General features: G+C 47.3%; 81 protein-coding genes across 81 annotated transcripts; 34 read left to right on the top strand and 47 right to left on the bottom strand.

Moving 5' to 3' along the window:
- Positions 1-647: 647 nt before the first annotated feature.
- PG986_014242 (RINT-1 family protein) lies at positions 648-3,270 on the bottom strand (the record flags this gene model as incomplete). Its single annotated transcript, XM_066850464.1, is given in 6 exon segments — positions 648-879; positions 894-1,129; positions 1,189-1,238; positions 1,298-1,589; positions 1,656-2,475; positions 2,492-3,270. 6 exon segments carry the CDS (start codon positions 3,268-3,270, stop codon positions 648-650), a joined length of 2,409 nt encoding a protein of 802 aa, XP_066692702.1.
- Positions 3,271-4,306: 1,036 nt separating this feature from the next.
- PG986_014241 (uncharacterized protein) lies at positions 4,307-4,673 on the top strand (the record flags this gene model as incomplete). Its single annotated transcript, XM_066850463.1, has 2 exons — positions 4,307-4,385; positions 4,468-4,673. 2 exons carry the CDS (start codon positions 4,307-4,309, stop codon positions 4,671-4,673), a joined length of 285 nt encoding a protein of 94 aa, XP_066692701.1.
- Positions 4,674-5,730: 1,057 nt separating this feature from the next.
- PG986_014240 (proline permease) lies at positions 5,731-7,482 on the bottom strand (the record flags this gene model as incomplete). The annotated part of the gene is made up of 2 exons (XM_066850462.1): positions 5,731-7,224; positions 7,315-7,482. 2 exons carry the CDS (start codon positions 7,480-7,482, stop codon positions 5,731-5,733), a joined length of 1,662 nt encoding a protein of 553 aa, XP_066692700.1.
- A 1,292-nt stretch (positions 7,483-8,774) lies between these two features.
- Positions 8,775-9,715, bottom strand: PG986_014239 (gmc oxidoreductase protein; the record flags this gene model as incomplete). Its single annotated transcript, XM_066850461.1, has 2 exons — positions 8,775-9,165; positions 9,270-9,715. The coding sequence occupies 2 exons, from the start codon at positions 9,713-9,715 to the stop codon at positions 8,775-8,777; spliced, it is 837 nt and encodes a 278-aa protein (XP_066692699.1).
- Positions 9,716-9,960: 245 nt separating this feature from the next.
- PG986_014238 (cyclase atC) lies at positions 9,961-10,356 on the bottom strand (the record flags this gene model as incomplete). Its single annotated transcript, XM_066850460.1, has 2 exons — positions 9,961-10,166; positions 10,221-10,356. Coding segments are annotated over 2 exons (342 nt in total), but the record flags the coding sequence as incomplete, so codon positions are not given.
- Positions 10,357-10,984: 628 nt separating this feature from the next.
- PG986_014237 (uncharacterized protein) lies at positions 10,985-12,181 on the bottom strand (the record flags this gene model as incomplete). Its single annotated transcript, XM_066850459.1, is given in 3 exon segments — positions 10,985-11,451; positions 11,553-12,114; positions 12,125-12,181. 3 exon segments carry the CDS (start codon positions 12,179-12,181, stop codon positions 10,985-10,987), a joined length of 1,086 nt encoding a protein of 361 aa, XP_066692697.1.
- A 2,353-nt stretch (positions 12,182-14,534) lies between these two features.
- PG986_014236 (uncharacterized protein) lies at positions 14,535-16,136 on the bottom strand (the record flags this gene model as incomplete). The annotated part of the gene is given in 4 exon segments (XM_066850458.1): positions 14,535-15,007; positions 15,025-15,472; positions 15,585-15,676; positions 15,902-16,136. Coding segments are annotated over 4 exon segments (1,248 nt in total), but the record flags the coding sequence as incomplete, so codon positions are not given.
- A 981-nt stretch (positions 16,137-17,117) lies between these two features.
- On the bottom strand, positions 17,118-18,188 carry PG986_014235 (uncharacterized protein; the record flags this gene model as incomplete). The annotated part of the gene is given in 6 exon segments (XM_066850457.1): positions 17,118-17,374; positions 17,448-17,568; positions 17,590-17,727; positions 17,822-17,955; positions 17,972-18,064; positions 18,152-18,188. 6 exon segments carry the CDS (start codon positions 18,186-18,188, stop codon positions 17,118-17,120), a joined length of 780 nt encoding a protein of 259 aa, XP_066692695.1.
- A 450-nt stretch (positions 18,189-18,638) lies between these two features.
- On the bottom strand, positions 18,639-19,809 carry PG986_014234 (uncharacterized protein; the record flags this gene model as incomplete). The annotated part of the gene is made up of 2 exons (XM_066850456.1): positions 18,639-18,994; positions 19,107-19,809. 2 exons carry the CDS (start codon positions 19,807-19,809, stop codon positions 18,639-18,641), a joined length of 1,059 nt encoding a protein of 352 aa, XP_066692694.1.
- Positions 19,810-29,628: 9,819 nt separating this feature from the next.
- Positions 29,629-33,905, bottom strand: PG986_014233 (uncharacterized protein; the record flags this gene model as incomplete). Its single annotated transcript, XM_066850455.1, has 4 exons — positions 29,629-29,634; positions 32,228-33,445; positions 33,503-33,806; positions 33,877-33,905. 4 exons carry the CDS (start codon positions 33,903-33,905, stop codon positions 29,629-29,631), a joined length of 1,557 nt encoding a protein of 518 aa, XP_066692693.1.
- An 11,502-nt stretch (positions 33,906-45,407) lies between these two features.
- On the top strand, positions 45,408-46,670 carry PG986_014232 (uncharacterized protein; the record flags this gene model as incomplete). The annotated part of the gene is made up of 1 exon (XM_066850454.1): positions 45,408-46,670. One exon carries the CDS (start codon positions 45,408-45,410, stop codon positions 46,668-46,670), a length of 1,263 nt encoding a protein of 420 aa, XP_066692692.1.
- A 449-nt stretch (positions 46,671-47,119) lies between these two features.
- Positions 47,120-48,317, bottom strand: PG986_014231 (uncharacterized protein; the record flags this gene model as incomplete). Its single annotated transcript, XM_066850453.1, has 2 exons — positions 47,120-47,893; positions 47,976-48,317. The coding sequence occupies 2 exons, from the start codon at positions 48,315-48,317 to the stop codon at positions 47,120-47,122; spliced, it is 1,116 nt and encodes a 371-aa protein (XP_066692691.1).
- A 649-nt stretch (positions 48,318-48,966) lies between these two features.
- PG986_014230 (sugar transporter) lies at positions 48,967-50,877 on the bottom strand (the record flags this gene model as incomplete). The annotated part of the gene is made up of 5 exons (XM_066850452.1): positions 48,967-49,408; positions 49,461-50,295; positions 50,349-50,501; positions 50,556-50,621; positions 50,679-50,877. 5 exons carry the CDS (start codon positions 50,875-50,877, stop codon positions 48,967-48,969), a joined length of 1,695 nt encoding a protein of 564 aa, XP_066692690.1.
- A 3,002-nt stretch (positions 50,878-53,879) lies between these two features.
- Positions 53,880-57,226, bottom strand: PG986_014229 (dynamin family protein; the record flags this gene model as incomplete). The annotated part of the gene is made up of 7 exons (XM_066850451.1): positions 53,880-53,891; positions 53,960-54,246; positions 54,309-54,537; positions 54,598-55,731; positions 55,901-56,586; positions 57,022-57,092; positions 57,204-57,226. The coding sequence occupies 7 exons, from the start codon at positions 57,224-57,226 to the stop codon at positions 53,880-53,882; spliced, it is 2,442 nt and encodes an 813-aa protein (XP_066692689.1).
- A 201-nt stretch (positions 57,227-57,427) lies between these two features.
- On the top strand, positions 57,428-59,199 carry PG986_014228 (uncharacterized protein; the record flags this gene model as incomplete). Its single annotated transcript, XM_066850450.1, has 3 exons — positions 57,428-57,522; positions 57,601-58,765; positions 58,819-59,199. The coding sequence occupies 3 exons, from the start codon at positions 57,428-57,430 to the stop codon at positions 59,197-59,199; spliced, it is 1,641 nt and encodes a 546-aa protein (XP_066692688.1).
- A 64-nt stretch (positions 59,200-59,263) lies between these two features.
- On the top strand, positions 59,264-59,467 carry PG986_014227 (Six-hairpin glycosidase-like protein; the record flags this gene model as incomplete). Its single annotated transcript, XM_066850449.1, has 1 exon — positions 59,264-59,467. One exon carries the CDS (start codon positions 59,264-59,266, stop codon positions 59,465-59,467), a length of 204 nt encoding a protein of 67 aa, XP_066692687.1.
- A 447-nt stretch (positions 59,468-59,914) lies between these two features.
- PG986_014226 (uncharacterized protein) lies at positions 59,915-60,731 on the bottom strand (the record flags this gene model as incomplete). The annotated part of the gene is made up of 3 exons (XM_066850448.1): positions 59,915-60,475; positions 60,569-60,650; positions 60,721-60,731. The coding sequence occupies 3 exons, from the start codon at positions 60,729-60,731 to the stop codon at positions 59,915-59,917; spliced, it is 654 nt and encodes a 217-aa protein (XP_066692686.1).
- Positions 60,732-63,023: 2,292 nt separating this feature from the next.
- Positions 63,024-63,779, bottom strand: PG986_014225 (uncharacterized protein; the record flags this gene model as incomplete). Its single annotated transcript, XM_066850447.1, has 1 exon — positions 63,024-63,779. The coding sequence occupies one exon, from the start codon at positions 63,777-63,779 to the stop codon at positions 63,024-63,026; it is 756 nt and encodes a 251-aa protein (XP_066692685.1).
- Positions 63,780-64,235: 456 nt separating this feature from the next.
- Positions 64,236-65,994, bottom strand: PG986_014224 (uncharacterized protein; the record flags this gene model as incomplete). The annotated part of the gene is made up of 2 exons (XM_066850446.1): positions 64,236-65,239; positions 65,271-65,994. The coding sequence occupies 2 exons, from the start codon at positions 65,992-65,994 to the stop codon at positions 64,236-64,238; spliced, it is 1,728 nt and encodes a 575-aa protein (XP_066692684.1).
- Positions 65,995-67,962: 1,968 nt separating this feature from the next.
- On the top strand, positions 67,963-70,116 carry PG986_014223 (uncharacterized protein; the record flags this gene model as incomplete). Its single annotated transcript, XM_066850445.1, has 5 exons — positions 67,963-68,016; positions 68,077-68,096; positions 68,217-68,562; positions 68,821-69,024; positions 69,160-70,116. The coding sequence occupies 5 exons, from the start codon at positions 67,963-67,965 to the stop codon at positions 70,114-70,116; spliced, it is 1,581 nt and encodes a 526-aa protein (XP_066692683.1).
- Positions 70,117-71,247: 1,131 nt separating this feature from the next.
- PG986_014222 (Protein kinase domain containing protein) lies at positions 71,248-72,057 on the bottom strand (the record flags this gene model as incomplete). Its single annotated transcript, XM_066850444.1, has 1 exon — positions 71,248-72,057. The coding sequence occupies one exon, from the start codon at positions 72,055-72,057 to the stop codon at positions 71,248-71,250; it is 810 nt and encodes a 269-aa protein (XP_066692682.1).
- Positions 72,058-72,115: 58 nt separating this feature from the next.
- PG986_014221 (uncharacterized protein) lies at positions 72,116-72,637 on the bottom strand (the record flags this gene model as incomplete). The annotated part of the gene is made up of 1 exon (XM_066850443.1): positions 72,116-72,637. One exon carries the CDS (start codon positions 72,635-72,637, stop codon positions 72,116-72,118), a length of 522 nt encoding a protein of 173 aa, XP_066692681.1.
- A 1,168-nt stretch (positions 72,638-73,805) lies between these two features.
- PG986_014220 (major facilitator superfamily transporter) lies at positions 73,806-75,537 on the top strand (the record flags this gene model as incomplete). The annotated part of the gene is made up of 6 exons (XM_066850442.1): positions 73,806-74,057; positions 74,113-74,231; positions 74,293-74,344; positions 74,406-74,619; positions 74,685-75,183; positions 75,219-75,537. The coding sequence occupies 6 exons, from the start codon at positions 73,806-73,808 to the stop codon at positions 75,535-75,537; spliced, it is 1,455 nt and encodes a 484-aa protein (XP_066692680.1).
- A 347-nt stretch (positions 75,538-75,884) lies between these two features.
- Positions 75,885-76,835, bottom strand: PG986_014219 (uncharacterized protein; the record flags this gene model as incomplete). The annotated part of the gene is made up of 1 exon (XM_066850441.1): positions 75,885-76,835. The coding sequence occupies one exon, from the start codon at positions 76,833-76,835 to the stop codon at positions 75,885-75,887; it is 951 nt and encodes a 316-aa protein (XP_066692679.1).
- Positions 76,836-77,764: 929 nt separating this feature from the next.
- On the top strand, positions 77,765-78,015 carry PG986_014218 (uncharacterized protein; the record flags this gene model as incomplete). The annotated part of the gene is made up of 2 exons (XM_066850440.1): positions 77,765-77,804; positions 77,867-78,015. The coding sequence occupies 2 exons, from the start codon at positions 77,765-77,767 to the stop codon at positions 78,013-78,015; spliced, it is 189 nt and encodes a 62-aa protein (XP_066692678.1).
- A 532-nt stretch (positions 78,016-78,547) lies between these two features.
- On the top strand, positions 78,548-80,013 carry PG986_014217 (uncharacterized protein; the record flags this gene model as incomplete). Its single annotated transcript, XM_066850439.1, has 4 exons — positions 78,548-78,810; positions 78,871-79,081; positions 79,289-79,898; positions 80,006-80,013. 4 exons carry the CDS (start codon positions 78,548-78,550, stop codon positions 80,011-80,013), a joined length of 1,092 nt encoding a protein of 363 aa, XP_066692677.1.
- Positions 80,014-88,657: 8,644 nt separating this feature from the next.
- PG986_014216 (uncharacterized protein) lies at positions 88,658-89,989 on the top strand (the record flags this gene model as incomplete). Its single annotated transcript, XM_066850438.1, has 3 exons — positions 88,658-88,749; positions 88,914-89,195; positions 89,293-89,989. 3 exons carry the CDS (start codon positions 88,658-88,660, stop codon positions 89,987-89,989), a joined length of 1,071 nt encoding a protein of 356 aa, XP_066692676.1.
- A 602-nt stretch (positions 89,990-90,591) lies between these two features.
- PG986_014215 (uncharacterized protein) lies at positions 90,592-92,634 on the top strand (the record flags this gene model as incomplete). The annotated part of the gene is made up of 3 exons (XM_066850437.1): positions 90,592-90,651; positions 90,716-90,847; positions 90,895-92,634. 3 exons carry the CDS (start codon positions 90,592-90,594, stop codon positions 92,632-92,634), a joined length of 1,932 nt encoding a protein of 643 aa, XP_066692675.1.
- A 1,208-nt stretch (positions 92,635-93,842) lies between these two features.
- Positions 93,843-94,590, top strand: PG986_014214 (uncharacterized protein; the record flags this gene model as incomplete). The annotated part of the gene is made up of 3 exons (XM_066850436.1): positions 93,843-94,131; positions 94,185-94,453; positions 94,525-94,590. The coding sequence occupies 3 exons, from the start codon at positions 93,843-93,845 to the stop codon at positions 94,588-94,590; spliced, it is 624 nt and encodes a 207-aa protein (XP_066692674.1).
- A 653-nt stretch (positions 94,591-95,243) lies between these two features.
- On the top strand, positions 95,244-96,083 carry PG986_014213 (uncharacterized protein; the record flags this gene model as incomplete). Its single annotated transcript, XM_066850435.1, has 1 exon — positions 95,244-96,083. The coding sequence occupies one exon, from the start codon at positions 95,244-95,246 to the stop codon at positions 96,081-96,083; it is 840 nt and encodes a 279-aa protein (XP_066692673.1).
- Positions 96,084-96,779: 696 nt separating this feature from the next.
- On the top strand, positions 96,780-98,693 carry PG986_014212 (uncharacterized protein; the record flags this gene model as incomplete). The annotated part of the gene is made up of 1 exon (XM_066850434.1): positions 96,780-98,693. One exon carries the CDS (start codon positions 96,780-96,782, stop codon positions 98,691-98,693), a length of 1,914 nt encoding a protein of 637 aa, XP_066692672.1.
- A 289-nt stretch (positions 98,694-98,982) lies between these two features.
- On the top strand, positions 98,983-99,728 carry PG986_014211 (uncharacterized protein; the record flags this gene model as incomplete). Its single annotated transcript, XM_066850433.1, has 2 exons — positions 98,983-99,545; positions 99,581-99,728. 2 exons carry the CDS (start codon positions 98,983-98,985, stop codon positions 99,726-99,728), a joined length of 711 nt encoding a protein of 236 aa, XP_066692671.1.
- A 2,742-nt stretch (positions 99,729-102,470) lies between these two features.
- Positions 102,471-102,816, top strand: PG986_014210 (uncharacterized protein; the record flags this gene model as incomplete). Its single annotated transcript, XM_066850432.1, has 2 exons — positions 102,471-102,492; positions 102,554-102,816. 2 exons carry the CDS (start codon positions 102,471-102,473, stop codon positions 102,814-102,816), a joined length of 285 nt encoding a protein of 94 aa, XP_066692670.1.
- Positions 102,817-105,785: 2,969 nt separating this feature from the next.
- PG986_014209 (uncharacterized protein) lies at positions 105,786-106,694 on the bottom strand (the record flags this gene model as incomplete). The annotated part of the gene is made up of 1 exon (XM_066850431.1): positions 105,786-106,694. One exon carries the CDS (start codon positions 106,692-106,694, stop codon positions 105,786-105,788), a length of 909 nt encoding a protein of 302 aa, XP_066692669.1.
- A 4,352-nt stretch (positions 106,695-111,046) lies between these two features.
- PG986_014208 (NAD dependent epimerase/dehydratase family protein) lies at positions 111,047-112,294 on the bottom strand (the record flags this gene model as incomplete). Its single annotated transcript, XM_066850430.1, has 4 exons — positions 111,047-111,307; positions 111,363-111,605; positions 111,700-112,153; positions 112,278-112,294. The coding sequence occupies 4 exons, from the start codon at positions 112,292-112,294 to the stop codon at positions 111,047-111,049; spliced, it is 975 nt and encodes a 324-aa protein (XP_066692668.1).
- Positions 112,295-113,233: 939 nt separating this feature from the next.
- On the top strand, positions 113,234-113,788 carry PG986_014207 (uncharacterized protein; the record flags this gene model as incomplete). Its single annotated transcript, XM_066850429.1, has 1 exon — positions 113,234-113,788. The coding sequence occupies one exon, from the start codon at positions 113,234-113,236 to the stop codon at positions 113,786-113,788; it is 555 nt and encodes a 184-aa protein (XP_066692667.1).
- Positions 113,789-114,259: 471 nt separating this feature from the next.
- Positions 114,260-114,575, bottom strand: PG986_014206 (uncharacterized protein; the record flags this gene model as incomplete). Its single annotated transcript, XM_066850428.1, is given in 2 exon segments — positions 114,260-114,454; positions 114,474-114,575. The coding sequence occupies 2 exon segments, from the start codon at positions 114,573-114,575 to the stop codon at positions 114,260-114,262; spliced, it is 297 nt and encodes a 98-aa protein (XP_066692666.1).
- A 1,022-nt stretch (positions 114,576-115,597) lies between these two features.
- Positions 115,598-116,631, bottom strand: PG986_014205 (uncharacterized protein; the record flags this gene model as incomplete). The annotated part of the gene is made up of 2 exons (XM_066850427.1): positions 115,598-116,218; positions 116,533-116,631. The coding sequence occupies 2 exons, from the start codon at positions 116,629-116,631 to the stop codon at positions 115,598-115,600; spliced, it is 720 nt and encodes a 239-aa protein (XP_066692665.1).
- Positions 116,632-117,682: 1,051 nt separating this feature from the next.
- Positions 117,683-118,321, bottom strand: PG986_014204 (uncharacterized protein; the record flags this gene model as incomplete). The annotated part of the gene is made up of 1 exon (XM_066850426.1): positions 117,683-118,321. One exon carries the CDS (start codon positions 118,319-118,321, stop codon positions 117,683-117,685), a length of 639 nt encoding a protein of 212 aa, XP_066692664.1.
- A 1,693-nt stretch (positions 118,322-120,014) lies between these two features.
- Positions 120,015-122,008, bottom strand: PG986_014203 (uncharacterized protein; the record flags this gene model as incomplete). The annotated part of the gene is made up of 2 exons (XM_066850425.1): positions 120,015-121,730; positions 121,802-122,008. 2 exons carry the CDS (start codon positions 122,006-122,008, stop codon positions 120,015-120,017), a joined length of 1,923 nt encoding a protein of 640 aa, XP_066692663.1.
- A 284-nt stretch (positions 122,009-122,292) lies between these two features.
- PG986_014202 (Acid ceramidase 1) lies at positions 122,293-122,877 on the bottom strand (the record flags this gene model as incomplete). The annotated part of the gene is made up of 1 exon (XM_066850424.1): positions 122,293-122,877. The coding sequence occupies one exon, from the start codon at positions 122,875-122,877 to the stop codon at positions 122,293-122,295; it is 585 nt and encodes a 194-aa protein (XP_066692662.1).
- Positions 122,878-122,971: 94 nt separating this feature from the next.
- PG986_014201 (uncharacterized protein) lies at positions 122,972-123,598 on the bottom strand (the record flags this gene model as incomplete). The annotated part of the gene is made up of 1 exon (XM_066850423.1): positions 122,972-123,598. The coding sequence occupies one exon, from the start codon at positions 123,596-123,598 to the stop codon at positions 122,972-122,974; it is 627 nt and encodes a 208-aa protein (XP_066692661.1).
- An 830-nt stretch (positions 123,599-124,428) lies between these two features.
- PG986_014200 (uncharacterized protein) lies at positions 124,429-125,243 on the top strand (the record flags this gene model as incomplete). The annotated part of the gene is made up of 2 exons (XM_066850422.1): positions 124,429-124,448; positions 124,490-125,243. 2 exons carry the CDS (start codon positions 124,429-124,431, stop codon positions 125,241-125,243), a joined length of 774 nt encoding a protein of 257 aa, XP_066692660.1.
- Positions 125,244-125,364: 121 nt separating this feature from the next.
- On the bottom strand, positions 125,365-126,520 carry PG986_014199 (Carbon-nitrogen hydrolase; the record flags this gene model as incomplete). The annotated part of the gene is made up of 2 exons (XM_066850421.1): positions 125,365-125,766; positions 125,834-126,520. The coding sequence occupies 2 exons, from the start codon at positions 126,518-126,520 to the stop codon at positions 125,365-125,367; spliced, it is 1,089 nt and encodes a 362-aa protein (XP_066692659.1).
- A 303-nt stretch (positions 126,521-126,823) lies between these two features.
- On the top strand, positions 126,824-128,757 carry PG986_014198 (uncharacterized protein; the record flags this gene model as incomplete). The annotated part of the gene is made up of 5 exons (XM_066850420.1): positions 126,824-126,886; positions 126,937-127,073; positions 127,133-127,437; positions 127,494-127,626; positions 127,704-128,757. 5 exons carry the CDS (start codon positions 126,824-126,826, stop codon positions 128,755-128,757), a joined length of 1,692 nt encoding a protein of 563 aa, XP_066692658.1.
- Positions 128,758-129,045: 288 nt separating this feature from the next.
- On the bottom strand, positions 129,046-130,455 carry PG986_014197 (uncharacterized protein; the record flags this gene model as incomplete). Its single annotated transcript, XM_066850419.1, has 2 exons — positions 129,046-130,115; positions 130,188-130,455. 2 exons carry the CDS (start codon positions 130,453-130,455, stop codon positions 129,046-129,048), a joined length of 1,338 nt encoding a protein of 445 aa, XP_066692657.1.
- A 1,878-nt stretch (positions 130,456-132,333) lies between these two features.
- Positions 132,334-133,677, top strand: PG986_014196 (uncharacterized protein; the record flags this gene model as incomplete). The annotated part of the gene is made up of 5 exons (XM_066850418.1): positions 132,334-132,498; positions 132,574-132,703; positions 132,766-133,162; positions 133,226-133,293; positions 133,355-133,677. 5 exons carry the CDS (start codon positions 132,334-132,336, stop codon positions 133,675-133,677), a joined length of 1,083 nt encoding a protein of 360 aa, XP_066692656.1.
- Positions 133,678-133,975: 298 nt separating this feature from the next.
- PG986_014195 (uncharacterized protein) lies at positions 133,976-135,468 on the bottom strand (the record flags this gene model as incomplete). Its single annotated transcript, XM_066850417.1, has 2 exons — positions 133,976-134,676; positions 134,919-135,468. 2 exons carry the CDS (start codon positions 135,466-135,468, stop codon positions 133,976-133,978), a joined length of 1,251 nt encoding a protein of 416 aa, XP_066692655.1.
- Positions 135,469-138,547: 3,079 nt separating this feature from the next.
- PG986_014194 (uncharacterized protein) lies at positions 138,548-141,270 on the top strand (the record flags this gene model as incomplete). The annotated part of the gene is made up of 2 exons (XM_066850416.1): positions 138,548-140,458; positions 140,527-141,270. The coding sequence occupies 2 exons, from the start codon at positions 138,548-138,550 to the stop codon at positions 141,268-141,270; spliced, it is 2,655 nt and encodes an 884-aa protein (XP_066692654.1).
- Positions 141,271-143,507: 2,237 nt separating this feature from the next.
- Positions 143,508-143,936, bottom strand: PG986_014193 (Short-chain dehydrogenase/reductase SDR; the record flags this gene model as incomplete). The annotated part of the gene is made up of 2 exons (XM_066850415.1): positions 143,508-143,770; positions 143,864-143,936. The coding sequence occupies 2 exons, from the start codon at positions 143,934-143,936 to the stop codon at positions 143,508-143,510; spliced, it is 336 nt and encodes a 111-aa protein (XP_066692653.1).
- A 33-nt stretch (positions 143,937-143,969) lies between these two features.
- On the bottom strand, positions 143,970-144,918 carry PG986_014192 (uncharacterized protein; the record flags this gene model as incomplete). The annotated part of the gene is made up of 4 exons (XM_066850414.1): positions 143,970-144,064; positions 144,135-144,257; positions 144,320-144,656; positions 144,754-144,918. 4 exons carry the CDS (start codon positions 144,916-144,918, stop codon positions 143,970-143,972), a joined length of 720 nt encoding a protein of 239 aa, XP_066692652.1.
- Positions 144,919-146,551: 1,633 nt separating this feature from the next.
- Positions 146,552-149,448, top strand: PG986_014191 (uncharacterized protein; the record flags this gene model as incomplete). The annotated part of the gene is made up of 5 exons (XM_066850413.1): positions 146,552-147,170; positions 147,404-147,588; positions 147,724-148,046; positions 148,222-148,515; positions 148,734-149,448. 5 exons carry the CDS (start codon positions 146,552-146,554, stop codon positions 149,446-149,448), a joined length of 2,136 nt encoding a protein of 711 aa, XP_066692651.1.
- Positions 149,449-163,655: 14,207 nt separating this feature from the next.
- On the bottom strand, positions 163,656-166,377 carry PG986_014190 (uncharacterized protein; the record flags this gene model as incomplete). Its single annotated transcript, XM_066850412.1, has 2 exons — positions 163,656-165,851; positions 166,345-166,377. The coding sequence occupies 2 exons, from the start codon at positions 166,375-166,377 to the stop codon at positions 163,656-163,658; spliced, it is 2,229 nt and encodes a 742-aa protein (XP_066692650.1).
- Positions 166,378-166,874: 497 nt separating this feature from the next.
- Positions 166,875-169,251, top strand: PG986_014189 (ATP-dependent RNA helicase DRS1; the record flags this gene model as incomplete). The annotated part of the gene is made up of 3 exons (XM_066850411.1): positions 166,875-167,874; positions 167,902-168,482; positions 168,532-169,251. The coding sequence occupies 3 exons, from the start codon at positions 166,875-166,877 to the stop codon at positions 169,249-169,251; spliced, it is 2,301 nt and encodes a 766-aa protein (XP_066692649.1).
- A 303-nt stretch (positions 169,252-169,554) lies between these two features.
- PG986_014188 (uncharacterized protein) lies at positions 169,555-172,983 on the top strand (the record flags this gene model as incomplete). The annotated part of the gene is made up of 3 exons (XM_066850410.1): positions 169,555-169,563; positions 169,848-170,816; positions 170,869-172,983. The coding sequence occupies 3 exons, from the start codon at positions 169,555-169,557 to the stop codon at positions 172,981-172,983; spliced, it is 3,093 nt and encodes a 1,030-aa protein (XP_066692648.1).
- Positions 172,984-174,563: 1,580 nt separating this feature from the next.
- Positions 174,564-175,931, bottom strand: PG986_014187 (Oxidoreductase AflY; the record flags this gene model as incomplete). Its single annotated transcript, XM_066850409.1, has 1 exon — positions 174,564-175,931. The coding sequence occupies one exon, from the start codon at positions 175,929-175,931 to the stop codon at positions 174,564-174,566; it is 1,368 nt and encodes a 455-aa protein (XP_066692647.1).
- A 711-nt stretch (positions 175,932-176,642) lies between these two features.
- On the top strand, positions 176,643-178,410 carry PG986_014186 (cytochrome P450; the record flags this gene model as incomplete). Its single annotated transcript, XM_066850408.1, has 3 exons — positions 176,643-176,928; positions 176,992-178,144; positions 178,236-178,410. The coding sequence occupies 3 exons, from the start codon at positions 176,643-176,645 to the stop codon at positions 178,408-178,410; spliced, it is 1,614 nt and encodes a 537-aa protein (XP_066692646.1).
- Positions 178,411-179,462: 1,052 nt separating this feature from the next.
- PG986_014185 (uncharacterized protein) lies at positions 179,463-181,283 on the top strand (the record flags this gene model as incomplete). The annotated part of the gene is made up of 2 exons (XM_066850407.1): positions 179,463-179,700; positions 179,761-181,283. The coding sequence occupies 2 exons, from the start codon at positions 179,463-179,465 to the stop codon at positions 181,281-181,283; spliced, it is 1,761 nt and encodes a 586-aa protein (XP_066692645.1).
- A 1,340-nt stretch (positions 181,284-182,623) lies between these two features.
- PG986_014184 (uncharacterized protein) lies at positions 182,624-184,052 on the bottom strand (the record flags this gene model as incomplete). Its single annotated transcript, XM_066850406.1, has 2 exons — positions 182,624-183,778; positions 183,840-184,052. The coding sequence occupies 2 exons, from the start codon at positions 184,050-184,052 to the stop codon at positions 182,624-182,626; spliced, it is 1,368 nt and encodes a 455-aa protein (XP_066692644.1).
- A 454-nt stretch (positions 184,053-184,506) lies between these two features.
- PG986_014183 (uncharacterized protein) lies at positions 184,507-184,928 on the bottom strand (the record flags this gene model as incomplete). The annotated part of the gene is made up of 2 exons (XM_066850405.1): positions 184,507-184,650; positions 184,716-184,928. 2 exons carry the CDS (start codon positions 184,926-184,928, stop codon positions 184,507-184,509), a joined length of 357 nt encoding a protein of 118 aa, XP_066692643.1.
- A 648-nt stretch (positions 184,929-185,576) lies between these two features.
- Positions 185,577-186,603, top strand: PG986_014182 (short-chain dehydrogenase reductase family; the record flags this gene model as incomplete). The annotated part of the gene is made up of 2 exons (XM_066850404.1): positions 185,577-186,176; positions 186,223-186,603. 2 exons carry the CDS (start codon positions 185,577-185,579, stop codon positions 186,601-186,603), a joined length of 981 nt encoding a protein of 326 aa, XP_066692642.1.
- A 1,293-nt stretch (positions 186,604-187,896) lies between these two features.
- On the bottom strand, positions 187,897-189,032 carry PG986_014181 (uncharacterized protein; the record flags this gene model as incomplete). The annotated part of the gene is made up of 3 exons (XM_066850403.1): positions 187,897-188,479; positions 188,571-188,767; positions 188,841-189,032. The coding sequence occupies 3 exons, from the start codon at positions 189,030-189,032 to the stop codon at positions 187,897-187,899; spliced, it is 972 nt and encodes a 323-aa protein (XP_066692641.1).
- Positions 189,033-189,754: 722 nt separating this feature from the next.
- PG986_014180 (ketoacyl-synt-domain-containing protein) lies at positions 189,755-195,448 on the bottom strand (the record flags this gene model as incomplete). Its single annotated transcript, XM_066850402.1, has 5 exons — positions 189,755-191,086; positions 191,155-193,195; positions 193,216-194,636; positions 194,714-195,014; positions 195,084-195,448. 5 exons carry the CDS (start codon positions 195,446-195,448, stop codon positions 189,755-189,757), a joined length of 5,460 nt encoding a protein of 1,819 aa, XP_066692640.1.
- Positions 195,449-196,301: 853 nt separating this feature from the next.
- Positions 196,302-197,303, top strand: PG986_014179 (uncharacterized protein; the record flags this gene model as incomplete). The annotated part of the gene is made up of 2 exons (XM_066850401.1): positions 196,302-196,460; positions 196,521-197,303. The coding sequence occupies 2 exons, from the start codon at positions 196,302-196,304 to the stop codon at positions 197,301-197,303; spliced, it is 942 nt and encodes a 313-aa protein (XP_066692639.1).
- Positions 197,304-197,839: 536 nt separating this feature from the next.
- PG986_014178 (uncharacterized protein) lies at positions 197,840-199,397 on the bottom strand (the record flags this gene model as incomplete). The annotated part of the gene is made up of 3 exons (XM_066850400.1): positions 197,840-199,023; positions 199,090-199,270; positions 199,329-199,397. The coding sequence occupies 3 exons, from the start codon at positions 199,395-199,397 to the stop codon at positions 197,840-197,842; spliced, it is 1,434 nt and encodes a 477-aa protein (XP_066692638.1).
- A 26,372-nt stretch (positions 199,398-225,769) lies between these two features.
- PG986_014177 (uncharacterized protein) lies at positions 225,770-226,717 on the bottom strand (the record flags this gene model as incomplete). Its single annotated transcript, XM_066850399.1, has 3 exons — positions 225,770-225,901; positions 225,970-226,296; positions 226,376-226,717. 3 exons carry the CDS (start codon positions 226,715-226,717, stop codon positions 225,770-225,772), a joined length of 801 nt encoding a protein of 266 aa, XP_066692637.1.
- Positions 226,718-227,263: 546 nt separating this feature from the next.
- On the top strand, positions 227,264-228,003 carry PG986_014176 (Scytalone dehydratase; the record flags this gene model as incomplete). The annotated part of the gene is made up of 3 exons (XM_066850398.1): positions 227,264-227,347; positions 227,456-227,497; positions 227,638-228,003. The coding sequence occupies 3 exons, from the start codon at positions 227,264-227,266 to the stop codon at positions 228,001-228,003; spliced, it is 492 nt and encodes a 163-aa protein (XP_066692636.1).
- Positions 228,004-229,631: 1,628 nt separating this feature from the next.
- Positions 229,632-231,450, bottom strand: PG986_014175 (uncharacterized protein; the record flags this gene model as incomplete). The annotated part of the gene is made up of 3 exons (XM_066850397.1): positions 229,632-230,371; positions 230,473-231,279; positions 231,432-231,450. 3 exons carry the CDS (start codon positions 231,448-231,450, stop codon positions 229,632-229,634), a joined length of 1,566 nt encoding a protein of 521 aa, XP_066692635.1.
- A 409-nt stretch (positions 231,451-231,859) lies between these two features.
- Positions 231,860-232,737, top strand: PG986_014174 (uncharacterized protein; the record flags this gene model as incomplete). Its single annotated transcript, XM_066850396.1, has 2 exons — positions 231,860-232,017; positions 232,479-232,737. The coding sequence occupies 2 exons, from the start codon at positions 231,860-231,862 to the stop codon at positions 232,735-232,737; spliced, it is 417 nt and encodes a 138-aa protein (XP_066692634.1).
- Positions 232,738-232,871: 134 nt separating this feature from the next.
- Positions 232,872-234,458, top strand: PG986_014173 (uncharacterized protein; the record flags this gene model as incomplete). The annotated part of the gene is made up of 2 exons (XM_066850395.1): positions 232,872-233,810; positions 233,862-234,458. 2 exons carry the CDS (start codon positions 232,872-232,874, stop codon positions 234,456-234,458), a joined length of 1,536 nt encoding a protein of 511 aa, XP_066692633.1.
- A 361-nt stretch (positions 234,459-234,819) lies between these two features.
- Positions 234,820-235,014, bottom strand: PG986_014172 (uncharacterized protein; the record flags this gene model as incomplete). The annotated part of the gene is made up of 1 exon (XM_066850394.1): positions 234,820-235,014. The coding sequence occupies one exon, from the start codon at positions 235,012-235,014 to the stop codon at positions 234,820-234,822; it is 195 nt and encodes a 64-aa protein (XP_066692632.1).
- Positions 235,015-236,919: 1,905 nt separating this feature from the next.
- On the bottom strand, positions 236,920-238,042 carry PG986_014171 (Farnesyl pyrophosphate synthase; the record flags this gene model as incomplete). The annotated part of the gene is made up of 2 exons (XM_066850393.1): positions 236,920-237,849; positions 237,926-238,042. The coding sequence occupies 2 exons, from the start codon at positions 238,040-238,042 to the stop codon at positions 236,920-236,922; spliced, it is 1,047 nt and encodes a 348-aa protein (XP_066692631.1).
- Positions 238,043-238,595: 553 nt separating this feature from the next.
- On the bottom strand, positions 238,596-240,839 carry PG986_014170 (uncharacterized protein; the record flags this gene model as incomplete). The annotated part of the gene is made up of 8 exons (XM_066850392.1): positions 238,596-238,973; positions 239,056-239,216; positions 239,276-239,781; positions 239,845-239,914; positions 239,980-240,003; positions 240,071-240,245; positions 240,312-240,440; positions 240,498-240,839. 8 exons carry the CDS (start codon positions 240,837-240,839, stop codon positions 238,596-238,598), a joined length of 1,785 nt encoding a protein of 594 aa, XP_066692630.1.
- Positions 240,840-241,472: 633 nt separating this feature from the next.
- On the top strand, positions 241,473-242,435 carry PG986_014169 (short-chain dehydrogenase reductase family; the record flags this gene model as incomplete). Its single annotated transcript, XM_066850391.1, has 1 exon — positions 241,473-242,435. One exon carries the CDS (start codon positions 241,473-241,475, stop codon positions 242,433-242,435), a length of 963 nt encoding a protein of 320 aa, XP_066692629.1.
- Positions 242,436-242,725: 290 nt separating this feature from the next.
- On the bottom strand, positions 242,726-244,736 carry PG986_014168 (4-coumarate--CoA ligase 2; the record flags this gene model as incomplete). The annotated part of the gene is made up of 2 exons (XM_066850390.1): positions 242,726-243,224; positions 243,271-244,736. 2 exons carry the CDS (start codon positions 244,734-244,736, stop codon positions 242,726-242,728), a joined length of 1,965 nt encoding a protein of 654 aa, XP_066692628.1.
- Positions 244,737-245,355: 619 nt separating this feature from the next.
- PG986_014167 (NAD-dependent epimerase/dehydratase) lies at positions 245,356-246,159 on the top strand (the record flags this gene model as incomplete). The annotated part of the gene is made up of 1 exon (XM_066850389.1): positions 245,356-246,159. One exon carries the CDS (start codon positions 245,356-245,358, stop codon positions 246,157-246,159), a length of 804 nt encoding a protein of 267 aa, XP_066692627.1.
- Positions 246,160-246,447: 288 nt separating this feature from the next.
- Positions 246,448-247,982, bottom strand: PG986_014166 (uncharacterized protein; the record flags this gene model as incomplete). The annotated part of the gene is made up of 3 exons (XM_066850388.1): positions 246,448-247,312; positions 247,371-247,690; positions 247,788-247,982. Coding segments are annotated over 3 exons (1,380 nt in total), but the record flags the coding sequence as incomplete, so codon positions are not given.
- A 4,147-nt stretch (positions 247,983-252,129) lies between these two features.
- On the top strand, positions 252,130-252,594 carry PG986_014165 (uncharacterized protein; the record flags this gene model as incomplete). Its single annotated transcript, XM_066850387.1, has 1 exon — positions 252,130-252,594. The coding sequence occupies one exon, from the start codon at positions 252,130-252,132 to the stop codon at positions 252,592-252,594; it is 465 nt and encodes a 154-aa protein (XP_066692625.1).
- Positions 252,595-253,430: 836 nt separating this feature from the next.
- PG986_014164 (carbohydrate-binding module family 18) lies at positions 253,431-253,903 on the bottom strand (the record flags this gene model as incomplete). The annotated part of the gene is made up of 2 exons (XM_066850386.1): positions 253,431-253,608; positions 253,701-253,903. The coding sequence occupies 2 exons, from the start codon at positions 253,901-253,903 to the stop codon at positions 253,431-253,433; spliced, it is 381 nt and encodes a 126-aa protein (XP_066692624.1).
- A 941-nt stretch (positions 253,904-254,844) lies between these two features.
- Positions 254,845-255,252, bottom strand: PG986_014163 (uncharacterized protein; the record flags this gene model as incomplete). The annotated part of the gene is made up of 1 exon (XM_066850385.1): positions 254,845-255,252. One exon carries the CDS (start codon positions 255,250-255,252, stop codon positions 254,845-254,847), a length of 408 nt encoding a protein of 135 aa, XP_066692623.1.
- Positions 255,253-256,381: 1,129 nt separating this feature from the next.
- PG986_014162 (uncharacterized protein) lies at positions 256,382-256,946 on the top strand (the record flags this gene model as incomplete). The annotated part of the gene is made up of 2 exons (XM_066850384.1): positions 256,382-256,437; positions 256,496-256,946. The coding sequence occupies 2 exons, from the start codon at positions 256,382-256,384 to the stop codon at positions 256,944-256,946; spliced, it is 507 nt and encodes a 168-aa protein (XP_066692622.1).
- Positions 256,947-274,970: the final 18,024 nt, after the last annotated feature.

The following is a 274,970-nucleotide window of genomic DNA, read 5'->3' as shown; positions in this document are numbered from 1 at the left end:
TTTCTGGTGTTTGCATGGTACACGGCTTATTATTATATTCTCTCTAGAGTCACAGGCATCAGTTTCTTGGGGGTTTTCTTTTTGATGTTTTTCCAATCCCTTCGGGGCATGACGAAAGTAATATTGTACTCAGGAGTCCTTAATTGCTGGGGGGGGCGCAGGTACTTATTCAGAAACGAAGAAAGTGTTACCTGGTTCCAGCAAAAGGACACAACCGATCAATCAAACAAAATACGGATCTAATATTCAATGCTCTCTTGCTTGTGTTTGTGAATGTGGTGACTGAAGTGAATTAAACTGCAATGCTGTGATTTGGCGCTTCGTTTCCATCTACTTACCTACCAACTCGACACTACACTACTTCCTGTGTTGAGGAAGAAGCTTGCGCGGCAACGATTGCTTGTTCTTAGGCTGGCGTGGTCAGCACTTTTGGCGAGATACCCATCCATCCCCCTTTACGCCCACGAATAGCCATTGGTTGCAGTCGGATTCCATTTAGCACCGAAGTATTTCGATATTAAATTTCTTTCGGTTAGAAGGCTCTAATAAGATGTGTCGAAAGCCCTCTGAAATCACTCTGGGCTTCCTTGCTACTAAACGGGTATATCGCCAAAGACTGATTATTTCTAAATCCTCTGTCACCATACCTATTCGCTATTTTCTACGCGCCTCTGTAATATCCTACGCGCACTCGCGGGCTCCAGCGTCTGGATCCCCAGATCCTCGAGCGCCCTCCTGGCCTCCGCGTTATCCGTGAACATGCGATCGCTGATCTCCTTCAGGAAGAAACTGCCATTATCGCCATTACCATTCTCATCACCGCCATCGCCACCATCCCCGCTGGCCGTCGCCTCGTCAACAACAGCAACGGGAGGCAAGCTGAGCAGCCGCACCCCTCCTCGAGCTGCGCCAGGGCCGCGGACCCTTCGGGGATGTGGCGGTCCACCAGCGATTTGATGGCCAGTACGTCGCGCATGAACTGGGCGGCGCCGAGCGTGGTGAAGTTTTGGCGCAGCAGCACGTTGGACCAGAGGGTCTCCTGGAGGCTCTCGAGGGCTTCGCGCCAGACGCGCTTGTAGACCGCGGTGCTGAGGGCCGAGGCCAGGAAGATTAGGTTTCGCTTCATAATCTGTTTTCCCCGGTTAGCTTTTATTGCATTGACTGAAGTGGCCCTTTATGTTGTCTTACCCTCAAGGGCTCATCGAGCTCGGCCGTCACGGCAAGTTGAGATGGGTCAACTATTATGATCAAATTAGCCTCTGGCTAGACACGATACTGACAGATTGCAGCTTCTTACCCGATGTCTCGCTGCTGACGATGCTCCACTGCGGTTTGGAGAGATACGGACGGAAAGCAGTCTGGTGCGATTCCACAAGAGCCTCCTTAAGGAACTTCTGGGCGCTCTCGCGACGCTTGCTGTAGAACTTGATCGTCTCGTCAAAGATGCTGCCGTCTCCCTCGGACCCGATCTCCGACGACGTGCGGCCCTTGACGTGGTCGTAGCTCATGCCGCCCACCAGGTTGGTCTGCTGGTCGTTGTCGGCTTGTTTGGCGCGGCCTTTGAGATCCTCCCAAAGCTCGATGAAGAACTGCGAATCTATGTTAGTGTCCAATTCGCATCATTACGGTAGTATGTAGCAAAATATTTGACTTACCTCCTCGTTGCCCCAATCGCTCAGTGTGGACACGATGTGATCCGCACTTCCTAGGACTTTGCACAAGGCTTCCAATGCCCCAGTTCCCTCCAGCTGGGCCAGCTGCTCCTTGGAAACGCCCTGCAGTGTACGGGCGACTGTTGACGTCAAGGATGCATATGCCTCCAAGGAGTCGAGTAAGCGGCTGTGGTACTGATCCAGAATCTCCTGCTGGATGTCGATGAGGAAGCGGATCTTGTGAGGCAGCCGCCTAACTCTCTCGTACTGCGACGTGACCGACCTCAGAAGATCGGTGACGCGAACGGCGCCATACGTAGGCTTCATCTTGCCAGGGCCGCTGTAGTCGTAATCGATGCTGCGCGCGTCCGAGGAGTTGTTGATGGTCTGGTAGCGCTCCAGGGCGAACTCCTTCTCGAACTTGAGCCACTCGCGGAAGTACTGGTCCAGAACTTCCGACGTGATGCCGGGCCAGCCGTTCTCCGGGTCGCCACCGTCGTAACTGAATCGCGACCGGATGGTGTCGTCGAAATCCATGAGCTGGACCATAAGGCTGCTAAGATATTGCGGGTTCTTCAGTCCATGCTGCACGACGCTCTCCACCTTTTGCCTGAGAACGGGCAGAAGCGCAGTGATCAGGGCGCAGGCGGGATCGGTGTACGCCGTCGTTTCGGCGGCCTTGGTGCCCTGGAAGCGGGACGCCAGGACATGGTCGAAGTTGGACCGGAAGAAGTCCTCCCACTTGTCGATCAGCGAGACGAAGTTGGGCAGGCAGAAGGTCCCAAAGGCGGCGGGGGGCGCTCGTGCCGTTGTCGCCCATGAACTGGAAGCGGAACCACTGGACAAAGGACCGGGCCATGACGTCGATGGGCAACAGGTTGACGAGAGACTCGGAGTAGAGTACCTCGGGGACCTGGAGCTCCATGGACTTCTCGAAGGTCTCGAGCCACTCGCCGTCCACCTCGGCGCTCGGGTCGGTGTTGGCGGGCCAGTTGCGCGCCTTGAGCACCGCGCCCAGCTCCTCGGACATGATCCTCTTCATCTCGTCCCACAGGCTGCCGGTGACCTGCTCGACGTAGCCGACCAGGTGGCCCGCGGCCTCGTCGGCGGGCCCCTGGAGCTCGCGCAGCTGGCCCGCGAGCTGGCGCAGGCGCGTGTAGGGCCGCAGCGCCTCCTTGGGGCTCTGGGGCAGGTGCGACCGGGCCTCGCGGCGCATGGCCTCGACGTCCTGCAGCAGCGAGACGTAGCGGTGCGCCAGCTCGACGCGGTGCAGCTGCTTCATGGGCGCCTCGAGGCGGCGGATGGCCTCGTCGGGGGCGTCGGACTGGCCCATGATCTGGAGGCGCAGGTCGATGCTCTGCTGGAGCTGCTCGAAGTCGGCGATCTGCTGCGCGACGCCGCCCTGGCGGTCCTGCGCCGAGCGCCGCACGTCTTCGAGCTCCTGCGCCGCGCCGTCGAGCTGGGTCTGGAGCTGTTGGCGCTGGAGCTCGACGCTGGCGAGCAGGCTGTCGAGGTTCGCGAGGTCGGAGACGGATTGGAGCTTGTCGTCGAGGTAGTCCTCGAGCCGGATGTCGGGCTCCATCGATTGGGCGCGGGTGAGGGTCGCGTGGGCTGCCATTGCGATTGCTTCCTGGCTCGGTCGCTCGTGGGTATGGCTTCAAGGGGGCTGTGTTGCTGATTCTGTTGTTTGTTGACTTCGCTGTAGTATCGGCCCTCGAAGTCAATCCGGCGCTGAAGTGTCATCAAGGCGCGGTTTAGGTGCTTGCTTGAAAGTGGTGGAGCCTAAAGCTATGTACCCCGCAAAGCTGGTTACTTGCATTTTCACGCCTTATGACATGCTTCATGGGCTGATGGGGCAATGCATCAGAACCTCCTTTGGAGCTTAGGCTGGAGCCTCACAGGAGCCCTTCTTCACTACTGACGGTATTGGTAGTATCAAGGAAACAGAATTGCCCTCCCATCACATCCCAATGATGGTAAATTATCACGGTGTATGTATGTGTCCGATGCTATAATTCCAGCATCTGGCCCAACAGACTGTATACCTAACTTTACGCGATATTCTGCATATGCCATGCTTGCTTCATTGGCTCGTACATGATCAGTGAGTGATGTTGAGTACGACAGGCCGCACGCCCGCCCGCACTGAAGCCACCCAGCCCGTAGACCCTGACGTCAGAACACACTGGCTTCAGAATCCAGCCAGTGAGGCGCTTGTTCGATATCGATTCCAACACCATGCATGCATGCATCGAAGTTTTGGCATCTGATGTCACACTAGATGGGCCAAGCTTTGGCCCGGGGGGCAAGGGGGTTGCCGTCAACCGCCGCCACTGACTCCCGGCGCACGCATCGCACCCAAATCGGGACTTTTCACGAGTCTGGCGAGGATCAAGATCGAAACGTGGCAGCCAATTAGGGCACCGAGGGTTATCTTGGGCTTCTCCGAAGGGGTGCTCTGCTCGCTTAGATATATGTAGTTCATGTCACCATATGATACTCAAATAAGGGAAGGGGGTCTTTCCTCCGTTCCCGCTCTGTACTGCGAATGCCATGGCAGCGTCACGAAGCGACAGCCGTTGCACACACGGAATTGCTTGAAACTCACAATTTCGCACCTCAGATCAGCCAGGAGGAACTTACTCTCCCACAAGATGTCGTCGGAGGAGCAGACCACGCAGGAGCCACAAGAGCGGCCGAGGTCGTTCGGCATTGGCGGTGCTGGCAACATCCGTCAGTTCTCTCTCTACTTACTGCCTTCCACGAATCTATCTTTTGTCCTTAAAGCCGGTTGTTTGCTGACGTTAGTCTACAGGAACACGAGCCAACGCAACACTGGATCGGCTCGCTGCCGAACCTCCCGCCGAGAAAGAGCAGCAGCAGCCCGGTCGGAGGAGCAGCGTCTTCAGCAGTAGCTCGAACGCCGAGGGCGAGAGGAGACAGTCCAAACTTGTCGACAACATGAAGGGGATATTTAGACGGTCGTCGACAAAAGAATCGGAGCAGGAAGATGATAACTAAAAAAGGGAGTCCAATTATACACGTTTGGATACGGTCGCCTCGACGTTGGTAGTAATTGCGCCAGTGGACTAATAGGTTGTTCACAGGCAGATTGTGCCAGGACGGACAGTACGGGTTTATTACGCAACAGGAGGATAAAAAGATTGACACCGTTTGATATCCAGCGGGTCATGGAGCACCGGCATTGTTTGCAATAAATACCACGAAACTATATACGCAATTATGCCAAAAAGAAGACCTTGATATTTGGCCGCAACAGCCAAATAGGGTAGGAAAAATAGACCGCTGATGTGATATCTGTACGGTTGCAGCTCTGAGTTATGATGAACAAACCCCCGCGACCTTGCGACCGGCGCAGTGCAGCCAACGAAAGCAGAAGCTTGACAGTAGTAACTCATCTATCTTGACATAAAATGGTAAAGGCAAGTCGGCGAGAACTGCAAAAGAAAAAGAGAGAGAGGTGATGATGATTGATACAGCAAAAAGAAGATTTCGTATTTGAAGTACAGAAAAATGTTGGCGGCACCCGGAATCGAACCGGGGTCTACACGGAACAGTTATGATGCTAGACCACAACGTGTTGTACTGACCACTATACTATGCCACCTAGTGTTCATTGGTTGTTGAAAGCCTTGAGCTTATGGAGGTACATATTGCGGCGACGTCAGAGGCCAAGCACGTATCGTGCAATTGTCGTCCCAAAAAACGTCCATAAGTCTCAACCACAAAGGCTATCAGTACGGGGACCCGCTTTGGAGCACGAATTACGATCCGATGACTTTTGCATCTCGAAGTCAAAAGATGCGACCAATGCTGGAAAGAACCTTTGAAATGAGTAATCGCGGCACTTTATGCAGCTGCCTAAGTTGGACTTGCCTCCCTCGCTATCACGGCTTTCTCGCATGGGCGGGGAAATGTCAATCACTTTGGCTGCCAGAACTCTTCTTTGAATGTTTAGCATGGAATTAATGCTTGGTTATTTTCAAGCTCGTGATTATGTATATCATCAACAGATAGCTATTCTTGGGCAAAGGGCAGTGCGACGTTAGCCCTTTCTTTACCACAGTTTCTCCCAACATCGCCTCGCGAAGCCCATCTGGGCAAGTCTCGCCTTCTCGACCTCTTCGACTCCGCCTTCCTCCCAGTGACGGCATTCATCATCAATCTCCTTCTTGCCGCTGATGAGATCGGCCTCATGGGGCTTGACCATCTTGGTTCGCTTGACGATCTTCCACACCAAAAACATGAAGCCACCCCAGCCGACGGCGAAGTACGCGGTGATGAAGCTTCGCGTGTCGAAGGGCATGAAGGAGCTATATCCGACGAACACCAGGGCCAACCAGCCGATCACGAGCGCCACGTAGGGTGTGTACGGGGTCAAAGGAGCGCGGTAGGGCAGGCTGGCTGGATCCATGTTCTGGGCCTTGCAGGCACGGTAGAAGCCAATGTACGCCGTCAACATCATGACGTACGTCATGATCAGAGCGGTCGTCGTCAGATCGACGAACCAGTAGAAGACCTCGACGGCCGAGTTGGACGACACCAGGAAGGTGATGCAGGTGATGGCCGACACGGTGAGGACGGCGACCATCGGGACGCCGGATTTGTTGCACTTGGCGAAGATCTTGGGCGCCTGGCCGTCCTTGGCCAGACCGTACAGCGTTCGCGATGATGAGTAGAGGTAGGCGTTGCCGCACGACCACCCGGACAGCAGAATCATCGCATTCACGAGGTCGGGGAGGAACGGGATGCTGAGGTTCTTGATGCCGACGACCCAGGGAGAGGCGGCAGCGCCAGGCTCCGAGTTCGCGATGGCGCCCAACAGCAGGGGGTCGCGCGAGGAGCAGATAATACCCACACACAGAACTCCGACGACGTAGAAACCGACCAGACGATAGAAGATCAGCTTGGCCACACGAGGGATGGTTCGGCGCGGGTTCTGGATCTCTCCCGCAGCCAATGCGATCATATCGGGACCTGCGATGGTGAAGGCTGCATATATGACCACTTTCCACCATCCAAGGAAGCGCCCTGTCGACCCGGTGGTATAGTACTCATGGATCGCGTTGCCGCCGCTCCAGTTTCGGAAGCCGTAAGCATCGCGCTTAGGGTTGCCTCCGCACATGGTAATGAGCGTCACAAGGCACAATCCAAACAGCAGGAGGACCTTGGTTGAAGCCATGACGAACTCGGACTCTCCATACCACTTGACGGCTACCACATTGAGAAGCAAGCAGGAGACAAGGGCCATGGCGATCCAGGCGGCCGGGTTGACGTCGGGCAACCAATACTGCATAACCGTGGCCACAGCCGAGTATTCGGTACACACCAGCATGACCCCGGCGAAGAAATACGTCCAACCCATGGCAAAACCCAGGGCCGGGTCGAAGAAGCGGGCGGCCAACTCGAAGATGCTGCCCTTGGTGGGCAAGTAGGCGCACATCTCGGCCACGCACAAGTTCAGGGGCCACACAAACATGATTCCCCAGAAGGCGTACCCCAGAAGGAGGGAGAGTGGGCCTGCCTTACTCAGTACCCCGCCAATACCGACCTAAGCGCTATTGTCAGCGGCGTCCGTTCCGACACACCAATTTCGGCAGTCTCTGGGAGACAATGCAGAGAGCGGAGAGATGCTGCTTACCCAAAGTCCAGTACCAATCGATCCGCCAATTGCCATGAGCTGCACATGTCGCGGGCTGAGACCGCGCTTGGTCTCGCCATACTGAGTAGCAGTGACGACGCGGATATCCTCGCTGCCGGTGTTGGTGTAGGCAGGCGTAATGCCTCCCTTCTTCTCAGTGTCTTCCATGATGGCGGTAGTTGTCGGCCACGGAACTGAGGGTGAGAAGAGTTGGTTGGATGGAGGAAACTTCCGTGGTGAAGGCAGCCCTCAATATCCAAGGCGACATCTCGACTGCTATATATGCCAGAGACAGCATCATGGCTCCTTGGTATGTATGGAGCATATTGATAACGTGGTTGTTGCATAACAAGGAATACCCAGGCAGACCAGTCGAGGGCCTGGATTGCAGCTGGTCAAGCTACTACTAGAGGGCGAGGGAGGGACGACAGGATGGGTGAGCCAATACTAGTACCCCACCGAGATAACGAGGTTCGCTCCCAGCCGCTTGGCAACCCGACTAAAACGGGCCTAACCGGTGCCAACCCCAGACTGCCAAGACGCTTAGACCGACGATAACGGCTCTCGATGATAGCTAAAGAGAGGAGAGGGAGCAGCAACACCACCCACCCCCCGCGACAACGCCCTGCGTTTTCCCTTCTACCGTGAGCTACCCAGCCCTGCCGGCGATAAGCTGAGAACACGATTTACCCCAGGCTAGGTACATGTATGTAGCATTGGCTTCTCTTGGCTGCTGCCATTCGCATGGACATCCCCAATCTGACCAAGGCTGGGCTTGGCCCTGTTGCGTCGCATGGACTTTCCTGTTCCTTCCTTATCCCATCTTATTACACAGTAGTGTGTTATTGCGGGAAGGTAGCTGATACGCAATGGGACCTATCTGATATGCTGAATTGCGCTTCAGGGCTGTGCTACTGCTGACCACAATAATACCACAGAAACTGATTGTCTGCTGATCCTTATCGTTGGATCTTCTTGACAGCATTTATGTACTACACACCTGCTATCGGAGACCAACCCGGCTGCCTGCACCGCTACTCCTGCATACCGGAAACTAGCCCGCTTCCGACTCGATAGCTTTTATTCTCTGTCACAGGCCAAGCCCACCGTCTGTCATTCACTCTGGTCTAGACATTCGTCGTTTCAACACCACTGCGTATAAGTACTATTTTGAGTCAGCTCTGGCAATCCGGGGTTAGCTGCCGCTATATTGGCGAGACTACCCAATCCATTGCCTAGACAATCGGATCCGACGACTTCAGCCCAATCGATGCTCGAGATGCTTGCCATGTAGCGGATCCGCGGACGACACAGCCAGGAAGCCACCCGATTGCTTGATGCCATCTGCTATATTTTCCACCCATGGCGTACAGGCTGCCTTAGGGATGAGCAGGAATTACGAAAGGCTGGAGACTGGCATCCCAGCTGCGAAACACCCGCCCGTGCCTTGCTGTCGATTACTACCCCGTCACCGCCCGATAGTTCCATTGCAAGCCCCTGCTGTATGCCAGATTGGCATAGCGCTGTGGCAAATGTAACCGAGAACCTGCACATCCGGCTGTGCATCCGAGCCTGTCAGATGTGTTGGGCCGCCCTTGATTGCGTTGCCCGCTTCCGTCCTTCATATCTCTGGCAATCTCTGGAACGCAGCTAGGCTTAAACACTATTGTTCGAACCAGTACAGCAAGACAGAGGGAGGCTCGGCCATTGATCGCACTGCCAATGATGGTATTGTTATTACCCTCGAGAAGATGATAAGCATACAGACCGCCGCCGAGCCGATTATCAGAAGATTGGGACTCAGGAAGTTGCCAACGATGCACGTGATCTCTGGCCAATCGGCTGCGTATCCTGCAAGCTTCTCCTGAAAGCGTGCGGATAGTGCATTACACAGCCGCTAGATGTCCTGCCGCGCTGCTGAATGGGCCTGATGCATCCCGAGGATCTAATTTTACGTAATGGGGCGCCAGAGTGCTGGGCCAGCCGTCTGGGGTTGACCGCTAGGCGTGTTAACTAGGTGTGACACGGCGATCTGCAGAGGGCCGACAAAGTTCTGGTCTACCCCAGGGGAATCGAGAAGGACCGGAATAGAATGAGGATCGAGCACGGTATTTGGCCCGACCCCCATGACAATAGCAACCAGGCTCGACTGCCAGCTTTCAGGCCCTGATACCTTGAGAAGGTGCGGTGAGTGGAACGTTCCAGCAGAGAAGATGACCTCAGCATCACTGAGCGCATACTCCAACCTGTCGGTCTCGACTGCAACCGCGACAGCTCTTGGAACACTCGACCGATCAAGGAAGAATCCGTTTTCCTTGTGTAGGAGTATACATGACCAGCTTGCCACCCCGACAAATGGTATCCCGAAGAAAGACGCTTTTGAGCGACGAACGATGGGCATTCTCCGGTTCGATTATTGAAGGTCTCCAAGCAACCATCTATGCCTGACGAGCGCGCTGCGGCTGAGCTCCTTTGTAGTTGGCGACAGGCCAGCCTCCTCCGAGGTCTTCGACCACCAGGTGAGTGTTCGATCAATTTAATTGCCCTGGAGTTTATGTAATGGATCATCATCAAGACCAAATACTGTCTGTCGGGTCATATTTTACGGATCATTCGTGGCATTGTATTTACCAAGATTCGGTGGTGTCAAACAGCAGTTTCTTGAAATCCTTCACCAGGTTCTCGAAGGTCCGGTCTTGGGTCACCGACCAGGACGACCAGCCTATGATACGAGTTATTCGTGCCTCGCCGATACGACATGGCGATGATGGCCGACGACCTGGCCATCGCCTTGGCTTGTGCGTGGTGAACCCATCGACCGCCTATCGCCGGTATGGGTTCGGAGATCAGACCTCAGTCCAACAGTGTGCTGGAGCGTACAAGCCTCCGAAGAGATATCTACGAACGCGTCATGCCCGTCAGCTTCAGGGACGACACGATGGAATTGTTGCCGTTCTCGGTATCATAAGACACCCTGGCGTCCACCACGGCTCCGGATGCGACCTCCACTCGGCGCGACACGACTACGAGACCACCGATACCTCCTACGACTGCGATTTCGTGCGAGTAAAACGGCTGCTATTGCCGCAGGCCCTAACCAGAAGAACATCGCAGTGGTTGCTTGTTCTCAGCAACGTAGTCAGATGATGCAATGATACTGGGGTCGCCGAAGGAGCTCAACAAGGTGAGTCATAGAAGGCGATCGAGGGACGATGCGATATAATGTATGATGGAGTTACCGCAGCCCTCCTGACCTGGCCACTGCTCGTAATTGCTGGTGGTTTGAAGAAACATCTGTATAAGAACCTAGGGAATGGATTGAGCTGCCCCGGCAGGTAGGGTGAGTATTTTCGCCCTGCAGCTGTCGTCTTTTCATTCCCCTGAGCCCCGACCAGATGAGGTCGATCTTCCGATGACAGGTCGCTTACATCCATGTAGTTGGACCCTATTTTTGCGTACAATAGAAGTGCTTGGCGCAACACCGAATGATAGGTCTGAGCACCTCGAACCGGATCCCATAGGTAGTGCTGGAGCCGGGGGCGGGCGATAGGCCCTTGGCGTACCGCATGCGATAGAATGTAACAACAACAACAGTGTAGCACATCACTTCCAACTAGCGACCGCGTCATAATTTCATCGGGTCCGGGTGTCAGTTGCATTCTTCCCCCGACTAGCAGTTTTCCCGTCCGAATCTCTCAAGTTCTTGCAGAAGCAGCTTCTTCAGATCCTCATCCGCCCAACTGATCTCGACGGCATTTCTTGAGAGCCGCACCATATCAGCCTTGGACATGTTGCAATACCGATACACCTTCTCCATGGCCCCGTCGATCCAGACATTGTGCATGTACGTCGGGTCGTCGCTGTTGACGCACCACTTGATCCCTTCGAGATCCCACAGCTTCCGTAGTTTGGGGAAGAGCACCTCCGTCGCCTGTCGCCGGTGGTACGCGTGCGGGCACAGCGTCAGCGGGATCCCGCGTTCTGCCAGTCCTTGGAGTAATTCGGGCCGGTCTAGGGCGTTGAGGCCGTGGTCGATGCGCTCGGTCCCGCGGCCGCCGAGGACGGTGAAGATGGCTTCGTGGATGTGGTCCGCGGCGTCTTTTTGGTCGACGTCGCAGTGCATTGTGACGTGGAGTCCTGCGAGGGTATTAGGGGTGGTGGCTCCCTCTGGCTTCTAGACAGAACAGGCAGGCTGGCAGATCAAAATAAGGATGAAACACTTCTCTGGAACAACTTACCGTCCTTCTTCGCCATCTGGAACGCCTTCTCAAACAGCATCGGCGGCCGGTCGTACTCATTACTAGCCAGCCCCACCGCGTGAAACAGCCCGTGCCCCCCCGTTATCCCCGCCGCCCAAGGCCGCGCCGCCTCGTACGCCGCGATTCCCTCCTCGACGGGCCGGTCCCGGATGAAGCACAAGATCCAATTGCTCCGGACCCCGAACTTTTGGGCTCCCTCGCGCTGCGCACGCATATACCCGTTCAGCACGGTCGCGGCGGGGATCCCGCGCGGGAGGTACGCCTGCAGATCGAAGAAGGGCTCGGCGTAGCGGACGTTCATGTCCCGGGCTTTCTCGAGGTACGCCATGCCGAGCTCGTAGAAGTCCTCCTCGCGCAGGACTTGGGTCCCCGCGAAGTAGGCCTCGAGGAAGGTCGGGGCGCCGGTGTCGCCGTGCAGCTCCTTGCGGTGGTTGTAGAGGACATTGTAGGACTCCAGCAGGTCGTCGTAGGTGGCGTAGGGGGAGGGGGATGCGGTTGCGCTGCGCGAGCTTCCAGCGCAGGGAGGGGGTGAGGGTGCCTTCTATGTGGACGTGGAGCTCGACTTTGGGGAGGGAGGTGATGAAGGGGGATACTTCTAGGCCGTTCATGGTGATTTATGGTACGCACTTGAGTAGTGCTAAAGACCTTACATAGAACGGTTATTAAGAGGACGAAGCAGTCCGGGTCACATTCATCGAGTTGTATTACACTGCTGCTGCGTGTAGGGGACCGGGTGGCTCCCCGGCGCAAATGGCCTATCAACGTGCTATTTCTGTATCAGCAGGGGGCTAGTAGGGGTCTTTGCTAGCGGGCGGCACTGACCCGAAGGCGCTATCAGGGGTGGCAGCACTGCCTAACCCCAACCCCACGTATCAGCCAGAGACAACCGCGCGTTGCTGACATTCTGTCCAAACATGACGTGGACTTGATAGAGCAATACTGTTGCACGTCATCTGCCGCTTACCACCGACATCTTAACTGGCTTGTTTCTCTTAAGCCGAACCTGCTCCAAAAGCTGAGCAATTGTCTTGAAGATAAACGCGAGGTCGGAAGATCGGCGCAACCCGGGGTGGCTTTCAATCTACACACGCATCCCGGCGTCGCTGCTGATTTGCTGGAGATAGGTAGCCCCCGCATCGGGAGCTGCTCCTGCTGACGTTCGGCGTGCATCCGAAGCATACTACGTTCCATGCGCGCGGCCGGCGCTGAACCAGGGGGGCGTATATTATGTCTCTCGACTCGCACGAGGCCTCATCGCGCGAATGTCTCCTCCCGCCCAGTGCCGCTACAACCTCTGAAGGTGCGTATGCGACCATGGGCGCCCCTGATGAATTGGAAACCGGGCCGACCGAGACCAGTACCCAACATGTCGAAGTCGACGCCGCCACGGCCCGCCGCATCGTGCGCCGCATCGACACGCGCCTGATGCCGCTCCTCTTCGTGACGTACGTCTTCAACTTCATGGACAAGACCATCCTGTCGAGCGCGTCCGTGTTCGGCCTCAAGCAGGACACGCACCTCCGGGGCCAGGACTACGCCTGGGTCTCGTCCGTCTTCTACTTCGGCTACTTCGCCTGGGCCTACCCGACCACGCTGCTCGTCGCCCGCCTGCCCGTCGGCCGGTACCTGGCCGCCAACACGCTGTTCTGGGGCGCCGTCGTCGCCCTCACGGCGGCGTGCTCCAACTACGGCGGGCTGCTGGCGGTGCGGTTCCTGTTGGGCGTCGCGGAGGCGACGGTCTCGCCCGCGCTCATGTTCGTTACGTCGACGTGGTACACGCGCGACGAGATCCCGACGCGCACGGGGATCTGGTTTGCGGGAAACAGCGTCGGCGGCATCGTCTCGTCCTTCCTGGCGTTCGGGATCGGGCACATCCGCCAGGACGGCGATGGTGATGGCGCCAACGCCGTCGGGCCCTGGCGCTGGATGTTCATCATCCTCGGCGTCGCGACCTTCCTCTGGGGCTTTGTCGTGTTCTGGCTCCTGCCCGACCGCATCGCGTCCGCGAAGTTCCTCACGCCCGACGAGCGCCGCTGGGCCCAGGACCGCGTCGTCGTCGCGGGCACGGGCAAGACCGACTTCGGGACGGCGTGGCGCTGGGACCAGGCGCGCGAGTGCCTCGTCGACCCCAAGACGTGGTTCGTCGGCTCGCTGTGCCTGCTGTGCCAGATCCCCAACGGCGGAACCCAGAACTTCGCCAACCTGGTCCTCGTCTCGTTCGGCTTCACGAACCTGCAGTCGACCCTCATCAACATCCCCTATTCGATCCTCACCATCGCCGCCATCTCGGGCACCGGCTGGCTCGCGGGCCGGTTCCGCTCGCTCAATTGCGCCCTCGCGGCCCTCATCGTGCTGCCGCCCGTCGTGGGCAGCGCGCTGATCGGGAAGCGCGAGTCCCTGCCGCACGGGGCCGCGCTGTTCGGGTACTTCTTGCTGTCGACGGGGCCCGCGGCGCTGCCGCTGCTGCTGTCGCTCGTCCAGGTCAATTTCCGCGGCGTGACGAAGAAGGGCACGATGACGGCCCTCGTGTTCGTGGCGTATTGCACGGGCAACATCGTGGGGCCGCAGCTGTTTCGCGAGGCGGAGGCGCCGGGGTACGCGACGGCGTTTCGGGCGATTATGGTGTGTTACGCGCTCGTGGTGTGTCTGTCGCTCGGGCTCCGGGGTTATCTGCAGTGGATGAACGGGCGCCGGGAGAGGGAGGAGGGGACCGCGGCGGGGGGTGGGGGCTTCGGGCGTTGTTGGCGGCCGTGGCGATGACGATGGCGGTAAGACGGTCGACGTTGTGGGTGGGTCGGCGGCTGGGGTGTCGGAGGTGGTTCATCAGGTTCAGTTAAGGCCGGAGGATTATGAGGATGTGACGGATTGGAAGACTGTGGGGTTCCGGTACCGGCTCTGAATGATGTAATAGGAGCTGAGGCGGCTACTCGATTCCTGACCCGCACTGTATCGTGCCAAATACTACGCGCTTTCTCGGTCCCACGGATGTTGATGACTTGTCTGGATAGCTATGGCCCTTTGAGATTCATCATCCTCGGTTCCGACGTCGACCCGGGTGGTTCGAAGGATAGTCGGGTTCGGAATCTTCCCCATGTCCTCCGACCCAGAAGGCGAGTGGCGGTGGTCAGTCAGCTCGCGATACTGATGCTGCCCCGGCCTGTCGTCTTTGACTACATTGTTCATCTGTATCTCCGAGTGCTTCGAATCATCGCTCTTGGCCCGTGACTTGAGGAAGGGGTAGGTGCTTAGTGAACCCAGTTTGGACAGGGCGTTTGGCAACGCCGGCATGCAGTACACGATGAAGCCGCAGGTGGCTTCGGTGATGGTCCAGATGCCCACGGTGCAGAAGTCGTACGTGACGTCCTGGGATTGGGAATATTGGACCGAGACGGGGATCCTGAAGGCTGCGGCGAAGCAGGCGCTGTTCGAGTCGTCTAGTTAGCTGGAGCACTTCTGGCGAATGGTACACCTGCCTGCCTCGAATAGGGGGAATGAATGACTTGCATCAACCCAACCACAAACACGGCCGAAACCCCCAGCCGCTTCTGCACCGACATCTTCAGCCCCCAAATGACCCGCTGCGGCAGCACGAGAATGACGAGATCGATGGCGAAATTGACCGCGGCCGACGCGACGTAGAGGCCGCGCCCGTCGAAGCAGGAGCCGGGCAGCAGCTGGTCCCAGGCCTTGGCGTGGGGCGTGCACGAGAGGTTGATGACGACGATGGCGGCCGCGTTGAAGAGGAAGTTGACGACCAGCAGGGCGACGGAGATCCAGTAGAAGGAGGAGTTGCGGCGCGGGGTGCCGCGCGGGACGAAGATGCGGAGCCATTCGAGGACGATGGCGGATTTGAGGAGCATGATGGTGGCGGTGTAGAAGTTGGTGGCGAGGGTGAAGAGCTGGGTAGGGGCGTGAGTGAGAGTGAGGAGATATATGTTTCTGGGGGGTGGGTTTGCTGGATGGCTTGGGATGGGGGGATGATGATAGGGGTTTAGCGGTGGGGTCACTCACGTATAGGATGTCGGGAAGGTCCCGGAGGCGGAAGTTCCATTGGTGGACGAGGAAGCCGACGTGGACTTCGCGGAGGAGGACGGCGACGAAGGCTACGTAGAGGCCCTGCCGGATGTCAGTCATCTGTCAGCATAACTCCCCTCCATCGATGATTGTCAGGCGTAGCAGCAAGAGAAGTGTCGACATACAAAGGCCACCAGCATGAGGTCTGCCCCGAACCTTATGTTAGCCAAGTACAATTGGTGCTTCAATGACAACCGACCCCGGTGCTGTGATGCATCACATCATCACCCCATCTGCTTCGTTGTCCAACTCACAATCACTGATGCATATCTTCCGCCAGGAGCGCTCCATCCCCGAAACGCGGACGAAGACGAAGAACGAGCCGATGAGGAGGCAGGTGCTGCACACCCCGATCGCCGCCCCGTTCTTGTTCGGCGGGTCGTCGAGGTTGGGCACGATGCCCGGCGGCGGTTCGAGGGCCGGGCCGGCGAGGACTTTCTCCTGTTCGGCGGGGCCAGGGCCCAGAAGCGTTCCGAGTCCATTTTGGAGGCTACTTGTGTTGCGAACAGTAGGTAGAAATGGAGACGGCGTTTGCTTGTCTCGTATTGCGGACTGACGAGGAATTCGACAGCGGAGCTTTCCAACTAGCAGAAGCAAAGAGCGTAGCAAGCGGGATGTTCAAGGAAAGGTCTGAATAGGTGACTAAGACGACCTTCTGTAGGATGCTCCCCGCCCCCATTTGGGCTAACGTACTCACTTCGAGTCCTTCGTTCCCGTCAGGATGACTGGAAAAGCAATCGCTACGAGAAAAAGAAAAAGAAAGAATGGGTGGTTACCATGGTGAGAGACAAAGTCGACATCGAGGGGTCCTACCGGGGTACTTTTGATCTATCGGGTCGGACGGCACCCTGGCCGAAGTCCGGAACCGAATCCACATATCCGAGATATTCAGGGGGATACCTGGGCGTTAATGAGAGTGGTTATTGGGCTGTATTGCGGCTGGGATTGCTCTGCTGACGGCATGGAGCTATTACTTGACGGATTACGTGTAGGGCTGTGCTTACGCGCAGGAGCATGGATGCAGGTCAGACAGACTGCGGCGCCCAGAGGTAAGACGGGCAGACGGGATGTGTGGATATCAGTGCGTCGCATCCGCGTCAAATAGGAAGCGAGCATTTCGACCGCCAAATCCCTCCAGCTCTTGGCCGGTGGGTATTAACTCTATTCCCGAGTGCTCATGCTAGAAAGGGGCACATGAATTGTGAACTACTCTATTCATAGGCACGTACCTAAGACGGCAGCGATGGGTCGCCGGCTTGGCAAACATTGGCTGCATCAGGGGGTCTTATGTCAGACGGCCGCCTTGCATGCAATAGAGAAAATGCCCACAGCTTACGCAACGATGATGGCTCGTTCGGACTATTGCCTTTACCCGAGTGCGAAGTATGTGATACCACCGGAGTTTCTGAAGGTATAACTATCTACCAGGACTTCCCTCGAAGTAACCGATCCAACCCAGCAAACAAGCCATCATGACTTAATGCTCAGACTCATCCCGCCATCCATGATGACCCCGGTCCCCGTGGTGAAGCTCGACCGCGAGCTGCAGAGGTACAGGACCGTGTCGGCGACCTCCTCGGGCCGACAGAGACGGCCCATGGGCATGTCCGTCAAGAGGCGCTGCTCCAGTCCCGGGATCACCTCCATGGCCTGCGAGATCATCGGAGTATCCGTCCACGCCGGACACACGCAGTTGACTCGGATGCCATGGCTGACATTATCGATAGCTAGCCCCGAGGACAAGTCAGAGTCAAAGTCCGCAGTGAGGAGAGCGGGGCGGACGAAAGGTGACAATCATACCCGCAGTCTTGGTAATACCTAGCACAGCGTGCTTTGAAGTATTGTACTGCCCCATATTGGGCAGGCAAATATGGGAAGACGCCGAGGCCAGGTTGACGATGACGCCGCGCGACGTGCCGCGCTACGGGTACTTCGGGTGGACCGGTTTAGGGTCCTGGGCCTTCATGGCGGCCGAGACGGCGCGCGTCACGAGGAAGGTCCCGTGCACGTTGACCTCGAGGAGGCGCTTGAAGTCAGGGAAGCTGGCGGTGGAGATGGGATCGGACGTTCCGCCGGGGACCTGGTTCGGGCGGGTGAGTACACAGCCATAGGCGTTTGAGCGGTAGCGATCTATACCAGGTTAGAGGAAAAAGGAAATTAAATCAGAGACCTACACCTGCACAGTGAACGGAGTAGTCGATGCGCCCGAATAACCCGGTCATGTGGGAGACGGCGTCCCTGACCGAGTCTTCCTGACTGACGTCCACCCGCATCGCTTCCGCGCGGAAGTCCGGATGCGCCGCGACCGCTTTAATGGCAGTTACGGTCTCTCTGGCGCCTCCAGGTTGATATCAGCGACCAAAACGCCGCTTGCTCCTTCTTGAGCGAGAGCATGGCAGCATGCCTTGCCGATTCCGCTCGCTGCGGGGTATCGTCAGTTTATGATGACTTTTCATGGGATGATGGTCTTCCTCAACAAGGCGGGGTGAGAGGCATGTACATACCTCCTCCCGTAACCAGGGCGTATCCGGAAATGTCCATGATGGCGGTTATTGATATAGCGTCTTCCTTGAGCACCTGTCTGAACTTGTATAAGGAGGTCGCGAGTGGAACAGTCGCTCTTGAGGAGGAGGACAGCAAAGGCAAAAGTCCCGACTCAGGCCTCTGAACGTAAATAGGGGGAAACTAAAAAGGGAAACCCCGTATCAAGGCAGGATTGGCAAGCAAGTTGGTTGTTGGTTCGGGACGTTGGCCCCCTCGCATCCTCCTGTGTACCAGACAGCCGGAACCCAACAATCATAATTTCGCCACCTATTCATTGGCATGAAGAAGGGCAGACCACCAGCGACTAGTTGAAGAATTGATTCAATAGCAATAGAAGACCGGTTATGGCAAAAAGAAATCTGATTCTAAGGATGGGGGGCTTCGGCCGATGACTCCCTGGGAGAAAGCAGCATTACGCCAACAATGGAACAATGCGCATGATAGCGTTCAAGCTGTGATGGTGCCTTTCATGCAAACCAACTCCCCATTTTGAACCAAGACCTCCCACGATTTCCCATCATCAGATTGAACCGGTTTCTGCGCCGAAATACGGTACGTATCCCCGGCGTAGAGTGGCGACATGGCCCGGTAGGTTATCCCGCCTACCGGACCTTCTCCGCACACGTCCCGCCAGTAGTCGAGCATACTGATGAGGTTGAGCGGGCCATGCACCACGCAGCCGGGGTGGTCCTCGACACTCCGAGTCCAGCTGCCGTCGTAGTGGATCTTGTGCCCGTTGAACGTGAGGGCCGATAAGCGGAAGAGGCCCACGGGCGACCACCGCAACTGTCGGTAGGGGTATGCTATTGCCTAAGTTAGCATGAACTATCTTAGCATGAACTACCATGCCTTACGTAGCTCGGGAGAGAGAGGGAAAAGAAATATGCATAACTCACAGCCGTCACCGGCATCTACGTCTTCCGCCGTCGAAGGACCCCGCACAGTAGTATCCTGCACCGCCCGAGAAGCCTCCGCACGCGCAGCCGGCACCTCCGGCCGAAAGATCCAAGACCGCCGATCCACCAGCGCCAGCCCCTCGGGCCCCCAGAACTCCTTCTCCACCTCGACGAGGACCATCTCCCCCGCCGTCCCGGCTCTTCTTGGGCGTCGCGCTCAGCAGGCGCGTGCGCTCCTCGGCCCGCTGACCCACGCGCAGCGGCTGCGCGGGCGGCGGTGTCCACGTCATATGCCCGCCGGCCCACATGCGCCGCGTGAAGGGCGCGGGCGCGTTGAAGGTGCGGTCGGTCCCGTCGGGGCCGAGCTCGCTTTCGAGGCCGCCCGGCGTGAAGTACACGAGGTGGTAGCCTGGGGGCAGCGGCGTGCCGTCGGGCGGGGGTGTCTCCGAGACGTCGAGGCCTGAGTGCAGATGCGGACGGCCCAGCGTGAGGCTTAGCTTTTGGAGTTGGTTTCCGTCGAGGACCTGCCGTCGCGTCATGGTGCGGTCCGCGAAGGTGCGCGTCATTTGGTCGGCGGCATCACGTGCGCTTGTGGCGAGGTGCCGCCGCTGTCGCTGTAGCTGGATGGGCCCGCATCTCCCTTGCGTGAGAGGAGGGATTCGAGATCGTAGAAGAATGGTCCTCTGGGTTGACCACCCCAGTGTCCTGGCGCGGATGGACATTGCGGGATGTAGATCGGAACTGAGGGGGATGGATAGTGACATGTACGAGCCGAGGTTGAGTAGTTGGTTGGGTAGTGTCCACCATGCCCGCCCGCCGGGTAGAGAACGTGGGGCTTTAGTTGTTAGACGCGTAGAATTATGTATTGTTGTAACTTGTACGTGTCTAGTCTAATTTAATTGTTTTAATATAAATCTATACCTATAGAGCTAGTTCGGCTATTTATTAATAAAAGCGGGTAATATACCGCTATTTTTATTTAATAATGTTAATTATTTTATTTAATATACCTTTTTAAGCTTTTTTTACTACGTATTTATTACTAGTATTATATATAACGTGGTTTATTACTACGCGACGTATATTACTTAGCGACGCACCTTAATTTAATTTTAATATAATTAAACTTTAACGCGTAATACCTTTATAATTATAATACTTAATTAATCTTAAAAAGATCGGATAGTTTTAATAATTTAAGCGACACGAAACGGACCGAATTAAATAAGCTAAAGAGTAATAATAAAAGCTTATAATATACTTAAATTAACTTTACGCTATCGAATTTATGGCCGAACTTTAAAACGCGAAATTTAACCGAAACGACGTAAAATAAATTTAATTAAAGAGGAGGTATTTCGTAAATATATAATTAATTTAAATATCTGAGGGATGCCTTTCGATTTCGTTAGTATAGAAAATATAGTTAATTTCCTTACTACGTTACGCGGCGGCGATTATGTCGGTAAGTATTAAGTTAGGCGTTTTATTAACCGTAACTCGGATTTAAAGATTAAAATAAATCGTCGGTACGATTATTAAAAAGTTTTTTACGAGGATTTTAAAGTTATTTCTACTTAGTTTACGCTAATCGCGAATATAAAAACGAAATACGGGATCGTTAACGAAAATATCTAGAATTTCGACGAGACCGGCTTTATAATAAGCATAATCGGGTTAATATTTATCGTAATACGCGCCGAGCAGTATAAAAAAGCGAAATCGGTCTAGCTTAATAATCGGGAATAAATAATAGCGATTAAATATATTAATTCGTAAGGTTAATATATTTCGCCGTTCTTAATTATTTAAAGTTAATATTACCTCGTAAACTAGTTTCGCGAAACCGATTTACCGGGCGATTAGATAATTAAGTCGATTTTTAATAATTAAATTAATAACGAGATAAGCTTAAATTAAATTAAGTATTTCGATAAATATATTAAATCGTAAACGAAAGGTTGTTACCCCCTCTTAATTCTCGACGGTTACGAGAGTTATATTTCGGCCGAATTCGAGGTATATTACTAGGATAACGATATTATTATTATTAATATACCTCTTTATTTATTATACTTGCTTTAACTTTTTAATATAATACTTTATTTACTTTTAAAGCGTGCTTATTCGAAAATAATCGAGCTATTTATTAAGGCTTTTATAAATTATATTATTAAACTCGAATTCTTTATTGCCTTTAAAGCCGTGTATTTTATTGTTTTTACGGAAATTAATATTAAGTTTAAATTCAGCGTATCTAGTTTAATACCTTATAACCTTAACGAAGTAATTAGTAAGCTAGATATACGTCTCTAAACGCTTATATTTAACCTATCCCGTTTAAGGATAGTTAATACCTACGACCCTTAAACGCCGTTTAACCCTTAATAAATAATTAAGCACTTTATTTATATTAAAAAGAGGGTGTTTACTTATTAAAGAAGCTCTCCGACGCCGATTTTAAATACGGTAGACTAAATAGCGAAGGGTATAATTAAAATAGCTTATAAAATAACTTTTATACGTAATAAAATAACGTGGTTTACTACTACGCGACGTATATCACTTGGCGACGCACCTTTTTCACTTCTCGACTTTTTTATATAAATTAATTTAATTATAACGCTTAAAATTAATTAAAACTACTCGCTATCCGATTTTTCGCTTAATTTTATATTTTTTTTATATGTTTACGCATTGTGATTTATTTCGCCGTAAATATTATAGCGCCTTTTACCGGTCGCCCTCCGTTTCGACGAACCCCTATTTTTACTTTTATTAGGCGTTAAACGCTTCTTTTTTACTTTCTTGTTTTATAGTTACTAAGATTTTTTAATAATAAAGGCTTTTTTAAGCTAGACTCGCGATTTTTTAGCTCTCCGGCGCTTAAAAAGTGCTAAATTAGCCTCCTTTAGTATATATATTTTATTGCATATAAAGGTTATTTTATAGGCTATTTTAATTATATTTTTCGCTATTTAGTTTACCGTATTTAAAATCGGTATCGAAGAGCTTTTTTAATAGGTAGATACCTTTTTTTTAATATAAATAAAGTGCTTAGTTATTTATTAGGGGTTAAACGGCGTTTAAGGGTCATAAGTATTAGCCGTCCTTAAACGGGATAGGTTAAATATAAGCGTCCGGAGACGTATATTTAGTTTATTAATTACTTCGTTAAGGTTATAAGGTATTAAATTAAATACGCTAAATTTAAATTTAATGTTAATTTTCGTAAAAATAGTAAAATGCGCGGCTTTAAAAGCGATAAAGAACTCGAGTTTAATAATATAGTTTATAAAAGCCTTAATAAATAGCTCGATTTTTTTCGAATAAGTACGCTTTAAAGGCGAATAAAATATTATATTAAGAAATTAGAGTAAGTGTAATAAATAGGGAAGTATATTAATAGTAATAATATCGTTATTTTAATAGTATATTTCGAATTCGGCCGAAATATAGCTCTCGTGGCCGTTAAAAATTAAGAGGCGGTAGCGATTTTTTATTTGCGATTTAGTATATTTATCGAAGTGTTTAATTTAATTTAAGCTTATTTCGTTATTAGTCTAATTATTGAAAATCGGCTTAATTATTTAGTCGCCCGGTAAATCGGTTTCGTAGGATTAGTTTACGAAGTAATATTAATTTTAAACGATTAAGAACGGCGGAATATATTAGCTTTACGAATTAATATATTTAATCGCCGTTACTTATTCCCGATTATTAAGCTAGACCGACTTTACTTTTTTACGCCGCTCGGCGCGTATTATAATAAATATTAACCCGATTATGTTTATTATAAAACCGGTTTCGTCGAAATTTTAAATGTTTTCGTCGATAATCCCGTATTTCGCTTTTATATTTACGATTAACGTAAACTAAGTAGAAATAATTTTAGAATTCTCGTAAAAAGCCTTTTAGTAATCGTATTAACGATTTATTTTAGTTTTTAAGTCCGGGTTACGGTTAATAAAGCGCTTAACCTAGTATTTATCGACGCGGTCGTCGCCGCGCGACGCGGTAAGAAAATTAGCCATATTTTTTATATTAGCGAGATCGGGAGGTATTTCTCGGATATTTAAATTAATTATATGTTTACGAAGTACCTTTTTTTAATTAAATTTATTTTATATCGTTTTAATCGGATTTCGCGTTTTAAAGTTCGGCCGTAAATTCGATAGTGTAAAATTAATTCGGGTATATTATAAGCTTTTATTACTATTTTTTAGTTTATTTAATTCGGTCCGTTTCGTATCGTTTAAATTATTAAAACTATTCGATTTTTTTAGGATTAATTAGGTATTATAGTTATAAAGGTATTACGCGTTAAAGTTTAATTATATTAGAATTAAATTAAAGTGCGTCGCTAAGTAATATGCGTTACGTAGTAGTAAACCACGTTATATATATTAAAAGAGGCTAATTTAATACTTTTTAAACGCTAAAAAGCTAAAAAGTTACGAGTTTAATTTAAAAAACCTTTTATTATTAAAACATTTTAATAGTTATAAAATATCGCACGGTAAAGAGCGTTCGGATAGTATATTAAGTATTAAAGTGCTGTTTAAAGGAAAAAAAGAAAGGATAAAAAAGAAAGGTGTTACCGTATTAATAAATATATGAATAAAATGTTTTACGTAGCGCGCTAGGCGCGTTAAGGGGCGACCCCTTGTTTTTATCCTTTTGCGATACACCTTCTAATTAGCTTACTAAGTAGGTTAATTATCTACGTAGGTAAAATTAAAGCTATCGTAAGTTAATAATCGTAAGGTAAAGGTACCCTAGTAATTATTACTTAAAAAATAAAAGTCCTAGTTTATTAAAATAAATATAATATATTTCGCTCGTAATAATTATTAATATAAATAATAGGTATAACTTTAAGTAGATAATTAATTGCCTCGTAATATATTATAAAATATTTTTAAGCGTAGTTAGTTAATTTAGCTTTCTTTTTTTTTTTCGTGCTTTTATTATTACGTATATAAATCTTTATATTACGCCTCGTTTACGAACGTTTATTAATTGCGAAATAGTTTATAATTATTACTTTAAACTTATTTTATAAAAACTTTTATACCGTTCGACTTATTATATTTACCGGTAAATCGATGTTACGCGCTTAGACGGCTTCGCGATACTAATCTTAGTATATAAAATTATAAACTTTATTTTTAGCTCGTACGTTACTAGTGTTAACGGAGGAGGAGGTAACGATAAGCTTCCCCGTGGCCTTATTAAATTTCCCTATAAATATAAGGATAATAACGAGATGCTCCCGCCTTTAGAGGATTTTAAATAGGTTATTACTATAAGCCGAGCCTAGCGTAAAAAAGATGCTAAGAGAAAGGCTTAATATAAGGCTAAGCGTACTAAGCGTATTTCGTAGCTCGATTAGTCTTTTATTAAACCCGTTATTATTACTAAAGAGCTCGCTATTACCCCGGCCAAGTTTATTTTTAAGCTTATCGGTACTATTAAAAAGCCCGTTATTACGCTTATTAAGCTTATCGTTAAACCCGCCGTTAAGCTCGCTATTAAACCCGCCGAGCCTATTGTTAAACCCGTTAAGACTCGCGCCGCTCTTACCGCTATAAACGAGGACTAACGTTAAATTATTATAATATTTTTAAATACCGCCGTCGCCTAAGGTGAGTTTTTTATTAGCGTTAACTCGTTTATTTAGCTAAGTACCCCGATTTCTTTTAGCCGTCGAGCCTTTTAAAGCTTTTTAAATAAAAGCTAGAAGTTTATTTAGCTTAATAAAATACGCCGTAATGCGTATATAAACTATTTATACTCGGTGCTCTTTAATATCGTAAAAGCTTCCCGCTATCGTAAAACCTTCGGTTTTAATACTATTAAATGTTTTAATTATTATAAATATAATTATATGTACGTATTTTTATAAGCTATTTAATATACTTTAATATATTAATATAATTTAGTTGCGAGAACTTTACCCTCGTGACCGTTCGCCGTATCGCTCGCCACTTTATTAAAGAGGTTATTAACTACGTTATTTAGAATAAAAGTAAGACTAGCGTAAGTTTATTAGGATATTTAATAATTTAATCTCGCTTATTAATAATATTTATAAAAGTAGCTTAAAAAGTACCGCTATACTTTCTACACGCTTATAAACGTTAAAGTTATAAGTTAAGCCTATTATTTTCATAATAATATTAATAAGCTTACCGTTATTAATACCTAGCGTAAAGTTAGTAACTTATTAAGCGCCTCGCTTATTTTAAACCCTTTATCCACGCCCTCGCGTAATACTAATTCTAGTATACGTGGTCGTTTTATTAAAAAGCGTCTCGCCTTTAAAGACCCCTCGCCTACTCCGATAGAATTTAATTTTAAGGATCCTTTTATTAGCACTAACTTCGAGTTAAACTAAGCAGCTAGCCCTCGTTTTATTATCGTTAACGTGTTATTTTTAATAATATTAAGTATTTTATAGCGTTTTTTATTTTTTCGCGTTTAAAATATATAAACTAATTAAGCCGGCGTGCTTATTAAAACTTCTCGCGGGCTTTTATATTTTAATAGTTCTTATCTTTCGAGGTTCGATTTTTTAAATTAATAGAAATTCGATGGTTATAATAATTATCCCGTTATTGCTCCGTGCTTACCTTTTTATAATATATAATTAAACTACCGAATGTTTTATAAGTTTAAGAGTTTTCTCTAGTGTTCGAATTTAATACGTGGAAGGTTTTTCGTTAATTTATTTATTAGTATATTTTTTATAGTAAAGTAATTCACTTAGAAAGCTCGCTTTTAATACTCTTATCGTAGCTAGAAGTTTTAAATATTTACGTGCTTTAATTTCGTAAAAATCTTTTCCCTTTAACTTATAATTAGTTTAATAGTTTACTAATTATCGTAATATATTAAGAACGAGGTGTTAAATATTAGCTTTAAATCTTTAAATAAACGTTTAAGTATAATTAACTCTTTTACTACTTATTATAGAGCTAGTAATTTTACCTTCGTAATTAATATAGTAACCGTGTTTTACCGAGCTGCTTTTTATGCGACAGGATTATCGAATAGTATAATAATATACTTATAAAACGATTTATACGTTTTTAAGTTATCCGCGAAAAAAGCGTTGCTTATTATAATTAACGCTTAAACGCCGTTCTCTTATTTTCCGAAAGAGACTGCCACGAACTTAATATTATAAACGTATTAAATACACTAGTTAACGGCCTTAAGGTACTTTTCGTTGAGGTTTATTAGGAATTTTAATAGTTATAAGTACGTAAACGTAATATTAAGGCGAATTATAATAGAGTTATAGAGTAATAACTTAATTTGCTCTTAATAAGCCTTAATTCGCGACTTTAATGTTTCGCTAGTATACTTTAATAGCTCCTCGATCGGTAGAGGTATTACCGTAGCTCGTGATACCTTTAAACTATATTTAGTTATTATTTTCTCTAGGTAAGCATTATAAGATAATTAAAGACGCTTATTAACTCTATTTTTAATTATACGTACGCTAAGGTAATAGGCTATATTACCTTAGTTTTTTATTTCGTATGCTTATTTAATGCTAGTTATTAATTTATCGGCTCTATCTTACTTTAATTTCTAATAATAGACTAAGAAGTTATTTATATAAAAAACTACGAATATCGTGCGCTTTTTATTATAAAATAAGTAGGGTTCCTCTTTTAAGCCGATAAAGTTTAGTTTACGAAAAGTGTTAAAGAAGTCGTTATATTATAGCAGCGAAGACTTTTTTAACCTATAAAGGGTTTTATAAAGCTTAATACATATCCCGGCCTGCTTATACTTTAAAGGGAGCTTATAGTACACCGGTAAGGATTCTTTAACGAAGGTCGTATTAAGGAATATATTAATTATATCGAATTGTTTCGCTTTTAAATTAAATTTCGTAATTAAAGCTATTACGATACGAAAGGATTATACGGCTAGTGTTACGGTATATATGCTCGCGAGTGAGTTTATATTTTATTTATCGCTTTATACGTAAATCCGAGCTTTATATAATATATAAACATTACTCTCGTCGAACTTATTAGTAAATATTTATTTTAATAGTAGTGGGGTATTTTCGTGGGGGCGCTTAATAATTTCTTAAGCTCTTATTTTTACTAGGTTATTAATTTCTCGCTTAATAACGGCTATAAATTACTCTTTTCTAAGATAAGTAACTATTTTATTTTAAAAACGTAGAGGTGGTTTTAAATAAGGCTTAAATACCGCCTTTTTAATTACTTTTTCTAGTGAATATACTTTCGTAACGGTGTTATAAGCAGTGCGGTGCTTTTTATTTTTTTAATAATAGCGCTTTATTAATATTAAGAAAGTAGGTGGTAAAGAACGTATACAAGGCTGCCGTAAGAGTTATACGGAGAGTTAATTTATTATAATCCTTTAGTATTTATAGGTTGTTTAGTTTTATCTCGCTATTTAGTACGAAAAACGTATTTTCGGTATTGCTACCTTTTTATTTTTTTAGCTATAGTGAACGTAATCGCTCTTAATTAAGTTTTTACGACCTTTTTACACGCTTTTAATGGCGTGTACGCGGTTTATATTTAAGTATAAACGTTTCTATTACCTTTAATAGTATAACTATAATAATTTCGTTTTAAATCTTTTTTATAATAAAAGAAATATTTTTAGAAACTTACTGCTCCTTTTTTTACCGGATTACGTTACTTCTCGTTTTTTAAAAGCTTCCGGATTTTTAGGGCTCTTTATACTAGTAAGCTTACTCGTTTAGCGTTTTTCGAAGATAGGTAGCGGTAGTTTATTTACTTCGGTTCCCTTTTCCGGGCTTTTAACCGGCTCTTTTATTTCGGACTCTTTTTCCGGTTTAGGTATACGGCTTAGCGATAAGAGTCCCGTATTATTCGTATTATTACGCTCGGCTTTATAACTTTCCGAACGTAATTTAAATGCTAAGCTTACCCTCGAGGCCTTATCGATAAGCGTATTAAAAGCTGCCGCACCTTTTAAATTTAAAAGGACTAGCCTTTTAAGCCCTCCGAGATAAAAAATAGGATTAGTAAAGTTATTTAATTCCTCTTATAATACTAGGGTCTAAAGAGTAAAAATAGTATACGGTAATAGTTTAAGGCTCGAAAGGAGCGTAATTTCCTCGATTTTTTTAACGAGTTCCTTATTCCGGTTTAGCTCTTTTTTTTCCCCTTTTCGATAAAAAAGGTCCTTATTAAATTTAATATCGCGCGAAACGATAACTCTCGCTAGTTTAGGAATTTATATACGGTAAATATTAATAGTTTTATAGTTTATTAAGTACCTTATATAACCCCGTAGAAACACTTTAAACTCCCTACGTAGCCGGCCTTTAACTCTATTACGATCGAGTATATAGGCTTTATACCCGAACGTTTATACGCCGCTTTAATTAGGCTTTAAATTTGTTTAAAAAGCTTTAACCTACGTAGGATTATACCATTTAAAGTAGCTCGTGAACCACGAATTTAATACTTTATTAAGGCTCCGCCACCGTTAAGATTAAATAGAACACATATTTAACAGCTTAGCAGCTATTTAAATAGTTTCGAGTTATAAGCTCTTTAATAAGTTAACGCTTACTCTTATTTTAAGAGCGACGTTTACCACCTCTTATTTTATTCGCTTTTAACTATTTATCGGCTTTTTAATGTCTACGGGCCCTTATTCTATAATAATGCTTTCTTTTTTATACTAAAGATTATATTAGGTACTTCTTTAAATTTTTAATAGTTTAGTTTTTTTATTATATTTAAAGTAGTATATAAAGAGATTATATTTACGCTAAACATGCCGTTTAAATCCTTTTATTACCTTAAATAATTCCGTGTATAAGCGAGATTTCGTGGGGTACGCTTATACCTTACTGTTATAATTATTTTTTAATAGCAGTATATATTTTAAGAGCTCGTACCTTAAAAGGTATTCGAAGAGGTTTTAAAGTATACGGTAAAAGGGTTTAAATGTTCTCTTAGTAAGTTTTCGCGAAATAACGCGTTTTATAAGCGACGTTACATATATTTCGCACTTTAATTACGTTAAACCCTTAATCGAAACACCTTTAACTACGTATACGAGCTTTACGAGAGCCTTTAAATTTAAATATCCTGCTCTCGTATGCTATCTTTCTCTTAAATTTATTTTTATATAAACCTTCTCTACGGGCTTTTTATTCGCTGTAAAGCGTTTTATTATTACGTAGGTATTTATTATACCGGCTGCACTTATTAATAAGAGATTAATATAAGAGGTAAATAAAGGTTTATATTTAATAAAAACTAGGTTACCCCTTTTTATAAGCTTTCGTATTATAATACTATCTTTTAGCGATTTTATTCGTAGCGTGTAATCCTTTTTATAGTATTAAATATTAACGTTTCTTAAAAGCGGTTCGGAGATAATATTAGTATAGAAACCCTCGATTAGTGTTACCTTATTAAGCTTAAGGTCGGTTAGTTCGCTTCGCGCCGTAAAGATATTCTTTATAATTTTTACCTCGTACCCTTTAATTAAAAACGTGGTTATACCTGCTTTTATAAATTTATTAGCCGAGGCTAATATTAAAAACCCTGGTATTAGTAAATCCTCGCTGTTAACGATATAGTAAAAGTTATAATTATCGATTAAGGTCGACTATAAAAGGTTATATAGTCTTTAATTCTAATGAACCGATATATTAAAGTTTTTTTTAACGCTAAAAAGCGTGTAATCGATAATCGCGTATAATACTTTTCTTTATACGGAATTATTTAGATTAATCTAGTTAAGTTTAATAAGCTATTAACGTAACGAAGCTCACTTAGTATCGGAGTTTAATCGGTGTTTAATCTCCGCGCACGCTTTTTAGTTTAAATAAATTAGCCGGTTAAAGGGTTTACTTTTAATCCTTTTAGTGAGAGTATACTTTAAAGAGTAGTAGTTTACTAGTGGCTAGCGATAGCGTAGCCGAGTATCGGAGCGGGGTTTATAGGGGTAATCGTAACTTAATAAGCCCTGCGATTTACGATTATTAGTTAATCCGTGCTTTTTTTACTTACTATTAAGCGAAGCGTAGAACGAATATTTTCCCTTTTTCGGCCCGTTCCGTTTTATTTATTTTTTTAATAACGAGCTTAGTATAATTAAGCTCGTTAATATACGTTCTTTTTACTTCGTATAGTCGAGTTTCTCTAATTAACGTTAACCTTATCTTAATGCTAGTCGTTTATTAACCGCTTTAAATTATATACGGGTTACTAAGTATCCTTATATTTCGGGGATTTTTTCGGAAACCGCGTTTATATAAGCTTTACTTTATTATATTAATTAAAGCTAAGGATTTTCTCCTTTTAACTTAGCTCGTTTTAAAAGTTTATTGTATTAATTTTTAACGAAAGTAATGTGCGAACTCGCGGAGGGTTTAAATTATTATTTAAGCTAGCGAATAATATTTTAAAGCGTAAGTAATTAGTTTAATTCGTAAATATTACTATAAACTACGTTAATATGCGCTTTTAGAACCGTAAGCTTAATTTATTCGCTAATAATAATAAAAGCATTTTTTCGTGCTATATAACGGTGTATTTTTATACTTTATTCGCTCTATTTAAGTTTAATACGCTTGATAATATTATCGATAAGCGTGTTATATATTAGCTCCGAGTTTTTTACCGCCGTAAATGCGCTTATTATAGGGTTTATTATGCTAGTTTCGCTTGCTAATTAAAAGTTTTCGGTTAAACCCTGCTTAATCTCGTCGATTATACGTAGCTTAGGCTTATTATAAAAATAGGCGTCGTTAGGTGTATTAAGATCGAGGTGTATTTAAATGTTACGCTCGAAAGCACTTATTTTAAGCGAGTTATACTAATTTAACTAGTTTCGCTTAATTTTAAGCTTAATATTAATTAGCTTAATAAAAGGTTTAAACATAGTGGGCGTCGTGAAAGTAATAAGAAAATAAAAAGGTATAAGAAAATATAAATTTAGAATCGCTCTTTAATGCGCAGGGTTTAATAAGATAAACGGTATAATAATAATAACGAGCTTATTTAGTAAAAAGCGCCGGGCTTATAATTATTACACGGTAAAGAGCGTTTAAATAATATATTAAGTGCTAAAGTATTGTTTAAAAGAAAGAAAAAAAGGATAAAAGAGAAAGGTGCTACTGTGCTAATAAATATATAAATAAAATGTCTTGCGTAGCGCGCTAAGCGCGTTAAGGGGCGACCCCCTGTCTCTATCCTCCTGCGACATAAAATAAAAAGGTAAAAAAAAAAAGCGTTTAGCGCCTAATAAAAATAAAAATAGGGGTTCGTTAAAACGGAGAGCGATCGGTAAAAAGCGCTGTAATATTTACGGCGAAATAGGTTATAATATATAAATATATAAAAAAGATATAAAATTAAGCGAGGAATTAAATAACGAATAGTTTTAATTAATTTTAAACGTTATAATTAAATTAATTTATATAAAAAAGTCCAAAAATAGAAAAAGTACGTCGCTAAGTGATATACGTCGCGTAGTGGTAAACCACGTTATAAAAAATAATTAATAATTTTAAATTAAATTAATAATTAAATAAATAAATTACTTATAAGCTTCGTTTTTTTAATTTACCTCTTAAATAATATCTTATAACCGTAAAATGTTTTAAACTTAAATAATAATATTTATTTAAATTTTTATCCTAATTTTTACATTTCTTAGTAATTTATATATAAAATTTCGAAATCACCTTTTAAGCGTTGTATTATTAGCGTTAAATTTATGTATTTTTAAATTTAAATTATATTAACTTTAAATTATCGTTTACTTTAAATATAAAGATCTAATTAATTTTACCTATTTTATTTAATTTTATAGAACCTTTTGAATATTATAAAGCTTTTACGAATTTAGTGGGGAAAAGGGGGTCAGCGAGGCAGGGGGTCAGCGAGACGGGTAGTGAGCTTATACTTTCAAGGTTACTTGCATTTATCATGAACGTTTCTGCGCCTTAGTACCGCAATACTACCTGGAATACTAGACTCGTTTCGAATGCCTGCCCCGGCCAGAACGAGACGAAGAGCTACCAGATAACCGCGTCAAGTCCAAGTTGTCTACTCCCAAAGCGTCATGGGTGTTCTTGCCACTACGTACCAACCTCGAGGGGATAGGCCGAGTTTGCCGCGCCCGGCCCACCGTCACAACGCAGTCTGAGTATTTCGCGGTGGGAAGACTTTTGGACAGAGAGGAGCCATAACTTATCAGAGCCACCCTGATCACAGTCTTGGAGCCTCGAGTCGACAGTTCGGCGAAAATCCGAATAAACGCGGCGGGCCAAAAGTCGTTGGTCGGTCCGGTAAGACGCTGGCACAAGAATTCGATGTCCAGAATTATGTAGAGGTACGGGATACCATGGAGCACAGAACCCAGGATCTTGATCCAGTCGTCCTCCGTTTGTGCCCCTATATAGGACCTGAGACATGGCGCCAAGGCTGCGTCGGTTTGGATGCCCTTGTTGACGGCGATGGCCTGGGAAGTTAGGTACTTGATCAAGTCAACGGAAGACACCGCATCTGCTGCCCGTCCTTCAGGGGCTATGGCTTTCAGAGCCCATATAACGGGGATCTTGTTATCTCGAAGCATTGCGATGGACTCGACACAGAAGCCTTGGAGATGAAACTTCATCTTTCTCGTCCCATGCACTGCAACAAGCGATGATGTGTAGCTTTGGTTCCACCTCTGGACCTTGTCTTCTAACCAGAATGCCGGCCCCCGTGCAGATGGCCTAGTGCGACGTTTCTTAGACAAGAAGAGAGACGCCTGAAAGCTATTGATGGGGTCGGGCATCTGAGCCACTTTGACATGGTCCAGAAACTGCACCAATTGGACCTCCGACAGCTGCTGTCGGACCTCCATTCTTGCTCCCTCGTGGAGGATTCTCTCAGCAGCCATGGAAGCCCGTATCTCCAGAACGAGCTCTGTGAGACGTTCTAAGCTCATGTTTATGTTCTCCTGACCCAGTATCTGGCTTTTGATCTCAGTATGCATGTCCCGTTGCTCAATATGCCCGCTCACTATCGCCATGTCGGACATGTCGCGAGACAGCGACGATATAGAGGCCAAGATGTCATCGTAGCGCAACTCGGCAGGTCTCGTAACGGAGTGGACGACATGCATGAACTTGCTCTCTTGATACCATCCGAGGGCTCGGACGAGGAATCGGAGGATTTGGGCATATATCTTCGTGATTATCTGCCGCAAAGGGGGTATCGGATAGAGTCGAAGAGTCAATTCGGTTCGTGGGAGCAGGTCTGCGATCTGGATAAGGCCCTCAGAGAGCCGGTGCACCACCTTCTGGTGGTTGAAAACCCCCTGCTCCACTTTGTTAGTCGAGGAGGTGCTGGGTCAGATCTTCTGGGGGTGACTCACCAAGAAAAGGACCTTCAAGGCGCCCCATGCCAGTGCCGTGAACTCGGGGTGGTGCGAGACGAAGACGTCGACGATCCCACTGTAGTGGTGGATCTTCTCTGATACGCTTACGAGGAGGGAGTGCACCTTGGAGTCGCCCTTTTGCACGCCGTATCGTGTCTTAGCATCAGCAACAGATGCCAGAACTGCCTCCAGGTTGCCATGCCTTGTGTTGGAGATCCACTCGGACTTTGACTTGTCCTTGGACAGTTCCGCCGAGAAGGCTTCGAAGGCTTCTTTGTAGGCTTCATGGACAAAGTTCGTCCTACTGGAAGTCAGGCAGTGATTCGATTCTGACTGGGTACCAATCAGGCTATGGAGGCGAGTCTGCTTACCCCTCCTTGCCATTTTCTGCGTAATACATGCTATCCTGGCTAATTGACAGTGGCCCTTCTGTGCAAGGCCATATAAACTCTGAGCCAGATAACATGGAGAACGAAAATAGTATATAGAACGACTGAATATAAAAATATAGGTTTCTAATATATTTCAAATCCCAAGATTGGCAAGGTTGAAACGTGAAAGCAGCTGAGATCGGGTGGTCGTAAGCGCCAGCGCCCAAATAATGTGCCAAGTAATTCACAGCCTCGGCCCCATTCACAGCCTGCTTCCAAGTGAAAGTGCTATTCTTGCATGGGTCAATACGGGCTGCATCCTGAACCAAACTCATTGGCCTTACCCCGCCTGGCCCAGGCAGACATTCAAGAAAACTCTCCCTTCTCACATCAACCCGCTGCCGATCAAGCATATTCAGTACATCCTCGACTGCATTTTTTGGTCTTCTTGAACCCCTACCACGCCGCTTAAGACAGGAACAACGACCCGGCTATTACGATTGAGTCTCCTTGAATAGATCAATAGGGATTGACAAAGGACTAAGCCCGCATCCAAAACCGATAGTATTCACAAATCTGGTCCCACAAAGCAATGGACGGTACTGGGGCACCAAGACATTCCTTGCAGGCATTGAGGAACCCTCTTGCCAAGGCCGGAGCATCCGGGACTGTCCAGAATACGATTTCGGAGGATAGAACACAAGACAGTTTCTATGCGGCTACAAATCTTAGTCTTTCTGCTCTCGGCCGACCAGTCTCGCAAAGCCCTGGTCCTCGTATAATACAGGTTGAAAAAGAAAAAAGCAAATCTCCTGGCCAACGCCCAGGTGGTCACTCTCGCCACGTTCCGGGTCGCCATGTTTCAGCGCCAATTCACTTCACTGAGCCTAACTATTTGTCTCAAGATCCACGGAGTGGTAGACACAGTCACCTTCTGAATAGTCAACTCACGCCAATCCGAGAAACCAATATACTGGAGCCAACAAAGTCTGAAATAGGCAGCATGTTAGAAGAAGGATCGATTATGAGTCACACCTCAGATACGATGGGCGCTGATATGAGCAGTCCAAACATGGACGCGGCTGCGTCGCAAAATGAAAGTTGGCCCTCTGACGATACTGTCCGCCTGCTTGCCAGGCACCTAGGGGTCCCAGAAGAGTCAGGTACCAGTCTCGAGACGCTTCAGTCATATGTGTCGTATCTTCAATCCTGTGCTATCTCAGTCTCGGATACTTCAGCCCAGTTAGAGGCACTCACCGTCTACCGTGTCTTTCTTGGAAAAGAGCACAAGGAAAGAATGTATCTCGATAAACCCCACTGGAGACAAGGCGCAAGGCGGAAGGAAAAGCTTTTACTAGGCGACTTACCGATCGCTGACCTTGCGGCATATCTGTCACAGCACTTGACTGTACCATTCATCATATTCCGAGACTATGATGTCTCTGCAATAAGCAACGATCGGTATGAGCAAACTGCTGAGCATACCTCGGAATCGATCCAACCGGTGACTAAATATCTTATGGATGCCATTAAGATGTTTCTGGACCGTTTCGACCCCCAAAGCCACGTCAAAGAGGACAACCAACCGACCACATTGGTAGGCAGTTGGTCAGATACATCGGAGTCTGACGACAGCTCAGACGACTCGTATCGCACGACTGGAGACAACAAAGAACTAAAGTCATGCACGCTGGTGGCGCCTTATGTTGCAATATATCATTCGCGGGGAGAAAGCATGGATGCGTTCATGCAGCTACTGAATGATCAGCAACGTGAGCAGTTCCAGCTGATGCTCGATTTCGTTCTTGCTGAATATGGGAGTGAGTACGCCGCTGTGGACGATTTGACCTCTAAGATGCAACCCCCTCTGGCTGACCCCCCCTAAAATAGATGTAAAAATCAACAACAACAGCAATAGATAGGTCAATTGAGCAACACACACTGCATTTTAAGGTCTGTTTCGGCTCGTGCGCACTATAATAGAGTCACCTTTACCACCAGCTCGATTTGCATTAATTTCTACCACCTCACCGGCGCCCCTTTTCGGCCTTTTCTTTAGCCTTCCTTTTTTGACGTCCTCTTAAACCTCCCTAATGTTTACTATATAAATAAAGCCCTTATTAAGGTCTTTATTAACCTTCCTTCTTTTTTAAGCCCTTATTTTCTTTAAATCTACCTCTAGACCGGCCTTTTCCTACTCTAACCGGCCGATCCGAGCCGTTAAATTATTAATACTTTTATTAAGCTTCTTTTATAGTAACCTTTTAATTAGATTATCGGTAGTAACCTTTATATTAAGTATCGCAGCCCTTAAATCTTTAACTTGCCGGCTATTTTTCGGCGCTTCGATCCTTTCAACCTTCGGTTCGGCCGGTTAGCGCGTATCCTCGGCGGTAATAGCCTCGTTAATGTTACGACCTGGCCCAGCCATGCGGCCTAGAACCCACCTTACGGCACGGTCCTACGATACCCTAAACCTTTATATAAAGACTTAGTATAATTCGAAGCCCTATTAATTAGCGAAACTTTACTAGTTATTACGACTTTACTAATTAATAAAGTTAACCGCGACGATAACTAATATTATTAGTTAAATAATACGAGTTAAATAATATAAGTTAAATAGTACGAAATATATAATTAAAAAGGGATAAGCTATAATAAAATAATACTAATTACGTAAAAATAAAATAAACGTAACGATTCTCGGGATCGTAATAAAAACTAAAAAGCTAGCTCGATAAGATTTCGCGAGAACTACGAGATCCCCGAGATTTAAAGAAATTAATAAAGGAGAAATTAGATATATAACGATAAATATTCCTTATATATTTTATATAAACACTCTTTATTTTAATAATTAATTTAAGTATTAATTTAATTTATTAGTAAAATAAATAACCTTAACGACCTTATTATAAATCCCTTTAAATCTACGCACCTTAATTACCTTTATTTTTACGGCTATTATATATTATATCGATAAAAGCGAACTTTTATTACACGTTTAAATATTTTCTCGTATTATTAAATATAAACCCTAATATGTTTTACTAGGTTTCTTTTAAAACCTAAATAGCGTTCGTTATATTTTAATTACTTTTATTTTTACGAATTATTACTTAAACCCTTAAATAATAGCACTTATAGGAACTATATTTATACTTAGACTTAATAATACCCCTCGCTATAAGAATGCCCCTGTTATTATCGTAAACACCTCGTACCGAGATCCCGTAATAGAGGTGAATAGTAATAATAGCGACGATAGCTTTACCCGGTAAGCGTTAGTTAAGCGAATTAAGGAATTTAAGCAAAAAAGTGCTAATTATTAATACTATTACGTTAAGCTTAAAAAGAACGTAACGAATTTTTAGCTAAAAATACCTTAGGATAAATACTAGATATTAACGAGCTACGCGAAGAAGTACGCCTTTTTTATACCGCCGTTAATATTATTTAGACCCCTGTTACTTTTAAGGGAGGCATAAAAATTAGTACCCTAGTAGTTTTCGACGGGACCAGTAGAAATCTCCGCGGATTCCTTGTTTAAATTAAGGCTTATTAACGATTTTACGAAAAAACGTTCTAAGATATTACTTAGCGAGTTATTTATACCGCCTCGTTCTTTAAAGGTAAAGCACTCGCTTAGTTTAAACTTTACTTGAACGAATTAATAGAAAATAACTAGTAAATTAAACTATACCGCGTAAAGGCACAACGAATCTTTAAAAGCTACGATAATTTCGAATAAACTTTTAAATTACTTTTCTAAGATCTCGACGAAAAACGACAGGCAAAAAAAAATTAAAAACTTTTAAATAGAAAAGATTAGCCGCTTTTTATATCGCCGAGTTTCGACGTATTATAGCCCGATTAAATTACACCGAAGCCATAAAAATTATAATATATTACCGGGGGTTAAAGAAAAATGTTAAGGACGAACTTAGCCGGCTTAATACCCTTAATAATTTCTTTTTATATATAGAGTTTATTATTAAAATCGATACTCGTATATATAAATAACGCCGCGAAAAATAGGGCGGATAATAACGGTAAACTAATTAAGTTTAAATTAATATAGAACGACTATATTATTATTATAATATATTATCGAAAAGCAGTACGGCGTATAGTTATTATAATAAACTTATAAACTTCGACGCTATTAAGTATAATAAACACGATAAAAAATAAAGCGTTACCTATTATAACTATTAGAAATAGGGATGATTCGCCCGAAATTATCGATTTTTAAAAAAGGATTTCCGAAAAGTCCCGGATAAATAATAAATTAATGCTATTAATAATCGATTAACCTTTATAGTTATTAAAGGAAATAGCGCTAATAATATATTAAATATACCCCACGGTAGTTTATCTTAAATAGTTTATTACGACGATAATTACTACGACTACTTAATAAATAAGGAAAGGACGGGATAGTTTTTTAAAGCCCCTAAACGGTAAGGTACTATACGTACCCTCGCGATAATACGACGATAACTCCTTTATAATAATAAAAGTAGCGAGGGTAATAACGAAGATAGAGACTCGAGGAGTAACCTAGTCCGCGACGAGCGCCGATTAAAGGATCTTAAACGGCTTATTAAATTACTTATACTCGAACTCGCCGTAAAAATAGCGAAGCCCCGAAATTTAAATATTAACGAATAGCTGGCGATTTTAAAAGTTACATTTCTTGAATTATAAAAGCTGCGATAAGTATTTATTATATACGGACTTAAATAAAAAGTAAAAAGGAATTACGCTGTCGGCGACGATCCTAAAATTTCGCTAATATATAATAACTATTTCCTATTCGTTTAGATCGGTTATATTCACGATAATTACACCGAGTATTTAATAAAAAAACTCGAGGAGGGATAGTTTTTTTAAAAGATTAATAAATATTTAATTAAGTAACCGCACCTCGATCACTTTATTAGGAAAGTTAAAACGATTATACTTAACCCTCGACGAGCTTATTTATTAATTAAAAAGACTCCGTAGTAGCCCCGGGAGTGCTACTTAGAAAAACAGGACTAGAAGGATTATACTAATAACGAATGCTTACAGTACGTTTAAAAGAAGTCACGAGCCTACTAAACGCTTAAAAAAAGCGCATAATATTTCCAGGATACTTAAAACTTTTAAGTTAAAGGACTTACTATAATAACAGGATTTTAAACACCGCTATTATTATATAACCACGAAACACCGTACGTATAAATTTATCGCCACTAACGAATAATTAACGAACGAAACTTATTATAACGGTCGGGAAACGATTTCCGCCGGTTATAAAAGAACGATACCCGACGGGATACGATAAATCCTTATATTTAATAACGAATAATTAGGATATTTACGATTATATTATACTAATAATCGAAATTAAAGGAGTTATTATTTAAACGTTATTAAATAGCGGAGCGTAAAGTAATTATATTTTATTACGAATCGTTAATAGCTTAACTTTAAAATAATAAGAAAAGGACGCCTTATATCGATTTAAGACCGTCGATAAAAGACTTATAATATATAACGATAAAAACGTACGAAAGGAAGTCGCGAACTTTTTAATTAATATCGAAGAACGTTATAAACGAATCACGTATAATATTACGAACATTATAAAATACGATATAATTTTAAAGATACCTTAATTACGGGTAAGTAATCCTAGAGTTAATTAAAAAATAGGCTAACTTTAATAGGATATATTAAGAAAAGGTTTAATCGATAAGTAACGGTTTAAAAAGCGACCCTTTAGTAAACCTAAAGTTTTTAAAGTATATATTATTATTAAAAAGCTTAAGCCGAAAGTTATAACGACTATATTAAAGGAGTACCGGTAATTCGAAGCCCTTTTTAATAGAAAGCTAAAAAACGGGTTACCGCTTTATACACGATAAGATTACGAAATACCGCTAAAGGAAAAAAAAGAGCCTCTTTTTATATTAATTTATAAATTAAACCAGGAATACGAAAAAGCTTTAAAAGAATATATTACGGAAAACCTCGAAAAAGAGTTATATAACTATTTACGTCGCTAGTAAGATTCCTTATATTTTTCGTTTTAAAGAAAAATAAAGACGGGAAACCTAAATAGCGTATATATATCGATTACCGGAAACTTAAAGAAATTACTATTAAAAACCGGTACCTTTTACCCTTAATTAACGATTTACGAAATAAACTATTATACGCTAAATTTTTTACAGTATTTAACCTCCTTAACGCGTATAACCTAATCCGTATTAAGGAAAGCGAAAAATAGAAAACCGTATTTCGAACTAAATAGGAGCATTTCGAATATTAAACTATATTGTTTAGTTTAATTAACGTATTAATTAATTTTTAAATAATAATTAATTACGTTTTACGAGAATACCTCGATAAGTTTATTATAATATACCTCGACGATATTTTAATTTACTCCGAGAACGATAAATAACACCGAAAATACGTAAAATTAATACTTCGGAAATTATAAAACACTAATCTATTAATTAACCTAAAAAAGCGAGTTCTACTAACGATCCGTTATATTCGTAAAATACGTAATATCCCCTAGAGAAATTTAAATAGAACCTTTTAAGATTTTAATAGTTAAAAAGTAGCCTACGCCTATAAACGCTATAGAAATTAAATCCTTTTTAAAACTAATTAATTACTACCGGATTTTTATCCCCGGATTTAATAGATTAGCGACACTTTTAACGAACCTAATAAAAAAGGACGAACTATTCCGATAAATAGAAAAAAAAACTAAGCTTTCTACGATATTAAGAAGCGAATCCTTAACGAACCAGTGTTTCGCGTAGTAAACCCGTTTAAACTATTTAAAGTCGAAACCGACGTATCGAATTATACGATTAAAGGGTAGTTAAGCTAGCGAAATAATAACGGAAAATTATACCTTATCGCATTTTTTTCTAAGAAATTAAATAAATTAAAGCTTAATTATTAAATTTACGACAAGGAGTTAATAGTTATTATTAAAGTATATAAAAAATAGATATACTATTTTAACGGAATAATAGAACTAATAAAGGTTTATACCGATTATAAAAACTTTACGACGTTCACTATTATTAAAGAGTTAAATAAACGATAAGTACGATAGTTTAAATTCCTGTTAAGGTTTAACTTTATTATTATTTACTATAAAAGTAGCGAGAACGGTTACGCCGACGCATTAAGCCGACGACTAGACCACCGGGAGGAGGTTTTACTTAAAACACGGACTATTTTAACTTATAACTAGGACGGTAACTTTACGCCGTTACGATAATTAAATACTATAAGTTTCGTATAATATAATAACGATTAGGTTTCTAAGTTCCGATAATTAAGTTAAACCCCGGATCTTACTAATTATATTAGGGATTATCTCGAGAAACGAAATAACCTCGTTTTTTACCGAAATAAAATTTATATCCCTAAGTAATATCGTAAAAGATTTATTAAAAAATTTTACGAGTACCCCGCGCACGGACACTAAGAAGTATTTAAAACCTAGAAACGAATTACTAGGTAATTCGACTGTAAAATCCTTAAATTAATCGTGACTAAGGTAATTAACGAGTATAACCTCTATAATAAGGCTAAGGCCGTTAAATATTAACCTTATAGGGAATTATAATTAATTCCACTATTAAATAAAGCATGGAAAATAATCGCACTCGACTTCGTAATTAAGCTACCTTTATTAAAAGAACCCTTAATTAAAATTAATTATAATAATATTTTAATAATCACGGATAAACTTACGAAGTACGCTTATTTCTTATTATATAAAAGAGTTTAACGATATTAGTAATTTAGTTTAGACATTTTTACGAATAATTATTAATTAGTATAAGCTATTTAAAACGATTATCTCCGACCGAGATAAACTGTTTATCGTTAAGTTTTAAAAGTTACTAATAACGTAACTCGGCGTAAAATATAAGCTGTTTATAACCTATTATCTTTAAACGAATAATTAAACCGAGCGAATAAATTAAACACTAAAATAGTATTTACGCTATTACGTTAATTATAAATAAAACAATTAGGTTTAATTATTATTTATAGTATAATTTATTTATAATAGCGTAAATAACGAGGCCACCCGTATATTACTATTTCGGGTAAATTACGGGTATAACTTAAAAATTATTAAAATACCTTTAAAAAGAGAGTTAACATTTATCGCGACTATATAAGTTAAAAAACTAAAGGAGCTGTAAATAGTATTATAATAAAACCTTACTTTTTTTTAATAACGAATAAAGTAATACGCTAAGTAAACTAGGTTAAAGAGACTAACTTTAAGAAAAGGAGAAAAAGTTTACCTCTTACGACGAAATATTAAAACTAAGCGACTAAGCGAAAAACTAGACTTTAAAAAAATCGGATTATTTAAAATCGTAGAAGTTATTTTAAAAATTAATTATTAATTATCGTTATTTAAAATAATACGGATACACCCTATATTTTATATTTTATTACTCGAACTAGCCCTTAAAAACGCGAAAACCGAAACACAGTTAAAAGTCGAAACGGATTAGTACGAATATAAAATTAAAACGATTCTCGATAAGAAATAAGTAAGAAAGGAATAAAAGTACCTCGTTAAATAAAAGGGTTATTTAATAAAAAATAATACCTAAGAACCTAAAAAATACTTAGAGAACGCCGCTAAGAAGCTTTAATAATTTAAAAAACGACCCCGAATTTCGTTAATAACGACGGCTTTAATAATACGTTAAGGTATACGGCGTTTTAATCGAATAAAAAGTCGGAAGGTAATATCGAAACCTTTTTAAGAGCCGGTTCGGATGTAGCTTTACGACGAGCCTTTTCTTCCGCCTCTTTTCGTTCTACACGTTCTAGCTCCTCGACGGAATTTAAGCCTCGCTAAACGGCACGTATTATTTTTTAAACTATAGCTTTTTTTGTTTTTAAAGGCGTTATACTTTCGCATTTATTTTACGACGACGTTCTTCGACTTCCTCGATCTCGGCCTTTAATTTCGAGTGTTAAAAGACGGCGTTTATTAACACTTTAACCGAAAAGCTTATATTACACTTAAACTAGTGGTTAAAAACGTACTCACTACACCGAGAGGAATCGTTTAATAAAGACTAATAAGTAAAACCACGACGAATGCAGTAAAAATAACCGTCCGGCATTTCGATAAAACGCTAATAAATAGCCTGAATAAAAAGATTATAAGTACGAAACTTTTCCGTTTTAAATTATTTAAATACATAACGTTTCTTAATATAATTAAACGATATAATAAGTATATATTATAAAAAAATAAAAAAAAGAAAGAACTTATAAAATTTTAATATAACGGTAACCCGTGAGTATTTATAGCGATTAAACTACTTTAAAGATAAAATAAATAAAAGGGAAGGGATAGTATTACGACCTGGCCTAGCTATACGGCCTAGAACCTACCCTACGGCACGGTTTTATAATACCCCGAACCTTTATATAAAGACCTAGCATAATCCGAAGCCTTACTAATTAATAAAACCCTACTAGTTATTACGACCTTATTAATTAGTAAAGCTAACCGCGACGATAACTAACACTATTAATTAAATAATACGAGTTAAACAGTACGAGTTAAATAGCACGAAATATATAATTAGGGAAAAATAAACTATAATAAAATAATACTAATTACGTAAAAATAAAATAAGCGTAACGACTCTCGAAATCGCGATAAAAGCTAAAAAACTAGCTCGATAGGATCTCGTAAAAGCTACGAGATCCTCGAGATTTAAAAAAAATTAATAAAGGAAAGATTAGATATATAACGATGGATATTCCCTATATATTTTATATAAACACTTTTTACTTTAATAATTAATTTAAGTATTAATTTAACCTATTAGTAAGGTAAATAGCCTTAATGACCCTATTATAAATCCTTTTAAGTTTACGCACCTTAATTATTTTTATTCTTACGGCTATTATATATTATATCGATAAAAGCGAACTTTTATCGTACGTTTAAATACTCTCTCCTATTGCTAAATATAAACCCTAGTACGTTTTACTAGGTTTTTTTTAGAACTTAGATAGCGTTCGTTATAGTTAATAGCTCGCACTATATTAAAGCGCCGAAGCCTATTATTTATTAGCTTTTCGATATTAAAAGGGTAAATATTAATTATTGCCTATTTATTAACGATAACCTTAAAAATAAAAGCTATTTTACGTATTTTAACCTAGGCTCGAAAGAAATCCCTTTTTTTAACGTAGCTATTATTAATAATAGCGTATATTAAATCGAGCTCCCTCCGGAACCTTTTTTTTAGGACCTTAAAACAGTTAATATTTAAAGGCTAAAGTATATAAAAGCTGTATAATAATAAGTAAAAGAGCTATACTTTAGCCTTTAACGCCGCTAATATAAAATTATTATTAATATAATTTCTATATTTATTAAAAATTAAGAGCCTCTATTAGTTAAGGTTATTAAGCTTTATTAAAGGGATAAAGATTTTTCTTAACCACTTTAAAGTTATAAGATTAAAAGTTTATCCTTTTAATAACGCCTTAAAAGCTTAATCCTTATACTTATAATTAATCTCGTTCTCTTTTTAAAAGAACTATTATTACTAGACCGAGAGGGTATATTATTAATAATAGTAGTGTTAAGCCGATTAAAAAACCCTCGTATAGCCCCGTTTAATGTATATATAAAACGCCGGAAATCCATCGCTTTAGTACGTATAGTCTTAAAAGCCGGATAACGTTTTAAAAAACGGTACACTTATCGTTTACCGATAAGGTAATCGACCCCTTCTGTAAAGAGGATACGTTGAGCGTATATACGAAATAGCCGGTGCGTTGGTGCATAGCCTAGGCTAGCCTGGAAAAAAGCCTATTTGGTTAAAAAGGTCTTTTTGGCAAGGGTAAATAACTGCAGAGCCTTATATTTCTCTTTTTTATTAAGGTTCTCCTTAATTCGGTTGCGAAGGGTACCTTTATTAACGTTATAGTCTTTAGCCGCACGGTTAATACTTCCGCCGGTTAGCACGGCCTGGACCGCCTACGCAATGCGTACTTCTTTAGTTATGTTAGTAGTAGTAAAAAGAGGGAAAAAAAAAGGAAGAGATTAATCTATTTCAATTAGGAGACGAGTAAGATTTAACCCTTTTATATACTATTGTTGTTGCTTAGGGGCTCTAGAATCATCTGAAATCAGGAGGGGTTAGTGAGGGGGGGTCAGCCAGAGGGGGTTGCATCTTAGAGGTAAAATCACTCATGGACTCATCCAGTACCTATTCAAACCGGGCGATGTCGTAGTGCAGGGAAAGGATCTGGATGCACAAGGCCATCTCTGCAGGTCATGGCCACAAATACAAAAACGAATCCCCAAGACCAACCGCCCATGGGCGTTGATGGTCATCAGGGGTGAAACCGGCCAAGACCTGCCTGCCTCGATCAGCCTTGAAATCAAGGCCACGCATTGGGAGTTTGACGGATCATTCATATCGGCACACGAAACTTTGGAAATGAAGAATATCGACTCCGACTATCACTCCGAAAAGGCAATTAACAGCCTCGCCTTCTGCCCCTTGGACCATGTGGACAAGAATACTTCAGAGAGGCTGCGGCAGAGGGGCCATTGGTTCTGGAGATGTAGGCGGCCATGTATGATCTCGTACAAGGGAGACGGAGACCGAAATCTTCAAGGTGCAGCAGGAGGCCGGTACATGATCGACACGATGGCTTATCACAAGCTGCATCCCAAGAACGTTGCCGTTATGCGCAACCCCTCTTTGCTAAAGAATCTGAGTCCAGACACGATGGAGCAACCCGAACCACCTTCAAATGACCCCATATACTTACTACCGCCAAAGATGAAGGCTTTCAACCTGACGACCAAGAAATGGCTGGATCTGCAAGTCGACAACTTTAACGAGGTTGCGTGGAACACTGGCGCGTTCGAGACCCTAGTTCTCAATGTCAAAACAAAGCGGTTGATCCAAGCTCTGATCAGCGACCAGATTGAAGCTGAAAAGTCCACGGACCTTATCAGTGGTAAAGGCAACGGCTTGATCATGCTTTTGCACGGGGGTCCTGGTACTGGGAAGACCCTCACTGCCGAAAGTGTTGCCGAGATCGCCAAGAAGCCGCTCTACCCCGTCACCTGCGGCGATATAGGGACCGAGCCCCGAGCCGTCGAGGAGTATCTCGAGTCAGTCCTCTACCTCGGCAAGATCTGGGGATGCGTGGTGCTGCTCGACGAAGCCGACGTCTTCCTCGAGCAGCGCAGCCTCGAGGACCTCCACCGCAACGCCCTCGTGTCCGTCTTCCTGCGGGTCCTGGAGTACTACGACGGGATCCTAGTCCTGACCAGCAACCGCGTCGGGATCTTCGATGAGGCCTTCAAGTCGCGCATCCAGCTGGCCATCCACTACACTAGCCTGACGGTACACCAGCGCACCAAGATCTGGGGCAACTTCCTCGTCCGGCTGAAGACACTGAACGAGGAGGGTATCGACTTTGAGGACCTGGAAGACCACATCGAAAAGCTGGCCCAGCACAAGATGAATGGGCGCGAGATCCGTAACGCCATTACTACGGCACGGCAGTTTGCTCGGTGGGAGCGGAAGCAACAAAATGGAGGCGCGTTTCTCTGGAACTACAAGGTGATGGACGAGATTATCGAGACATCAGGGAAGTTTGACAGGTATATCGAAAAGCTGAACGGTGGGATGACCCAGGACCAGTTGGCTGAAGACGAAGGGCTGCGATTGGCAAGCGGTGCATGATGAGGCGGATGAAATTCTCTTTTGTCCGAGCCGCGATTTCCTCACTACTTGGTCATTAACGAATCCCCTTAACTTCCATTGTCCAACTTCCATTTTCCTAGACTGAGGTCAGAACATGAGAAAACAACAGTACTCGGGTCGAAGTTATGTAGAACACAGATTGATCTATGATGATATATTAGTCCTCAACACCCGGATGTAGACTAATCTACTTTAAGGGCCTGTGAGGGGCGACTCGACACAGGGTGGCTTGATACAACAGTAGGTGGAAACACCCCTGAGAGGGGAGGGAATGCCACGAAAGACAGGTTGATCTATATGAAACTCTTTTTCAAGGACACTATTTTGCTCACGATCGATCATGCTAAAATTTATACTTAGCCCCCTTTTCCTGTAACCTCCAACTTTTCCTCAATGATCCGAAGTCCGCCAGACCAACTTCACCCCACTCACACCCCCTCCCGCATCTCCCGCAACGCATTCTCCTCGCGCTCCAAAATAGTCTCGCCCTCCACGATCCGGAACCGCTGCGGCTTCACGACCCCCTGCTCCAACAGCGCCGGCAAAATCTCCGACGGCAGCTTCTCCTTGAAAAAGGGGCTGTTATCATAAATGAAAAAGGTCCGCACCCCCTTGACCGTCACACCCGAACTATCCGCTTCTGGACCAAGGAGCTCGCGAGCGACTTTGGGCGCATCCATTTCGTACTCGGGCGCCTGCTCCGCACTCGCGTGCGTCAGAATCACAGGCAACATGACCGCCACCACAGACCCCAGCTGAGCGATCTTCTTCTCGAGGATAGGCCGCATGCTCCCATCGCGGGAGCCGATGCAGTCGATGATGAACGGCACCGCCGCCTCTCCCCTCACACCAGCCTTGCCTTGGGTCTCGGACGCTGCAGCGAGTACCTTCACCGCGACGTCAGGGTTCCGGTAATCGAAACACGCCGACGCGCCGAGACCCTTCAAGTACTGATGGTGCGACGGCGACGCCGTCGCGAGCACGTATCGGTACCCGTACCAGCGCAGAAGCTGGAGGGCGGACTGCCCGACCGAGGAGGCGGCGCCCCACACCAGGATGGGGTCGTCGGCGCGGTCGGGGACGTAGTCCTCGGGCTTGGGCCAGGGGGTGGGCAGGCCCAGGTCCGTGGCCATGGTGTTGAAGATGGTGATGAGGTTCTCGGGGACGGTGGCGGCCTCTTCCGGGGAGATGTTTTCGGGGATCTTATCATGGTGTCAGTAAGTATCAGTTCGAGAAGGACAAACACCAGCAGCAGTTGTTGCATCATGACGAGATGAGACCAACCTTTCCAAACATCCACTCCGGCGCCGTCACATACTCCTGATGCGCTCGATACTGCGGCTTCTGGAATGCCCATCCAAATACCCGGTCCCCCGCCCGGAGTCTGCCGCTGGTCGCGGGCCCCGTCGCCTCGACGACGCCGGCCGTGGTCGAGCCAAAGATCGCGCCCGGTTGCATCAGGAGCCCGCCGTCGGCGCGGTGGAGGTCGAGCGGGGTCGAAGCGGTGAATTGGGACCGGATGAGGATCTCGTCGCCTTCCGGGGCCGCGGTCGGGACCCGGATGGCCTCGAGGGGCTGCCGGGCGCCTACGAAGGCGACGGCGGTGTGGCTGCGGGGTGTCGTCATGGTGGGCTAGTAAATGCCGCTGATATCGGGGATTACGGTTTGGTATTATGATACCAAAATACAAATACTATATCCTTTCGCGTTACTCCAGGCGCAGTAATTGAGAGCTAGGGGTTGTGTGGGAGGAATAGCTGGGTTGTGACTAGAGCCGCGGATTTGAAGTACTTTCCTCACGACATATTACGTTCGTCCGGGGAATGGTCATTTATAGTCGACTAACTCTGACAGTGAGAACCTCGTAAGGTAATGAATTACGAAAAGTGCTTCTTCGCCTGTCGTGGACTTTCTGATTTGTAATGCTGCCCCTATTAGTCAGTCGGTTACCCCGCTTTCCCATTGGCCCACTCGTACGGAAATCGCCGGCGACGTCACTGCTGGTCTGTTTGTTACGCCGTATTCATCTAGATTAAGCGCCGGTGTAACTGACGATAATTAGGCACGATTTGGTCACGTCAGCTGCACAGAGTTTTGTTCAATTGTTCAATTCTTGAAAAGGGGTATCTAGGCCACCGCGCATAGCAGCAGCCTCTCTATATGAAATGAATATCTAAGGAGCGCCCGGGAGCCCGAGACGCCGTCAACCTGGAATCCAGGTGCTCGTCACCCTAATCGGGCTTATGCGGACTTAACTCGTCGTATGACAATGCGTCTAGTGTTGCCCAGCCTGTCCGCTGGAACCCAAGCCGTTGTTGGGGCCCTCAATATCGCTCTCCTGGACCACGTTCTCCTTGCTGCTATCGTTGCCATCCTCGACGGCATTCTTCTCCGCGTCGTGGGCGTGCGCGGCCCGAGAGAAGGCGTTGTTCTGGCCGTCGGCCGTAATCAGGCCGTACTTGACTGCCTCGCGCTCCACCTCGGCATCCGTCAGGTACGGGAGCTCCTTGGCCGCCGCGACGTACGACTTGCCCTCGACGTTGCCCTTGGCGAAGATGATGTCGATCTCCTCCAGGGATCGGTTGGCCGTCTCGGGGTAGAAGAAGTAGATGATGGGCAAGAAAGTAGCGTTGATGGCGGCGAAGAACAGGTAGGTGCCCCAGCCGATGTTCGCGACCATGATAGGGGTGACCATGACAATCAAGAAGTTGAAGAGCCTATGCAATTGTTAGTTATCGGATGTTCACACTTTAGAAGGGGGCTGCATACCAGTTGGTGCAGGTGGACACAGCGTTGGCCTTCGCGCGGGTCTTGATGGGGTTGATCTCGGCCGGGTAGAGCCAGGGCAGAGGCAGCCAGGTAGCGCCGAAAGACGCAATGTAAGTGAAGAGACCGACGGCAGCACCTCGAGCCGACATGGAGTCACCGCTGATCAAGCAGGAGAAGGTGATGACCATGGACAAGCACTGTCCGACAGTGCCCCAGAGGAAAAGCTTGCGGCGTCCGACTCGCTCAATGATGAACCACGAGACGGTAGCGAAGATGGAGTAGATGATCATGTTGACACCACCCATCAACAAAGCCATGTTGTGGTCGCCGGGTGTGATGGAGGACTCGAACAGGATGGGGAAGTAGTAGATGACGGCATTGCATCCACCGACTTGCTGCATAAGCTGAGACGAAGCACCGAGCAACATACGACGGAAGTGCTGGGTCTTGCCGTTGGTGAAGAGCGCCTTGATAGGGGTCGACTTCTGACCCGAGAAACCCGAAGCCCGGATAGAGTCGAGAATGACATCACGCTCCATGGCGGTCTGCTCACTCCCGAGCTCGTATCCACGAAGAGCAGAAATGACCTTCTCGGCCTCCTCGTAGCGCTCGTGGGTGAGCAGCCAGCGGGGTGACTCGGGCAGGAACCACATGGCGCCGGACAAGACAAGGCCGAAGACGATCTGGAAGGCGATGGGGAAGCGCCAGACGAAGTCGGGGTTGGTCGCGTAGGTGCTGCCATAGTCGACCCAGTAGGCAATCAGGGTACCGAAGGCGATGATGCCACCTTCGATGCAGATAAGGAGACCCCGGTTTGTAGTCTTACTGCATTCGGCTGCTTTTGCGTTAGATCGAACTGACGTTGGAGCGAGGAACTGTTTTACGAACCTTGGTAGGTAGGAATGGTGGATGTGTTCAATCCATTGCCCACACCGGTAACGACACGGCCTACGATGAACTGGGCGAGAGGGGTCGCTCCGGAGACGGCAGTGACCTGAATAACGACACCGATAATCATGACAATACCACCCAGGATGATACCTGCGAATCAGTTAGTAAAAAGGGGTTGGAGTCGTCAGTCGTAGTTGATCGTACCTTTGCGTCGTCCCAAAAGATCGCCGAATGCAAGCATGAACATGGCGCCAAACAAACATCCAATTTCTAGAATTGCATTAGCTCCCGCGGCCTAGCATCTCCAGGGAAGAAACTCAATCTCACCATATATTGCTGTGACAAAACCTTGCATGGTGGCATTGTCTCGTGTCGCCTCAAACATGTTGTTGAAAGCAGGAGCACTGATGATACCCGACATAACACCCTGGTCGTAGCCGAAGAGTAGGAAACCGCACGTGGCGATGGTCGACACCATTATCGAAAGCGGGCGGCCTGTAAGGCCCATGTAGCGTGGAGAACCCATGATTGCGGTCGATCAAAGGCGATTGGCGGAAGTGTGTAGCATGAAGAGGAAGGGTATTGGGACTCGGCAGCAAGAGTCAAGGCTTGAAGGGGGTATCAGTGTCCGAGCAAACAAGAGCAACTACGGCACTGAAGGAAAGCAAAACCAATTGGCGAAGAGGCTGCTCCGGGCAAGGATAGTGCGATGGCCGAGGATGAAGGAACTCTAAAGGAACTCCCGCACATGTCGCAGCGCGGGGTCTGTCCTACTTCATATAGCTGGCGAGCAGGACCTCTCCCCCTCTGGATGACAAAGATTGGCCATGCACCCTCCATCGTTGCTGCAGCCCAGGTTGCAGCTCGAGATCCAGTTGTTTTCTGGTAATGGAAATCCTCGTCGACAGGCACCCTCTTAGTCGCAGTACATTTCGGGCGCGAGTCAACCCGTGCTAGGCCTGCGAAGGAGATAGCCGAAGGATGTATCCAAGAACCGAGTGGGTCACATGCTGATCTATTACCGCGAATGGCCGCCCGATAGGTCAGCACCTATGCCGCACAACTCTGCGCCGTGAGCGGAAACGTTACTAGTGCTGCAGCGTCGTGGAGCTCGATGAGGTCATATTGATTCTTCTGAGTAGATATTTCAGGGGTTCTGGAGCTGCTGGTTTGGACGAAATCCGCCTGGCCTGGCCGGGTCTGGTAACAACTGAGGCTCGAGAGCAAAAACGAATAGAAACATCAGGTGAACGGGACGGGACAAGTTGACTGTTCGCATACGCACAGTCAAGACCCGTTAAGACGTCCCAAGACACACCGGCCGATGCTTATCAGCCTTTGCCGCGCCGGGACAGCCCCATCGAAAAGCCCATAGTAATGAACGGTTTGGGCAGTGAGGACCGTAATAGCAGGTTTGCGAGAGTGGATTCGTGGAGGATCAGCGGTAAAGGATCTCTTGGGCTGTTTTCGGTGGACATCCAGCCAATTTCGCGGGGAAGATCTAGCTTCCAAGTCAAGCGGACGAGCTTGGTTGTCTGGTGGGCTGGGCACGATGCTGGGGTTGGTGCTGGGATTAGTGCTGGGGTCCCCAGGTCTGCAGTGGGTTACATCTCGGAGCTGCCTCGGTCAGACTTTTCACGGGGAAAACCATCATCCATTCAAAACCGTGCATTTCGACTCTCGTACGGGAAAAGACGGACCTTGGCATCTGGTGCAGTCCTAAATGTTGAGAAACTGGAGAAATTCAGGAAAACTGGACAGAATAACTGGAACGGCCCTGGTGATCTTTTCTGGTTTTCTCCTAGACTGGGAAAAGACCGCATAAGCTGGGTATAATGGGGAAAAGGCGGTCTCCTGGCTGCTGGGTCGAATGAATACTTCCTATCTCTGACCAACGGGGAGCGCGTCGCAAGCCCGAATGCCAGAGTTTTACAAGGCGAAAAGCAAAGCGAGGTAATTGATATCTGTGAAATTGAATAATGGCCAAGAGAAGGCAGCCTCGGTTGCTGACCGAACACCCTCGATCGCGGCTAGAAGGAAGGCAGAGGCAGCGGCTCCACCCGCTCGCCCGACGCGGCGACGCCTCCCGCCCTACGCGAAGCCTGGCTTTGGCCCTGGGCCCCTGGCAAGCTGGGCGCTGGGCGAGGGAGGGCTTGCCAATTGGCCTGCAACTCGTCGTCATTGCCGCACTCTTATTTTTTTGGTGCCTTCCTTCTTTTGAGCCTCACTAAGCGAACACGCACACGCCCTGTATATCATCAGCCCATCTCAATATCGTCCCCCCTGACAGCCAGGCGTGTGAGCGTGTCTGACTTTGCTGATGGGTAGGGAAGAGCAAAGGTCAGATGTCCCATTTGGAAACCCGAGCTCCTCTTCCAAGCTGGGCAAAAGCACCTCCTCCACTCTGTCGGCCGCGAAGCCAATTAGCGCTGCGCAGGTCTCCATTCGCGATGTGAACTTACTTTGGCAAGTTGTAACCTTAAGCCAAGATCCTACGAGCTGCAGTCACAGTTTGATGGGGAATATACTGGAGAATACTCCGCTGCAATATCCTTCGCGCGCTGCTACTGGCCAAAGACACGAGTAGTTGGACGTTGGCCTCTTAATCAGAAATCCTATGTATCGTGTGCCGATCCTGCCGTGCTCAGAAGCCGCGTTACTCATGGCCTCGGTGAGGTTTGCCAGTTTGTTTTAGACGCATCCTGGCCTGCGTCCTTTGGTTGGTCATTTACAGGAACCGGACATTTGCATCTTGGCTCTGGAAAAAATTTCTTGGGTCGGCGGCCACGATGCTCGTCTCATTGGTGCGCGTCCCTTTCATGTGACTGGCATCGTAAGCTTCAGGGTCCATTTGGCCCATGACGCTTCGGATTACCCTGTCGGGAATCGTGCGCAGTCTCGTGCTGGTAGTCATTACGTGCGTAATTGCTATCATATTATGATCAATTGAGCCTGTATTCCAAAGACAATTCCAATTGTCGCATCTCATTTTGGTGAAGACGATGCAATGTCGTCGAAAATAATGGGCAGGACGTGGGGAGAGAGATTTACTCAGCAGACCCCGTTTCTCCGCGAGGACCACTGAAGTCCACTGAAGAAAGCCGCTGGATCTCGCTGGCCATCTTGGATTTTTGGGGGTCGTTGTGGTGCGATGCGCTCCCTCCACGTGCTGTGCCAGCGCTTTCTCCGCACAACGCTAGGGGCTTTGGGGGTGACGTTTTGCCACCGCACAGTATTATGGAACCCTCTGATAACCTTGATAAGATAGAGCCACCGCGAAGCCACCGACGACGTCCCCCTCTTACATTGTTGCGTGCTTGCGACAAATGAACCGATTAAACGACATGACGATGGTTGACATTGAGTTCATTGCTTTCTATCTGTGATTATATTCTGGTGCACGGAGATGAAGTTTCACATACAGGATGTCGCTCGGCAGCGATAAAGCGGGACCGTTGTCCTGCTTACTACGCGAGCCCGCTCAAACCACGACGATGAGAGTAGCGGACGACTTATTTGGACCACTCTCTAAATCGCGAGCTACGATCAAGTAGTCTGACTCCATCCTATCGAGGGGGCAAGAATGATTCCAGCTCCCGTGCGCATACCTCTTCTGTCGTGTTATTCACCGGCAAACGATCGAGGGCCTCTGCGAGCTTCTCATTCCTCGGCACCCACCGATGGATTCCATCCGCACCCACCACCCTCGTCTTACCCGTCTCACGGAACCAGAACCATGGGTCTGAGGCGGGAGGCGGTGGGAGCCAAATGCACTTGACATACCCGCCCGCGCGGTTGTCAGGGGCTTCCTCGTGAGTGTCATCGGTCGGCGTGTGTTCGCGTTCGCTCGAGAGACCGTGCTCATCCTCATCCTTATCCGATGACAATGGAAGTGCTATTTCCAAGGCCCGTCAACACATGCTGAACGAAGGAGGGGTTGTTAGTTAGTTTACCCACTGGAGTGGAATTTGCTGCAGGTTAAGGCTGCTTGATTAAGCAGTTCAAGCTGTTCCGTGAGCTGGGCTCTCGCAGCCCGACGTTCCTCCGGCTCGCTCAGTACATCGTTGATCAGTGCAGGGTCCATTTTGTAGACACCGACTGGCGAAAAGATATCCGGTAGGGCCGAGACCAGGCGGACTTCGACTATCTCGATGGCGATGATGTCGACGAAGCGCTTAAGCGCAACCTGTGTCGGACAGGGTTAGCGAGGTACACCTCTTTTCTCTACACGTCAAGTTAGACATACCTGGTAATACGCTTCCAATATGTCTAGTGCATCTGACGCCATGCATTGCTCCTCGTCTGGGTACTCGCTTACCTTCTGGAGAGCATCAAGAAGAGCATCCATATTAAAGTTGCCATGGTCGACAGTACCCTTCTCCGACACTTTGAAAAAGCTCTTCAGGGTGCGGCTGTACTTGGCTCGACTCCTCTTGGTCCGGGTTTCATATATCGACGAGTGCAGGGCCCTATTGTACGTGATGGGATGCGCGCGGCAATACGACTGCAGGATGTACTCGGTCTTCTCCCGGACACCTTTGAGGATGCGACCCATCGACGGCTCGACGATTTTCTCGAGGATGGCCGCCGCGGTCCCGGCGTCGTTGGCAACATGGGCAATGGCTGCCTCGAGGAACTCTCTGCACGCTTCCCAGGCAGCTTTGACATACTTGTGCGTCAACTGCCCCCACGGGCCCGACTGCTCGCGGAACAGCACACCAACGACCAGGGGGTTAAGTACCCCCGGGAGCTCACACCCTCGAAGGCCCCCGATCCTGATTTTGATGTGCTCAATGAACTCCTCTCTCGTCACCCGAAGAGGCTCACTGGAGTCTGCGCCGTCCTCTCGCTCGGTTTCCTCCTCCTCGTTTTCTTCATCCTCTCCGTCTTCATCTTCGCTGTCTTCTTCTCTACTGATGATTTCACGGCGATGGCCCTTGTTCACGAGGACGTTGTAAAAACATCCCATGGTGTGCTGCGCAAAGGCTCGGACCCGGCACGTGTAACCATCTGGTGCCTCATCGCCGACCTCGAAGAACGGATCGTCCCAATTGCCGTCAATCGAACTCTGGACAAGCCGCTGGAATGACTCGCTAATCTGCACGAGGTGGCGTTGCTGTTCATTCAAGGTATCGCGGGGAAGGCCGAGATCGTCGAGCTTCTCTTTGCATGCGTCGCGTTCACGTTCAATATCGGACACCACCGCCGGTAACCCCAGTGTGGTCCGCTCCAGCAACATGTCGCGGAGACGGCTGCGCAGCGAAGCGATGCCGAGGTTTGTCACCGAAGTCCACCGCCAGATACCCAGGTCTATGAAATTGGCTTCTTGCTTGTCTCTTTGCGCGAGTGTTGTTTTGCCGCCGGTTTCGGAGTTCGCGTTCTTCAGGATGAGCCAGTCATGTCGAAAGTCCATTCTCTGACACAGGGCCTTGTACAGAGCCTCCCTCTCTGACTTCCGGACCAAGGTATCGGGTTTGGTGATGATGCCGAGCGTTCGACTGCCGTCCGCGTCAGCAGGCGTGGGCGAGATCCACTACCTCTCGGCTTACAGAGTCGTGCTCGGCAGACACTACGGCGAGAATGATGCTCCGAGGGTCCTTCATGTAAGATGACACGACATCCCGGATAGTTTGTGCGTCGGGATCCTCGAGATCTTCGGACTGTGGGCGCATGAGACCAGGGAGGTCGACAAGGGCGAGGTGAGGTTGGTCGGGGCCGGTGATCTCCACGCGAAAGGTATCGTTCGAGAAGGGGATGCTAGGCGGCGAAATACCCATCATCCTTTCGGCTTTCTCGATTAAATTCACAAACCCATCGGGGTGTTCGAAGCCCCCCTCGATGCTGGTCGTAACAACTTTCTCCGGCTCGTTTCGCGAGTGGTGCGGGATAATGGAAGCATTCAGGCCAACGTGGGAGTCTCTTCGTAACACCAATTTGATGGGGAAACGTGTACAAGCGTTGCGTCCGATTGGGAAGGAAATGCCAGAGAGGGCTTTGAGTACGGAGCTCTTGCCAGAGAAACGGTCGCCGCAAACGACGATCTGTGGAAGAGAGACGTCATGGTCGATGCCATGGGGGGGCGGAGGTTGCTGATGGTATCTATCAATTTCAGGCGGTCCTCTGAGGAGAGGCAGCTGAGTGGAGCAGGGTGGGTTTTGGTTAGCACCATGATGACTTGTTGTGAGTTTCCGTAGAATGCGAGGAATGAATGATGAAGGCTGGAGAAAACAGAACTCTACTTAGAATCTTACGGTCTACGAAATAGTAACATGCTCGCTATAGAGCAAGTTATCTCTATTATAGTTACCTTAAATTTAACGTTCATCCTAAGTTCGAAAAAGTGCTCATGGAAACATACTAATGTACCCTTTGGGCAATACCAGTATCGCTCACGATTGAGAAGGTATAGGTTCCTCCTAAACGTTGTCTTTCGTTAGCTAGGTGAGCGGTTCTTGCTATCGACTCATTGTTCAGTAAAGGCTGATTTGGGTACAATTTGATATTCCAGCTCGTCACAGAGACCAAGAAATACTTGTCGAAGTAATACCGAGGATATGTATTGATGGAAGCTTCACCTCAAGCCGTTGACATCGGTCCGAGAGAGACAAGGGCACCGACCCTGGTTTCACCGGATCGCGGGGAAAAGAAGCGAGCGCCCACGCACACTCACCTATAGTTGCGATGATCTTCCAGCCAGCCCACTTGAAGATCTCTACTGCATCCCAACGTTTGCCGACCTTTCTATACCGCAATTACTTGGCGCCTTAGCCTCTCCGCCTGATATTGCGTCTGATCTAGCTGCCCACGTGGGGCCGATCTTGATCTTGGTGCAATGCTGCATCCCCCACATACCGAAGTGGCTCGTCGGGTGTCATCGCTCGGCATACAGCTTCGAAATCTTGCGATCTTCGATCATCTGACTGCAACCATGAATGTTGTTATGGGGTAATAGAACCAGGGCTTGGCTGCCTTGATACCCGAAAGCCGGTGAGACCGGCGACTTATAAACCACGCCCTGGCACATCGCTCTCCCTCTCCAGCCATGTCATCCTTCCTGTGCAACCAGTCATGCTAAAATGAAGACACCGGGTCTATCTTTCGTTGTCCGGACGGCCATGTGCCTTGTCGGAAACGGTGCAGTGTTGGCAGCTGCGGTGAAACTAGCTCCGAAGTAAATCGACCTCCATCTGTACCAACACACTCGCAATGCGTCATTCTTTTGTTGTCATAGCTAACTCCCGTCTCGCAGCACGGCCAATCGGCCTGAGTTTCTGCCTCGCGGCGTAAGCCTGGGCCATGAGCTCAGTTCAAAGACTGACCCTCTTCCGGGGGGCGGCTTCGCCCTGAACAGCACCGCGCCCCTCGCGACGCTCGACTACGGGACCGAGGTGGCCGGCATCCCGTTCTTCTCGGTATCGGCCGTCGAAACAGCGGCAGAGGAGCATTCGGTTCAGGTCGAGGTCCGGTACAGCGAGGCGTACTCCCCGCTCGCGCACCCCTGGTCGGACGGCCCGTACCCGTTCGCAGTCTCGCTCGCCAACGCGATCCGGGTCGAGACGTTCAACGTGAGCACCAGCGGTAGCTTCGCATCGCCACTTGTCCAGGGCGGCCAGCGGTGGCAGTCCATCCGCCTGCTGTCCACCGGAGAAGGGGACAGCGCCGCCAGCCTCTCCTTCGACCGCGTCGGCTTCCAGGCCACCGTGGACCCCTACGACGTCACCGACATGCCCGCTACGTTCCAGTGCGACGACGACGAGCTCAACGCGATATGGGGGCTCGGCGCCGCCGCGGCAGCCACTGCCTGCGTCGAGAAGGGAACCCAGCCGGCGGTCTGGGAAGTGGACCCGGACAAGGGCGTGTTGCTCCGGTCGCAGAAGCCGGCGGTCTGGGCCCACGGCTTCGCGTTTGCCAACTACACCATGGAGTTCGACACCATGATCGAGCGGGGAGGCGTTTGGTGGACCGTGGCGATGTCGAACGGAGGCTATCCAACCTACCTGCAACTGCGACTCGTCGGGGAGCTGCCCGAGGCGACGACGTTTGCGAATGTGAACAAGACGCTCGCTCCGGCGAATTCGGTGCTCGTCTCATATGGCTTTGACTTTATCAATCAGACCACGTTAACATCGTTACTGTTCGATACGTTTCCCGTCCCCGGCCCGGTCGCGGAGAAGAGCTGGCATAAGGTCAAAACTGTCCTGGCTCCCAGTGGACACTTGGCTGTCTCCCTGGACGGCCAGGAAATATTCAACATCTCCATGTCGGACTACTACACCGCCGGAAACACCGTGTCCTTCACCGGCAGCTTCGGCGTCGGCGCCTGGCAAGACGAAGTAGCCTACGCCCGGAACCTCGCCGTGACCGCCAACGGCTCGACCCTGTACACGCACCCTCTCACCAAACCCGATGCCCTGGTCGACTTCGGCACCCAGCCCACATAGAGTCCGTCTGCCTCGACGGCCCCAAGCGCGACCGCCTGGTCTGGCTCGGCGACTTCTACCACCCCGCGCGCGTCGTCGGCTCGAGCACGGCGCGCTTCGACATGGCCCGCGGCACCCTCGACTTTATGCTCGGCACGCAGGGCGAGGGCGGCACGCTCGCCATCGACACGCCCCTCGGTTACGGCCCGGCGATTCCTGGTACGGGCATCGGGCTCGAGGACTACCGACTGCTCGGCGACCGCGTTCTGCATCACGTCCGGAGTCGCCACGCCCGATCAAGCCAACCGCTCCATCGCGGCGCTCCAGTCGCAGCTCTTCCTTGGGGTCGGCTACAAGGACGACACGAACGTCAACCTGGAGGACCCGGAGACAAAGACCTCGCCCAACACGAACGGCTTCCTCCTTGACGCCCTATTCCGGGCCGGCGCCTACTCGACCAGTCATGGCCTGCTGCGCTAGCTCTGGGGCGCCATGGTCCAAGACCCGGAGACGTCTTCGGGGGCGAGCTGGGAGTACGTCCTCCCGGACAGGCGGCCGGGCCTCGACCGCTTTACTAGTTTGGCGCACCCGTGGGGCGGCGCTCCGACCTATGTCTTGACCGGATGGGCCACGGGCCTGCAGCCTGCGCCTGGGCCCGCTGGGCTCTGGTACCAGAGCTGGACTGTGAATCCTTAGGCTGGTGTAGTCATGGGGCTGAAGCGTGCCAGAGGTCGCCTGCAGACACCATCAGGGCCGCTTTCTGTCCAATGGGAGATGGTTGCGGAGACGTCCGAGATGCGGGTCGTGGTGGAGGCTCCGGTGAACACGACGGGGATGTTTGTGCTGGGTGCCACCAATATGACCATAGGGGAAAAGACCCGGTATGCTTTTGATGTTCTAGTCGAGTAGAGAAAGTCACAGCACGCTCGTATCAGGAAGGCCCCCTCGCCAGGACTACAGCACAAGTCATGGCACGTAATCATAATCAGAGAGATAAGTCGGGTTTCGAACTTCCAGTTCGTATCAATTCCATTGTTCTGTGTTGCAGTCCTCGTAAGGAAACTGTCCTGTTATACGATCCATGAAGAAGGCTCGCATCTCGAGCATCAAATGTGCAAAAGCAACGCAACACAAACGCCATGATTACCCTCGTCCTGTAGAAACCGTTGTCATCAAAGCCATCCCAAACTCGGCCCAGCGGCCGCCGAAGAGCTGTTTCGACGGTTGGGGCGACGGCCGGGGGGAAGGCCAAGGAGGTGGCTTGCCCCTCGACCGCCACCCCGGTGAAGACGGGCGAGGCCGCCCATGTTGCTGTTGCTGTTGCTGCTGGGGAGGGGGAGGCCGGGCCGGCGGAGGAGGCGTGGCGGCGGCGGCAGCAGCGGCGGTGTCGGCGCAGGCGCGGGCATCCTTGGCGGCGGCGGCAGCGGCGGCCGGTTCCTTCATGGCGGCGGCGGCGACGGCAGCGGCGGATTCGCGCCAGGCTTGGGCGCGGGCGCGGGCGGCGAACGCTTCGATCACCTCGTGATCGTAGAGGCGCAAAGCCCCAGCGACCAGGCGGCCCTGGCGGCACGAGAGCACCCAGCGCCGGACCAGGTTCCAGACGAACGTGGCGAACCCGAGGCCCGCCAGGACGGTCCACCAGCCGGGAATGCCGGAGGCACCAGTCCCGGCGAGCCCTGGGTTGCCGAAGGTGATGGTGATGGGCTATCCGACACATAGTTAGCATTCATTGCATGGCCGAAGAGGGCGATAGATCAGAGTGGAACGTAGGTAGAAATACGGTAGAATATAACTTACCTGGTCGGGGGCGGTGGCGGTGCTGGTGCTGGTGCTGCTGGTGCTGCTTGGGGTCATCAGCCCCGAATTGGTCCGACTGAAGCTATCATATCATTTTATGTCAGTCCAAGGCTCTCAGAAAGGAGTTCCAGGGCACAGCTATATAAACCTACGTGGTCTCCATGGTGGTGGTGGTGGTTGTTGTTGTTCTTGTTGTTTCTACATACGGTCAGTACGTGTTTGGGCATTGTTTCGAAGCCAACGAAGGTCCAAAGTGACTTACGACAGGGGGAAGATGCTGAAAATAAAAACACGAATCGAAAATTTGGTTCTGATCTGCTCAATGGTTAGTATATAGCCCAGCACTCAACTCCAAACGCACAGGGTCACTCACTCGATCGTCTGGGGGTAGCCAAAGAAAAGAAGAAGAAGAGAAATCAGATTTTCCACACATCAAAAACTCTTAAGACCCGTCCAACCGTCCATCGCGTCTCAGCAGGCAGGAGCGTCTGGTGGGTCCAAACACCAGGTGTGACTTCCTTCTGTGTATTTCCTGCATTTGCGGTGGAATACCTGCCTCAGGGCTCCATTGATTCAACTCTATCTTCGTCAGGTAGTTCTTCATTCATAGTTGCTACAGTTAGGTTAAATACCGCACGGCCATTCATATGCAATGTCTACATCAATTAATTAATACAGCGCGTTGGATCATGACGTACTGCTCTCTGCGAAAGTCGTTTGCTTCTGCTGAGATGGCAGGAACCAAGGCCTCCCCGCAGCTTCCAAAACCTCTTACGTACCAATCCAGTACGAAAGCCGCCCTGGCCCAACGCAGAAAGCAAAGCCTGGCCCAGTACGATCAATGTAAAGCAGCCACCCATCCCCTAACAGACCGCCGCCGCCATGGAGCTCTACGAAGCAATAACCTAGCGATAAGGAACTGCTGCTCATGACCACCCATCTCATCACGGCCAGGGTTGACAAGACAATTCAATACACGTTTGACTGCTGGGAGCTGGATACCTGGAACCCCTATTTGCTGCATGTTATTTTTATAGCCAGATAGTTGCCTCTAAACCCCCCGCCATCTCCAACATTGCTCGGTTTAGCATGGATCATCCCGCCTCTATATCGTCGGCAACAACGCCAGCTATACCCTTGCAGGCGACACGGAGGCGACCATTGACGCCGAGCCGCGTGCCCTCGTCAACAATACCTATTGAAGCATCAATGAATTGTCGCCCGCCTGGCACATACACTGCTGCATCGTCCAGCCCGGCGGTGTCAAAAGCAACGTGACCACCTCTCTCCAAGGCCAGCAATTCTATGGATCGTAGACTTTCCTGCGTTGCCTCTTTCTCTGATTAAATTCATCTCGTACTTCAACCACTTCCTCTCCGAGTGAGACTCGTAATCGGCCGTTTGCTCCGACGTCAGGGCCGTACATCGTGCCCTCACCATAGGTTTTCAAATAGAGCCATGGCGCCGTCTTGGGCCGCACCGGTCGTCTCGAGAAATGGGCTGCGAGGTTGCTGAATAGTTCAAGGCGCTTTCGTGTCTTCGCGCGGGAACCCGTCGCCGCGACCTCGAGGTACCGTCTGATAACCTCGAGGCGAGAGCGACGGAGACAGCAGTACCGCGTCAGTATCAGTTGCGAAAGCCAAACCTCCAGGGCTCACTGTTGGTTGTGTCATTCCGCGGGGGCTGTTGCGAGTTAAATGAGGTTCATCTTAGCCGTCATCCGTTCGCGCCATCGGGGCGAATTCCTTGATCGGCTGTTATGGCGGTCCTCAATACGACCCTATCAAACCTGGATGCAATGGGCCAGGCACTTGCTTACCTCTTGGGTGAATCTTTAGTCTCCCAATGTGGTTCATGTTGACTATTCCGTACAGATCACAACGAGATCTGGAAACATACGTTGACTACTGATACATGCCCATAGCCAATAGTCGAATTGCGAGACCTTGTCCGACAGCGGAACATGACCGACTTTTCAATTTCAAGGACGACACTGAATACGCTAATATTTATCTCCATTACCCGGAAGATATACAAGTACTTCGGCCCATCGGGATACCGAGCCGCATTTCCTTCGTACGTTGAACTGTGGACTGTCCAGTGTTGCTAGCTGTAGGCAAGCCCAGTATGGAGAAGCACACAGCTGCCCTCGCGGTTAAGCCTCAAGTGCCGCGGCAGATGTCAAGTCAAAACCCGTCGGTGAATGATGAGACCGCGAGCTCACAACGACAAGTACGTCCTACATTATCTAGTCGACTGCGTTTAAAGAATCGTAACGGAGTTCATAGTCGTGTAAATATCCAAAATATCATGGTATGGAACACACAGAAAAAAAAAAAAAAAAAAAAGCAATAATCCCCATTTTGTATAAGAGAGAGATTGGATTGAGGAATTACGTTGCCAGTATATTAAAGAGTACTCCTTCAAGTTTGGTTATGAAGCTCCCTCATCAAGCTTATTGGCAAGTCTTGGGATCCTCTGCCAAGCAATCACATACCCATTTGGAAATGTCCGGGTCCCAGTAGTGTCTGACCACGAGCCCGCAAGGGTAGTGACCAAGGCAGATACAGGGATTCGGGTTGGACTTGAACGGGATGTTCTCGGCGTTCACATTGAGACCCCGCAGGACGATGTCGGTCATCTCCTGCACGCGCCGCGGGATCTTGGCCTTCTTGGTATCGGCGCAGACGTCGTCGTAGATGACGTCGAGCGCGTCGAGGACGCGCGCGTTGGCGCTCTTCAGGATCCCCTCCGCGGCGACCCGGTCGCGGGCGCTGCGGATCAGGTCGACCGTGTTGTCGGGAAAGGGGCAGCGGTCGTTCTCGTTCTCCGAGGCCAGGGTCTGCTGCACGTCCTGGTACTCGATGAGGCGGAGGAGGAGGTCCCGGTCCGTCTGGTTGTTGGTGTCGTGCTCCCAGTCTTCCGTCTTCCAGTAGGCTAGGAACTTGTACGCGCGCTCGACGAAGACGACCTCATCGAGCCCCTCGCACTTCTGCGCCCGGTTGCGGCTCAGGCAGTTTTCCAGCGAGGCCAAGAGGGTCCGCTCCCACGACCCCGGCGGGTCGGGGATTCCGGTGAGGTCGGGGACCTGGGCGTCCACGGTGCTGGTAGGCAAGTTGTCGCGAGGGTAACGGGCCACTGTACGGGTTTGCCAGCCGTGCTGCGCCTGAACAGCCCCTAGAAGGGCCAAAAGGATGATTGATATGTTCATGTTGTGTTAGCAAAAGAAAATGACGCAGATGGAAGGCGGCTCAGAGCGATGTGTTGTATGTGTAATAGTGAGACGACTTAGCAAAATCAGAGAGACAGGGAATGAGGGCGGGCCTTTATACCCACGTTTTTGAGTTACTTCGACGGGAAACGGTGGCACGAGAAGGATTACTTTTTCTTGCGCATTCTCCCTAAGCCGCTGTTAAGATTTTACTTACCTCTAGGCCCTATTACTGTTGAACTAATTATATAAGAATTAAGTTTGCTCGGTTTCAAGCCACTTAATTCTGCTAGCATACGCCGGCGTAAGTCGAAAAGCAAAGTAAAAACGAGGCAATACCCATATTGGCTATCTATAATATTATGCTATGCAAAACAAAAAAAGAACAATATTCAGTCCGAAGGCAATCCTAGCACATCTACTCTGCCACGTATACCACCACCGCAGTCTCAATAGTTACAGCTGTCGGAGCGACAGTGCTCCCCCCTGAATCTCAGGGCTGTGGCGTTCAAGGAACCATGGCTGTTTTGCTAGCAGATACGCAACAAAGTAAACCAATGCTGCCAACACCCCCAGGAGATAGAATGCAAGAACAAGAAACTGTAAGCCCAGCCACTGCTTCGACCACCTGCTTTGATTTGATTGGATGCGTGGCTCCTCTACGAGCAGGGCCTCATCAGTGCTGGCTTGTGATTCTGGCTCAAGGGCCCCATCGGAACCTTTCGTTGAAGTGACAGACTGCGCGTCATCGTTGATGTGCATCTCTGCGGGGCCCTCTGTGGCCGGCCCAAAACGCTTTTGTTGCGGTGCAAACCATTCATGGCCCAGGATTCTGGCCGTGTCCCATCGCGCTTGGGGTTCCCATTGGAATATCTTGTGCAAGAGGTCGCCAAAAGTGTTTATCTCCTCCTCAGTCAGTCTGAAATAGGTCCGTGTGCCGTCATCAGCCCATCCACCACATTGTCGCTTAAGATAGTCCTGGATGGCATCCTCGCACTCGTCACTTTCATACTTCTCGGTCACGCGTGTCGATGGCCGAGTGCTAGATGCCTCGGCGTTGGCCGGAGGCTCTGGTTTCGGCTCCCCATTCTTCTCGCCGTGTTCCTTCCAATGGTCAAGGTCGATCTCATAAAGCTTTTGTAGGGCGCGTGCCCTGAACGGCGACGGGCAGGGGCCCATCCAGTCCTCCTTTTCTTCTAGCAATTCCTCAGTAAAGTGCTCAACATTAGGAAGACCCCGGCAACGGAGGTCTAGCAGGGTACAACCCAGTGCCCATAGGTCGGTCCCGATGGATTTATCGCCCCCGACGAGGATCTCAGGCGCAGCATATCTTATGGGTATTCCCAGGTCGGATGGATCCGGGTTGGACGTTGCGTACGACTCGCCAAAGTCCACAATAGCGATATCGTCCGACACATGTTGCCACAGTTCCGACCAATCGATGCATGTGTAAACACGTTCTGGGGCGTGTGGGCTTTTTCCGCCTCCCACCAACGGGATCACTTTCATGGCGGGACGCCCCTAGCAGCCGGCGCATCTCGTCGACCCCGATGTCATCAAAGCATCCATCCTTGAGCTTAAGGAGCACGTTCTGAGGACGGAAGTCACCGTGACAGATACCGTGTTTATGGAGATATTCCATGCCCTTAACGACCTGGCGGCCCATCTTTTTGATGCGATCCGGATCATCACCCCCCATATGAGCGATCAGGTCGGAGAGTCTGGGACCTAGCAGGGGAAGGACTGAGCAAAGGTGCTGCCCATTAGGTGACTCGATCCAGAACGTTTCGAGGGGCAATACAACCCCGTTGTCCAAAGCTTCGTCGATGGGTACTGAACTTCGCCCAAGCATCTGGCTGACTAGTCCGTCTCCGCGACTTTCCGGGCAACGACGTGATGAAGATTGGAGCGCCTGGTGGATCTTCAGGGCCCTCCATGCTTTCTCGAGCGTATCATAGCAGAGCCACACTGTCCCAAATCCACCAAAGCCAAGCTTGTAGACAACCTGAAATCGATCCTTGATAAACTTGGGGTCATCTCGTAGGGATAGATCAACCGGACAAAAGCCACCAGGCTCGTACTTTTCGATATCTTCTATGTGATCGTAAACTTCAAAACCGAAAAGCATCAGTTCCCAATATCTTGGCTTCTGTAGGCTCGCGAATACCTCTGGTGTCACCGCCATTGACGTCTCTGTATCTTCGTGCGAATTCATGTTGACGAGCTAGACCAGAGGTTTGTTGTTGATGATAAGAGAAGCAATGGTGTAATTCCTTATAAACTGCTGTTGGGTCGAAGCTTGCTCTAGCTACTAGAACAAAGAAGTGAGTAGTGTGACCATATAACAAAGACCCAAATTAAGGATTCTAATAAAGCAAGCTTGAGATATTAATTTAGTGGCGCTCTTTTTGATATCTGATTAGAGTCACGTCAGTGATAAAGACTGTGTCTTTCTAGCCAAGTTTCCTTCACCTAACAAAGATTAAAATTGACTGTCGGGCCTAGTGTTAATGGGATAAAAACACTAACTAAACATATAGAAAGACTCCTTGTGCTAAAGGATGAGTAGTTAAATAAACCTCAATAACAAAGACCCCGGTTCTTTGAACGGGGAGATGTGATAACTTCAAGTAACTGCCAGGTTCAGACTTGAGATAATTGCCATCTTGTTGGTTCTATTCTAGCAAATATTCTTATATAGACAAGATGTTGGAGCCGATGCCAGAATGGTTTTACCAGCACCCATGGGAAACACATCAACCTCTCCCAAGTGGGGGGCCACTGCGAACAAATAAATTCCAGTTGTATACAAGTGCTCGAACTATGGGGCAAGGGACAGTACAGGACCCAGCTGTAAGATACCCCGTGTGTCCGAGTTCTCATAGTCCCCCTATTATAGTAACTAATTCTCATATATAGGTTTATTGGGCCTCACTTGAAAACCTCACGAGTCTCGAAAAGCTATCAACCCCTAACCCTCAGTTATATATAAGAGAGACCGAGGCTTTTATTGTTAGAGAAGTGAAAAGGCTTCGCAAGAATATCACGCATATCTGGCTACGGTGTGTTTCAAGATTTCCTCATCCCAAACTATCGGGTCCAAGGACTGACAAACCTACAGCATGCACGTCCACTCAGTGGTAGCCACAAGGAATGCGACCACCAATAAACGTAACAACTTGACCGAACCTTCTGATCCCCATATCACGGTCTATCTTGGCACCGAGAGAGACCGTATCAAACTACACGGCCACTTCTACGTGAAGTGGCCCGAACGCCCGAAACCCGGTACCCAAGGGAAGGAGCTACGTGAACTATGTAAAAAGGCACTTGAAACTATTCCCTATAGGCTCATGGGTGTAAGGAATAGGGAGCCATCACCGTCCGAACTGGCGTCTATCAGTTGGAGGCCTCGCAACCCGGAGCTGTGGGCGTGGGATCCGAAAGGGACCAAAGAGAAGGAAGTGAGAGCTGAAGAGATTAGGAACAAGCCTTGGAGACCCAAAGAGAAAAATAACACGGACGATTGGGTATAGAGTTTGGAGGGTATTGGGTATAACATCTTTCTTTTTAGTCCAGGCATTTCTTAGTTCTTGCTCAGCCTTGAGTTACTTGCTTCTGCCGGCCGGCCTGTGTGGGTCGAAGAGAAGAAAGGAAACATGAAAGGATGATTGGTGCGCAGGTATTCATTTCTTACCGTTGAGTGTCATCTCCATATGTTATTGTATCTATTCATAGCTCTATGGAATACTTTAGAATAGAGATTCCTTGATGGCATAGTTGTAAATAGAAAGGAAGTTCGGTTTACCATTGAGTTTATTGAGTTTGACTGGACACAGACGCATAGACATATATGGAGCACATATTCCCCTGAGTTAGGACCATCGGATGGTTATGCTACAAGTAAGCAAGCGTTCCTTTTCAATGGGGTAATACTGAATAGGGTATTCCAGCATTGGAATCAAGTAACCACAAAACGCAACGTATCAATGACCCTTACCAGCTAACCACAAATAGGAGTGTCTTTGTAATGGTCTTATAATTGGAGATTTCTTTGTTGTCAGCCCTTAGAACCATTCATCAAGCATAAATACCTTAACTCATTGGTCGTCAAGTTTGAACGAACCTTCCAATCCTCCAATATCTACCAGAAAGTTATTGGAGTAGATCTCTTCAATCCAGAATGGAGATCGAAAGCATGACACGTCGATTATCTTGTGCCGAAATTAGCAGAAGGGTAAGAAGCTTATGCACTTGCAGGATTATACCTCCGACTGTGCTCCTGTGACATTCGTAGTTGGCTGACTATCAAACAGAGTTTGTCCGATGATGTCTTCTGGCATACCGCCAATACTTCGTGCATCATCCGGTGGATGTCTTCAACCTTGCAAGGACCTGTCGCAGCCTATGGGGGCTTTTAGAGAACGAAGTTTACAGATCGGATGTCATATTCGAGCAGCATAGGTATGAAGCAGAAGCTCAAGAGAGCCACCCATTCGAAGATTACCTGGGCGAGTTTGAAGGGTCGACGACTTGGCGTATGCCCGACGTGAATTCAGGCCTTTTTCCTGATGAGTTTCATGATCAACTACCAGAGCTCAACCAGGATGGAAACATCAAGGAAGTTCAAGTGGACTGGGAAGAGGCGGAAGAACCGTTCCCGCGGTGGAAATCCCTCACCATCCTACAGTGGGCCTGCTCCGTTGGCAATGTGGCGACCGTGGACATGATGATTGACGTGGCAGAACGATTGTGGGTTTCATACTGCGTGTGCCCTCACAGAGTGAGCCTCCGTAACCCAATTCACTTCGCGGCCTGGTACGGACACACCAACGTACTTCGTCTGTTTGAGAGAGGAGGCGACCTGGTGATGCGTGAGAGGTCCGGCTTTAGGTGCGGCGGTCACAGGGAGCTCAGCTAGGTCCTCCACCGCATTAACCCGGCCCTTGGCAGTAACGTTCCGTACGGATACGCCACTATGCACCCGGACAGGCCTTTCGGATTGAACGCTCTTGGAATCGCAATTCTCCGGGGCCATTAGGAAGCCGCCGAGTATCTCACCCAGTTTCACGACGAGAGTGCAATCGAAGAAATTCGCGTCGATTACATTGAGGACTGGAAACTGGTAGACCCAAATTTCGACCTCATCGTCCATCCCTTGCACTTAGCGTGCTACATGGGAATGCAACAGGTGGTAAAAGCACTGATTGACCTGGGAGCCGACGTCAACGCGCAATGTGTGCCGGTACAGTATAGCTGTCCCCTCCAGTGGGCGGTGGCCCGTCGAGAAAATGACGAGATAATCCGGTTGCTGTTGGACAACGGCGCCATCATGAGATGCGATTACCAGAACCGGAGAGCGCTGGAATAGGCGCTGCAGTTCAACGCGCCAGAGAATGCGTGTCGCATGGTTGAAGAAGACAACTATGTGGACGTTTGGCTCTGGAGCGGCCATAGGTGCTGTGCGTTGTCACTCAGCATGCAAAACGATGCCAACTGGGACTGCACCCAGCTCATCCTGAAGAAGTACCCTGATCTCTCCGCGGGGTTCTTGAAAAAGTGCGTACACGACACGTTTGCATACGCAAACAGTAGCCTCAAGACTCTCAAATGGTTCATAGACCAGGATATTGGGCTTGGTCCCCTCAGTAAGGAAGAGGCAGCTGTAGACGAACATAGGTCAGAAGACCCACTCAGGGAACAGAGCATTGGTATGGTGGCCATACATTACGCATCTGAAGCAAGCGAAAGATTTACCGCCGACATCCTCGCTTCGATCCTCGAGAAGCGGCCGCAGGATATCAACCTTCCGAACAGGTATGGCGAGACTCCTCTTTCGCTGGCCCTGGGACCCGGCCGATACAATACCGAGCAGGTCGCATTTCTCTTGGCCAACGGGGCAGATCCGAAGGCCTGCCCAACCGAGGAACAGAGAGCCGTGCTCACTGCGGTGCAGGAAGGGGAACCCGAGACTGAAATCGAAGAGATCGTCACAAGGGTTCGGACATCGAGGCAGGGCGCGGCAAACAGGGATCAGGCGCAAGTAGAAGCGGAAAGGGGGCAGTTTGTAAGAGACGCGGAGAGATTGGGTATAGGACTTAGACAGGCCCAGATCTTGTATGAGAAGCGAGTCGAGCTCGAGGTAACAAGCGACCTTCGCAACTTTGGATGGAGCGTGGATGACATTGTCAAATGTGCATTGCATGGACGGCTGACAGAGGAGGAAGGGACGCTGTGCGAGGTGCGCGATCGTGTCCTCGAAGAAGAGAAACGCGGGTTGCGGCAGCGTAACAGGTGGTCGTTTCGTTTATCCCCAACCTGGTTTTACCACGTGTGATTGCGTGATGGATGGATAGTAACTGTACTATTGCTAGGGGTTTTGATAATAACGGATGCTTGATACGTTCGGTGGCACACCACCATTGGTGCATGTGGCACTTCTGATCATCTGGCGCATGTCACGTAGGGTCGGTCGCGATAGTGGAACACACTTCGTAAGCTACCGTGAATTCAATACCTGATTGAAAATTGAACAGCTTCTACCCAACTGCGCCTGAGCATGGTTGATACATGCCGTAAGTGACAGGGCATTCACCTGACCCAGACGTCCCTTCTTGAGTGCCCAGAGAAATACAAGTACAGGTATGTCTTCAATATTATTTCAAGAGTGCCGTCCCCTGTAGTTCTTCCCTGCGGATTAGCAATTTACACATGATATAGCATGTTCTGGGGATCAAGATCATCTCAGAGCTTCAATTGTGACCGCATCGTCCCCTAACCAGTTTGGTCATCTCGATTTTACCCATTGAAGTGAGGGCTGACTGTGACCCAAACAAGTATGAAAGTTTAAACCACATCCAGCCCAACTTGAACTGCAAACAAACGTGGCTATGGTGGCTCTGGAAGGACCTATCTCCGGCAATTGGCCTGACAAACCTACGTAGGTATTTGAAACTTTCCCCACCCTAGACCACGATTCCATTCCAGTCGCACAATCCATCCTATTGCTTACATCCTCTACATACCTTATCCCATTTATTATCTTTACCATGCCAGACTACAAGCCGTGGTGTGTCTTTGGCCCCGCCATGGCGTGGAAATCCATTTTGACTCTGACGCCCGAGTCTCGCGACGAGCGTCTGTCGTATGGCTCTTGTTGTCTCCCATAATCACGGCTGTTTTCTGGATCTGCCTCCCGGGGGCCGTGCCCACCTTTACCTTCGTCACTTTTTGATCGGCTCCTACTACATGAGATCTGCTGAGAAATACAGCCCGTCAAAGAAGAACGAAGACGAGGACATCCAGGCATTTTCTAAAGAGTTGCGCGGTTTGGGGCATGATGAGCTTTGGCTGAAGGTGATGGACCTGACCGAGACATACATCAAGATACTACCCCCAAACAGCAAGTACAGCGAGCGGCAGACGGCGCTGTTGCATCTGAAGAAGGCCCAGGAAGCATACAACCGTATTATCCGAGAAAAACAGGTCGCTCGATTCGAGCCGTCGAGCGGCGCCGGCGCCAAGTCCATGCCGAGTCCGGTCCCTTCCCTTCTTCTCCACTCGAGGAATCATTGCCGTCATTTTCGGTATTGGCTTCCATTGGTTCCTCTACGACTTCCGGCGTGTCGCTGCTGCTCGAGGTCTGAACCGGAGAAATGAGGCCCGCATAGAAAGATCTATCACTGAGCTTTTTACCATCTTTGGCAGGTTTACGCTCCTCCGAAAACCACCTGTGGGTCAAGATCTGATCTATTGTCCATCTATCCTCTGGTTTCCATTGGAACATCTTGTGCAGCAGATCGCTAAACAACGCAAGCTCTTCCGGGCTCAGATCGTCATACTCAAGGTTCTCTTCAATATTGGGGGTCCCATATTCATCCTCTGGGTCATAGCGGATGTGCTTTTGTAACTCGGTCGTGTCCTCTGGGATTTCCTTCTCTTCGGCTGTATTGTCGCCAGACTCCGTGTTCACCCAAGCAAACCTCTTCCGAGCGAGTTCCCGGAACGGCGGAGGACAGGGACCCATATTTTTCTCCATGTTCTCAAACTGCTCGAATCTTCCGTCGTCCCATATGATCCCATGCCGTCTTTGAAAATCCAGGAGAGTATGGCCCAGGGCGTAGATGTCGGTCCCAATCCCTTTGTCGGCACCGCCGAGCAGGATCTCGGGCGCTCCGTAGTCCCCCGGGATGCCGAAATGCTCCTTTTTGTGGTTCGCCGTGGCATACGCCTCGCCAAAGTCGACAATCGCAATCTGGTCAGAGACGAACCGAGCCATCGTCGTCCAAAGTTAAACCTTTAAAAGATTTAGAAACAATCATTGCTCATTTTGATAATTATCCTCTGGAGTATGAATACTCCGGGCTGAACGGGCTCCTCTCGCCACTGCCTAAGAGAACCTCGGTCATGACTGGCTTTCCCAGGATCTCTTTGCGCATCTCGTACACGCTGATTTCGTCTAGGGCTCCGTCTTGGAGCTGCATGAGGATATTCTGGGGTCGGAAGTCGCCGTGGCAGATTCCGTTCTTGTGCAGGAAGCCCATCCCCTTGACCAACTGAGTATTTATGCTCTTGACTCGGTCAGGTTTGTCTGTTTGGATCCAACGCACCCAGTCGGACAACCGTGGACCAAGTAGGGGGAGCACGGTGCAGAGGTGTTTCCCATTGATGGAGTCGATCCAGAACGTCTCAAGGGGTAGCAAAATATGGTTTTCTAACGCTTCAGCCGCACCGATAGAGTTCTTCTCCATGATGGATTCGAGCAGAAGCTCCCCATTCTCTTCCTCCGTATGCGAAGCTCTGCCCACTTGGACGGCCCTCCATTTCTTGACCGCGGCTTCGTAACAAAGCCACACCATTTTGGCTGTCTTCCGATTCTGCATTTCACCGATGAACACCAAGAGGCAAACGTATGGGACTAACCTGTAACCTCAAGTATCTTTGAAAGGTGACTACAAACATTGCAACAGTACATGTCACATACAAAGGAACCACCTGCTGCTAATGCCATTTCGGATACAAAGGTGCCGCACCAACAAAGAAGCTGTAAACGGCAAAGCCAATACACCACATATCGTTTGCCCGGTTGACAATGAGCAAAGGAATCCTGTCTTAAATCTGGTGGCCTGTTGGCATCATGTCGCCTTTAATGTGCGTAACCGCGTATCCCGGCGCTAGTTCGGCCGTCCGACTGGGCTCAGTGTTTTCCGAAAAGTACAGATGCAGCAAGCCTGGTGGTGACTCGGGGATAGCCCTACTATATTTCCAATGAACTGGCTGTCCGGAAATGTGATATCTGATAGGACAATGTAAGCTGAAAACATATAGCACATTGTTCGATTTCCGGGGAATATGCATCGCGACTTCATACTCATGCACGTTCCAAACGCGGGGTCCCGGGCTTTGGTTCAGGGGTTCGGATGAGCAATCCCCGCCGAGAATGGCGACATCCACACCTCACCGTGTCCCGCTCCTGACCACCTAATTCCGACCTCAGAAATGCCGTGCTGGGCAATCTGCCGCGCCAAGGTCGTCACGCAATGGCGTGCATGATGTCGTAACCACTGCCAAGTTTGAACATCCGCAAAGGCGCCATGTCACACCCACTGTCGGCATAGATAACACCCCATTAGCAACTGTCATCAATACCCCTCACTTTCCATACTTCGCAGATTTCGGGACTGGCGCTGCTTATAAGAGACTTGCGGGGTGGTGATTTGCATGCGGACTATCCAGCGCCCCGCAGACATTGAGCACCAGAGACTCCTTATCACTTGGCTAGCAGGGACCAGAATCTTGGGACAGGTTCTTGGGATTGTCGGCCTACCAATGCTCATGTCTGCATTCTTGTCAATGCATAGTCTTTTATGGTTAGCCCAAGCCCAGACATAGGTATAAAGTAAGTTTCCACGGACCTACTTGGGACCTATCTGCTGGCGCCCGGGTACATCCCTTTAGATAACCCGACTTGACATATCACCTCATCCCACCGCCGCCATACTCGAAGAGAGGTCTGTATCAACGACAATGACAGTTTTGAGCGACGCGGAGCCTGAAAAGGCACCGCAAACCAACATCACATCTCCGAGTATCTCGGAAAGGGGCGTCGACAACGTATCGCCGTCTGTGGATGTACAGCAACAACCCAAAAAGTCATGGAAGTCATACATCTGGGACACATTCGACAAGTCGCCGGAGGAGCGGCGGTTTCTCTTCAAATTGGATCTTGCTCTCATGACCTTGGCCTCTCTGGGCTACTTCATTAAGTATCTCGACCAGGTAAATTTCCCGGCTACCATGGGATTGGTCACAGACTGGCTCACATCTAATGCAGGTTAACATCAACAATGCGTTCGTATCGGGCATGAAGGAGGACCTGCAGCTATATGGTAACGAGCTCAACTATATGCAGACGTGTTGGACAGTCGGCTATGTCATTGGCGAGCTACCGAGGTGGGTCCACGGCGTCACCTCTTATGCTTGGATGCTATAGCAGCCCGCTGACCGGTCATAGCAACTTGATGCTTACCCGGGTCCGTCCCCGGTACTGGATCCCATTTTGCGAGGTCAGCTACATTGTCCGGTCAAAGGCCACTTTCAATCGCTCCAGACTGACAATTTCATCAGGTGGCTTGGTCTGTCCTGACCATCTTGTTGATCAAATGCAACACACCGACCCAAATATACGTCCTTCGGTTCTTTATCGGCCTTGCTGAGAGCACGTTCTACCCAGGCATGCAATATATCATCGGCTCGTGGTACCGCAAAGATGAGCTCGCCAAGAGGTCATGTCTCTTCCACGCCATGGGCAACGTGGGATCAATGGTTTCGGGCTACTTGAGTAAGGCCCCGTCGTCGTCAAACATCCCCAATAGCCCGGATGAACTGATCTAACTCTCGTTCCAGTGGCGGCCTCGCATGGCCTCGACGGTGTACACGGCTGGCACGGATGGCAATGGCTCTTCATCACCAACACCGTAGTCTCCCTCCCCATCGCTCTAGCCGGCTTCTTCTTCCTCCCGGACATCCCCGAGATCACGACGGCGTGGTACTTTACCTCCGACGAAGTCGCACTAGCCAAGGAACGCATGGAACTCGAGGGCCGAGCCACGCGGCAGCCCTTTACCCGGAAGAAGATCACCAACATCTTCTCGACCTGGCACATTTACATGCTGGTGCTGCTCTATGTCGTCTTCAACAACGGCAACGGTGGCAACTCGCAACCCGCGTTTCAGTTGTGGTTGAAGAGCGAGCACTACGGCGTCCGCGAGGTGAATCTGTACCCGACACTGACCGAGGTCATCTCCATCGTCACAACGCTCATCTACGCCTGGACCTCGGACACCGTCTTCCGTGGCGCCCGGTGGCCGCCAATTGTGTTCTCGGGCCTCGTCAAGCTGGTCGCGTACGGGGGTTAACGGCCTGGAGCATACCGAACAGCTTCAAGTGGGCCTGCTTCCTACTATGCGGCTTCGGGGGTGGGATCAGCGGCCTCGCGTTCGCTTGGGCCCACGAGATCTGCAACGACGACACGGAGAAGCGCGCCATCGTCACGGGCAGTATGAACATGATGGCCTATGTCTTCCAGGCCTGGCTGCCCCTCCTCATCTGGCAGCAGGTCGAGGCCCCGCAGTATCCGAAGGGCTACTCCACCACTCTGGGGCTGGCGGTCTTACTCATTGCCACGGCGTTTGCGATTCGGTTCCTGCACAAGCGGGAGATCAGATCAAAGAGCATCATTGCCAGTGCACTGGTTTGATGAAATTGGGGACCTAACATAACTGCGATCTGGCTCGCCTGTGGTCTCGGCTGTTTCCTGGTACGCTCTTCAGCATGGCGTAGTACAATGTTCAAATACAGAATCACTTCAAAGGGCCGGTCAGACACATTAAGTAATATCGCACTCAATGCTACTACATGAACAACTGAGTCGGTAGTAGACATGGGTTAAGTGGCTATGAATCAGCCGCCCATAAGTTCTCCAGCATAATACACTCGTAATATCACATCCCGTATTGCGAACGATATCAAATTCTTACTAGTGTGATCGAACCCATGATTCCAAGAACCTTGCCAGATCCCAGCCGAAATATCTTGCGGCCTAATTTAATCGGCCAGAGTGCTGCTATTGCTGCTGGTGTCCGTGCCATACCCGCTCCGATGACTCCTCGACAGCCATCCCCAATTTGGCAAAAGACGTCGCCACCCCTTCTTACTAGAAGCCCGCGTACTCTCGTCATCCGCGTCCGACCCCGTGCCCGAGTCCGAGCCGCGGCCCCCAAACCACGTGAAGCCTGAAAATCCGCGCTTCTTCGTTTCCTGATGGCACGTGCAAGAACAGCACCCACAACACGCCTTCTTCTTCTTCGGCCGGGCTCCCGGATGATGCGGCGGCGGACCCCAGGGAGGTCGGGCTCCAAGCGGTGGTGTCAGCAACGAGTTTGCCGCGGGCAAGCCCTCGAGGACCAGGCTCATCTCGATGGCAGCGCCGTAGAGCTCGCGGACGTTCTGGAAGGGCCGGATGGGCTTCTTGCGGTTCTTACCCGCGAGGTGGCAGAGCTCCTGGGCGGCGATGTCGAACTGGTTGTTGTTGTTGGAGTTTCTGCTGCTGCTGCTGCTGTTGGGTGGGCGGTTGGCGCCGTCAACGTCATCGGTAGCTGCGTCATTTCCATTGTTGGCCTCCTGGGTTGCGGTGGCGGAGTAGCTATCGATGCCAAGGCTGCGCAGAGCCCGCTCCAGTGCTTCGGCCATGGACCGCTGACCCGAACTGTCGCTCATCCCGGCGTCATTCGGCCACCACTGGTCACAGGCAATAACGAGAGAGTTGTTGGTGCCGCCTCCAAACGTCGAGTCCCGCCAGAGGCGCAGGGTGCGGTAGCGCAGGGTCTCCCAGTCAGGCGCGATGGTCGGCGGCTGGGGCCGTCGGTGAACCTGCTCCAGGGCGATGAGGCGCTTATTGATGTTTTCCAGAGTGACGGGGAGGGTGTCTTTGGCAGGGTCGATGCGGCGGTACCCCTCCATGAAGGAGACTTGCTGGGCGAAGGCTTGCTGGGCCATGGTTGCGCGGTTTGAACGAAGATTGCCGAGGCTATTCTGTAACTCAAGTGTACATTAAGTGTTTCCAGTCGTCTATGTCCACGATTCTCAGGAGATGGCCTCAGGGGCGAAGCGAAGTAGTTGGGTGGATGGGGGTGGTCTGAGAAGTAGTTCCGAGTGCCACAGATCGCGTAATATATCCGGCGTTCGAGCGGGGTAAAGAGCCTTTGGCTTTTGGCTGCCAGCGTTGTCGGGCACGGTGGACTTGAAGCAGGCTCTACTATACGTCCACTGGTGTCTCACTGCATCTGCACATCGAGCGGCGCCTGCAGCTAGCCAGTGCGGTGGCCTGATGTGTCAATGGCCAGTTGAATGGATGGAGATGAGTCATGCCCTTACGTAGACATTTTGTCACCCATCCCCTCATTGAGGTCGAGGCCTAGTATCCTCCATCTCAGATTGTGGTGTGCTGTCATTGGTACAGGATGCTTGATTGCCTGAGACCTTGCTTTTGTTGGGGGCCGTCCTGTTCATCAAAGCAGGCTGAATGCCCAATCAATTTTCCTTTGGCTTGGCCTGCAGGTAAATAGTTACCGGGAATCTCCATTGGCTGTCGTGAGTTGACTGCATTTTTCAAGGCAGCTGCACTGGTTTAGGCGCCCGGTGACTTGGACCAATGGCTTACCCCTATTTATATAGCGCGAACTCCTCGTGGGGCGAGGCGACTTTGCGGACAAGTCCTTGGTCTACCAGCTACAAGGTACAAGATCCCTTGAATGGATCAGGCCCTCATAGCTGTATTCAATAATTCGCGATGCGACGGGTGGCTAAGTTAGTACGCCGCATGAGCTGTTGCAAAAGGTCCGCCAGGCGTCCTTGGTAAAGTTGCTAGCCCCCGACCATCTGGAACTTCGCGCTTTTACAAGCGAGTCCAAGGCCACCACTAGTGCATGGCTGGTGACGAGCTCGACGAGATTGTCGTCGAGGGGCGTCACCGTCCCATTTATGGCTACAGGATTCTGTCCAACTAGAGATTTGACCAAAATCGGCAGGTCAAAATGAACTTCACGACCAACTCAAAGAGGCGCACGCGCTGAACCAGGATCAGGAGGGTATTGAAGCAGCGGACTACGAGGAGCTATCCCAGAAAGCGGCGCGGCACTATAACAAGGTCCTAACGGCGGGGCAAATGGACAGTTAGGAGGCTCGCCCAGACAGAAAGGGGCGAAGGTATAGGACAGGTTTAGGCAGAGAGGACAAGAAATTCTATGAGCCATAGAATAGCTGGCGACGAAGCGAGGTGGTCCGAGTATCAAGTAACTGACACTTCAGCAGATATTAAATTGGCATTTTGATGAGCTACACGTGTATGACTTTTCGTCTTTCGTGGATCCAGAGACTGTACCTTTGCCGATTCACTGCTTCAGTGGGATTTCTGCTACAGATCTACAATGAACTTCATACATTCGGTGACGAATGAATCCTTTCAGGGGCTGTTTCCGTAAACGCCGAGACAAAGTAGTAGCTGACGTGTTCAACTCTGGGAGCTTATGACATCGGTTCCGCAGTTTCATTGTCTTCATCTCGCCACAAATTAAGGCGATTTATATCCAAGACATTCATTCTTTGTTTGTCGATAAAAACAGTTGTAGAATGGCCCACATTGCGTCCATGTCTCCCCGAAACAAACAGCACTTATTCCCAAAAGATACGAGCAATCTATCTTGGCCAGCATGGCATCTAGTCCTACAGATCCAGCAACCATGGCCGATGGCACTGGGCAGGAACAGCTGTACGACCCGAACTTTACCTTTGGGAAAGAATATGAGTTCGAAGACGTGGAGAAATATCGACCTGGGGGTTTCTGCCCCGTCGAAGTCTCGACTCGCGACAACCCTGTTTTCATCCATGACCGATACCAGGTGATGTATAAGGCCAAGCATAGCCATTTCTTCACAGCTTGGCTCTGCTACGATAGCCATGAGAAGAAATGGAAGTAATTGGAAATCAATTCAGCGTCCGAATCATCCGGGGATTCGCACGAGCAGCTGATCAGAAACACCCTTATCTCGCAGGGCGTCGACCGCGAAACAGCCCGAAAGCACGGCATCATACTTCCATACGAGACCTTCTTTCTCGATTCCCCTAATGGGAGACACCTGGTCTCCGTACTTACGTTCTTCGGCCCCTCCCTGGGATACCAGAGGGACATGGACCAGACGGACGGGGATCGAGTGCATCAAATTTGCCGGTCTATGACACGCACCGTCAGCTACTTACACGAACACGGCATCTGCCATGGGAATATACAGCTCTGGGCCGTACATCTCCGGTTCAAGGAGGGCGTCTTTGACGATTACGATCCCGATACGTTATCCAGTCTATTCATGTCGCCGTGGGGGCAGAACCTACGGAGAATCGATGGGCAACCGACGACACACGCCCCGAAACGGGTATACAGAACGCTCCCTTAGTACTATTTCTCGTCTCGAGAAGAAATGTTTGAGATGCTGAGCACCGACGTCGTCATCTGGGATATCGGCTCGGCGTATCTCGCCACGGAGGAACGGCCCCTCATCGTTGACGCGCCTGAAAGCTACCAAGCGCCGGAGACCATTATGGACATGAAGATGGGCACCAAGTCGGATATCTGGACTTTGGCAGCAACTCTCATTGAGCTGGCCTCTGGCGCACCCATGTTGGAGGTCAAGAGAGACAACAAGGTCGAAGCCATCATGGCGATCGAAGAGATAATTGGCCCGGCGCCGCAGAAATACCGGAAGATCGCGAGGGAAACGGCCCATAAATATAGTTTGGAAGAATGGGAGAAGAATGGCAAGGCCAGATGGCTTCCCAAGCCAGAAATGCCCGAGGCAGAGTCAGGAAAGGGAGCGAAGCGAATCGAGTCCGTGTCGCATATGGTAAAGTCAGGAGAGGAGTTGGAAAAGCGAATGAAGGAGGATGGCAGTTACCAGGATAAGATCGAAGACATGCTCAAGGAGCCACAGAAACTCCGAGGGAAAGGGGAACATTCGCGATTCCGGGGAGTTTGGTATCTGGCCCCGGAAAAAATATCCTGTCTCGGTGGCCTCTTGCGCGAGATGTTGAACTGGGACCCGGATGAGAGATGGGATGCGAAGAAGGTTATGGAACATGAGTGGTTTGACACCCGGTACACGCCCCGGTTGAAGCCCAATAGCAACTAAGCTCACGTATCCCCTCACTGACTCCCCCTCTCATTGACTAATGGCTATTTTTAAATATTTTAATTAAAATATAAAGAAGAATTTTCGTTTTATTAGAATTTAACTATAATAAATAGTAAATATAAAGATTTTATATTTTTTATAGTTTTATTTAACGTGGTTTACCACTACGCGACGTATATTACTTAGCGACGTACTTTTTTTACTTCTCGACTTTTTTATATAAATTAATTTAATTATAACGCTTAAAATTAATTAAAACTACTCGCTATTCGATTCCTCGCTTAATTTTATATTTTTTTTATATATTCGCGCATTATAACCTGTCTCGCCGTAAATACTACAGCGCTTTTTACCGGTCGCCCTCCGTTTTAACGAACCTTTATTTTTATTTTTATCGAGCGTTAAACGCTTCTTTTTTACTTTCTCGTCCTATAATTACTAAAATTCCTTAATAATAAAGGCTTTTTTAAACTAAACTCACGACTTTTTAACTCTCCGACGCTTAAAAAGTACTAAATTAACCTCCTCTAATATATATATTTTATCGCGTATAAAGGTTATTTTATAAACTATTTTAGTTATACTCTTCGCTATTTAGTTTACCGTATTTAAAATCGGCGTCGGAGAGCTTTTTTAATAAGTAAACACCCTTTTTTAATATAAATAAAGTACTTAATTATTTATTAAAAATTAAACGGCGTTTAAAAGTCGTAGGTACTAGCCGTCCTTAAACGAAATAAGTTAAATATAAGCGTCCGGAAACGCATATTTAATTTATTAATTACTTCGTTAAAGTTATAAAATATTAAATTAAATACGTTAAATCTAAATTTAATATTAACTTCTATAAAAATAGTAAAATAGGCGGCTTTAAAAGCGATAAAAAACTCGAGTTTAATAATATAGTTTATAAAAACCTTAATAAATAGCTCGATTTCTTTTGAATAAACACGCTTTAAAAACGAATAAAATACTATATCGAAAAGTTAAAATAAGTACGATAAATAAAGAGGTATATTAATAATAATAATATCGTTATTTTAGTAATATACCTCGAATTCGGCCGAAATATAACTCTCGTAACCGTTAAAAATTAAAAGGCGGTAATAACCTTTCGTTTATAATCTAATATATTTATCGAAATACTTAATCTAGTTTAAGCTTATCTCGTTATTAATCTAGCTATTAAAAATCGGCTTAATTATCTAGTCGCCCGGTAAATCGGTTTCGCGAAATTAGTTCGCGAGGTAATATTAACCTTAAACGATTAAAAACGGCGAAATATACCAGCTTTACGAATTAATATATTTAATCGCCGTTACCTATTCTTAATTATTAAACTAGACCGATTTCGCTTTTCTACGCCGCTCGGCGCGTATTACGACGAGTATTAACCCGATTATACTTATTATAAAGCCGGTCTCGTCGAAATTTTAAATATCTTTATTAACGATCTTATATTTCGCTTTTATATTCACGATTAACGTAAACTAAGTAAAAATAACTTTAAAATCCTCGCAAAAAACTTTTTAATAATCGTACCGACGATTTATTTTAATCTTTAAATCCGAGTTACGATTAATAAAACGCTTAACCTAGTACTTACCAACGCGGTCGCCGCCGCGCAACGCGATAAAAAAATTAGCCATATTTTTTACACTAACGAAATCGGGAGGCATTCCTCGAATATTTAAATTAATTATATATTTACGAAATACCTCCTTTTTAATTAGATTTATTTTACATCGTTTCGGTCGAATTTCGCGTTTTAAAATTCGGCCGTAAATTCGATAGCGTAAAATTAATTCGGGTATATTATAAGCTTTTATTACTACTCTTTAATTTATTTAATTTAGTTCGTTTCGTATCGCTTAAATTACTAAAACTATCCGATCTTTTTAGAATTAATTAAGTATTATAATTATAAAAGTATTACGCGTTAAAGTTTAATTATATTAGAATTAAATTAAAGTGCGTCGCTAAGTAATATACGTCGCGTAGTAGTAAACCACGTTAATAGAATAAATTAAGGTATTTAAAATATTATTATAACGAATATAAAATAAAGTTTATATATAAATCACGTGATTATTTTATTATTTATTATATTTAAGCTTAATAAAGTATTTTATTTTAGAAATAAAAAATAAATAAAATAAAACCATTTTTTAATTAAAGAAAATAAATTTTTATAAGGGAAAAGATCGATAACTCGGTCGAACCATCGAATAATCGAAAACAAACTTTATTATTTAAATTTACGAGGTCGAATTGACCTAGCCGAACCTTTATCGAGGGGACGCAGTTAAGGCGCTACGGTATAGATAATCCGATAAATGATCCGATAATTATTAATACCGGTCGCGCCGGACTCGCGCAAAGCTAGTATTACCCGCGAAGTAACGTTACGGCGTATAATTAAAGACTTTAAACGCTTTAAACGCGTCCTAGTAGCGAAAATGGCTCGAAAAGAGGTATCGAAGAAAGATTAAAATATTTAGAGAAACTAATCGCTAATTTAATAGCTTTTAATAATGGGCGTAAAAAGATTTTTTTAAGTAATTAGGGAACTTCGTACCGAAGCGACCGAATTACAACTATATTTCGATAACGACGATAATACGCTAATAACCCGCGGGGAATTACGAAAAATAATCGGAAAAATTATCGCTTAAACTACGTAAAATCTTAAAGCTATATAAATTAAGTTTTAAGCTTAAATTATATTTACGCCGCATAGTAATAATCCTATTACTTAGCAATCGAAAATTATTGTCCTAGCCCGCCAAAACCGCGAAATAATAATTAAAAGCGTAAATTAATTTAATAATATTTAAAAAAAAAGGCTAATAAATATCGTATAGAGCGTTAATATAGTAATCGAGCATAGCGAAATTATCGTAGCGAAAAAACTACTTAGCGGCGATATCGTTTTTACCTTTAAAAACGAAGCGAAAAAACATATAAAAAATAATAGATAAGTTTTAAACGCTTTCGGGATTAACGCGTAGCTTATTTATAAAAAACTCGTAGTTATTACGAAAAAAGTCCCAGTAAAAAAACTACGGGATATTTACAATAAAACCGCGTTATTACGTAGTTTATTCGTAAATAAATATAACCCGAAAAAAATTTTAAAATATAAACGTAGCTTACCGAAGAATCCCGAAGTACACTACGCTTTCCTTATCCTGTATACGAGCTCCGTTTAAACTGCGAAGGATTTATACGACAACGGTTTAATATAGGATTCCGAGATTTTCGACTGTGAACCGTATAACGCCAGCCTTCGTATTTAACAGTACTACCGCTATTACGGCTACGGCTACGTAGTTAAGTATTATCGGAAACAGTAGCGATATAGCTATTACTTTATAGTAGTACATTTTAAGGGAAATTAAAAGTACCCCTAAAAAGATTACGAGGCAGGAAACGTTATATTAATTACGGTAGGGAATACACGGCGTAGGATCGCAGCTGCCCCGTAGCGATCCAGCAGAAAAAACGCGTAAAAAAAGCTTATACTTACCGGCCTCGCTAATTTAAAATCCGTAACACCGGTAATAGCTCGGTAAAAATAAAGCGTTTATTATTACCAACGACGCTCTTTATTAGCGATAGAGAAAGGTATATAGTAATTTCGCGGAAAAGAGGCCGCCCGCGATTCGATTCGATAGCGAATAATTAAAGTAAAAAAATACGCTCGTAAAACCGGCGCGGCACCGTCGTTCCCTTATTAGCGTAAAATACTATTATAGTTTTATAATTATAAATTTATAAATAGTATATTAAAACATCGTAATATTAAAAATAATAATAGTATTTATTTTAATTAATTAAAAAAAGTACGATATATTAATACTATAAAAAATATAAACGAACCCCCGTACATAAACCGCGTACTATTTAAAAATAGCTAAGTATTAAGTAATTTACGGCAAGGGCTAAGCGGCTATTTATATATATAAACGCTTCGATATCGTTAAATTAAAGATTAAGATAAGTCCCGATTAGGCTGCCGTTACGATATCGAGGGGAAAAAGTGGCCGCTTTATTATATAGTTTATATATTCGTTAACTTAAAAAACTTCTCAATAGCGGAGCTTTTAAGCGACCTCGATACGATTTTATACCCCGGGCGACACTTACTCGTCGAAAACTTTAATACATATTATCCGCTTTAGAACGTATATAGCAGGAAATCGTACGGAGTAAATAATTTTTTTACTTTTACGGATTAATAAAACCTAGAATTAACTACGCTATATAAAGAAATTACGAAACGACGCTACGAATAAAAAGATTCTATATTAAACTTAGCCTAGGTAATACGAGGAACGATAATTTTATATAAAAGAAACCCTAGCTTAAAAAGTTTTAATTATAGGGCACAGGTCGTCCGCGTCGAACTAGAAGTTAACTCGTTACGAGGTAATAAAACGAAAGTAAAGGGATAAAACTAAACGATATTAAATAAGGGGCTGGCACGGGCGGAAACCGGAGTACGTTTAACCGATATCGTTAAACTAATAAGCCCGAAAGAGCTAAATTAAACTATCGATAATTTTATAAGCAACCTACGAAAGATTACCGATATAGTAGCCTTAAAAAAGACCCCTTATACTAGTAAAAGTACGCCTTAATAGTTACCGGAGGTTTAAAAAACGTAAACTATAACGAAATAACGATACCGAGTTTATTTCGCGGTACCCTCGCAATATACTTAAAACTAATATATTAAGTCGAAAACGAACTTGGAGAGAATTATTTAAATAGCGAAAACGAAAAGTTAGCGCTACGTAGTCGCCGCTGCTTTTTACGATTTTAAGACACTTTAGTTGCTTAAATAATAAACTCGATTATAAAGCTGAACGCTATTATAAACAACGGGAATCTTAGAATTACGACGTAGCGAAAAAGCTGTTAACGAGGCGTGAAGCTACGACGAGAAAGCTACGCTTTTTTCGGAAAGGTTTTTTTTAACCTAGAAGCTAACTTTACGGACTTAAATACCGTATCGAACTACGCCCTTAGCTTTACCCCTATCGAGGCAGAGGTAACGGTTAAAGAAATAAGAAATATTATTAAGTAGACAGGACCCTGGAAAGCTCTAAGGGAAAACCTTTTACCTCTTAATTTCTTTAAAACGTATAAGGAACCCCTTTTCCGGACGTTAGCCGGCTTAGCGACAGCGAGCTTCCGGCTTACCTATTTCTTTAAACGTTTCTGTACGGTAAAGATTATCGTGATCTTAAAGCTAAATAAAACAGCAACCGAAAAGTAGACACTTAGTGAATAGAGACTTATTTTATTACTTAGTACGGTCGGGAAAATAATAGAAATAATTATAAACCGGCGAATTATCGGAATAACTAAAAAATATTCGCTTTTATTTAAAGGCTAAATAGGGAACCGGACGTAACGGTCTACCGAGTTAGCTATTCGATTAATTACCGACGTTATTCATATAACGTGGCAATAAAAGGGCGTTGCTTCCCTTTTCTAGCTTAATATTAAAGGCGTTTTTAATACAGTTAATCATAAAAAACTAATTGCTACACTCCGCGAAAAGGGACTGCCGGATTAGGTCTACCGATAGGTCGAGAACTTTATTACGAACAGATCGGTCCACCTTTATTTCGACGGTAAATCGTTAAAAAGGATCTAGCTCCGCGCTAGTATTCCGTAAAGTTCCCCGCTATCACCGATTTTCTTTATTCTTTATATCGCTATACTATATAAGGAGCTAAAAGCGTATAAATAATTTATTATCATCGAATTCGCGGATAATACGAATCTTATTACCGTAAGGCTAAACTACGTTACGAATTACCGAAACCTAAAAAAAGCCTGGGAAACTTATAACCGCTAAATATACACGAAAAAAATAGAGTTCGAACTTAAAAAAAACGAGCTTATTTATTTTATTAAAACGCGAAAAGCCTATACGCTACAAGTACGCCTCGGAAACGCTATTATAACGCCGGTAACCTCTACGAAATTTCTCGGCGTTTAACTTTATTAAAAACTATAATAAAAGAACTATATTTTAAAAATTAAAGCGAAAATAGCAACTTAAACATTAACTCTTACCAGGCTCGCAGCGTCAGCTTAGGGATATTCGGTATAAAAAGTAAAAGAGCTTTATATAAAAGTAATACGTAGCGTACTCGCGTATAGAACGTCGGCTTAATATAGAATAGGCGATATCGAAAAAAGGCTAGCTTTTAGCCTTATAATAGTCCAAAACTTTTATCTCCGGACCGTAATAGGGGTATATAAGGCAACCCTTTAATATTACTTAGAGACTAAAGCGGCAGTTCCCCCCCTTAACCTTTATTTAAATACGAGGGCAGCTAGTTTCGAGATACGCACGGAAACTACCGGGAAACTATAACTTTTACGCGGCGCTTATATAAAAACGGTAGAAATTATTAATAAAAAACGTAGCGTAAAAAAAAAAGAGATAAAGGAGACCTTAAAGGGTTACTAACGAAGCCCTTACGATTCTATAACTAAGCGACGCTTAATTAACGTCAGTTAAATAATAATTAAATAATTAAACGGTTAAATAAACGCTTAAAGAGAAATAGGAATAAAAATAGTTTTATACCGTTACTTCGACGCGAGGCCGCCGTAAACTAACTATAAAATTACCGCTAAACTAAAAAGCGTGCCGTCGTTACGACGATATGTTTAAGTACGAAGTATCGGTTTTAATATAAACACGCACTAGAAGAATAGGGCTTAAATCGTTCTTGTTTACTTATCGGGTTCTAGATGTCCCAACGCCGCTATGTAACTACGGTAAAGAACGGGAGACAGCCGAACACTTAATTTTATACTGTAAAAACTTCGAGGGAAAATAAGAACAGTTAGTAAAACAGCTAGCACCTAGTCCGTTATGAACTCGTCGCGATTTAGCGGCGCTTACTGTAGAAAAAGATACGGCGAAAGTTATCGTAAAGTGGTTTCTACAGACCGGTCGATTACCGCTATATAAGTTAGCAATAGAGATTGGGAAACCACCCGAACCTGGATAATTTCTCTTTAGGCCCTAAAGCAAGGGTTACTAGGCTGGTGGGTGAGAACCAGCATGGTAACGTCGAGCACGTGAGGTAGATTTTACGATATTGGCAACGTGTATTTTTAGTCCAGCTTCGGCACGGTTTATTACACGAGGAACTAGGTAGATGTACCGAAAGCCTTCGGCATACGGCGTATTATTAATAATAATAATAATAATATCTTGTAACCGTAAAATGTTTTAAACTTAAATAATAATATTTATTTAAAGTTTTATCCTAATTTTTACATTTCTTAGTAATTTATATATAAAATTTCAAATTCACCTTTTAAGCGTTATATTAATAGCGTTAAATTTATATATTTTTAAATTCAAATTATATTAACTTTAAATTGTCTTTTATTTTAAAATATAAAGATCTAATTAATTTTACCTATTTTATTTAATTTTATAGAACCTTTTGAATATTATGAAGTTTTTACGATTTTGGTGGGGAAAAGGGGGGTCAGCGAGGCAGGGGGTCAGCGAGACGGGTGGTGAGCTTACATCCCACTCGACAAGGAAAAGGTCAAGCGGGGGGGGGGAAGAAGCCAGGGGGCTTCTGAGAAGACCATCATCGAAGTGAAGGCCAAGAAGACCGAAGTTGAGGAGCTGCCTTGCTGTGTATTTGAGCCTGCACAGACGAGGACCAACCACACGGACCTGCAGACACCGGTCAGGAACCTCAAGTACGCTGCTTTGTTCTTGGCGGTGTTTTGCATGGGGGCTTTCGGCATCGCGCGCCTTCTCGGGGCACTCGACATGGGTTGGGCCGAATCACCCATAGGATCAGCTGATGCCGACGGGATAGAGCTCTTTATGATTGTCCTGTGATTCGGCGGAATATCTTAGCGGGATTGTAAATCAAAATCACGATCTTGTTATTCATATTTGTGACGTTGATGTGACCTGGAAAATGGACAGGTCTCAATGTGGTTAGATGTGTGGATTTAAACTGTCAAAGTGCGAGATATGTACATAAGATTCCAAGATGCTTCCCCAAAGCTCCGCATAATAAATCATGGCCGTGATGAAATGGTAAGCATCGGCATACTGCTTCCCTCCGGGGCCCCGATCACGACCTCCCGACATGACACTCTCCTCCGGATGAGAAACGCCGGACGGAGACTCGTGCATGCATATGGGATACTATGTTGCAGTGCATAGATACCTTGGCTCACTCCACGCCCCGAATTTTTCTCACACGGGTCTGCGGCTATGGATGCCAAGTTCTTGGCCCTGCATGCCGTTGGAGGTAGGCGATGGTGCGTTCGTCCGACTACTCCAAGCTTATCTTCTCACGCCTTGTAATCATACGCCTCGGCTAGAGGAACCCCCCTATTCTTTGGCATGTACCCCCTCTTTCCGGATACCCATTTAAACAGTGTCTCGTTGCCTCCTATCAAAACATTCACTCTTTCCACCAAGGCGCAACGACTTATTCTCTACCATATCCACGTATTCCTGTGCCATACTCCTGTTGCTTTTGAGGCTAAAGAATACGCCCCTTCCTTCGTGTCTCCATTGCATCATTTTTACGAAGAGTGTAACACACCCCAAAACCAAAAATGGTGTTGACCTCGTCTCGGCTCAACCAAGTACCGTTACGTGCTCTCAGTGCAGTGCCATTCCTGCTCGTGGCCATATGGTGCTTTAGTACGTAAGTAGCCTCGACGGCCGTTCATAGGCACCCCTCAGAATATGTTTCCGGACTCAAACAAACACTTTGCTCATTCAGAGCAGGCTTATAAGAGCTACGTTTATCAACAGGGGGATAGTTTTTCAAAGTCACAGGTTGCTAACCAACATTGGATACTACTGCAGCATGAAACCTGAAAAGGTTGTCGCATTCTCGCAGCCTGCCGCTGAGTCCGGCTTCATCGAGTGGAATGGCGGTAACCTCAAAATGCTTGACCAGTTCTACGGCATCGAGCCCCTGGACCAGGCCTTTCACGGTGCCATGGCATCATTCGCTCCTTCGACCTTGGGCTACGACAGCATTAGCTCCTGGCAATTCTTCCAATTCCTGGTCGATATGGGTCCCCTATACACCATTTGGTTCCTGGAGTCCACCCGTGCCTTGCACACGTGGACCCCGGCTTACTTGTAAGTTTCTTGTTCTTACTGGCGATGTGCAACTACATTATGATGAGATGTGGAGTGGTACAATTACTCTGGGTCATAATTCTTCCCTGATTTCTAGTCCTACGCTCTTCGCGCTCCTCGGTCAGGTAGTGGGTGTCGGCACGGTAGTGCCGCTATTCTACTTCTTGTCTGTAGTGTTCGGGCCGTCCCAAACGGACATCGCCAAGGCACCACGGCGACAGTCGAGCTGCCAAAGCAACGTTTTCGTTGTCCCGCTGATCATACTCTTCCATACCTCGGTCGTCTTCGCCATGTTTCTGGCACCAGACCTATCTGCGCGCCACTACTGGACTTGGGCCTGGCAGCTATCCCCGCTCTGGATCGGTCTCGGTAACATGGCTGTTCACCAGGTGCTTTCACTTTTGGGGTGGAAGGGTTCGTCGTCTTCGTTCATAGCGCCAAAACAGATGCTGGAGGTGATGGGTTTGATATCGTCTGGGGTATGGGCCTACACGGTTCTTTTCTCACCTCATTCGTTATGGGCCCTCTTTGTTCCGCAGACCGGCCCACAGACTGGTTTGGTTCCGCATATGCGGAAGGCGCTTCAGGCAGACGAAATAGGGGTGGTCACGGGCAACTTTCTATGGCTGACGTATCAGTTCGCAGAGCTCCACGTCAGCGGTCTGATAGGGGGTGAATTGCTGCTTTACATCCTCCTGGGCCCACTTGCTATTCTCTGTGTTGGTCCAGGGACGGCGTTTGTGCTCGGTTGGTACGCCAGAGAGGGTATTTTGGAATCTGCGGCGAAGTCTTGAGCTATACCAGCCCAGCAGAAGCAAAAGGTTCAAGGGGAGCAGTGCGTGATGAGACAACACAGACTGGATTGTTTTATTGAAATTGTACACAGGAATGACCAGGAGGTATTCAGCCTTGGTATCAGTGTCTATATAACTGTAGCAGTTACTAGTAGATACAAGTCCCTTCCCTTGATTAGGACACAGTTTCATACATAGAGACCCTGAGACCCCAGGCAGGCGGCTGGAGTGTCTACCTTTACAAGCAGCTGTTGAGCAGGACACACAGCCCCAACACCAGCTACGGCAGTCTTGTATTTGTTTTCAGACGCGTGGGTGTAAGTATTATCGTCATTGAAATCACTGTATGGCTCTGGTTGCGAGTGGCTATGGACAGCAATGGTAAGTTTAGCTGATGTTTCTTTCATTTCGGGTGGAACAAGGAGATCCAAGCAAAATCAACCGAGCAGATTCCAAGCCGATTGCCATGAACGATTTCTTTATCTTGGGCTTTGGTGAGAAGTTCTTTGTTCCAGACTCTTAAACCCGCGCGTTTCAAAATCAAGTACTGCCACGAATTCTTATCAGCACTACTTGGATGATCCAGAATCATCAAGCCCAATATGGATACGGATACAGAAGAGAGTAGCAGGAAGATGGCGGATGTTGAAACTAGTAGTGAGGTATTATTAGCTGCATTAAACCCCCTTTTCATGTAACATGGACAAGTACTTACTCGGACTGCAGAAGCTACCGTGCGACATCTACAGGATCGTTGCACATTCCTACCTGCAAAACCCAGTCGATGTCTTCAACCTTGGACGCACCTGCCGCGACCACTGGAGGCTTTTGAGGGACGAAGTTTACGAAACAGAAGTCGTATTTTACAAGACAAACTTAGGTGAACAATATACGGCGGATGTCAGGATCGGAAATGGGAACGGGATGAACTACATTGCTTGACTGAACCCAAGTGGAGACCGCTCACTATTCTGCAATGGGCTGCTGTTGCAGGCAATGAGGCGGTCGCGGAAAATGTAACCACGGTGGCGGGCCGCGTATGGCCTGAGGATGTCTTTCTCAAACATCTGGACTCGCTCAACTCTGCACTACATTTCGCGGCTTGGTATGGCAACGCCGGAATCCTTAAGCTGCTGAGTCAAGTACGGATCAACGGTCAATTGCCCGATATGAACAGCCTCGCTGGCATTACATTCAAGGTTCGGCTGACAAGCGATTCGCAACATCATGTCTACGATGTCTTTCGTTATATCAATCCGTCGATGGGCTGTTTCCCCCAAGGAGGTACTGGTGGATGGACCGACCGATCATTTTCGCCTGAGTGCAGCGAGCATTGCGATCCTCCGCGGAGATTACGAACAGATTTGGATTTCGACCCTGTCGTCCATCCTCTCCATCTAGCCTGCTTCATGGGCATGGAGAAAGTGGTGGCTGCCATTCTTGCAAAGGGGGCCGATTCCAACAATAAAGCAGATAATTTGGAGGGCAGCATGCCTCTCATGTGGGCAGTGACCCGTCCAAATACCGATACGGTCATGGACTGTCTCTTGGGCCATGGTGCCGAGATCATGCTGGTCGATGAACTCGGGCGGGATGCATTAGCGTGGGCGGTGCTCTGCAAATCGCATGAGAAAGCCCTCCGGCTCGTCAAAGCAGGCGCCCGGGCCGACTTTGCCTTCGATAGAAATTTATTGGGTGACGAGGGTGAGCCATACAAAGGCTGCACGCTAGGCCTTTGTATGGAAGACGACGCATACCTACCCTGCACGAAACTTATACTCCAGAGGTTCCCCGACTTCCCCGAAGGGCTAATGCGGAATTGCGTAAACCATGCATTTGGGGACGTGGCGAAGAACCGAGAGACTATCAGGTGGCTGATAGACCAGGGTATTGGCCTTGATCCTATTCAAGAGGGCGAGTTTGAGCCTCAAGAAAGGTGGTATATCCCTCCCAAGATGGAAGGGCTGGGCATGTCTCCAATTCATCATATAGCTGGCTCAGATGCGCTGCCCCTGGATCTGCTGTCCAAGCTGCTGGATAAACGACCTCAGGACATCAACCTAGTCAGCGTGCCGACAGGACACACTCCTCTGTCCGTGGCTCTCAAACTTGGCTACGAGTCTGAGAAGGTAGCCTTCCTGCTGGCTCACGGCGCGGATCCGGCAGCCTGTACAGTCGACAACGGCCGGAACATACTGGTGGCCGTCAAGAAGGGACTACGGGCCTCGACAATTAAAGATATTGAAGGCCGTCTGAACGCGGACCAGTTTCAGAGACTGAAACCGGGATGGAGAACGAGATTCCTGAGGCAGGAGAAATGGGCGATTACGAAGAAACAACTGAAGCAGCTCTGGGACCTGGACGTTATCTTTTGGCAGGCATGCACTTTGATAGACTCCCACGGTCTAAGCATACGAGACGTCATCGAACTACATCAGAGTGGGAAAGACGTCAAAGCAGAATTGGAGCGCCTGAATGCCGAGAAGGAGAAAAAAGCCTCCCTCGGGGTCGAGGATTTTAGAAGGGTGTATACCAGGAAGCGAGAAAGGAGACGCCGCAAAAGCCTAAGGAGGCATCGGTTGGGGTTATTCGATATTCCCCGCCGTCGCCGCACCATAAGCTCCTACTTGCATTTTCCGGAGTAATTAGGGGGGGGATACGTGACCGTAGCACCACGAGTGACTAAAGTCACGTAGACGACTACCTAGCACGAGGAATCAATCCGAGTTATGCTCTAAATCCATTAAGCAATGAGGTAGTATGTTGACCCTTCTAAACGTTTCGAGCGGCCTGTGGAGTGCTTGCACCTGCGGTTCAGCGGCCATCATTTGGCCTGTCTACAGTGGCTTCGGGAGGTCTGGCCTTTTATAGAGACTTCAAACCACACAACTCCAGGTAGCTTATATTCCTATCAGGTTCTGTCGCGCGTACTAGTAAAAGATGGTATCACGGCTGGGTCACAAAGTGTGCATCTGGAGATTGCGATAGATGAGAAGTGCAGTGCCGTGGTTTGCTTGGAAATGGATCAATGAAAAGGAGACGTACAGTGAGTGAGTGACGTATTTCTGGAGCCGCAAAAGTCAGGACAGCGCAGACGGTGGCCTAAGCACACCCGGGCAAAAACAACGCGCTGCGACGTGATCCGCGCTCGTGTAATTGCAGCAATTGATTGGCGGTGAGTGGACATTCGGTCAGAGAGAAGTGGCCCGATGCGAAACAGCCTGGAGAAAAGGCGAGAGAAAGAAAAAGAAGAGATGACGCTGAAAACAGCGAGGTTCGTTGGTGGCTTTCTAGGCTTTCTAGGCTTCCCGGGCCTGCCGTGCGACCCAGCCTGGCGGATTTGGGGCTTGCAGGATGCGAAAGTGGGCTGGACGGCTGGACGCCAGTGGACTTGGCCTGGTACTAGGTACTACTAGGTACTCGGGCTCTTCCGAGGTGATCCGAGCAACTCCCAAAACATCTCCAGTTGGGTCGATGCTCGCCCTTTGGCCGGGCAATCATGTGCAGATCGCGTGTCGGCTTAGTAAGTTTGGTGCGGTTAATGCTCGGTTGTGGCTGAGACACCGGCCACATCTTTATCGAGCTGTATTTATGGCCAGGAAACCAGCTCGCCCAGGCGGGGGGTAGCGCAAACCGACTTCCCAATATCAAAACAACAAAAACGTAAACGCGACCGCCTGCATTTCCTCCCAAACCGCCTGCCCTTCCCGTAAACCTACTTAGCCCAACCCCTGTCACATGAGCCCGTCGTCATAGGTGTAGCCAGCACCCCCCACCCCCACATTCAATTTCCCTCTCGTCCAGGCCAGCCCAATCCAGCCCAGTCAGCCAAACCCAGCAGAGCAAGTTTGCCATGCATTTCTCTAGGACCCCCGAATCGAAGCAGCAGCACCCGGCCGAGAGCAAAGGCGCCGCGGCTAGCAGCGGCTGGGACCGCACCAGCAGGGATTCCGCCTCGCTAAGGGGCGACGCCGCCTCCATCCGCGGCGAGTCCTTCCGCCCCCGGTCCAAGGCCGGCACCAACTACTTTGGCGACAGCCTCGGCGACCTCGGCGGCATCGCCTCCGGCATCGCCTGGGACATCCCCCATCTCGATCTCGATGTGCGCAACATGCGCATGTCCGGCGTCAACCAGAGCAACGGTCCCCCAGCCGCGCCGCGCCCGCGCCGCCCGGCAGCAGCCTTCTCTCGGCAGGGGGCGGCGGCCAGGATGACGAGATTGATCAGATGCGCCGCCGCCTCAAGACCAAGACGGGCGGCGACTACAAGGACCTTGTGCTCTGCCGAATGGTGCCCCGCGACCCGCAGGACGAGCAGCAGACGCGCATCACCCACGCCCAGCTCGAGGACATGGTCGGAGACACCCGTCTCGAAGTGTGCCAGGATGCAAGGTCCGGGGCCATCAAGTTCTGGATGGCTTTCCTGTCCGAGTCGCAGTACATCCAGGTGAAGCTGATGCCCAATGTGAGTACTTACCCGACCCGGGCCCGAACGAGTCACGTGATTGTCACCAAAAAAACAGCGCATGCTAACAGATATCATCAGTTCTCACAACACTCTCTTCTCACAACCACGAGTTTAAGCGATCTATGAACATTTAGGCAGGGCTTCAGGGTTATGTGTACGGGAACCAAATTGCATGTACTACGGGAAGGAAAAGGCCGCGCCACAAAGCGGCTACACAACGGCTCGGGCCTGTGGTCAGCCAGTTTGGAAAGCTGGACATGATGGCCAGTAGATCGAACTGTTGGGATGTATAGCATTGGGGTCTTGGACCGATGTTGGCATGCCGGCCTTGGGTTGTTTCTCTTACGATGGTTAGGTACTGGTAGACAAGGCATCGTACTGGTTTGGGTACTCAGCGCCACCCGCATGAATGACGGTCGGGATTATTCACTAGTAACCAGACCTGTGTATCGCCATGTTGGGCAAGTAGTCCGAGTACTGAATCACATCTCGGGCGAACCCTAATAAATATCGAACTTCCGTTTCCAGCGAGGGATACGCTCTGCGCAGAGAAACGATACGAATTGCTTATGCTGAGGTAAACACCATGTCAGCTGGCCGGTCCTGGAGCAGGGGCCCATCTCAATGCGGACTACAGTGGATATATAGACGTATAGTAAGCCTCGTAACTGCAGCTCTCGTATATAGTGCATCACGTGATGCTGATTGCCAAGGCCCGATACTCGCACTTGAGGCATTTTGCAACGACATATCAACTTGTCCCTCGATGTCATGACTCATCCGCAAGATGTCGTTTCTCATACTTCCCGCCGAGATCAGGAGTCTGATATACCACGAGTTCCTGCTCGATAATGTTGCTGCCCAACACGTTGCGTTCGATGGTAGAACCAACAACTACGCCCGGTTTCCCTGCCAGTCCGTCCCCGACCATGTCTTCCTCCAAGACCTGTCCCGGAGCTGCGGCAACCAAGGATGGGGCGATTCTCTCGGTAGGCTTCGTACCAGTGCGTGGCGAAACGGACACCTAGCCTGCGAGCCCGGGACAGTTTTGCACTCGGGCGAAAGACTCCCGTCCCCCACGGCGCTATTCCTCACGTGCCACCAGGTACACAGAGAGGCCGCCACCTACATCTACAACACGCCGCTCCTGTTCCACGACTGGGACACATTCAAGGCCTTCCTGGGCAGGACGGAAGGAGCGGCCATTCCCGCCCGGCTGACGTCGGTGCAGATCGTCGAGCAGCTGCGGCAAGGAGACTTCCCGGCAGGGAGGGACTTCGTCTACACGCTCGCCTGCCTCAACCTCTCCTCGACCACCATCCGGATCCTGGGCCCCGTCAATGTCGGGTGGTTGCTGTACCACGTCATGGCGCGGGCGCTCTGGCACAAGTCCGCGGGGATCGAGATCCTCGACCTCCGGGCGACGGAGGTCGCGACGGGGCGGCCCCCTAACGGGTGCCCGGTCACGAGGCGGCCGGAGGTGGCCTGGGTGAGGGTATTTTACCGGTACTTGTCGAAGAGGGGCGGAATTCTGAAGACGCGGGAGGTGCTGGAGGAACTGAGCTCGTATGAGGTGTTGGTCAAGGTGGCGGGAGAACTTGAACTTAGTATCAGCGACGATGCCTGAAGGTGAAGCTCGGCATTATACCAGACTTGGAGGTTATATTGAGCGGGTTGCTCGGCATAATGGGCCGAACTATCTGATACTCTCTATTATATATGAAAAGGGTAACCCTATACGAGACGTCATCCTCATTTCTACTATTTTTACTGGCACTGGTTGAACTGTGGCATAACCGGTGTACATTTTTCTGTGTGATACAACGGGATCAATACAGGCTGATGTAAAAATCCATCGATTATTCCATTTGAATAGCTGTTTAGTAGAGCGTTTTGTCACTGCATTAAAGTCTAGACGAAGGTCCCATGAAAGGCTTCTCGTTGTCCCATCATAAAGCAGCTAGCCTTTGGGAGGAATTGAGTGACGAGATTTCCTTTGTTGGTAGCCCTTAAATCCAATGAAGCGGAATAAATACCTCATCCAATCGCCAATTTCATTTCCTCTCAGACCCGTACTGAATCCCATTTCATCCAACCAATAAGGAGGTCGAGAACATCACAAGAAGACTATCCGCCGCAAAGATAGGCGAAAAGGTATGAGTATTGATTGAGCTGCAGTACTTGTAGTATTTGACTGACCTGGGTTCAGACACTTTCTGCCGACACCTTCTGGCATACCGCTAAATGGTTTCTCGATGATCCGGTCGACGTCTTGAACTTGGCGAGAACATGCCATAATCTGTGGAACCTGCTGGAGACCGAGATGTACAGAACGGAGGTTTTGTGGACGGAGCAAAAGGAGAGAAACGAGAGATGGGAGGGTCACCCGTTCAAATATGCATGGGAGTTTCGGGCCGTCGAGTGGGACGGACCTCTGACCCCGTTTTCTGGTCGGTTTCCCCATGAGGTGACCTCTCCCCAACCACGAAGTGAAAAGTGGTGCTATGACACCGACGATGAGGAAGAAAATGAGAACGCCGGACCATCGGCGGTGGCAGAGGAGCCCCCCAGATGGAAAGGGCTCAGCATGCTCCAGTGGGCCTGCTCGGTCGGCAACACGGCGGTTGCACAAAAGGTGCTTGACGTCGCGGAGAGGGTCTGGAAAGAATACATAGACTATCATCATAACGATAGCCTCCACTCAGCAATCCACTTCGCCGCCTGGTATGGTCGTACCAACATCCTGCGGGTGTTTGAAACGATCCCCGGCAGTAATAAGTTATTGATGAACTGGATCTCGGGCTTCCGATGCATCGCCCCGCGCGACCTGGGGAAGGTGTTTGGGCAGATCAACCCGGATATAGGCAACGAGGTACCGTTCGGGTACTCCACTAACTACATGCAGAGGCCGTTCACGCTGAATCCCCTGGGCATCGCGATCCTCCGGGGACACCGAGAAGCGGCCGAGTACCTCGTGCGCTTTTACGACGACACTGCGGTCGATGACCTCACCAACGACGAACAGACCGGGATGCCACGTCGCGTCAAAGTGTTTGATCCCATCGTGCATCCTCTGCACCTGGCTTGCTACATGGGCATGACGGATGTGGTCAAGGCCATCGTCGACAAGGGCGGCGCCGACGTGAACACCATCAGCGCACCGCTCGCGTTCGCCACAGCGCTCATGCTAGCGGCGGCGCGCCCTGACAACGACGATATCATCGACTTCCTTCTGGAGCACGGCGCCGACGCCACGATCCAGGGCTCGCAGAAACGGACTGCGCTGGAGTGGGCCCTCCAGTTCGGAGCACCTGAAAACGCCCGCCGCATGGTCGCAGAGGGTTGCCCTGCTGACGTCTGGCTGTGGAGTGGCCGCAGCTACTGCGCGCTGTATTTGAGCATGCTGGATGATGCCAACTTCGACGTGACCCAGGCCATCTTCCGCAAGCATCCCGACCTGCCCGACCTGTTGTGGCGCGTATGCCTGAACCTAGCGATCCGCTCCCGGAACAGCTGTGAGCGAACGATACGGTGGTGCGTGGAGCACGATCTCGGTCTCGGCCCGATCTCCGAGGGCGAGCTGACCGAGGACATGCCCAGCCATCACCACCTAGGCCTGATTTTCGACAGGTCCGCGCTGCACTGCGTAGCAAGCCATCCGGCCTTACCCTTGGACGTCCTCGCGTCCGTTCTGGAGAAACGGCCGCAGGACATCAACCTCTCCGACGAGGGCTGGACCCCCTTATGCTCGGCCCTCGCGAACGGGCACAACTCCCCGCAGGTGGCCTTGCTGCTGTCCAAGGGCGCGGACCCGGCTGCCTGTCCCGAAAAGCAGCGGGCCATTCTGGCCGCCGCCCGAGAGGGGAAATCCGACGCCGAGATCGAGGCGATCAAGACGCGGTACAGGACGGCACGGGAAATCGAGCGGGACGAGTATCTCGCTCAGCAAGAAGCGGAGAACGCCGAGGACTACCGAAAGGCGGCCGCCTGGGGCATCGGCCCCAGGCAGTGGCGGCAGATGCATAGGCGCAGCATCCGGATGGCGCAGATGAACGACCTGCGCAGCTTCGGGATGGGCGTCGACGAGGTCATTGCGTTCGCCGACGCGGGCTGGGACGCTGCGAAGCTCGAGCTCGAACGCTTGCTGGCCGAGGAGAAGGAGGGGCGGCGGCGGAGGGACGAGAGCTGGAAAGAGGCCTACCCCGATGGAGAGGTATCTGGAGACACGGCTGATTAGTTGGGCGTCTTGGGCTTTGCGAGGAAACATGTGGTTGGTAGCAATAGCGATGCATCGGCATCCTTTGTCTTTTGGAAAACGCAGGGGGTGAAACAGCGATATAGTCCTCAGAGAAACAGACACCTTGTTCCCTTCAATTGCATTGTTCGTAGAGCCAGCCACCATATAAAGTGGCGTAGATGGACTCGAAGATCCTTTCATCGGCAGGACGACCTTTGTCAATCCAACCAACCCAACCCTTTAACCAATACTGAAAACAAACTCGCCGAGAAAAAAGAAAAAAAACGCCATGGCTTACTTCAAGCAAACAACCACGTGGCAGGGTCGGCCTAGAGGACCGTTCGCGCCACAACCAAGGACAACACCGGACCCGAACTCGCTCGGTCCGCTTCCGCCTCCACCACGCATAGGTCCTTCGGATCTGAGGGAGCAGAGGAGAAAAACACAATACCGGAAGGAGGTCACAGACCGCCGCAAGGATAGAAGACGATGGTCGAACCTGCAACGATTCTACCTGCGAGCCAAGCCACCCAAACGACCATGGGATGAATGGCTTCCTCGTCGGGACCAGGTCGAGGCTCACAACCGAGCCTTGACTGATGGCTATTCTCACTGGAACGACTACCTGTTCCTGAGCTGGGAGTACCATCTCGACAATGCGTATGAGAGTTTGGGGCTCCCGCAATGGCTGCGGACATACCTACAGTACTACTTGGGTCTTCCGGTCTGGGCCGGGCTCGGGTACCTCGCTCTGCGCGGGATCGTGTGGTGCTTTGCCATGGTGCTGTGGTGGACTTGCTTCGTTGTCATCAACGTGGCGGTCTGGGCGGCGAGGCTGCTCCGTGGCGCCTGGTACTGTTTACACGGCGTGTGGGGGAGCTGCGCAGGAACGAGGAGGCTCGGAGTTTGCTGGGAAGCCTCTTCCGCGGCTTCCTGGTCTGCTGCATCGTCGTCTGGACCCTGCGCAGTGCGATGGCGATTCTAGCGGGCTGGGCGCAAGGCGCGTGGGAGCGCCTTCTGGATCTACCACAGTAGCTCCAACATGGTTGGGCGACGCCAATGAGTAATCGGTAAGTGTCTCTGCTAAGGTGAGGATCTGCTGGTCACCTTCGTCAGAGAACTATGTCCATTGTTATTTGTTTCCATGTTTATTGTTTCAGCAGCCTGGTGACTGAACATCAGAAGTAAGAAAGTATGCGAGGATACTTAGGTTCTGGGGCTTCCATTTGAAGAGAAAATCAGTGGGTTATTAGTCTGACAGTTGGCGATCGATTTGTGTAGTAGAACAGACAGCGAGCAAAATGAGACAGTATTTATGAATATCATCCGCTGCAACAGACCTTTGTTGCGACGTTCGTCAATGTACATACTTTTGTGCCTATGTACCTCCCTAGATACTGTTTGCGCAATTTCAAGTTGTTTTCTAATGATAGTCTTGTAGTATTCGTATCTCGAGTAGCATCACCGTCAGAATTTCAATACACTTCCATCGTTTCCCATTTCTGACACCTTAGCTGCACAGGTGTTACCAAATTGCCCATTAATACAAGATGAAATTTATCAGCGTTATCATGGTCTCTTTAGGAGCCGCTGAGGCAGGATGGATAGTTCCCCCGAGCCCCGATTACTTTGTCACTTCAAAATTTCCGCCTACCACTGCTTATGTTACTCCTCTCGCTAAACGAACTCACCCCATTAAAGAGGATGCGATATTTAGCTGTCGCCATTAAGATGATATGCCATGATCGACATCAGGCGTGTACGAATTACAGGAAATTTGTTACCAAGAAGTCACGCTTTGGCGGTATTTAGGTTGAAGCGATGCATCAGGAGGAAGTGGGCCACCAAGGTTCCCAGTTGCTCAACCCGACAACGATGAGCATCAGACAAGCAGTCGTTCACCAAATGCACACCGTGAAATGAATCGAACCTTCCAGCAATTTGCTTTTTGATTTGGGTATGATGTCAATTGAGCCAGACAACATTGAAAGATTCGCAGTGGCACCTTCAACTTCCAAGTTTGGGAGAATAATTGGGAGCCATGTCGTACGTTGTTGGGAATGCGCAACGTTGATGTGTTTTGCGCACCCAGCATGCTTTCCCCAGGTACCTACATCAAGTAGTGCCTGCAATACGAGGGCAGTAGTAATTGAAGTGCAAGTGTGCTGCTGTTTTGTCGGGCCTTGCCTGCACCTTCCACGTCTGAGTTGCAACCGCTGTGTGACTGGTGTGAACCTTTCTTCCGCCTTTTCAGTCTACCTGACTCTCGACTCTACTAGCTACACCTCACTCAATTCGACCATGGACTTCTGCATCAAGTCGCTTGTCATGGAAATTCTTCTTTTCCAAATCAAGCCCCTTCGCCGTTGTAGGCCCTTCTGTCCCCAATACCGCGCACGGTATGTTCATCCAGCAGCTCAAATCACCCCGAACGCAAACCCCATCGTCATTTGAGACATTCGGCTCTGATCCCTAGACCGTTTATTGCCACTGATGCGATGGCTCGCCGACAGAATGTCCGAGCCCGAGCCGCAGTCGCCTTGGATGATGAGGATTGACCTATATCCATCATCTTGACCACCAGCATCCGTTGAGAGTCCCCGTCCGATCCCCTTGTTCCTGACTGGCCTTCGGGACCCAGCGGCCAGACGCATCCATCGTTTGGATTGGATGGGCAACGATATACCACCTCTTGATCTTCCGTTCTTTTCTCACGATCAGTTCCTGTTCTCGTGAGTCGACATGGGCCATTGGGTTCTTTCGATGAAACGTCTCGACTCGTACTGACTGGTATAGACAACTATAACCACTACAATCACCACCACCACTACACTACGACGCGATGGCCGTCCGAACGCAAGTTCCCCAGGGCCTTTGGTATACATATTTTCACACCTGGATAATGACTGATTGCATATATACAAATATAGCCGAACAATCAGGTCGACCACCGCCACCAACGACACCAGCACCAGCACCAGCACCGGCACCAGCTCCAAAATCAGTACCACTGCCGACCCTGCCGCCAGTACTTGTGCGGATGCACCCCGTCGGGTCTCCTGGCCTCGACTAGCCACCGGGGACCAATGACTGGGGACCCGACAAGTCGTTCGACTGATGGGCCTGGCCAAACGGCTTGGCCTATCTAAGCCGAATCACTTACACAAACTACTATGTAACTCATTTCATACCACCATGTTTTTGATCCTTCCTTATTCGATCAAATATTGATCATTTAGAACAGGCACGACCATTACCACGAGCATTATTATCATCATCAAGATGCCCTCGTAAGTATATTCAACTTTACCCCTGAGCCTTCTTCGAAGCCACATGAGCTAATCAATGCTTGGTACAGAACAACCAGACCGGTCACTGGGGTGGTCCCACCTCAACAAACCACCACCACTGCCCCCGACACCACCACCACCGCCGCCACCGCCTCCCCCAGCAGCACCAGCAGCACAACCGACCGGGTAAGACCTGTTCCAGTACGGATCAACTTCCACAACAGGACCGCTGATGTCGAGTGTCTTGTAGCCCATCCAGATCACTTGGGGAAACCTGGGGGTGGCAGAGACTGACGCCACAGGCATTCCTGTGTGGCTCAGTCTGCTGGCCACCCTCGGGTTGATAGATTGGTTCGGGAGGTGGTGCCGTCGGTGGCTGCTCGCCACCAAAGTCGGCCGCAAGGTCGCTGGGGCCTTGCGCCTGGTTGATCAGCAACTGATCCAAGCTGCTACTACTCCCGCTGCTCCTGCGCCTGCTGCTGCGACCATGCCGCCCGTCGCACTTTTGGGTGTGGCAGTCGAGGGGGACGCCTGGGTGTCCCTCCTACCCCCGGCCGTCGGCGACACCAGCGAAGCTCGTCCGAGCCGCCGCCGCCCCCTTCGCCGACCTCGCATGGGCCGCAAGCAGCACCGCCACAACCGCGGCAGAAATGGAGGACGACGGTCTGGCTGCGGCCTGCGCCAAGAGGGCGCATGACTATACTGCCGCGGCCGCTGCTATGCCAACACCCCCCGGCCCGGCCCCAACTCCTGCTGCTGCTGGCACCACCACCAACCTGCCCGTCCCCTCTTCAGGTGTGGCGGTCGAGAGGGAAGGCCCTGGAGTACGCTGACGCCGCCATAACACCTGCCGCTACCCCCTAAGTAGCAGATAGTCTTTAAAATATAACAGGAGTTGCCCCACCTATGACCTGCGAATCGTGTCGAAGCATCATATTAGTCCTATGTTGCGGGCAACGTGATCCACGACAAGTGAATACACGTAATTCTTGTATAAACGGCATAATTATTACATTAGATCATTAAAATAATACGGAATAACTGCTAGAACAAAATAGAATAAACACCGAAAGCTAAACACTTTCTTCCTGTGATAATGGAATAGTAGTACTGACCACCAAAGTCAACAGGAGTGGTGAGTGTTTACTAATACATGGGATTTCGGAGGATTGTTTGGTTTACAAACTATGCCCCTCAATCGTGGGAAGGGGATTGGAACATGGATATCAGAGGCACAGGTCTCCTACCCATTGGTCCAAGGGTCAGTTACAGCGCAGTTCAGTGTTTTGGCCGGCTTCGGTATCCAATGTCGGACGGCTGGAGGTTTTCAACAATGACCCAAGTTGGTAGAGCCAGCAAACAATCTGACATTGATGCGTTGGGCGGGACTCGACCGTTGGGTCTCGATGCGAATTCCTAAGCAGCTTCTTTACATGCCGATGAGCCAGCCTTGCAAACATTCGCCGCGAACGTGTCGGCCGTAGGACATACTTAACCTTGGGAATTTCGAAAGATTCTTGCATGAGAATTCCACACTCTGTGAGAAACCACTGCTCGCACACGATAATAGTTAGAGATCATTAATATGAAGGGTTCCATAAAGCTCATGTTATCATGCCACCTTCTCCTAGCACTTGCGACTCCGACTCCGGTTTCCACCTGGAATCCTCCGCTCAAAGATGAAGTAACAAAAAACGCTTGCACATATTTGTAGGTTTATTTTTATCACCCTCCCAGAGCAGTCCCAGAGCAGTCGATTAGGCTGCCAAGCTAGTTGTGTCGATATCGAACGGACTGATCCATGACACTATGCAGTGACCAACCCGAAAACTGCTGCGCTACAGAGGTTTGCATTTGTCCAGACGCATACCTATACAAAGCGAATGCGGAGAATATGAAGCACAATATGAGCGGCTGTGACCCTCCATGGGCAAGAATCGCTCCCATACGGGATGCATGTTGCAATTACACGCCCAAGCAGAAGGATAAGCCGTTAGACAAGGACATGGTTATTGGCAAGCAATAATCTGTTATTGTTTTCCCCGGGCAACAAAGATTACGCACGGCTTTGTTATGTTACATCTTAGTTATATCCAGTAACGTAGATGTTAGTAGGCTGGTCGGAATATTGTATGATACAACTATCTATTAGTCCTCGTAACTATGTCACAATGTGCCGGTGGGCTAGGGATCCTAGATCCCCATATGATAAGCAGAAATCTGACGAAGGCGATATGGAACTACAGCGGAACAGCTTCTACGCACTACCTGGGTTCATCACACAGCAGCATCCAGGAAGCAGGTGCCTGATAGCCGGACAAGATATCCCCGTCTAGGACTTAACTTACAGGGGTAGAGTCGCCCCCCTTTCGGCCTCGAGAAGCTCGGAAGCGTCTGCAGTCATACCATCCGTCATCCGTACATACGGACCCCGCAGGTGGGCCCGTCGTCGGGATATGCATGGTAATTCAGCGCGGCATGGATCCGAGGTGAAAGAAGGAATGCCATGTTTGTTCCCGTATGACTGTTACCTAGAAAGGGGGACGGGGGTTACCCCTGTCGTCGATCTAGGACTCCGAGAGAGAGAGAGAGAGAGAGAGAGAGAGAGAGAATGTCTGTAAAGTGCTGTGGGTGTGGGTGCCCCGCACAAGGTACGACGATGACTGATACAGTGGCGGCAAAGGTAGATGTGCAGATAGATTGGCGAGTGAGAGGTCAGGTAGTACTGTAGCTGGCAGCAGCTGGCTGGTAGCTTGTCGCGGGGGGAGGGGCACGTCGAATGTGGAATGTGATTGCCTAATTGACCAACACTGATTGATTGCTTGACTGGCATGTTTTTCGCGATTGACCAAATTGATGGGCGGCCTGGTCCGGTCCCTACCCTGTCGAGCTGGAACTGTCCCCGGATCTCGGCGAAGGAGCTAGGTTAGGTGCTGTATTAGTGTAAGTGTATAAAATGGCGGAGCCTAGCAAGCTGGCTACGTAGCTGGCAGACGGGCATTCAGCAGGCACCGAGAAAGAGGAAGGGGAAAAAGCAACGTCTAGTGCGGTTGAAGCCTATTGGATCGATTGATGAAAGAAAAACGCCTAGCTACCGAATTGGGGAATGCTCCGAAGGATCGCGGGGTTGACTCCTTTAATGCATTGCGCGCGTTCAAAAATTTGGAGCAGACGGGAGACGAAGAATGTTGGCTGCACATGCCCGTAGCTTGCGATGAGGGGCAGTGGAGGGGCAGCTCTCGCTCTGTCTCGCTTTCTCGCAGGGGTCCCCGTGTGAGTCACGGCGGGCGCAGAAAGGGCCATGGCACTAGCAGTAGGCTCCCGTACGTACCAAGAGATCGTGCCCACTTTGACTTACACGGGAGTTGGTCGCTCGGCCATGCGAAAAACGGCTTGCGTACAGGCAACCAACAGAGATCCCAAATCGGTCCCGTGGATTGCTGGTGAAGAAGGAATGACGTTACAGGTGTGCATTTGCCAATTCCCCAGGACGGACGATTGGTCGTCCGCGAGGGGCAAGGAATGCGAGGACCATGCGAGTCGTTGTGTTCCAACTTGTTGCAATACGGTTCATGAGGTCGCAATGATGAGAAGACAACATATATGACTTGCGCAATGATGTATAAGCTATCTAATGCTGTAGAAGTCTAAAAGGAAAAGTCATCCAAAACGTAAATATCGCGACAATAACCAATAATTCCAATCCAAATCCAAGTGTCGCCGGGCATCCCTAGTACTCAAATCCCCATCCAGAAAACGCCTTTTTGTTTGTAGTTATAATATAATAATTCGCGTGAAACCTTTAGTACTGCCGCCGGTACCGCGTATCATCGTACACCGCGGTAGAATTCCGCCGCTCCATGCGCGCCAGCAGCCGCTCGCGCTGCGCCGCCTCCTCGTGCTGCGCGAGGTCCTCCTGGACGCGCCGCTCCGTGCGCCGGCGGTCGCGCTCCAGCTCGGCCGCGGTCTGGTTGCCGATGCGCACGTGCTTCATCGCGTCGCTGAGCTGGTCGACGGGCGGCCGCACCGAGACGGAGCCGCGGCGGTAGGGCTTCGGCGCCGGCGGCACCGCGGGCCGGCTCGTGATCGCCTCGTTTTGCCGCTCGATCTTGCTCATGACCTGCTGCCGCCGCAGGGCCTCTTTGGTTTTGGCCATCTCGCGCTCGAGCTTGGCGAGGCGCTCGCCCTCCGAGGAGGCGTTGCTGCCGACGGTGCCGGCCCGGCTCGAGGTCTTGGAGGTGCTGCTGTTGCCGCGGTGGTGGCTCGAGCTGCGGCGGTGGGTGTCGCGCGTGTCGCTGCTGATCTCGATGTGGACGCCCGGGCGGTGGGGAGGCGAGGGGTACTCGGCGCGCGAGGGCGAGGTGCCGTAGTAGGTAGGTGGTGTGACTGGCCGGTAGGCGTCCTTGACTACTACGCTCCGCCGCCGTTGGGAGGGCTTGCGGCCGACCTCGACGACGTTGCTGCCGGTAGGGTAGTATGAGCCCGAGCGCCTCTTGTGCGATCCTTCGCTGCCCGAGTAAACGTAGCCGGTGTCGGAAAGAGGTGGTGAGGGCGGGAAGAGGTTGGCGCCCCGCCTCTCGTCTTGGTTGTGGCGGAACTCTTGCGTCTGTCGGCAGGGCCGGTTGTGGTGGGAGTTGGAGCACAGGTTGACCTCCCGCTCCTCGTGGAGCTGGCTGCCCCGCTGGCTGTAGTAGTAGTGTTTCTCGCACATGGTGTCGTTGGGTCGGCTGGAAGGTCGCCGAGCCTGTGGAGGGTTTGGTTGGATAACTACAGGTGCAAGTCGTGACTGGTGACTGCGGCTCTGTGTGTGGTGGTTATGAGCGGGTGCGAGGTGTGTCGAGCTTCTTGGCTCCTGGTACTCCACGGATGTGTGGGTGTCGCGGCTGCGCTTGGTATTGGTTATGGTGTTGTTGATGGTGACTCTAGGTGCTGAAGAAGAAGAAGCCACGGCTATATCGTCAATCGACTGTGTCGGATACGAGAGAATGCTTTTGTTGTTGGATCCCGTGGTTCAGCAGAGGCATGACATCGAGGAAGGAGATGTCGTGGTGGGGTCAAGGTGGGATGGATGGAATTTGTAGCAGGGGGCCTGGAAGGGGAAGTTGGTTGTTGCCTGGCCGAGCTTGGAGAGGATGGTATGCAGTATGGTATGCAGGTAAGTAGTTATATAGTCTGGAGAGGGTGGTAAAGGGAAGATGCTGTTTGTAGTGAATCTAAGACAACATAAAAGAAGATCTCGAGGCGGGCCTGTTGCCTTATATGTGGATAGGCACTGGCTTCGACGGACGCGACCAGTCCTAGAACTTTTTTGTTTCCTGCGATGCAATCGCTAGTACAAAGCGACGTACCCGTCCTGCAGGCCCGCCCTGTCCCAGCTCGTCGTGCAGTGGGGCATGGGTGCTTGGGGTGTAAGCCAGCCAGTCACGCAGTCTGGCTTTGTCGTAGCATGCTGGCCATGATCGCTGCCTGTCTGCCTGCATTGCCAGGGTGCCAGCGCTCTCTCGTAGCTCGTGAGCTACGGCAGCAGCCATGCGCTAGAACCAGTTCGGCCGCCGAAGGGGCTGATGATTGGGATGACACACCGGGAGAGACCAGGGTCTGACTGAAAGGGACAGGCGCGAACAGAGGCTTTGGAGGCCCTGGTAGATGAGCCAATGAGGGAAACTTCAGCTTGGAGGCTTAGCAATCCTCCTGGGGTGCGTGCCTCTCGATGTAGCCGTTTACACCATGCCTCTTTTCTCCTCCCATGCTTCCAAAGCGGGTTGCCTAGGGTCTTGCTGACAAGAGGGAACCAAGCGAAAACCAACGCTCAAGCTGGAGGTCCAGTCTGTTCATCCATCGAGGAATCAATCAATTGACCTGTGACCACAGGACAATCCGACGGTTGGGCATTGCGAAACCGAAGGGATGGTCCCCCAAGAGGCAGCCAGCCCGTGCACACCATTCGGCCTCCCCCGCGATTTCCAGCGCGCGGGTAATTCTAAATGGCACACTGATGGGCGACCGACGGATTGGAACAGGCCCAATTAAGGTGCAAAAATAGAAGTTGACAGATTCTTGTTTCGCGTTTCATCCATTCCCTTGCTGCTGATCATCGCATGTTTCTCCTGAGGAATCAATGCGCGGTAGTTCTGTAGCTCGGTGCCACAGGAACTGAAGGCAAAACCAATGCAAACACCTTAACCTAGAGATGCGATTAATTCTCTCGCCGAATGAATGTTCGAATGCTTGAGTCATCCTTAGCTTCCGCAGCTTCAATTGAGACTGACTACTGCAGTCATTAGGTGCAGTGGTGGGCGGTCATTGGAGATCTGTGACCAAATGTTGCGCATACACCCACCGCCCACTCTTCGCACCAGGCAAGCAAGCAAGCAAATCGGGTCACCGAGGGACTGCTTTACACGTAGTCTGGCCTCTTCAGCAGTGGTCCGAACCAGACTCCCACCCTTCCCGCTGCCGTCGTCTCCAGACGCAGGGGAGAGTTGATCTCGGGTGCGCCAAATGGGTCGCCGGCGTGCGTGCTCTCTCACCTTTGCTCAACAAGCGTATCGTCATAGGTCGTAGGCTAGAAGCTCGAATGCGGCAGTGCAAAGAACAAGAGCTTGTCTCTGGTCTACTTCTCGGAGTGCCCCGCCACGATGCAAAAAACAGCCCGGGCAATAGTACAGTGGATTATCCGTTCAGCTGCAGCTCACTGCCACAAAAGCCAGAGATAACGGCTACAGGATTTTGCTACTATTGCTCCGACTCGACGTATGCGAAACATGTTGATCTCGTCATAGGCGCAGGCCTCGAATCCGCATTGTTTCCACGTAGCAAATGCGAATTCCGACATGTTGTTCCAAGCCCGACTCCCGACTCGCTGAGCAAGTGCTCAGGACCGATTGCAAACAGTTTGATCAGTGGAATTGATGCAGTGGAAAAGTCGCAGTGGGGTTTTTGGCCCACGGTTGCCTGGTTTTGCTGGGACCGCGCTTCTGGGAGTCCAATCCCAGGCGACTGACTGACTCAACGACCACCAGGCCACCCATCCAGTTCCGTTCCCGCGCATCCAGCGTCTGTCTGTCTGTCGGGTCAAAACAAGAGACCAGCCCGTCCCTTCTGAGCTGACCATCCGAACATCCAAGCTGAAGTGGAAAAACCGCCCTCACTCTTGTCCGACTCTGAAACATCTCATTCGCCATTAGCCGCTCTCTCTCTCTCTCCGACCGCTACTTCGGCCATAATGAGTCGACCCTTGCTCGTATTGCCCCGCAGGCCAATGGACTAGACAGGGCTCGCGCCCGCACACATTCCCAACCAAGTCCTACATGACAACCAACCCATTTACCATTGTCCAGTTGCCTGCTACCACCAACGTCACTAGTTGCAGGTTCTAGATTCTCGAGTCCTACAGACACCGCCAACCTCTGGCCGACAACTCACACGCAATCATCATTTCAGTGCTTGTCGAAGACATCGCCGCGTCAGCATCTCGGCAGACCTCATTCTTGCCGTCGCATCTCGTCAAGATTACTGCGTAATCAATGAATGCATGGGTCGTTTGCCTGCTTATCTCCCCTCCCCATGTCGCACTTGATCAACCTGGGTTCCTGACGTTCCTGTGCCTCCTCCGCTGTACGCATGTAGTAACTTGTAGAGCGCCCCAGACAATGGCGCAACCTTGAATCTCACGGCTTGTGCGAAGGGCCCCCAAATACCATGCGGTCAGCACCTTCGTTTTTTCGTCGATACTGCGCCGCCTCCAAAAGCCCGCCTTGGAGGCCGCCCGCGAATCTTTACTACACCGCGTCGTGGATTGAGCGCGAGAACATCGTCTTGCAGATTATCAATGTCGCATACACCCTCCATGGTGTTGTGGCAAAAAAGCATTGCTTGACAATCCATACAGCAAGCCGAGTGGATTCAGCCTTACCTTCCAGCATCTCCACCGCCGCCAAGGCAGATTTTGGGAACGGGACACCAGTTCGTGTGCGACAAACACCCATCCCTGTTATCTCCCTTTCGTTTCCGTCAAAGGTTGCAGATTGCCGGGATTGCTTGCAGCTGGGTGGCAGTGCCAACAACAACAACAACCACCATCCCGCCACCCCGCAATGCCGAGCGTTTTATTGCAGCGGTAATGTCCGACATTGCGGCTGAATGGTCGACAACGACATCATTCTATCTGATCATGCGTCTGCTTGCTGCGCGCTCTTTTTCTCAGCCTGATTCAATGATCGGCACGTCGGCAAGTGAAACGCATTCTCGGTTGGTGCTAAGGTGAATGCGCAACACTTACAGCCTTGCTTCGCGGATCGTGTCGTCATTGTGTAACTGGCGGCACCTCCCGATGTTGCAAGGCTCTTTTGTCAATCAGGGACCGTACGCCTTTCAGAGGCTGGCCACGTCAGTAGGCGAGAATATTGACAATCTCATCGTGATCCCGGGTCCCCAAGCATACAGCATTCGACAGGTCAAGTCAAGAACTCGTTAATTGGCCACCTTTTCAAGTCTTGGTCGCGAGGAGCGGGTTCAACGGATCACGAGCATATTCCTTCACCGACTTCCTAGTTGTCGCCTGTTTGATACTGTGCGGATTGGCCAATGTTCAAGGGCCTCGATAGGCTGTGAGTCCTTGCTATGTTAGATTGCCACCGTCTCTTCAGATCCAGCTCTGACTCCGTGTAATCGCTTACACACCACGTGCCCGTCTGGTCCGCGCAGAGCCTCACTTGTGCAATCACGTAAGATAACAGGCCATCTCACTATGGCGATGGCAAGATCTCCGTGTGATTTTCTGGACCCCCATGCTCTGACGGTGCATGCGCAGCTGTTCCCTCTGTTTCGAATTCGTTCGTGAATCTTCTACCAGCGTTAGTGACTAACAATGTTGTCCCATTGAATCCATTCCCAGCATCTTCGCATATACCGCAAGCGGAAGCAGCGCCAAGGGTACTTCTGGACGATGCTGGGTAATGCACCTTGATTCCTCTGTGATGTACCGCCAAGGTTTCGGTGAGCTGTTCGCGTCTTCCTCTTTTCGCCCCCTTATTTTTCCTACTTGCCAGTGTTCTCCTTTTCTCACCTCAGGTACGCCGGAATGACATCGTCCATTGTCTCAAAGAAGGACACGTGCTCCAGCACCCACCCGAGCCGCCGCATCTTGGACGCCCAGATGCGCAGGTTGGCGCCCTGGCCCTGCGCGATGTGCGTGGCCCAGCTATCCAGCGGCGGAGGCGCCGTGTCCGGGTCGTAGTTGTCGCCGCCGGACAGCACCTGGCGCGCGACTTCGGCGGTGCTGACCGATTTTATCTCGTGACCGCTCCCCCCGATGGCGCCGTGCTTCCCTAACAGTGGGCGATGCCTGTCATCCAGTTCGGCGGTATAGGGTGTCGACGGCGGAGGCGAAGTAGTAGGCATTCTCGCCCCAGACTGGGAAAGGCGGCTCGGTCTTGTTGTTGCTACCGGTAAGTGTGGCGAGTGCATTGTCAACCAAGACCATGTTCATCCGCGCGAAGTCGCGCACGTGGATCATGCCCACGGCGTTCTCGCCTTCGCCGATCACAAAGGCCGAGTGGAAGGCGCGTAGGCACTGGAAGAGCGCTGGCATGGTGATGGGGTATGGTTGTCTGACCGAGAGCTGATGCCTGTTACGCCGGCCGGCAATAGGATGGCCACGTTCACCTTTTTGCCCTTTTCATCTTCTCGTTAAAGAGTGCATGCTCGAGACCTACCTTGTCGGTGACTCGATGCACGGCCGTACCGGGCATCGAGACCAGCTGCTCGCTGTCCTCGATATCATCCCATACCTTCTCCGACTTAGTGCCTCCGGGCTCCCGCAAGTCGCAGTCCAAGTACGCGCTCGAGGTATGGATGAAGTACGGCTTCATGGCACTGCCACCGTTACCTTCGCGGCTTTGCAGGCCCCGGAGGACCGCCTTGAGCATCTCGTCGTGGGTGATGTCCAGGCCCGCGTTGATCACGATATCGACGCCGCGGTACGTCGTCTCGATCAGATTCAGGTTCGCGAAGTCGCCGACTACGGGATGCACTTGCGGGTACTTGGCCGTGACGTTGGCCGCCTTTTCCTGGTCCCGGGCTAGGACTAGGACCGACACGTCGACTGGGTGCGATGACCCGGCCAGGAGATCGAGCATGGCGCCGCCGATGTGGCCTGTGCCGCCCATGCTGGAACTAGTGTCAGGAACCGGTAGCGGAGTGATGCAAGTAGGCATGGTACGACACGAACGAGCGTGCCATGTCCCTCCAGATCGGGCAGTGCTAGAAGATCCGGACAGGGGTCCAAACTTACATGAAGATCGTAGGCATCTTGGCGAAGGGTGGATGTCGACGGAGAGTCCAAGAGCAGAGAGATGGCTCCTGACCCAACAAGGCGACGCAATCAAGACAATGATGGCTTTTCGGCGATGGTAGTATCACCTCGGCTCACCTGCGATGACCGCGACTAGTGGTAGACCTCGCACTCAATTTAAAAATCATTTGTCTGAAAATTGGTTGAAACGGGTCCATCTCTCCGGCCGGCTTCGCCGCCGTACTGCGGCCCCCAAGGTCGGCAGTAAGATGCCCTGCCACCTATCTGCAGCACTCACGAAACGAGAATGGCATGCTCCCGCATCAAGCAAAATGCGATTTTTCTGCATGAGAAAGCAAATTGTGGACCACTGGTTCGTTTTGTGTTGAAATCAGATGCCAACATCATGTCCGAGCTTCCTCACATGCTAGCCCCTGAAGGCTCAATGCACAATCTACGGCGGGGATAAGGGCCCCTGCACTAGGAACTTGAAGCTAATGCAATGATCTATGAGAAACAGATGCATTTACAGTACGGGAATGCGCATGAGGGCATTATCCCGATGCTACCCATCTCGCTGGGCTGGCTTGCTAACTGAAGATCACCAACACCATCTCCTCGGGCTATATCAGATGCTATCCTGCCCCCTACCCGGGCCAGGGTTTCCTCTCACCTGTTGACTTTGCATGTTTTCTTTTTCATATACTCTCCTCTTTACTCTCGCAGCGGGCAATTGGCGTTGATACCAAGACTCTCATATTCAGTGGCAACAGCGATCCCTCCCTCGGGCCTTTTCTTTTTCTTTTTCGATACCCACACTACACACATACCTGTGATACCCTGTGCTTGACGCACACATTCGCTCTTGATCTTTCATTTGTCGCATATATATACTCAGAACGTCACTCATTGATACCCGACACAACAACAACAACTCCTACTCTTTCCACACAACCATGGCCTGGGGCAAGAAGAAAGAAAACGAGGAAGACGACGTCGACCTCGAATCCGGCGAGGTCGCCAAGGGCAAAAAGTCCAAAAAGTCCAAAAAGGGCAAGGGCAAAGGCGCCGAAGCAGAAGACGAGGAAGATGGCGAAGACGGCGGCAAGAAGAGCAGCAAGCACAACCGCCACCGCTCCGCGACCATCACCGCCCTGATGGAGACGCGCCAGCAGGCCTCGGACCAGTACGCTCAGGCCCAGAAGGCGGAGCGGGCGTACCTGGCCAAGAAGCACGCCTCCGAGGCCCGGACCAACTACAGCGAGACCAAGACGCACTTCGCCGAGGCGTTTTCGCACCTCGCGGCGGGCTTTAGGGGTCTGTGGCACGTGCTCCGGACGCTGCCGCACATCATGGCGCACCGGCGCGCGGAAGGCAAGCGCAAGGCGGAGCTGGCGAGGAGGGCGCGCGCGGAGGAGAGGATGCGGAAGTTGGAGGAGCAGTTGGCGCGGGATGCGGAGGGGGCTGCGGGGGAGGACGGAGGGGAGAAGGAGGCGGGGGCGAAGAAGTAGGGGATAGGAGTAGTGCGGAGTGGAGGTAGGCGTGTTAAGGAGTTTGGGCGAAGCAGGGAGGGTCTCTGAGATGGTATACCAGTTGCAATTTCTCTCTGTTTTGTCACATATTGTGCTGTGTATTGTCTGGTGGGGCAAGAAACGAGAACGTCTATCCCACTGGTGCAGGTATCACGGTGGGTTTGGAATGCAGTATTTATTTTCCTACAATCAATAACAGTGTCTCCCGCCACTTACAGGAACAAATCTGCATTGATCGATTTCACGTAGCATCGCGCCCAAGCAATCTTGACTAGCCCATTGATTATGGAACCCTTGACTGACAGGCCATGGAGGTGCATACGGAGGTGCCTGCAAACTCCAAAGCTGCTCACAGCAGACCAGGCCGGCAGTAATATTGCTATGGGTAATGAGCCCCCTCCCCCCTCCAAAATGCGCAGACGGGCCCATTTCGTAGTGTACCTGTTCGGGTTATACCGCAACAGCCTCTAGGTGGTCGTCATCTTCCAGATCACCGGGGACGACGAAGGCAAGCCCCGTGTCCAGCGCCTCGCGGTCCTCGTTCCCTACCAGACGGACCGCGCCCACCGCCTGGCCCAGACCCAGGGGGTCATCGGGTGCATCCTGGAGCAGGGCGACATCGCGCTTGGTTGAGCCCGGCGCTGACTGGGGCGGTCTGCGACACGAGGATCTGCCCGGCCGCGACGGGCATGTGACCGGCCGGGCACGTCGTGTTCGCGCTCGTGTGAGTTCCTCCGCCGCGTTCAGGCGCCGGGTACCGCGACATGCTGATCGCGCCGAACACGGGGGTGCCTGTAGCGGCGGTTCCAGGAGTACTACGACTTCGATACGTGCTGCCAGCCAGCGCATGCTGTCCGCGTGCGCGCAGAAGGCCGCTTAGCAGTCCGAGTGCGAGGACCGACTCGTCATCGGTATCCCTGGCCGTGTGCTGGATGACCCGCTGTCCCACAACGGGAACCTGCAGGTGCCGGTGCGGCCTGAGTCTGATTTGAACCAGCCTGGGGCCGGCGGCTCCGGTCAAGGCCAAGGGTCGGGGAGCGGTACCAACAACAACACTGGAAACATTGGTGACAACAACAACGGTATGGTTGAACCGTTAGATCTGACCGGCCTTACGGAGCTGGAAAACCGGTCGGCATCGGCGGAGGAGGTGAGAGCCCGGCGCAAGGCTCCGGGCGTGTCTGAAAAGGGCTCAAGACGTAGCTAATTGAGGAAACCCATCAGTCACGTGGTGGAAACGATCAGGAAGGTCTCACCGGCTCGCACGGCGAAGACCAAGCCTCAAGGGTCTTGAGCGCCCTGAAACAGCTACCAATGAATTCACCGACATTTAACAACCCCAAGATGCGCAAGTCCTCATCTACTGGTTACGAGGTTTTGGCAAATAGAGACATGTATATATAAACGTTCTGACAGTAGCAGGACAAATTATGATTCGAATTTTATCGCCATAGTTTACATGTGAGTATACGGCAAGGTTTCGTTTTGAACAAGGGGTTTGATTTTGAAGCCTCAAGGCACCTTCTACAATATAAATTGTGAGCTCCATCATGTCCTGACGGCAGTAGCGAGCCCATCCGAGAGGACAATCAAGGCGATCAACCCCTCCCCTGAACCAGGAATCCGTCCCTTCCCCCAACACCCAGAAGATCTGATATAAAAAACAAAAGCCAAAAAAGCCGAGGCCATCCCATCGCTAGTATATATACACAACAGGATTCCAGAATCGAAAAAAGGGTATACACAGTATTTTTTCTCAGCAGTAGTCAATAATCTGACGACTGTCGTTTACACGTAGGAGATCTCGTCGACGTTGAAAGCAGCAGCCTTAGCGGTGTTGTTCTTAGCCGGCGCAGCCGTGGGCGCGGGGGTGGCGGCGGGGGCGGCGGACGCGGTAGTGGTAGCGCCGGCCCCGGCGCCGGAGCCGTTGCCCTTGGCACCGCCGGTGATGAGGGGCAGGACGATGTTGAGGGCGCTGTCGACGATGCCCTGGAAGTTGGAGGCGCCGGGGATGAGCCCCATGACGGTCTTGACGATGTTCTTGATGCCGTCGGTGCCGCCGAGGGCGTTGAGGATGTCCTGGATGACGTCCTGGACCTTGAAGTCGGCGGCCTGGAAGTCGCTGCTCTCGCCGTCGACGGAGGCGACGGAGGGGCTGTTCTGCTTGTCGGCAAGGGCCTGCAGGAGCTCGCTGATCTTGGGGCCGACCTCCTGCAGCTTGGCGAGGCTGTCCTGGGTCTCCTCGGCGCGGCGGGCCAGGGCCAGGTCGGCGCTGTTGTCGACGGCGGCGCGAAGGGGGGCTGGCGGCCGCGACGGCGACGAGGGCGGAGGTGATGATGGTGAAGAACTGCATGTTGACTGATTTGGCGAGAAAGGTGGAGTTTGGTGGGTTGTGGTGTTTTGAGTGATCTAAAAAAGAGTGGGCTAATTTGGCTTAGGAGAGGAGATGAATGTGTTGCAGCTAGTGCGACTGTAAGAGATCAACTCAAAGAATGTGAAAAAAAAAAAGAAGGGAATTGAAGGTTGGATGGTTGGCTGGATGAAGAACAAAAAGCATAAGACTTCATGTCGGGCGAGGCAGATTATATACACAGGACGTTACTATCTGCCGCAGCATTTTCGTTGGGCGTGAGGGAGCAGTATTCCCCAGTTTGCCTCAACTCCAATTTGCGCGAAGGTGCGCAAAGGTCACAAGCGAGGCACCAGTATTGCTCCCGTCCCACCCCGATTGCTGCGGTCAAGGTTGCATCTTCAGTTGTCAAAACAACCACAGCACGCCATAGCTGACAATGCTGGCACATGATTGAGCCTCCGGGTTGCATCGCGGGTGGGCACAGGGAACAGGGGCTCAGGAGCCTTGGGGCTAGGACCTCCCCCCCATGTCACCATAATCGCCCGAGTGGACCCCCGACAGCCTGGCTGCGCTGGCCTGGCAGCTTTGTTAGTGCATGAAACCTACTTATATAGGACCCTCATTCGCCAGATTGGGTGAGGGCTGGAATAACATCCGAACCCTTATACAACTGCCGACAGGGATCGCGGGCCTATCAAGAGGCCAACGGGCCGGCTCCACTGTTGGCAGCGAAACGACGAGGCACTGACAACACTCTCCACTCGGCTCAGCTAGAACGCATGAACCTTGGCGTTTGCGCCCCAGCATGGAACAAAGTTCACTTGCACAATTTAGACTTCACTCAGCCTCGAAACTCCAGCGGGCACTGGCAGGTGCCAAACGGGCTCCTGAGTGGCCAAAAATGGAAATTAAAGAGGCAAATGTTGTTTGGCGGAGGCCTGGGGGGATGCCTCCGTGGCGACAGTATGCACATGGCTGTCAACAACACGATTCTCACTGGCCGGGCAGACCCGGCAGCGATCGGAGTATCACTGTGATGCCAAGATGCGCTCAGGGGTTTTGAAACAGGCCCCGCGGGAGGCACGACTCGCAGATAGACAGTTCCTTAGCCTGACCACATGGGACGTTTCTTTTTCTCTTTTTCCCCTTTGAGTTATCCTATCAATAGATCGCTAGCTGGGGTTGATACGGGGAAGCTGAAGATGATAACGCCATGGTGGCGCGAGCCCAGGACCAAGGCCAACGATGACCGGATTTTCCTTCCTTGCTTCCCTCCCTTCCCCTCCTTCCCCCCTTTTCTCTCTCCCCAGACCTAGGACCCGACCGCGTCCCCGACCGCAGCCACGCCCACCTCGTTGGCGGCGACCGCGGTCTCGGTCTTCTCGGTCTCGCGCCGCCTCCTCTCCCTCTCGAACACGCACGTCGCCACGATCTCCTCGAGCTGCACCATGTTCATGGGCCTGCGGGCGAGTAGGGTGAGACAGCCGTCTCCCTTCGTCTTGCATCCCTCATTCGATCCCTCAAACTTGGCGATCGTCGTGCCCGAGTATGCCCCCCGCCGATGCTTCGAGCTTCAGTCCTCCTTTGCCGCGGCTGCTGCAGCTGAAGAAAGAGGAGGACTCGTTCTGCCAGCGCAGGTGTCCTAGGCCTGTCGTGCTGTCGAAGTCCTTCTTGTACCGTTGGGTGCTGCTGCTACCGGCACCTCCGAGATGCAGCGTCACGTCCATCTTCGACGTGGTGAAGCTGTGGTAGTGCACGGTAGCGAGTTCCGGGCCCGACGCGTCGCCCCGGCGGACTGACATGTGCGGCGGGCTGGACGACGACAGCCATGAGCGGGAGCTGGCGCGGACGACGGCGAAGAGAACTTTCGAGCAGCTTGGGTCCGAGATGATATAGTCCTTACCCTGGGCCGTAAAAAGCAACCTCTGGGGCGGAGGCGGTACGAATCCGGGCGCTTGCGTATAGTTTTGCTGCGGGGCGCCATTCATCATCATCATTGTCGCGGGTGATGGTGGTGGTGCCGCCGCTGGGCGTCCGTTTGTCGGGATTTGCCCGCATGGTGATCCGGGCGCCTGATGATAATCTGGCCGGCGCGCAGGTCGTACCCAGCGCGGATACGGTGGTGCGTCGTATTGTTGTTGCTGTGGCTGCATCGACATGCCGTTGCTTAGTGATGAAGCCGGGTAAGTAGGGGGCGGACCTTGTGCTACTACGCTGTAAGACGTGGTGGACATTGGTCAGGAGCGAGGGGAAATGATTGATGATAATACGCATCATTGATATAGTGGCGGAGAAGACACCAGCGTATATACCGGCTTATTGCCCGTATTCGTGCATTGAGGCAGCCGCAAGTGTTTGATGGATACGGCGTATGGCCGCTGTCGCCGATGAGGCCTGGTAACTGGTCAGCCGCCGATCTCCTTGGCATCCAAGCTCATCTGCCTTTATCAAGCAACTAATTGGCAGTGATCTCAGCTGATACGATTGGCTGGTGCCACGTGCTCTGCTTCACAGCTCCTCTTATGTCACCCACCGGTCTTTCCCCTTGATGGTGCCAACGCTGCCTTTGATATAAACACACTTGCCACAAATGATTGACAGGGCTTTTTGTCTAATCAGGCATCATTTCCAGTAGGATAAGCATCATATCACGGCACTGAACATTCCCCAATTTGTATATGACGGCATAACTCGGTGTTGTCGCCGTCAGGGGGGTAACTTCACTAACAGCCTTGCTTTAAGAACAGAAACATCAACCAGATGATGCCCACTCCCCTATATCGGATATGCTCAACACAGCCATGATATTAAGTTTGCGATGGTGGTGTTTGCCTGCATCCTGCCGTCATAGCTATGGGTCGGAGAGGTTTGCTCTTATTAAGGGGCCGCCGCTCCTTGCTTCGAGCAAACATTCGAGTTCCGGTCAAATCTGGACCTCCACAGATTGTTCATCTTCTTGGACTATGATTGTCCCATTCTTTTACACTTTTTCCTTGTCAGCTTACAGCTTTATACGAGCTAACCACTCGAAAGCCAGCAAGATGCCTGCACTTTCTTCGATCCTATTTTACGTCTTTGGGGCCCTCTTCTGTGCGGTTTCTATGCTCGGGCTCTTCACGGACGCGAGGGAAGGCCAAGTGTATACGAATGAAAGACTCGAAGACAAAGAAGAATATATCGAGAACGGCACGTACCCGCAGGAAACGCGCACCGGACATTTTCTGAAGGCTCCATACTAACATATGCGGCAGGCGGGATTGTCGAGGACATCAAACTGGCACTCGGCGGTTCCAAGCGATTGGTCATGTGGGGGGCGTTGCTGCAATTCGATGCTCTCCTCCATTTGGATTGGAACCATACCGGAGAGCGATCAACCTATGTTACCTTCCGACACTACTATTCACTTAGTATATGACTGAGCAACGCAGCTCGAGTAGTTTTATTATGCACTCTGACTGCGATTCGACTACGACAAAGAATGCAGCAAAGGTCGGCTGGGCTGGTTTTAACGAAGATGCATTCAGGCCCCGGGGCTTCCGTGTCGACAGTTTCCTCTTCTGAGCCTCTGTGCCTGTAGTTGACCCACGATGGCCCTGTCGACCTACCTTAATGAGCGAAAAGGAGGACACCGTTACGGAGACTACCACATCGGCCCGACTGTCGACTCTGGCGCGAGAAGGTCTCATTCATTGCATGGACCTGGTGGCGTTATTTTGTCAATGAAGTTGGGCTCGGGTTCCAATAAATGACATTGCGTGCATGTTGGTTTCAACGCTGGTCAGAAGCCATGATCTTATACGCAATGCAATCGATATTGAGTAGCACACGAGTCTAGCCGAAGAGAAATCAATACTACCCCAGCACAATCTTCTCGGGCTCCCCGCAATTCCGTTCCCAAATATCCTTCGGCACTCGTCCGGCAGCCATCCTGTACATGATTCCGTCTATCGCTCTCACACTTAAGACATTGTAGAACTGATACTGCTCAGGCTGATTGACTGTCTCTGGCGACTCCCCTCCGGCGCCGTCATCTTTGAGTTTGTTGATATCGGATGCCCAGAGCCGTGCAAATGGCCCAACGTCTATCCCTGCGGCTATATCCTGTCGGGTCTTGTCTCGGGACCGTCTTGAGAACGAATTATGCGTATCAAATTCGTATCGCTTTTCCCGCAAGGACCCGTTAATCCACGGATAAGCCCATGAACCCGTGCTGTCTACCGTCTCCTGGTAAGGTAAGTCAGCATGAGCAAAGGGCATGCTACCGGTGGAGATGGCTATCAGTTTCAAACCCGACCGGATCTTAGGTCTAGATTCCCGGTTCATGACCTGCAAGGTCCCTGCCCATCTCCCCTCACTGTCCTCCAGCGTCAGGACGGGACAGAAGTCCCAAAGCTCAATTTGTGCGTATATTCCGGTATCAAAGACAGAGACCGAGCTAAGGCTCCCCGATTCCCATCTCCTTTCAGCGAAGCGAACAAGCGAACTTGGATCGTATGGGACGAGAACACTCCGGACGCGCAGTACGGCTCTTGTCGTTATGCAGGATATCAAGGCACCATTTCCGTTGATCGGTGATTCTACAGGAAATGTAGACCAATCTACCGGCTTCTCTATCGTGTAACTCGGAAACTCCCTCTGCCTGTGGTCGGGATTCACGCCCTTTATCAGGTCGGGTTGCATGCTATCTGGGTCCAAGCGGCATTGCCACCCGATCCAGGACCATGACGGCAAGGGCGCTTGTGGCGCTATATTAGGTGTGAATTTGTTGATCCTTCGACGTCGCGCATGGGTGGCCGGCTGCCACAGAAGGGCCGAGTCGAGAAATAGAGCCGGTAAACCGCAGACGAAGCCGCCTAAGAAACCTTGTCGCGAGAACGCTTCAAGCACGCCGGAGAAGGCGGGGAGCGCGTCTTGGTCGTAGGTAAGATTCCGCATGTTGTATCTGCACACTAGCTCGATGTACAACTTCAAGTCAGGGGTAGGAGAGGGCGTCGCTTCGAGCCGCAACTTGTCCCTGCCCCTCTCCGACATATTACCGACTGCAGGGGCGTACTGGGGTGGTTCGTGTGACTTGCGGTCTTTTCTGTGTGCGATTTCGCTTCCAGTCCTCCCGCCAACCGGCAAGACGTCGGGGCAATGCACTCCGCGGAGGCAGTCCCAGAAATAGACGTCGTCGAGAAACACGAGCGCACGCCTGGAGAGCAGCTGCTCCTGGAACGTCCACCCTCGCGAGGCCCAGTGTGAACACAGGAGCTCGGCATGCAGGCTCGAAGCCGAGGGCTTCCCTTCGCTGATGTACGCGGCATGGCGTTGATCTCGCCCGTAAAGGCCCCTGGCGGACTCGGCCGCGGCGATGATGGTGAAGTGGGCGCCCGAATAGATTTCGTTCATGAGTCCGACACGGCCATCAGTGGTGTCGGCGTGCTGGACTATGCACAGGCAATCGACCCAGAGGTACCGGCACCCCGAGAGTTGCACAAGGTGAATTGCATCCCTGACGACGACCGGCGCCTTGTCCAACACGCCGGTCCGCAGGAAACCCTTGGTGCGGAAGTCGTCGAGATTGCCCTGGAGCAGCATTAGCCGATCGGCGGCGGCGGGCCCCCTGTTTCGTCGGTCCTGGTGGGGGATCTCCACACGTAGCTGAGGGCCACATATCTCGGGACGCTGGCTCCGCAGACGATGCATGCATCCTCGGTGTCAATGACCCAGTCTGGGATATGATGCGGTGGTCTTTCGGCAATGGGGACTACCTGGCACTCGTTGTCATGACGCTCGTTGCAGTCTTCAATCCAGTTTTTCAGATGTGCAACATAGCTCTCGATTGTTGCCTGCTCTTTTTCCATCTTGCATTCAAGTGTTTCATTGAAAGGAAGTCGTCAGGAAGCTTCGCCAAGAAACAGGCTAATTACAAGGTAAACACCCAAATCCAGCGGGGTTTCCAAATACTGCCATTGCCCACCACCTTCCCAAGCTCCTATGAATGCGATGCGCCGCGGCTCACGTCAGCCAGATACCGCTTACATGGAGCGTCCAGTCTTGGTATTCAACCTTTATTCGACGTATCGACTCGGGCAACAGACAGGAACAGTGCCTGCTTGGTTCTATGGCAAGACAGAGAAGCTGGCATTCAAACGTAGGGCTCGGACAAGAAGCGTCCTCGCTTGATCCAAGGTATTGTCCCGTTGTATGGGTCCATGATAGATGCGAAATGTGTGCACTCGCCCATGACTTCTTGGGACTGTAGCCATCGCTTAAGAGCCGGCCTCCCAATCGCCTTCTCTGCAATAGATCGCCCAACTGGCCCATCAGTATACGTGGCCTCGCCCTGGTCCGGCGAGCCGCGACTCGACGATTGGACCTTCCGGACATGGCGGTCCCATTTCTGGGTCACGCTGTCGAGCCGATCGCTTGACTCTTCTAGCCAGCCTTCGAGTTTCAGCATGGCCCTGTTAAGATCTTGATGATCCGGTGTACCCTTCTCCCCGGAGTCATTGACAGGCTGTGGGATGACGTCGTGGTTTGTCTGCACTAGGAACTCGGACGAAGAGCGGACCCGTCCGGAACGAAGGTCCTTCTCGACCACACACACTTCCTTGCCGTCGCACAGGGTGAGATAGCATGGCGCCATCTTGGCAGGAAGCAGGCGAGCTACCGTCTTGGCCAAGACAAAGTCCTCAGTCCAAGTGTCGGAAGCAGGGATCGCGCCAGGCATAATGACCGATCGCAAGGTGGACGAAAGTGACTTTCGCCGGCCCAAGAGGACCATGAGCTGATGCCATCTAAGTGAATATGTGGAGCAATTCCGATTAGGCCTGAAGTTCATGGCGATGGAAAGGCCCTTTCTGCAGCGGGAGAGAGTCAGCCAATGAGCGTGCGAGGATCCAGGGTGAAACCAACCGGACGCCGGTGAGAACCCCCACATAGCCGGCATAAGTAATGGAGCGCGCCAGGACTGCCGTCGGCTCTGGTGATGCCGAGTCGACGAACTCGAGCTCCACGAGGACGTCTCGCAGGCCCGGCATGCCCCAGTCCAGCGTGCGAAAGTGCATCAGCCGCGTCCCGGGCGGACTGGTTTTGGGATTCGACGTGACGGGCACCGCGCCCGATGTGCAGCCGAGCATGCAGTCCAGCAAGGTGTTGAAGGCGACCAGCAGATACATGTCCACGCCCGTCACTTCGGATATGCCCCGAAGCTCCTGGGTCTCGTCGTCATCGTGGAGGGCAGTGAGACAGTGCTTGGCGGCCTTCTTTGCCAATTTGCGCAGGTAGGGGTGAGGGATGGCGTTTGCCACGATCGCATCAAATAAGGGGGTTAAGGAACCGATGAGTGGGGCAAAGTCTTTGGCGATTTCGAGATACCGCAGCTTCGGCGCGGCGGCCAGGTCGATGGTGTAGACGGCTATTTCGCTGTTGGCCCGCGTGCGTTGCGCCATTTGGGAGTCGATTGAGATGCGGGAAAAGCGAGGAAAGTCTTCATGACATGTTGGACAGCTGAAGAGTAAGACGGTCAAGGTCTTTGATTAGGACCCCAAGGCCCCCATAGCCTTGAGCTATCGGATTGTGCAACCAGGTTGATTCAAGCCTGGTTATATGACATTGAGCTACAAAAGGAGTTTAGGCAGCAGTGGCTCACGGCGCACCTTTTGGTTCAGCGCTGGGAAACCAAGGAAAGCCAGTGCATGCATGTCATGTCAGCCCTGCCATCTAGAGATTGGCAAGGAAGGACCTTGGGAGTTGCTACCCTTGTGACTTACGGAATTCGTGGAAGACTTTACCCCGCTACGACAGGGTCCGATTCCAGGGCTACCTACCACTGATCCACCCCCGTTCAATTGATGTTGTTCTTCGCAGTGTTCGATTCCCTGCATGTCCCTCAAGGTCCATTTCGCCTTGAAATGCTCTCCTGTCATGTGCCTCTTCAATGCCCTCGAGGCTCTAGGATGCATTAGAATAGAGCGACACGGGTCTCGCTGGCGATTGATGGTCCGATTCACCAAGTACGGTGGCGCTCCAGCCAACGGGAGATAAAGAACGACGGATGCGACCGGTCAGCAAGCGGATAGCGGTTTCTTAGATGCGAACACCGTCGTCAGGCTGGTGTCTTTTATTCTCGGCCCGCTGATGCAGTCAATTAAGCTGTTCGCCTGCTCGGGCATCTTGTACACCAAGTTGTTGGCGAGCTGCTACCTGGCCAGCTTCGTCTGCGACGAGCTCGCACTGAACGCCATCTGGTTTTCGACGGTTGAAAGAGACAATCATCACCATGCACCACCCAGCAGCCTCGTGGCCTCTGTACTCTCCATGCTCGAACAACACCCGTGAAGGCAAGAAGGCGAGCCCGCCGCCGTTACTACGGGTGGTCCACCAAGAACGGAGTCGCCTATTTTGCTGCCTCTTCCCGCTCAAATAGCTGCGGACCTTAGTATCACAGCCATATCGTGGTTCATGTGCAGCTTATTCTTCATACTGTTGTTTGCAGAGCCTAACCTGATTTCCTGGATCCGCGTCATCTGCGTACTGTTCCTGGCACCCGTTTCTGCTATCATCATCGCGGTCAAGAGGCTTCGGCGCGATGGCTTTACCCTGCGTGTCGCCAAAGACCCGGCATTATTCTGGATATTCGTTACGGTCTGGGCCATATTCGGCGTAGACCTTGAGAAGGGCCGACGAATTGTGTCGATGGAATCAACATCTAGGCGTCTATACGCTGCTGGCACGCCATTTTTGTCATGGTATGCTCAGAGCGTGGGCACCGGCATTATCGCGGTTGGCATTGGTACGGCCGGACTCCGATACGTAGACGCGTGGGCCGCTTCCAACCTCAGCCCGCCGCCGACGGAGCTGGCGTCGCAAAAGTTGTTTCCCACTTTCCTATTTGCTTTCCCGTTCGACATGGTACGTTGGATCACGGGCTACAAGATATGGAGCCCTGCCGGTCCGGAACCATTCAGGGTTTGGGGTATGTTGTTCCCCAGGCTATGGTGTTTGGTACACTTCCTCACCACGCTACTGTTGTACTACTCGATATTTGATTCCAGCAAGACTGTCAAGCCAGGATGGACTGAGCTATTGGCGTAGCTTAAAAGCAGCAACAGTATATTGATACTGAACGCAACGGAAACAACTAGTCTCAAATTGATGAACCGAAAGCAAAGGGGTACATCCAAACACCCTAGGTGCCTTATCCCACACATCAAACCTACCGACCAAGCAAGGGGATCTCCTCCAACCCAACCTGCCGCCCCATCAGCCCGTAATGCTCCAGCCTTCGATGCTTCTCAAAGTTAAACACGCGGTCCCGGGGCCGCCGACACAGCGCCAGGTCGATGGTCGCCACCACCAGCTCGTCCGCGTCCGCCGTCTTGGCCTCGGCCACGACGCGGCCCAGCGGGTCGACGATCATGCTGCCGCCGATCAGCCCCTGCCCGTTCTCGTCGCCGCACTTGGCCACGTGCAGGCCCCAGAGGCCGTTCTGATAGCTGCCGGCCTGGCACGAGAGCCGGTGGTGGAACTCGGCGAGGGATTGCTGCTCGGCGGGGGTGCCGGGGTATTGCGGGGCCCAGGCGGTGGTGTTGTAGCCTTCGATTACGAGCTCGGCTCCCTGAGGGACACGCTTAGGTAAGTACTACATGCGTGCGTTGGGGCAGGTTGACCTGATCACTACTGACCTGTAGTCCATATGGCCGCCAGGCCTCGGGCCATCGTCTGTCGTTGCAGACCAGCATGCCCAAGCTGGGATCACCTTTCCCAACGGTGCTTTTCGGATCTGTGTCCGAGCCGACATCATCCGCCTTCAGTGCACCTTCGACCAGTCCCGGTGCTCGAAAGGCTTGAAACCCTAGGTCTCCAGGGGTAAAGTAGCGTTTCTCCAGCTGCTGGAAAGCCTTAGGATCATCCAAGGGCTCCTTGGTCCCGGGGAGATGCACCTTCCGGTACTTGGCGATACCCTTCTTAGCCGCCACGGAGTAGTAGATCGTCGTGTTGTAGTCCGTCGTCGTCGCCATCTCCCCATCCTCGCCCGTCGTCCAGCGCTCCGCGAAGCCCAGGTAGAAGTCTATCCCCAGCGCGTTGGCCTTGTCGACCAGCGGCTTCGCGTGCGGCGTCGAGAGGACGGCGTACGGGTCCGCGGGCGACGCGGGCTCGAAGTACTGCGCGATCTGCTCGGGATCCGTCATGTACTGCGTCGGGAAGAAGGTGGTCAGGGCCAGTTCCGGGAACGCGAGGAGGCGCACGCCGGCTTCGGCGGCTTGGTCCATGAGCGCCAGCATGCGGTCGAGGATCTGGGTCCGGGAGTCGGTGAGCTGATTGCCGCCCATTTGGGCGGCTGCTACGGTGATAAGCCTTGGTGCATCCATCTCGACCGGCCGTCACAGTATAACAAAAACGAGGAAGTTCCTGAGACAATTGCCAGGCCACAGTCGATGAAGTATGATGTCTTCCCCGTTGCGGTTATCAGTCAATGAGGGCTCTCCACTTTGACGGGATCGGATGAAGGAGCCGAAACCATGCGGATATAGAGATAAAGATTATGCGGGGAACCTCGGGGGTCTCCGATGACGCCCGCATCAGGTACTCTAGCTCCTTGCCGCACCCTTCTTCTCTTTCGATCAGCTAGCAACTTTTTGGTTCTTCAGGATTTTATGAGAATGAACTTCAAAATGGACCCTGAGGAAGAGTCAAGTAAACCGGATTTGGACCTTATCATCCGAAATGGGCGCATCGTGAGCGAGGAACTACCCTGTGCGACCTTGAGACCATCTAACATAGACAGGTGACTGCATCCGAAGTCCTCACACTTGGTGCCGAGTTGGGAGTCAAGGATGGGAAGATCCATTGTATCGGGCAAAGCCTAAAGGCAGGCCCCGAGACGGAGGTGGTTGATGCACAAGGTGCGTACATCACACCAGGGTCAGCCATTTCCCCCGTTTCCCTCAGATCTGTATAGCATGCACTCACATGTCGTACAGAGGAGTGGACTCGCATGTCCACATCCAGCAAGACAACTCGCCGACCGGCGATACGTGGGAAACAGGCAGCAGATCAGCCATCGCCGGTGGCAACACGACTGTCATCGCCTTCGCCACCCAGAAGCGTCAGGAGGAGAGTATCTGGCCGGCGCTGGAGGCGTACCACGGAAAGGCTACAGGGAACTCGTACTGCGACTACGGGTTCCATCTCATCTTGACCAACCCCAACGAGACTGTACTGGAAGAGGAACTGCCTCGGTTGGTGGACGAGGAAGGGATCTCAAGTATCAAGCTGTATATGACATGTGAACAAACCCGTCTCCCTTCTTGTGCTCGTTGGTCATACGATAGAGGCTAACAGTCCGTCACTTAACAGACGAGCCGATGAAACTGGGCGACGGTGATCTCTTCAACGTCATGATGAAGGCGCGCAGCCTAGGCATCACGACCATGATCCACGCCGAGAACAGCGACATGATCGAGCAGATCACTAAGTATGTGGCATCCTCTAGCGCTGATAATAGCCCAAACCCGAGTCAGACATGGGCTAATCATGACTTTTTGCTTAAAGGCGACTCGCAAAACAAGGCAACACCGCAACCTTCTTCCACAGCATCGCCCGCCCCCAACTCGCCGAGTCCGAAGCCACGTACCGCGCCATCAGCCTAGCCGAGGTGACAGACGCGCCCCTCCTGCTCGTCCACATGTCCGCGCCCGAGGCCGTCCGCCACGTGCGCGAGGCGCAGGCCCGGCTCCTGCCCATCCACGCCGAGACGTGCCCGCACTATTTGTACCTGCTGAGCGACCGGCTGCGGTCCGGCCCCGACGACTTCGCTGGGGCCAAGAGCATCTGCGCGCCGCCGCTGCGGCACGACGCGCGGGACCTCGAGGCGATTTGGATGGGCCTGGCGGCGGGGACGTTTACGGTGGTTTCGTCGGATCATGCGCCGGCTACGTTTGATCATCCTTGTGGGAAGATGAAAGGCTTGCAAAGAACTGAAGAAACAAGCGAAATGGGTGGCGCGAACGGGGACAAGGGTCAACCCGTGCGAGGCGATTTCCGGAACGTGCCCAACGGTCTACCCGGTGTAGAGACCAGGTTACCTCTCCTCTATGATCGCACTTTCGATCCCTCACGCCCAGGCGGTGGTGCTGAGGATGACAAAATGCGGATCCCTTTGACGCGGTTCGTCGAGGTGACGTCCACCAACCCAGCGAAGCTGTACGGGCTGGGCGGGCGAAAAGGCAGTCTCCTACCCGGTCACGATGCCGACATCGTCATCTGGTACCCTGAAGAGCCACCACTGGTTGCCGTGTCCGAGGCAGACGGGCCTCTCAGTTCTGGTGGTTCAGGTCACCCGAAAGACAAGAAGAAGATTACCATCACGAACAGTATGCTGCACCACCGCATCGACTACACCCCGTTCGAAGGAATCGAGGTCCGGAACTGGCCGCGATGGGTGTTCTTGCGAGGACGGCGGGTGTGGGATCGAGACGGTGGTGGAGTCGTTGGGGAGAAAGTGGATGGTGTGTTTTTGAAGAGAGAGAAGTCGACGAAACTCACTGGCCAGATGGGGAGGACGGGGGTGGGCATGATGAAAGGAGAGCAGGCTTATTGGACTTGATGATAGAGGTGGTGACTTCTTGCATGTGGCTGGTGTGCTAGTGCATCTGGGGGCATGTAGGCTTTTGTCGTGCGACACAGAAGCAGTAGGTTTGTGGGAGCGAAACGACCTACGGCAAGCCGAAAGGATGTTTTGACTCGAAGTGAAGGTCAGATTGCAGAGATAGGGGTTGGCTGAGGCAACGGCGTAGAGCATGATCGGATTTACGTTTCATCCTTCAGGGGGGTTGGGCTTTGATCAGCCTCATCCGGCGAGGCGCTTGTTTGGAGAATTGTGTTTTCCTGTTGCCTATCCACAGGCCCAGCTGGTAGTACATAAGAGATCCGAAGCCCCTTCCCACCATACAGTCTCTGCGTCCCTCAGAGGCCCCACGGGGTTCTCAACCCTCTTCACGTAGATTCCCTCCCGTACCTCTCCCTCAACCCCACCCAAAGCCCCCGTAGTGCAGAACCCCAGCATCCTCTTCGCCCTATCCGACAGCTTCGCCTCGACCTCGGGCCGCAGCGACAAGAAGTTATTCTCCTGCTGCCTGACAAACGACCGCATAAAGAACATCATAACCACCGGCCTCTCCCCCTCGGTCTCCCGGTTCGGGCCCGTCGCGTGCCACAACCGCGACTCAAACACCAGCGCGCTACCCGCCGGCGCCTCCGCGGCCACCGTCCCGTCCAAATCGAACAAGTCCGCGGGCGCGACCTGCCCGACGTGGCTCCCGGGGAACACGCGCGTCCCGCCGTTCCGCTCCGTCACGTCGGCCAGGTACCACATCACGTTCAGCCCGTACGCGAGCCCGCGCTGCGGCGGCTGGATGGCCACCTGGTCCGTGTGCAGCTGCATCGGCACGTTGCCGGGGCGCGCGATTTTGGCCGTGTAGCTCGTCAATATCGCATGTTCCCCCAGGAACCAGGGCACGACCTCGTCCAGCAGCGGGTGGTTCAGGAAGTCGACGAACTCGTCGCCCTTGTTGACGAGGGTCCAGACCCGCTGGTTGGGCGCGTGGGGCCCGCCGTCGCGCGCCGCGATGCCGGCGCGGACTTCGCCCGCGGCTTGTTGGGACAGGGCGGAGCGCAGGAGGGCGACTTGGGAGGGGGTCAGGGCGTTGGCGACGAGGCCGTAGCCGAATTCGCGGAGGTTGCGTTTCACTTCCTCGAGGTCCGCGGTCGGGCGCGGGACGCGCATGCCGGGCTGGTAGGACCTCGGCGGGCTTGGGGGACTGGGGGTCAGCAGGTCGGCGAACTTGGTGGCGAGCGGGATCCGGCCCTGGGGCAGGGAGGCTTCGTGGAAGAAGGCGTCTTTGAAGAGTCCGTAGCGGGGTTCTAGCTTGCCTTCGTAGAACTGGATGATGTACTCGGGCTTGACTGAAGCGAAAGACAAAGGGTCAGTCTGGTGCGCAAAGGCAGCGAGTGGGTTGTTCAGTAGCTGCTACTCACTTGTCACCTTCGTGTCAGGTTCATCATCCACGTGATCCATGAGCTTTGCGTCACCTGATCTGGCATCGATGACAATGAGGGGTCTCTCATCGCCAAGATTGACGGTGAGAAGAGCCCTGAGCTCAATCATTAGGGAAAGCTTTTCTTTGATGATGCTCACGGCGTGCTCATAGGCAAGGTCTGCCTTTGAGGCACCATTGTTTCCAATCTTGTTGGACGAAAAGTCCAATCCCTTGGTGAAGGTTGGTCCAGGTGGGATTTCAGCCATTTTGGACAAGAGTAACAACGCGCAAGAAGGGAGGGTGCAACCACGATGAACCGCCAGTAGAGAGGTATGTGGGGAAATATTGATGGTTCAGTGTAGCCTTACAGCATTCAGAAGGGAAAACGGGCAGTGAGTACTTATGCCCTCTCCGAGGCCTTGGGGGTGTGCATCCTCAACCCACGCAGGCCGTCGGTCGTTCTCTACTCATTCTCATTACAGAGCAGTCAATATTCACGCATAGGGGGCACCCCTTTTCCAAGCTGACGTTTCTGTGTTACCGAGGGACAGCCAACCAGAGTGCAGGTCTTGCCATATCCGTTGAAGGGCTTGCATTAGTCAATGCGATATATTGTATCGGCCCGAGCGGGGAAGCCTGTCTAGACCCGTTGGGTGGTCTGTTGCAGCTAGGACGTGTTTACTCTAGTCAGCCAGCTTCCAGCTTATCGGCCAACGCACGCACCTCTTCAGCCAGCTGATTTAAAGCTTATTCGAAATAAGAATCAACGTTTCGGGAGATCGAGTGTACGTTTAAGGGCTGAGCGTAAGCAATGCCATACTCACTAATTTTGATGTACGCCGGTTCGAGGACCGAGCGCGAGCAATGCCATACTTACTCCCACAGTACCTTTTATAAGCTACAGCACTTACAGCACCCTTTATAGCACCCTTTACAGCGCCCTCTCTACGCCCTGTAAGGCCCTGTAAGGCCCTGTAAGGCAGTCGAAAAGCTGGATTAGCTGGAAAATCTTAGCTGATACTATTGATCGAAAAAAAGCTGAGTAGGTCGATACGATTAGCCGGTCCCGAGACGAGACGAAAAAAGATAAGACGACGGTTAGCCGGCTTTTTTTTACTTTTGGCCAAGGGGTCGAAGTAAATACACTGCTGGATTTTCGGCTGATATGTAAAACAAGGGGGCCGTCACCGGACGTATACTTCTAGCCCCTTTAAGGGGACGTACGCGGCCCAAAAGTTCAGCTGGCTGACCAGAGTAAACACGCCCCTAGTCTAGCCTCGGCGGAAAACAGCCACTGAAGAGGAAGTTGATATGTGATATCCCTCAGCAAAAGCCAACATCCGTTGCTTTACCCCGGCACGTGTTCAGCTGCCAGAACCATGTCTCACCCAAATATTGGGGAGCGAGAGCCGTTATGGAAAGGGCACATCAGTGGCGCATTATGCAGCACGGAGCGCCAGCCACAGACAACGGTTGAGATGAGCTTGACTGGGGTTTTGTCACCTGCCATTCCCAGCCAGTCCGTTGGGCCTATACAGTATCCCAGCTTACTCTTCTGGCATGTCAGTGTCGGTTTCAGAGGACTGTTTCAACAGGATAACCAGTCGCGTCTGAGATCAGGGGTTTTCATGAACACAGTCCCAAGCTCCCGGGACCATCAGCCAGTATTCCCTGTCGAAAATGATGCCTAATGACTTGAGATGTCATATATCAACGGGCACATGGCCGAAGTGACTATCGTTGGCCGACCTCTGGCTCTTCTCGAGACCTTGTTTGCCACGCTAGAGTAGCTGAACATCACCATCTAGCGTTAGAGAAAGGCGCCCTCTGGGAATGGTACTATCACACGAAGTGATTGTTTGCTTGGGCCTTACTAACGTGTTGCGACTAGTCAAGTGATAGGCGTGCTTTTCCGACGAGGTCAAGAGAGTTCCTGAGATGATGCGACACCATACTCGCACTCGGCTATGCCATCGGACTCATGGGAATATCTCGTCAAGGCCTGACATAGTATATAAACAGTTTTCTTCGTATGCCTCGTTCCGGCTGAACATACATGCTTTTCTCCTCATCATAGATCCCCATTCCTACGAGCTGTGCAGCCTTCCTACTATCACCTCCTCACACTTCTGCAAGCACTTATAATGGCACCAGTACCACACATGCAGCCAACTGATCTGGCAGCTGCAACGCTAGTTGCCACTATCGCTCTTGGGGTCCTGTCGATCATTACTGTGGCTCTGCGTATCTACGTCCGGATCAATATGAAGTCGTTGGGCTTAGATGACTATATGATGACAATTGGACTTGTAAGTGTCTAAATACCCACAGATGGGCCATAATCTTTAGATTAAGAGGCTGACTATATCTGCCCGTCCATCCAGTTGTTCTTCGTTACCTGCTGCACATTCACTAGCATGGACGTCTACTCGGGCTTGGGCCACCGTGACGCTGCGTTCAAGACTGGGTTCTCCAAGGACGACAGCTATTTCTTGACCGTCAATGCAGCTAAATGTGAGTGCAAATCACGTACTCCTACATTTTTTGACAGGCGCGCCTGACACTGTAATTACCAGGGCTGGTCTTCTTCCAAATCACCTACGCCTGGAGCCTCCCCTTCATCAAGTCCAGCATCAGCTGGGCCCTCCTGCGCTTCACCACGCGCCGCCGCTACGTCTACCCCCTGTGGGCCGTCATGGTCCTCAGCGTCGGCATCACCTTTGTCGGCTTCGTCGCCGTCATGGTCAACTGCACGCCCTTCGCCGCGAGCTGGGACCCGTCGCTCCGGGCGCCCGTCGGGGCCGGCCACTGCGACACGTCCGGGAGGATCAGCCAGATCAGCTACGTCATCTCGGCCATCTCGGTCATTACGGATTGGGCTTGTGCTATTATTCCGGCGTTTGTCATATATGGGCTCAAGATGAGCAAGAATTTGAAGATTACTTTGATGTTTATCTTGGCTTTGGGTGCACTGTGAGTTTATTTCATCATCCGTCTTCTACTCGTGTGGCTGTTTCGCTGAAACAAGTTACGCAGGGCGAGTATCTCGACTATTGTGCGACTTCCTTACTTGCAGTTCTACAACGTACCAACCGACTACTACTGTAAGTCTCATTTCCTTGCCACCTATATCCAATATCATCCACTAACCGAACTACCTTCCAGACAACGTGTGCAACATCGTGATCTGGTCCATAGTCGAGTGCGGCGTAGGCATCATCGCCGGCTCCCTCCCCTCTCTGCGACCGCTTCTGAAGAAAATCCCGATGTTTAGATCGAAGATGTCCTACGCCTTCAGATCCGGTAGCAACGACACGCCCAAGCAGATCAAGCTGCAGAACCTGGGGCACGCTGGCGGCCGGTCGCTCGCTGCATGCCGCGCCGGCGAAAACGAGTCGAAATGGGAACGCATCGATGACAACTCCAGCCAGCAGCACATCATTATGAAGAATGTCCAGGTGGATGTCGAGTATGGGATGGCTAAGTAGTGCCATAAAGGGACATCTCTGCAGTCTAACCCCCAATCTGATGTCTGTCCCCTCGTTCCATCTACAAAGGGTCGTATGACCTATTCCGAACCGACAATTGGCTTGCAGTATCTTGACCAAGAGTCTATGCATAAGCAGTGCTATTATGGTCATAGTTATTTACTACTAGACAGATTTCCATCTACATACGTTTGGTGATAAGTGAAATTACTGGACACAATGAAGTCTTTACTTGACATGAGTGAACTAAGTCTTGGAACCCTTTTCTTTCCTTTCACCTTTTTGATGAGACTTGAGATCACAATATCAAGACCGGAAAACCAGTTCGCCGGCATACATCAAGACAACACATCAAGCAGGCCGACTGGCGAATGACTATAGGAACCTGGATGCGGCCACAGGCGATGGAGAAGAACCGTAGCTCATTCGAGCCGTCCACTGCGACAACACCAACCTTCATCCAGGTTTCGCGCGTGGTGGTGGATGCAGGGTACGTGGGGTTTCCAGGACCTGTAAAGGAGCAGAACTCGTCCGCCCTCTCCAGAGGAGCGTCGACATCATGTTTACAGTCCTCAACTATCAGCGCCGCCGCATAGTTGGCGAGTAGGTGGGCGGGCGATATGTTGGCCATGCGGTATTTCCCGTCCATTCCCTCGAGGCTCATGCCTGCCCTTAGCACGCCATCGCCCGATTTCACCCGCCAGGCGACGCGCAGGTTCTTCATCAGGTTCATTGGGGCCTCGACCGGTTCCGAGAACGTGTCGATAGGGACGCCCGCCAGCTTACTACCGCGGTCGTCGGATTGAACCAGACTGTACAGCTCGTCTTTGTATCTCAGTTCGCCACGAAGCCACGTCAAGCCTAGAAACCCATACTTGTCTATCGCATGGGTGTCGTAGACAGAGGGCCAGACGACCTGGCCGCTCTCCGAGGACATGACCCAATCGAGTTGCTTGATGTTGTTCGACACGCTATGTCCAGCCAAAGACAATGCCCAATCTAGTAGGCTCGTGAAACTCACATGGGCTGTCTCTCCTGTAGCGAGTATATGCTGGATCCCAGCTCTCAACTTGTTCCTTCTGTCGGAATGCTGTGGTATTGGAACCTGAACATGCAATCCCGTGGTGCTATAGAACAGGGAAAGGGCGAGTATATCACATATTACAGTTGCAAGCCGGTAAAAGACCGTTTCGTGGTCGCAAAATTCGATGTGGTCCGGCCGTCGGGTGCCGGAAACTTACTGGCGTCGTCCAAGGGCGGAGGTGCCATGTTGTGGTTTTTCATCCACTCGCGAAGCCAAGACCGCCAGCTTTGCGCCACTTCCATGAAGCGGGACAGTTTGCACCTCGGTTCGAGGCGGGCGAGGAGATCTCTCACCTGCCCTTGTCTTGGCAGCAGCATTTTATCGCGCGCCGAGGACTGCATCATTGTCCAGACTCTCTCCGCGCTATCAAAGACGTTCATGGTGGATAGCAGGGCTGCAGCTAGGGCGAGGAATTGCATACCGGCATGTGTCTGGCCCAGCTCAGTCGCGGCATCATTTTTCGAATACCCGACCAGGGCCTTGATGAATCCAACGACGGCGGGCTGCGGCGTGGGGAGAAGGTGGTCCTTGACATGGTCGCAGGCTTGCTGGCTCATGGCGAGGGTGTTCCCGAATCGCTCGCAGGACATGATAGCAAGGGGCTGCACGTTGTCACTCGTCGCTGCTATCAAAATTCCTCTGGCAACAGACAGGACGTCCGTTGAAGTTGCACTGAGGTCCCATTGCGCTTGCACTTCTGACGGCATGTTAAAGTGTCCGAATCAGGGTCTGGATGTGGTCAAGCTGGTGGAGTTTTGGATTTCGTCTCACTACATTGATAGTCTTGGGTGAACTGTTCCCTGGCGCAAACCGACACCTGAAGCACCAAACACCAGACATATGGTTACGATCAGTACACGAGGCTGTGAGCGGGGTAATGAGGCGAGTCGTATGTTAACAGTAGTTTTAATTGGTAGAAATACCATCTCATCGCCCGAGTACATAGGGCAACAGGGAGATCTTATCCCCGAATGGATGACAACAGATGCATCTACTCAACAGCCATAATTAACCGGGCAAATTAGCATGCAACGTCACCCGCCAGAAGCCTAAATGGGGCGTCGCATCTATCGCCCGAGGCATGAGAGTCTATAGAAAGCCGCGCTCTCTATGAAGCAAAAGTAGTTGGTATTCTTTCGAGGCGGATCCAATCTACCACAGTGTAGAAGTCTATGATGTGCATCAAAGAACCTGGTCACATCAAGGTCACTTTGAGATCTAAACCGCTATTCAAAGAGATGATGCTGCAAAGGTCATTGAGAGGAAATATTTGCTTCTCTCTTTGCTTTTGGGCTATCTGGTGCCGTCACTGCCGATTGGGTACAGGCACCTTCCAGTCTTTGAGCGTGTCGGGTCAACGGCTGCCTCCCCTGGGTACAGCAGTAAGAGACCCAGAACCGGCTACGCAGTTTCAAGGCACGATGCCCCAGCGGGGCCGTCTCGGGACGGGTGCGGCGACAACGACGGAGATGTTGTGGTGTTTTGATTCTCTTGCGATAGTTGATCCTGTGCTGTGTTTTCCACTTGTCTTGTCTGGTACTTGACAATGTTATTTCTTTCGTGTATACGACAGTCCTGCTGCAATGAACCATGGTCTATTCGTCACACCTCTCTTGCCTGATGCTTCGAGCCTAATTTCCATATGAAGTAGTAATATTGGCTCTTTACTGAATAAGGGTTGCTCTCGCAATCTTGTTGGCCGTAAATGCAAGTATCCGTGTCACAATGTCTTCTCACAAAACGAGTTTACTATTCTAGACAAGCCAAATTGCCATATGTCGCATAAATGAGTAAATGCATCCGTAAAGCGAAAATGGCAACACCCGGAAACATCGATCTCTCGTAATTAGAGTGTACAAGAAAAAGGCAAAAAGAAATTATTGGAGAGGCTGGGAATCGAACCCAGAACCTTTTCCATGCTGTCTACAACACCAAGATGAGTGGAGCAGCGCATGCTAAGGAAACGTCATACCACTAGACCACATCCCCTGTTATTTGATGGAAGCATTGGCCGTTACGGGGCTACTTATACTGTAGTGACACTTGTGGCGGTGGGGCAAGATACGACCTCAGTGCAGCGGCCAATGATGTGCATCAAACAAGCGACCGTACCTAAGTCTATATGTGAATGTTTAAACAGGACAGGATCAGATGTACTTTTCCCATACGGTTATACCGCCTCGCGCGGGACAAGAGGGTGCAATCCGATCGGTAGGGATAGCTCTGCGATGCGCAGCTGAGAAACTGACAGAATTGTGCAAGGTTTGTTTCATGGGTCCTCCCCGACGAAACTTACTCTCAGCCAGTACGGTTATGAGTATCCGATGCAGGAATAAAGTGTACCCGAGCTTTTAGAGACTCTAGGATCTCAGTCCCGGAACCTAAATACCGGCATCATCAGTACGGGGTGGTGGCGCGACGGGTCTTGGCAGATTTCCCAACTCACTGACCACACTTTGGGTTCGAGGAGGCGCGAATTTGCGTTACACACTCTTAAAACACCTCCAGACTTCAAGATTTAAATACATCGCATGGAGATGAATGCCACTGCTGATACAGATATATCATGAACCACATCGTACCATTACTGACTCCGTTGATTACAGAGGCTATTGCTGGTGAAGGGGGACATAACTCTGAGAGCTGCATCACGGGTAGGCATCACACGAATCAGAACACCACCCTGAGTCCGCCATACACGAATAAGGGCTGGGCCCGAGACGCGAGACGAGGTCAGATCTTAGTGCATGCCTGGACTGGTAACTAATATAGTTCAAAGACTTGCGCTAGTGGCCGTTGTGCAAAGGTTGTTTCGTTTGTGTAGCCTCTGGCTTGTGAGAATTACAGGTTTTAGCTCCAGGGTCCCCCATATCGAGTCATCGAATGGCTTGCAATGGACTAGTCTTTAGTCAGGAAGTGCCGCCCCCGAGCCCCGACGTGAAGGCAGCATGCTTCCAGACTTTTCCATCTTTAGACATGAGTTTCTAAAACGAATGGGTAGTTAACCTCCTTGGCGATTAGCTAGCAGCTTGGCGTACTACCTCTGGCCCCCAGAATCCACGGCTGAGGAATGCCGGAACGGCCAGATGCTAGGCATGCGGCTTAGGACGCTCGCAGCCGTCATACCCAGGGCTTGGCTTCCTGCCTCTCGTTGGCTGAGGGAGACGGTCCGGGAGCTGGAGATATCTCGGGAACAAATCCCGCAGCGACTAGCGAATGCCAAGAGGTGCCAGCTGAGCAACTACCATCTATCTGTACAGACTGAAGTCATCCGTTTTCCCCAGGTTCGATCTCTGATTGGAACAGGAGGAGGCCCGAGATCTTAGGAGGTACGTCCGCCCCGGGAGATATAGTCCTATCTTCATTGCCGTCCAGCGTCCTCGACTACCGCTTGACATACCCAGGTGGCGTCTAGCCCGTGCTCATGACTCTAGTCCAAATGGCACTGCCCAGTTACTCATCGTCTGAAGGGCTTGGTTATATACCAGGCTCTTTTTGATCGGTTTGCCCCCATTCTCTTGTTATCTTCATTCGCACATTCCACAAAAGTACTCTTCGAGTCCAATGTCCATATAACGCCACGGGACAAGCCACACCATCACTGATGGGCATTTTAAAAGAACTCTGTCTCATCGGAGATATCCTCGGGTTCGTCCAGCTCTGCACCCAGCTCTTAACATCCCCCAAAGAGCTCTACGGCGGAAAGGGGTTCAACCGTAATGAAGGTAAACACATTGCCTCGCAAGTAGGAGAAGAGCAAAGCCTGGCATCCAAAGCGATTTCACAATGCCGATCCTACGAAAGCAGGTTCTGCGAGGGATCCCTGCCTCTGGCGCTTCACGCCAACACGCGAGAATGCTGCTACAATTCCGCCAGGCGTTTAACGAGGCATCTGGAAAGGGTCCGAGAGCGGGGCGAGAAGAGTTCCAAAAGGGCGGGATGGTCGGTCTACGAGCCGCGCTGGTCAAGGTGTGGTCCAAGAAGGAAATGAGAGAGCAAGTGCAGCATCTCCGCCAGATCCAGGATTTTATCGAGGGAGAAACATTCGGCAGCTTCATTACCCGGATAACGCCCGGCGCGCTCGAGGCGTGTCCTGAATTCCCTTGGCTTAAAGCTCGCCATCGCGAACTCATCGTTGCTCTCTCCGCAGGCGGCTCGGCACCAAATCCCGATGACGCAAAAATGACATCAACCCAAGTCCGCGCCTTATGCCTGTCCCTGAGTCGCTCGGGAGCTAGCAATGCGCCGCCGCAAACACCTGATCGCCGACCGTCTGTTTTCTCTATCGCGGCACCGTCATCCTCCATGTCGTCGAGAACGGCCGTTTCCACAAGCACCTACCTTTCGGGGAGCTCCTACCACAGCTCCACGTCGTCGTCAAGCTGTTCATCCCTATATTCTCCGCCGTTCGAGAGTAACATCACATACCAGGAAGCGAGGGTGTGGAACCAAATATCCGAGCAGTTGCTCAGCGAAGTATCGGCCGCCGTGGTCCCTACTGCCACTGACAAAAGGCCAAATGTCGAGAGCGACGGTGCGGCATCGTACCACGACACATACACCGAAATCCTACAGGAGTCCATGAGCGGGCTCCGATCGTGGCTGGAAGAGCGGAAGAATGGACACGTCTATTGGGTCAGCGGCCCGCGTGGCTCGGGCAAGTCAACCCTGATGGGGGCTATTGCCGCCCATATGTGTATACGTGGTTTGACTATCGCCAACGATGATGAGGTGAACCTCATAGTTGTAAAGCTTACCTCCCCCTCGCGGACTAATAGGCGACAAGAGAAAGATCCATGGACGGCAGTGCTATACCGGTCCATCCTGTACGAGGTACTTGCGCAAAACCACAGCTTGATACCGCTCGTCTTCCCCAGAGAATGGTCTGCAGCATACTGCAGGTCACTGGGACATGCCTCCTCTGTTACGAGTAACGTAACAGCGACAATGATGAACTGGAGTTTCGATCGGGTGAAAGCGGTGGTGGACTGGCTGTTCATTCAAGAGTGTATGCCCTTTCGTGCTTGTCTGCTAGTCGACGGGCTGGACGAGTTCAATGGGAGCACCACCGACACGAGTGGCACCGAAGACGTCGACGGGCTGGTTCGCCAGATCATCGCAGGAAAGTGGACAAACGCCAAATGCTGCATCTCGACCCGACCCTCTGCGGCCCTCTCGGCAGCTTTCGAAAACCAACCCTCGCTCCAGATGGCCGAGCTGACGCGCCCGGCCATGCGCAAGTTCGCGATGGACCAGCTCTCCTCCCACGCGGCGGTCCGGGCGATGCGGAGGTGTCCGGACTCCAAGATACTACTACACCGGTGCGCCCAAGAGACAGCCGACGTCGCGGATGGCGTGTTTCTGTGGACCGAGCTGGCCATCTCGACGGCGATGCAGGAGCTTGGCGGAAGAGCGGCGGGTAACAGGATGTACGAGCTCCGGGGACGTATGAGGAGCCTGCCACGGCGCCTTGACGATCTCTACGCGTACATCATACGTACCAAGCAGGCCGTCAAGGACCAAGACGGCGTGCACAGCTCCATGCTATTCCGGCTCGTGGCCGCGGCGTCAACCCCGCAGGAGGACGACTGGACGAAGCCCTCTCCCCTGTCCCTTCTGGTGCTGTCCTTCGCGCTCGAAGACGACGTAGCACAGCTGGCAACATCGGCCAAGCCGGGCTTCCTGGAGCAACACAAGGTGGAGCGGTGCCGAGAGGCCATGGCATTACGACTCCCGAGACTTTCCGGGGGCTGATAAAGGTGCAGGGGGGCGGGGGCGACCCGGCGAGGTTGACGACAACTTTCATCAACGACTCGGTCGCCGCCTTGGTCGCGAGCAGCAATAAGACCACGCTGAGCCTCCGGCCACCAGAGCCGACCGGCACGACCACAACGGAAGAAAGCCCGAACCTCGCCCTGCTGAGCGCGATCGTTCTGTCGATGAAGACAAAGGGCGTCGACATCACCAAAAGCCGCGGCCTCCGCGCCGACGTCGACGCCGGCATCCTGTACGCGCGTCGAGCCGAGGCCGAGCTGGGCTTCGACCCGATCCTGAACCGCGTCACCGACGCGCTCGTCGAGGGGGCCATGGCGACCTGCCCCTGCTGGTTCCTGCTCGACGACACGCTCAGCTACGCAGCCCGGTGCGGTCTGCATCAGTACCTGCGCCACCTGCTGACCCGGGATAACGCCGTGGGCACCTTATCCCGACAGAGAACCCAGAAGAAGCAACAGCCGCAGCAGAAACACTATCACCGGCCGTCATCGTCCTGGTCGCTAACCACGTCGCCGAGGCCGTCTTCTTCCTCCTCCTCCTCCTCCTCCTCCTCCTCCTCCTCCTCCTCCTCCTCCTTTCGGTCGCATCAACACCGTCAGCATGAGCTATGCAAGACAGGCTGCGCCCAGCTGCTATCCCCTAACCCTCCAACCCCCGCCTGGTCTGGGTCTGGAGCGTTTCGTCAGTCCGGAGGTGGTCCGGACCCTGCTCGCGTTCGGCGCCGACGCGTCTGAAGCCGCGAGGTTGCTGGTCGCGTTCTTGACGACCCCCCGCGAGAGCGACAATCGCCACCACCAGCTGCTGGCATGGAAAAGTCTGCTCATGCAGGTCCTTCCCATGCAGAGCCAGATCCACCAGCACGACATGCAGGCCTTGGAGGCGGCATTCGCCCAACAGCGACTCTCGGAGGCCTGGTCCGAGATTCATGGGGCGGTTCACTCAGCGGCTGTCAGCATCCGAAGTGGCGGGGTCCGAAAACTGGGATTTGTGGCCCGGAAAAGCAGGGCCCTGTGGATATTCCATTGAGCTAAAGCCAGCTAGCGATGCAGATACATGTACCGTAAGATGCAACCCCCTCTGGCTGACCCCCCCTCACTGACCCCTCCTGATTTTAAATAATTCTAAAGCCCCTAAGCAACAACAACAGTATATAAAGGGGTTAAATCTTACTCGTTTCCTAATTAAAGTAGATTAATCTTTTCCTTTTTTTTCCTCTTTTCACTATTATTAATATAATTAAAGAAGTACGTATTACGTAAACGGTTTAAGCTGTATTAGCCGGCGAAAGTATTAATTATACGGCTAAAGACTATAACATTAATAGGGGCACCTTTCGTAACCGAATTAAAGAGAACCCTAGTAAAAAAGAGAAATATAAGGCTCTATAATTATTTACTCTTACCGAAGAGACTTTTTTAACTAAATAAACCCTTTTTTAAGCTAGCCTAGGCTATACATTAACGTATTAACTATTTCGTATATACGTTTAACGTATCCTTTTTATAAAAAAGTCGATCACTTTATTAGTAAACGATGGGTGCACCGTTTTTTTAAGACGTTATCCGGCTTTTAAGACCGTACGTGTTAAAGCGATAAATTTCCGGCGTTTCGTATACACATTAAACGGGGCTGTGCGAGGGTTTTTTAATCGGCTTAACACTGTTATTATTAATAATATACCCCCTTAATTTAATAATAATAGTTCCTTTAAAAAGAGAACGAGGTTAATTATAAATATAAAGATTAAGCCTTTAAAGCGTTATTAAAAAGATAGACTTTTAATTTTATAGTTTTAAAATAACTAAGAAAAATCTTTATTTTTTTAACGAAGCTTAATAACTTTAATTAATAAAAGCTCTTAATTTTTAATAGATATAGAAGTTATATCGATAATAACTTTATATTAATAACGTTAAAAGTTAAGGTATAGCTCCTTTATTTATTACTACACAGTTCTTATATACTTTAGCCTTTAAATATTAGCTGTTTTAAGGTTTTAAAAAAGAGGTTCTAAAAGGAGCTCGACTTAGTATACGCTATTATTAATAATAGCTACGTTAAAAAAGGGACTTTTTTAAGCTTAGGCTAAAGCATATAAAGTAGCTTTTACCCTTAAGGTTATCGCTAATAAATAAGTAATAATTGGCATCTACCCTTTTAATATTAAAAAGCCGATAAATAATAGGCTCCGGCGTTTTAATATAGTGCGAGCTATTAACGAAGCTATTGCCGCCGAGGATGCGCGCTAGTCGGCCGAACCGAAGGCTGGAAGGATCGAGACGCTAAAAAACAGCCGGCAGGTTAAAGATTTAGGGGCTACGATGCTTAGTGTAAAGGTTACCACCGGTAATTTAACTAAAAGGTTGCTGTGGAAGAAGCTCGGCAAGAGTATTAATAATTTAACGGCTCGAATCGGCCGGTTAAAGCAGGAAAAGGCCGGTCTAGAGGTAGATCTAGAGAAAACAAGGGCTTAAAAGAGAAGGAAGGTCAATAAAGACCCTAATAAGGGCTTTGTTTATATAGCAAACATTAGGGAGGTTTAAGAGGACGTTAAAGAAGGAAAGCTAAGGAAAAAGCCGAAAAGGGGCGCCGGTGAGGTGGTGGAAATTAATGCAAATCGAGCTGGTGGTGAGGGTAACTCTATTATAGTGCGTACGAGCCGAAACAGACCTTAAAATACAGTGTGTTACTCAATTGACCTATCTATTGCTGTTGTTATTGATTTTTACATCTATTTTAGGGGGGTCAGTGAGGGGGGGGTCAGCCAGAGGGGGTTGCATCTTACCTAGCCTAGTGATTAATACTGATATCCGAAGCGCTGGGTAAAGACAGACTGCCACCCGGAGACCAAGTGATGAAATCAACTGCACAATATGATCGCTGTGTCTGTCGCATAATCGATGAACGCTGTAATAATGTACTTCCGGCAATTGCGCATCACACGCACATCGTGTCGGAACGTGTAGATCGATCAATCCAATTCGCCAGACGTGCCAGAGCCGGCCGTTTCCGGGTGCTTGGGGGAGGCTTTGTAGTCACCCTCATAACCCACATCACGATTCCATTCGAGTCTGAGTGCCTCTTTGCCGGGACTCCACTTGTTCTGAAGCTCCTTGTCCAGAGTATGATGAATCCTGCTTGCCGCCCACCACTCGCCCCGACAGGACAGGAAGATACGGTCAGGGTCCTCGGGCATATCCATGCAAGTGAAAGCCCGCAGCAAGCTCTGGGTTCCTGTTCGACGTAGCAAACGCCGCTCGTTAGTTCTTGTCGGGCAAAACGCAGGTGGGCTCGGAAGTCAAACAAAGAACCACGACCCTAACTTACCCTCCTCGACAGTCTTGGAATTGTCGACCTTCTCTTTCAAGTTCTCGGGGAGAAGTCCTGGGGAGACGGCCATGACGGTGCATGAACCCGCCAGCTCCCGTCGCCACTAATGCGCATTGAGAAGCTGGGTGAACTTGGATTGTATGTATACCCTGAGTTCATCGGCTCCGGAACCCGCCAGCAGGTCCTTGTCTGTTCGCGCTGGGCGGAGAAAAAGATGGACGCATTAGTCTTCAGGCGCGAAACCAGGCGACATTCCAAGCAGCCTCACCTGGATCCCCATATCTGATGACTTCGGAAGAAATAAACATAACACGCGACTTGGCAGGAATGAGCCAGTCGCGGATCAGATGCATCAGATAGTGGTGCGCTGTATCTCTCAGAGCCATGTGCACTGATATCAGCTTCGTCCTGTCTGGGTCTGCTGAGCAAATCGAGAAATCGGAAATCACTCACCCAAATGGTTCACGATATGCGCGTCGCACCATTTGGAACCATGCGTCGAGGTGCCGGCCTCCTGGGCGGTGTCGGCGTTCAGGAACAGGTAGTCCAGTGGCAGGTAGTCCAGTTCTTCGTCGCGGGGAGTACGTGCTATCACCTGCTCGGCGAACTCATGCACGCTCATCAGGTTGGACGGCTCGAGGGTCAGGAAGACGAGTCGGTGCTTCCGGTTTTCATAGCCTACGGCGGCATACTGACTGGTCGCAAAACCCACGTCTCGACAGCCGATGATGACGGTGTAGTTCCTCGCGAACTGCTTTGCCTGAAGAAGCTGCTTCAAGACTTGGAAATCCTACATGTTGATCACCGCCCCACCAAAGCTATCAGCTTACCCTCACGGATGCACGCAAGAATGGCAGAGTGGGAATGGGGAGGGGGCCGGTCTAAACGGTCGGGTCGGAGGTGTGGGGTAGGATGGGGCAGGAGGGCTCGTTTCCTACGACGCCCGAGGAGCAACCGGTTGCGATGATGGTCTTCGGAGTTTGGGACCTGTACACGCCGCCGATTTTGGTCTTCGGCTTTTTTGACCTGGATATGGCCCCGACAGACGTCATGGTGGCTTTCGGTAACGATGGACCCGATGTCGCATTGAGTACATATGCCACTATTGCCGTACGCTTTAGTGGAGTTCCACTTTTGCGTGCGACACCCGACTAACTATTTGGACAGCTCTCTCCAGGTCGATCTGAAGAAATCGATGGATGTAGTGGGCCGGAAAGGGAAAAGAGGGACGACGAGAAGATAGGTGTGGTTGACGATGGCCTGCCGGCAGGCAGGGAGGCAAGGTCTTTATTTCCGACGGCAACTTATCGGAAAGGCAAGCAGCAGTGACAGGCAGGCAAGTACATGCAGGCAAATACCTGCCTACTTACTAGTACTTAGGTAGGCAGACAGGTATGTAAAGCGCGGGGTCGTCGGTGTTAGGCTCACGCCGCGCAACCACCACGCCTTCCCTCCTTCCCTCCATCCAATCGGTGCGACGTCCGAGTCGTGCTACAGAAACCTCCTTTCCGCACCTGGCACCTGCGACAGAAAATTAGACGGCCTTGTCATTATCGGGATAGCTATGGGCGTCGATGTACATATGCCTATGCTTAAATGCACAACCGCGCCTAACGACGAAGGAGCGCGTTTGACGTTCCACTTGCTGCTGCCCGATAGCCGCGCCCCTGAATAGAGATACCTACACCCGACATCCCGCATGGTTACACACAGGATATCTCTTTCGTGCTTGGCGAGCTCCAGCATCCATTCGCATACCAACTGCGTGACTGGCCGGCGACAGACTTGGCCTAGAACAAGTTGCCCTGAGATGTTACTTTGCTTTCATGCTGATGTCATAAGCGACCCTACCTGGTGATTGGCTTCGAGGCACGGGATGGCCTCCGGATATTTAGTGTGGGTGCATGAGGAGGAATGTACAGTAAGAAGCCCGAAACTGAGCGCACGAACGGTGGCAAGATGGCATGATGGCAGGATGATCAGACGAGAGGCACGTTTTCGGAGGAGCGTCTAGGCTTCCGTCTTGTCGTGCCTTATTGTGCCGCTGGGCGCTGGGGAAGCATGCTGCCGGGTGGATTGGGTGCTGTTTCGGTCCTAGCCCCTGGCCTCTCCATGGTGGAGAGCAGAGTAGCAAGTCCCAGGGTCCGGAACTAACGTCCGGTGAAATGGGTCGGGGCTTGAGTCGAATTCTTTCCACGCATCCGACCCAGGTATACTCACATTCATTGTTCACAATGACGATCAACTATGCCGGCCGCCGGTGCAATCGACCTATCGCACGCGTTCCGGATTCGTCCAAAAAGGAACTCGCCAAAGAGTCTGTCGAGGCGGCCCAGCATACGAACCCCCCACCCAGTACTCCAATGACGGCGCCCGCCCTCGCCCACGCCATCCATATACTTACTTGCCTTGCCTTTGCCTGGCCTTTGCCTGGCCTGACCTGCTGCAGCCGTACAAACAAATATCGCCCCCTCCAGCCGCAGCACCGACCTTAATGGCACGATTTCTCCAAAGAAAACGACTGGAGTACATCGCAAGCCGTTTCGATTCTCCATCGCAACTTAGCCTTGGCCACCCATAATAACTCCCTCCTAATCCACCACCCATCGTCATCATCATCACTACAACCCATTTTGATATTTTTTCTTTTCCTTTTGCTCCTTCTTTTTTGTCTTTTTGTTTTGCATGGCTTCATCGACGTTCCGCCGCCTACTACCCAAAGACGAGGCCAGCTCAGTCCCCAACGAGCCTGCCGAGCCCGTGAAGAAGAGGAAACTCGTGTCTCTCGCCTGCGCCCGCTGCCGCTCCCACAAGACCAAATGCGACGGTCAACGACCCTCGTGCGGCTCCTGCCGGGCCCGCTCCGTCGACTGCACCTATGACGATGACCCGAACACCACCCCGACCGCGAACCTCCGGCGCCAGTACCACCACCTGGCCGAGCAGCACCAGAGCTTCCACGAGCTGTTCGGGCTGCTGCGCAGCCGGCCCGAGGACGAGGCCCTCATCATCCTGCAGCGCCTCCGCTCGAGCGGCAACGTCCAGTCCACTCTGCACCACGTCAAGGAGGGCTACCTGCTGGCCGACTCGCGCATGGTCGGCACCGAGGCCAACGACGTGCCCTTTCCGCCCTGCCCCAAGAACCGCGAGGAGGTCATGCTCGGCGTCTACCACTCGAATGCCTACCCCTTCCTGCCCCCCTCGAGGAGACCCAATCTGCGCTCGGCCACAAGATGCGAAACATTACCGAGGCCAACCCCGACCAAGACGACTGGGCCACGGCCGAAGAAGTCGAAAACGCAAAGTGATTTGGCCCTTCCACCACCAACGCGAGAATGACGCGACGATGTTATTTTTCGTTGTTATTCAGTCTTTGGCTGGCTGGCTTGTTCTTCTTTTCTTCTTGCCAGCCAGCCGGACGCGCTGAATCGCGAAAAGAAAAACAGCCAGGAATCTTGTGGACTGACTTTACATCCGAATTTAGGCACCTAGATCGCCCCCGTGAGCTACTTGATGACTGATTCTCCCATATCCAAGCCTCCGACTGGACCACCGTTACGGATAGCGACACGATCGTTAGGAACCTTATATCGCTGTACCTGTCCTGGGATCACGCCACCATGCGCCTGTTTGACGAGGACCTGTTTCTGGATCAGATGTCCGCGGGCAAGAAAGATTACTGTTCGCCCGTGTTTGTGAACGCTCTCCTGGCTGTAGCCACGGTACATTATCCTCGGCCCTTTTCCTTCGTTCTATCTAGATAGCCACCCATCTAAAGGCTGCTCCGAGCCCCCGGAAAAGAGAAAAATAAAAATAACGGCGGCTAATAATTTCGTGTCGCGAATCACCTTTTTTAGCTGAACTATTCCTCCATCGATCACGACCTCTGCCAAGACCTCGGTCCCAAATTCTTCGAGGAAGCCCGGCAGCTGTGGGAGTCGGACTCGGAACAACAACCGCGTTTGTTGTTGGTGCCCACCGCGACGCTGCTCAGCATGTGGTGCTACTCGAACGGCGACGAGAACACGGGCGTTGAATTTTCCAACGAATCGATCCGCATCGGCATCGACCTCGGCCTCTTTCGCACGCTGCCCCGCGAACCGACCCTGTGCGACGACTATATGCGGATCATGATACGGGGCGAGGCTATGGTGGCATGGGGACTATTCAACTGGCATTCGTACGCATCATCATTCCGATTCCGATTCCGATCTCGTTCCCGTTGTCCTTTTTTTTTTTTTTTTTTTTTTTGCCTTTTCCTTTTTGCCACCTTTTGTTCATCTGAAATATGAGATAATAAATGATAATAATGTGGTATACTTACTGACACAAATGGCCCCCCCCTCCATCCACAGTGTCCACTCCTTCTTCCGCCGCCGCGCCCTCGACCTGCCCAACCCGCCCTACCACCCGGCCCTCTACGACCCGGAGAGGCACGAGTACGGCGAGGTGGTGTGGAACTCGTTCCCGCTCCGCCGCCCGCGCCACCACCTGCACCGCGACCTGACCTCGCGCGCCTTCTCCGAGCTCTGGACCATCATCTGGGAGGGGACCGAACGACCACACCAACGCCAACACTACAGCGCTGCGTCCGCGTCCTCGTCCGCGTCCGTGTCCTCGCCCGAGTATACAAATGACGCCAAGGCCCGGTACGACCGGTGCAAGGTGATACAGGAGAGGCTGTTCAACTGGTCGGATCGGCTCCCGCTCGAGCTGGTGCAGGATGCGGAGAGCTTGCCGTCGACGCTGGATTTGCAGTATGGAGCCCTAATATTTTTTTGGTGTTTCTTTCTCTTTTTTTCTTCTTCAGCTCTTTCCTTGCCCGTTGGTGCATTTCACTGACGATGTCGGCTCGTCCCTATGATAGTCAGTTCTTCCACGCCATCATGGTCCAGCTCTTCCGCCCCTTCGCCAACTTCGACTTCCCGGGCCAAGCCAACGCCAAAGCCGTGACGCAAGCCTCGCTCTCGCAGATGCGCCGCATCATCTACACGCAGCGCTACCGGTACGGCGGCCCGCCCTTCAGCTCGACGACGGTCGGGTCGATCCACCTCTTCACGTCGTCGCTGCTCGAAGAGCTCGCCAAGTCCGACGACGTTGACCCGCACGCGCGCTTCTACTTGGTCTTGGCCGCGGAGGAGATGAAGCGCTGCGGCGACGCGTTCCCGTTTATACACAAGGTGCTGCACCAGCTGCTGTCCGAGGCGCGGTCGGACGGGACGCGGCTGCCGCCGGACCTAGACGATATGTTTGACGATCTCGAGGCCCGGCTCTCGGGTCATACGCGCCTCGCCATCTTCCCGCAGAAGTACCCCATCGTCTTCCGCCTGGGCATCAGCGACCAGGTCGGCGGCGAGACGGACGATATCATCAATGCGACGTACCGGCTGCGATTGGGGGACAGCAAGACGACGACGACGGCGCAGCACGAGCAGGAGGTGGATCGGATGATGGATGGAGTTGTCGATGGCGTCGTCGATGGGGCGGGCAGCGGTAGCGGTAGCGGCAGTATAAGTAGTCGGGCCAAGGACAAGGGCGAGGGGAAGGGGAAGGGGCGGCGCCAAGGTGGGGGTGGCGAATAGGGCGAGTGATGGGGAAAAGGATGGGAATCTGAGGGTGGGTGGGCAAACTGGGTCGGCCATTTGGAAAACCCCATGGTCGCGCCGACGAGGAGCTGGTTGGTGGGTTGGCGGGCGATCCCCTTTTACCCTTGGTTTCCCTTTTGACGTGATTACGAACCAATGAATGACTAGAAGTTTGAGCGATCTTTAGAGATTGAATTGAAGCACTTGATCATTCATGGTCAGCTCTTTTGAATATTTGGCCCAAGACTTTTTTTTGTTTCTTCCGCCGCCTACCTTGGAGATTGGAGTATTTTATGCCTCCAACCAGCAACCATTTAGGACGTTTTACTTTTTGTCAGCCAGCTTAACTTTTCTTCGATGCACGCACCTCTTTAGCCGGCTTATTCGAATCTTATTATTATTATTATTAATAGTACGCCGTATGCCGAAGGCCTTCGGTATATCTACCTAGTTCCTCGTATAATAAACCGTGCCGAAGCTGGACTAAAAATATACGCTATTAATATCGTAAAATCTACTTTACGTGCTCGACGTTACTATGTTGGTTTTTACCCATCAGCCTAGTGACCCTTGCTTTAGGGCTTAAAGAGAAATTATCCAAGTTCGGGTGGTCCCTTAATTTCCATTACTAATTTATATAGCGGCAGTCGACCGGTCCGTAAAAACTATTTTACAATAACCTTCGCCGTATCTTTTTTTATAGTAAGCGTCGCTAAATCGCGACGAGTTCGTAACGGATTAAGTGCTAGCTATTTTGCTAGCTACTTTTATTTTCCCTCGAAATTTTTACAGTATAAAATTAAGTGTTCGGCTGTCTCCCGTCCTTTACCGCAGTTATATAGTGGCGTCGGGACGTTTAAAACCTGATAAGTAAACAGGAACGATTTAAGCCCTATTTTTTTAATGCGTGTTTATATTAAAACCGATACTTTATGTTTAAGCATATCGTTATAACGACGGCACGCTTTTTAGTTTAACGGCGACTTTATAATTAGTTCGCGGCGGCCTCGCGTCGAAATAACGGTATAAAACTATTTTTATTCTTATTTTTCTTTAAGCGCTTATTCGACCGTTTAATTATTTAATTATTATCTAATTAACGTCAATTAAGCGTCGCTTAGCCATAGAATCGTAAGGACTTCGTTAATAGCCTTTTAAAGTCTCTTTTATCTCCTTCTCCTTACGCTACGTTTTTTATTAATAATTTCTACCGTTTTTATATAGGCGCCGCGTAAAAATTATAGCTTCCCGGTAATCTCCGTACGTATCTCAAAACTAGCTACCCTCGTATTTAAATAGAGGTCGAAGGGGGGAACTGCCGTTTTAATCTTTAAATAGTATTAAAAGGTCGCTTTATATACCTTTATTACGGTTTAAAGATAGGAGTTTTAAATTATTATAAGGCTAAAGGCTAACCCTTTTTCGGTATCGCTTACTCTATATTAAGCCGACGCTTTATACGCGAATACGCTGCGTATTAGTTTTATATAAAACTTTTTTACCCTTCGTACCGAATATCCCTAAACTAACGCTATAAGCCTAGTAAGAGTTAATATTTAAGTTATTATTTTCGCTTTAATTTTTAAAATATAGTTTTTTTATTATAGCTTTTAATAAAACTAAACGCCGAGGAATCTCGTAAAGGTTACCGGCGTTATAATAGCGTTTCCGAAGCGTATTTATAGCGTATAAGCTTTTCGCGCTTTAATAAAATAAATAAGCTCGCTTTTTTTAAATTTAAACTCTATCCTTTTCGTACGTGCCTAGCGGTTATAAGTTTCCTAGGCTCTTTTTAGGTTTCGGTAATTTATAACGTAGTTTAATTTTACGGTAATAAAATTTATATTATCCGCGAATCCAACGATAATAAACTATTTATACGCTTTTAACTCTTCGTATAATATAGCGATATAAAAAATAAAGAAGATTAATAATAACGGGGAGCCTTACGGAACACTAACGCGGAGCTAGATCCTTTTTAACGATTTACCGTTAAAATAAAAATAAACCGATCTATCCATAATAAAGCTCTCGACCTATCGATAAACTTAATCCGGCAATCCTTTTTCGCGAAGTGTAATAATTAATCTTTTATAATTAACTATATCGAAAACGCTTTTAATATCGAATTAAAAAAAAAAGCGACGCCTTTTTATTACTATATTATACGGATAACGTTAATAATTAATCGAATAACTAACTCGGTAGACCGTTACGTTTAATTCTTTATCTAGCTTTTAAATAAAAGCGAGTACTCCTCGGCTATTCCGGTAATTCGCCGGTTTATAGCTATTTTTATTACTTTCCCGACCGTACTAAGTAATAAAATAAGTTTTTATCTATTAAGTATTTATTTTTCGGTTACTATTTTATTTAATTTTAGGATTACGATAACCTTTGCCGTACGGAAACGTTTAAAGAAATAGGTAAGCCGGAAGCTCGCTGTCGCTAAGCCGGCTAACGTTTAAAAAAGGGTTCCCCACACGTTTTAAGGAAACCAGGAGGTAAAAAGTTTTCCTTTAAAGCTTTCCAGGGTCCCGTTTATTTAATAATATTTCTTATCTCCTTAGCCGTTACCTCTACCTCGATAGGGGTAAAGCTAAGGGCGTGATTCGGTACGATATTTAAATCCGTAAGGTCGGCTTTTAGGTTAAAAAAAAACCTCTCCGAAAAAAATATAGCTTTTTCGTCGTAGTTTCGCGCTTCGTTAATAGCTTTTTCGCTACGTCGTAATTCTAGGATTCCCGCTGTTTATAATAACGTCCAGCTCCGTAATTAAGCTTATCGTTCGAGCGATTAAAATATTTTAAAATCGTGGGAAGTAACGGCGATTACGTAGCGTTAACTTTTCGTTTTCGCTATTTAAATAATTCTCTCTAGGTTTATTTTCGACTCGGTATATTAGTTTTAAATATATTACGAAGGTATTATGAAATAGGCTTAGTATTATTATTTCGTTATAGTTTACGTTTTTTAAACCTTCGGTAACTATTAGGGCGTATTTTTACTAGTATAAGGGGTTTTTTTAGGGCTATTATATTAATAATTTTTCGTAGGTCGCCTATAAAGTTATCGATAGTTTAATCTAGTTTTTCCGGGCTTATTAGCTCGGCGATATCGGTTAAACGTACTCCGGCTTCCGCCCGTGCTAGCCCCTTATTTAACATCGTTTAGTTCTATCCCTCTACTTTCGTTTTATTACCTCGTAACGAGTTGGTTTTTAGTTTAACGCGGACGATTTATACTTTATAATTAAAACCTTTTAAACTAGGGTCTCCTTTATATAAAATTATCGTTCCTCGTATTACTTAAATTAAGTTTAGCGTAGAATCTCTTTATCCGTAGCGTCGTCTCGTAATTTCTTTATATAACGTAATTAGCTCTAAGTTTTATTAGTCCGTAAAAATAAAAAGGTTATCTACTCCGTACGATTTCTTACTATATACGTTTTAAAACGGATAGTATATATTAAAGTTTTTAACGAGTAAGTATCGCCCGGGGTACGAGGTCGTATTAAAGTCGCTTAAGGGGCTCCGCTATCGAAAAGTTTTTTAAATTAATAAATATATAAACTATATAATAAAGCGGCCACTTTTTCCCCTTAGTATCGTAACGGTATGTAACGAACGCTATCTGGGTTCCAAAGGAAACCTAGTAAAACGTACTGGGGTTTATATTTAGTAATACGAGAGAGTATTTAAACGTGCGATAAAAGTCTACTCTTATCGATATAATGTGTAATAGCCGTAAAAATAAAAGGTGATTAAGGTGCGTAAACTTAAGGGGATTTATAATAGAGTCGTTAAGGTTATTTACCTTACTAATGGGTTAAATTAATATTTAAATTAATTATTAAAGTAGAGAGTATTTATATAAAATATATAGGGAACGTTTATCGTTATATATTTAATCTTTTCTTTATTAATCGCGCCTAGTCAGCGATCACTACTGATTACGCTTAGTGTTACTTAGTGATCACTGTTAATTATGCTTAGTGTTGCTTAGTAATTCCTTTTGAGCTACTATTACGTGATCCTTTTGTTTATCTATTCCTGTTTACCTATTCCTATTTATCTATTCCTGCCTATCCATTTTTACCTGTTTTGGAGTAGCTGTATCGGGTGCTGCCTATCGTTGTAATACTGGTTATCGTCGTAGCTTAATCGTTGTAAATTTTATTGATTAATAGGGTTATAATAATTAATAGGGCTTTATTAATTAGTAGAGTTCCGTTAACGGGTATAGTTTAAAGTTATATTAGGTTTTTTATATAAAGGTTCGGGGTATCGTAAAGCCGTACCGTAAGGTGGGTTCTAGGCCGCATGGTTGGGCCAGGTCGTAATACTATTCCTTCCTTCTTATTTTATTTTGTCCTTAAAGCAGTTTAATTATTATAAGTACCCACGGGTCTACAGTTTATGTTGGTATTTTTTATAAGTTCTTCTTTTTTATTTTTATTGTAATATATGCTTATTATGTTAGATCGTATTAAAAAATCGCGACTTAAGTTTATTCGTTTTTCTACCGTTTATCGCGTAGATTTTATCGAGGCCTTTAATAAATTTGGTTTTAACGTTATGTTTTACAGCCGTTATTTCTCGAAGGGGTAGTTTTATATTATAATGAAAGGTGTTAATAAGTGCAAGGAATATACTCGGGCTGGTTACGCGTATAATAGTACTAAGGTCCCGTTGTTTTCCCTTCGTCGGGTATAAGAAGAGTATAAACGTTTTTCCCGCGAAGAATCGGCGATAGAAGCGTATTTTCTCGAGCTGCAGCGGTAGACTAACGAGGCCGTAGCCTGTTTAATTCGTTTTCAGAAATAAAAGGAGATAGCTCGCATTTAAAGTATAAAACTAGTGTAACGCGGCCTTTATTTTCTGGACGAACTAAAGGAGCAGGAGCGTTAAGAGTTTAAGGCTGTTTTATTCGTTTAGGGTTAAGGTAATTTTAGCGTTATCGATTAGACCGCGACCGATTTTTCCTTCGAGCCGATACCGGAGGTTGCTGCTTAAACGTCCGTAGCTCCTTAGCGGTATTCGCTAGGTGTTTCCTAGGTTCTTAGGTGTTATTTTCGGGTGGGTAACCTTTTTTATTAAACGAGGTATTAGAATCCTCGTCCGATCTTTTTTTACCGAGAATCTTTTCGATTTCGTACTCGTGCTAATCTGTTTTAGTTTTTAGCTGTGTATCGATTTTCGTATTTTCGGGGGCTGGTTCGAGTAATAAAATATAAAATATAGGGTGTATCCGTATTGTTTTAAGTAGCGATAATCGATAGTTAGTTTTTAAAATAACTTTTATAATTTTAAATGGTCCGATCTTTTTAAAGTCTAGTTTTTCGCTTGGTCGCTTAGTTTTAATGTTTCGTCGTAAGAGGTAAACTTTTCCTCCCTTTTTTAAGGTTAGTCCCTTTAATCTAGTTTGGTCGGCGTACTGTTTTATTCGTTATTAAAGGAAGGTAAAGTCTTACTGCAGTGCTGTTTATAGTTTTTTAGTTTTTCGACTTATATAATCGCGATAAGTGTTAGCTCTCCTTTTAAGAGTGTTTTTATAATTTCTAGGTTATACCTATAGTTTACTCGAAATAGTAATATATGGGTAGCTTCGTTATTTACGTTATTATAGGCGAATTATATTATAAGTAATAATTATACCCAATTATTTTATTTATAATTAACGTAGCAGCGTAAATATTACTTCAGGGTTTGGTTTATCCGTTCGGTCTGCCCGTCCGTTTAAAAGTGGTAAACCGTGGATAGCTTATACTTTACGCCGAGTTACGCCATAAACGATTTTTAAAACTTAGCGGTAAACAGTTTATCTCGGTCGGAAATAATCGTTTTAGGTAGCCTATACTAATTAACGATTATTCGTAGGAACGTATAAACTAAATCGCTAATATTATTAAATTTTTTATACGGTAAAAAGTAGGTGTATTTTGTAAATTTATCCGTAATTATTAGGATATTATCGTAATTAACCTTAGTTAGGGGTTCCTTTAATAGGGGCAGCTTAACTATAAAATTAAGTGCGATTATTTTTCACGCTTTATCTAGCGATGGAATTAGTTATATTTCTCTGTATAGTCGATATTGGGCGGCCTTAGCTTTATTATAAAGGTCGTATTCGTTAATTATTTTAGTTATAGTTAACTTAAGGTTTTTATAGTCGAATTACCTGGTAATCCGTTTCTAAGTTTTAAATACTCTTTGGTATCCGTGCGCGGGGTACTCGTAAAATTTTTTAATAAAGCTTTTACGGTATTATTTAAGGATATGGATTTTATTTCGGTAAAAGACGAAGTTATTTCGTTTCTCGAGGCGATCCCTGGTGTAATTAGTAAAATCCGGGGTCTAATTTAATTGTCGGAATTTAGAAATTTAATCGTCGTTGTACTGTACGGAACTTATAGTATTTAGTTATCGTAACGGCGTAAGGTTACCGTTTTAATTATAGGTTAGGATAGTCCGTATTTTAGGTGGGACCTCCTCCTGGTGGTCTAATCGTCGGCTTAGTATATCGGCGCGACCGTTCTCGTTACTCTTACGGTAGATAATAATAAGGTTAAATTTTAAAAGGAATTTAAACTATCGTACTTATTATTTATTCAGCTTTTTTATCGTAGTAAACGTTGTGAGGTTCTTGTAATCGGTATAGACCTTAATTAGTTCTACCGTTCCGTTAAGGTAATATCGCTATTTTTCGCAAGCTTTAATAATAGCTATTAGCTTTTTATCGTAGATTTAATAATTAAATTCTGGCCTATTAAGTTTTTTTAAAAAAATGCGACAGGGTGCGATTTTTCGTTATTATTCCGTTAATTAAGTTACCCTTCGATCGTATAATTTAATACGTCGGTCTCGACCTTAAAAAGTTTAACAGGATCTGCTATACGAAGTATTAGTTCGCTAAAAATTCGCTCCTTAATATTATAAAAAGCTTAGTCTTTTTTCTCTATTTATCGGAATAGTTCGTCCTTTTTTATTAAGTTTGTTAGAAGTATTATTAACTTATTAAACCCGGGGATAAATATCCGGTAATAATTAGCTAGTCCTAAGAAAAATCTAACCTTTATAGCGTTTATAAGCGTAGGCTATTCTTTAACTATTAAAATTTTGGAAGGTTTTATCCGGATTTCTTTAGGGGATATTACATATCTTACAAATATAACGGATCGTTAGTGGAACTCGTTTTTTTTTAAATTAATTAATAGGTTAACGTTCTATAGTTTCCGGAATATTAATTTTACGTATTTTTAGTGCTGCTTATTATTCTCGGAGTAAATTAAGATATTATTAAGGTATATTACAATAAACTTATCGAAGTATTCTCGTAAAACGTGGTTAATTATTATTTAAAAACTAGTTAATACGTTAATTAAATTAAACGGCATAGTTTAGTACTCGAAATATCCGTACTTAGTTCGAAACGCGGTTTTTTATTCCTTTCCTTTCTTGATACGGATTAAGTTATATACGTTAAAGAGATTAAGTACTATAAAAATTTTAACGTATAGTAGCTTATTTCGTAAATCACTAATCAAAGGTAAAAGGTATCGGTTCTTAATAGTAATTTCGTTAAGCTTCCGGTAGTCGATATATATACGCCACTTAGGTTTCCCGTCCTTACTTTTTTTCGGAATGAAAAGTATAGGAAAGCTTATTAGCGACGTAAATAGTTATATAACTCCTTTCTCGAGACTTTCCGTAATATACTTCTTTAGGGCTTATTTATACTCTTAATTAAGTTTATATATAAGTATAAATAAAGGTTTTTTTTATCCTTAAAAAGTATCTCATAATCTCACCGTGTATAAAACGGTAAGCTTATTTTTAATTTCCTATTAAAAAAAGCTTCGAATTACCGGTACTCTTTTAGTACAGTCGTCGTAACGTTCGGCTTAGGCTCCTTAATAATAATATATGCCTTAAAAACCTTAGGTTTACTAGGGGGTCGCTTTTTAGACCGTTGCCTATCGATTAAACCTTTTCCTAGTATATCCTACTAAAATTAGCCTGTTCTTTAGTTAATTCTAGGATTACTTACCCGTAACTAAGGTATCCTTAAAATTATATTGTATCCTGCGACGTTTGTAATATTATACGTGATTTATTTATAACGTTTTTCGATATTAATTAAAAGGTTCGCGATTTCCCTTTGTACGTTTCTACCGTTATACGTTATAAATCCTTTATCGACGGTTTTAAATCGGTATAGGGCGTCTTTTTCCTACTATTTTAAGGCTAGGCTATTAACGATTCGTAGTGAAATATAATTACTTTACGCTCCGTTATTTAGTAGCGTTCGAATAGTAATTCCTTTAATTTCGACTATTAATATAATATAGTTGTGAATATCCTAGTTATTCGTTATTAAATATAGAGATTTATTATATCCCGTTAAGTATTATTCCTTTATAATCGGCGGAGGTCGTTTCTCGATTGTTATAATAAGTTTTGTTCGTCGGCCATTCGTTAGTAGCGACGGATCTATGTGTACGGCATTTCGTAGTTGTACGGTGGTGGCGGTGTTTAAGATTTTGTTATTATGGCAGGTTTTTTAACCTGGGAGTTTTAAGTATTTTGGAAGTATCGTGCGTTTTTTTTTAAGCGTTTAGTAAGCTTATAACTTTTTTAAGCGTATTATAGGTATTCGTTGTTAATATAGTTCCTTTAGTCCTATTTTTTTAGGTGGTATTTTCGGGGCTACTATAAAGTCTTTTCGATTAATAAGTAGGCTCGTCGAGGGTTAAATATAGTTGTTTTAATTTTCCCGATAAGGTAATCGAGGTGTAATTACTTAATTAAATACTTGTTAATCTTTTGAGGAAACTATCCCTTTTCGAACTTCTTTATTAAATACTCGGTGTAATTATTATAAATACAGCCGATCTAAACGAGTAAAAAGTAATTATTATATGTTAACGAAATTCTAAAATCGTTACCGATAGCGTAGTTTTTTTTTACTTTTTGTTTAAGTTCGTGTATAATAAGTATTTACCGTAGTTTTCGTGATTTAAGAAGTGTAACTCCTAGGATCGCTAGTTATCCGTCGATATTTAAGTTTCGGGGTTTCGCTACTTTTACGGTGAGTTCGGGTGTAAATAGTTTAATAAGCCGTTTAAAATCTTTTAATCGACGCTTATCGCGGACTAGGTTATTCCTCGGGTTTTTATTTTCGTTACTACCCTCGCTGCTTCCGTTATTATGAAGGGTTTGTCGTTGTACCATCGCGAGGGTGCGTGTAATATTTTACCGTTTAGGGGCTTTAGGGAATTATCCCGTCCCTTCTTTATTTATTAAGTGGTCGTGGCAATTATCGTCGTAATAGGCTGTCTAGGATAGGCTGCCGTAGGGCACGTTTATTGTATTATTAGCGTTGTTTTTTTAATAGCTATAAGGGTTAATTAATTATTAATAGTATTAATTTATCGTTTATTCGGGACTCTTCGGAAGTTTTTTTTAAGGATCGATAGTTTCGGGCGAAATATCCTTGTTTTTAATAGTTATAGCAGGTAACGCCCTGTTTTTTATTATATTTATCGTGTCTAGTAGCGTCGAGGTTTATAGGTCTACTGTGATAACTATGCGCCGTATTTTTTTTAATAGTATATTATTATGGTAACGTGGTTATTCTGTGTTAGCTTAGACTCGATTAGTTTACCGTTATTGTTTGCCCTGTTTTTCGCGGCGTTGTTTATATATACGAGTGTTAATTTTGATAGTAAGCTTTATATACGAAAAGAAATTATTAGGGGTATTAAGCTGGCTGAGTTCGTTTTTAATATTTTTTTTTAACCCCTAGTAGTATATTATAATTTTCGTGGTTTCGGTATAGTTTAATCGAGTTATAATGCGTTAAAACTCGGCGGTATAAAAAGCGGCTAATTTTTTTTGCTTAAAAGTTTTTAATTCTTTTTTTTACCTGTCGTTTTTCGTCGGGGTTTTAAAAGAGTAATTTAAGAGTTTGTTCGAAGCTATCGTAGTTTTCGAAAATTCGTTATGCCTCTACGCGGTATAGCTTAACTTGTTAATTATTCTTTACTAGTTCGTTTAGGTAGGGTTTAAACTAGGCGAGTGTTTTACCTTTAAGGAACAAGGCGGCGTAGATAACTCGCTGAGTAGCGTCCTGGAACGTTCTTTTATAGAACCGTTGGTAGGCTTTGACCTGGATAAGGAATCCGCGGAGATTTCTACTTATCCCGTCGAAAGCTGTTGGGGTGCTAATTTTTATGCTTCCCTTAGGAGTAACAGGGGTTTAAATAATATTGGCGGCGGTACGGAGGAGGCGTACTTTTTTTTAGTTCGTCGATATTTAGTGTTTATTCTAGGGTGTTTTTAATTAAGAGTTCGTTACGTTCTTTTTTAAGTTTAATATAATAGTGTTAATAATTAGCGTTCTCTTATTTAAATTCCTTAATTTATTTAGCTAACGTTTATCGGGTAGGGCCATCGTCGCTATCGTCGCTGTTTACCTTTATCGCGGGGTTTCGATAAGAGGTGTTTACGGTGATAGCAAGGGCCTTTCCGTGGCGAAAGGTATTGCTTAGTTTAAGTGCAGACATAATTCTTATAGATATTATTGCTTAAAGGTTCAGGTAATAACTCGTAAGAATAAAAGTAATTAAAATGTAACGAACGCTATCTGGGTTTTAAAAGAAACCTAGTAAAACGTACTGGGGTTTATATTTAGTAATACGAAAGAGTATTTAAACGTGCGATAAAAGTCTACTCTTATCGATATAATATGTAATAGCCGTAGGAATAAAAGGTGACTAAGATGCGTAGACTTAAAGGGATTTATAATAGAATTGTTAAGGCTATTTGCCTTACTAATGGGTTAAATTAATGTTTAAATTAATTATTAAAGTAGAGAGTGTCTATATAAAATATATAGGGAACGTTTATCGTTATATATTTAATCCCTCTTTTACTAATCGCGCCTAGTTAGCGATTATTATTAATTATACTTAGTGTTACTTAGTGATTATTACTAATTATGCTTAGTGTTACTTAGTGATTCCTCCTGAGCTATTACTACGTAATCTTTTTATTTATTCATTCCTGTCTGCTTATTCCTATTTATCTATTCCTGCTTATCTATTCCTGCCTATTTTAGAATAGCTGCATCGGGTGCTGCCTATCGTCGTAGTATTAGTTATTATCGTAGCTTAATCGTCGTAAGTTTTATTAATTAATAGGGTTATAATAATTAATAGGGCTTTATTAACTAATAGAGTTCCGTTAACGGGTATAGTTTAGAGTTATACTAAATTTCTTATATAAAGGTTCGGGGTATTATAAGGCCGTGCCGTAAGGTAGGTTTTAGGCCGTATAGTTAGGCCAGGTCGTAACACGGTAGCTTAATCGGGGCCTGCCTTAATCTCTAGCTTAGCGATATCGAGGCGTTTATATATATAAATAACCGCTCGGCCCTCGCCGTAAATTACTCGATACTTAGCTATCTCTAGGCAATACGCGGTTTACGTGCGGGGGTTCGTTTATATTTCTTATAATACTAATATATCGTACTCTTTTTAATTAATTAAAGTAAGTATTATTATTACCTTTAATACTATAATATTCTAATATACTATTTATAAACTTATAATTATAAAACTATAATAATATCCTACGCTAATAAAAAAGCGACGGTGCCGCGCCGGCTTTACGAGCGTGTTTTTTTATTTTAACTATTCGCTATCGAATCGAATCGCGGGCGGCTTTTTTTTACGAAACTATTATATACTTTTCTCTATTACTAATAAAAAACGTCGTCGGTAGTAATAAACGCCCTATTCCTACCGAACTATCGCCGGTATTATAAATTTCGAACTAGCGAGGCCGGTAAGCATAAGCTTTTTTTACGCGTTCTCTTTACTAGATTATTACGAGGCAGCCGCGATCTTACGCCGTATATTCCCTGCCGTAATTAATACAACGTTTCCTGTTTCGTAATCCTTTTTAAGGGCACTTTTAATTTCCCTTAAAGTATATTATTATAAAATAATAGTTATATCGTTATTATTTTCGATAATATTTAATTACGTAGCCGTAGCTATAATAACGGTAACACTATTAAATACGGAGGCTAGCGTTATACGGTTCGTAATCAAAGATCTCGGAATCCTATATTAAGCCGTTATTATATAAGTTTTTCGCAATTTAAACGGAGCTCGTATATAGAATAAAAAAAACGTAGCGTACTTCGAAATTCTTCGGTAAACTACGCTTACATTTCGAGATTTTTCTCGGGTTATATTTATTTACAAGTAAACTACGTAATAACGCGGTTTCGTTATAAATATCCCGTAATTTTTTCGTTAAAACCCTTTTCGTAATAACTACGAATTCTTTATAAATAAACTACGCGTTAATCCCGAAAGCGTTTAAAACTTATCCATTATTCTTTATATATTTTTTCGCCTCGTTTTTAAAAATAAAAACGATATCGCCGCTAAGTAATTTCCTCGTTATAATAGCTTCGCTATACCCGATTACCGTATTAACGCTTTATACGATATTTACTAGCCTCTTTTTTTAAATATCGTTAAATTAATCTACGCTTTTAATTATTACTTCGCGGTTTCGGCGGACTAAAACAATAATTTTCGATTACTAAGTAATAGGATCGCTATTACGCGGCGTAAATATAATTTAAGCTTAAAACTTAGTTTATATAGCTTTAAAATTTTACGTAATTTAAACAATAGTTTCTCCGACTATTTTTCGCAATTCTCCGCGGGTTACTAACGCGTTATCGTCGTTATTAAAATACGATCGTAATTCGGTCGCTTCGGTACGAAATTCCCTAATTACTTAAAAATTTCTTTACGCCTATTATTAGGGGCTACTAAATTAGCGATCAGTTTTTCTAAATATTTTAATCCTTTTTCAATACCTCTTTTCGAGCCATTTTCGCTATTAAAACGCGTCTAAAACGTTTAAAGTCTTTAATTATACGCCGTAACGTTACTTCGCGGGTAATACTAACTCTACGCGAGTCCGGCGCAACCGGTATTAATAATTATCGGATTATCTATCGGATTATCTATACCGTAGCGCCTTAACTGCGTCCCCTCGATAAAGGTTCGGCTAGGTTAATTCGACCTCGTAAATTTAAATAATAAAGTTTATTTTCGATTATTCGATGGTTCGACCGAGTTATCGATCTTTTCCCTTTCCTGCCTTGCTTCTTATTCGAATCTTATTCGAAATAAGAATCAACGTTTCGGGAGATCGAGCGTACGTTAAGGGCCGAGCGTGAGCAATGCCACACTCACCAATTTTAACGCACGCCGGTTCGAGGACCGAGCGTGAGCAATGCCACACAGCACCCTTTATAAGCTACAGCACCCTTTACAGGCTACAGCACCCTTTATAGCACCCTTTACAGCGCCCCCTCTACGCCCTGTAAGGCCCTGTAAGGCCCTGTAAGGCAGTCGAAAAGCTGGATCAGCCGGACTAAGGTCGGCTGATGCTGCTGATTGAAAAAAGCTGAGTAGGTCGATAGGATTGGTCGGTTGATGAGACGAGACGAAAAAAGACGAGATGACGGTCAGCCGGCTTTTTTACTCTTTCAGCCAAGGGGTCGAAGTAAACACACTGCTGAACTGTTGGCTGATATGTAGAAAAAGGGGGCCGTCACCGGACATATGCTCCTAGCCCCTTTAAGGGGACGTGCGCGGCAGAAAGTTAAGCTGGCTGACAAAAAGTAAACACGTCCTTAGTGAGACAGCATTCAATCGGGCGATACAAGCATCCAATGATCCAACCATCACGTCATAGCTCTATAACCCCTGAGCTCACGCATGACTGGGATATACAAGGTGGCGTACGACACTATTATTTCATTTTGGATCGGCATTTCTTACTCGATTTAAGTAGAGGCTAAAACTTCCGATTTGTGAAAGGCAACCTGGACCTGATTGCCGTTGTAACAAGGTCAAGATCGCAGCGAATGGTATCGCGGTATTTGGAACATTGTGCATAGTCCTTCGCTACACTCCACTCTCTGACTTACGTATAAGAATATGAGATGAGTAGTAGGAACTCTAAATAAAATGATTTAGTGAAGTGGAAAACCCCTAAATGCAAAGTCGCTGTCAATGACAAATACGCCTCCAGAAACGCGGGTTCGAAGCCCACAGAGCACAAATAGAAACCTCACCCAGTCACTACTCTTAGACGACACGTCTATCATCAGACCAAGATACGACAGGGCTGCTCCTGTCTTGAGTCTTCTTGGGCCGCCGTTCGAAGTTCATTTTGCCCCCCTCTGTAGACCCTCGAGCGCAGGGGCGGCGGCTGAGCCCCATTATCAATCAAGAGTTGCACGATATCCCGATTGCCCCCGTCCATCGCGGCAGAAAACAGGGGTTTGCCCCAGGAGTAGTGCTTGGTGTTGCAATCGGCACCGTGATCGAGCAGTAGCTGGACTACAGCCCTGCGTGCGGCTCTCGATGCTACGAAGAGAGGCGTTTCGGTTTTCTTGTTCCTTTGGTTCAAATTTGCCCCATTTTCCAGCAATAGCCGTACGACATCAGCGTTCCCTTCTTCAGAAGCCAGGATCATCGGGGTATTGCCTCGCGGTTTGTCCCTGGTGTTGCAAGAGGCACCCCGATCGAGTAACAACCGTACCACAGCTACATGTCCGAGCCCTGATGCCCTGGAGAGCGGTGTTGCATCCGAATTATCCTGCGCATCAGGGCCTGCCCCTTGATCAAGTAGCAGGCGTACCAGGGACTCATGCCCTTTCGTTGATGCTAGCATAAGTGGAGTGCTTCCACTTGAATCTTTCCGTCGGTGATCAGCGCCCCTTTCGAGTAGTAGCCGTGCAACGGTCTCGTTGCCTCGTCTCGATGCTACAATGAGTGGGGTATCGCCACGAGCATCTTCGAAGTCTGGTAAGGCACCTGTATCAAGGAGCATTGAAACAGCTGTCTCCTGTCCAAGCCATGATGCTCTGCTTAACGGTGTGTAGCCCTCGATATCATAGCTCTTGGTAGCCTCGATATTGGAATGATGCTGTTTGATAAGCTCCGTGAAATACCCTGTAGGCTTCGTAAAATCCCGTTTGAACATCATGGGATAGTGTACGAAGAACAGTCTGGACGCTGTCTCATTCTTGCTTGCCTGTGCAGTTTCCTGCATTATTTTAACGGCTGCAGGCTGTGATATGCGTAGACGGTATATTTCCACCAGCGACTCCTCACTAAGCCCTCGGTTAGACAAGGTAGCCTGGAACAACTTCATTGTTAATGTTAGTTTCGTCTTGTGTTTCGCTAGAAATGCTTTCGATATATCGGGACTGGCAAAATTCAACATATGCTCCAAAACCAGGTGGCGGATTTGCCCAATATCTTCCAGGAAATGTCGTACCGTGTTGTACCTGACGGTGGGCACATTTCTCATGTCGTAGTCGAAAATAAACGAGATGGTTTCCCAGACAAGGTCTGGGATAGACATATTGTAATCGACAGATATCTTCGCATTTGCCTCTGGGCACAACCCAAGGAGCGCGAATATCATATCATGCTCACGTGTGGCTTGGGTGGCACCAAATTTCTCGAGAAGCGTCAAAAGGTCTCGTTCTCGACTCCACCAAGAGTCTCTCCTAGATGGTCCGGGCATAACATCAAAGACTGGCTGGCAATGAATGTCGATGCGATAGTTCAACAAGAACGGGCATACAGCAAAGATTCTGGCCGAGACAGACTTGGGTCCGCAATGGACTACGGCAGCACGGGCGTTGGCAACTTCCTGGAGAATCCAGACCCGGCAAAACCAAGGTCTGTTCAAAATCTCCCTGAGTGCAGACTGAAATGTCGTTTGATGTACCCAAGACGCTTTTCGGACTTGCTTCCACTTGAGTTGCCATCGGTGATCATTCGGTGGCCAATCCAGTCCTGGCATTTGCTCTTGCAAGTTGGCTAATATATCCATGAGGATGCTGATTGAATCTGTCAAGACACCGAGCCAGAATATAACCCGTTGAGCACGGTGGTAAATCTGATCCATTTGCTGGACCTGATGGCCACGCTCACCATGGTTTCCTTGGTCAATGCATATTGCATCAATCCATAGTATGCGATCCTCGCTCTGGTAACGTAGGTCATGGAGAAGAGACCATAGGTTGAACGTAACCAAGAGGTAAGAGCCATCTAGGTATATTTCACGAGAAAGGTCGGCACTACCCCAGGTATACGAGACGGCTTCGTAGTCGGGGACAAGGTCGACATCGAAAGAAGCCTCGATTAGTTCGCATTGAATTATTGGTCCTAATTCAGTTGGTCGTAGCCCTTCGATTGGGGGTGGCTGGTTGGTTGGGGCCACGTCTTCAAATGCTCGCAAACGCAAGAGCCTAAGCGAAGGGCGTCCAAAGTCGAGAGGAGTGTACTGAAAGGAACATTTCGAATCCATACTCCCATTTAAATGAATGATGCTGCATCAATGCTTGCGAGGCGCGCAGAGCAAAAGAGAAAACGGTTGCACCAAAAAATGGGAGATGGGGGTGCGATGAATGCCATATGAGCTTATGGTTTCTGTCAGTCTGCCTACAGCAACAATATAAAGTACTAATGAGTGGCAGTGTCGCTGACTGGCGATGCAGTTGCCGCAGTGGCTACCTCCCGACAGGCTCTTGTTGCATGCTTCGGCACACCACCAATGATGACGTGGACTCAATTGATTGGTATGCTGCCAGCCCTGGAGTGCTAAGCCTCGGTCGCTAGCAGGTTTGTACACTTTCAAGAGTCCGATGCTGACCATCTACGCCATGAGGACTGTATGTCCCGTGCCATTCCGGTTCCGTATTGTTTCATTACGATCCCGCAGTAACAGCCAGGGAGTATTCTGGGAGTGGTAAAGGCGTATAGTAGGGGATACTCACGATTGAGGCTTTGACGCTCTTAAGACACTTCATAAGGGGCACCCTAGACCGACCCTAAAGCCACCTCGGGTTGCAAAGGACAAAACTGCTGCTTGGGAGTTGCAGGGGTTTCTGACAGTGGCAAATAATGTAAGCGACACTGATGGGACGTTCTATTGCCAAGTCTATGCAGTGATGTGCTTTGACATCTTGTGGCAGGCGTTGTGGCAGGCGATGCGTTCGAAAGATACAAAAAAGGGACGTAACCTGACAATTAGGTGGTGGTAGGCTGTCAAGATATTGGCGCAGCAGCAGGGTGGAACTGGTAGGGTGTAGGGTGAGCACTGCTACGATAACAGATAAGATCCCTGCCGTGCTGGCTAAGCTGTTTTGATGTGACCGCCCACCCCACTAAAAAGTTTCTGGCAGAAAGCTTCCCGCAATTGAGCAAGCCAGAACTTCGCTGCTAATCATCGTAGTTTTGGTCCCGACTTTTCGCAGGAACTCGAGTGCACCTAATCGCACGCCCTACCAAGACACAGCTCATCACCATGGGTCCCATAAAGAAGCGCAAGGTCGAGGACGACTTCATCCTCACCATTTCCGACAATGACGATATCCCGATCGAGGAAGAGCCCTTGCCTGCTGCCCCGCCAAAGAAGAAGTCAAAGTCCAAGAAGTCCAAGAAGGTCGCCAAGGAAGCCGGCTCCGATGCAGAAGAAGACGAGGGCGGTATTTGGGGCAAGAAGGACGACGATGATGGCGCCATGGACTCCGACTTCGAATTCATGGTCGACAACACCGGCGACATCATGGGCGACGAGTTCGAGGGCTGGGGCTTTGATCGTGCTAAGAAGGGCATGAACGAGAGGAAGCAGGTCGACATTGACGACATCATTCGAAGACGCCGGGAGAAGAAGGAGGCAAAGGAGGGCAAGAAGAAGCCGGCGCCTGCGGCAGAACTAGAGGAGGAGGCTGACGAGGCCGATATCGACATGGAAGACGATGAGGACGGTGTCCTTGCCGACGACGCGTTCGGAATGGGCGCAGACTCTGATGCCGAAAACTCGGAAGGAGGCGTCGCGGACGAAATGGACGAGGACCAAGACGAAGACGAAGACGGCGACGAAGAAGAGCAAGACGACGATGCAGCCTCCGACGATGATTCGGTTGCCACACCCGTCGACCACCCCGACGACAATGGCAGCGATTCCGATGCGTCCGAAGCGGAGGAAGATCCCGAAGAGGCTGCTAAGCGGGAGGCTTTCTTCGCGCCCGAAGAAAAGTCAAAGGATAAAAAACAAAAGTCTTCGTTCCAGGGCATGTCCTTGTCGCGTCCTATTTTGCGTGGCCTCACGTCAGTTGGCTTCACCAAACCCACCCCCATTCAAGGCAAGACCATTCCCATTGCCTTGGAGGGTCGCGATGTGGTTGGTGGTGCCGAGACCGGTTCTGGTAAAACAGCTGCCTTCGTTGTCCCGATTCTCGAGCGACTGCTCTACCGTCCCAAGAAGGTACCTACAACAAGAGTGGTGATCATGACGCCTACGCGTGAGTTGGCTATCCAATGCCACTCAGTTGCTACCAAGCTCGCCAGTCACACCGATATCAAGTTCTGTTTGGCAGTGGGTGGTCTCAGTCTCAAGGTCCAGGAGGCTGAGCTGCGTCTCCGCCCAGATGTGGTCATCGCTACGCCCGGTCGATTGATTGATCACATGCGAAATTCGGCCAGCTTCAACGTCGACACTGTGGAGATTTTGATTCTCGATGAGGCCGATCGTATGCTGGAAGATGGTTTCGCCGACGAATTGAACGAAGTCCTCACAACCCTCCCCAAGTCCAGGCAGACCATGTTGTTCTCGGCCACCATGACGTCCTCAGTCGACAGTCTGATCCGCGTGGGTATGAACAAGCCTGTCCGTCTCATGGTGGATGCTCAGAACAAGACGGTCCAGAAACTGGAGCAGAAGTTCATTCGGTTACGACCAGGTCGCGAAGACAAGCGTATGGGTTATCTTGTGCATGTTTGCAAGACCATGTACACGGAAAAGGTTATTGTTTTCTTCAGGCAAAAGAAGGATGCCCATCGGGCACGCATCATCTTCGGTCTTCTGGGCATGTCGTGTGGTGAGCTTCACGGTAGCATGAACCAGTCTCAGGTAAGCCTCCCAACTCCCGAGGGTCACATTACAATACTAACAGTTACAGCGTATGTCGAGTGTGGAAGGTTTCCGTGATGGCAACGTCAACTATCTTCTTGCTACCGATCTTGCTTCTCGAGGTCTTGACATCAAGGGCATTGATACAGTCATCAACTACGAAGCACCCCAGAAGCTCGAGATCTACGTCCATCGTGTTGGTCGTACAGCTCGTGCTGGCCGTTCCGGTGTTGCCGTTACACTGGCGGCCGAGCCCGATCGCAAGGTCGTCAAGGCTGCAGTCAAGCAAGGCAAGGCGCAAGGAGCCAAGATTGGCAGTCTTGTAATTGAGGCCAGCGACGCCGACAAGTGGCAAGCCCAGATTGATGAGATGGATGACGAGATTGACGCCATCATGCGCGAGGAGAAGGAAGAGAAGCAGATGGCCAACGCCGAGATGCAGATCAAGAAGGGAGAGAACATGATGCAGCACGAAGACGAGATCAAGTCCCGACCCAGGCGGACGTGGTTCGAGTCGCAAGACGACAAGAAGAAGGCCCGGGACGCGGGCCGCGCCGAGCTCAACGGACTCAAGGAGGGGCTCAAGAAGAAGGGCGGCGGCAAGCTGTCCAACAACGACCGGAAGAAGCTGGATGCCAAGTCTATCCGAAGCGACGAGCGGGTGTGGAAGAAGGGAGCTGCCGAGCGGTCGGGCAAGGGCGCCGTTCTCAACTTCAAGAAGGACAAGTCCAAGTCGAAGAAGGGAGGCTCGAGGGTCAAGAAGAGGTAGAGAGCGTGTTATTTTAGATGCCGCGATAAACTTGCCAATACCAATGTGTACGATGAACCATTCAATAACCAGATTATAACTTTCGAACTTAGATTACCAGCATTTAACACGAATAATTCATCTACGAATACGACACTGCAATATGCACAAGATCGGCCGATGATCTATCTGCCTGACAGCCTGCAGGATTTCGGATGACACAGGGCGGCTCGATTGAAACGGTTTCCCTTTCCAGGCCTGGACCGCTTGGCGCTGCCAATTGCTACAGATCCGCTTTGGTGCACATTTCCTCGCCAGGACAGAATGGCGGGGGTCGGGGCTTGGTGCTGATGGGGCTTGGTGCTGATGTCACAACCGTAGACCTTGGGTATTCTGCCTTGCCTGGCATAGATCTAGCTATTGCGTGCAGGCTTTCCCCTCCACCAAATAGCTTCACTATATCCAACAATAGATTGTCGCAGCTCCAGGCTCCTTTTTTTTTCTTCCTCGGAGAATTTTCTATGCCACTGAAACGAGTATTCCTGTCTTGCCAGTCTATTGATTGCGACTTGACTTCAGAGGTCTTGCGAAAGCTTAATTTTATTCTGGCACGTTAGTCACACGACCAGACCGAAGGTTGTAGCCACAAGGCAGCACCACGATTCCGACAACCCGACCAGCACACGCAAGCCTTTCGCTTCGACCATTCCTCTCTGACACGCCAAGTCTGCTACACATATCGAACATACGTCGTCTATCCGAAACCTGGCATCGAGCCCATCGCATCGCACCGCGTCATCGCCACCCTGGCTCCCCCTCCGCCCCCAGGCCTCCGCCGCTTCCTCCTCCCGCCCCAGCCTCCTCGCGCGAGGAGCCGGACACCGGCCTCGTCGCTCTTCCGCGCCCTATTCCCGCAGTCAGTCCGCGAGCGCTACCGCGAGCGCCTGATCGGGTTCCGCCTCGACACCCTCCCCGGCTTCAAGCACCGCGTCCAGCACCGCGTCTACCGCTTCCTCCTCGAGCGCCAGCGGCGCAGGCGAGAGCACTCGCGCCTGTTGGACCGCGCGCGGCGGCTGCTTCTGGGACCCAGGCCGCCGAGGCCGTCGGTCGCCAAGTACCTAAAGAACCGGCATGCGCTGCAGCAGCGGCTGTCATCCGACCCGAGCACGAGCAGCAGTGGCAGCAGCGGTAAACCGAAAACGATAGGCGACCGCGAACGAGGCGTCGAGCGAATAGAAGGCCGGAACGACGGACGCGGTAAGAACAACGACGGCAACACCATGTCGTCCTACATATCCAGCTATGGCTCGGCACTCGGCATAGGCAGCGGTGGAGCAGGAGCAGGAGCAGGAGCAGGAGCAGGAGCAGGGGCAGGCGATGAGGCCAGCCAGCGAGGCTCTCGGCGCAAGAGGCTCCAAGCTGCGGCCGGGAGGGTATACAGCGCCGGTGCGGCGGCGATGAACGAGATCAAAGAGTCGTACAACCAGACGCGGCTCGACCAGATTGATACGCCCGAGACGGCCAAGATCACGATCCCGGGCTCCTTCCCCGACGTCAAGATCATGTCGAAGGGCAACGAGCAGCTCGTGCTTTTTCCGTCATATGCGAAGCGACACGTCAAGGGGAAGTGGTCTGCAGTTCGACGGCCCTGGCGGTCCTCCGGGAACGTCGGCCGTTCCAGTTGACGAAGAGGACTTCTGGCGGCAAGAGTGGGCAAAGCACGAGGACGAGCGGGCCATCGTGGACGTGGATGTTCGCGGTTGGCTGTATAACCCGCACAAGGCGCCCATGTCACGACGGAACCGACTGATGATTGGTCTGGCGCGGCAGCTTAGCGGCATCCCTGCGCCGACGCCGCGGCAATCGCAAGCAGCAGACGCGTCAATGGCATCCAGTCACCAGCAGCGCGAGGAAGAGCGGGAACAGGCGCGGATTGCACAGGAAGCACAGAAGATTGAGCGGAGGGGACAGGGCGAGAAGGCAGTGGCGCAGAAGGGCGGCTACAGCGAGGAGCCCAGAGATACGGACTCGGAAGATGACGGGGACGGCCGCCACCATCTACGCACGACGCCTGTCACTGCCCCTGGTTCGCCAATCATGGGTGCTCGGAGGAGCAATACCGGCGCCGATCTCAACGACACAGAACTGGCTGTCGCCAATGCGAACCTGATGGCTCGCTTGGGGCCTTTCTTGACCACCCCGCTACCTGATATGCCCATCACCGTCTTCTTTTACAATGACGTGACATCACAGTCGCGGACAGTGATGACGAGCGACTCTGGACACTTCGTGCTACGAGCGGCTTTGGAATTTGTCCCGACGCACGTACGCATCTTGGCCGACGAGGACCTTCACTGCGAAGAGCCGGTAACAATCATCGAGCCGAAAGGTATCAGCTTAATCAGCGATATCGACGACACCATCAAACACTCCAGCATCCTCTCCGGCACGAAAGAGATCTTCCGAAACACCTTTGTTCGCGACCTCAAAGACTTGACGGTACCGGGCGTGAAGGAATGGTATAACGACTTACACGACCTTGGCGTTCGCATCCACTACTGCTCCAACAGTCCGTGGCAGTTGTTCCCCGTCATTGCGAGCTATTTCAAGCAGGCGGGTCTGCCCCCGGGATCCATCCATCTGAAGCAGTACAGTGGCATGCTCCAGGGCATCTTTGAGCCCGTGGCCGAGCGGAAGAAGGGCACGCTCGAAAAGATTCTCAACGATTTTCCGGACAGGAAGTTCCTGCTGGTCGGGGACAGCGGAGAGGCCGACCTCGAGGTCTACGCGGATGTGGCCGAGACTTATCCCGGTCGCATCATCGGCGTCTTCATCCGCGACGTCACGACGCCGGAGCAGGCGGGCTACTTCGACTCGGCCCTGAACCATGCCGGCCAGCGCAGGACGCTCGCGCACAAGACTTCGCGGTTGAGGAGACGGTCTACTGATGAGGAGCCGGCATCGCCACGGCCGGTGCTGCCTCCGCGAAACACGACGGAGCCGATGCCGCCGCAAGGCCCGGTCATGGGTGATTTGATTGATCTCTCTGACGAGCCTGCGCAACTCAGCTCGAGTGAAACGCGGCAGCTTGCCAACCTCAACTTGGGGGGCAAGAAGCCGCCGCCCCCGAGGCCCGCGAAGCCCACGTCCCTCAAGAGCTCCCCGGCCACCTCCAAGCCGTCGTCGCTGAGTGGCAAGTCAGGAAACCACCCCTTGGCCCAGATGCACAATTCTTCCCAGCAAAGTCGGAGTTCCGACCTCTCCCGCAAGACCAGCAGCAACAATGACCGCCGGCCCTCTGGGACGTCGACAACGTCGGCTTCGTCGAGGGGCCCCGCGCCGCCGCCTCCGCCACCTCGTCGCCGCGGTGGCACGCCGACGGCCGGCACGCTCTCGCTGAGCCCCAACCTCATGTCGGCCAAGCGCCGGGGCACGGGCAACTCGGACGTGGATAGCAACATGGAGAATCTACCGGCGCCATCGTCGTCCTTCTATCACCCGTCCTACAGCAGCAACAATAACTACAACAGTCACAATGCGCGGAGCCCTTCTGGTCGATCTTCCGGAGCTAGCAGCCCGTCGTCGATCGAGCCGGTGAACAAGAAGCTGGAGCTCTGGCGGCGGCGGCTGGAGCGGGCGCAGGAGCGGCTCGAGAGGGAGGGGGTCGCGCTGTATACGTGGCGGCGCGGGGAGGATGTGATTCGGGAGGCGGATGGGCTTGTAAGGGGGGGCGATGCGGGAGATGGGGATTGAGGTGGGGAAGGGGGAGAAGGGGAATTTGAATAAGAAGGCGCATGAGGGTTAAGGGGCGGGTGGGTGCGGTACGCCTACACCGACGGCCGGGATGAAAAGGGCTGGGGCATCATTTTGGAAGAAGAGGGATGAGAGGATGGGAGAGGAACGGAAAGGGGCGGGATTGTGAGACAGAGAGCGAGATGGGAGCTGTATGAAGGGGGTGGTGTTTAACGGTTCTCGACTCGATTATCATGCGTATATACAAGCAAAGATACCATTAGCAAATGCTACATTTTACGAACCCTCTGGAGTGGACAGCCACGCATTCTGCTTTGTTGGCTGTGTGACACGATACATCCTGGCCTGTGCTATTCAGTGGTGAAACAGATCGTCCGCACAGTTCGGTAGGATCGCTTTTCCTTTGGATATTCGTCACGTCCGCCGACTGCGATTACACCTTACCTGGATTCAGTCACCTTGCTCCCACCGTTCGAGTTGTATTCGGTCTCGGATCGCCAAGTGTCGTCACCGACCATCGATATCGCATTTATGCCCACCCAATTGGTTGCATCCGAGGAAAAAGCACCCATCGTTGCCCACCAGGCTAACCGTCGCATAATCATATACGATAATAAGTTATCAACAACCCATCAAATAGCAGGGGATGTGGTCTAGTGGTATGACGTTTCCTTAGCATGCGCTACAGCAGTAGTCAGCATGGAAAAGGTTCTGGGTTCGATTCCCAGCCTCTCCAGTATTTTTTCTTTTTCTTTCTTTCACACGCTCCATCCACATCCTTCCTCACATTCTCCTCTGCGAATAGCGGTGTGATGCATTAGCCCCTGATAAGGACTGACTGGGACGCGCGATAGAACCAGGGATGCCAAAAGACTACATACCTCTGTCATTGTAAAGGCCCATAGCGTCCGTCCTCCTTATATCTTTCGGCATTTAGAAACAACTGAGCAAACTGCTCCCCGACCATGCAGCGCGGAAACGATTCTGCTTCTTTTGCTGGCGTACTCGTTTCTTCGCCGTCTCCAATTCCGCCCGCTTATTGTTGGACAGCTTTGGAGTGGAATCTCCCATGTTTGGCGCTGGGCGATACGCCTGGTTCGGTTGTGATACCTGGAAACGACGATTAGTGCCTTTTTCGCTTCCGGCATGCATCATGTAGCACGTACTGGTTCGGTCATTTTTGCAAGAATGGGTAACTTGATGGCGTTGGGATCGTTGGGGTTGTTATGAGGGCCTTTGAGGAAACGTCCTCCTGGGACCGAGGCTATATAACGAAGAAGCGGTATCAAACCAAAGCGAGTTGTTGTCTCCTTTCGAGTACAGAAAGATGACGTTATTGGGCCTTTTCGTTTAACCCATGTCAGCTGACGGCTTGGCTATCTTGGCACTGCTGCTATTGAAAATGACCCCGGCCGGAACGAGACTAACAGAGGCGCAGTCGATTGAGTTACATACCGTATTACATACCTCGATAGTTCACTCCGAGAGAAGTCAGGCGAAGGGAAACTGCCATTGGTGATGGGACTATCATCTCCAAGCGAAACCGTACTCTCTAACCAAGGCAAAGAAGAAATACCGGGCTAATTGGCCAAATCCGGCCTCTTCCATGGCTGCTCGAACCCGGTGAAAGGGACCCATTTCAGGTCCGTCGGCTGGTCCTTGGTAGTGTCTTGGCACATCCTCGCCAGCCTCAGCCACATGTCACCCTTCATGGGGAAGTACTCCGCCCACTCGGCGTCCTCTTCGTACCGCTTGCACACATCCTCCCCGTTCTTGAGCGCCCGGACGAACTTGGCCGCGTGCCCGTCGTCGTGCTCCTGGCACAAGGCCCGGAACAGCTCCTCCCAGCCCATCCCGTCACTGCTCCCAGCGCCCCCTACGTAGCCCGAGACCGCGTCCGCGTCCAGGGCCGCCGACCCCGCGACCGCGTACCACGCCAGGTCCAGCCGCGCCTTCCACTCGACGAGCCGCGCCCGGTCCGCGAGCGCGATCCAGCCCTGCCGGGCCAGCACCGTGAAGAAGAGGCTGCTGGTGACGGCGTGCATGTAGAAGAAGTCGATCTTGCGCCGCCGCCCCGCGCGCTGCGCGGCCCCCGCGAAGAAGGCGGCGACGTTGATCATCTCGGCCGCGCGCCGCTCCAGCTCGCGCTCGCCCGCTGCGGGGTCGTTGGTGGCGATCCGGAACTGCGCGGCGAGGCTCGACATGGCTTCCCCCGCGCGCCCGACGACGCCGTCGCGCATCTTGTTGCCGAAGTCGGTCCAGCGGGGCGCGGTGCGGATCGCGTCGGAGACGCGGACGGCGTGCACGAGGTCGACGAGGGGCTTGGGCTTGCCGCGCGTCGGGTACGCGATCCCGGCCTCGGCCTCGGCGGACGCGAAGAGCCTGTGGATGTGGCTGTCGTCGTGCGCGGCGGCTTGGGCGAGGGCCTCGGCGACGATGGAGGGCTGCTCGAACTCGATGCCCAGCCCCAAATGGATGATGGGGTGGTACGCGCCCTCGTACATGCGGGCGAGCATCGCGTCGGCCACGGGGGTGCGGGCGAGGACGTACTCCTGGATCACGGCGCGCCAGTCGCGGGCGGCGACCTGGCGCTTGAAGAACTCGAGGAAGGTGTGGTAGCGGTCGACGACGCCGAGCGCCGCGTGGAACGCGTCGGGGTCCGAGAGCTTCTCCAGGAGGACGCTGTCGATCTCGGGCATGGGCCGCTGGATCGGCGTGCCGTCGTCGTAGCGGTCTTGGAGCTCTTGGGGGCTGGCGCCTAGGGCGAGGCAGGTGAGCAGGCTGTGGGCGATGTGGTTGTGGCCCGCCGTGTCGCGGAAGAACATGTGGTACTCTTCATGGTTCTTCTGCAAGAGGCGGTTGCATTCTTGGAGGGAGTCGGATGCGATGTGGGGGACTCGGACCATGCCGACGTGGTCGGGTGACAGGGTGATGGGGGATGAGCTCATGGTGTATGATTTACTGGTGGTCGGAAAGGAAACAGCTTCGAGTTCTACACTTCTTGGGCTGGGCTTTCTACAGCTGCTTGAGTAAGAGAAGCGTTTGAGGAGGGTGGGCATTATATTGTAGTATGTCATACCTTGCGGGTCAGATCGGAGACCGAAGCAGCAGACGCGATGACTGTGAATCGTGTCTAGTATAACCTGCTTATAGTCCTAGGGGGGTTCGGACCCTTTTAAATGGAATAGAAATCATGCCATGGCGGTCGGGACATAGTCAGCTGGCCTCTTTGCCGCCAGCCCGGCGCCGTTATTCGGTGCTGGAGTTGGCAATTCCGAAGGAACCCCTTAAAACTCATAAGCTAGTAAGAAGTAGGGGCACTGGTCGCCTCTCTGCCAGTCTGCAGTGACACCTTCAACGGCCATACTAGTGCACTGTTGTGTTGCCCTGAACTCGGTGTCGACACGAACCAAAACTCTCGACGGCTGCTTCCAGCCTCGGGGTCCGAATAGAGTGGGGCATGCCAGGGGATCGGCATCTGACTCCAAGCCCCTTTTAGATTAACCCGACGTACAAGAGCTCGCGGAATAAAAAAAAAAGAAAAAAAAAGCAATAAAAGCATGCGCAGGCTTGGTTCGCCACGTGGAAGTACGCCTTTTGAACCAGTAGATTTCTTTTTTTGACATTTCAGTCCGCCTGTGTACCACACCGACTGCGCCATGGAGACACTTCGCAACACCTCCCAAGTCGGTGGCTTCAACCGCCCCTTACAGACAACTCTAAATTTCAGCAAAGCGGCTTTCGTACAGGTAACATGGCAGCAGATTGCCGCTGCTGTTGCAGTCTATGTTTTCAGTCTAGCCTTCTACAGACTGTACCTCCACCCGCTGTCGGATTACCCGGGCCCCAAACTCGCTGCGGTAACACGATGGTATGAGGCCTACTATGATCTTGTACTCGGTGGCCAATACACCTTCCGAATTGCGGAAATGCATAAAAAATATGGTAAGTTCACGGTGTTTCCCTGCATTTCCGGGTATCGTTTGGCTAAGAGACCCGGCAATGCAGGACCCATCATCCGCATCAGCCCGTACGAACTGCACGTCAGCGACCCCGCCTTCTTCGAGAAGATCTTCCGCCAAGACGGCCGCTGGGACAAGTACGCCTGGAGCTACGACGCCTTCGGCGCCCCGCTGACCGCCGTCGCGACCTCGGCCCACGACCTGCACCGCCGCCGCCGCGCGCCCGTCAACAGCTTCTTCTCCAAGCAGAACGTGACCAAGCGGATCGACACGGTCAAGCGCCAGGTCGACAAGTTCTGCGCGCGCCTCGACGGCTTCGCGGGGTCCGAAGCCCGACTGAACTTGAACATTGCCCTCGCTGCGTTCGCGCGCGACGCGGCGTCGGACTTCATGCTCGGCAAGTGCTACGGCAACCTCGACCAGCCGGACTTCAACGCGGACATGACCAAGGCCATCGGCGGGCTGACGCAGCTCTGGATGGTCACCAAGCACTTCCGCTGGGTTGGGGGCACGCTGATGGCGCTCCCCGTCCCCGTCGCGAAGAGGCTCGGCGGCGAGGGGAACCGGACCCTGTTCTCGTACCTCGACAACACGCTGCACGACACGGCGCAGCTGATGGCGCAGGCCAAGTCCGAGCACCCGGACCCGGACGCGCCCCACACCCTCGTCCACGCCATCGTGCAGTCCAACCTGCCCGAGCCCGAGCTGCGGCACCGCCGCGTCGCCGAGGAGGTCGCGAGCATCACGGGCGCCGGGTTCGAGTCAACGGCCGCCGTCATGCGCGTCACGCTCTTCCACATCTACAGCAGCCCGGCGATCCTCGGCCGCCTGCGCCGCGAGCTGCGCTCCTCGGGCTACGGCAGCAAGGGGGCCTACCCCGCCGACCTGGACTGGACCAAGCTGCAGCAGCTGCCGTACCTGACGGGGGTCCTGCACGAGGGCCTGCGGCTCAGCCCGGGGCTCGCGTCGCGCATGGCCCGCGTCGCGCCCGATCGGGATCTGTTCTACGGCGATCGTTGGCGTATTCCGGCCGGAACGCCCGTGGGTATGACAACGATTCTCATGCACTACGACGAGCAGCTGTACCCGGAGCCGAAGCGGTTTGCGCCCGAGCGGTGGACTGATGTTGAGAAGCGCAAGAAGGCGGAGAAGACGTATGCGCCGTTTTCCCGGGGGACTCGCAGCTGTCTTGGGATGCAGTAAGTGCCGATCCAATTCCTCGTCCGCTTTATGTTTCTTCGTTGCCCTTCCATAGGCCAGTGACTGACTATGGGCACGGCAAAACCCTAGTCTTGCGTGGTCTGAGCTCTACATGATCATTGCCAGTGTCGTCCTCCGATTCGATTTGAAATTCGATGGCGCAGGCCCGAAAGACTGGGAGCCGGCCGTGGACCAGTTCACCATCGGAACGAAGGACCAGAGCGGTATCCAAACCTGGGTCGCAAGGTATGAGGAAAGCTCATGATGCGGACCCCTCGATCGCGCATCACCCTCATAGTTGATGTAGTGTGCCATGGTGGTTGATTGCTCTGTTTGCTAGCCTCTACTCCGATAAGAGTCAACCAGGTTATCTATCTCTTAACGACGAGCACTATCTCCTGACCAATATGATGCAAACGATCCCTACCTTATGTTGAAGTATTTGAGTCAATCAAAATTGTATGCTGCAAGTAGTCCATGACTAGACTTGAAGATTGCATACAATGTCCCCCGATGAGGCCAGAGTAGAAATAGAAAAGCCGAATCGGAATCATTCCGAGGGACGCATCGCCTGCAGATCACAAGACACCCATGCTTTTCATTAGTACACGACTATGAGCCAGTATCGATGTGTCTGGTTTAAGACGAGACACACAGTGTGGCTTTGACACTAGTCTCTCTATTGGCCTCGGCTCGGTTACTGAGCCCATTGGGTGCCTCGGAAATTGTGTAGAGATGCTCGGAAATTTGGGCCTTTCTATCGGACCAATGCCCTTACTGCAAGGCCTTCAGCCCCCCCTTCCTGCAAGACATCGGGCATCCCACATGTGGCATAAGCAGCATCTTACAGGACATGAGCCCCAAGCCTCAGCTCACGGAACTCGGTCGACTTCCCAATGCGTAAACAGATATGATGCCCGTAGTACCAAGAAGGCTAGCCCCAAATTGTTTACATGCATGGCGGCAATAACAGTTTCCAAAAATAGGTTCCATCACATAGCGGGAGGATCCCAAATCCTGTGATGTCGGACAAGGAATCAATAATACCATTTTCGTCGCCAGTGACAGCCAACAGGTGGCCATCTCAGAGCTGAATCTACCCACATCACGAGTATAGACTTCGGCGAAAGCCCTGTTAGGTCGAGTCATCGACGGGTATTGATATCTATTGTATTAGGATTTCCGACCGGCGACTCGCTGCTGGGCCGGATCTCACTATCTAGCATAAGAATTGTATATATGCACATACCTGTCGTCGCTATACGTTTTCTCTCAAATTCAGCAATCTAGTTCCTCATCGCTGTTGTGCCCTTCATCATGGTCCACCACTCATTTGCCTCCGGCCTTTGCCTATCTCTCGGCCTGATCAGCACTTTCGCTTCGGGCGCACCACTGGAGGCGAACGAGCCTGATTTCAACAGCGGTGTCGACTATGTCATCGTCGGCGCCGGGCCGGCAGGCCTCACTCTGGCGGAGGAACTGACCCGCCAGAGCCGAGCTCGTGTTGTGCTGCTGGAAGCCGGAGCATCCGGAGACACCAACCCGTCTGTTCAGAGTAAGTCCACCTTCCGGTCAAGCTCATGGAGTCTGGAGCTGACATGAATTCTCCCAACAGCACCCGGAATCTTTTTCCAGGCTACATACCAATACAACTGGCCTTACTTCTCGGCCCCGGACCCCAATCTCGGCGGAATAGCGCCCAACCTCGTGCAAGGCAGGATGGTCGGCGGCGGTACGGGGGTCAACGCCATGCTCTATTCCCGCGGCTCCGCCTCCGTCTTCGACGAATGGGCCCGAGTGTCCGGGAACCGAGGCCTGGCCTGGAACTCCATCTACGAGGCCTTCAAGGCGACGACGCACTGGACCGACGAGCCCAGCATCCACTACAAGCAGCCCATCAACACCTCGGCGTTCGGCAAAGGCCCGCTCGAGATCTCCCGGCAGCGCGAGCTCTTCCCGATCGACACCCCCTTCGTCAGCACCTTCGCCGACAAGTTCAAGCTGCCCGAGATCGACCTCGTCTCCGGCGGCGGCATCGGCGTCAGCCAGGCCGTCGAGTCCATCATCGCCCGCAACCGCATCCGGTCCTACGCCCACAACAGCTTCGGCTACCAGGCCGCCGGCCGGTCCAACTACCGCCTCATCACCAACGCGTGGGTCGCCAAGATCAACTTCCGCGGCGCCGCGGCCGACAGCGTGACCTACAACGACACCACCACGGGCACCATGCGGACCCTGCGCGCCAAGGAAATCATCATCGCCGCCGGCGCCCTCAAGGCGCCCCAGCTGCTCCTCCTCTCGGGCGTGGGGCCCGCCGACGCCCTCCGGGCCCTCGGCATCCCCGTCGTCAAAGATGTAGCGGGCGTCGGCCAGGGCCTCATCGACCACCACATGGCCATCATGGAGTTCGAGGCCGCCCCCGGCGAGCCCTCGGGCTGGCAGTACGACTACAACGCCACCTTCCGCGCCCAGGCCACGGCCGCCTACGCCCGCGACGGCTCGGGCTGGCTCGGCACCCAGGGCGGTGACCCGTACGTGGGGGCGCGCCTGCCCGGCTCAGTCTCGCCTTCGTCGGCCTACCTACGCAACCTGCCCCAAGATCGCGCACACGTGGCTTGGGGGTACTCGAACCAGGCCATGCTCGTCGACAATAACCAGGGCGTGCCTAATGTTAGCACGGTCAGCGGATACGCGGCGCTTGTACAGCCTGAGTCGCGCGGCAGCGTTACTCTAGCCTCGGCGGACTACCGCGCCGCGCCGATCATCCGGTCCAACTACTGGGGTACCCCCGCGGAGCGCGCGGCGATCATCTGGGCGTATAAGCAGCTGCGCTCCGTGTTCCAGTCGAGAGACATGGCGCGCCTCGCGCCGCGCGAGCTGTTCCCGGGGGCCAACGTCACGAGCGACGCGGATCTCTGGTCCGCTATCCAGAAATCTTCGTCGAGTTGGCACCATCCGGTCGGTACCACCGCCTTGGGGACCGTGCTCGACGCCAACTGGCGGGTTAAGGGGCTCAAGGGCCTGCGCGTCGTAGGGTCCAGTGCCGCGCCGCAGATTCCGACGTGCCCGATCCAGGCGGCTGTCTATGCGCTCGCGTATGTGGCGGCGGCGGATATCAAGCGCGCTGACCGGATTTGAAGAAGCAAATACCGGGAAGAATTTGGGTGTGGGTTTCATTCTGTGGTATAAGTAGAGTTGTGTTAGAACCGGGGTATGTTGGGGGGATATAATGGGATTGGTTCGGAACATCGCATGATTGTTTTCTATACATTGATGAAGTTGCATTTGAATTTATACTGAATTAAATCTTCAAAATCGGCATTCATGGCTTTGGAGGTCCTGTGAATGGTTTTTCTCCATGGAGTTCCATCCCATTGACTTTTTTTTTTGTTCTTTTGCTTTTCGACTCATACCAGCGCAGGCCAGCAGAAGCAAGTGACTCAAAACCGAGCAAACCCAACACATATCGACTCCAAAAGGAGGTATTATACCCCAATAGAGTTCCATCCCATGACCGCGAGTGTTAAGGGCTCATCTCCGAGGTTCCCGGGGATACCTACACACAATCGACTTCGGAGAAATCTCATGTAGCTCTCCCAGAGGCAAGCAAGTACAAGTAACTGAGTGAATTTTACCCTGTGATTGCCCAAAGGCCCTCGCCCTCCTTTCCGTGGCGGGTAGACCCTCATGGCAAGGTTATCGTAAAGCGCCGTCCCTTCTAATTGTGGTCAATAAGCCAAAGGTCCCTACGATACATCTTAGAGACATTTCCTCCACACATGAAAAAGTGGCTGGACAAGAGCATCTTGGCGCAGGGGAAGCGCGCCGGGCTCATAACCCGGAGGTCCTTGGATCGAAACCAAGAGATGCTAACTTCTTTTTTGCAATGACTTTTTTCACTCCCGCGATTTTAGCTTACTACTCATCTCAGAAAGCATGTAAAGCGAGATTCTCACAGCCAATAGCTCTATTTTAATTTGACCAAGCGCAGAATATTTTGCTCCCGACAAAGTATCGAGTACTTTTGCGGCTTCAACCTCTTCAACACCAGCTGTGCAACTTCACAGACGCCCCCTCAGAGTAACCGGAAGGAGCGAAAAGTAGATACATTCATTATTGTGCCAAATGAGATCAACGAGAACACAGAGCGGCATACAGCTAATCCGAGGAGAGTGAAAAGCATGTCAAGCGGGACAGCACGCTTTGCCTGGACCCTGAACCAGAGTCCCCGGGAAGCCATAAATCTAATCACAGCAACCCCAACAGGTTTCCCTACCCGGCCGATCTGACAGCAAACTACCTACTCGTCCCTTCTGAGCGTCCCACGCCTCCCAACCTTCGGCCGAATCCCATCGGCAACCGGTACCTTCTCAAACACGTCCGATCCCCGAACCGCCATGTACGAGTTGATCCCGAGCTCGCCACTGCGGCTGAACACAATGCTGATGAACGACTGCAGTCCGCGGGTCCGTTCCAAGCTACTGCCGCCGGGCGCCATCTTCTCCAGCGTCTCGAGGTACCGCTCCCCCGAACGCGCCGCGGCCCCGGGCCTCCATCCAGTCGACCAGCCCCCGCGCCGAGCGTAGGTCGTTGTGCCCGTAGCTGCGCAGCGGGATGTTGAGCTTGATCTCGGGGAATTGGCGGCCGTCGGAGACGTCGAAGAAGTAGACGAAGCCGGGGTTGTGCGGGGGAGGGGTTGGGGGAGTGCCATTCTCCTTCTTCTTGCCGTTTGTAGGGGTAGAGGGACCATTGCTGCCGTACTCGCCGACGATGGGCGCCGAGGCGGTGGCGGCCGACAACGACTCTTTGAAGTAAGCCTGCTCCGTCTCGGCATCATCGGGGAAGCCCTCGGGGAGGTCGAGGACGGCGCGGATGAGCTCGCGGAGATCGCGCAGCTGGCTCTCGACGACGTCGCCGCTGATGCGGCCGCCTAGGGTCATGATGTCCCGGACCGAGGCGAAGCTGGTGTGGGGGGTGTTCATGTAGAGCTTCATGCGCGACTTCTCCGGCCGCACGCAGTCCACGGCCAGGCTGAACGGGTTCAGCGGCGCGCCCTCGGGGTGCGAGGCGACGAAGTGGAGCAGAGCCCCGAGTGATCCATCTCCGTGACCCCCATTGCTGCCGCCGTCTTTGCCCGGGGCGACGCTCACGTCCTGGGTCAGGAGGGGCTTGATTGCGCCCACCCACTCCGCCAGCGGCATGAACCCCGTCTGCCCGAGCTTGCGGCCCTGGAAGTACGTCTTGATCCCCGGCCCGTCCTTGCCAAAATCGACGCCAAAGCCCGTACTCGTGCTAAGGTCCGCCCCCGCCGCGCCCTCAGCCGCCAGCTCCGCGACGTCGTGATCGAACAGCGTCGCGAAGAAGTGGTTCGACCACGCCAGGTTGACGGACGGGATCGCCTGGCCCAGACGGTGCAGCAGCTCGCGCGTCGCCTGCTGGTTGAGTGGATCGAGCCCCGTGCCCGCGTAGCACCCGATGGGCTCCATGGCGTAGCGGATTTCCGGGTGGTCGCCGGCGCGGGACGAGGGCCACTTCCAGGAGTATTCTAGGGGCGTGCCGTCGGCTTGGAGTAGGGATTTCCACTTGCCGGGGATGACGCCGTTGGGGCCGGGGGCGGGGCCCATGTAGGGGATCTGAAAGTTCGCCCATGTGTTAGCTTGGGTAGTGTCCAAAGGGGCGAGCTTGATTACTTACCGCCCAGTTGTAGTGGAACATGAGGGCTTCATATTGCCGCTCGACCGGGTAGCCGGCCGAATCAAGCATCACGGCGAGATGGCGTCCTGTGAGCTGCCACCAAAAGTCATACTGGGGGTTGCGGGGAGGAAGATATTGTGCGATCTTTGTCCAAGCTTCAGGGTATGCCTTCGAAGCCCCGTTGGAGGCCGACAGCTTCGTGTCCGCTGTCATGATGTGCATGTAAGTCTGACTGAATGGGCACGATAGTAGTAAGACTAGGGGTAGTTGGTGAATGGCACTACCTCTACGCACTTCCCAATGGTCAAACAGCTTATATGTAGAGTAACACTGATGATTCGTGTCGGAAAGGTGAAATTGTTCAGGGGGGGGACAATCTCGGTTCTTGGCGATCCCGACAGGCTTACATCCGCCTTGGCAGTTGCCAGTTGGAGCTACGGGCTGTTGGGGGTGACGTGCTTATGCGAGCGTGCCGGACCCCGACCTGACGGGATCCCAGATGACAGGGGCAACACGGGAATGGAGAATGGCCGATTTTCTCGGACATCTTCTACGCTAAATGAAATGCACGAATTCTTGATCGTCTCGGGAGTTGCGAAACACCATAAACAGAGATGTATAGTTATTCAATAGCAAACAACATGCCCCTGACTGTGTCATCGGCAATCTATCTCCCCGGGTAGCACTCCTTCCTGACACTGACCCACTCATTCTCGGGCATGCGGCTGAACATCTCAACCTCGGGGGCCTTTAACAGGATGGGTTGGAGTGCTGCGTAGTAAGCCTGGTAGTAGTCCTTTTTGACTTGAACCTAGTGCGGGTTGTTGTCAGCACTTGTCGACTCCCCAAGGACTGAGTGCAGACAGAGAGACCTACGTTCATCATGTAATCCGCGGTGGTATTCCAATTCTCCACCAACTTGAACACGCCCGGGCTCTTGTCGTCCCGGTAGACTTCGAGGAAGGTATTCAGAGACTCGAGCTTGGTCTTTTCGTAGATAACCTTCAGAGCGCCCAGAAACTCTTCCATTTTAGAAGGATTGACGGTGAGTTTGACATGCACCGAGACTGAGGATTTGCTATCTTCCATCTTGCAGGTCGAGACAGACAGCCGCGGTCGGGTTTAGGGAGCACACCGGGTGGGTGACACGAATAAGTAAAGATGGATTTAGATTTAGAGTTATATTTAGCATCCGAAAACGAGGTCTCCCAACGAATGAAGCTGCATCTATATATTGATTTGAGCTGGTATACCGGCCTCTTGCGCGGTGTGCATTTATTAGTGTTGATTGCGCAAACCGACAATATACACCTAAGAGATATTTATGCAATATCGGTGCTTTCCATGTTCAGCTCTGTACTTTGTTCGGGATGACGCACTTTTGTGCCTTTCAGCTCAGCCCGCGTCTGCTGGCATGTGGCCAGGGTGTGGAACAAAGGGACGGCAACTCACTTATGCCCGATCTGACCGACGGAGATTCGTACTTTTCCAAAGTTGCCTCGCATTTTCGTGCCATACAAAACGGAGCTACTAGTCTGCCGCATCCTAATTCCTCAATCATCAGCCAAAGTAGTAGCAGTCTATTTCGACGTCTTTGCCAAAGAGCAACTCGTAATTCTTCTCGAGTTCACATAGCGAGCGTCTTATTGAAATCATACTCAATATTGAACTCGAATCGCCAACCATTTACTTGCCATAATCCACACTAGCTGGCTTTCCACCACAAATCCGGCCACCATGGGTTTCCTGCGCAGCCAACTCATCGAAACGCGCAAGCTGCCCTACCCCAACGCATCGTACGCCGGCCAGACCATCGTCATCACCGGCAGCAACACCGGCCTAGGCAAGGAGGCGGCGCGCCACTATGCCCGCCTCGGTGCGTCCCGCCTGATCCTCGCGGTCCGCAACCTGGAAAAGGGCCAGGCGGCGCGCAAGGACATCCAGACGACGGCGGCCAAGGGCACCGCGATCGACGTCTGGGAGCTCGACATGGCGAAATACTCCAGCGTGCAGGCCTTTGCCGCGCGCGTCGACGCGGAGCTGGGCCGCGTCGATATTTTCCACGCCAACGCCGGCGTCGTCTGCCCCAAGTACTCCGTCACCGAGGGCAACGAGACGTCGGTGACGATCAACTACGTCTCGACCTTCCTGCTCGCGGCGCTCGTCCTGCCGAAGCTGAAAGCCACCGCCGCACAGTTTAGTGTCCGCCCGACCCTCGTCATCACCAACTCGGGCGCGCACGAGCATACCAAGTTCCCCCACATGTCGGCCGCCTCCACCGCGATCAAGAACGGCGGCGGCCTCGGTGGCGCGTCCGACGGCGCCATCCTGGCCGCGGTCAATGACCCCCCACTTCGCGGGCGGCGCGCACTGGAAGGAGCAGTACCCGGTCTCGAAGCTTTTGGGGGTGTTCGCCGTGCGCAGCATCGCGAAAGAGCGCCCGGCGGACGCGTACCCCGTCACGGTCAACATGGTCTCCCCGGGGCTGTGCCACAGCGAACTGTCGCGCGAGGCCGAGGGGGTGCAGAAGGTGGCGTTTTCCATCATGAAGGCCGCGGTGGCGCGCACGACGGAGGAGGGGAGCCGGACGCTCGTCGACGCGGGGGTGCAGGGCGCCAAGTCGCATGGGCAGTACCTCGCCGATTGTCGCATTGCGCAGCCGTCGGCTGTGGTGCTGGATAATCCGGACGTGCAGGATCGGTTGTGGGTGGAGCTCAAGGCGAAGCTGGAGGCGATCCAGCCGGGGGTGACGGACAACTTTTGAGGATTTGCTGCTTGGACTTATTGGTAATACTTGAATGTATTTGCACCATGCTGTTGGAATGTTGGCGACTTCTTATCACACTTCTCTCGCTTAATTATAATACCCAGAACGGATCACCTCATAGCATCAAGTAAACATATTGCAAATCAGGCTTTACTTCATTGCAGCTTTTTTCTTTCTTTTGTTGCTACCAATACCACATTACTGCAAGTGAATACGCGCCTCCTAGCTATTCCCACGATGCAAGCGAAATATGTGTAAAGATGCCAAGCTACCCGCCGCAGCGCCTGTCTTCATGCTAATATCACTCCATCTTGCATCGGGTCTGAAATCCAGAAGACTCACCAGAGCTGTGTAGTGTCATCGGACTTTCCCAAAGCTGCGAGAGCAAGATGATTGCTTTTGGCTGACCTACAAATAGCATGCTGGGATTGATGTCGGGAGCCAGCCGGAAAAAGGTTAGGGGTCTCGGCATGTCACTCTATCGGCACATTGTGCGGGGTTTAGCGTAGTCTTGGGATCCTCCGATAAGTCCGAGGCGGGGAATCCGCAAGTTTGGCAATTGTCCATTGTCCGGGGTGTCTCATGGCATGCTGACTGACTTTACTGTGTAACACTCCTTGTTGCCTGATGGAGTAATTTGAAGAATCCAGACGGGGCATGGTTTAGCCTTTTCGGGTGCATTCCGAACAGCCAATGCGGATTTGCTTTACTAGTCGAGTCCTGTCGACACCAACTCTTCAAAAAGCCTCGAGGGTACAGGTCACTAATTATAACTTGGTGCAATGACAGGGTGAGCAGCAGAAGGCATTCTGTAACCTGTGCTAACGGACGATCCGTTGACTCCGGCCTTGTGTATCGCATCTGTGTTCCGTGCGTGTGCACATCCAGGACGGCCCCTACTGTAATTAATTCCATACTTGGTATGGACGCTTTCATCATGGTAAGAGAGAAAATGATATTTGATACTCTGGACTGCGCCCCTTAGCACTCGATTGATTTCCAAGATCATATTTTTAAAACAGGGTGAAATGTATGCAAGGGCCATCTGGCTAACGAAACATCCCCACGACCTAGAAATGGGTGTGCGGAATGACTCGAAAGAGTTGTGGCGTACGTATGTAAATCTAGGTTTAATTTTGAGAGGGCCAAAAGCCAAACCACAAGTGGGATTGTAAGTTGCAGGTGCAACCACTAAAGACAGCCCCTTTTAATTGGCATCACCCACCAACTAGCTACACCAACACCGCTCCGTGCTTCGGGCTTGTAAACAACGTGATCTACCGGCTACCCTCAAAACTGGAACCTGTTCACAGTAGCCAGAGCCCCAAGAACCGCTCCAACAAGCGGGAACATGGTCCGCGCGAGATGCATCAAGCTCCAAGTCCTGACCAACGCCCGCGCTTCGTCCAACCCGCCCGGAGACGACGCCAATAAACCGCTGCCAGCCTGCGCCTCCGTCTCGAGCCGGAACAGGGCATTGTTCGTCGGCGTCATAACAACCCACGTAAACGGCACCATGAGCACGGTGACCAGCCCCGCCACGAGCCAGGGCCGCCAGTACCGGCGCCCGACCCGCCGCTTGACGAGGCCGATGTGGCCGTACAGCAGCAGCGTCAAGACCGCGAGGGCGGGGAGGAGCAGGTGGCCGTGGTGGTACATCCGGGCCCACTGGATGTAGAGCTGCTCTGCGGTCTCGGTGGTGTCGACGAAGACGGGCACGGCGACCAGGGACAGGCTCGCCATGGCGCCGGCGAGGAAGGAGCCGGTGATGAGGGCGAGGGATTGCAGGCCCGGCATGGCTTCGGACGGGTCCTCGAGGCCGTCGACCATCATGTTGCCGTCGATGAATTGCTCGATCCAGCCGATGGTCATCCTAAGCGTTGTCAGTGATGTGGCACTTTCCTCTTCCCGTATCGTCGTCCAACTGAGGCCAAGGGACTAGATCGTAGGCTGGGTAGACTCACATGCTCCTCTTGGTGTCTGCGAATTTCTCATGGTCCCCCATCAGACGCCGCTTGTACTCGGGATCCTGCTTGAACGTTTTGTAGTCCTCGAGCCGCTTGAAGACGACCTGGCTGAAGCAGTCGAAGTCCGCCAGCTTGGCCATCTGCGGGTCGTAGAGCTGGCCCATCATGGCTCGCGTGGCCGACTGGTTATGGACCTAGCCATAGAGTCAGTAATATGATCGTGTACCGGCGGAGGACAAATGGATGTGAGTGAGAAAGTGGACACACCTGAGTCCAGCGCACGATGCCATACTTGACCATCAAGTCCTTCGTCATCGGGGCGGAGACTTGGGTCATGTGGTGCCGGTAGGCTTCTTCGCTCATGCCGGCCTTCTTGTAGCCGCAGATGGTAAGGCAGAGGAATTTGCCATTACCGCCGCCTGCTGGGGTCTCGACCGAGTTGGACTTTGTTGATGACATACTTGCTAATACTTTATCTGCTCACTCCAAGTGTGAGTTTAATGAAGACGAGCACTGGGTAAGTAAATTATTGTGCTACAAGAAAAGGTCGTTAATATGAACTGTGTCGGCCGTTGGCTCGGTACGTTGGGGGCGCATGGCTTTGTCCGGTATGACCAGTGGATCGGAGTGGGCTTATGCCATGTTGGGTCGGGATCCGACGGTAGGCTCCCGAGTCGTGAAGGATTCCCGAAATCCCGCACCGAAGTGGCCTTATTGGCTGCCCCTAAATAGTTTCTATTTTGAAACCATGGTCGCGGCTATGAGACCAACCACCGAATACAGCATCGAACTTTGGACAGAGTACAAGGCAACACGGGATGGATCTGGCCCGGTGCATTGCTAGCATACTCGTCTAGAACATCTACTGATATTTGGCATCCAATCATGAGGTATTATATGCATACCTCGTCAGTTACTGCATAGGCCGTGTTATGGCTACACGGACGACCAGGAATATTATCTCTAATTGCACATGAGAGAATTGTTCCTATGATTCAATTTTTAATTTGAGTTGCCATATGGAACGAAACATGCACAAAACTTCTAAGCGAGACCAAATAATGTTGTCTAAACAGTAATACCCTGGAACATTACATAGAAAATCTAGTAAATGAAACCGAGTACCAAAACTCAATAAGCCAAAACCAAACCCTCTCCCACCACGTGCCCGCTCTGTCCTCTCAGCTGTAGTACTCCACAAGCCAGCCCCGAAGATCACCAATGGTCGGGTACTCCAAGAACAGACTCCCCGAGACAACGACATTGAGCTCTTCACGGAACTTCTCCGAGATGACCAGACTCATCAGGCTGTCGATCCCGAGCTCGGCGAAGCTGGCCTCGTCGTTGAGGTCGGCGTAGTCGATCCCGGCCTCCTTGGCCACGAGGGCCACGGCCTTGGCGGCGATGCTGTTGCTGTCGGCGCCACCACCTTCCGTCGCCGCTGCTGAGGACGGGCCTGATGAAGAAGGCGCGGTTGAGACGGTGGTGGACGGGGTCCCGGATGACTCGGAACTCTTGGTGGATGAAACAGATGAGGCGTCAGAGACGGTCGCAACCTTCGCAGGTGGAGACGGAGAGGCAATCGCTTGCGGGGCGGGTGCTGGCGTAGGTGCGGCCGTGATGGCCTTGACAGGCGCCTTGGCCGGTGCAGTCTTTGACGACGAAGCAGGGCCAGCCTCGTCGGGGGCCGAGAAGAACCGGTTCAAGAGAATGCGGGGGTACTGTCGGAACTTGATCGCGCCGACAACACCAATAATAACGTTATCCTGCAAGACGTACACATCACCCAAATAGACTGTAGGATCCCCGAGGGTGGGAATCATCTTCACATAGGAACGGTACTTGGCCCCCGCCGTCAGCGGCCTCGCGAAGCGCATCGAGCCCCAGCCGGGAGTGACGCAGTAATTCGCCTTGGTGTCGACGGCGTCCGAGACGTTCATGACGAAGCCCGCGAGGTGCGCGACGCTGTCGATGAAGTAGGGCGGCACGGTCCACGCGCCGCCGCCCTTCTCGGCCGTCAGGGTCACGTCCGCGAACGCCTCGAGCCCGTCCACGACGACGGACTGCATGCCGCGGTACTTGGGCGCGTAGTCGACGAGGTTGTTGGCGAAGAGCAGGTACGCCATGTTGTGCGAGAGCCGGTTCGCGACACCCCGGGCCGCGAGGGCCTCGAGGGCCTCGATCCGGCCCAGGACGAAGTGCGACTGCGGCAGCCACGAGTTCAGCCAGGCCGCCTTGTCGCCGAAGTGCAGGGTCGCGGTCGCGAAGGGGTCGGCGTCGGGGACGCCTGCGGAGCTCACGTTTTGCCATTTCAGCTGCGCGGCGCCGGTGCTGATGTTGTCGGTCGAGAGGGTGACTTGGATGAGTTGCGGGACTCTGGTGTTCTTCTGCGCGACGAGGCCCTTGGAGACCTCGAGGCTGGCGATGTTCATGCCTACGTCACCGTTGCTGGCCGGGTTCATCTTCTTGTAGAGGTAAGAGCCGAGGGTGTAAGCAATGTCGGCATGGATAGACTGGGACACATCATCATGTTAGTCAAGTGCCGGTGATTAGTAAAAGTGTCCATGCAATAAAAGCTTACCGACGTGACCACCCCACACCCGTTCATCTTGTGACCGTGAGCCGCCGCGAGGAAATCCGACTCCATCAGGTCCGACTGCATCACGACGGTGCCACTGAACCCATTGAAGCTCTCCTCAACAATACGCTGCACCGACGAAGTCTGGAGGTCCGATAGGCGGGCTGCGGGGGCCTCACTTGCCTTCTTCTGGGCGTCGTAGTACGTATTGCCCTTGGTGAGGGCCCAATCCCCATTGTACTGGATCCAGTAATTCTTGTAGTTCCAAGCGTACGTAGGCAGATCCAGCAATCTCAGACTCCGCTCGAACGGCTTATGGAACTCGTTCCAGTTGATCGGCGCGCCGACACAGTGCAGCGTCGCCAAGCTCCGGCACAGCGTAGTCCAGTTATCCTCGTCGCGGCGCAGCGAGGGGGCCGCGGCCCCCACGGCGGGCAGCGTCGCGGTGACGAAGTTGGTGCAGACGGGATGCGGCCCCATCTCGATCCAGAGGGTGCCGTCGTCGACCATGGACATCTTGGCGGCCGTCTGCAGGGCCGAGAGGTAGTTGACCGTCTCGCGCGTGGCGCGGCGCACGTAGTTGGCGTTGAAGGTCTTGCCATCGAAGACGACCTTGCCGAGCAGGGGCGAGATGACGGGCAGCTTGGGCGAGTGGAATATGGCGCCCGTGCTTGCGAGCTCCTCGAACTCGCCCAGGACCGGGTCCGTCTGCGAGGAGTGGAAGGCGTAGGCGACGTCGAGGATGTGGCACTTGCACCCGGCGGCTTGGAGGGGCTCCATGAGGGCCTCTAGGTCGTTGGAGAGACCGCTCAGCACCGTCTCCTTCGGGCCGTTGATGCAAGCCACTTCGTAGGGCGCGCTGTGGCCCTTGGTGGCCGCCTTGATGTCCGCCATGGACCCGCGGACAGCCATCATCTTGTAGCTGCCGGCCTGCACTTTCTCTTCGAGCAGCATGGCCCTCTTTCCGACCAGGTAGAGCGCATCGCTGGCGGAGAGCACGCCGGCCACATGCAAAGCCGCGTATTCGCCCAAGCTGTGGCCAACCACGATGTTCGGCTCCACGCCGAGCGAGGCCCAGTACTTGGCAAGTGCGATTTCCACCGCGACGAGCGCCATCTGCGTAACCACGGCGGAGTGAGCGTTGTCCTTCGAGAAGCTGCCGTCGATAGCAGGGACGAAGGAAGGGAAGCCTTGCCCCTGGGCCAATGCGTCCAAGTGCAGGATCTGGGACCGGAATGTGGGCTCTTGGTGGTATAGCTGCAAGTTCATGGACTTGTGCGAGGCGCCCTGCCCGGTGAAGGTGAAGGCGACTAGCGGCGGCGACGTGGTCGGTATCGAATTGATCGAGGCACACGATTTCGACTGCGCGGCTAGTTTGCTCTTCACACCGTCGACATCGGGGGCCACGATGGCGACGCGGTGGTTGTGCTGGTACCGCCGGGCCGTGGTGCTGTACGAGAGGTCGGCGAGGGAGATGTCGGGATGTTTATCTAGGTACTCGATCATGCGCTGCAGGTTGCCCTCGAGCGACACCTTGCTCTTAGCCGACACAGCAACCACATGCGTAGGCCGCGGGTCCTCGCTCCCGGCTTCAATGGCCTTGGGCACCGGCGGTTCCTCGATGAAGACAGAGGTGTTCCCGCCCGCCGCGCTGAAGTTATTGACCACCGCAATGCGCTTCCGGTCCGCCTCGCGCGGCCACGCCTGCTTCGCGTACGGGATCCTTACGTTCCGCTTCGCCATATCCTGCGGCAGGGCCGGGTTCAGCCCGTTCTTGATCCCCACGTGCGGCGGGATCATGGCCTTCTGGAACATGAGCAGGACCTTCAGCACGGCCGTGACGCCGGCGACGGCCTCGCCGTGGCCGACGTTGGCCTTGACGGCGCCGACGTGCAGGGGCTGGCGCGAGTTGCGCCACTTGGGCCCCGCGGGCGCGAACACGTCGGTGACGGACTTCATCTCCTCCTTGTCGCCCGCCTGCGTGCCGGTCCCGTGCATCTCGACGAAGGAGACGTCGAAGGGTCGACGCCGGCCGCGTTGAGGACTTGCCGCGTGAGGAAGGACTGCGCGCCCGCGTGCGGGTGCGTGATGGAGACGGCCTCGGCCGAGTGGTTGGTCGCGGCGCCGAGGACCACGCCCAGGATGTTGTCGTTGTCGGCCTCGGCGTCCTCGAGGCGCTTCAGGACGATGGACCCGATGCCGTCGGCGCGGCAGTACCCGTCCGCCTCGGCGTCCCACGTCTTGCACGCGTTGGGCGTCTTGGTCAGGAAGTGGCCGTGGCTGAGCCCGGCGAAGGCGTCCGAGTTGGTCAGGACGTTCATGCCGCCCGCGACCACCATGTCCGTCTCGCCGTTCCAGAGCGATGTGCAGGCCGACTGGATCGTGGCCAGGCTCGACGAGCAGGCCGTGTCGATGCTGTAGCTCGGGCCGGAGAACTTGAAGAAGTAGTTGATCCGCCCTGGCCCGAAGGCGCGGCAGCCGCCCGGGATGAAGTAGGTGCTGATTTCTTGGGCTGTGTTGACCTCGCGGTAGTCGTCGCTGGCCTGGCCGTAGAAGGTGCCGATGCGGTGCAGGTTCGTCACCGGGGTGCGGTTGGCTACGTACCCAGCCCGCTCGAGGGCTTCGTACGCGGTCAGCAGGGCTAGTCGCTGCATCGGGTCGGTCTGCTGGGCCTCCCGGGGCGACATGTTAAAGAAGGGCGCGTCAAACAGGCCGGGCTCGTCGATAAAACAGCCGTATTGCGTGTGGCTGGAGTTGACGGCTTTGCCGGTGGGATCGTAGTGGCTCTCGACGTCGAAGCGATCGGCCGGGACCTTCCGGTGCACGTCCAGACCTTGTTCCAGAAGATCCCAGAACTTCTCAGTATCAGTGGCACCGCCGGGCATTCTGCAGGACATGCCGACAATGGCAATCTTGGCCTTGTTGGTGCCCGCTGACGTCGGGGCGTTTCCGGTCTCTGCAGTGATGACGGACGTGATTAACTCCAGTGTCTTGACATCGACGCTGGACTGTCGCGACGACAGGGCCGCCAGCAAATCGTACACGGGTAACGAGTTGCGGGTGACGAGCACTTGCAAGTCGGATACGGACGTGTCCTGAGCCTGCTGCACCACCGATTCCACGACCTTGTCCCATTGGATCTCCTTGGTCATGATCTCGGTGATGATCTCTTCAAATAGCTCCCGTGCACCCTTGCGGGTGAACCGAGCACCGGTCGACGTGGAGAACGCCGTCAGTACCGGTGACGTCCGTGTCTCTAACTGTCGCAGAAGAGGGCTGTCGCCGACGACCTCGCGCACGTGGTCTTGGTTGTAGATGTGGGCGGCGTGGCAAAGACCTCCGTACACGGGGAGGTGCACGACCTTACGGCCCCGGAAGAATTCCGAGACGCGGAGGAGGTGCTTGAGCCTGGAGGATGGGCCGCTGACCGTGACCGAGGTGCGGTTCCACGCGCTGATGAATACCTTGCTCGTGTTTGGTGTGTTCTGGGTAGGGTACATATGTCAATTAATCTCTGTCTAGTATGTGAGAGGGAGCTCGGCCTCTTTTAGTGCTCACTAACCTCTTTGGCGTGCATCATGTCAAGTTCCTCCTGCACCTCCTCTGTGACCACGTCCGGTACGACGGCGGCCCATGACCCCGGCGGCGATGTCGGGTCGCGAGGCTCCAGGTTCTGGGACACCCGGTCGACCAAGACACCGAGCCGGAATGCAAGCCGGGCGACATCGGCGCCAGCCAGAGGCAAGTCGGAGATGTGGGGTGACAGCGAGACGGCGGCCGTGTTGAGCAGGCCGAGGCCCAAGCCTGCGATAGAGGCGTTGGCGGTGCTGAAGTCGTATTGATCAGGGTGATCCTCGTAGTACCTGGCATCACACACACCTCGGTCAGTGTCCATGCACTTCCACGGCGATAGGCCAGAGAAGGAATCTTACTTGATCAGTGTACCGAGCTGGACAGCCACCAAGATGACTCCGTCGACCGAAGCCCCAAGTGCGCCCTTACGCAGCTCAGTATAGTCGACAAAGTCCAAGATCGACTGAAACGGCGGGACGGTCTCACGCAGAGCAGCAGATAACTGCCTCACCTCAGCCCGGATGGCCTCGGTGGCTTCGTCAAGGAACCGAGCCAGGTAAGGGTGACGCCGCTGCTTGCTGAGGACTTGCAGGCGACGGGCCAGAGAGGCCAAGTCGTCATGTGGAAACTCGTTGCTGAAGTAGAGCAGCTTCATCTTGGAGTAGTCACCAAGGTGGGAGTATTCTCCAAGGGAATCAGAAGAGGCAGGAGTGTACTCAGGCATTTTCAGCGGGGCGCTCTGAGTCGGTGGGGAAGGAATAGCTTCATAAGAGTCACAACATGGAAGGGTGTCACAGGAAGTACGAGGTTATGTACAATGGCGAAGTATATATGAGAGAAGGTACAGTAACTAGAAGAGTGATCGGAACAAGAGCAATCGGAGCCTAATCCAGGCCCGGTCTGTTCGGTCTTCGCAAATCCACCCGCTGCAAACAAACATCGCGACGCCTCGAAATAGCCCAACTCAGGTTGTAGAGTGCCAAGCAAGTCCAAACCAACATGCGTATACCACTTTGGCCGACCCGCATCAACCCCCACTGCTTATCGTCGGAGGTAAGTCCAGTTGGGCGAGACCAACGAGAAGTGTTTAGGTTGCCCGACGCTCGGGATCACCAACTGCATGCATGCATGGCATTCCATCGGCGGCAAAAGTGCCGAAGTGTGAAGTAGCATTTGATGGAAGCTGTTGCCTGTTTCGGTCATCGGGTAACTATCGGTTGGAAGGATTGCTATCGGGATTGGTCCCGAGACGCAAATGTCGGTGTTACTCGTCGGGGACCTATGCTTACTCCAGCTGACCATGATGTGATGCCCTGGCGCATAATCATGTACACTCAGCCCTGCATGTACCTCAATTTAGTCCCGAGTCCAGACCCTCGGCCAAGCTGTTCCGGATGCATAAGCGTCAATATATTTCACGAGGTAGAGATAAGACTCGGTGCATCGGTGACAGATATAATGGGCCAAGTTGGCGTGGTAAAAGTGCTATGCATCTGTCCATCATACTCAATTGACAATACCTTTAAATGCACTTCTGTCCAACTTGTTACGGCGAAATAAGCCGATAACTTGACAAAATGGGCGGCGAGGGTGGCTACCAGCAGATCAACAAGACGTTGAACGTCTGCGCATTCCAAGAATATCTTGATGGGCAACTCAAGAGTCTGCCCAAACTGAAAGATGTACAACAGATCAGCCCGCGCGTAATCCGCATATTGGGACAGAACCCGGGAAAGGTAAGCCTATATCATCGCTTCACGAAGAACAGACATAGCCAACACAACTTGTCTTGCCAGTTTACCCTACAAGGGACCAACACATACATCGTCGGCACTGGTCGTTCCCGATTAATCATCGACACGGGTCAAGGCATCCCCGAATGGATCGACCTCATCACCTCCACCCTGGAAGACCTAGGCATCACCCTCTCCCACGTCCTCCTCACGCACTGGCACGGCGACCACATGGGCGGCGTCCCCGACCTCGTGGCCACCTACCCCCACCTCGCCGACGCCATCTACAAGAACTCCCCCGCCGCGGACCAGCAGCCCATCGTCGACTGCCAAGTCTTCCGCGTCGAGGGCGCGACGGTGCGGGCCCTGCACAGCCCGGGCCACTCGCACGACCACATGTGCTTCGTGCTCGAGGAGGAGAACGCCATGTTCACCGGCGACAACGTGCTGGGCCACGGCACCAGCGCCGTCGAGGACCTGGGCTTGCTGATGGCGACCTGGCGCGACGTCATGCAGCCCCAGGACTGCGGGCGCGGGTACCCGGCGCACGGCGACGTGATCCCGAACCTGCGGCTCAAGCTTAAGCTCGAGATTGGCGGGAAGGTCAGGCGCGAGAATCTGGTTCTCGCGACGCTGCAGCGGATCGGGCAGGCGGCGGGGCCGGGGAAGAGGGGGACGGTGACGACGGGGGAGCTGGTGCTGCTGATGCATGGCGGGGCGGTGAGCGAGGATGTCCGGTTGATGGCGCTGGAGCCGTTTACCGATGAGGTGTTGCGGAAGCTGGCTGAGGATGGGAAGGTCGGGTTTGAGATGCGGACTGGGGTGAAGAAGTGGTTTGGAGTTTGATTTATGCCGGGATTACGGGAGTTTAGAGAATTGTTTCACAATCAACAGTATATCATTCACACAACGTGGGATCTGTGGTATTCATACATTTCACTACTGGTCATTGTAGTCCTGATCAAGTACTAATTAAGTGATAACCGTCGCAACAGTCATGGTATCATCCGCTAGTCTCTAGCACCGTTGTAATGACAGACATTTGGATACTGCCCTTGCCCATCAATCATCCGCGGCCTCGACTACTTTAATACAATGCTGTCTCTGAAAGGTACCCTTTGCTGCGCGCAGGTAGTGTCGGGTGGTGGCACTATGCCTTGAAAGTAGGCCTGAAGATAGCCAACGTAACAATTCGAAAACCCTTCGCTAAGGATGACGGTATGCTATTTTCGGGAGAAATTAGTAATTCGCAAGTAAGCTTACACCCTTGTTTGGGATGCCTAGTAGTACAAGGAACTTACACCAATAGCCTCTTGCATTAGTAGTACCGACCCGGGAAACCGGGAATGCATCCTGCGCGCCCTGAGAGGAGAAAGAGTCAGTCAGCAACATATACCCGCCATAAGGTACGAGATTGTAGTGGAAACATACGATAGTAAGGGCGTTATAGGGTCGATGGTATTGCTCGTAAACAGGATCGGGAAGGAGGTAGGCCGGTCCAGTCCTTGCATGCCCTGAGCCACCATGCTATCCGGAAACTGCGGTCGGACGGATAGGCACAAGATCGTCTCCACGAACATGGGCCACATGTCGCCAAGGTACTTGCTCTTGGAGACGCCGTACTCGACGAAATCCCGGAACTCGTCAATGGTGGTAAGCTTGTTTCGCCGGGACGAGTCGGCGCACCGGATCACGGTCGCGGCGTCGGAGGCGATAGCTAACGCGTCCACCATGCCCGCCAGCGCCGACGCGTTCCCGCCCTCGAGCTGGTGCAGGACATCGGCCATGGCGGGGAAGGAGCCCATCGGGGTGTAGATGGACTGCATCAGGAGGGCCTTCAGGTCGGAATAGGTGACCAGTGCCGGCCGACCTCGTTGGCTCTCGATTCTGGCCACCGGGACAGGGCGGTCCTGGAGTTGGTGGATGAGGCCGTCCAGCCTGGTCGTGATGTTATCGGGCGTCGGGCCCCAGAAGGAACACTTGTCTGGGCCGGCGGAGTGGCAAAGGCTCGAGAACTGGGCCATGGCCTCGTCCATTTGCTCGACGTTGTCCCGCCAGTCGTTGTCGTAGTACTGCTCCGCATCCTCAACGCCGTCCAGCACCATTCTCCCCACTCGGTCGGGAAACATGGTGGCGAAAGTGCTGCCGATGACGGTGCCGTAGCTGCCGGCATAGCACCACAGTTTGGCGTCCGACGGTGCTTTTCCGGCCATCTCGGCCTCGGCTTCAACAAATGTGAGCAAATCCCGGGCGACGGCCGGTGTGGTCACATGGTATCCGTAAGGCGACTCCTTCGTGACGGCGTCGTTGCACCACTCCCCGTAGATGGAAGCGGAATAGTACTGCGCCTGAAGTGACGTCGTAGAGATGTTGGTTGCACCGGTTACGTGCAGTCGGTTGAAAGCCTGTCGGGCTTCGGCGTTCCCGGAGAAGCAGTCGAGGCTCGGCCCGCTGTTGTTCACACCGCGCGGGTCAAAAGAGACGAAGTTATACTGCTCTCCGAACAGCTGTCCCAGGAGGGCTTGGTATGAAAGGAGAAGGTAGACGCCAGAACCACCCGGACCACCTGACCGCGCCTATGTTAGTCCAGACGCACATGTCATGCTGGACATGCTCTGATGAGGGAACTTACCGGGGACGAGCACAATGCTTTGAGACTCGGCGGTCGCTTTCTTCCCGGCCATCTTGAGGAAGGCGATGGACGCGGTGCCGAGACTGGTGTTGGAATAGTCCAAAGGGACTTCCAATTTGGAGCATTTGTATATGGATTCATCGAAACATGGTGTCCACGTGAGGTTGCCCGATGGTTTAATCTGGATGGCTCAGAGTTAGAAAGAGGACATGGTCCGGAGCAGCCCTACCAAGACTCACGTTCTCGAATCCAGAGGCACTGCATCCCAAGCTTCCGAAGAGGATGAGGGCGGCTACAAATCGGTTCATCGTTACTACTCAGAGGCTTCTCGTCAAACTTGCTGTCACGTTGCTTGTTATGAAGTTTGACGATGAAAATCATTGCAGCCATCCATCATGGCGATGCTGGGGGGGTATATCAGCCAGTTGAATTTTCCAACAGCCGTATCCGTTACCCAGGCAGCCGTATCCGGCCTATCGGGTTACGCTGCCTTCGTATTACGTGTGTACACCCACATGTCGCTCCGCGCTGGCAAGACAGCCAATGATTGATTGCAGAGGATACGAAGTCAGCGTCGTATTTGCTCCACATGTAAAAAACCCCAACCAATCCAATCAGCCTGGATCGGGGGATCCCCCAGCCCGTAGCGTTCAGCCGTCGTACGACATAGGACGTGTTTACCCTAGTCAGCCAGCTGAACTTTTTAGTTAACGCACGTCCCCTTATAGGGGCTAAAAGTATACGTCCGGTAACGGCCCCTTAAAAACGTATAAGATATAACCCTTATCGGCTGCCCCCCTTCCCTTAAATAACCCCCTTAAAATAAATGCTAAAATAATAATATTAATAATAAATAAGTTAATTAAGTAACGTATATTATAATTTAAAGGCTATTTTAATTCGTATATATTATAATAGAGTTATTTTTACTATTAATTTAATTTATATTACTTTTTATTATTTTATCGGCGCTTTTTCGGCTTTTTCTTAACTTTTCTTTTTTAACGTCCTTTTAAACTTTTTTAATATTTATTATATTTTTAAAACCTTTATTAAGGTCCTCGTTAACTTTCCTCTTTTTTAAGCTTTTATTTTTTTAAATTTATTTTTAAACCGGCCTTTTTTTACTTTAATTAACCGATTTAAACCGTTAAATTATTAATATTTTTATTAAGCTTTTTTTATAGTAACCTTTTAATTAAATTAACGGTAATAATTTTAATACTAAGTATTATAGCCCTTAAATTTTTAACCTACCGGCTATTTTTCGGCGTTTTAATTTTTTTAACATTTAATTTAATTAATTAACGTTTATTTTCGGCGGCGATTGCCTCGTTAATAACTCGTATTATATTAATACGCCGAGGTTTATTATTTATCGGCTTTTTAATATTAAAAAGGTAAATATTAATTATTATTTATTTATTAATAATAACTTTAACGTGGTTTATTATTACGCGACGTATATTATTTAGCGACGTACTTTAATTTAATTCTAATATAATTAAACTTTAACGCGTAATACTTTTATAACTATAATGCCTAATTAATCCTAAAAAGATTAAATAGTTTTAATAATTTAAGCGATATAAAACAAACCGAATTAAATAAGCTAAAGAGTAATAATAAAAGCTTATAATATACTCGAATTAATTTTACGCTATCGAATTTACGGTTAAACTTTAAAATACGAAATTTAATTAAAAAAGAGGTACTTTATAAGTATATAATTAATTTAAATATTTAAGGGATACTTCTCGATTTTACTAGTATAAAAGATATAGTTAATCTCTTTACCGCGTTATATAGCGGCGACTACGTCGATAAGTATTAGGTTAAGCGTTTTATCGATTATAATTTAAACTTAAAAATTAAACTAAATCGTTGGTACGATTATTAAAGGGTTTTTTACGAGGATTTTAAAGTTAGTTTTATTTAGTTTACGTTAATCGCGAATATAAAGGCGAAATATAGGATCGTTAATAAAAATATTTAGAATTTCGACGAGACCGGTTTTATAATAAGTATAATCGGGTTAATATTTATTATAATATACGCCGAATAACGTAAAAAGAAAACTCGGTTTATTTTAGTAATCGGGAATAAATAATAGCGATTAAATATATTAATTTATAAGGTTAATATATTCCGCCGTTTTTAATCGTTTAAAGTTAATATTACTTCGCGAATTAGTCTCGCGAAACCGATTTACCGGGTAATTAAATAATTAAGCCGATTTTAAATAACTAAATTAATAACGAAACAGGCTTAAATTAGATTAAATATTTTAATAAATATATTAAATTGTAAATAAAGGGTCGTTACCGTTTTTTAATTCTCGACGGCTATAAGAGCTATATTTCGGCCGAATTTAAAATATATTATTAAGATAACGATATTATTACTATTAATATACCTCTTTATTTATCGCACTTACTTTAATTTCTCGATATAGCACTTTATTTACCTTTAAAGCATGCTTATTTAAAAGAAATCGAGCTATTTATTAAAGCTTTTATAAATTATATTATTAAACTTAAGTTTTTTATTATTTTTAAAACCGCGTATTTTACTATTTTTCCGGAAATTAATATTAAATTTAGATTCAATATATTTAATTTAATACCTTATAACGTAATCTACGGTCTAATTAAACACACGGTCTAATTAAACACTTTTCAAGGCCTCGTATAACGAAATATAAATTAATTCTATCACAACGTATTTAATATATTAAAATTAATCGGAATCTTCTTCTTTAAATACTTTTATATTATTTTAATAGGTGTACGCATTATGCCCGGGCTCCCCGTAAATTCTATAGCGTCGCGGGCGCGTTTTAAGCTTTTTTATACGATTATTATTTCGACGTAATTTATTTTATAACTATTTATTAACGTCCTTTTAAGACTGTAGGTCTTCTCTAGTTTATATACGAAGTGATCCTCTATCTTATAGCCGTTTTTTTTTCTTACGGCGGCGCCGGCCAAGCATTTTATTTATTTCTCGTAATGCGGTCATTTTACCCTTTAAAAGAACGAGCCGGTGTATTACCTGCGTTATACCTTTCGTAATCTAATTAAGTCCAGTTAAAATCGACGTCGGAGAGCTATTTTAATGCCGTACGATACGGTTTCGAACGTATTCGGTTTAGGATTTCGCTTTAATCGGGTTATTTAAGGTTTTTAATTTTTAAGGAATAAGTAGGCCGGAAAACGTCCCCGGAGGTATTAAAGTACGTAGTTTTACATTTAATTATAAAATAATATATTCCGGATTATACGGAACGAGTCCGGTCTTTTAAAAGCCTCTTTATATATTCGAAACAGTAAAAGTCGCTTAGAACGCTTTTAAAAACGCTGGTAGGAAATCTTTTTTTAAAATATAGGTAATATATGCCCGTATAAAACCTTTAATTTCTTTCCCGTACGCCTTTTTTAATATACGAAAATAATCAATATTAAGAGGCTGGAGCTTATATAACGAATAAAAAAGTATATAAAGTATAATAATCGAGTTTTTTTTATAGTAAAGCTCGAAAGTTATCGAGTAGTGATTCTTATAGCCGTTAAAGATTAATAGGCGGTAAATACTTTTCGTACGAGACTTCGTATATTTATTAAAATATCGAATTTAGTCCTCGCCTTTTTATTCGTAGTCTAATTATTTTTAATAATTACGATTACCTAGTCTTTCGGTAATAAGCTGTTTTTATACCAAAAAAGGTGCGTTTTCCCGGTAAAAATAATATATAAAAGGATAACGTAACTGTGTAATTCGACGCTTTATATTATTATAACCTATTCCCGGTTCTTTTATTATACTACCTTAAGCCTTCCGCGTTAATCGGAGGTGATTACGATTATTTCGGACGAGATTTAATTTATAAAAAACTCGGTTTCGTTAAAATTATATATATCCTTTTTTTAAATTTTATACTTATTAATTATATTTAGTATAAAAGTAAACTACGCGCAATACGCGTCGGGATTTTTTAAAAAAAACTTTTTAATAATCGATTTTTTGGTTAAAACGCGTTCGGAGATTTAGTTATTATCGTACGAAATTAGAGGCTTAATTAACGCCGACGCGTCCCGCGTTATATAAATTAAGTAATCGATTCGCTATATTTTTAATATTATTTATTTAAAGCGGAAACGATCGCGAATTTAAATTAATTATATATTATACGATTAATTACTTTTCGAAATTCGTAAATTTTTACGTTAGCGACTATGTATTTCGTCGTAAAATATTACCGCGACGCCGATAACGTAAAGTTATATAGGGGATATTATATATTCGCGTTATGGCTTATACGCGTAATTTAGGGTTTTTTAAAGCGTTTAAAGCGCTAATTATATGTCGTTTTTTTTCTATTGATTTATTATCGTGGGTGGTAAAAGTATAAGGCATGAAATATAAGTTGTACGGAATTGAAAAAAAGTGTTTAATTAGACCGTGTGTTTAATTAGACCGTGGATTACGTTAACCTTAATAAGGTAATTAATAAGCTAAATATACGTCTCCGGATGCCTATATTTAACTTATTTTATTTAAGGACAGCTAATACCTATAACCTTTAAACGCCGTCCAACCTTTAATAAATAATTAAACACTTTATATATATTAAAAGAGGGTATTTACCCATTAAGGAAGCTCTTTAATACCGATTTTAAATACAGTAAACTAAATAGCGAAAAGTATAATTAAAATAGTTTATAAAATAACCCTTATATATAATAAAATATATATATTAAAAGAGGCTAATTTAACACTTTTTAAGCGCTAAAGAGCTAAAAATCGCGAGTTTAATTTAAAAAAGCCTTTATTATTAAAGAATCTTAATAACTATAGGATAAAAAGGTAAAAAGGAAGCGTTTAACGTTTAATAAAAATAAAAATAAGGGTTCGTTAAAACGAAAAGTAATTGGTAAAAAACATTATAATATTTATAACGAAACAGGTTATAATACGCGAATATATAAAAAAGATATAAAGTTAAGCGAGGAATCGAATAACGAGTAGTTTTAATTAATTTTAAGCGTTATAATTAAATTTATTTATATAAAAAAATCGAGAAATAGAAAAGGCACATCGCTAAGTAATATACGTCGGGTAGTGGTAAACCACGTTAATTATTTTAATAATTTAAAATAAATATATAAAATATAAACTTTTTAATATTACTACTAATTTAATATAAGAATATTTAAATTAAAAACTCCGTATTTTTTAATATTCTTTTATTCATTTAAGTTTAGTTTAAATTCATTTTTTATTACCGATTTATTATACATTTCTTATATCTCTTTTTTTTCTTTTATTTCTGTTTTTTTTAATCGATTTTTATTATCGTTATTATTTCCGTTAATTTTATTGTTTAATATAATTCCATTAAACTTTAATAATTATAACTTATTAATATTATATTATATTTTAATATATAGTTTTATATATAAACGTTTAAACTATTATAATTATAAAGACCGATTTATTTAGTTTTATATCGTCGCTTTATTATAATTATTTTTAAATACCGTAATTATTATTTTAATAATAAAGGGATAGAGTAAGCCGCGATAATAGTTTCCTATATTTTTCGTAATTCGTTTAAAATTAAGAATTTCGATAAAATAAAATGTTTCATTAAAACATTTTTAAAAAATATTTAATTTAATTATGAACGTATTTTTTAAACCTTTTACCGACGATTACCTTTATTATAATTAAGTTATATTAACGCTTTATTAACCTTTTTTACGATTCTATTTCGTATAAGCGTTTTTATATTAAAATAATAAGTTGAATTTTACGTTTAATTGAAAACTAAGTATATCCGTAAAAAGGTTAAAAAATTATTTCGTAATTATATTTCTTTTTTTGTTTTTATCTTTTATTACTTTTTTAAAAATAAACTCGACATTTTATACTTTTATATTAATAACTTTTCGATTTAAACCGAAATATAATTTATAAAAGCTTTTATTAATTAAGTAATTAATTCTTTATTTAAAGGTTTATTTAAGTTTTAAATAGTTTTTAGGTTTCGCTGTTTATATATTCGGCGATAATTAAAATAAACCGTTATTACCCTCGTTTATAATTTTAAAAACGTTTAAATATTATAATTTTAAGTCTTTTACTTTTTTATAAGTATTTAAATTTATTTTTATATTATTTCGAAGTATAAAAAGCTTTTAAATTTGTATTAATTTATTAAGTAATTCTTTTATAAAAAAGTACGTAATAAATTTTATAATATCGATTATCGTTTTTTACTTTTTTATTATAAACTTTTAATAAATATCGAACGTTTTAAAAAGATTATAATGCGCTTTTATATAAAAATAAAATTATTAAAGCTATTAACTATAACGAAGGTATAATTATTAAAAGCGTAATTATTAAAAGTGTAATTATTAAATATGTAATTATTAACGTTATAATTAATTGCGTAGTTAAGCTTTATTAAAGTTAATACACGTAGTTTAATTAACCGGTGTTATTAAAGCTTTATTAAGGTTAATTAATTAATTACTTAATACGGTGCCTTATAAGATATAACCCTTATCGGCTACCCCTCCCCCCCCTTAAATAATATATTTAAAATAGATGTAAAAATTAATAATATTAGTAATAAATAAGTTAATTAAATAATGTATACTGCATTTTAAGGCCTATTTCGGCTAGTGCGTATTATAATAGAATTACCCTTATCACTAGCTCGATTTATATTATTTTCCACCACTTTATCGGCGCGCCTTTTCGGCCTTTTCGGCCTTTTCCTTAGCCTTCCTTTTTTAACGTCCTTTTAAACCTCCTTAATATTTACTATATATATAAAACTCTCATTAAGGTCTTTATCGACCTTCCTCTTTTTCTAAGATCTTATTTTCTCTAGATCTGCCTCTAAACCGGCTTTTTCCTACTCTAACCGGCCGATCCGGGCCGTTAAATTATTAATACTCTTACCGAGCTTTTTCTACAGTAACCTTTTAATTAAATTACCGGTAGTAACATTAATATTAAGCATTGTAGCCCTTAAATTTTTAACCTACCGGCTATTTTTAAGCATCTCGATTCTTTTAACCTTCAATTTAACTAGTTAACGCGTATCCTCGGCGGCGATAGCTTTATTAATAGCTCGCATTATATTAATATAACGGAGCTTATTATTTATCAGTTTATCGATATTAAAAGGATAAATACTAATTATTACCTATTCATTAGTAATAACCTTAAAAGTAAAGGCTACTTTACGTACTTTAACCTAAGCTTAAAAGAAGTCCCCTTTTTTAACGTAGCTATTATTAATAACGGTATATACTAAATTAAGCTCCCTTTGAAACCTCCTTTTTAAAACCTTAAAATAATTAATATCTAAGGGCTAGAGTATATAAGAGCTATATAATAATAAATAAAGGAGCTATACCTTAGCCTTTAACGCTATTAATATAAAGTTATTATTAATATAATTTCTATATTTATTTAAAATTAAAAGCCTTTATTAATTAAGGTTATTAAGCTTAATTAAGGGGATAAAGATCTTTTTTAACTATTTTAAAGCTATAAGATTAAAAGTTTATCCTTTTAATAACACCTTAAAGGCTTAATCTTTATACTTATAATTAATTTTATCCTCCTCTTAAAAAAACCACTATTACTAAACCGATTAGCTTTTAAATATAATTAAAAGCGGTAGAATATCACTAATAATATTAATACACTTTAAAATAATCACTTATTCGTAATTAACCGAGTCGTTCCGTATTAAATTTTAATAGGCGGCAAGGCCGATTATTATAATACCCTCCCCTATTATTATCGTAATTCTTACTTTATCGGCGTTAAATTTAAATCGAGGGGGTATACTTATAATAATAGTAATATTAAGTTAATTAAAGAACCCTCGCACAGCCTTGTTTAATATATATATAAAGCGCCGGAAATCTATTACTTTAGCACGCACGGTCTTAAGGGCCGGATAATATTTTAAAAAACGGTATACTCATCGCTTACCGATAAGGTAATCGACCCTTTTTATAAAGAGGATATATTAAGTATATATACGAAAAAGTCGATATTTAGGTGCATAGCCTAAGCTAGCTTAAAAAAAGGCCCATTTAACTAAAAAGGTCTCTTTCGTAAAGGTAAATAATTACCGAGTTTTATCCTACTCTTTTTTTAAATATTAACCCCTAAGTCGATTACGAAGGGTACCCTTATTAATATTATAGTGTTTAGCCGCACGGTTAATATTTCCGCCGGCTAGTACGGCCTAAACCGTTTAAGTGATATAAGCTTTTTTAGTTATATTAATAGTAATAAAAAGAGGAAAAAAAAAGGAAGAGATTAATCTACTTTAATTAATAAACAAGTGAGATTTAACCCTTTTATATACTATTATTATTATTTAAGGGCTTTAAAATCATCTGAAATCTAGAGGGGTCATTTAAAGGGGGGGGCAGCCGATAAGGGTTGCATCTTATATTATTATTTTACCCTTCGCATTATATTAAAATTAACCTTCGTTTTTTTCTTTTTAGCTTAACGTAGTTTACCACTACGCGACGTATATCACTTAGCGACGCGCCTTTTTTTACTTTTCGACCCTTTTATATAAATTAATTTAATTATAACGTTTAAAATTAATTAAAATTATTTATTATTTAATTTTTCGTTTAATTTTATATCCTTTTTTATATTTATATATTATAACCTATCTCGCCGTAAATATTATAGCACTTTTTATCGATCGCCCTCTATTTCGACGAACCCCTATTTTTATTTTATCGGGCGTTAAACGCTTTCTTTTTTACTTTTTTATTTTATAACTACTAACATTTTTTAATAATAAAGGCTTTTTTAAACTAAACTTACGATTTTTTAACTCTTCGGCGCTTAAAAGTGTTAAATTAACCTCTTTTAATATATATATTTTATCGCGTATAAGGGTTATTTTATAAGCTATTTTAATTATATTTTTCACTATTTAATCTACCGTATTTAAAATCGGCGTCGGAAAGCTTTTTTAATAGGTAAATACCCTTTTTTAATATAAATAAAGTATTTAATTATTTATTAAGGGTTAGACGATATTTAAAGGTCGTAGGTATTAGCTGTCTTTAAACGGGATAGGTTAAGTGTAAGCGTCCGGAGATATATATTTAGTTTATTAATTACTTTATTAAGGTTATAAGGTATTAAATTAAATGCGTTAAATTTAAATTTAATATTTGTTTCCGTAAAAATAGTAAAATGCGCGGCTTTAAAAGGGATAAAGAATTCGAGCTTAGTAATATAATTTATAGAAGCTTTAATAAATAACTCGATTTCTTTTAAATAAATATACTTTAGAAATAAATAAAGTGTTATATTAAAAGGTTAGAGTAAGTATAATAAATAGGGAGGTATATTAATAGTAATAATATCGTTATTTTAGTAATATACTTTAAATTCGGCCGAAATATAGTTTTCATAGCCGTTAATAATTAAGAGGCGGTAGCGACCTTTTATTTACGATTTAATATGTTTATCGAAGTATTTAATTTAGTTTAGGCTTATTTCGTTATTAGTTTAACTATTAAAAGTCGGTTTAATTATTTAATTACCCGGTAAATCGGTTTCGCGGGATTAGTTTATAAGGTAATATTAGCTTTAAACGATTAAAAACGGCGGAATATATTAGCTTTACGAATTAATATATTTAATCGCCGTTACTTATTTTTAATTATTAGGTTAAATTAATTTCGCCTTTTTACGCCGCTCGGTGCGTATTATAATAAGTATTAATTTAATTATATTTATTATAAAGCCGGTTTCGTTAAAACTTTAAATGTTTTCGTTAACGATCTTATATTTCGCTTTTATATTCGCGATTAGCGTAAACTAAGTAGAAATAACTTTAGAGTTTTTATAAAGAGTTTTTTAGTAATTATATCGATAATTTATTTTAACTTTTAAGTCCGAGTTACGGTCGATAAAGCGCCTAATTTAATATTTATTAACGCGGTCGCCGCCGCGTAATACGGTAAAAAGATTAGTTATATTTTTATATTAGCGAGATTAAAAGGTATCCCTCGGATATTTAAATTAATTATATGTTTACGAAGTATCTCTTTTTTAATTAGATTTATTTTATATTATTTCGGTTAAATTTCGCGTTTTAAAATTCAGCCGTAGATTCGATAACGTAGAATTAATTCGGGTATATTATAAGCTTTTATTATTGCTTTTTAATTTATTTAATTCGGTTCGTTTCGTATCGCTTAAATTATTAAAACTATCCGATTCTTTTAGGATTAATTAGGTATTATAATTATAAAGGTATTACGCGTTAAAGTTTAATTATATTAAAATTAAATTAAGGTACGTCGCTAAGTAATATACGTTACGTAGTAATAAACTACGTTATTTACGAGCCGATTTTAATTATTAACGTAATAAAAAGGCATTTATTAGCCGATTAACGCATTAAACTTATAAGTTATATTAACTGCCTTAATTTTAATTAATTATTATAGTAAGGTTAAAAATTAAGAGACTTAATATAATTTAAAGTAATTAAGCTAACGTAGTTTACCACTACGCCACGTATATTACTTAGCGACGCACCTTAATTTAATTCTAATATAATTAAACTTTAATGTATAATACTTTTATAATTATAATACTTAATTAATCCTAAAAAGATCGAATAGTTTTAATAATTTAAGCGACACGAAACGGACCGAATTAAATAAGCTAAAAAATAGTAGTAAAAGCTTATAATATATTTAAATTAATTTTACGCTATCGAATCTATAGCCGAACTTTAAAACGTAAAATCCGATTAAAACGACGTAAAATAAATTTAATTAAAAAGAGGTACTTCGTAAATATATAATTAATTTAAATATTCGAGGGATACCTCTCGATTTTGCTAGTATAAAAAATATAGCTAATTTCTTTACCGCGTTACGCGGCGGCGACCGCGTCGGTAAATATTAAGTTAGGCGTTTTATCGACCGTAATCCGGACTTAAAGATTAAAATAAATCGTCGGTATAATTATTAAAAGGCTTTTATAAAAATTTTAAAGTTATTTTTATTTAGTTTACACTAATCGCGAATATAAAGGCGAAATACGGGATCGTTAACGAAAATATCTAGAATTTCGACGAGCCCGGCTTTATAATAAGTATAATCGGGTTAATATTCGTCGTAATACGCGCCGAGCGGTATAAAAAAACGAAGTCGATTTAGCTTAATAATCGGGAATAAGTAACGGCGATTAAATATATTAATTTATAGGGTTAATATATTCCGCCGTTTTTAATCGTTTAAAGCTAATATTACTTCGCGAACTAATCCCGCGAAACCGATTTACCGGGCGATTAGGTAATTAAATTAACTTTTAATAACTAGATTAATAACGAAATAAGCTTAAATTAAATTAAGCATTTCGATAAATATATTAAATCGTAAACGAAAAATCGCTACCGCCTCTTAATTCTTAACGGTTACGAAAGCTATATTTCGGCCGAATTTAAAATATATTACTAGGATAACGATATTATTATTATTAGTATACTTCTTTATTTATTACATTTACTTTAACTTTTTAATATAATACTTTATTCGCTTTTAAAGCGTATTTATTCGAAAAAATCGAGCTATTTATTAAGGCTTTTATAAACTATATTATTAAACTCGAGTTATTTATCGCTTTTAAAGTTACGCATTTTATTATTTTTACGGAAGCTAATATTAAATTTAAATTTAACGCATTTAGCTTAATACCTTATAACCCTAATAAGGTAATTAATAAGCTAAATATATATCTTTAAACGCCTATATTTAACCTATCCCGTCTAGGGACGGCTAGTACCTATAACCTTTAAACGCTATTTAACCCTTAATAAATAACTAAGCACTCTATTTATATTAAAAAGAGAGTGTTTACCTATTAAGAAAGTTCTTTAACGCCGATTTTAAATACGATAGATTAAATAGTAAAGGGTATAATTAAAATAGCCTATAAAATAACCTTTATATACGATAAAATATATATATTAAAAGAGGTTAATTTAGCACTTTTTAAGCGCCGAAGAGCTAAAAAGTCGCGAGTTTAGTTTAAAAAAAACCCTTATTATTAAAGAATTTTAGTAGCTATAGGACGAGAAAGTAAAAAGGAAGCGTTTAACGCCCGATAAAAATAAGAATAAGGGTTCGTCGAAACAAAAAACAATCGGTAAAAAGCGCTATAATATTTACGGCGAAATAGGTTATGATACGCGAATATATAAAAAGAATATAAAATTAAGCGAAGAATCGGATAGCGAGTAATTTTAATTAATTTTAAACGTTATAATTAAATTAATTTATATAAAAGGGTTAAGAAGTAGAAAAAGTGCGTCGCTAAGTAATATGCGTCGCGTAATAGTAAACCACGTTATACGTAACTTAAAAAAGGTATATTATTAATAACTTAACGCCCGGTATTATAAAATAAAAAGATTAAAAATATACACTTTTTTCTTATTATTTATATTTACTTAATACTTTTATATTTAATTATAAAGATATAATAAGCCGCGTGCTACTTTATACCTTATATAGAGTTAACGAGTACCGATTATAACTCCTCCCTTATACGAGTTATATATTTTTATTATATATTAATTTTATATTAAATCTCGAAATACCGATAAGTTCGATTTTTATTTCCCTTAATCGATTTATTATAAAACATTTATTTTATCGATAAAGTAATTATTATAAAACATAGCTAGTTTATTTATTATAATCTACCTTTAATTTAAGCTTAAACTATATTAAAAGCGGCTTTAATTAAAAGATTTATATCGCACCGATAGCTTAATTATTTATATAAAACTAGTTACCTTTATTTATAATAAACGAGTTAATTTAATAAATTTTTAATTTACGAGCTTTTTTTATATTATTAATATATTTAACGATAAAAAAGATAACGTAGTTTACTATTAAATAGGCCGTATTACTAAAAGGCTTAATATTTCTATTTACTTTCCTTATTAAACTTTAATATATAATAATTTTATTAATATTATACCGATTCTATCCTAAGAAAATCGAATCGTTTTAACGATTTAAGCGATATATAAAGGCCGAAACTAAATTAATTAAAAACGCGCTGCCGCTATATACGACGTTTTATACGAAACGTTATATAATTAAATTAACGGCCGAACCTTATAACGCTAAATTTAATACTTATAATATAAATTAAATATAATTTAAAAAAAGTACTTCGTAATTATATAATCGATTTAAATACTTAAAAATTACCTCTTAATATCTATATTATAAGAGATATAGTTAATTATTTTTTAAAGTTACGCGGCGGCGATCGCGTCGGTAAGTATTAAATTAAACGTTTTATTAACCGTAACCCGGATTTTAAAACTCGAATAAACCGTCGATATAATTATTAAAGGGCCTTTTATAAAAATATAAATATTATTTCCGGTTAATTTAAATTAATCGCGAATATTAAAACTAAATACAATATCTTTAACGAAAATATATAAAATTTCGACGAGACCGGCTTTATAATAAATATAATCGGGTTAACCCTCGTTATAATATATACCGACCGGCGTAAAAAGGCGAAGTTAATTTAACTTAATAATCGAGAATAATTAATAGTTATTAAATATATTAATTCGTAAAGCTAATATATTTTATTATTCTTAATCGTTTAAAATTAATATTACCTTACGAATAGTAATATAGTGCGTTAGCCTATGCGCTAGTTAATATGGAGACCCCACACTAGCCCCACCACCCTGTTATTAAAACCGATCTACCGTATCGGCCCTAGCTCGATTTTCTCTTTCTTTTCCTTTTCGTCGTAAATTCTATTTATTTCAAGACTTATTTACAGCCCCGCCTTATAAAAACCTAATTACGTGACTATTTATAACCGCCCCTTTTATTATTTAATAATATAATATTTTACCTAACTATCCGAATTAATTAATACTACTCTCGCCGCTATACGATAAAAAATAAGTATTAATTAATTAACGTTAAACTTTTTAATACCCGACGACTTACCTTAATATAAACGCGCTATAACGCGTAATGAAAATAACTACGTCTTTTAAGCGGAGGTTAAGCGATATATACGTTTTAATTAAAGCGTTTTTATAAAGCTTATTAACGGAGTTAAATAATTTAATAAAAAGTTAACTCGCTTTTCCCGCCGAGTTTTAAATTAATACACCTTATTAATTAACTTAAAGATCGAATAAATATAGACCGCTTAAAATAACCTCGATAACGTAAGAAACGAATAGGGTTTTTATACCTTTACCGACTTCGAATAATTATAAAAGGAAGCTTAATCTTTATAATATAATACTATAATTAACAACCTAAACAGCGATAACCTTTAAGCTCGGTTAAACGCTTTATTTAACCGATACACCCGCGATAATAATAAAGCTACCTTCCCTTTTACTTTATAAACTAAAATTAAAAAAACTAAATAACCCTTTAAAAACGAACTTATCGCCCTTAACAAGTTTAAAAAAATATATAATAACCCGAATAAGCTATTTTAAAAAATACACTTTATATTCTTATTAAATTATACTTATATAATATAAATATCTAACTTTTACGTTAAAGCCCACCGGGTAAACTCTTAATTAAAATTAACCGCTATTTAAACTAAATACTTAATTTCGCTCCCTCTTTTTAATTATTATAATATTTATAAAAGTAAGAATTTAATAAAAGAGTAGCTTAAAATTAACGGATTAAACGGTAAACTCGACTCATTAAAAACTACTTTAAAGAAGTTAATTAAAGCTTATAACGAGGCCGTTACTACCCGGAAATAAATAAAAATAATTATAAATAACTTAACCACTAACCTTATAAAGGCTAATATCGAGTCGGCGAACCGATTAAAATAACTATATAACGCCTAAGCCGCCGTTACCCGATTAATTATAAATAAACGTAATAACACTCTTTTTATAACTATTAATAATAAAGGTATTCGCTATAAAAAAAATCGTAAAGTTAAAATTAACGACTTTTATAATAATAAAAATAAGGATAAAATTCCTTTCGAGATCTAATTCTATTAAATTAAAGATATATAAACTAAAAATACCGACTATTTCTCTTTTAATAATTAAATATTTAGCGCTATTCGTAATTATATAAAAAGCAATACTGCTCGTAAACTCTTACCTTTCCTCCAGAATCACTACCTTAATCGTATCACTACTATTAACGAGCTCCTCGACCACCTTTAAGAGCGACATTTTAACCACACCTCTCGCGAGAAAATAAAAAAGGAATATAATTAACTAAAAATAACTTCCTTAACCGGCTATTAAAAATTCTTTTCCGATTTCGTTAAATTAACTAAAAAAAAAAAAACTCCCCCGTATTTCTTAAAAAAAGAGCTTTTATAATAAACTTATACTCCGCGTTATAATTATTACCGCTACGATATATTTTAATAAAACTATCGACTTTAACGCTTACGCTAAGCACTATAAATAAATAGTTTAAAGCTTTGTAAACGCGAACGAGAAAAAAAAGCTATTTAATAAACCCTCCTCTTTGTAAATAAACAAAAATAATTCCTATAATAAGAACGATAAAACTAGCACCTTTAAAACCTTTATTTCTACTAAGCCCGCCTCGTAAATAGGTATCTCCTCGATTAAAACTTACCCTTCTCCTATTATCGTTAAAAAAACTTAAAAGTTAATAAAAAAAAGACGATAACGTGGTTTACTACTATGCGACGCATATTACTTAGCGACGCACCTTTTCTATTTCTCGACCTTTTTATATAAATTAATTTAATTATAACGCTTAAAATTAATTAAAATTACTCGTTATTCGATTCTTCGCTTAATTTTATATTTTTTTTATATGTTCGCGCATTGTGACCTGTTTCGCCGTAAACATTATAGCGTTTTTTACTGGTCGTTTTTCGTTTCGACGAACCTTTATTTTTATTTTTATCGGGCGCTGAACGCTTTTTTTTTGCCTTTTCGTTTTATAGCTGCTGAAATTTTTTAATAGTAAGGGCTTTTTTAAGCTGGACTTGCGATTTTTTAGTTCTCCGGCGTTTAAAAAGTGTTAAATTAGTTTTTTTTAATATATATATTTTATCGCGTATAAGGGTTATTTTATAGGCTATTTTGGTTATATTTTTCGCTATTTAGTTTATCGTATTTAAAATCGGCGTCGGAAAGCTTCTTTAATGGGTAGACACTTTCTTTTTAATATAAGTAGAGTGTTTAATTATTTATTGGGGGTTAAACGGCGTTTAAAGGTCGTAGGTATTGGCCGTCCTTAAACGGGATAGGTTAAGTGTAGGCGTCCGGAGACGTATATTTAGTTTATTAATTACTTCGTTAAAATTATAAGGTACTAAACTAAATACGTTAAATCTAGATTTAATATTAACTTCTATAAAAACAGTAAAATACGCGGCTTTAAAGGCGATAAAGAATTCGAGTTTAATAATATAGTTTATAAAAGCCTTAATAAATAATTCGATTTTTTTCGAATAAGCACGTTTTAAAGGCGAATAAAGTATTATATTAAAAGGTTAAAACAAGTGCGATAAATAAAGAGGTATATTAATAGTAATAATATCGTTATCCTAGTAATATACCTCGAATTCGGCCGAAATATAGTTTTCGTGGCCGTCGAGAATTAGGAGGCGGTAGTAATTTTTCGTTTATAATTTAATATATTTATCGAAATACTTAATTTAGTCTAGACTTATTTCGTTATTAGTCTAATTATTAGAAATCGGCTTAATTATTTAATTGCCCGGTAAATCGGTTTCGCGGGACTAGTTTACGAAGTAATATTAATTTTAAACGATTAAAAACGGCGGAATATACTAACCCTGTAAATTAATATATTTAATCGCCGTTACTTATTCTTAATTACTAAGCTAGATCGACTTCGCTTTTTTACGCCGCTCGACACGTATTACGACGAATATTAATCCGATTATGCCTATTATAAAACCGGTTTCGTTAAAATTTTAAATATTTTCGTTAACGATCCCGTATTTCGCTTTTATATTCGCGACCAGCGTAAACTAAACAGAAATAACTTTAGAATTTTCGTAAAAAGCCCTTTAATAATTATACCGACGATTTATTTTAATTTTTAAATCCGGGTTGCGGTCGATAAAGCGTTTAACTTAATACTTATTAACGCGGTCGCCGCCGCGCAACGCGGTAAAAAAATTAGCTATATTTTTTACACTAACGAAATCGGGAAATATCCCTCGGATATTTAAATTAATTATATATTTACGAAGTACCTCTTTTTTAATTAAATTTATTTTACGTCGTTTCGGTCGGATTTCGCGTTTTAAAATTCGGCCGTAGATTTAATAGCGTAAAGTTAATTCGGGTATATTATAAGCTTTTACTACTATTCTTTAGTTTATTTAATTCGGTCCGTTTCGTATCGCTTAAATTATTAAAACTATTCGATTTTTTTGGGATTAATTAAGTATTATAGTTGTGAAGGTATTACGCGTTAAAGTTTAATTATATTAGAATTAAATTAAAGTGCGTCGCTAAGTGATATACGTCGCGTAGTAATAAACCACGTTACTTTAATTATTATTAAATTAATTATCGGAAAACTAATTACCCTTTAAAATAATATAATACCGAAAGACGTAAGCCTATCGATATTAATAAAATCTATCGGAAATACGGAGAAGCGTCGCCTAACCTCTCTTTTAATAACCGTAAACTTAATTAAGCCCTCGCCGAACCGGAGGGATTAAAAAATTAATCTTAAAGAATAAGGACTCCCTTTTAAAATAATTATTAATTATTATTAAAAATAACTTAATAACGATACTATTCGATTTTTTATAAAAGTTAATTAAAAGACTTTTTTTAATTTTTAAATATATTATAAATAATAATAAATTATCGTTATTTATTACCGTAATACTCGCTAATACGGGAATATCCGATTATTTATTTATAAGTGTAAACTTCGCGGGTAAATTAATTAAATAATTAAATACGAAGCGAGTAACCGCTTTCTAACCTTATAAGATTAGGGGTTTTAATAGTAAAATTTCTCAACTCTTTAACACAATAATATTCATTAACCTATAAATTTACCACCGAAATACCGGGCTAATGCTTTTCGTAATAATTAATATAAAATATAACTTTATTATTAAATAAAAATAATTCGAAAAATATAATATCGCTATCCGCCCGAGAATTCGCTACTTAAACTATCTTAATAATTAAAACCTTATTAAAAATATAAATATACCGGTAAACGAAGTAAATATACTATTATAATATTTAAACTATTAAAAAAATACGGATATTAGGAATAAAGCTTTAAAAGCTTAAATTAAAAAGAATAAACGGGAACGAGATAGCCGACTCTTTTAATTAAGAGCTCGCTTTATATAAGGGGAAGGTACGCGGTCACTTAATATTCTTAATTTCCCCGTTATAAAGAAAGAAATTTAAATCCCGAAAATCCGTCCGTATATTATTTACCGGCTAAATAAAAAAATAATTAAAATATAACGTAATTTTAATAATAAACCATAAAAATTAAAATAACTCGATAATAATTGTAAACGAACGTTAAAACGTACGCCCTATTACGATTAAAAGGATAAACGCGGACCTTATCGCTTCGCTCGCGACGCTATAAATTAATACTATTAATAAGCGCCCGATATAATAATTTTAAACGCCCTAAGCTTTTATCGGAATATAAAAAAAGACGACTTATACTAAATTTATAAAGTTACCCTCTATTAAATCGATAAATTTATTTAAAAAAAAGAAACCTTTTAAGATAACTCTTTACCCGAGAACGAAAATAAACTACGCCGAAAGGTAAAAAAAACAATACTTAAAACATATAAAGATTTTTACTATATATTTAATAAGGTATAATCCGATAAATTAATTAAACACCGCGGATCGATAAACTATAAAATTAAATTAATAGACGGTATAAAACTAAACAACTTAAGCTATAGCCCACTCTATAAAATATCCCTAAAAAAAGCTTACCGTAACCTAAAAATATATTTCGAAAAATCTCTAAAAAAGCTTTATTATATTAAATAACGCCCCTTAAGCGGCTCCGGTGTTTATAACCCTTAAAAGCGACGGCGAACTTCGCTTTTACGTAAACTTCCGGAAATTAAACATTATTACGCGAAAAGACCGATATTCGCTATTATTAATTAAAAAAACCCTCGATAGGATAGCTAAGGTAAAAATTTACACTAAGATTAATATTTAGTAGGCCTTCTATAAAGTTCGCTTAAAGGAAGAAAATAAAAACTTAACGACTTTTTAAAGCCGTTATAAAACGTATAAATATAAAGTCTTCCCATTTAAACTAATTAATAAACTATCTACCTTTTAAAAGGTTTATTAATAACCTATTACGAGAATACCTTAATAACTTCTACTATACCTATATCGACAATATCCTTATTTATTCTAAAAATCCTCTCTAATATAAGGAACACGTAAAAAAAGTTCTCTAAAAACTATTAAAAACCGGCCTTTAAACCAACCTTAAAAATACGAATTTAACGTAATAAAAATTAAATACCTCGGCTTTATTATTAAAACTAATAGCATTACCGTAAACCTTAATAAAATCTCCGCGGTAGAAAATTAATCCTTATTAATAAATATAAAAGCGATATAATCGTTCCTCGAATTCTGTAATTCTTATCGTAAATTTATTAAGAACTATAATAAGATCGTTAAACCGTTAACGATATTAACGAAATCGAACTAACTATAAATTTAAAAAATTAAATAATAAACTATTTTTAACGAATTAAAAAACGCCCTATTATAAATACTAATTCTTTTATACTTTAACTATAAAAAAACCGAAGCTCGAAATTAATTTGTTCGACTATATTTTTACTAATATTTTTTCCTAAAAGTAAAACAATAAAAAATAATACCTAATCGGGTACTTTTCGAAATCCCTTTAAAAACTAAAGCTTAATTACTTTATTTACAATAAAAAATTACTCGTTATAATTCAAAATTTATAATATTAACGCACGAAATTAATCGGGCTTTAACGTTTTAAACTATTTATTACTATTACCGACTATCGCGCATTTAAATATTTTAATACTAAACAATATTTTAACTCCCGATAAATCCGTTAAACCGAAATCTTAACCTAATATAACTTTATTATTACCTATCGGCCCGGAAAAATAATACTATCGCGGACGCGTTATCTCGAAAAGCGAAAGAACTAAAAACCTTTAAAACTAAAAAGAGAATAAAAAATATTAAACTATTTTTAGGCGCCTAAGCCCGTTATTAAGATTTAACCTTAAAATTACCGATATTGAAATTATACTATTAAAAAATAATATCCCGCCCCCCGATTTATTAAGAATATCCTTCTTAAATACCCTACTCGACGCTAATCGATAATCGGAAAACCTCGAGGTCTTACGCGAAAAAGCGCGTATAAATTACGAAAACTTTACATTAACTAATAAACTATTATTTTATAAAAACAAAACTAGCGGTCTTCTTAAAAAATAACTTTTAAACGAAAATTATTGAAAATATTTATTACCGAATAACGATTACCTACCTAGGAATAATTAAAATTAAAAAACTAATTTCTTAAAACTATTAATAACTAAAATTAATAAACGATTATAATATATTCGTCGCTAACTATATATATAAGCCGGTTAAAATCCTATATATAAAAATACTAAGGAAACTTTAACCACTCCCGGTACTTAACTAATCGTAATAAAATATAATAATGAACTTTAAAGCTATAAACCCCCCGAATAAAAAAACGAGCTACGATATAATAATAATAGTCGTTAACCGATTAACGAAACGTAATTAAACCTCCCCCTATAATAAAAACGTAAACGCGAAAAAAGCCGCCTAGCTTTATTATTAAAAACCGTTTCGAGTATTTAAATTATTACGAACCGTAATTAATAATAAAAATACCTAGTTTATAGCCTCCTTTATAAAAGAGATCTGCTAAATATTAAATATTAAATGGACGTTCGTCTCCACGGTATATTATAATATAATTAGTTAAATAAAAATTATAAATAAATATATAAACTAATAGCTACGACTATTCTTAACTTATTATTAAAATAATTAAATTAATACGTTACCCGCTTTAAATTATATTTAAATTACGATCTCGTATAACTCCTTTAAAGGAATATCCCCCTTCGAGGTAAAACGGGGTTTTAAGCCTTAAAGCTATTTTAATTAAAAGAAAAAAACCTAAGACTTAAAAAAAACTTCCTCTTAACGAAAAGCTAAATTAAACCTAAGTTTAGTAAAATGTATAAACTATTAAAGAATACGTTAAAACCGCGCGGCGGGCGATATTAACCTCTTAAAAAAAATAAAAGAGTAAGTAAATAAATACCGAAAAAACCGGATTTTAACGTAAGCGACCGGGTTTATATTAAAAGGATCGCCGGCTTAAAAATAAATTAACCCGGCGATAAATTAGCTTTCTTTTATACTCGATAGTCCTTTCGTATTTTATCCCGCGATAATTATATTTACGAACTAAATGTTTTTACCTTATAAAGAAATAAGACTTACTATATTAATCGATTCTTTAAAAACCTTAATAACCCGTTACTTAAATAAGCTCCGAGGCGCCTAATTAATAAAATCGTAAACCCTAATAAACTTAAAAGCCCGAAATATAAAATATTTAAAATTAAAGCATCCCGAACCTATTACCGTAAATTATAATACAAAGCGGATTAAATTAATTAAGAGAATAACGACACTTAATACCCGGCCTTTAACTTTAAAAATACTCTAAATAAATTAAAGGATTTCTATCGCTAAAACCCTAATAAAACCGGCCCCCCGATATAATTAACGTAATAAAAACTCGCGGTTAAAAAAGATCACTTCGATAAAAATTACCTAGACGATAAATTACTAATATCGAAAAAAATCCGCCGATTAACGAGGCAAAGAGCTAAATAAATTATAATAAAAAATCCCTATTCTAATTAAAAAGTATCTTCGTTTAAATCCCTTTTAAAGCCGTTAAGGCGCCGCCTTTTTACGAGGGGGGTAATAATATAATGCGTTAGCCTATACGCTAATTAATATAGAGACCCCACACTAGCCCCACCACCTTATTATTAAAACTAATCTACCGTATCGGCCCTAGCTCGATTTTCTCTTTCCTTTCCTCTTTGTCGTAAATTCTATTTATTTCAAGACCTATTTACAGCCCCGCCTTATAAAGACCTGATTACGTGACTCGAATTAAGTTATTAAATATAACTTACCGAGCGACTAAATAATTAAACCGATTTTTAACGGTTAAACCGATAACGAAACGGGCTTAAATTAAATTCGGTATTTCGATAAATATATTAAATCGTAAATAAAAAGCCCTTATTACCTTTTAATTTTAAACGGTTATAAAAACTATATTTCGGTTAAATTCGAGGAATACTATAAAAATAATAGTATTATTACGCTTAATATACCTCCTTATTCTTCTTACTTACTTTAATCTTTAAATATAATACTTTATTCGCCGTTAAAACGAGTATATTTAAAAAAATCGAGTTATTTATTAAGGCGTCGATAAACTATATTACGAAGCTAGAGTTTTTTATCGCTTTTAAGGTAACGTATTTTATTATTTTTACGGAAAATAACATTAAATCTAAATTTAAAGTAGCTAGTTTAATACTTTATTATTTAAACGAAGTAATTAATAAGTTAAATATACGTTTTCGAATACTTATATTTAACCCGTTACGCTTAAGAATAGCCGGTACTTATAACCCTTAAACGCCGTTTAACTTTTAATAAACGACTTAATACTTTACTTTTATTAAAAATAAAGTCTCTATTTATTAAAAAAACTCTTTAATATTAATTTTAAATACTATAAATTAAATAGCGAAGAATATAAACGTAATAGCGTATTTAATAACCTTTATACGTATAAAAATCTATACTTTATAAGCGGTTAATTTAGCCCTTTTTAAACACCGAAAAACTAAAAAGTTACGAATTTAGTTTAAAAAAGCCCTTATTATTTACAAATCTTAAAAACTATAGGATAAAGAAATAAAAAGGAAGCGTTTAACGACTAATAAAAGCGAAACTAAGGGTTTATTAAAACGAAAAGCGACCGGTAAAAGGCGCTGCAGTATTTATAAGGAGATAAGTTATAATACACGAATATATAAAAAAGAAATAAAATTAAGTAACGAATCGGATAATAAATAGTTTTAATTAATTTAATACGTTATAATTAATTTAATTTATATAAAAAGGTTAAAAAGTAAAAAAGGTGCGTCGCTAAGTAATATACGTCGCGTAATAATAAACCACGTTATTAAAACGGCGATTTAATTAAATTATAATAAATGTTAATATGTTAATTAAAAGAATAAAATAGCGTTAATATACATTCATAAATTTAATTAAATAGAAATAACTTTAAATTAATTAATAAATGTAAATAATAAAGCTAAATTTTAAAAAAGCTCGAGACGTGCCTTTTTTTAAAAAGGGGGGTAATTATGTAATTAAGCTTTATTAAAGCCGATATATATAATTTAATTAATCAGTATTATTAAAGCTTTATTAAAGCTAATTAATTAATTATTTAATACGGTGCCCTATATATTATTACTTTACTTTTCGCATTATATTAAAGCTAACCTTTCTTTTTTTTTCCTTCTTTTTCCTTTTTAGCTTAATATATTTTAATTTTACTTAACTAGTTAATTTCGTATATATTACCGATAGCGCTATATATTTTAATTACTAAAGGTATAATAATTAAAGGTGTAATTATTAAGGGTGTAATTTTTAAAGGTGTAATTATTAAAAATATAATTATTAAAAGTACCGTTATTAAGAATAACGACAATATTATAAATTATTTAAGCTTATAAATAAAAAGAATAATAATAATAATTTTAAATATCGGTGGTATAAAAGAAATAATATCGTTTAACGTGGTTTACTATTAAGTGGCCCGTATTATTAAGTGGTCCACTTTTATTACTTTTCGACCCTAATTAAATTTTAACGCGTAATAACTTTATAATTATAATGCTTAATTTAAGTTAAGAAGACCGGATCGGTTTAGCTATTTAAACGACACGAAAGCATTTAAATTTATTAAGTAAAAGAGATGCTGTAAAAATATACGACGTTTTTAAAACTATTTTATATTACCGAATTTACGACCGAACCCTACGACGCGATATTCGATATTTACGGTATAAATTAAATGCGAATAAAGAGGAGGTACTTCGTAAGTATATAATTAATTTGGATACCCGCGGGATATTTTTTAAAATCGCTGGTATAAAAATATAGTTAATTTTTTTACCGCGTTACGTAACGGCGAGCGCGTTAATAAGTATTAGGTTAGGCGTTTTATTAACCGGAACCCGGACTTTAAAACCCGAATAAACCGTCGATACGATTATTAAAGGGCTTTTTATAAAAATTTAGACGTTATTTCTGGTTAGTTTAGGCTGGTCGCGAATATTAAGGCTAAATACGGTATCGTTAACGAGGATATATAAAATTTCGACGAAATCGGCTTTATAATAAATATAATCGAGTTAATTTTCGTCGTAATACGCGCCGATCGGCGTAAAAAGGCGAAGTCGGTTTAGCTTAGTAATCGGGAATAGTTAACGGCGATTAAATATATTAATTCGTAAGGCTAGTATATCCCGCCGTTTTTAATCGTTTAGGGCTAATATTACTTAACGAACTAAACTACCGAATACGACTTACCGGGCGATTCAGTGATTAAACCGACTTTTAATAGATAGATTAATAATAAAATAAGCTTAAACTAGATTAAGTATTTTAATAAATATATTAGATCGTAAACAAAGGGTCGCTACCGCCTCCTAATTCTTAACGGCTACGAGAGCCACATTTCGGCCGAATTTAAAGTATATTGCTAAAATAACGATATTATTATAATTAGTATGTTTTCTTATTTATCGTATTTATTTTAATTTTTCGATATAATACTTTATTCGCCTTTAAAGCGTGCTTATTCGAAAGAAATCGAGTTATTTATTAAGGCTTTAATAAACTATATTACGAAGCTCGAGTTCTTTATTACGTTTAAAGCTGTATATTTCGCTATTTTTACAGAAATTAATATTAAATCTAAATTTAACGTATCCGGCTTAATACCTTATAACCCGGACGAGGTAATTAATAAACTAAATATGCGTCTCTAAACGCCTATACTTAGCCTATTCCGTCCGGGGACGGCCAATACTTACGACTTTTAAACGCTATTTAACCTTTAATAAATAATTAAGTACTTTATTTATATTAAAAAGAGGGTATTTACTTATTAAGGAAGCTTTTCGACGCCGATTTTAAATGCGGTAAACTAAATAGCGAAAGATATAATTAAAATAACTTATAAAATAACCTTTATATATAATCGGATACGTACTTTAAAAAAGGCTAATTTAGCCCTTTCGAAACGCCGGAGAGTTAAAAAATCGCGAGTCCAGCTTAGAGGAGCTTTTACGATTAAGGAATCTCGAAGGCTGCAAGACGAAAAGGTAAAAAGAAAGCGGCCAGCAATTAATAAAGGCGAAAATAGTGATTTATTAAAAAGGCGCGCGACGGGCGACAGGCGCTGTAAAATTTGCGGCGAAACAGGCTATAATACGCGAACATATAAAAAGTATATAAAATCGAGTAACGAATTAAATAGCAAGTAAATTTAATTAATTTAAAGCGTCGTAGTTAAAATAACTTTTATAAAAATGTCGAGAAGTGGTGAAGGTGAACCACTTAATAATACGGGCCACTTAATAGTAAACCACGTTAGTATTTTAATAATTTTTATAAAAGTTTAAAGGTTTAATAAAAATTATTTAATAAATTACGTAGTAAATATTAAAAAGAAAAGGGGTTTATAATTAACCGCTTAAAGAATAATAAGTATATAAATAATAAATTAAAGTATATTATAATAAAAGATTATCGAATTAAAAAGTATTAATTTAAATAATTATTCTTTTAAATTTAAAAGCTTTATATTTAAGAATAATAATATATTATATACTTTTAAAACCGACGTTAACGTTTTAATTATTATAATTTTAAAATTAATATTAACGTTATAATTATTATAAACTTTATAATAAAACTTAATCGTAATTAAAAAAAAATAAACCGAAAAATTAAGCTATACTCTTTAAAATATATAGTTTATTTAAATATTAAACGGAAAAATTAACCGAAAAACAAGCTTAAAAGCTAGAGTTTAATCCGCCGGCTATCGAGGACCGTGCGTTAGCTAAAAGGTTCAGCTGGCTGACTAAAGTAAACACGTCCATAGAAACCGGAGGAACTGATCAGGTGTCTGTTATCGCCCGCTCGTACGAACTGTCACCCATCGTAAGGCATATGCGACGACGCCTCTGCTGGCAGCCGAACGGACCAATACAAAATTCTATTGAAATACTATTCGAAGCCACTCCTCGGACGGCGACTACTGCCATTTCCTACACTATGACCCATCGTCTTACTGACTATAGGCTGTACCGTCTTGCATTCCCGACACTAGGCCCCACCGTCGACGCCGATAACTTTGCCATTGATCCACTCACCCTCCCTGCTGGCCAAGAAGACGACAGCGTTCGCGACATCCACCGGCCACCCGTTGCGGACGAGGGGCGATGCATGAGCCGCCATCTGTCGGGGTGTTAGCAACCCGAATGTCCGCATGACTCTGGGAAGTGATAGTGAAAGTGCACGCATACCTCCTGACGCTGCTCCGCCGTGTACTTGTCCCCGTTCGGGATGTAGTGCTGCGACACGTCGTGGAACATGTCGCTGACCGTCCCGCCCGGCGCGACGGCGTTGATGGTGATCTTCTTCTTGCCGCAGTCGAGCTTGAGCGTCTTGACGAGCGACTCGATGGCGCCCTTGGACCCGGCGTAGACCGAGTGGCGCGGCACCGCGAACGCGCTCGCCGTGTTGGAGCTCATCAGGATGATGCGGCCGCCCTGGTTGAGGTGCTTGTAGGCCTCGCGCGCGACGAAGAACTGGCCGCGCGTGTTGATGGCGAAGACGCGGTCGAACTCCTCCTGTGTCGTCGCAGGTTTGCGTTAGCCACACGCGCCCATCTCCCTCGCAAATACCGTATCTGGTGGGTCATGTACACACCTCGGTAACCCCCTCGAGGTGCCCAAACGAGACCACGCCCGCGTTGGAGCAGACGATGTCGAGCCCGCCCCAGACCTTGACGGCCTCGTCGAAGAGGCGGACGGTCTCGGGGACCTTGGCGACGTCGGCCTGGATGGCGACGGCGTCAGTGCCGAGCTGCTTGATCTCCTGGACCAGCCGCTCGGCCGGCTCCTTGGACTTGGCGTAGTTGACCACCACCTTGGCGCCGGCGCGGCCGAGCTCCGTCGCCATGGCGGCGCCGATGCCGCGGCCGGAGCCGGTGACGAGGGCGACCTTGCCGTCGAGGCGGAAGGGGAGGGGCTTGGTGCTGTTGGAAACCATGGTGGAGGTGTGGTGCTGGGTATGGATGATGTAGAGAATCGGGGACGAGGAATGATGGCGGCGGGTGGGAGTTGGAATGCGGTGCTAGATGAGACGACGACTACAAAACAGCACCTGCTAAGCATATTGAAATACTTGGGCTAATGATGGTATCACCAAAGGCCCGGACGTTTCAATATCTCCAGTTGTCCGTGAGGATGTCCCGTTTCTCCATGCCACATAGCCATAGCAAGCTGAATGCAGAGATGCACATATGTCCCGAAGCCGAACCCGACATCAGGGGTAGCGGTGGCCGTTGTCCGAAAGAATCGCAGGCAAGGAAGGGCCCGAGTCTCTACCCGACAGGTCTCGGGGACTCATATTTCGGAGGCCGAGCATAAGGGATGCAGGATTCGTTGCGATAACAATATCCCCGCGTCAGGAAACGCGTCCATATATTCTTGGTCGCCAATCCTTGCCTGACAATCACCCCATCCATCCAACACAGCTGCCACCAGGTGCACCATTGAGCAACCTTCCATTTTCAGCACTATTCTCATAGACAGCATGTCGACACAACAACCTACACCAGAAGAGGTGATCGGGTGTCAAGCCGCCCTTTTCGAGTGGGCCGAGAGCTTCGATACCAAGGTAAGCTGGATTATACGAGGAAGGAGACCCACCACTTACCCCCGAAGTGCTGCATCACGGCGGGACAGTGATTGGAAGAGCTGAAAAGCTGATGAAGCTGGGCTCTAGGACTGGGGACGCCTTCGAGGGTGCCTAGCGCCTACCATGCGGGTAAGTAAAGCCGTTGTGCCGCGCGCGGACTTTAGCGTCGGGCTTTCCTCATGCGGGCTCCACCGGGGATAAATCCTCCCTTACCTCATCAGAGATTCCAATGTTTGACTATCATGCATATGCTGACCCAAGACCCGCAGGTCGACTACACCCACGTCATGGGCAAACTCTGGGAGAACATGCCGGCCGACGACTTCATCCCGCTGGCCTCGAACCCGCACTTCCTCGGGGACCCCTTGCTCAAAACGCAGCACTTCCTCGGCGGGGCCTCGAGCTGGACGAAGCTGTCGGACCACGAGATCCGCGGCCGGCACCAGGTCCGCGTCGCGCACCAGCGCTACACAGACGGCTCCCTCAAAGAAGTCGCGCTCAAGGGCCACGCGCACGGCGGCGCGACGATGTGGTACCGCAGGGGCGAGGAGGACGGGGTGTGGAAGTTTGCGGGGCTGTGTCCGGATATCCGGTGGTCGGAGTATGACTATGACAAGATGTTCGGGCAACACTAGGTTTTATTGCTACATGTAGTTGCGGCGCTTGATTGTGATGATGGTGATGATGATGCATGCATGCATGCGCGTCACGTTGCCGAAACAAGAAGTTCCATAGTTGTCGGGGGATAGACCGAGATCGGACTCAGATGGCTTCCAAATCCGCCAATGGAGTCTTTAATCAGCCAAAACAGACATCTGAACGAAACTTCCTGGTGATGATCGTCGATCGGGCTCCGAGTGGCGTCGGCTTTCATGAACATGGCGCAGGAAGTAGTTGCAGACACCTCCATACGAAGACATGCAACAGACTTTACGAGGCGTTAGGAAGTATGCTGTATTACCGGATGGCAATGCAAGTGAATGATTCAAGAAAGCTCTCTCTCGGCTTTTCAGCTTGGGGACTAGCGGCTGGCTGGCTGGGCGCTGTCGGGGTGACGCCGGTTCGGGTAAGGCGAGACTTTTGCGCTGGAAATAGAACCAATTGCAGGCTGGCAGCAGAAGCTTGTGCTAGCTGAGGAGCTCCTACTACCAGGTAAACCCTACCTCACCCCGCATGGTGGGATTTCGTCCTCCCACTGCCACCCGCGTTATTTCAGGTGATACCCGGAGGATCGGCGGGGGTGTGCGTATTGTGTTACCCTCCCTTCCTGTCTACCTGCATGTCCAATCTTCTTCAGACGTGGGATTCAGGCAAAAGTCCCCCCTCCCACTCTAGCGTCACAGTGCAGAGACAAAGGCTATACACTATGCGCTTATACCACCATCTCATCCCAGCTGCCTGCCTGCCTGCCTGCCTGCATGCCACTCACACATTTCCGTGATCGCGGTACGAATCAGTGGGACAACACCACCCCCCAGACTAGGATTGGTCCCCTGTCCTTGGCGATGCACCGTGATAACACGTGGCTGGCTGTCTACAACCAGAAACTCGATCCTGACAGACCCCGTCGCTTCCTTGCAACCACCTGGGCGGCAGGGCGGCAATAAGCTTTCCATGGGTGGCGATAAGCTTCTTCCTTGGAAACAAGCCTCGCTTGGCCAGGAAGTGAGTGCCTGGCTTGACACACAGTAAGCCTTCTAGAGTGGGAACTAGGCCGCGACCGGGGTGATTGTTAACGAAGTTCACGCGGTCGGGTAGGGATGATAGGCTATTCACCGGCTCCCACCTCTTCGCCTACCGCTATCGATGAGGCGATTCCAAAACAGAAACCCCGAGTTCGAAGCGTCGTGTAGATAACGCACATGTCGTATCCGCTAGCCGAGTCGTGCAGGGTGGCCCGTTTTCCATTGCTGTTTTTCCGGCCTGGGATCGAAGCGCTAAGGTGGCCGAGCAGATACGATAGGCGCGAAATAGTAATCCCACCGAACGTTCAGGATGCCCATGTTAGGGCTGACCTGGCATGACTAAGACGTAAGCTGGAGAGAAAGGGGGAAAGAGATTGGGAAAGGAAAAAAAAAGAAACGAGAAGCTACGGAGGGTCACAGACAGTCACAGACGTGGGACACACAGTGAGGACAAGGCTAACGAGGCACAGGAGTGAGTGTGCATGTTTCTTGATAACTATGGAGATCAAAGCGATTGGGTGCAACCTGTATTTGGAACATGGGCGTTGGGCCACCAGTCTATCACGCCTCCGTGTTGTCTAATAGTCTCTATGTCTCCGTAATTGCTCCACAATCTCGCTCGACAGCCGCCGAAGCCGCCTCCGCAAGTCCACACTGAGCTCGTCCAGGACGGAGTAGGATAGGGGCAGACGCATCCCTCCTGCGGAGGCGTCCATGTCTTGCACCAGGCTGCTTGCGACGTCGTCGCCGCCTGCGTCCGACGACGCCTCGGCGTGCAGCTTCTTCTTCTTCTCCGCCTGCACTTTGAGCTTGTGGGAGAGCTGGTTCACCAGCCGCTGCGCCCGGTGCAGCTTGCTCAGCACGAGCTGCGCGGCCATCCTGTCCGAGTCCTCGCCGTCGATAAGGTAGCCGTCGATAATGACGGTCGACGGGCCTTGGAGCACTTGCTCCGTGTACTCGGCCATGGGCAACGCCATCATTTCAGATGACGCGTTACCTGACCTGGGTGGAGAGGGGGGCGGTGGCGATGCGTCCTTGGACGACAAAGGCGAGGGTAGTGAGAGTGACGCAGGGCTGCTCATGGGCCGGGCAGCTGCCGCGTACCAGTCCAGAACCTTGAGTACCATCAGTGGCATGATGAACAACAGGTAGTCATCCTCGGCGCACCCGCACTCGAGCATCTCGGTGGCCGCCTCAATGATGGCGTCGTTTTGCGCCATGACGGCCTCGATGGTCAGACCGGCGGGTTTCGTGGGCGTGGGCGGTCCGTTGGACTTCCGGGGCCGAGGGGGAACAGTTGCTTTGTCAAGCTCAAGGCCTGTACCATGCATGAGCAAGAGTGCGGTTCTGGTGCACTACGAGGGACCACTCCAGACTCCTTTTTAGGCTTCTCCGCCGTAGCTGAAGTAAGGGGTAAACTTTCATGCACGTTGACAGAGGGTGCGTTGCCCGGGCCGCTGTTGCTGTCGTGGGATGGAGATTGTGGCGCCGGCGTGATGCTTTCGAGTCCCCAGGTGAACGAATTGCTGTCATGGAATTCCATAGGGCCCATATCCAAGAAGTCCGTGTCACATGTGTCCAAGTCCAGATCCATGTCCAGGTCTAAGAATGCCAAAGACGCATCCAGATACTGGCCCATCTCGGAAGGAATGCCTGCCATTGGCGTAGATGCACTGGCTGAGAGAGGCTGCTGGGGCGTCTGGCCACATAGCCCTGGAAAGTGGTGGACTGGAGCACCTTGTGTGGGTGCTGAATGTTGCATGACCCCAGAGTCCATGGAGGCCATGGGGGCTGTCGGTGCGGCTTGAGTGGCAGGATGATGGGGCTCCGTAGGCGTGAACCAGCCAGCCAGCGAGGGCGAAGGCAAGTACGAGGCAACCGTGATGCTCGCAGTAGCATCGGACTCGTTCTTCTGTGCGGGTGCTGAAGCCACAGACCCCGCCGTTGGTGTCGACGCCGCCCGCCCACGAGCGGGATCGGCCGTCTGATCGTCATTGCCTCCGCCAGCGGAGTCGGAGAGGGAGGGACTGCGCGGCCGGAGGCTCTTCCGACCGCCTCTCTTGGTCGGGAGATACTCGCAAGGCACTTTGCGCTTCGCGCACCGGGAGCAGGTGGGCTTCTCCTGCGGCACTTGACCTTGGAGTTGGCGCAGGCCCGGCAGCTGTCTCGCATCTTGCGCCCCAGGCCATCTCCCGTCTCGGCCCGGGTCGGCGGTGCAAACGTGATCTTGTCGTATTTTGACATGTTCCAGACAGCTGTGGTGGCTCAGGCAAGGTTTCGTAGGACGTGCCAGGGGAAGTCAGAACAACTGGTCTTATGGGGACAATCTGCAAGCTTCTTAAGATATGTTATACCACATGTCGCGGATTCCCACATACATCGTCCTACGGGGGCCATAGTTGGCTAATTATAACAAGCTTCCTGAGAGCTTGGAAAAGCTTGTCCTACAGTGCCCCCCTTTGGTTTCAGGCCGAGGGTGTCATCATCCTGAGAGGGCTGCATCGCAGCATCGTCTACCTAGCCAGCCAGGAGGGTGGGCTGGCTGGCTGGCACGTAACATCGTGGTGGTCGAGTCGCTCTCGAAACCAATTGCCATCTGGGAGCAGTGAAATCTGACATGCAGCTTTCAGAATCCCAGAACCCGGGGTCCAGATCCCAATATCAGCTTACCTGCATAATCCTATCATCAGCTGGGCCAATCAGACGGCGGCAACTCGAGACAGAGCCGGGCCAGGGGTGGCTGAGTCAGATCCCGCCATAGGCAATGTCTTATCTTTTGGCGAGATCCTCTGCAAAGGCGGAGATAATGGCCCCTCAGCTGGCACGAAGCCGCTTCAACGGCTGGCTGACCGATTCGGCAAAGTCGAATGCACGAAAAGTCCGATTCGTTGCCAGATGCAGCCCCAATCCTCCTGGGAAGCCAAAAAGTGCGTGCTGCAGCGGCGACCGCCAGCCAGGTGGCAGGTAAACACCCAGGCGGTGGTTGTACGTTTCGTAGGTGGAGGGCGTGGGCGGGACACAACAGCTCTTTCAGCTGCAGCCGTGGGGGAAATGATAGGCAGGACATTGGTCACATTATGAAGAGCAGTGCATTGGCGTCGCAAGCCTCGGCTGTGTGGTAACCCGTGTGTTACCCGTCAACAAAAGTCTGTCCTACCTGCCAAAGTCGGTCCGTGAGGGCACACAGTCTCGCCGTCGACTTGCATGCACTGTGGTCCTTTTGTCTACTTACCTAGCTTAGGTTGCTTAGGCTCTTGGAGTCGTAGCAACGGCATTTGCCGTGCCGTTGGTAAGGCGAAGTGTCGCGTCGGGTCAGCAAATCGGACGCCGCTGACTGCACCATGAGCGCATAGAAATCCTCTGGGGCGCAAGCGGGAGCTGTCCCGCGTTCCTCGGGCTTTGATTCCAATCTGAACTGGAATTAGCAACAGCGAGGATTCCAATGCTGGTTCCGTCCACGTGTCGGCCCACGTTGTTGATCTCGGACTCGAGAGCCGTCTTCGCATCGCCAGTACGGAAATGTCACTACGATCAACACGACGGGACATTTCTATCAAGCTGAAAGAGTCAATCCCACCATCCTTCGCACGCACTGTGACGCTCACCAAGGGGCGTCCGGACTTCTTACGAAATGCGCGTCTGCGCATCCCTGCTATCGGGTCACCGTTGCCGCGCATCGTGTAGGTTACGGGAGCACACCTCCCATTTCTTTTGCTGAAATACTTGGCGATCTCTCCGGCCAAGATCTATGAGAAAGCCCACCCACAATTCAAACTTTCCCTGTCTTTCCCTCACCCAGCCCTCTCTAGCTGCCCACTATGAGTAGCCGCCAAATGGAACTCCTCGGACAATGCTCCGAAGAACTGTCCCGCGAGGTGAAACTTCTCGGCGAAGGTTCCAGTTTTCCACTTGGCGGCGTTACCGACCATGATCTTGACGTGACCGACCCTCTGTCTGCCCGTGTTCGTCAAGAGCCAGGGGATGCTACCAAGGCCAAACGCCAAGTCCTTCACTTGTCCGATCGGATCCGAAGCCTGGTGGCGGAGCCTACCGATTTCATCCAGCATTTGTCCAATCAGGTAAATTGTTGGCCCCTTTTCCAACTCAGGCCCGGTTCTTGGCAACCGAGGTTCTCTGTCCCCCTCTCTCGTAGCGTACGAAGACTTACCAATACGGCGCCGCCTCCCACCACCCAGTGCCAGCTCCTCGCCTGCCTGCAGTGGCTGGCTGACTTTCACGTGCTGGCCTACATCCCGCTCACCGGTAGCGTCCCAGCCAGAGAGATTGCCGAACTGGCCGGTGTGCCGGAGGCTCGACTCACCCAAAATGTCCGGCTGCTTGCCTCGGCAGGCTTCTTGTCGGAGCCTCAACCCGGCCTCTTGTCTCACACCAGTCTTTCAGCGCCCTTTGTGACCAATGTGGCGTACCTCGACGCAATCAATTTCCTCTCTCAGACCGTCGTGCCTTCGGCCGCGCAGATGACGGCCGCCACCATCGTGGGACAGCAGCGGCGGCAGAGCCAAAGTGGTCCCCGAAGTGGTGGTGTCGCCAAAAGTGCCCAAAGCGCGTACGCGCAGGCCTTTGGTCCTACCCACAGTTTCGAAGCGGCGTGCGAGCAGAAGCCGAAGCTGCTGCGGCAGTACCGGGCCTATCTGCAATGCATAGGGGATGTGGACGAGAACGCCGACGATGCAGATGCGGTCGAGCTCCTGCTTCAGTTAGATTGGCACGCCCTGGGCAATGCGCGCGTCGTCATCGTGAGTTCCCACCGGTCTATCCACATTGTTAAGGTACGAATGTGCTGACAGGACCGGTGTGTCCACCTGCTGCGATTGAAGGTCAATGCAAACTCGACACGAGTCGCCGACGCTCTGTCGGCGCGATATCCTGCACTACGCTTCGTCGTGCAGATGACGGAGTTGCACGCACTCAACAGCTCCATAATGGGCGAGGGTAGTGGTGCTACCAATGCGCAGAATGGTTCCGTCGCGGTCAGCTACCGGGCGTCGGGGAGCTTCCAACCGGTAGAAGACGCCGCCGTGTACATCGTTCAATGCTCGCGCTGCCACGGCCACCAGATGCCAGAACGAGACCTGCAGGCGGAGCTACGCGCACACAAGGGGATTCTTCGGAACAATCCCGCCGCCACGGTCGTGCTCACACCGCGGCTGCTCCCTGCCGTCGGTGCTCTGGACCCCAACGTGGCGGCCTTTGCGCGTCTGCGGGATCTGTCCAGGCTGCAGTTGACGGACGAACGGGACAAGGACCTGAAAGAGTTCGTGGGGGCACTCGATACGGTGCAAGATGGTACGGGGCGTCTGGTGGTCGTGAACCAGCTTAGCTTTCGTAGAACCACCATGATGGCATTGGGTGTGAAGTATCAGAGCGTCGACGGGACGGCATAGATGACGGAGATGGGACTATGTACACTTAGATAATGGTATCTTTACTGCCTTCAACTTGATCCATATGCCTAAGATGGCTTCGAGCCTCTCACGCCAATGATAATCTGTTCAACCTGAGCCCAACCCCGTACCCCAAGGCCGGGTACATATTAATAGATAGATACTTACACGGCACCCAAGTTGAACATGCAAGAATTTCCCAATCCTTTCAGTAGGGGCAGGACCCTCCTTTTCTTTTCATGACCCACCAATGCCGAAGCACTCAAGATGTCCATTCTGGTTGTTGATGTTCGCATCTGCACGATTCACATGTTAGTCGTTTCGTATAACTCACCCGACCAAGGGAGAACACAAAACGCATTTAATAACGCGAGGAAAAGCCACCCAGGCAGTGGTCCAGATCCAGCCTGCTGAAGCGGTAGTTGCCATTGGCTTCGCGGCACTGGGCCTCGACGCCTCCTTCGATCATTTGGGTGCCTCTGCAGGTGGAAATGAAGCTTCCCTGCACGAGTGCGAAGGTGCCGAGGAGGCCTAGGGCTGTCGAGAACTGTTTCATTATGCCTTAGGCGTAGTAATAGTTGTATAAGTAAGATTGATGATGGGCTTCAGGGATTAGTAGTAAAAGGCGAGACGGACAAGAAAATGTGCAAAGTAATGGTGTCGGCTTGTCCCAATGGTCGTATCTACAGACCATCAATCAATCTTGGAATCGATTGATATACCCTTTGAGAGCTCCTCGCCATATATACTACTCCGATACCGTGCGCCGGGGCTCCAATCAATCTTTCGGAGTCTACCTATGGCTAAAGTTGCGGTTAAAGACGCGTGGCCACATCGTTCCATATATCATCATGTATCACCCCACGCATGCATATTCCCGGAGGTATTTCGACAGGAAGCTGGCATCTACCTCAACAGTATTTGAGTTCGCCGGGAGGGCTTTAGAAGCACATGGTAAGCTCGCCACGCTGATTCATGCCGAGGGAACCAGAAGCAGACTCCCGTCGGACTCGGCAGCGACGCCCACCTCGCACGGGTGTTGATAGGCCAGTCACCTGAGCAGGTAGCCCCCGGGGGTCAGGCGCCGACGGCTTGTCCCATACTAGTTTCTTATATATACTCCTGTTTCCGGCTCCGCAGCCATTGGCCCTTCAGAAAGTGGCATTAATCGCACGGCAGCTTTTCGATAGGAATGATAATATTGAGTACTTATCTAGCACAACTATTCATAAATGAGTGACCAAACCGAACAGGACAACCGACATGTCGACTTGCGTGAAGAACACCGGCATAGACCCGAGGAGTAGCTAATTCCCATATTGAGCGCCGTGATTGCATGGGTATATGTGTGACCTCCTAAGAGTGCGAGCAGTAGCCATTGACGCAGCCGTTGGCGCAGCGGTTGCTGAAGCAGAAGCCATCGTCGCTGCAGGACGTGGTCTCGCAAGTGGCTTGTCTATCCAGCAGGGCCGCCGCTCCCTTCAGATCGAGTTAGTCTCCACACACTTCGCCACGCCCTGATCGTCTTGGGGGGGGAGCCTACTTCGGGGGATGGTGCGCCTAGGGTGGAACTGACCAGGAAGGTGGTGATGGTCATGATGGCAGTGAAGGCCTTCATTTTGATGTTCTGTGTGATCAGGGTATTGGAATGGAGGGTGAAAAGTATTAGAATGTGTGGGAACTGTGTTGATGATGGTGATGAGTGATGAATGTTGTTCTTGTGACACGACCCGGGAGCACCACTTATTTATACGTTCGATGCCAATCTGAGACAATGTACTACGACAATACATATCTTCGTCACAGCTCTCATCGTTATTACCCCCTGTACTACTCGTAAAGCCCGTCCAATCATGCCATGGCAACGTTGTGCCTTGCCGCCGGTGATGCAAGGTCATCCAGATCCCCTCGTACCAATTCCCCAATCGTGACACAACGATCTCGTGCCTAGCTGCAGGTAATACAACGGTGACCACTGAGACCTTTCTGTTGCGTCTGTGTCTGACTGTATTTCAAACGGACTGAACTGCATCGGGAAATTTGACATTTTCTTGGTATGACGTTCTGCTGACCGTGGTAGATATTGTGGGGGAGATCGTCTCTTATACGAACATTGCCTAATATACAATGGACCGGCGTCAGCACCAACAGGTGAGCAACTTCCATAGATGGAAGTCTGACAATGCACACGACGTATGCGAGTTCCCTGTCGTATCAAGGTGAGCCCCTCTCCTGCTTAATGGCCACTGGAGCGCGGTGCTTACTCCAAAGCTTTTCATTCGCCGCATCGATATGGAAAGCTTCCTGCCGTCTCCTCCGCACATCAGCATTCACAATGGTCGATCGGTGGCGCTTCGATCTAGCAGAGGCACGATTGGCTGTAATGAACGTTTCGAGGGAATGGTCTAAGGAGTACGCTGTAACCGAAGAGATGTAGTACCTCCGTACATGGCGACGATCTCTACTTCTTTCTGCCATAGATCTTATCCAGGAACGCAGTGAACACGCCCTTCCGCAACCCCTCCCCCTCGTCCACGTTGGCAATTTTCTCTCGCAGCTCCGCTACGGTGCGTTCCTCGTACTCGTGGTAGACGCTGTCGAGTCCCAACTCGGAGTACAGGTCCTTGACCCGCCGCTCGCAGACCTGAGCGTCGCATTCCCCGGCGCGGCCGTAGTTGGCTCTGAGCACGGCATGCTGTTCGGCAGTGCAGAGCTTCAGGGCCTGCACGACGAGCCACGAGCACTTGCCGTCGGGGATGTCGGTGCCGATCTTCCCGAGCACGGCCGGGTCCGCGAAGTTGTCGAGGTAGTCGTCCTGGACCTGGAAGTACTGGCCCATGGCGACAAGGACCTCCTTCGCCTGTCGCAAGTTCCCGGCCGTGGCCCGTCCCGTATATTGCAGCGCGAGCGCGACGGGCAGGTAGAAGCTGTAGTACGCCGTCTTGTACGTGACGATGGTGCCGTAGCGGGCCTGGTCGAACTCGGCCAGGTTCTGCGCTCGCTCCGTGAGCATGTCGTACGTCTGCCCGACCTCGATCTGGAAGGCGACCTCGTGGAAGGTCTCGACCAGCGCCAGATAGGCCGGGTGCGCGCGGAAGTGCTTCTTGAGGAGCAGGTAGATGGCGCTCTCGAGCATGGGCGCGTCGTTGACGGCCATCATGCCCACGTCCGGCTGTCGGTACCAGCAGGGCTGCCCGCGGCGCGTCGTGGAGCCGTCCATGATGTCGTCGAGGACGAGGAACATGGCCTGCAGCAGCTCGATCATCCAGCCCAAGGTCGCGGACTGGAAGTACTCGTCCGAGGTCAAATCCCGGCCCAGGAGGATTTGGGTCGTGTCGACCACGGAAAGGCCGCGGTTGCACTTCCCGCCGATAACATTATAGTGAAGCGTCTAGGTAGAAGGATGTTAGCTGGCCCCCATCATATGAACTCGAGGTCACCTATTGGGGGTGTAGGCAGTGCAGTACCTTTTCAAACCATTGCCAAACCTGATCTGGGAGGTTGTCCTGCTCGGCACAGATGCTTCTCAGATCCTCTGCAAGTACCGGGAAGACTTCTCTAAATTTTGCCAATGGGTTTGCCATGGTTTAGGATCTTGAGTAGAACAAGCAATCGTGTATAGTCCGCGTGATAGCAATTGATGTCGCTGAAGATGGCATGCCAGTAACGTACTCTCTTTATCATCCATGCATACAACGTTGGTAGGAATGCATCACGAATATCGCCCAATTACAGCAATGCGTCTAGATCCGACGCCATGGGATCGCGATGCTCCATGTCCGACTAGGTCAGTGCTGAACGGCGTGCTCCTCTGCTTACGTGTTGCCCGACCCGATCGGCGACCTGTCCTCTAATCCCGAAGTCCGAAAGGAGGTATTTCCGGAGATCAGCAGTCAGCAAAGAACAATGTTTGTGCCATTTTTAAAAACAATAAACTCCAAATACCTTGTACTATATGTTTCCCAAACCCCGAGGTCTTCGTTGTGGCTTAATGCGGAATCAATGGCTGCTTTACACAACAGTTCTCCGAGTTAGGATAATTTGGTGGGTTAATATGACATATTTCTATAGAGCAGTCTGATGTAAACAAATTTGAAATAGTTACAGACATAATTAAATCATCTAAAATAAGCACATTTATGGTGCCGGTGCCGGTGCGTTGCCAGTTTTCCTGATATCCCGGTAGCCCATGAACAGTCCGGTCATCAGCGCGCCACCTGCCGCGCCGCAGACAAGATACCACACGTAGCTGATGCTCACGCTATAAGCCATGATGACGCCCGGCAGATCGCTGCTACTAACTACATGCCGGAACGCCGTCGCACCCGTCGCCAAGATCTCCGCTACGTTGGCCCCTGGCGCGTAGGTCGCTATCGCTTTGGGCAAGCTCTGATTGAACACCGTCGACGCAAACGTCAAGAAACAGGCACCACCAAAGTTCTGACAGAAGAGCAGGATGGCCATGGCCGTCGGCGTTTGGGCTAGGGGCACCAAGTTCTGGACCACCACAAATGGCTGTTAAACTCGCTGGTCAGTAGTTGTGGCGCGAACCGGGATAGAAAGCTCGGAGTAGGTTGAAGCCAATATCGGTACTTACCATTGTTGTCCCGGCACCCATACCAAACCCGGCGAGGATTTGGTAGCCGATGCGATTGGCAGATGCGGTTCCCGGCCGGACGGTAGACATGAGACCGAAAGCTACCGCACTGGCGGTCGGTCCTATCATAACCCACGGCCAGTAGTAACCGAACCTCTGGACTGCAGCACTAGTTAGCGGCCATCTCCGCCGAGAATAAGGAAGGTTGACGTCGACGTACCCGTGAGACCCGACACCATAGCAAAAGCGATCTGAACAAGTATGTTGGGGAGGAGATCCACACCGCTCGTAATCGGCGACGCGTCCTCAACCGCCTGGAAGTAGATCGGGAGATAGTAGGAGATAATATTCGTCACGCCGATGTTGAAGAACATGGTCGCGCAGCTGCTCCAGACGGTCCGCTGGCGAAGTAAGTAAAGCGGCACCATGGCGGACTTGCCCTTCGTGTGCTCCCAGTAGAAGAACAGGGCCAACGTGCCCGCACCGCCTGCCAGAAGTCCGATGACAGTAGCGCTGTTCCACGAGTACTGGTTGCCGCCGTACTGCAGAGCCAACAACAGCTGGACCGCCGCGGGGGCGAACAGACCGAACCCGACTAGGTCCATGGTGCTGGCGAAGGTGGAGAGGATCTTGGCCTTGTCTGGTTTTTCTACCCGGTCGGGGATGTGGACGAAGAAGAGGAAGCTGGCGATTAGGCCCCCTATGGGCAGGTTAATGTAGAAACACCTGTGATCCGAAGTCAGTCTTTTGAGTGGTCCCATTCTCATCTTCCTGTGGGATTACACGTACCAGCGCCAACTGACGAACTCGGTGAAAGCGCCTCCGATGAGCGGTCCGGAGGCCTGGCCCAGTTGTCCAACTGTTGTTTTGATGGTCAGATGAACGGACTTTGAACAAATGCAAGGGGCGTCGAGACCGACTTACTGGCAATCATGATCCCGAGCATCGCTTTGACGATATTAGCCATCTATCGGATCCGGTGCAACCGCTCAGATTGGGAGATGGGACAACATACCCGGTTGCCTCTGCTTAGGCAAGCACGCCGAAACGATAGTCAGGCCGCCCGTGAGGAGACCGGCGGAGCCTACCCCGGCGATAGCCCGTGCCACTATGAGCATGACCGAAGACTGAGCTACGGCGCAGAGCAGGGACCCCAGCTCGAAGATGAAGAAGAAGAGGAAGAACGCCCACTGGTCGCGAAATTCGTCAGCGAACAGGCAATTCGGCAGTCAGGGGACGCAGGGAATCGTACGTACCTTAGATTTGAAGTTGGAGTATATCTTGCCCGTCATGGGCTGCAAAGAGGCGCTAGCAAGTTGGTATGAGCTTCCATACCATCCAACATCCAACAGTGAATTGAACTCGTTGGTGATGCTGGGTATGGCCTGTGATAGGCGGTTAGTCAAGAGCTCCGAACTCCAAAATCGTCGCTTAGAACTTACGGTAGCTATAATGGACAGATCCAGCATCAGTACGAACTGCACCAGCACCATAGACGCCAGGATCAACACGAGCTTGATCCCGGTCGGGAACTGGTCTTGATAGATGCTGGAGACCGGCCGAGAGCGACTCTCAGAAATCGCTCTCGAGCGGCTCCTCTGGCGTCCCCAGTCGTCGCCAAAGTGTAGTTCCAGGTTGCTGCTAGAGAGGTCTCCGAAGCGAAACTCCAGAATCGGATCTCCCCTGAGTCCGAATTCCTTGTCTTTGTCTTGGAGCTCGTAGCTCTCGTCTTCGATGCTGCCGAACTGAAGCACCCTGGCTGAGTCCGGAGTAGGCTTGATCATGGCGAAATGAGAGGATGATTCCATTATCTCCGATGCAGAGACCCTAGGTCTTGGGCTAGTCCACGGTGGTTGAGTATGTCGCAGATTAGGGGGACTACGAGAAAACGAAACATTGACAGCTGCTTGGCGGAAAAGCAATGTTATAGGATACAATTACAATCATTACCGTGGAATATTCTCGCTGGATATGCATCATTATCGCCACGTGCGGCGATTCCGCTACCTACGTCAATCCTACCTTTTTCCTTTGTTCCCGGTTGGCTGGAGGAGGTAGGTTCGGGCTTTTGGATGCAACTGTACTCTCCGGGCCACACTATCGGGCCCATGATCAAATCGGAATGATCTAGATATATGCATGCGAGTTACACAGCACGTCCGCGGGGTGTTCGGACAATTGGTGAATGGGAATTGTCCGCTAACTCCAAGTTGTGCTTCCATGTACCTCTCAATGGAGGAATACCCCGATATATGGATGATGCTTACTATATGCATTAATCCGCACCCCGACCGCCGACAGCCCCTTTCCTATATCAATCGTAAGTAAACCATCTCACCACGCAGTTTCCGAATGCGAAAGCCATCTTCCGTTTACCAACAAAATAAATCATCTAGACTTGCTTCGTATTTCTCACGATGGGGTTTCTCTACAGCCAGTTCTTCAAGATCCCGTCCTACCCAACGGGGTCTTACCAGGGCAAGACCATCGTCATCACCGGCAGCAACACCGGCCTCGGAAAAGAGGCCGCGAGGCACTACATCCGCATGGGCTCCAGTCGGATGATTCTGGCGGTGCGGAACCTGGACCAGGGTCACGAAGCCAAGCATGACATCGAAGCGACCACGGGCTGCGCCGCCGACGTCATCCAAGTCTGGCGCGTCGACATGAGCAGCTACGCCAGCGTCCAGAAGTTCGCCGCCCGGGTCAACACCGAGCTGGACCGCGTCGACATCTTCCTCGCCAACGCCGGGTGCGCCAAGCTCAAGTACACCACGGCCGAGGACAACGAGACCCAGATCACGGTCAACGTGGTGGCGACCTTCCTCCTGGCCATGCTGGTGATGCCCAAGCTCAGGCAGACGGCCCTCCGCCACCAGACCCGCCCCGTACTGTCTATCACTTCGTCGGGCGCGTACCAGCACACCACCTTCCCGCAGCGGACGGCGCCCGAGGGCAAGCTGTTCGCGACGATCAACGACAAGGAGACGGCCGAGAAGCACTGGGCCGAGCAGTACCCCCTCTCCAAGCTCCTCGAAATCTTCCTCGTGCGCGCGTTCGCCGAGCGGTACCCGGCCGCCGCCTTCCCCGTCACGCTCAGCTGCGTCAGCCCGGGGCTGTGCCACTCGGGCCTCGCGCGGGAGCAGGACACGCTCGGGTTCCGCGCGCTCAAGTTCGTTCTTGCGCGCTCGACCGAGGTCGGGTCGCGGACGTTGGTGCATGCGGGAGGCGCCGGGGAGGCGCATGGGCAGTTCCTGGAGGATTGCGAGGTCGATCCGTTGACGGAGCTGGTTACGGGGAACAAGGGGGTGCAGGATCGGTTGTGGATGGAGTTGGTGGAGAAGCTTCGGGCTATCAAGTCGGATGTCATGGAATTTTAGAGCAAATCGCAGAACACGAATACACATGCATGAGTCTTGTTTGGTTCCACGCTAGATACGAAGGCTTCGCATTGACGACTTCATGGACCCATGGCACTGGGAGTCATACCCCTAATATACCTCGGGGAAGTATCCCATAGCAAATGGAAGCTTTCCGGATGATATTTTCGTTCTTGTAGCTTGTGAAACTCACAGTAGCTAAACTCATTCCCTGAGATAACTGTGCAGGAACTCAGGGGAGTGACATTTCAGAAATCGATTTGCATCTATCTCTTGTACTCCAGTTGAGTCTACATATCTCCAGCTTTGACATTCGCTATGCTCTTTTGCCTGTCCAGATGCTTCAGCACCAAGCCCCGGAGTTCCGACCGAACCACCTTGTGCGTCTGATTCAGCGGAAACTCGACCAGACCGAGCTGCTTCAGCGAAGCCAACCCGGCCAACGCGTAGTCCCTGCCCAAGGCGGCGCGGACATGCTCCTTTATCTGCCCCTCGGTCCTACCATCGCCATACGAGCTAACGACGGCGAACGGCTCCGCCCCCAGCACGTGGTGCGGAACCGGCACCACGACCGTCTGGACGCCGAGAAACGACTCGATGGAGCTCTCGATCACAGCCGGCATCACGATGACCCCAGCACGCCGGATCATGTCCCCGCCTCGCCCGAGGATATAAACCAGCCCAGCCGCGTCGACCGTAACGACATCGCCCGTAATGAACCAGCTCCGACCCCTTCGGTCCTGGTAAAACGACTCCGCCGAACGGCCCCCCATGTATCCCCGAATCAAGCTCGGGAGCGAAACGTGCAAGTGGCCTAGCTGTCCCCTCTTCGCACCCCGTCCCGCCTCGGCGTCCCACACCCGAATCCGCGACCCGGGCGCCAACCGGCCCACGGGGCACATCTCCCCCAAAGTACGGAATGTCCCGCGGCGGGGTCTCGAAGAACGGCCAGACGAACGAGCCGCCGCCCTCGGTCATGCCGTGGTTCACGCACACGCGCGCCCGCGGGAACAGGCGGGCGCAATTGATCAGCACGTCGCGCGTGACCGCGTCGCCGCCGACCTGGATGGTCCTGACCGACGACGCGCCGGTAGCGTCGGGCGGCAGGGGCCGCTCCGCGAGCTCCGCGGCCATTTCGTGGACCATGGGCGGGGTGAGCACGAGGAACGTGACGCCGAGCTGCCGAATGGCGTCGGCGGCGTCGCGGACGCTGAAGGCCTGGCCCGTCATCACGACGGCGCCGCCCGCGGCCCAGGTCTGCAGGGTCTGGGCGGGCGCGATGCCGCGGGAGTTGTGGGGCTGTTGGAGGGCCAAGGCGGCGGATTCGGGGGTGAGGAGCCAGCGTTGGGACTGCAGAACGTGGGACATGCCCGAGACGCGGAGGGGGCAGCCCTTGGGCCGGCCGGAGGTGCCCGATGTGAACATGATGGAGTGTATGCGGTCCGGCCGGTCTTGTCGTGCAGCGGCCATCATTTGCGCTGAGTCACGGTCGTCGGGCGTCTCAAACCGGGATGCGTACTCGCTCATGCTAGCCAACGGCTTCCAGGCCGGGTTGCTACCGCGCGACATGCTGCTGGCCAGGCAGAGCCGTATGGGCTGCGGGAGCCCCAACTCCGACACGGCGACGTCGATGGCTTTTCCGCTGGTCGCATCGGGTGCGACGACGATCTGCGGCTTCACGTCGCGCAGGGTGTGTTTGAGCGCGGTGAAGCCGGATATGTCTAGCATAGATGGGTCCAGGCTGACGTAGGTGATGCGGAGAAGCGCGCATGTCCAAAGGAGTACGGGGTACTCGACCCCGTTTGGGATGAGCATGAATAGGGTAGACTCGGGCCGAGCACCATAAGCCTGCAGACCGGCTGCCAGCTTCAGGGAGATCTGGTGAAGCTCGGCATACGTCAATGTTGCACACTTGGGTGTGGTCGGGCGTTGTTGCTGCCCTCGGGAGACGTCGGGATCTGCTACTGGCGCCCTGTGGCCTTGCCAAAGTGCACTTTCGAAGGTTTGCTCTTGCGCCTTTGGCGGTGTTGTGATATTGGCTTTCGCATGCATGAGATCGCCGAGGTGGTCTTGGGGTTGGAATGTGCATATGACAGCTGGTGCATCAGGGTTTCTGTTTAAGCCCTGTTCGATATGCTGAAAGATTGACAGCTGTTCCCAAGGGTCACCAACAATGTCGGTACCATCTTCATCATCTTGTGGATATCGTTTGCTGGATGAAGGCCGGCTAGAGCCAAAGAAAGGGAGCAGACGTTGCCACGCGAGGATGATGCAGGCGATGGCAAACAGAAGATACAACATTGTTAGGGGTTGTCACGGATCTCAAGTGAAGTGTATGACTTTTCGTTTTGAGCCTTTTGGTCGAATTTGGTGAAGAGTGTGTCGCGGAACGCACCTTTGGGGGTTGTTAAAAGACGTCTCCTAAGCTCAATACTTGTTACGGCAGTTCTTTATTAGCGACCTACACATTACGGTACGCCGAATACTTCTCTCACATCAAATCTAAGTGAATTATACGCCGAATGAAACTGAGCGACATGCTGGTGGGCTGTTTTTGGGATCCCGAAGAGTTGGTGCTGACGCTGTCAGCATGCGTCGTTTGGCGGCGCGGGAAATTGCCGAATTGGGGTTGACGCCGACTCGGGAATCGCGTGTAAGACAAGACCACCGGCGACACCACCGCCGACCGTGGCTCTCCAGCCCAATCGCCCATCGATGCAATAGCCTGAGCCCGGTAAAGTAATATTCATCCGAGAAGACGGAATACGGGGGCATCTCCAAGAACGTGCTTGGCGTGCGAAATAAACAATAAATCATCGTGTCGCAACCATTGACCAACTGCTGTTTGCGTCCGCTCCATCATTGCTGCGCTCATCAATTGTAGTCTTGGTATCCTGTTCTGTCTTAGCTCCTATTCACCATGGCCACCTACGCTATTCTGGGTAGCACAGGCAACTGCGGCACCGCCCTGATCCGCAACCTCCTCGAGTCCTCTCCGCACGCCCGCATCAACGCCTTCTGCCGGAACCAAGCCAAGCTGTACCGCCTCCTCCCCGAAGTGGCCGACAACAAGCGCGTCCAGGTCTTCGCCGGCAGCGTCTACGACACCGACCTGCTGGCCGACTGCATCCGCGGCGCCAAGGCCGTCTTCCTGCTCGTCACCTCCAACGACAACATCCCGGGCTGCCGCCTGAGCCAAGACAGCGCCGCGTCAGTGGTGCAGGCGCTGCAGAAGCTCAAAGCCGAAGACGCGAGTCCGCCGGGCATGAAGCTGCCCAAGCTCGTCCTGCTCAGCTCCGCGACCATCGACGACCACCTCGCCCGCGACATGCCGGCCTGGTTCCGGCCCATCATGCTGACGGCCGCGTCGCACGTGTACCGCGACCTGCAGCTCGCGGAGCAGTACCTGCGCGCGCAGAGTGACTGGGTCGCGGCCATCTTCATCAAGCCCGCGGGCCTGTCGCCCGACGTCGCGCGGGGCCACCGCCTCACCCTCGACGAGGAGGAGAGCTTCATTAGCTACTTGGACCTGTCGGCGGGCATGATCGAGGCGGCCGACGACGACGAGGGGCGGTACGATGGGCGGAATGTCGGGGTCGTGAATGCGAAGCGCGGGCACGGGGCCAAGTTTCCGTCGGGGACGCCGTTGTGCATCTTGATGGGGCTGGCTAGGCATTTCTTTCCTTGGCTGCACCCTTACCTGCCCACTACGGGACCGGCTTGATTGCACTTGGTTGCAGGGTGTCGGGTTTCAATCTTGGTAAATGGCATGGTAGTTTCTTGAATTATAGCGGCTACAATATGTCTTTACTTAGATATGAATCCATTTCATACGTGTGCGTTGACTAAGAGAGATTTGGGAAACAGCTATATACAAATAGTAAAGACAGGGGTTATACACACAGAAAATGAGGCCTAAACTATGTACGTAGAAGAAGCGAAAAATGGCACGCTAGGAGAGTACCGGTAATGACAGAATAAGCGCATGAACGCTGCACTCCAACCAACTCACTCATTGCTTCACCTGAGGGGCAACCGGTTGATGCAGATTAGGGTCATCCTTGGCCAGCGTAGTCGCCTCGAGCTGAGCCAGCGATCTCCACCGTACAGGGGGCACGCCGCGCTTGCGCAACGGAGCCGACTCCGGGGTAGAAACGGTTACCTCGGCAGAGGGCGTGGGCTCCGCAGTCGCCGTCTCGTTGTTGGAGGGCGGCGGTTGGGGCAAAGAGCCACCAAGCAGTTCGCCTGAGTGGAACAGGTTAGCGCACGTTGCCATTCGGCGAAGCACATCACTTACCTCACTAGACGGCACCCAGTCGGTCTTGACCTCGTCCCCCTCAAACGCCAACGCCGACACAACCCCGCAATCCGGCGCCTCGATCAAGACCCCCGTCTGCGGGAACGGTTCCAACGGCCCCCAAAGGTTCCTGCTCGCATCGACGCCGACCCCGCGCGTAAGCCACGGCATCTGCGAGAAGTCGTTGGCCGGCGGCGCGACGCCGGGGACGACCTGCTCGCCGTGGACCCAGGGGTCCAGGTCGATGGCGTACAGGGCCACTTGGGCGCGGTTGTTGGAGGTGTAGCCGACGAACTGAGGTAGGTGGTGTAGCTGGTTAGCAGCGTGGAGGAGATCGGATACAATGGTTGGTGGGTTTGGACTTACGCGTGACTCCTTTAGCTCGGTGTTGTGGTTGAAGTTGTCGATGCCGAGAAGGCCCAGTTCCACTCGAACGTAGACCAGGTCGTTCAGGGTGGTGATCTGCGCGTTTTGGGCGACGATGCTGAAGACAATCATTTCGCCTCCCCGCCGGATGCCCATGAACGTGATGAAGTCACCAGGCAGGAACGGTGCCATGCTCAGCGGGTCCGGCGCAGCGCTGTAGGTCATGTCGTTGGCAGGAAGCTTCCAGATACAGGTTGGGCTTCCCGTCTTACAAAGTACCCGAGCTCTGGAAGGGCCGGTTAGATGCGGGGCAGAGAGGGTCGGTCGAGTTGCGAGGGATGCACATGGGAAAGCCCGAGAAGGAGCTGATGCTGGGGCTCTCGTCGTCGGCCGTGAAGAAGGGGGCGCCGGAGTAGCCGACGGAGAAGACGGCGTTGGGGTCGCTGATGCGGAGGACCGGCCTGTTCTGGATCTTCGTGCTGCCGTCGGTGAAGTTGAGGGATTCGATGTAGCCGCTGCTGAGTCCTTCGAAGAACTGGTAGGCTAGAATTTGCCCGGCGATAGGGGCGCCGTGGACGAAGTTACCACTTACCTATTTCCAAGAGCCTTGTCAGCCCACCATTGTGCGTGGTGGTTGGAGGTGTAATACCGGGGGCAGCCTATGGTGAAGATGTGGGGTTCGGACTTACATTGACCTCGTATCCTAACATGGCCTCTTTGTCGGCAACGAAGTTCTTCCATGGCACATAGGCGGCAGGGAATTGGACCAGCATATTCTTGGGCACGCTGATGTCGAAGCCGTTGAGGGAGATGGAGCCGCCGGTATTGTAGGTCTCGTCAGTAGCCGTGGCCCCTTTGAGGCCACACGAGGAAGATGAGAGAGACTAAAGGGACAGTGGTGCTGATGTTGAGGAGGCGATTGTTGGTGATACTGTGACCATTGTCGGAATGATTCCCTTCTCTTTATAGACAGGACTATAGCCATCACCGAGCTCGATCCTTCGCTTAGCTGAGCGATACCGAAGTTGGCGTTTGTCATGGCCTTGTACACTCCTCTCCGCTCATGTCCGCATCCCAACACTTCTGCGTACCCTCTCTGGGGTTCCTTCCTAATCCATCAACGCCAAGGTAATCATTATGCACTCGCCTTTCTTCGCCGATGTCTCGTGATAGAGGGATTTGATCCTCGAAGGAACGACATTGCGGCTCGTCGTGATGTTTAAAATTGTCACCCTCGGGAGATGTCGGGTGGCGCGAGTAGGGTGTAATAGAGTAGCATCAAGAAGCGTTTGGAGGCGAAGTGGTATTGGGAGTCGACGACAGGGATTCTGCCCAGGTTGAGGTCTGGAGCTATCAGTTAACCACAAATTGGGGTTGTTCAAGTTAGCGTCGGAGGCCCCCATGCGTTCTACCTTTCCCCCGCATGGTTCCCCAGAGACCCCTTGAACCTCGTGTTTCGGAGACGGAGCATCTTCCGCGATATGCATGTACCCGACGGACCTTACTCGTTTGTAGTCATTGCCTGCATGAACAGAGCGTCGTGGGTGTGGCAATATCATTGTTTTAACTTTGCCAATGACATAGACAGGTACTAATCCGAGTTAGTGTTGAGTTGGTCTAGTAATCAAGTCAACTTTCGAATTTGGTTGCCCTCCATGTAGCCTGTAGGTTAAAGATTGAGTTTCGCAAGACGGGAACAGATCGGATTCGACGGGAAAGAATAGGCGACCGGGCCCTGCCGCGGAGCCCCTATCCACTTCCATTGGGTCGAGAGCTTGCAAGGGATCGAATGGTGCTCGAGCCCTCACCGATATTCGAGTCAAATCAAGCAACCGAACCGGGCCAATCAGGAGCTCAGTCACTCTACGTTCTAGGCTCTTTTACCAGCACAATCTGCATCTGATGGGTCATTACTCAGCCAGGAGAGTCACCTTGTGTCGCATCAAAGGTAACCAAGGAAACACTGGTCAGCTCCCTAGGCATCTTCACTACCTGAGAAGGCAGTCAAAACTTGGTTATTTCTTTGTTCAGGGTTTTGCTGTAACCTCTCGGCGACAAGTACCAAGATTCAAGATGGTCGCGATAGTGGAGCGGCAAGTATACGCGTGCGACCGTGGCATTCGCGATACCACGCCTTTCCGCGGAAGATTCGAACTCTACCGATCATTATGCTCCACTATACTCTTCTACCATGCCAGTGGTCTATCCCCAAAGACACTTACAATCTCTGGGCACGTCACGCTACATGATAGAAGGTTATGGGACCGGACCGTTCTTCTTAACCAGTAAGGTGACATCTGCACACCATGGGACCAGAAGGCCTAGATGCACATGCATGCGATACCTTTGCCCCTGTAATCGCTCCATCACTCCGGGATGTTATCGAGAACGTCCACTTGTGCATCGGTAGCATGGGCTGTGGCGTCGTAATCACTGCTGGTCCTACTGTTAGGTATAGGCTTGCACGATGTAACTCCCATTGATTACTAGGTATTGATCCAGGGCTTTGGTCCAGAGTCAGCTACAACCGTACACATCACTCGAAAGAGTGGTGTGACGATGGAATCTCGAAAGTCCCCGGTGCTAGCTTATTGCAAGTTCCTTGGGCGCGCTCAATTTGGCGATGAGAGGGCAGGACTGCCACTGGATATCAAGAAGAAACGAAATACTTAAACTTCTTCGTTGAGCAGTTGTCGAATATCGACCAGAATACAGGGGTGGGAGTATGGGTGCCAACCTCCGATAGGAGATACCCTCTCCACTACCTCGTTTTCCTAATTCGGCTACCACATTCGTGGTGAAGGTCTCGGTAAGGGAAACGCTGTACGCACAGTCAGCAGAAAATTCTGGTTATTTATCATTGGTAACCAAGAATCTATCCTTGACCTTCAACATGTCCAAGTCGAAGAGATACTGCACCATTTGGCTTTGTAAGCACCCTGATAACAATCAAGCTTGGAAAGAGGCAAAAAAATGACGATTGCGGTCCCTATTCGCATCCGACACTTGGGAGTCCGCTCCCTCCGCATCGCACGATGTTTTTGATCTAGACCATCCACCTGTCTCAATGAGCTTAGCAAGACCGAAAAGGCTTGCTACAGCCAAGCACAGAGTCGTTCGAGAGGGGCTCGTCGAGATATGTGCGGACTTTCATGTGGATTCTGTTGCTACGTAGCAGAGCAGGTTCGTGTAGTCAGTTTTCTAGCCATCGAGATGATGTGTCCCTTCAGCCGATCTCGGTCCCGCCTCGTATAAGGCCATGTAACAGCCAGTATTGACCACTTACGACGCCACTCGTGTATAAATATTGACACCTCCCGTCGTCCCAAGTCGAATAGAAACAAGACCATCCACCACCACAGCTAGCATCACGCCGACCATCCCAAGTCCGCTTTGGTCTGTTCCTGCCCTCCTTTCTCTCTTAGCCCCCCTTGCCCCTTTTCGATAATTGGCAATACTATCCAATATCAGCTCATTGGCTCTGGCTGCGTGCCTCGTCGCGTCTTTCATTATATAGAGTAATGGCAGCGGATATAAATTAAAAAGAGAAAGCGACGTTTTAAGGCCTTAATTTAGTAAGCGTGGGATTTTATTTTATATTACTTAATTTCTCGTAATCGAGATATAAAAATAAATAAAAAATATACTTTAAATTATTAAGTTTAAATTAATTATTAATAAACTATTACGTTTAAAAATAATAAAATATATTTCAAATATATTATTATTAATATAAATAATTTTATATATTAATTTTAAAAATCGTTATTTTAATATAAATAATAATAAAAAGATTTTTAAAATATCATATTTTAATCTATTATAACGTATAAATTAATAAATACACTATTAAATTTTCGGTTAATATATAAAAAAACGGGGCCGTTACCGAACCTATGTTTTTAACCCTTTTAAAAGGACGTACGCTATAAAAAGTTAAGCTAACTAGCGAAACGTAAACACACCCTTAATAGGGCTCAGCCACGTGAGCGGCACAAGTTCGGATGCTTTGCCTGCGGAATGCCTTAAGTAATCAAAAGTAAATTACCCCTTTCTGCCAATTAAATTTTGCCTACAGGCGGTAAGCTGACTGGTGAGGATTACTAAGAAAGTGACCATTAGATAAATAAGCAGCTCGTATCTACTACTAGTCTTGAACCGCCCGAAGCTGGGCCCGGGCAGCATCTGGCTCGGCTCCGTCGAACCCTGCGACAAGGCGACTAAGGCCTCTTGCACCTCGCGGATTGTCTCCGGGAAGGGGTCGGGCTTGCCAATGTGGTCGGCAGATGTCTCGGACGGTCGGCATCTCGGTCAAAAGAGATACCGATCAAGTGTCATGTAGATTCGCAGTACCCTACTAATAAATAATACTTGGTGCATCTGGATTGGATTTTGATGTTTTGTGTTCCCATGGGTACTGTCACCTCTTTTAGTCCAGTATCATATCGTAATGCAGGGGTGAAGGCATCTCGTAATCCCAAGTTTCTATAAGTATATAGTGTGAGCTCTTGGGCATGTGAACTGGGTACAACCGAGGCTCGACTATGTATTATTTAGCAAGTATGTCGTATAGAATAACTGCAGTAGCTCACAGTCGCACCGCAGCGTTCCACAAGCTGTGGCTGGGTGAGTAGGCAAATAGGTAGGTCCCAGTAAAAAAGCTCTTGTCAGCTCTACAAAGCCACATCAATATGGCATGACCATCGTGAGATGGCGTACCCGGGGATGAAGAGACTCGCCCTTACGAGAAACGATGATTTTCAGCTCTGCATGTCGACAGCAGTCCGAGTGGCGGCAATTCCCTCATTGCTCCTGTAAACCAGCCTGCGAGCGCCAGTTTCTCCGACTCCGGTCCAGGGAAACGTATTATGCTGCGTCAAACAAGACAGCCGTGCAATTCTATAAATACGACGTCTAATCCTAAGTCCACAGCGTTCATAATCCCCTAGGCCAACAAGTTCCTTGAAGCTCCTGCCTGTCATACAAAAGCACTTCTGATTGAAAATCTAACCACCTCAACATTAGTACACCATGCACTATCTCAGTCTGCCCATTGCCTTCCTCGTGGGCTTCGGTATGGCAGCTACCCTACCTGCGACCACCAATACTCCCCTGTACTACCCCTGGGTGCCGGTGACGTTCAAGGGCGCGGGGGACTCCAGCTACTATATGTCCGTCGAGGCCAACAGTAAGCCTGTGCTCACCAACAACGACCTGAGCGTCTCCTCCATCTCCATGGAAGGGCGGGCCAGCTTCACCTGCACCGCCTACGGCAAGGACGGCAGCGTGACCCATTTGGTCGCTAACCAGGTAAGTACTTATGCCCCCGTCATGCGTCCCCCTCCGATACACCAATGGGAAAACGAACCCGAATTTGCCTCCCTCTCCCCCTCCCCCGCATCACATCTCTTACTGACCCTCCAAATAAAGCAAAACGTTCCGGTGGGACCCCCACAGGCTCAGGTTTCGGTGGCTTGCTCAGCTCCTCCGCTGTAGGCCCTTTACAATCTTGATGTGTTGCATATCTGGGGCTGCTCTCTCGATCAGACCCGGTATTTCACAGGAGTCGGCGTCGGAAGGAGGAGTGAGGAGTGGGAATCTTCGTTGGCTCGTATGGTAATAACCATCCAATCTCGGTCATATTCTCAACAGATGTAAAGGGGGGATGGGCAATCGATGTGCTGTCAAATATTTTGTGTTCATATGCCTGTCATTAATTCACTCATTTGGTCTTTTCTAAACGGAATAATCAAACAACTTTGGTATTCAATATCCTTTGTCAACCTCCCATTTTTACGTAATTGGATCAGAATAACAAGCTTTTTGCTCTTTCTTTTTGATCGTTAATTTCTGGGAAGTGATGCTGCCACGGACACAATGGGCTGCCCGCCATCTACTGGCATCGGCGTGGGCCGAGACCGATGAGGCTACTGCAGTGGCATTCGCCAGTCTCGCAATAAATCAAATCTCGTTGACTCGTCAACTTGAAAATCAAAGGAAAACCAAGAACAAAAGTATCCAGTCCCTCCGCTAAGTGCTCAATCTGACCTGCCGCAATTTCGTCCTGCTTTGCTTGCCCCAAAGCCTCCTCGTTCGAACCAGCGAGAAGAAAAGACCTTCAATTCAAGGCTGTCGTGTGCTCTCTCCGCGTCAAACCAAGCATCCTCTCCTCAATTTAAGTCACGGGGTGGCCGGGGGACGGAGGTTAGCATTTGCCCCATCCCGGTTGACACCGGCTGCAGTGCTCCGCGGAGGAACCACTAGTTTCGTATTGCGTAAATTAGCCTCACCCGAAACTGGTCTCCAGGACAAGGGACAGGATCAACCTAGACTTACCACCACCCAAACGAAGAGCAGCAGTTGCCGTCGGCGCAGCGGTAGGGGCCGGCGCTGCCGGGACCGCAGCTCCCATCCGGACTGATGGGGTGGGGAGCGGGCGTCGGCGTCGGGATGCCGCACGCCCCGTATTCCTTGTCGCAGCCGTCGCCGCAGAACTCGGGGGTCGTGCCACTACGACAGGGGGAGTTGTTTGTGTTAGTGTACATGGCTTTGGTGGGGTTGTACGTCGTCTCTCCCTCGGGATGGAGTAAAGGAGTACTTACCACCAGCCCCACTTGGAACAGCAGTAGCCTTCCTTGCAGGCATAAGCACCGGGCTTGGTGGAACCACAGGTGCCGTCCGGCGTGATGGAGTGAGTAGACACGGTCTTGTGGGGGTCTATGGTAGGGGCCCCAGCGACGGGAGTTGCCGCGAGAAGGACGGAGGACAGGGGAAGGGCGAGTCCAATAATGCTTGTCAGCTGCATGACGTGTCTTTGAAGACTTCGTAATAGTAATTGATGTATGAAGAGGTGGTTGTGTGTTGCGATCAATGTTATCTTGATGACAATGACGAAATCGCCGCGAAGAGACTGAGACTCACGTACACACATACACACACACACACACACACATATATAGACATAGCTCCTTCCCTCATATCCAAGAAGTCGTAAGAGCAAGCCCTATGAGACGTTCGCGTACGATGGTCGTGGTATGTCTGCCGAGCGCGCCTCGGCAAATGCTTCTTGCCACCCCGCCGGCTCGGGGCTTGGCGCCCGTCGATGATTACTGACTCCTCGTATACCGGGATTGGTCACGGGACTGCTGCATACCTGCTTCTTGCAATAGTCGCAAAACTGGTGATTGCATCTGCACCGAACGTGCAACTCTTGTTAAATCGGGGAAGTGCTGAGAAATCGGCGAGACTACTGCACCGCATCGCTGCCACATGGCCGCTGACCAATGAAATATTAAAACTTTATCTGCATGCTCATACATACAGTTCTAGTTCCTTCGATCTGCACGAATGGTAAGCGGGGTAAACTCGGGAATTCCCGTTGCGGCGTACGAGGCGATGCTGCAGAAGACCAGAATAACGGTGTTGGAGGAGACAGCGTATCTCCGGAATGCTGTCAAGGCCTTGGACCACGGGCTACACTCGTTCTACTGTATTCACGACGAAGTGGCCTTGCCATAGCAACATTGGCCATGGGGCGGCGACTCGCGTCAACACGGATATGCAAGATAGAATAGATAACGAAACATATACCACACTTTATATTGGCTTTGAGTTGCAGCTTGACACGCCTTTTCAGTTGGGCCCTTCCCCATGTCAGGATTCAAGCGTTGATTATCTCCACTGATGCTCGTATATGGCTATATATAAGTAGAAATTATGGCGACCAAGGTGGCTAGTTCCGCTGCCTTATGATTTCAAGTGGTCAAGAAACACGTCTTCCGGCGTCATTCCGAATTGGTTCTTCGCAGCAGGGTCGGCTCCACATCCAACCAACCAGTTTGCCGTTACCCACTGGGAGTTTCCCATGGCGTAGTGGAGGGGCGTGCTGCAGATGTCGTGGCTGCTAACGGACGACGATTCGCCATCTGTCCCGTCCAGGCCCTCGAGGTCGACGCCGAGCTCGCCGAGCAGGTACTCCATGACGGATATGCGATCCTCTTCGTGGGAGGCCGCGGCCGCGTGGAGGGCGAGGACGCCGCGGTGACGCATGCTCGCCCCTGACTCCAGGAGCCGCCGGAATGTCTCAACGCTGCCATGGGCTGCAGCGCGGTTCAGTATCGTGGCAGAGGTCTCGTAAGTCGGTCGGAGTTTCATTGATACGAGATAGTCCAATAGCTTTGGGCATTCCACAACGGCACTAGAACTTGCCCAGCCTATAACAGTCTACCCCTATTGCGTAACTGGTTCAGGAAGCTAGATTAACCCTCTTCCAGTGTAGCCTGTCCATAGCCATCTAAATAATAGTAGTATGCAAGTTTGGGTGATGAGAAGAGCGAGGGATGGCAAGCAGAAAAAAAGAAAAAGAAAAAGGACTTACGGTAGTACCCGTTCGCCGAACGATCGAGTGCCCTCTTCGCTGATGTGCGTCGGTTTGCGCCGCTCCGATCCCACCTGTCAGTGTCTTGGTGTTCCTCCTATGCCTTCGCGAGAAGGTGACCTGGACAGCAGTGGTAAGCGGATTTGGTCGTACCCCAAAATGGTCGAACAAGCCCTGGGCAGGCGGTTGCGCCCGGACAGAAAGAGACATGTCTCGAACAGCATTTGCATCGACAGGACGAAGCTGTGGTGTGATGGGTATCAGGCTCTGCCCGACGAAATAATCACAAACAAAGGGTTTGGGTGACGATTCCATGATGAATGCCGACCGACATGCACGTTTTAGCTCAATGGGTTACTGTACGAATCCCCGGTGTTGTGCTGGCGGGATCCCCCATGCCTCGTTTGCGGGACTACTCAACACAATGGTTCTCTTAATGTGACAACATTGGATGCCCCAAGTGCTGCAATTTCCTGGCTACTTGTCAAAAGTACCGACGGATTTCAGCGCTGCCAGCCGTCGTTTGCAATATGTCCCGAGTACGTGGGTTCCAGCCAAGACACTTCCCGAATGCCGTGCCAGAAACAACTCACTTTTCCTTTAACCCTTGCGGTTCGTGCCATTGTCACGCCACTTTGATGCACCCCAGCTGAGGTACAGGCGGTAGGCCATACACCTCGGCTTATCGTCTGGTGCGAGCGGCGTCGAGTTGTGCAGTGTACACAGCCCGTAACGTGGGGCCGCTCTCCGTATCAAACCAAGCTCACGTCTCCATGGCGGGGAGGGGGCCGGTACGCTCAGGTCCCTCCAGCTCAACTGGTATCCCACGCCTGAAACGGAGCACATATTATCAAAAGCAACCAGTATTAGATGCTTGATGCTATTTGGCTTTCTCAAAATCGCATCATGGGCGCATCTCCCGGGACAGGGTGGTCTGGCCATTGTGTTCTAGATGCTGTGACGTTCATGATGGAAGTCAGAAGGGGCTGGTTTCTATTTGATCGATGCGACTGCAGCTAGGTTGGCAACATGCATAATTGAAGTGGAAGGCGGCCAGGACGAAGAAACGGAATCCTTCGCGACCCTCTACGCGCGACGTCTATCTAACTCAACCCCAATACCCCCCGTGACCCCAAAGGACGCCAAACCGGGTGCCGGGTCAGACCGCGGTCCTTCTCCTTACTTGTACCACGTCCTTCTCAAGGTCATTCAGCTGCAGAACTGGCCCCAAACGGTGGGCAGTAGGCAATACGTAATCGGAACCTACACCACGCTGGGCGCCGCCAACTTGGCGGCAAAAAGCGCCCTGCGCCGGGCGGGCTACGACACGAACCAGTTCAAGACCTACGTACGTGCAGAAGGCGCCGATCGTGGAGCAGCAAGGCGGCCTGGTCGTCTTGGCCGTCACGCTGGATGGGGTCGAGTTCCAGATCCAGCTCTGCCGCACCCCCAATCCGGGGCTGCAGCTTAGCGCCGCCGCCGGCACGCAGCGCTTGGCGATTGGCAAGGATGGCACCAACTACATGATCAGTCTGGCAAAGGGGTATGACATGGAGGGTATGAGATGGGTAGAGGTTGCGAGACACGGTTAAAAGTGTCGATGATTGGTTTCGTATCTTGGAGTTTGCTGTTGGGGTTTCACACCTATCTATTAGAGACTCAAGTACCGAAATATCTCTAGCCAATTATAACTTTACTGATTTAGTGTTTATGTCCCGGCAATGAGGTCGGTAGGTTTGGATTGGAGAAAACCCTCTCTCCGCACCATTCGGAGACGTCGGGCTTGTCATCCACCCCCATCGCGTAGACCACACGAGGTATCACAAACGCGCCGACATTGTCAGTAGATCTTCTGGTCTGTAACAGGCTCTGGTCTGTAACAGGAAGTGCTTTCCGAGCATAGTCTTCCAGGCCCGACCCAATCCAGGCATTGGTTGGTTTGCGTCGAGCATAGACACAGCAACTAGCCAACGAGGCAATCGAGTGGCGTCAGGTGACAGTCGCTTCACTGAGATGGCATATGTCTCTTGGGCTTGTGATAGGGTGACTGGCGGCCCAGGTGACTGGATAGTTGGACCGCGCAGCTACAGTATTGTGATCCCTCCACAGAGCCTCCTTATTAGCGCATTTCTCGCTGGAAACGAGAAGAGCTTGCATATAAGGCAAATATCCAACCCATATCTGGCGCGTCTCATGCGTCGGTAAACGAAGCTTTCTAGCAACCCCGCGTACCGCACTCGTCGCCGGTCTTTTTTTTTACCCTGTTTTCGAAGTTAATTACGTATTATAAGGTAAATAAAACGATAAATATTAAATTTACTTATAGTAATTTTTAAAATATTTCGTAGTGTATTTAACGCGTATATTATTAAAGTTTTAATTGTTTTATTTCTTTATATTTTATTTTTACTTAATAAAAATAAAGTTATAAGGATATTTTTTTCGTTAAAAAGTAATTAATTTAAAAATACTTTATTATTAACGATTTTTTTTATAAAATATATTAAAAGAAAATAAACTACGCTAACGTGGTTTACTATTACGCGACGTATATTACTTAGCGACGCACCTTAATTTAATTCTAATATAATTAAACTTTAACGCGTAATATTTTTATAACTATAATACTTAATTAATCCTAAAAAGATCGGATAGTTTTAATAATTTAAGCGACACGAAACGAACCGAATTAAATAAATTAAAGAGTAATAGTAAAAGCTTATAATATACCCGAATTAACTTTACGTTATTAAATTTACGGCCGAACTTTAAAACGCGAAATCCGACCGAAACGACGTAAAATAAATTTAATTAAAAAAAAGGTACTTTATAAACATATAATTAATTTAAATATCCGAGGGATACCTTTCGATCTCGCTAGTATAAAAAATATAGCTAATTTTTTTACCGCGTTACGCGGCGGCGACCGCGTCGGTAAATATTAAGTTAAACGCTTTATTAACCGTAACCCGGATTTAAAAACTAAAATAAATCGTTAATATAATTATTAAAAGGCTTTTTACGAGGATTTTAAAGTTATTTCTGCCTAGTTTACGCTAATCGCGAATATAAAGGCGAAATACGGGATCGTCGACGAAAATATTTAAAATTTCGACGAGACCGGCTTTATAATAAATATAATCGGGTTAATACTCGTTATAATACGCACCGAGCGGCGTAAAAAAGCGAAGTCGGTTTAATTTAGTAATTAGGAATAAACAACGACGATTAAATATATTAATTCGTAGGGTTAATATATTCCGCCGTTTTTAATCGTTTAAAATTAATATTACCTTGCGAACTAGTCCCGCGAAACCGATTTACCGGGCGATTAAATAATTAAGCCGATTTTTAATAACTAAACTAATAACGAAATAAGCTTAAACTAGATTAAACATTTCGATAAACATACTAAATCGTAAATAAAAAGTCGTTACCGTCTTTTAATTCTCGACGGCTATAAGAATTATATTTCGGCCGAATTCGAAGTATACTATTAAAATAATAATATTATTATTATTAATATACCTCCCTATTTATCGCACTTGCTTTAACCTCTCGATATAGTATTTTATTCGTTTTTAAAGCGTACTTATTCGAAAAAAATCGAGCTATTTATTAAGGTTTCTATAAACTATATTACTAAACTCGAGTTTTTTATCGCTTTTAAAGCCGCGTATTTTACTGTTTTTACGGAAATTAATATTAAATCTAAATTTAGCGTATCTAGTTTAATACCTTATAACCCTAACGAAGTAATTAATAAACTAAATATACGTCTCCGAACGCCTACATTTAACCTATCCCGTCTAAGGACGGCTAATACCTACGACCCTTAAACGCCGTTTAACCCTTAATAAATAATTAAATACTCTACTTATATTAAAAAGAGGGTGTTTACCTATTAAAGAAGCTTTTTAACGCCGATTTTAAATACGGTAAACTAAATAGCGAAGAGTATAATTAAAATAGCCTATAAAATAACCTTTATACGCGATAAAATATATATATTAAAAGAGGCTAATTTAATACTTTCTAAACGCCGAAGAATTAAAAAATCGCGAATTTAGCTTAAAAAAGCCCTTATTATTAAGGAATCTTAGCAGCTATAAAACAAAAAGGCAAAAAAAAAGCGTTTAACGCCCGATAAAAATAAAAAATAAGGGTTTATTAAAATAGATGGCGACCGGTGAAAGGCGCTATAATATCTACGGCGAAACAGGTTATAATACGCGAACATATAAAGAAAATATAAAATCAAGCGAGAAATCGAATAGCGAATAGTTTTAATTAATTTTAAGCGTTGTGATTAAATTAATTTATATAAAAAGGTCGAGAAGTGGAAAAGGTGCGTCGCCAAGTGATATGCGTCGCGTAGGGGTAAACTACGTTATAATTATTAAATTTTAAATCGCCTCGTATTAATTTTAATTATAAAAGTCTTTACTAAATATTTTAATCAACTTTTAATCATTAAACTTATAATATTTTAAGTATAACGTAATTTACGGTCTATGTAAATATACGATCTAATTAAACACTTTCTTTTAATTCTATATAATTTATATTTTATACTTTATATTTTTACCACTTACGATAGTAAATTAATAAAAAGAGAACGATATATAATTAACGTTTTAAACGCTTTAAAAAAAACCTTAAATTACGCGTATAAACCGTAACGCGAATATATAATATCTCTTATATAACTTTATATTATTAACGTCGCGGTAATATTTTATAACGAAATATATAGTCGTTAACGTAAAAGTTTACGAATTTCGAAGAGCAATTAATTATATAATATATAATTAATTTAAATTCGCGATCGTTTCCGCTTTAAATAAATAATATTAAAGATATAGCGAATTAATTATTTAATCTACGTAACGCGGGACGCGTCGATATTAATTAAGCTTTTAATTTTATACGATAATACTAGATTTCCGGATATGTTTTAACCGAAAAATCGATTATTAAAAACTCTTTTACGAAAATTCCGACGCGTATCGCGCGTAGTTTATTTTCGTATAGAATATAATTAATGTCGCAAGAGGATAGAAATAAGGGGTCGCCTCTTAACGCGCCTAGCGCGCTACTTAAAACATTTTATTTATATATTTATTAGTACGGTAGCACCTTTCTCTTTTATCCTTTTCTTTCTTTCTTTTAGGCAGTACTTTAATACTTAATATACTATCCGAACGCTCTCTACCGTGCGATAGTTATAAGCCCGGCGCTTTCTATTAAATAAGCTCGTTATTATTATTATATCGCTTATTCTATTAAACCCTACGCATTAAAGAGCGATTCTAAATTTATATTTTCTTATACTTTTTTATTTTTTATTACTTCCACGATACTTATTATATTTAAACCTTTTATTAAGTTAATTAATATTAAACTCGAGATTAAGCGAGACTAGTTAAATTAGTATAACTCGTTTAAAATAAGTGCTCTTAAGCATAGTATTTAAATATACCTCGATCCTAATATACCTAACGACGCTTATCTTTATAATAAGCTTAAGCTGCGTATAATCGGCGAAATTAAACAAGGTTTAACCGAGAACTTTTAATTAATAAGCGAAATTAGTTTAATAAACCCTATAATAAGCGTATATACGGCGGTAAAAGACTCGGAGCCGATATACGATACGCTTATCGATAATATTATTAAGCGTATTAAACTTAAATAAAGCGAATAAAGTATAAAAATACACTACTATATAACATGGAAGGGTACTATTATTACTATTAACGAATAAATTAAGCTTACGGTTCCGAAGGTATATATTAACGTAACTTATAATAATATTTATAACTTAAACTAATTACCTACGCTTTAAAATATTATCCGTTAATTTAAATAATAATTTAAACCCTCCGCGAGTTTATATATTGTTTTCGTTTAAGATTAATATAATAAACTTTTAAAGCGAGCTAAGCCAAGGGGAGAGGATTTTTAACTTTAATTAATATAATAAAATAAAGCCTATACGAACGCGATTTCCGAAAAGATCCTCGAAGTGTAGGGATATTTAGTAATTCGTATATAGTTTAAAACGGTTAATAAGCGATTAATATTAAGATAAGGTTAACGCCGATTAAAAGAACTCGATTATGCGGAGTAAAAAGGATATACGCTAACGAGCTTAATTATATTAAACTCGCTATTAAAAGAGTAAATAAGCTCACGTATCCCCTTATTAACTCCCCCTCTTATTAACTAATGGCTATTTTTAAATATTTTAATTAAAATATAAAGAAGAATTTTCGTTTTATAAGAATTTAACTATAATAAATAGTAAATATAAAGATTTTATATTTTTTATAGTTTTATTTAATAGAATAAATTAAGGTATTTAAAATATTATTATAACGAATATAAAATAAAGTTTATATATAAATCACGTGATTATTTTATTATTTATTATATTTAAGCTTAATAAAGTATTATATTTTAGAAATAAAAAATAAATAAAATAAAACCATTTTTTAATTAAAGAAAATAAATTTTCTCTAGTTTTTCCACATAGAAAATAATTTAAAATTTTAAAATAAATTAATAATTAAATAAATAAATTACTTATAAGCTCCGTTTCTTTAATTTACCTCTTAAATAATATCTTGTAACCGTAAAATGTTTTAAACTTAAATAATAATATTTATTTAAAGTTTTATCCTAATTTTTACATTTCTTAGTAATTTATATATAAAATTTCAAATTCACCTTTTAAGCGTTATATTAATAGCGTTAAATTTATATATTTTTAAATTCAAATTATATTAACTTTAAATTGTCTTTTATTTTAAAATATAAAGGTCTAATTAATTTTACCTATTTTATTTAATTTTATAGAACCTTTTGAATATTATGAAGTTTTTACTATTTTAGTGGGGAAAAGGGGGTTAGCGAGGCAGGGGGTTAGCGAGACGGGTGGTGAGCTTAGAACGGAATAGGTTAAAGAGGGGAAAATATTTATTTTACGCTTCGCTTAGTAATAAGCGGGAAGAGCACGGATTAATTAATAATCGTAAATCGCAGGGCTTATTAAGTTATAATTACCCTTGTAAACCTCGTTTCGATGTTTAGCTACGTTATTATTAGCCACTAGCGAATTATTACTTTTTAAAGTATACTTTTATTAAAAGGATTAAAGATAAACCCTTTAATTAATTAATTTATTTAAACTAAGAGGCGTGCGCGGAGATTAAGTATCGATTAAACTTCGATATTAAATAAGCCTCGCTACGTTAATAGTTTATTAAGTTTAACTAGATTAGTTTAAGCAGCTTCGTATAAAGAGAAGTATTATACGCGATTATCGATTATATATTTTTTAGCGTTAAGAAAGATTTTAATATATCGGTTTATTAGAACTAAGGATTATATAACCTCTTATAGTTAACCTTAATCGATAATTATAGCTTTTATTATATCGTTAATAGCGAGAACTTATTAATATTAAAGTTTTTAGTGTTAACCTCGGCTAGTAAATTTATAGAAGTAGGTATAATTACGTTTCCGATTAAAAAGTACGGGGTAAGAATTATAAAGGATACTTTTATAGCGCGAGGCGAGCTAACCGATTTTAAACTTAATAGGGTAGTATTAATCGAGGGCTTTTATATTAATATTATTTCCGAACCGCTTTTAAAAAGCGTTAATATTTAATATTATAGAAAGGATTATACGCTACGAGTAGGATTATTAAAAGATAGTATTTTAATATAAAGGTTTATAAAAAGGGGTAACCTAGTTTTTATTAAATATAAGCTTTTATTTACTTTTTATACTAATTTCCTATTAATAAATGCAGCTAGCGTAATAAGTATTTACGTAACGATGAGACGCTCTATAGCGAATAAAAAGCCCGTAAAAAAGGTTTATATAAGAATAAATTTAAAAAAGAGATAGTATACGAGAGTAGGATATTTAAGTTTAAAGGCTTTCGTAAAGCTTATATACGCAGTTAAAGGTGTTTCGATAAAGGGTTTAATATAATTAAAGTATAAAATATATATAACGTCGTTTATAAAACACGTTATTTCGCGAAGATTTATTAAGAGAGTACCTAAACCTTTTTACCGTATACTTTAAAACCTTTTCGAGTACCCTTTAAAGTACGAGCTCTTAAAGTATATATTGCTATTAAAAAATAATTATAACAGTAAAGTATAAGCGTATTTTATAAAATCTCGCTTATATACGGAGCTATTTAGGGTAATAAAAAGATTTAAGTAGTATATTTAGCGTAAATATAATCTTTTTATGTACTACTTTAAGTATAATAGAGAAACTAAATTACTAAGAATTTAAAAAAACACTTAATATAGTCTTTAATGCGAGGAGGAAGGTATTATTATAAAATAAGGGCCTGTAGATATTAAAGAGCCGATAAGTGGTTAAGAGTGAGTAGGATAAGAGGTAGTAAACGTTATTTTTAAGATAAGAGTAAGTGTTAACCTATTAAAGAGCTTATAGCCCGAAATTATTTAAATAACTACTAGGCTATTAAATATATATTCTGTTTAATCTTAACGGTAACGGAGCTTTAATAAAGTGCTAAATTTATAGTTTATAAGCTTATCACGGGTAGTAGTTAGATATTAAAATAGGCAGGGCGACGTTAATTCTATTACTATAGTCTTTTAAGTATCGGTAATTATATAACGAAAACGTAGCTCGAAAAGCTACGAAATAGAGGATCGAGAATAGAGGTTTTTAAAACAAGGCGCTCTCTAAGCGTTTATACGCAGCGCTAAATATAATAGTCGGCCCGTTAAAAGCCGAGGGTTTATTTTAGTATTTAAAGCCGTAATAATACCCCTTTTTTTAAAGCGGAGTACCGTCGACGAGAAATAATAAGGCAAAGTTTAAACGGTTTAATCGGTTTAAATAATATAATACTTAATTAATTTAAGTAAGTAATTTTCGGTGTAATTTTTAATTAAACGATAAATTCTTTAATTTAATTTAAGTAGGTTTAAGTTTATTCGGGTAACGGCGATAATAATTCGCCACGATTTCGGTATAGTTTTTTAAGTATACGGTAGGTTTTTCGGTCGGCTTATTATATCCTATTTATTTAACGGTATACTTTAAGCGGAGGCGGTTACCGCGGCTTCGGCGGTTTTAACGAGAGTTTAGGATTTTTTTAATATTTTATTTTTTAATACCCTCTATTTCTATAGGTAAGGGAGGGTCTTATTATTATTTAGGTAAAAAGGTTCTCGACGACGGGCCTTAATAGGTTAACGTAAAACACGGGGTAAATTTTTATCGAAACAGGCAGTTCTAAGCGGTACGCGTATAGGCTAACGATTTTTTTAATTATAAATAACCCTAAGTTTTTTTAGTCCAGTTTTTTTTATAAGCGGAGCGTTTATATATTACGAGTATCGAGCTATATTTTTTAATTAATTAAAAATCGGCGGGCGGGTTTATATTTATAGTTCGCGTATTTTTTTTATCGGCCTTAAGCTAAGCGAATTTCGGCTTAAAAATATTCGTATATTTCCTTTATTTAATAAACGAGGTCTTTAACGTTCTTCGCGGCGATTTTATCGCTTAGTACGGTAGGTTTAAAATTAAAATATAGGTAAAACCCGTAATTCGCGAAAAAAGGCGTCGTGCCTATATTTTCGCTAATTATATTATTAATCGCGAACTCGGTTAACGGTAATTATTTTATTTAATCGTTTTATAAATATAATACTTAACCTTATAAATATTATTTTAAAAACGTATTAACGATTTTTATTTATTTATCGATTTTAAAATAATAAATAATAAATAAGCAGGATTTTATCTTTAAGTAACGAATTAAGTGTTTTTAAAAATCGGAAACGAATTAAAAGCCTCGGTTCGATACGATCGTTTTCGGGAATCCGTAAAGCTTTTATATATATTTCGTATATAAACGGGCGATTTCCTCGGAGTTATAAATACCTTTATAGTATATAAAATGTTTTATTTTAATTAAACGGTCGATTACGATTAAAATAGCGTCGTAATTTTCGCTTTTCGGCAGGTAGGTAATAGAGTTTATCGATAAGTTTTATTAAGTTTTTTAAAAAACGGGAAAAGGTTTTAATACCCTTTAACGAGGCTCGCGGGAACTAGTAATTTTTTTATAAATATAATAGTTTTTAACCTAGGTTTTAATATATATTAATATATTAAGCCAGTAATAATTTCGGGATAACGCTTCGTAAATATATAAATATTTTATATACCCGGTTACGGGGGAAGCGTAATATATTTTTAAAAATTTTACGTATAATTCCGATAAATTAAGGACGTATAGTTTTTTTCGGTAAAACAGGTATTAATTCTTTATTTTATACTCGGCTAAAGAGATTCGCGGGTGGCGGGTTTTTTCGGTTTTTAAGGCGTTAATAATAAACAAAAGCTCTTCGTTTTTTAAGTAATTTTCGTTAAAAAGAGGCTATAGCTGGGCCGGAACGGTCGAAATAGGTATTTCTTTTTCCGAGGACGGTTTAAAAGCGGCGGGGTCGGCTAAATCGATATTATTAATAAGCTCGGTATTAACGGTAAATTTATCAACGGGTAAGGCTATTTGGAACCTAGTTTAGAATCGGGTAATCGGGGATAAGCTTAAAAAAATTAAGGGATCGGCGAAGCGAACGTGTTTATATAAACGAGCTGGCGGTTATCCGGGGTTAAAGGTATTTTATTCGGAGTCGGGAAGGTGCTCGAGGTTAACGCGCTTTAATATTATTTGGTTTTAATGTTTTAAACGTTCATCCCTTTTTTTAATAGATTTTTTAACCTTTTAATTAAAGCGTCGGGCTTAATTCCTTGTTTTTTTAAACGATACGTAATTTTAAAATTCAAACGTAATAAGAATTCGGATTATCGGGCTTATTTTTAATTTAATAATTTCGTTATCGTAAAGTATTCTAGGTTTTTATAATCCGTAATTATTTTAATCGGGGAAGCGGCGCTTTTTAATTCGGGCCGCCACTTTTCGAAACAGCGAATAATAATTAATAGTTTTTTATTATAAATTTCGTAATTATACTTCGTTGTAAAGTGTTTCTTTAAATAAAACACTACCGGCCGTAATATCCCTTTATCGTCGTATTATAATAATACTCCGGCTAATATAAAATCGGACGCGTTAGTTTTTAAAATAATCTCTTTATCCTAGTCGAACGGTATTAATACCGGCGCCTTTATAAATACTTTCTTTAATCTTTAAAAGGCGTCCTTATAATCTCGAGTTTAATAAAAAGGTACGCCTTTCCTTATTAAATTTATTATTAACGCGATAATTTTAAAGAAATCGCGGATAAACCTTCGATAAAAATTCCTAAACTTAATAAAGGCTTATATATCGATTAAATAGGCCGGCGTAGCCTAATTCTTAATCGTTTTAATCTTCTCCGGATTTATTCGAATCTTTTCGGCGCCCACGATTAATCCTAAAAATATCGTTTTTTAAATAACGAATTCGTACTTTTTTAGCTTTACGAATAGCCTTAACTCTTTTAAGGTTTATAAGACTTTTCGAACGTATTCGGTATATTTTTTTCGCGTTCGACTATAGATTAAAATATTATTTAAGTACGCGGTATAAAATTAGTTTAAATAAAACCTTAAAGTATTGTTTATAAACCTTTGAAATATTAACGGTGCGCCCGTTAAACTAAACGATATAACTAAGCTTTCGAATAAACTAAACCGTATACGAAAGGCGGTTAAGTATTTTTATCCCTGCTTTATACGTACGGCGTTAAAAGCGGCGATAATATTTAATTTCGTAAAGTATTTTATTCCTTTTAAATTATTTAGCGACTTTTTAATTAAAGATAACGGGTAACGGTTTTTAACGATAACGTAGTTTACTATTACGCGACGTATATCACTTAGCGACGCACCTTTTTTATTTCTCGACCTTTTTATATAAATTAATTTAATTATAACGCTTAAAATTAATTAAAACTATTCGCTATTTAATTCCTCGCTTAATTTTATATTTTTTTTATATGTTTACGCATTGTGACTTGTTTCGCCGTAAATACTATAGCGCCTTTTACCGGTCGCCCTTCGCTTTAACGAACCCCTATTTTTAGTTTTATTGGGCGTTAAACGTTTCTTTTTTTATTTTTTTATTTTGTAGCTGCTAAGATTTTTTAATAGTAAGGGCTCTTTTAAGCTGAACTCGCGATTTTTAGCTCTCCGGCGCTTAGAAAGTGCTAAATTAGCCTCTTTTAATATATATATTTTATCGCGTATAAGGGTTATTTTATAAGCTATTTTAGTTATATTTTTCGCTATTTAGTTTACCGTATTTAAAATCGGCGTCGGAGAGCTTTCTTAATAAGTAAACACCCTTTTTTTAATATAAATAGAGTATTTAGTTATTTATTAGGGGTTAAACGGCGTTTAAAGGTTATAGGTACTAGCCGTTTTTAAACGGGATAAGTTAAGTATAAACGTTCGGAGACGTATATTTAGTTTATTAATTATTTCGTTAAAATTATAAGGTACTAAACTAAATACGTTAAATTTAAATTTAATATTAGCTTCCGTAAAAATAATAAAATGCGCGGCTTTAAAAATAATAAAGAATTCGAGCTTAGTAATATAGTTTATAAAAGCTTTAATAAATAGCTCTATTTTTTTTCGAATAAATACGCTTTAAAGGCGAATAAAGTATTATATTAAAAGGTTAGAGTAAATACGATAAATAGGGAAGTATATTAATAATAATAATATTGTTATTTTAGTAATATACTTCGAATTCGGCCGAAATATAACTCTCGTGGCCGTCGAGAATTAAGAGGCGGTAGCGACCTTTCGTTTACGATTTAGTATATTTATCGAAGTACTTAATTTAGTTTAAGCCTATTTCGTTATTAATCTAGCCATTAAAAGTCGGCTTAATTACTTAATCGCTTAGTAAATCGGTTTCGCGGGATTAATTCGCGAAGTAATATTAATTTTAAACAATTAAAAACGGCGGAATATATTAGCCCTACGAATTAATATATTTAATCGCCGTTATTTATTCCCGATTATTAAGCTAGACCGATTTCGTTTTTTTACGCCGCTCGGCGCGTATTATAACGAGTATTAACTCGATTATATTTATTATAAAGCCGGTTTCGTTAAAATTTTAAATATTTTCGTTAATAATTCCGTATTTCGCTTTTATATTCGCGACTAGCGTAAACTAGGCAGAAATAACTTTAAAATCCTCGTAAAAAGCCTTTTAATAATTATATTAACGATTTATTTTAGTTTTTAAATCCGGGTTACGGTTAATAAAACGCTTAACCTAATATTTACCGACGCGGTCGCCGCCGCGTAACGCGGTAAGGAGATTAGCTATATTTTTTATATTAATAAAATCGAGAAGCATCCCTCGGATATTTAAATTAATTATATATTTACGAAATACCTTTTTTTAATTAAATTTATTTTACGTCGTTTCGGTCGGATTTCGCGTTTTAAAGTTCGGCCGTAAATTCGATAGCGTAAAGTTAATTTAAGTATATTATAAACTTTTATTACTACTCTTTAGCTTATTTAATTCGGTTCGTTTCGTGTCGTTTAAATTATTAAAACTATCCGATCTTTTTAAAATTAATTAAGTATTATAATTATAAAGGTATTACGCGTTAAAGTTTAATTATATTAGAATTAAATTAAGGTGCGTCGCTAAGTAATATACGTCGCGTAATAATAAACCACGTTATAATAATTTAAAGCGTCGAATTATACGGTTACGCTATCCCTTTGTATATTATCTTTATTAAAAAAACGTATTTCTTTTCCTAGTATAAAGATAGCTTATTATCGAAAAATTAAGTAATCGTAATTATTAAAAATAGTTAAACTACGAATAAAAAAGGTAAAAATTAAATTCGATACTTTAATAAACACGCTACTACGGCGCACCTTAGAATAGGCCTTTAGTAGCCCTGCTAACTAGAGTGGGGCAAGGGTATACGAGAGATAGCCCGAGCGCCACCTAACTTTTCTTTACCTATTTAAATAAGGAAATCGTTCCGGCAAGGCTAAACCTTTTCCTTTCTCCCTATTTTATTCGGTTTTTTATAATAAAATAATAATTTATAGCTTTACCTTTTAAATTATTATAATTATAATATTACCGAAAAAAATCTAATTTACTAAGCCTAAGAAAGCCCTACGAATATCCCACTCTTTTAAAAACTAGAACCTAAATTAATTTTAATTAAATAAAGTAATTAATTAAGATAACCGCCGGCTTAAAAAAGCGCGATGCGCGCGTAGAATAAACCCGTAAATCAGTGCGTTTTAATATTAATAATATTAATCGTTTTTTCGCGAGCTTAAAAAAGCGTGCCGCGCGAGATTCTTTATTAATTAAACGCGTATCTTTCGTTTATTTTAACGTAAACCTAATAAACGTAAATAATTAAAGCGTTATTACTAGGCGCGAGGGTAAAAACTTATTATTCGATATTAAAAGCGACCTAAAACAAAAAATCACCGCTCCCGAATTATTTTATTAACTATACTAGGTCGAGGCTAAACTTAAACTATAAGCGTTCTTTTTTTTTAATAACTTTTTTAACGTTATAAACGAAAATATCGAAAAAAAATTAAACGATTAACTATTATATATAATCTTTATTATAATATTCCCGCGATATCTTTCGTAACCTTTACCGAGACCGCGAAAACTTAATAGTTTAAACGCGAAAGCTTAATTATCGAAAAATATTTCGACAAAATATATAAAAAAAACCCGACCGCTATTTAAAAAGAGTTTAAACTGCGAACTTTCTTTATAATAAGCTTTAAAAACTAAGCCCTTAATTTAATAAAAATCTCTAAAAACCTTAATACTAGCTTAAAAGAAAGCTACATATAAATTGCCGTCCTCGGCGAAAAAGACTTAAATAACGACGCTAACTAAAAAAATAGTTAAACTAAAGGACTAAATAGAAACGGTAAGCTCACCGAGAAAAAGAAAAACTTTATACTAGTCGTCGTAAAAAGAAACGAGGAAATCTAGTAATTAAATTAATATATCGTTAATTTCTTAATTCGAAACCGAGAAGTCTCGGTTTAAATAAAAAGGACGACCCGTACCGGCGTTACGTTACTTAATAGCTTTAAATAAAACATTAAAATATTTGACCCCCCTTTATTCACTAATAAAAAAGATTTTAAAATTAAGGTCGATTATTAGTTTATAACCCTAAAGGGTAAATTAAAAACGAATATTAACTATTACCTTATTAATAAGGATAAGTATATTTATATTATTAGCCGGGTTAATAGTAAAACCGTTAAGAATTTATACCCTTTCGTTATTAACGAGTGGAATAATCCTTTAGTTAAGATTTTTAAAGACCTCTTAAATTATTTATACGAATAATATTATAACCTTAACGCTTACGAAAAGGCCCGTAAGGCTTTCCGAGACCTAACTATAAAGCCTAGTAATAGCTTTTAAACTTTTCGATTCGAATTCGTTAAATTAACCGGACACGCCCGCGTTAAAAAAAACGACTATAAACGGGAGTTTAATAATAAATTACCCGCCCGATTAAATAAAAAAATAATTATCGATTATTATAATAACGATATTTCGTTTAATAAGTTTTATTTTATTATCCTTTAATATAATTATTAATATAATCGTAACTACGTTTAGCGTAATAGCGTGAAAAAAAGGATAACGTTAAAACTATCGGAAAAAATACTGAACGGAGCACTGCCCTTAAAACTAATTCCGCCGGTGACTCCGCTGCCGGATCGTTTAAATAAACCGATATTTCCCGTCGCATCCCTGCCGTTAAAATAAAAAAGCTTTTAATTAAAAGAATATGTTTTAATTATAAGAAAACCGGATATTTTTCCCGGAATTGTTTTAATAAAAAAACTTTTAATTAATAACGTATTAAGCGAATTAACGGATTAATAGTTTTAATAGAATATAATCTTATTAATCTTAAATCGACCGTTTCGTTTAGCTTTACCCGTTTAAAAGAGGACTCCGATAACTCGGAAAACTAAATATTTTAAGGAATCTTAACTCTTTCCTAAAAATATTATCCGAGCTAAGTATATAAGATATATTTTTTAATTTCTTATAAACCTGCTTTAAAAGGGACCCTTTTATTTTTACTTATATTATAATAAGTAATAAAGTATTTATTACCACTATTAATACATTCGCGGACACGGGAATTAATAAAAAGCTGTTTATAAGCGTAAAATTAGCCCGTAAAGTAATAAAGCGATTAAACCCTTAATAATTAACTAAGTTTTAATTTAAAATTATCGGAGGATACGATAGTAAATTCTTTTAATTAATTAATATCGCCCGTCTTTTAAACTTTAAAATATAAGAATATAAAATACTTTTTATACCCTTTTTTATAATCGATATAAAGCACGATTTTATTATCGAACGAAAATAGTTTAAAAAATACGACGTTATAATAAACTGTTAAAAAAAACGGCTAATCTTTCTAAAAAACTAGTAGAAAGCTTAAACTCGAGACATCGATATTACGGAAATAGGACAGTTTTTAAAGAAACCCGAATATAATTAAAACGTTATTTAAAAGCAAAGAAAAATATCTATTAAAAATAAACGAAGGCGAGATAAAGCTTTTTCTTTAAAGCCCTAACTTAATTACTAATAGCTTATTATAATAAATAAACCGGAAACCCCGAGCGATAACCCGTTCCTAGGTTAGCTTAGAGAACCGGAAATAGTTCTTTAGGCTACTATAAAAACAGCCCGATAACGTATCGAATAGCTTATTAAGGAATAAAAAATAAATAACTAAAACTAAATAATAAAAAGACTAATACTACCCCGCTACGTTATATTAAAACCGCTTTCGAAAAACCGGTTTAAAAATCCCGAGATTTTTAAAATAAACCGCTAACTTAATAAATTATTACCCCCGCGTTTAACTAAAAGATTTTTATTTAAAAAGGGTCGTCCCTCGAAAAACTTCCCTCACGGGCTAAAACGAGACGGCGTAAAATAGTATAAGTCAAGGCCCGTCGAAGTATAAACCTTAAACGTAGGCGGATTTTTTAACGATATCGGTTCCGACGTTATAAAAATTATATACTTAAACGATATTAACCGAGTTATTAACTTTAAAAACGACTTTTTATTAAACGACGAGGAAACCTTAAAATAAAAAGTTAAAAAAACTATGCCCCTTAATTATTATAAATACCATAATATTTTTAATAAAACTTAATTCGACGTTATCGCGTTATACCAGGGAGGCGTAAGCGATTATTAAATAAACCTAGAAAAGAAAAGAGCCCCGAGGACTTAAAATTTAGCCCATTTTATAAAATATCCCTCGAGGAATTTAAAGTTTATAAAAAATACGTTACCGTTATTTTAAAAAAGGGTTTTATTATTAATAATATTACTCCGTAAACAGCGCCTATTTTATTTATACGGAAGGCTAATAGAGGACTCCGTTTTTATATCGATTATTATAAACTAAATATATTTATTAAGAAAGACTAGTATCCGCTGCCGCTAATTAATAAGACTTTTAATAGGATAATTAAGGTTAAAATATATACTAAGATCGATATCCGCTAAGTATTCTATAAGATTCGTATAAAACTCTAGGATTAAAATTTAACGACATTTCGAATTAAGTATAAATCCTTTAAATATTAAGTTTTTCCCTTTAAATTTATTAATAGCCCCGTAATATTCTAACGGTTTATTAACGAGATCCTAATAGAATACTTAGATTTATTTATAGCGTTTACCTCGATAATATTTTAATTTACTCGGAAAGCGAGGAAGAATACGTAGAATATATTAAGAAAGTGTTATAAAAGTTAAAGGAAGCAGACTTTTAAACTAATATAAAAAAATGCGAATTTTACGTTACTAAAACTAAATACCTCGGTTTTATAGTGGGTATAAACGGCGTGAAAATCGACCCCGAAAAAATTAAGGCCGTTAAGGATTAAAACGCCCTTATTAATATTAAAGCCGTCTAATCCTTTTTTAAATTTTATAATTATTACCGACGCTTCGTGTACGAATATAACCGTATCGTTAAGCCTTTAACGAACTTAATTAAAAAAAGTCTTACCTTCGCGTAGACTGACGAATATTAGGAAGTATTCGAAAGGCTAAAGAAATTACTTTTAAAGGCGCCCGTATTAATATACTTTTTTTATAATAAAGAAACCCGAGTCGAGACCGATATATCGAATAGTATTTTAATTAGCGTTTTATTTTAAAAAGAGGGACTTAATAATAAATAATATCCCGTATATTTTTATTTCGAAACGATATAAAAAGCCGAGTATAATTACCCTATTTAGGATAAAAAAATATTAGTAATAATAAAAGCGTTTAAATATTAAAAAGCGGAACTAATGAAATTATAACGATCTTAATTATTTCTCGTAATTATTAATTACGAAATACTTTAATATTTCGGCATTAAACGATTATTTAACGTAAAATAAGCGGCTTAAACCGATACGTTATTATAATATAATTTTATAATCACTTATAAGCCGGGGGAAAAAACGTCCTCGTTAACATATTTTTTAAAAAAACGGGTAATTTTAAAACTTAAAAAGATAAAAAGGATGCTTAATAAACTATAGCCTTATTTAAGCTAGCCTCTTTAAACGTTATTTAAGCCTTAAAAAACGCGTTGCCCGATTAAAAAAAAAGCGAGCTTTTAATTATACTTAATCGAGAAGCTACCCGAACGTTTTAAATATAAACTTACCGACACCCTCTTATACGAGAATACTATATATTCGGGGTTAAAAATATATAAATAAAAAACCCGAGAAAATAAAACATAAAGATAAATTATTAACGGACGGTTTATTCTATTTTAAAGCCGCCTTATTATACCTAACGAAGGCGACTTTCGAACCTATATAATCGATAAGGTTTACTCTCGGACTTTTATAATATACTTAAGAAAGAATAAAACTAGGCGGTTAATATAAATAAAATACTGGTGGCCAGGATTAAATAAAAATTGCGATATGTTCGTAGCTAATTATATAAAATATAAACCGAGTAAGGTTCCCCGCGATAAGATACTAGGCCTTTTATACTTATTATTAATTTTATTACGACCCTGGGATATTATCGCGGTAAACTTTAAAATAATGCTTAAAAATAAAAAAGGGAACGATAATATTATACTAATAATCGATAAATTAGGGGAAACGAATATAAAATATCGCTTACCGAATAACTATTACCGTAACCGAAGCAGCCCGACTATACTAAGAAAGATTATACCGGATATATAATTACTTTTTAATAGTAATTTTAAACCGAGGACCGTAATTTACTTCCGTTTTTATAAATAAGGTATTAAAAATCCTAAGAATTAAGTAAAAACTATCCTCGGCAGGTTATTTTTAAACGGCGGGATAAGCTGAAATAACGATTTAATACTTTAAGTAAAAGCTACGAGTATTTATT

This window comes from Apiospora aurea, assembly GCF_038362705.1.
Source record: "Apiospora aurea strain CBS 24483 chromosome Unknown utg000010l_segment0_segment0, whole genome shotgun sequence".
In the NCBI taxonomy this organism is placed as follows: domain Eukaryota; kingdom Fungi; phylum Ascomycota; class Sordariomycetes; order Amphisphaeriales; family Apiosporaceae; genus Apiospora; species Apiospora aurea.
Note: the sequence above shows the minus strand (reverse complement) of the source record. Positions and strands in the feature narration are given on the sequence as shown.